The 287,103-nt window shown below is 40.8% G+C and overlaps 5 protein-coding genes, 5 long non-coding RNA genes, 1 other non-coding gene and 1 pseudogene across 66 annotated transcripts; 5 read left to right on the forward strand and 7 right to left on the reverse strand.

The window, feature by feature from the left end:
* The first annotated feature begins 12,357 nt into the window (after positions 1-12,357).
* LRP5 (LDL receptor related protein 5) lies at positions 12,358-131,296 on the forward strand. 2 transcript variants are annotated; one of them, XM_015863806.3, is made up of 23 exons: positions 12,358-12,523; positions 40,235-40,631; positions 54,540-54,737; positions 57,962-58,158; positions 59,885-60,016; positions 73,303-73,699; positions 74,154-74,325; positions 103,638-103,854; positions 105,048-105,337; positions 107,256-107,482; positions 107,642-107,826; positions 109,913-110,236; positions 111,842-112,044; positions 114,362-114,573; positions 115,432-115,622; positions 116,350-116,559; positions 118,096-118,221; positions 119,819-120,055; positions 120,772-120,882; positions 122,423-122,668; positions 123,786-123,925; positions 124,711-124,808; positions 125,445-131,296. In XM_015863806.3, the coding sequence occupies exons 1-23, from the start codon at positions 12,436-12,438 to the stop codon at positions 125,704-125,706; spliced, it is 4,860 nt and encodes a 1,619-aa protein (XP_015719292.1). In that variant the 5' UTR covers positions 12,358-12,435; the 3' UTR covers positions 125,707-131,296. The 2 variants fall into 2 exon arrangements, with proteins under 2 accessions (XP_015719292.1, XP_015719293.1); XM_015863807.3 differs by having other exon boundaries at positions 122,423-122,659.
* Positions 131,297-135,993: 4,697 nt separating this feature from the next.
* Positions 135,994-139,396, reverse strand: LOC116653459 (uncharacterized). The gene is made up of 2 exons (XR_014946424.1): positions 138,823-139,396; positions 135,994-138,072 (listed from the first exon to the last, which is right to left on the reverse strand). It is a non-coding gene; the product is annotated as an uncharacterized LOC116653459 (long non-coding RNA).
* TRNAA-AGC (transfer RNA alanine (anticodon AGC)) lies at positions 139,060-139,132 on the reverse strand. The gene has a single exon. It is a non-coding gene; the product is annotated as a tRNA-Ala (tRNA).
* Positions 139,397-139,618: 222 nt separating the features above from the next.
* Positions 139,619-210,069, forward strand: PPP6R3 (protein phosphatase 6 regulatory subunit 3). Of its 45 annotated transcripts, none has more exons than XR_014946370.1 (30): positions 139,619-139,705; positions 147,986-148,149; positions 152,418-152,544; positions 155,396-155,628; positions 156,924-157,110; positions 157,449-157,586; positions 157,932-157,997; positions 158,429-158,541; positions 159,259-159,372; positions 160,028-160,157; positions 161,404-161,556; positions 163,152-163,301; positions 163,825-163,889; positions 165,602-165,717; positions 166,104-166,189; positions 167,282-167,368; positions 168,859-168,956; positions 170,732-170,786; positions 171,500-171,630; positions 172,470-172,588; positions 174,008-174,161; positions 175,465-175,571; positions 176,248-176,398; positions 178,729-178,746; positions 179,072-179,194; positions 183,400-192,605; positions 196,149-200,873; positions 202,677-202,889; positions 203,108-209,792; positions 209,985-210,069. XR_014946370.1 is itself a non-coding variant. In XM_015863790.3 (26 exons), the coding sequence occupies exons 3-26, from the start codon at positions 152,533-152,535 to the stop codon at positions 183,449-183,451; spliced, it is 2,658 nt and encodes an 885-aa protein (XP_015719276.2). In that variant the 5' UTR covers positions 139,619-139,705; positions 147,986-148,149; positions 152,418-152,532; the 3' UTR covers positions 183,452-195,023. The 45 variants fall into 45 exon arrangements, 2 of the variants coding, with proteins under 2 accessions (XP_015719276.2, XP_085404504.1); XR_014946374.1 differs by having other exon boundaries at positions 196,149-196,295; positions 197,458-197,539; positions 198,959-209,792; XR_014946376.1 differs by having other exon boundaries at positions 196,149-196,295; positions 197,458-197,539; positions 199,948-209,792.
* LOC107314519 (uncharacterized) lies at positions 191,411-210,074 on the reverse strand. Of its 3 annotated transcripts, XR_001555477.3 has the most exons (8): positions 209,912-210,026; positions 207,085-207,116; positions 204,218-204,298; positions 202,766-202,931; positions 200,016-200,164; positions 197,971-198,096; positions 196,829-196,957; positions 191,411-195,295 (listed from the first exon to the last, which is right to left on the reverse strand). It is a non-coding gene; the product is annotated as an uncharacterized LOC107314519 (long non-coding RNA). The 3 variants fall into 3 exon arrangements; XR_014946422.1 differs by having other exon boundaries at positions 191,411-196,957; positions 209,964-210,074; XR_014946421.1 differs by having other exon boundaries at positions 191,411-196,957.
* Positions 209,618-215,450, forward strand: GAL (galanin and GMAP prepropeptide). 2 transcript variants are annotated; one of them, XM_032445185.2, is made up of 7 exons: positions 209,618-209,792; positions 209,985-210,065; positions 210,699-210,753; positions 211,401-211,469; positions 211,859-211,945; positions 213,913-213,990; positions 215,171-215,450. In XM_032445185.2, the coding sequence occupies exons 2-7, from the start codon at positions 209,985-209,987 to the stop codon at positions 215,221-215,223; spliced, it is 423 nt and encodes a 140-aa protein (XP_032301076.1). In that variant the 5' UTR covers positions 209,618-209,792; the 3' UTR covers positions 215,224-215,450. The 2 variants fall into 2 exon arrangements, with proteins under 2 accessions (XP_032301076.1, XP_015719289.1); XM_015863803.3 differs by lacking the exon at positions 211,401-211,469.
* A 4,187-nt stretch (positions 215,451-219,637) lies between these two features.
* On the reverse strand, positions 219,638-228,371 carry LOC146760670 (uncharacterized). Of its 4 annotated transcripts, none has more exons than XR_014946420.1 (3): positions 227,847-228,348; positions 226,172-226,204; positions 219,638-224,159 (listed from the first exon to the last, which is right to left on the reverse strand). It is a non-coding gene; the product is annotated as an uncharacterized LOC146760670 (long non-coding RNA). The 4 variants fall into 4 exon arrangements; XR_014946418.1 differs by lacking the exon at positions 226,172-226,204 and having other exon boundaries at positions 219,638-223,171; positions 224,024-224,159; positions 227,847-228,224; XR_014946419.1 differs by lacking the exon at positions 226,172-226,204 and having other exon boundaries at positions 219,638-223,144; positions 224,024-224,159; positions 227,847-227,984.
* LOC107314526 (uncharacterized) lies at positions 221,403-225,464 on the forward strand. 4 transcript variants are annotated; one of them, XR_014946409.1, is made up of 5 exons: positions 221,403-221,535; positions 221,614-221,743; positions 223,138-223,205; positions 223,830-224,173; positions 225,002-225,464. XR_014946409.1 is itself a non-coding variant. In XM_085548381.1 (3 exons), the coding sequence occupies exons 1-3, from the start codon at positions 221,408-221,410 to the stop codon at positions 225,173-225,175; spliced, it is 426 nt and encodes a 141-aa protein (XP_085404507.1). In that variant the 5' UTR covers positions 221,403-221,407; the 3' UTR covers positions 225,176-225,464. The 4 variants fall into 4 exon arrangements, 1 of the variants encoding a protein (XP_085404507.1); XR_001555481.3 differs by lacking the exon at positions 223,830-224,173; XR_014946410.1 differs by lacking the exon at positions 223,830-224,173 and having other exon boundaries at positions 225,008-225,464.
* A 4,780-nt stretch (positions 228,372-233,151) lies between the features above and the next one.
* LOC146760671 (dystrotelin-like) lies at positions 233,152-242,189 on the reverse strand (annotated as a pseudogene). The gene is made up of 7 exons (XR_014946432.1): positions 242,102-242,189; positions 240,675-240,836; positions 239,668-239,779; positions 237,535-237,679; positions 236,662-236,863; positions 234,930-235,000; positions 233,152-233,410 (listed from the first exon to the last, which is right to left on the reverse strand). The product of XR_014946432.1 is annotated as a dystrotelin-like (transcript).
* A 2,751-nt stretch (positions 242,190-244,940) lies between these two features.
* On the reverse strand, positions 244,941-246,954 carry LOC146760672 (uncharacterized). The gene is made up of 3 exons (XR_014946999.1): positions 246,813-246,954; positions 245,728-245,857; positions 244,941-245,069 (listed from the first exon to the last, which is right to left on the reverse strand). It is a non-coding gene; the product is annotated as an uncharacterized LOC146760672 (long non-coding RNA).
* A 15,612-nt stretch (positions 246,955-262,566) lies between these two features.
* On the forward strand, positions 262,567-264,775 carry LOC146760673 (spexin prohormone 2-like). Its single transcript, XM_085548516.1, has 4 exons — positions 262,567-262,602; positions 262,715-262,792; positions 262,876-262,933; positions 264,687-264,775. The coding sequence occupies exons 1-4, from the start codon at positions 262,567-262,569 to the stop codon at positions 264,773-264,775; spliced, it is 261 nt and encodes an 86-aa protein (XP_085404642.1).
* Positions 264,776-275,069: 10,294 nt separating this feature from the next.
* Positions 275,070-280,067, reverse strand: LOC146760674 (uncharacterized). The gene is made up of 7 exons (XR_014947000.1): positions 279,870-280,067; positions 279,383-279,413; positions 279,114-279,236; positions 278,335-278,430; positions 277,708-277,828; positions 276,547-276,620; positions 275,070-275,153 (listed from the first exon to the last, which is right to left on the reverse strand). It is a non-coding gene; the product is annotated as an uncharacterized LOC146760674 (long non-coding RNA).
* Between the last annotated feature and the right edge of the window lie 7,036 nt (positions 280,068-287,103).

A 287,103-nucleotide genomic window follows, 5' to 3' on the forward strand; every position in this document is an offset into this window, starting at 1 on the left:
ATTGCTTTCATTAAACTTTTAATTTTTAATTGCAGGGGCTAAAGATCTCTGGAGACCATCAAGTCCAACCCCCTGCTGAAGCAGGTTCCCTTACAGTAGCTTGTAAAAGAAATAAATGTCAACCTTCTTGTAGCCCTTTTGGCTTAGTGGGTTAGATGCACAAGGCAGCTAAATTTCACTATTGATTTACCTGTACGGAGGAGAAGGAAAAACCCTGCAGGCCTCTTCTATTTGTGCATGAGTCTACTCTGGGGAGGAACTAGATTAAGCATGCTGCCCATGTAGCGGTGCTGCTAGGCTGAGAAGCAGAACCAGGTAAGGGTTAAAATGCAGGAAAACTTGTTCTTTGGCTGTCAGGCTGATAGAAGGCTTGTCTTTCTAAGCCACAAGAATTCCAGCGTTAAGGAAATTAGTTCCTGAAGACAGCTTACTGAGGAGTAATGTCTTTAGTAAAGGTCTTGTGGGAGAAAAGCTTGCTTTTTGACCTTCCTTTGCTTGGCTCTGCTTTCAGACTCTTAGTTGTTTGCTTAATGCTAGGACAAATTTTAATAACTTATGTTGCTGGCCTGGAACTCTGTCAACTGGAGAAAAAGGGATAAAGAAAGTACACTGCCTGTATTTCTCCCTGACTTGAGACCACTCCTTTCCCCATAAGCTCTGAAAGTCTTTGCATGACAAGAGGTTGCATAGAAATGTACTGATTGTGTCTGAAATCATTCAGCATGTCTGGGATATGTCGATGACTTGCATATGGTTATTCTTTCCTCTGATGAGTAGCTAAGATTACAGATGGTAACATTCTGTAGTTGGTAGAGAGATTCAGATCAGTTTTTGTATTCTCCGGGTTCCTCAGAGAGCAATCTACCCAAATAAACAGAGAGGAGAGATGTTCATCACCTGCCAGTTTTAAACAGGATTCCACCTGGTAAGACGTTCTAGCATGGTTCAGTCAGATTCACGTTGCTCTGCAGTGATTTTCCTATCTCTTACTTCAAACTGCCCTCTGTGGTGTTTTTAGAGATGGAAAAATGTGCTGCTCTGCTCCACAGAAGCTACTTATAGCAATGTTCATGGTGCTGGAGGGATGTCAGCTTTGCAAAGCAGTGGGGCAGGGGGGAAGCAGGGACTCGAGATAAGAATAGTACATGAAATCTTAAATTTGACAGGCCTGTCAGGGAGGAAATTACAGCTTGGAGGAGGAAAAGTGGTTGTCTTTTGGGTTTTCTGTAGTAAATATAAAGTCTGGGGGTTTTGGCGGTGAGGAGGCAGTTCCACCAGGAATGTGTAAGGCTTTGTTTGGGACATGCCTGCCACAGCTGTTTCTCATTATGAGAGAGCAAGAGGAGGACTTGGTGACAAGGATCCCTGTATGCTATGGCAAAGCTAGTGTAGAAGGCAGTGGTGAGTGTGGAGAGAGAGGGGCTTGGGGCTGGAAGTTCCTGGGAATCACTTGAACAGCCCAAGTTGCACTTGAGTGAGTTTGGTGTAGGGGTTGCCCTTTCCTCCCATTTCTACTGAAACAAGAACTTGCTGAGCTCACCTGGCAGTAACTGCAGTGCTGTGTCAGGGGTTGGACTCTTGTCTCTTTATGGTCTGTGTTGAAGAATGTGTTGTTTGATTCTTAAATCGTATTTTAAATTCTGCTCTCAAGCCGGCTTAGACTTTTACTGCATCAGAAATGTTAGCACTTACAGCTGAGTTTCTGCAGCGATTTGTGCCAGAAGGGGAGATTAAAGATAAGCAGAGGAGCTCTGTGGCTCCTATATAGAAATGTGCTGGCACATATACATGCACTATCAGTTGCTATTCACAGAAGGCAGAAAGGTGAAATAATGTGCCTGGGGCCACACACCAGGCTGCTGGCAAAGGATAAGCACTGGAGCCACATATCAGCCCCACCTGCTGGACTGCTCTTTTCTTGCTAAACAATCCTAGCAATCCAGTGATACTGCAGTGTAATGCTTGTCTGTAGAGCATCAGCTTCTTTTTTAATGTTTATCCAGTCTTAAATATGTTTCCATGTAAACCAAATACAATCTGGAATGAGAATAGAAGAGAGATCCTCTTTCCTCCCTTTACCCCCAACCAGGCTGCTGAGAGAGTTTGGTGCTGTGGTGGTGATGCTACCAGTGATGTGTGGTTATTACAATCAAACTTCTGTGAATTTGGTATATTTGAGCTCTCTGCTGTTTGTTGGTTTGGACAAAAAGGGTTTAAAACTTTTCAGGAGGAGAGAGGAAAAAGCTGATCAGCAGGCAGGCACATGGGAGCTGGAACTTGGTGATCCTTGAGGTTATAGAATCACCAAGATTGGAAAAGACCTTAAAGATCATCCAGTCCAACTGTTCACCTATTACCAATAGCTCCCACTAAACCATGTCCCTCAACACAACATCCAGTCTTTCCTTGAACACCCCCAGGGTCGGTGACTCCACCACCTCCATTCCAGTAAGGTCCCTTCCAACCAAAGCCATCCTGTGTAGAATATTGTCACATAACCTGTAAATATAGTTCTGTTTCGGACCAGCTGTGGCCATTTGAAGGGGCAGTGGTGCTCTTTGCGTTGTGTATGTGAAATGTATCCGGATATTTCACTTTAGTCTTCCTGATTGTGTTCCTATTTTGAGGGGAAGGCGGTGAATGAATTATTTGCTTCTAAGTAAGCACCAATCATGTCCTGCCTTACAAGAATTACCAGTGTGTTTGGCCATTGAATTCAACTCTTTGGTCCCATCTATTCCAGATTGGATTTAACTCATAATCTGTAAATTCCTTCAGAGACCTCTCTTGTTCTTCTAGCTAAAAAGCAAATGAAGGGGAGTTCTTAGCACAAACAGAAGGGAAATAAGGATGTCAGAGCCAGAAGCTGTCCTGCTGGTGTAATAATGGGGAGCAGGGTAGCTGGTGACTAATCCAGGGTAGTGCCAGAAAGCCTGTCTGATGATCACTGCTCCTACCAAGGGTCTGGTCCTGGCTTCTTCTGGTGACTTCATGGCATGAAGAGCTTGGGTAAGAGGCAGTCATGGAGACCAAGCTAATATTTAAGTGAAGGCTGATGAGCACATGCTACATCTCCAATGTCATGCGTTTCTCAGAAATCTGAGTGCTAAGAACTTGAGCATTTTCATTTTGCTTGTAACAACAAAGGCAACTCCTCAGGCAACTTTTCTCTCCTCTTTCAGCTCTTCTCCTACCCTAAGGTCCCGAATAGCCAGTGTTAATCATTTAGAAGGCTTAAAAGTAGAAGGGAGATGGCGGTCGGGGGGAGGGACAGGGATTCTGTAGACATTCCTATACAGGTAGCGTGGGCTGGAACATGAGGTAAGCAATGAGTACTGTGTCCTTGCTCCTGGCAGAGGCCATTCAAAGAGGGTGCACCAGTCTTATTGCCAAGGAGCAGCAATACAGCATTGCTGAATTTCAGGATAGTTTGAGAGCCTGGCTGTTGTTTCTCCAGGTCTTTGTTCTTTTTGGCCCCCCACACAGGCTACAGTTTATAAGAACTAGTGCTGGTCTGGCTCCTGCTTCCCAGTCAGCTGAAATTCCACAGGATGTGGCTTCTCTGCTTTTCCTTTCTAGTCCTCCAAGACAAGACTCTAATGTTCCAAATACAACCACTTCAGAGAGGAGACGCAGGCAGATTTCCTCACACCTTTGTTCTCCAAGCAAGTGACTTGAGTGCTCTCCCTTTGACCAAAGAGTGAAATGCTGAGGGCATTCCATGGCTTCTTACTAAAATGAACTGCCTTAGATTTAGCTATCACTTGCCTTGTTTGAATTGTAAATTATTCAAAGATAGTAGACATTTTTAGGTTGAGAAGGATGAGTTCTGATATATTGTATTAATTAGATTGGTCATATTTCAGCCTGCTGTTTCTGGAGGCTTTAAATAAAACATTTGGTTTTCCTCAAAACCAAGCTGCTTTATAACCTGTTGCAACCTACACCTACTAATTGTCTCTGACACAGAGCTACTGCCCTTTATAGTCATTTTTTTTTCTCTTTTCCATGGCATTCCTTCTTGAGGTTGATCTTGTAGTCTGGAAAAACAAGGAGCTTGCGTTTTATCTGTCAAGTAGCCACCCTATACTTTCCACTATGACTTTTTATTGCCCAGTTGCTAAGGATCCTTTATTCCTGTTGTGTTTTCCTTTTATTTTCTATTTGGCTTTGGATTGTTTCAGAGTCTATAGTGTCTCTTCACAATAATAATAGATGTCAACGTGGCTTCTCTCATGTCACATTGTGTGCAGATCAAAGCAATATCAACCTTTGTTGAAGTGGGCCCATGCATACGAGCTGGCAACATATTCTAGAAGTCCTATAGCACTTATTGGAAGGTAATGATTAATAGATTTATGCTGCAGAAGCTTTAGCCTGCCTCACTAATGAACTGATGGACCTGGTTGTAGGCATTATGCGATGGTCTTGTGCACTTGAAAACATTGTTATTCCTGGACACCATCAGAGTCTGTGATGCTGAAGCTGTTCTGCTGATTGGGTAGAGTATGAAGAGTGGCCTTGGAGTAAGGAGCTGTGTACTGAAAATTTGTAGGGCTTGGAAATAGAAAGCTTGAAGTCACAGGGAAAAGTATGTGCAGAGGCTGGGTGGGCATCTTGTCACCTTACAAACCCAAAGTGGGTAACATCAGACCTTTGGAGAGTTGCAGAGCATTTCCAAATCCTGTGGCTTCTTCCCCTGTGTGGGTTTATGCACAATGACTGTTTAAATGCTAAGAAGTACTTCCTTGTCTAGGTGATTGGTTTCATGGCAGCCAGCATCAACATCCTAATGTAATGTTTTTGTAAGAAAACATTAAAAGCAGAGTAAGCAAGGGAGAGGAGGGGACCCCAGGAGGTCAGATGCCCTGTGCCTCAGCTTCAGCACAGAATAGGCAGTGTGCATTAAATCTTAGAGGTGTTTGTCTTACTGGATTGCTGAAATCTCTGCTAGGGCTGGTTGCTCACTCCCACGTGGATTCTAACTATCCTTATTACTATTATGTTTTTTCTTTCTTCAAAGCTGAACCTCCCTTGCTGTGGTTTGAGCTTCCTGACCTGTTACCATGGGCAGAGAGGGTAGATCTTTTCTCTTTACAGAAATGACTGTTTTCACTTTTTCCTCTTTCCTATGGACCAGCCAAGACTGATGACTACTGCAGCTACTGATGCAGTTTTCTGATGAATATCACAGCTACTCTGTAGTATTTTCATCCAACCCATATTTTCCTGCTGGATGCTTCCAAATGGTACATTAGTTTTATTTTGTCTTGGAATTAAACTAATTATGTAATACTTCGAGTCCTCCCTTTTCAAAGATAAACACTCTCTTTATGGCTCTTCTGCCTTCCAGAAGCACTTCTAATCCTGCACTGGCTTTCAGAGGTCACCAGTAATGGCTCTGAAGGTTTCACTGAATTTCATAGCTTTTAGTTGGATGAAATTAATTCTGTGTATTGCATCTTTTCTGTTCTTTCTCAAATCTAACATGAGGTTTTCCCCCATGTTGCTGTTGTGTTGACTGCCTGATCCATAGTGATTTTTTAAAATAGATACTGAAGCAAAAAAAATTCATTACAAATTATACCTGTTTTGTGACAACTAACAAGAGCTTTCACTGCCTTATGATAACTCAGTTCCTCACTTGTTTTCCTTTTGTTATTGTACCAGTGCAAGCTTTATCATCATTCTTCACCATGCCAATTGTATTGTACTTTTGGCTGTGGCCTCCTTGATTTTTATCTCTGTACACCTGTACTGTTGTAAGGAAAACCCAGAAAGGAGAGGTGAAAATCAGTAAATCAAAGCTAGCTTTGAGGCTAGTCTGGCTCTGCAGTGTGGTCAGTAAACTGAGGGAACTAGTGTAAGTTTCTTGTGAAGACTCCATTTTTCCATGGACCAAGACTTTAACTCAGTCATGTCTTCCCCTTTAGCAGAGTGTTCTAATGCACTGACTTAAGCAACTGTTCTGATCTTGTCTAAGAAGTAATAAAGCCTCAACTCTTCTGTTACCTAAGCAAAATATTGTATCCTCTCTATTTTAATTGATCAATATTATGCTGATACTTTCAAAGTAACATGAATTCTTGTGCATAGGTTCTGAGCCTCCTGAGTGATGCTTCAGCACCACATTCCTGAGCCTCTATGTGTAGTGAGCTGTATCGTTCTGTCAAAATGCATGACTATTGTGTATTTGTACTGTGCAAATGTTGTATGTTTAAAACATAATCACACTGTCAGACAGAGATCTGTGAAGGAGGGCCGTAAAGAGTCCAGAATCGTTAATGATTGAAAAATTCAAACGCAAAAACCTTGCTTCCTATCAGTGAAAGACGCTACAGAAAGTTCCTATGAAGCTGTGGGTGTGAGCTGGGCTGTCTGAAGCTGCGGTTTAGCTGATGATGCTCACCAATGCTGCCATCTACGGGAAATTATTCGTCATTGCGGACCTTGAGGCGCATCTCTCCCTGCTGCACTGCCGTGTAAGTAGCTTCGTTTTTCTGTACAGTTTCAGTCGTCTCACTTGCCAGATAGGAAATTCCCAATAGGCGTATTATAGGTTCTTATATTTGACAAGGTGCTGAGCTGATCGTGTTCAGGTAAATGCTAAATGCAGTGAATTTGTGTGTATCAACACCTGCATAAATCTTGTAGAAAAAACTTTATCACCACTCTTTTCCCATTTATCCCTGTCTTCAAATTTTCCCTTGCATGCCACTTTTTTTTGTCCTTTACCTTCCATATCCTTTCCTTGGCAGCTGCCAGGAGCTCTCAGCGTAATCCCATCAAGCACCACTCCAAGTGCTGTCAGCAAGCAGTCAGCAGGTAGAGTTCATGTAACAGATTGTTTTCAGGATCAGTTTCGACATCCACCATTTTAATATTTAAATAGTCATGGCTCTGAGCCTTATCGTGGGGCCTTTCCCATTGCGTACAAGAAAGATTTCTATCTTGCCAGGACAGAGCAAGTCTTGCCTGGCATCTGAACCACCCACAAAAATTAGTCAGGCAGTAACTAGTTGAGTGTGGCTTCACCTCTGCTTACAACAGGCTGTGTCTTAAGTACCTTTCAAGAGTCAAAGAAGTTATTTTTTGTGCTGCAAATGTCAAAGGAATAACTTTTATCTGTGACTTCTCCTGTATTGTAGCTAAGGGTGGCATCTTACCATCAGTTTGTTCTGAATCGTGGAATTGTTAAGGCTGGGAAAGTCCACTAGGATCATCTAGTCCAAACATCAGCCATATTCATTCTGATGCATGTCTACAGTTTCTAAGTCTTCTGATCTTATGGCACTTGACTTGACAATGTTTTTAGTGGTGCAGGTCTGGCATGTGTTAATAGACCACCATGTTTTGCAATGTTTCCTCTGTACACTCAATTTACTCTGAAAGGGCGACCACACTATAAAGACTGCAGGCTCGATGGCCACCTAGATTCCATGGTCACATGGACTGTAGCGGGATTATTTTAATAGTATTACTTTATTATTTTGATTCTGTTTTACAATTTTTATGGTATTACTTTAGATGTTGAGTATTAACCATGATTGATTGGGGATAAGGTGAGGCAGGACCTGGCTGTTATGTGAATAAATGCTGCGTCTCTGAAGACAGATGGATTCCAGATTTACCTCTTGCATTCCCAGTAATGTGGGCTCCTCAGCAGCTCAAGTATGACTGTGGGGAGATTCTATTTGCAACCACTGACTGGAATTTTGCCATCTGTATCAAACCTGTGGTGCACAGAGGAAAGAAGGCAAGTATGTGAATATCACGTGAATGCAATGAACTGGATGCTGTGGTTTAAAGCTAGTTATCGTGGGCAGGCAGATGGAAGGTAGGGAGCGATCACTTGTACACTGAAAAACATAATGCTTTTCTTCCAGAAATGAGACAGGGTTACTCAGTTCTTTTGAAGGATTCTGAAGGTCTTTTCTTGCTCTTCTTGGTACAGGGCACCTGTGCTGTCCATGGATGCTTGGAGCAGTATAGAGACATGTAAAGATGCTGGACTAAATCACAGCACTTCTCTGTGACGCATTCAGCATCTGTTCTTGCATCCTCATAATGAGACTGGCTCTGTTACATTAATCCTGCATTTGGAGAAGGAATCTTGGGTGCACTTTATCCCACATCACGACTACAGCTAAAACACTGCTTAAGTGATTCCCACCTGATGGATAGCACCAGAGTGAGGCTGAAGGAACCTGCCACTGCCTATTGTCGGAAGGCCTTAGGAGATACCTTGTGGCAATGGGTATGCAAATGTGAAGTTTTAGGTCGCTGCATGCACTGCAAAAAGGGAGATGCATAGCTGCACAAACTGACCTACTTGATCAATTGCTCAGACGAAGCACAGGGTAGACTTAACCCTGCAGTCTGGAGCAGGCAGAATATATTGCAGATGACTTTTTACTTGAATTTCTTTTTGTGTGTTTCACTGGGGGATTTTTACAGTACTCCTTGAATACTTGTCTCTGTGCCCACTCCTTTAACTTTTGCTGACGTTTTAGATTTCCACTGCAGTGTCGGAGTTGCCTGTAATAAAAGACGGTTCCTCATAAAGAGCATAGGAAAAAAGAGAACTGCTATGGACTTTGTGTTCAGACAGTCACTCTCCTTTTGTAGTTCCCATATTTGCCACCAAAGGGACAATTTTTTCCTCTCTTTGGAACAGAATTTTGTTGTCTAAGAACTAGACAGAAAGTGTGGCTCCAACACCAGAAATAGTTAATTTTATAAGCAGCTCCAAAAGGGCAGCTGGAGTGGAGGCTTAAACAGCAACACTTGCTTGTGCAGCACAGAGAAATGTGATGACTGCTGTTCTGGTAGCTGCAACAGGGAGTGTAGTTACGACCAGAAAAACATTCAGAGTCCAAGAATCACTACCAAAAAACCCACTGAACTATTTTTATGTTTTCAGGACTTTTTATGGTGCCATGTTCCTCCTCCTCCTCAGGCAGTGCCAGCTCCTCTGTTCCTGAGGCTGCCAGCCTGCAGGAGGCTTTGGGAACAAGCTCTTTATCCTCACTGTTTCACTAACACAGAATACCCTGAAGTGGTGTTTCAATTGGTACCAGTAGGACACTGGCTCAGGATGGCCTCAGCTTTCTGAAGCATGTCCTGATGAGTCTATGACCTCACCCACCCCTTGCTAAAGTTTCTTTGGATGTCATCTTGGGAGCTGTAATCTTAACTATAGCTGTTGTATGTATATGTTGTCCTCCTTGTGTCGATTTCTTTTGGAGGAGATGAGGGAACCTGCATCCAGAAAGTATTTTCCTCAGTCATTTCTAACTTACTGTAGACTACCTATACGCATTTTTCACTTGTGGTAAATGGTGAGAAGGACTAAAAATCCCTGTGTACATTTAACTTGAGGCTGCTTTCTGTCTGAAAGATGGGTGAGGAATTATGAAGACCTATATCCAAGATGCTGGAAAAGGAAAGTGACCGTCCTGTAGCTTTAGAGGAAGAAACTGTTTTGTTGCTGTCTATTTCTACAGTTCTCTTTACATCCCCTTTGCAAATCCTCACAGAACCTCTTCAGCCTGTTTGGATCTGGTGACTTTGTCTTCAGTAAACAATGCTGCCCAGGAGGAATAAAGATGCATGTCTCGGTACTGATATTTGCCATAAAATGAACCTGTGTGTCATTTATAAGGCAGTAAATTCACTTTAGGGGCTTCTGCAGTTGTCATTAAGTGTTTAGCTCTACAGGAGCTCAGACAGTTCTGGCAGCTGGGAGAGGAGGATGCTGTAAACTGGAGTAGGAGAGAGAAATCCAGAAGGAGTAAATATGTAGAAAGCATTTAGAGCATTTCAGTAGAGCCAAGTTTTCCAGCTGTGGTGGGATGGCAAGGTTATCCTGGAGGACATCCCTGGGAGCTCAGATACAGCTGGGCTCTTTGTTTTCCTTTCTAAGCCTCTGCACTTCCCTCCTTTCTCTGTCAGAGATGATAACAATGGCAGAAAACAAGAGCTGGCCTGCCTGCAGATCCGGGGGGAGTGCTGGGCTTGCAGTCTCCATTTGTCCCCTTCCTTCTTTGCACAGCCAGGACCTAAACCTGCTGTGACTTTCTCTATGTTACGCAGAAGGGATGAAAGGAAATTTATTCTCCCTGCCCCTTTTATGTAGGGGAAACTGAGGAAATGCTACACTGTGACTTGCTCAGGTTTACGTAAGAAAAGTTAGGTGATATGGGCATTGTCTCTGTGCTTGGAGTCCTGTGTGCTGCGACCATACAGCCTCCTCTGAAAGGAGTCCCTCTTTCTTCCAATAAGAAGATGGGGGGAAAAAAAACAAGTGAGGCCTGATAAGGTTACTTTTAACCTGTTTTTTTTTGTTACTTCCTAACAAACTTATGTCAGATGTTTCAGGAATGTCGCAGCTTTGCTTCCCCTGGCTTTGCTGGAGGAATTCTGGCCGGGCTGGCAGAGAAGTGGGAGGCAGCTTCCTCAGCATGGAGCTCAGGCTTCTTTTCGCAGCTGCCCAAATTTAACTTTCTCTAAACACCCCTGCAATATATGAATGGGTTAAAACTGCATCTCTGTGATTGGAGGAATACTGAGCTCTTGGCAGCTACTAGATTTGCCATCGCTCCAGATTGTGACCAATGTCCTTTTAGCAAAGGTGTTGCTGTTAAAGTCTTAAAGAAGCATAAACTTAATATCTGATAAATATAAAATCTGATAAGTCTATCTTTCCTAGCTGCCTGCCTCCATAGCCCGGTCTTCCTTTTCTCTGTTTCAGCTTGGAGACTGCACTTTAGTCTGTTAATTAGAGAAGGGAGAGGGCTGCCAAGCAAGAACACCACATACTTTGGAAATAAATTTTCATTCCAGCTCTGCACTACTGCAAAGGATGAACTTCCACATGGTGTGAAGCTCGGTGGGCTGTGCCTGCAAATAGTCCTCCATCACAGCAAAGGTTGGTGTGGGGCTCTGAGCAGTCACTGGTGGATCTTCTCAGTCTCAGTAACTCTCCTTACAGCAGGTACTTCCCTTTGAAAAATTCTGGTCTCTGTTGAAATCTCTCAGTCAGAACCATCTTTATCTCTTTGTACAAAGTTTTGCCATTAGTGTTTCACAGCGGTTCTGATCTGGGCTCTGGTTTATTGTGGAACTTCTATCAAGGAAGACCAGCTGCTGGTTTTCCCATCTTTAAGAACGCTGAGGTTTAAAATGCCACCTGGAATCGGACATCTTTAAAATAAGCATTCTTTATGTGTTTAACAAGCAGGAAGGTAGAGCAGGAAGCTTTATTTTCCTTTGTGGGTTAGTGTGAAGGTCAGCGCTATAGACCTTCTGTAACTCCTCAACACTATCCCAACATTAAACCCTTATTAAAAAAGGGGGAAGCCTGCACCTGGTAACCATCAGGTCCCAAAAGAATTCCTGAGCTTTTAGTCCCACTGTTGGAGATGGGTAGTGGTCCATTGGGCACTGAGAAGAAATCTGAACCATGGCTGCAGAACCTACAGCAAGGCAGATCTATTAGGACATATCCATTGTCTGAAAGGAAAAGCAACTTTTAAACATCTATTGGTTAAGCATGTGATTTATGAGGGAATGCCTTGATGATGCTGTCTGTGTATAGACTGTAGTAATTCTATTTCCTATGGTAAATTTGGTGTTGGCACAAGGGAAAACGGAGACTCCAAGGGAAATTCTTGACTCCGTTCCTGCTGTTGAGGTGTTTGTGGTAGCTGGGTATGAGGGAGATGTGGGATGTCTGGGTTGCAGGTGGCACAGCTCAGCTCCTGCCATGTGTCACAGAGCAGCTTCTGCCCATTTCTCACCGCTCATGTACTTGTATCAACAGGCTGCGTGTTTGATGGGGGGATAAGCAACTGAACTGCTGCTGGAAAGTGACTTTGTTCGTGATGCAAACACAGAGCACTGTGAGGAGATGCTCGTATTGCTGGGAAGAGGAAGGTGAAGGAAAACCCCCACCTGGGAAGAAAACAGCTGCGTAAAGGAGCAGGTAAGCGCACACTCAGCACAGATGCACAAGTAGTTCCTTTGTAAACACACAGTGAGCACTTTTGTCCGCCCCTTCTCGTGCCCCCTCGCGCTCTGGTGGGAGCTGGGAAAGAAGCAAAACAAACCCAAACGCTTCGGCAAGAGACCAGGAGCTCGAGGATCCCCGGCCCGAGCCCGATCCGCCGCTCCCCGCCAGGTGCACGGCGCGGGCCTGTGCGGGCGCACGGCTCCTCCCCGGGCCGCCTCGCGAGCGGGAGGATCCCAGCCCCCTTCGGGGAGGCAGGAGCGAGGGGGGAGCGGGCGGAGGAGGAGGAGGAGGAGGAGGAGGAGGGCCGGGAGCGGCACCTCCCCCTTCCCGCCTCCCTCCCCGCCGAGCGCAGCGCCCCGAGCATGGAACCTGCCTGAGACGCTCGGCGGGCTCCGCTCCGGCAGCTGCTGCTGCGGCACAACATGGAGGCGGCGCCGCCGCTCCCGCTGCTGCTGCTGCTGCGGCTCCTGGCCGCTTCGGTGCTGCGCTGCGAGCCGGGCTCGGCCGGGGGTGAGTGCTGCGGGAACGGGAAGGGGGGGCGGGGAGGGGGGGGAACGGCGGAGCGAGCTGCTGCCCCTTTTGTTGGCGGAGTTTGGAGAAACTTCCCCTGAACTCCGCCGGGGCGAGACGCGCACATGGACGGGACGGGACGGGCGGAGCGGGGCTCCCCGGGAGCGGCTGCGGGAGGGCGGGGAGCCGGCGTGTGTGCCCGCAACTGCACGGCCCGGGGCGCGGGGGGCCCCGCCGCACGCAGAGGCCTCCCCGTCCCCTCCTCGCGGGGACCGGTTTGCACGGGGGGACTCTCGGTGGCCGCGTCCGGTCGCAAAAGAGAGACAAAAGTCGTGTGCGCGTTCCCACCCCCCCCCTCCCCCGCGCCGCGCTTCCGCGGTCCCGGATTTGTGCGGGGTTTGGAGGAGCTGGTGTCGGGTGTCGCTCACGGGCGGAATCCGAGGCTCGGCGGGGCTGCCGAGGGGGGTGGGGGAACGAGGCCCCCCCTCGGCCCCCCCTGCGCGGCCGGGCTCCGTCTTAGGGCCGTGGGCGGCGGGCGGGCGCTGGGCTCCGCACGTGCGGGGCTCGGGCTGCGCGCTGTGCCGCGCTGTGCCGCGCTGCGATGCTTCCCGGCCGGCTGCGAAAAGTCGGTGGTGCGGCCGAGTAGGGCAGGAGGGCACCACGGGGCCTCCTTTATTGGGCCACCCACCTTAACGAAGCGGCTGCAGTTATTAACGCTGTCATTGGGAACGGGAGCGCTGGCTGCTGGCATCGCCGCTCTCTATTTTTAGTTGGAAGTTCGTGTAGGTGTGTGTGAAGTTTTGCTCGTTCTGTCCTGTTTCCGTGAGGAAGGTGTGCATCTCGGAGTGCCCCTTCTAACGCTGACCTCCGTCTTGCCAAATAGTTTCAGAAAAGCCAAAGTGAGACTCGTTCCATTCTGAGCACTCGTGTCGGTGTGAAGATGTTCGGACTTGAGCGAGTTAAGCTATGCAGCTTCAAGAAGTGAACTCACAGCTGTTTTATATGGAGGGTGAGGAGCTCATAGTGTTCCTCGTGGCTGCTACACGTTTACTTGCTGGTCTTACAAACGCCTTTAAAATATTTAGTGGCCTTTGACTGGGTATAAGGATGAAAGTTTTTACAATAAGGGCAGTTGCCCAGGGAGGTGGTGGATGCTCAATGCCTGGGGACACCCAAGGTCGGGCAGGACGGGCTCTGAGCACCTGATCTAGTGTAGGTGTCCCTGCTCATTGCCACAGAGTTGGCCTTTGAGAGTCCCTTCCAACTCATGCAATTCTCTGGTTCTTGTTTATTAAGCAGAGAACTTTTAATAGTCTTAGGGTAAAAGCATAATGCAGTTCACGGTGATGTTAAGTTGTAACTTGGAGGATGAATTTGTTTCATCTCATTGTAGAGGCAGCGCTTTTGTTATCGTGGCACTGAGTTGCTGCCTTCCAGACCTGTTGATGAAGCTGTGAGCCCCAGGGATGAGCGTGCTCTGTGCACGTGGGGCAGAGCAGCTGTGTGTGCTGAGGAGGAACCTGCTTCCAGCTCCCCGGCCCTGTGAGCAGACGCCTGACTTTAAGGGGCTTTTACCTCTCAGAAGTATTTTGTTGTGCTTATCTCACAAGTATGTAAATAGATCAGCAGGATTGGGAATGTGCTGGAACTTCTCTGGTGTTGAAGCTTCAGCTTGGTAGAGTAGATTTGGAATGCTATGGCCATGAAATAACTTCACTGTGGAGCAGTGTCCTTGCGCTGTATTAGGTTGTGGCAGGAGTTGGTTTTATTAACATGGCTTGGAATAATGATAAACCTCTGTGAGATGTGTGTTGCACTGACCTGGAGGTGAGGCAGGGCAATTGCTGCACTTGCTGCTTCTGTGGAGGGAGGGCTCTCTGCCTCTGAGAGTTACTCAGGAACTATGGCAAGGGTGTATTTTTGTCTGAAAATATTGAAGTGCTTAATGCTGTATAGCAGATGTTTTATGTCTGGCTCTTAAAAAGTAGAAGCGTTTGAAATAACTCTCGTTAAAACGTTACCTTCAGCAAGAATTGCTCTTAAATTCACCGGAGCTGGGTTAGCTGCTGCCTGTGGTGTGCTGTACTGGGAGATGGTGATTTGCTTTAATGGGATGATGATTTGCCCGATACCAAGACGTGCAGAATAAAGACATCTGAACAGAGGAGTGTGCTGGATCATGACAGAAGCTTGGAGCTTGGGATGCGCTGTGAAATAAAAAATGCACTTGAGCACAGCCCTTACAATGGCTTTTAATTCATACTGTTTTTCTTGAGATAATCTAAAACTGATGAAACTTCTCACTGTGCCTAAGTGTGGAATGTAGCAAGATGGAACACGTGTTTAATTTGGTGACGAGGGAATGTGCTGTGTGGGAGTCCCTATGACTTCAGTGCCGCTTCAGTCAGTCCTTCATTGGCTCAGGGAGCTCTTCTGGTAACCACTGCCAGCGCAGCACGAGTCATGGGCACAGGTCCTCTGGGCTAGAGAGACAACACCGGAGCTTCAGGCTTACCATGAAGTTTAAGCTCATATTTTCCAAGTGCTGGCTGTTCTGTCTCCAGACGAAGGCTTTCAGTCTCATTCAGGTGTGGTCTCTGAACTCATTTGCTAAGTCTGAGCACTTTAAATGTACTCTCAGGGTAGATGTTTACATAATGAATGCATCAGTCAGACACATAAGGTCAATACTTCAGAAGAGCGTGAATGTATTTCAGCAGTAGCCCAGTGTGAATTCCATCATTGCCTTTTGCTATTTTAAAAGTTGTGGGTTTTTTTGTGCTTTTGGGGTTTTTTTTTGTTCCTCAGCTGCTTTAACTTTTATTTTATGATTGTTCTCACTTGCTTATAATGTAATAATAAAATAGGCCTTGGTGTTGTTCCAGCGGTGAATTTTTTTCTATCCTGCTTGTTTCTTGGATAATACAAGCCAAGGTGACTTGTAACAAACACAGATTGTTTCTGAGAACTTGTTATGGTAAGGTCTGTCTGTAACAACAAATAAATGTTACAAAACCTCTCCTGGAGTGAACACTCACATGGCTTACAAAAGAGCCTCACAAGGGAGTCCAATGTGAATTCGCTTCTATTCAGCCAGTAAGGCAAAATTGAAAGTATAAATAATAATAATAAATCAGAAACAGCTTTATTGGCAGCAGTTTGGTTTGTTTATTCTCACGTTATGTCTGTGTTTTTGGTATGTGTAGCATATGGTATGAAGGCAACCTGTCTGCTTGGGGTAGGGAGCAGCTGCTGATTTGAAACCCAGTGTTAGGAAGAAGCTGCACGTTGTAGGTGACTTTACTGCTCTTTGTTATGAGACATGTGGACAATTCATGACCAGTTGTGATAGTGTTGGCTGTGGGGATGCTGGCTGGCTTGAGCCACGTGCTGCTTGGGCACTTGGGATGTTCCAGAGAAGTGCCAGCTGGGCGCTGTGAACTGGGAAGTGCTTCTGGAGGGCCCTGCACTTGTCAAGTTAGGCCATGGAAAACGTCATGATAAGAGTCAAAGGATATTTTGAGCAGATTTTGAGGTTGTGGCAGATCAAATGGTTGTATGTGAGAGGAGGAGAGAAAACTGGAAGCATGCCCCAGAGAGAGCATTGTTCCATACAGCTTTTTTGTTAGGAGTCTATGTGCCAACAATTCTTTTGGTTCCTTCTTGTACTTGGAAAACTTAGAATGGGGAACTCACCAGTTCTTCATCTCGGTGGTTTCTGTTCTCTAAAGAATAGACGGGAAATGTCAGTCAAGCCACAGGATTCTACTGAGAAGTTCCAGGGAGTTCCAGGAATGAGTGCTGGGTGCTGAGGGTCTGGGTAATGAGCAGGGGTTTTAGTTTAGCTGTTGTTTCCTTTGCTTTTTCTTGTCTTGTGCTTTGCCAGCCAGCGCAGGCACGTGTGAGGTGGTTGTTTTGTATTAATGCAGAGTGGTTGTTTTGGATTAATGTTACATTACTTCTGCAAGGACACCAGTAAATTGACACATGCCTGGTTTAAATTGGTTAGTTTGCTCTGGATGATAAGAGTTAAAGCAATCAAACCCACTTGTAAGCCAATAAATACATTAGGTGAGTGTGTTACGTTAAATTAGCTTCAGGGGGGCAGGCCTACAGGAATATATCAAAGAGCATCAGCTACAGTATTGCTTCATTTCAGAGTACGAAGGTTTATTGCAGTGGACAGCACTGATAGCACATGCAGTAGGAAGTTCCTGGTGCAGCTGTGAATGGTCTGAGACCATTGAATGTGGTATGTGTGTTTAATAATAAAAGATGCTTAATAGTTAAAGATGTTGAATACTCCTTAACTCTTTTGGGTTTCTCAAGTGTTTTAGGTCGTTTTGAATAGTCTTTTTCCCCAGATTTTTCTTGTGAGTTCCTGTTAAAGGCCAGGTACTGCCCCATGAAAGTGAAGCCGTCCTAATGTGGGGGTTCTCTTTCTTTTGTTCCCAGAGGGCTCCCATTGGTTTGAGGTTTGCCTGGGGCGGCAGGTGCTTGGTTACTGGGGGGGGGCTCTTTGAGGTCTCTCTATTTGGCTCAGTGGTTGCCAGAAATTTGTGATGATGGTTTCATAGAACCACTGACTGGACTGGACTGAAAGTAACCCACAAGGACCGTCGAGATATCAGAGGTTCGCCCTTGCCCTTTCTTTAGGTTCTCGTGAGTGTATGTTGACTTTAATTTCTCAGTGATGTTGAATTCCATTAATGCTGCATTAATTTAAACCTCCTTTTTACAAGTGGCTTATTACATGTGATAACAAAGGTGATAAATTAGCACTGATGGACTCTGGATGCTCAGCCTGCAAGAACTGGACAGATCTGAAGGAGGAGAATGCTGCAAGTGAAGACAGAAGCTTGGCTTCTTCTTTCTGTGGTGTTGAAGAGTTAACGAAGCCAGAGCGTGTGAAGCGGGCTTTGTCTGCTTGGTGTTTCTACACCTCTCAGCTGATGAGGAAAATCTGCTGATTGAGAGGACCTGCTGAGTTAATTTCTTGGCTTGTGTTTGGGAATTAGATAGTATTGCTGCAACACTGTCTTGTAGAAGTTCATTTTCTTTTCTGCTGTTCTCTGCTGTTGTAACTACACCAAGGGGAAAAGGAGGGGAGAATGCAAGAAAACATTGCTGCTGTAACCTATGTATTTTTGAGGGGTCATTTTGGAGCTGAGAATGTGTCTTCAGTCATATGTTACAGGTATTCAATTAGGCACAAGTTACGCCTAACAGCAGTGGCCCACCTAAATCCTTGTCAGTAACTCAGGATACCTTCTGCACAGCTTTCAGTTTTGCCTGGATTTTGGGCTCACTCGTGCTTTGTCCAGTGCTTGTACTTTACTTGGATTTCATTTTGCACTGACACATTCTGTTCTGCCTTTTCAAATTAAAACTGTCCCGACTGGACTTCAGAGTAGGGAAAATGTTTAAAAGAAATGTAATTAAGTGCTACTTTTTATGCAAAACTTCATACTATAAAGTGTGACTGTGTGGAAGCTGAGTTTCTTCTTGTGGTGCCAATATGTATTGAGAGGGATACTTGACTGGGACCAACTGGCAGCGTATGGATCAACTGAGACAGAATGCCTTTGCTGGACTTGTATTGCTTCTAGTTACCCTGAGCATCAGGTATCCTGGCCTCAAACTTCTGCCCCTGGGTAATGCACTTCCCACCCCATTTCTTCCATTTTCTCTAGGTGATACTGTAAGAGGAAGATGTGCTTCTTTCTTAGTGCTTGTAGCTTAATGGAAAAGCCAGAATGCTTGAAGAAGTCTACAAAGTAGCAGCACATCTTAAATCTCAAAATGAACCCTTTGTTTTATAGACGGTGTCACCTTTAAGCACTGAACCATAGTTTAGCAGTGTTAAATCCATCTCAGTCACACTGTATGTTGTGCACGTTTTGCCTGGGTTTAGAGGAGCTTTAATTTACACAACTTTAGTCCTAATTCTAGAACAACCAAGGAGCTCATGTTAGAGTTGCCTGGTGGTAGGAATGAATTTTGTTGTAATTTCTCTTATAGATAGTTTTCATCTTGCTTTTGATTTGTTTCCCCAACATGTGTTTGAAGAACATGTTTAATTTATTATTATTATTATTATTTAATGGAAAAATGCATTAACACCAGAAAGCTGGCGATGGCTTACCTGGATGTACCTTTGCAAGAGCTATGAATGCAAACTAAAGCGCTGCATTAGTGGTCACAGCCTCAAATGAGAGCCAATGGGATGAAATGCATGTGGGTAGCGGTACGTTTGGAAGGTATACGCAGCTGTGGGTGATTAAAAGAAGTCTGTACATTCTCTGCGTCTTCAGTAGTTGAGTTAAAGCAATGTGTGCTGTGGAGGATTTCTGTCTGTCGGGGATTGAACAGCTTGCTTTTTCTATCTGGATTAAGTTAAGGCTGTGACTTATCCTTGTGCTTAAACTCACTTTGCAGGTGTGGGAGCGCTGGAACGTGCATACGCAGAAATAGTTAAAACATCTGGGCCCATTTGGGCACAGTGAGATTCAGGGAGGGTGCGGCTGATGCAGGCGCCTTTGCCTTTGGCCTGCCTCAAAACCTGTACGGACCTGGATCTTCATCTCCCCTGATCTGTGTTCTCGATAAAAACCCCTTCCCCCCCCTCATGCCAACTGCTAGAAAAAACCCTTGTGCCATAAGGAGCCAGGAAATATTCCTGGATATGTATTCTTTTTCTTCTTTTGAATGGAATAAATCCAGTATTCTGGAGAGGTTATGTCATGGTTGCAGACAAATGACTGAAGTGAGCTCTGTTGTGCCTGCAGATGAAACCTGTGCCCATGGCAGGGATTGGAGCTCAAAGATCGTTAAGGTCCCTTCTAACCAGGGCTGTTCTGTGGTTCTGTGCCAGCTGGACTTTGAATTGTGTGCTTGACACTTAGTGAGTAGTTGAGGTGTGCTGCCTGGTCTTTGCTACCTGATAAACTCTGACAAACAAGTACTGCAGATGGTTAACTTTTCAGAGAAATTCTGTCTGTTCATAGCCACTTTGTGGCAAAAAAAATGTGGTACACGTGATTAATTTTCTCTCTGAAGTGTTTTCTTGGCCCTGGTCATTTCCACTGGTTGTTACTGTTTGACTACAACTGGAAGTGATACCTGTCTGGGAAGATCTTGTCTTTCAAAGGCAGAGGGTTGGCTGTCCAGTTAGCTTAGCTGCTTTTGGGCTTCCTGTCTGCTACGAAGGCAACAGAAGACAACGTGTTTGCTGGAGTTGGGAGGCTGCAGTCCTTCTGCTAGAATGAATCTTGAATGGTTGTGACAAAATCCATGTGCTGGGTGTCTGTTAATGCTGAGGTCATTCTGCTGTTTGCAGATTTCACTGCTTTAAACAGCCTTCCAGACATTTATGGAAAGCGAACGCATTTTGCCTGAGCCAGAGGCCTGGAAAATGCCAGGGCTTTATTTAGTGACTGGTAGTTGCTCCGAGTTTAAATGTGCTACCAGATAACTCAATTCCCCAGGGCAGAGACGGATTTGCTCATAGTTCAGAGAAGTGCTGACACTGGCAGAAGAAATCTCTTACGAGGCCCTGGCTGGCTCATGCAGAAGTATGTGCATGGGGAAGGGTGTGAGATGTTTGAGAAGGGGATATATGCCATATATGTCTGTGCGTGTATATGTGTGAGTGTGGATATAATATGTATGTATGTTCTTATGTGCTTAAATACTTGGTTAACCAGTTTCTCCTGCTCTGTTTTCTTCTTTCATTCCAGTGGTTGTGTTACTGAATAACCTCCTATTTCTGGGGGGTGTGGGGGGGAATAAAATAAAATAAAACCCCTGCTTTTTACACAGACTTTGCCTCCGTATCTGTATATATAATTTAAAGAAGGAAAGTTTTGCAGTCACTTGGTGTTGGGCTGCAACTCAGCATGCCTGGTTTTGCAGTCACTTGGTGTTGCAACTGCGGTCTGTGAACTCCAGCTTTGCATCTGAGGAAAGGTGACAGTGATATATGGATGATCTCTCTGAACACATCTTGGAGTGTTTTACACAAGAAGCCCCTCAGAATTATCTTTTCCTATACATATGCTTTTTAAATAACCTTCTGGCAATAAACCCGCTCTATTTGACTGCATTGTATTTCTCTGTCACTGCATGGTGTTTTGTTACAAGAAAATGAGGCTGCACACCAGCAGAACTGTAGGTAAAGTATCCCGGAAAAGGCAGGAAGATGAGTGTTTTATTAACCAAAATTGCATGCATGATCAGGTTTGTGCAGCTGAATCTTTGATCTTGCGTAACTATCACCTTCCAAACTCTTTATTTTATCATTCCTGCATGGTGTGTCCTTCTCCTGTGTTGGTAGTGTTTTCTCTCAGCCTATAAGCTGTTCTAGGTAGGGCTGTGCTGTATTATCTTTCTTTCTACCTGCTTGGTTTCTGCTATTTTCCCACTGTCTGAAGAACCACGATTGCTAAAGGCTGTAATGTGTGTAGGTGGGTAATTAAAAACAGTGGTCAAGAGAGCTCTTGGAAACTTGCTGGGTTACTTCTCTGAGCAGGATGATGAGACAGCATCACTGAATGGAAGAAAAAAAAACCACCAAGACAGAGAACCACCACCCTCCTTTTCCTGGCAGCTGGAAGAGGCAGCTTGCTGTCCTCTCAGCCTGGGGTTCTGCCAATGGTGTCTGCTCCAACAGACTTGGTGAAACTGGAGCAGCTGCAGCATAGCTGGTGTTTGAGGGCTGTTGTTTGGCTCTCAGACTCTCGCACAATGGAGAGAAGATGAGTAGGTAGAAGTGCTTTGTTTGTGACTTGTTTCAAATCACCTCTCGACTTGCCTGGTCTATGTTAATGTCTTCATTGTCATTTAACAGATTTAAGTGATCCAAGATTCATTTACCTTTGGGATTATCACCTCAACACATGCAGCCCTTCTCCGTCCTGCTAAGATAATTACAGCTCATGGAAAATAACTCTGGCTGCTGCTCCCCAGGGTGTGGAACTGCTGGCATCTAGAGATGGAGCACATCTGGCTCTGGTCCTCAGAGGCAGGAGTCAGCCAGACAGAGCTTATTGCATGTGGGGAATGATGCTGGTGACTTGTTTTATCTGAATAATGATCAGGGGGTCTTTGAGCTTTGGCCTCTCGCCTCCTCCTGCTTATTCTGAGTCCTTTCTGGTTGGTTTTTTGTTTATTTATTTTTCCTGAGGAAGTCTGTGTGCACTGAGGGAGGATGTGGAGTGCCGTTATGTTCTTGATGCAGTCAACCCAGTTCCCCAAGCCACTCTTGTTTGGGACTGTAGCTCTTATGCAAGGAAAAAGCATGTGTACAGGCTGCCAATCCCAGCCATGAGGCAGCTGGGAGATATTGGTGCTGGTGTGTTTGTGCTTTTCTTGACTCTTAGATTCCATTGGGTCGATATCATAGGGACGTGCAAGGCAGGAGTTTCCTTTTTGAAGAAGGTGCAATTCTGAGGGTGTTTGAGGAATGCTCTTGGGACCTGTTCACATCACCTTTCCTGTATGGATTCTGAGGCTTTCATTAGGGAACAAAACCTGCCTCATCTAAGCTGGAATATGAATTCAAAATTGAGCAGCTATTCCAGAAGAACTCTCCCAGGAGCACTCTTATTTTAGAATGGTTTCCACACAAATATCTGTTCTGAAATATTTGACTGTAATTCTTTCCCAGCATTAGGCTTGGAGCTTATTTCCAAGTATAGGAGCTAGAACTGTATAACAGGCTCAGTGTATTCAATCTGAATATCTTCTGGTCACATCGTGATGTAAACTCCTTGACTAGCATGGTTGTTCATAACATAACACTTGTTCATATGCTTGTTGACAGCCTTTTCAGACCTTCTTGTGCATTAATGCTGGTTTCTGAAATATTCCTGTATTTCTTAACACATAGATAAGGGCTTGCAAGAACATCTCTGAGGCCATGTGGGAAGGGTGCCTTCTCCACACGTGTTTCTTGACTATGACACTTGGTCATTGTGGAGGTGGATGGAAGGACTACTTGAATGGACAACAGGGAAAGTAATGCTTGGTTTTGCAGCGCACGTGGCAGGACAGGTACGCTCAGAGGAGTGAACCAGTGTGTGGCAGGAATTTGTTCTTGTAGATTCTGCTGTTCTTGAATTTCAGCTGCTCGTCTTTACTGCAGTTCCGCAGCTATTAACGGGAAGAAAGCTGCTTTACAGAATCACAGAATTGTAGGGGTTGGAAGGGACCTCTAGAGGCCATCGAGTCCAAGCCCCCGCCAATGCAGGTTACACTTCTTTTCCAGTGCTTTGAGACACTAACTGCAACTGTATGGTTATGGTCTGTGTTGGAAACCAAAATGACTCCATGTCTCTCTTCCCCGTTGTGTGACTGCCATTGCTACTGCAGACCGCTGTGTTGACAGAACCTCATCACTGCTTCAGTAAAACTTTATGGCCATTTAGAGGCCGTATACCTGCTGGCACCTATGAAATACTTTTGCAAGTTTTCTGGAGTCTCAGGCATCAACACGTGTGCAGAGAGGCTGCAGGGATGAAATTGCACCTTGTCAGCTGCTGTGCTCTGCATTACAGCTGTATTCAATGCTTTGTCCTGTGTAGCTTGTCTGCTGCTTCATTGTGAGGCAGAAGCAACGTACTGAGCTCTGTCACAATCTCTAGGAGTTGTCCTGGAAGGAGAATTTTGATGACTTTTGTTTTTAACTGGAGTGTTGGTATGCAAGAATAAAGCAGTGAAGCTCAGTAGGAGGGTAAGCATTACGTGCACACACTTAAGATTGTAAAAAGAAGCTTTAGCACCAGTTTGTTATTATAAAGTCTGAACTAACGTTGGCTGTTTACGTAAAGGAGTGGACTTTGCAGGGTTATTTTCTTATTTAAACATCAGCTGGACACTGGGAACTGATTACTGTGAGTGTTTGGGTAAGTTGTGTTTGCTTAGTGTGCTTGACAATCTGTTTCTGTCATTTAAAGCTTTAGCTGCTTGAGCTATCCAAGCTCAATTTCAGAACTAAAGAACTGAATTAGGAAGGTAAGACAGGTACTCCTTATTTATTAATGATTGATATACATGGTGTCAGGTGAATATGTGACCAGAATTGAGTGTTCTATTATCTTCACTTAAAAAACCCCTGTGACTCAAGAACTGGCAATCAGTTCCAAGTCCTGTAATAAATATTGCTTGTTCCTAGAAGGATCATTTTTGCTGGAACATTAACAACTAGATCTGTCTGCAGCAGGTAGTATTCTGCTCCAGGTTTTCTCTGGTCCTGTGGAGCATAGATCAAATGTGTGATCAGACTCTTTGCTGGACGCTACATCTCTTCTGGCTCTGATCCCACTCAGTGAGCTGGTGTCAGTGGTGCGTTGCTGGGGCAGTCATGTTTCAAAATGCTTCCCCGTGTCTGAAACAGCGTGAAGTATTCTGGTTCTGACAGTGGTAAATTCACGTTAAAAACTGATCTCTAAATAAGCATCCCTGAAACTTGTCCATCAGCAACTTCAAAGGACAGTTTTCCATACAGTTGTAAAATTGGCAACAGCAAAAAAAGACTCAATTTGAATTGCACAGAGAACTTTACATGCAAACCCCAAATAGCCCAGAATTTTGGTTTATCTGCAAGTTACAGTTTAGATTTTAATTAAGTTTTTCTTCTTCCCTGGAGTCTGACTGGAGATTTAAATGCATGCAACAGGTAGTTCTCCTGTTGCTTCTTAAATGCTATACAAGGGTGGCTCCCCACCCCCCCTTTCTGCTGACCCAGGATGAATGAAGGGATGTGTCCCATGCTGTGGATGTCAAAGGAGGAGTGGGGGGATGTTCAAGGTGATGGTGTTTGTCTTCCTGAGGAGCCATCCCATGTCATCAGCCCTGCTTTCCTGGGAGTGGCCAGACACCTGCCTGCTGATGGCAGTCAGCAAATGAATTCCTTCAGGACATCAGGAGTGTTTGTGGAGGGGAGGGGGAGATGGGGAGGCTTCTGCATGATATGGGGCAAAGTATGAATTAAATCATTTTAGTAGTCCCATAAAATTGTGATACTGCAAGATGAACAGTTTAATGGGTGTGACATGCTGAACTTTGAAGGAAGGGCAATGCCACATGTTTCCACGCCATTCAGATGTTACACAGCCTGTGTTGTTTTGTTCTCTGTTCTGTGTTGGCTTTTTTTTTTTCCCTTTAAATTCTAAACTCAATGTGTTATTTTTTGCAAGTCTTTAATTGTTTGTTCTGAGCCTCATTAGAGGCAAGAATGGCATCTTGGAGGATCTTCTGAGGAACATAGTGGAGCATGTGTTTGCATTTACGAAGTGATGTTACAGGGGGTTAATTGTATGGATTTAGCTGTTATGCAGGAGTAGATAGTTGCTTTCCTCTTTGATGTTGTGTTGTTCTGTGGTGTGCCTGGACAATTACTGCATGAGATGAAACTTTTGGTTTGAAGGCTTCAGCTTAAGTAGCCTTAAGAAATGTTAGGTGTCATTTGATGTCAGGTCTTATTACCATATTAAGCGTGTGTCTACTCATGCACGCAAGTATGTATTTGTCTATATGTAAGAACATACAAGGCATTTTGGGGTTTTGCAAGGTTTTATAAGGGAGGGAATGTAATGCTATAATTGGTGAGCACCTTATTATATATTTGTATTTATTTATATATTTTTATGTATTATTTATTCAGTTTTTCTACACATAGGGCAGTGATGCACTGGAACAGGTTGCCCAAGGAGGTTGTGGATGCCCCATCCCTGGAGGCATTCAAGGCCAGGCTGGATGTGGCTCTGGGCAGCCTGGTCTGGTGGTTGGTGACCCTGCACAAAGTAGAGGGGTTGAAATTAGGTGATCATTGTGGTCCTTTTCAACGCAGGCCATTCTGTGATTACTTACTTACTTATGCTGTGTTTGCTCTTTGTGTCATGCCACAGTGCTTCCTGCCAGCAGGAAGCAGAGGTTGCCCCTGCTGAGCAGGTACGTCAGACTGAGGTGCCCTAAGCTTGGGATGCAAGCGAAGGCCTTCTGTCAGCTGTGCTTCAAGTCCCTGCTTGTTTGTGTGGGCTGGGTTGGTTTGTTTGTTTGTTTTGGTTTTTGTTCTCAGGAGAAAGCTGAGTTTCATAAAAAGCAAGTGCTTTTGTGGTCTAGTTTACATCTAGTCTTTGGTGAAGGTAGGTTTCCTTTTAGTTTCCAGTACTCTTGTCGGTCAGTTTACCTTCCCTCTCTGTCCATGTTACCAAGGCTGAGTGGGTGCAGACACAATCCTTGATTTTCTTGCAATTCATTAATGATTTTTGAGATGATGGTGTTGTTTAAATTCTCAGAAACCTTATGGTTGGGTCAAAATATATTTTGAAGGAAGTCTTCCTTGCTGTGGTGTATACAAAGAACGGCTCTCGCCCTTCCCTTGTAAATGTGTGGGTTAAGCTTTGTGCGTGTAAGCCCCTGTTGTGTTTTAAGAAGGTAATGTGTGCTTCTGTTCTTAGTTGTATCAGAGGGAGTTAGTGAAAGACACGTGGCTCTTTGCTGCATCTATTTCATGCTTATCAGCAACTCCTTCCTGCAAGAGATTGCACAAAAAAGGTTAAAATGCAGTTGTTAACTTCTCACCATGCACGGATGTCTGGCGTGTTGAACATGTCATATCTGTTACCTTTCTGGGTTGGAAATATGGCTTTTAGGCGGTGTGTCTGTGGCTTTCTTTATTAAATGGCACACTTTTTATTAATGAAAAAAATATGTATAGGAGGAGGCAGAACCCACAGCATTGCAACTTCATTGTGCTCTGCAACAGCTAGACGTAGCAGAGATGGGAAAGCTGGTTGCATTAAGCTTACTGTGGTTAAAGGGCATTGGCAGGGGCAGTAATGCTCTGGCCATGAGTAATGCTGTGTTAGATGCAAGGCAGTGCATTGCAGCAGTGGATGTATTATCTGTATTGTACCTAAGCTACGTTTCTCAGTTTGGCCATAACATGGAGTTGGAAGTGTTTGCTGAGTTGTGCTTGGTGGTTGTTTGTGAAAGTACTGGATGTTTTCCAGACACAAAGGGAGATTGCTTCCTGCTCTGGGAGGCGTGCAGTCTGCAGTTGTCTGTGCTGCTGAAACAGGTGTAGTTATAACTATAAATATTATTATTATATATATTGATAGAGCAATCTTGCTGTAAATATCCTGAGATAGAGTCAGTGCAGCTCCATGCAGCTGATATAATCTCAGGTGAGGAGTGAAATAATGGCATTGGCTTTTCGCTCACTGTAGAAGTTTCCTTCTCTCTACTGGCATTTTGGCATTGAAAAAAGCACATTACATCTCAATGTAATAGTTGCATCTTTCCCTTTAGCAAGGAGGACGCACTTAAGTAGGATAGAGGAAAGGGATACCATTCGCAGAACAGGATAATGAGATCCCTGACAGCCACAGGTTGTTTGAGTTAGCCTTGTTTTAGTATAAATAAATGCGTTTTGTTCAGCCCTCTGCAATGCTGCTTCCTTGTGTAATGCTAATAGGCTCATACCCTTCTTCCTGCAGAAATAAGAAGTACTTTGCTGACTTAACAAACTAATAAAGAAGAACAAACAAAACCCCCACCGGTGGATGTTTTGTCACCTGTGTTCTTTGAGCCGATTCAGAATTTGTGTTTTAATTATCTGTGGGAAAACCACCTGTGTTCCCATTTCCCTACCTATCCTTCCAGCAATGTGCTGCTTATGTTCGTGGTCTTCTGATTTGGGAGATGAGCCAAGTGTCTTTTGATTATCAAAATGGCAGCTTGTATCCCTGTTTTACTTTGATCTGACCCATTTGTTTCTGTTTTTCTTTCCCCCTTCCTCCCCCCTTTTTATTCTTCTTCCGCATTTGAAACAATTGCTCTGTAGTGTAGCCTGGGAGTTATTTCTTTTGGCACTTTAATTTTCTGAAACCAGAGAATGGAGAAGGTGGAAAAACACTTAGTCACATTTCTCTTGATGCATTGTACACCAGGATCCACATGTTGTTTGCTTGCAGTACACCTTATCCAGGCTGCTTATGGGTTGGGAGGACTGGGTGACTAAGAGCTTCCCTAATCCATTTGCCATAGAAAATGTGTGTCTTTCGTTATTCTAAACTTTGGACAATTTTAGATGGAAAATAAAAAATAAAAGGCTTATTCTGACTGGACAGGAATGATGGTTATGGTTCAGTGCTCCACTTGGCTCTTGTGGGTTCTCATCTTGGCTCTGCCATGGGCTGCAATGGGCAGCCACAGGCAAGGCCCTTAATCCCAGCCTTCTGTTGTATTCTTTGTCTTGTGTATTTAAAGAGCAAGTTCTTCAGGTTGGCAGCCCTTTAGAGTATGTCTGTATCATATCATTCAGAGTGAGAATCTCCATTCTGACTTCTAGCTGTTACCATAAGGTATCGTGTAAAGCTTGTGCTTTTTTTTCTTACTTTTTTTTCCCTCCCCATTATTTCCTTTCAGTGGAACATACTGTATTCCTCTTCATTTTAGACCTCTTCTATGGGGAACTGAAAGCTTTTTAGACATGCATTTCCTTTCTTGTTTGGGAAAGGCAGATATGTGTTGGGTTAAAACAATAATTAGGCCTGGCTGTTTATACAGGTGGGGAAGCATTTGGGCAGAAGTGAACTACTTGGAGTGAACTGGGAAGAGAAGAATAACACATTTTTTTTCGCTTTAACCTGCTGATGAGATTGAGGTTCACAGAAGTTTTCTAGTGTTTGATGACTTCATGGCAGCTCCTCTTCTTTGTACAACAAGGACGGTTTGTTTCTTATGCCAGTAGTATTTCAATGAGTAAGTCAGTTGGAAATTTCAACAGGTATATAGGCATAACTTAAAAAGAATGGAATAAAAGTCAAATATGAACTGTAATTTATTGCAGCTCTACATGAAAATATTCTGTGATAATAATTTTATGAATACGTGGGTGGCTGGATTGGTGGTCAGACATCAGATTTGCATTATCCATAGCTGCTCATATACTTCAGAACAAATACTTCTCTCTGGAGCCTATTACACAGCCTGGTTAGCTGATATTAATTTTGTTGGCTGTTTGCTCAGACTATGGTTGTGTTGATCTATTCTGATGTGGAATTTAAGAAATGAATGGCTACTGCTTAATACGAGTTTGTGTGCCTGGTGTCCACCCCGTTACCCTGTCTTTGCAAATTATATATTATATTATGTATTATATTACATATATCTGACCCAGAGAGCTACAATAGGAATGGATGTTCTTGGGGTCACGGTACTGGTAAACCACTTGGTAGATTCTAAATTCATTTCCTTTCTACCAGACCACCTTGTGCAACCACTCTTTAAATATTGCCACTCTTTGCATTGATTCGGAGAAACCATTTCATACTTTAGAGATTTGTAACATGCTAACATATTTTTTCTAATAGAGCAGGTCACTCCTTTCAATTCCATAACTGTGTTTACCATTTTCAAGCCACTCTGGAGCTGTCTGTCAGTTGATTCAGGGCAGTTGTCTTTGTGCAAATGAATGTGGCACTGCGCACATAACCACAAACACTGGTAACAGCCTGTCCATTGAGATTTCTGGTATTTTCTGATTTTAGAATAAGCAGAAGCAGCACTGAAGTCGTCTCTTACGTGGTATTGCAGTTGGGCTTTGTCAGAATGGATAAGTGCAAGGGCAGTGCTTAAAAATAGGGATGGGGATGTGGCAGGAGAAAACCATACTTGGATGTTTCACATTCTCTGATGTGGAGTACATGGCAGTAGCTTTGCTGTTGTTGTTTCAAATGTAGTAGGCATCAATTCCAGCCTGCCCCCAATGTAAGGCTTGGTGCAATCTTAGAACAGTAGGGAAAGCTGAAGATTTGTCCTTATTATGCATCAACTTGTTTAGAAAAAAGCGGGTGAAGGGTTTCCTTCCTTGAACACCCAAATGCTGGTTTTGTTTTGGGTAACAGTTCAGGTCATGAACGGGGGAAAAAAAACCCTGCAAAACATTGTGTCCCCTTTTAGATTCTGGATGCCAAATGTGTGTGAAGGGAGTGAGGTCTCTTTCTGGGTCATTTGGTTGTGTTTTTTTTTGTTTTTTTTTTCCCCCCAGTTTATTTTATTCCTCCTTGGTTTGGCAGACGACTGTCTAGCCAATAATAGTAGATTATGCAGCAGTGACGGTTCCAAAATCTTAATGGATAAAATAGTGGTTCTACATCATTTGGAAAATTTGGCTTGCAGATTTTCTCCAGGACTTCAACTAATACAGGCTTGACAAAGGTATGCTTGTTTCTGATCGGAGTTGTTTCCAATTTCTAGTTCATGTTCCAGATGTTACGTTAACTCCAAAGGACACAAATCTTAAAATAAAAAGCTGGGAAGAGACTTCCCTCTTTATTTTTCTGCACTAAATGTATAAGTGTCCTTGGAAATCTAATGTATTTGTAAAACTGCTCAGAAGTAACACATGGTTGAATTGGTGGCAAATGTTATTTGTGAGAAGTATAGTCTTGTCAGACTCTCTGTCTGTAGGTTCTACAATATGACTTTCTTTTCTTTTAACAGTTAAAAATATTTTCCCAAATAGAACTGTCTTGTTAAGGGAGACCTGACGCACAGTGCTGTGCTCTAGAAGGTAGGAACAGGGAGAGGTTTTTGATGACAGGTTGTGGTGAGGACATTTGTGCAAATCGTTTGGATGTCAAGTATTCAGGTTTTGTTTTGTTTTGTTGATAGCTTGTCAGGAAGGAGGGCAAATGCAAGATGAAGTGAAAAGGATTATTTGAGCTCATGAAATCTGAAGTACTGTGCTTGTATTCATATTGTGGATAATGCTGGACTTGCTTCCTCTAATGTAGTGCACATACAGTAATCTACTTGGAGCTTTGTAAATCACTCCTTGCTGGAGATGATTCTGCCTCAGCCAAGAACGTTGATTAAACTAAATTCATTCCTTATGGCTCCTTTTCTTTTTTCCTCTGCGAGGCCAGTGTTTGTCCTGCTGGAACAACATGAAGGAACATATATGTATCTTTTTCTGCTGTCTTCTGTATTATTCTATGAGTCTGACTGTAGTTGAGTGTTGTGGAGGCAAAGGCACAAATGATGCTAATGAAAATGTAGCTTCTTCTGAAACATCTGCTCAAAAATAGCTGGAATTGAACTTTTGGGCTCTTTGGGACCTGCCTGCACTCACTTAAGGATGTTTCAAGACAAACAGCTGTCATTCTTGTACCCCCAGCATCAAGCTGGCTCTCCAAATTTGAGTGCCTGTAGGTTATGTTCAAAAGAAGGCAGATTCTGATGGTCTCTATGTAACTAATTTTGTAGGTTGTGTGTTCAGGAATTCAGCCCCAGAATTACCTTACTTGTTTTCTTGAAATAGGTGTTGAAGGTCTAGAGATTCAAAACTGAAGAAAACCTGGGAGAAAGAAGAGATGTGGGGCCTTGCAACCTTAAAATTTTGAGTTAAATAGGAGATATTTAGGATTTTTGTTCTGTTTTTTGCAGCTGGCTAATTCTCTGTTCAATCTCATGGTTATTAATCTGTTGGAGTCTTCTTTTCTCCTGTGATACACAGCCATGGATAAAGCCCAAACATGGGTGACATGAGAAACATGGCTGAGGTGGGAAGGTGGCACCAAGACTTGGAAACAAGTTCTGGGTATGATGGGGTCCATAATGTGCAGGAGAGGAAGCCAGAAGCTATGTGGCTATGTGGGAGAGCCTTTGTCCTTGCTTAACTATCTTCTGTCTGTTTTCTCCTGTCAAAATAGGCAGGTTTTCATGCAGATGGGCATGAAAGCTGATCTGTGCTCAGAATGCAAGAAGGCCCTTTACAGGTGGCTTTGTGCATTTAATATATGTACGGTGACACAGAGGGGTTTGCTTGACTCCTGCAGGAAGTGGGGAAGCCCTTTAATGCTTCAGTAGGTTTGCATTTAACACATACTCCAACTGGCGCTCCAGTAGAGACGCCAATGTATTCTCATTAAAAGCCATTCTTGTAGATGGCAACTGTTATCTTAGCTGATGTGTGAGACCTGTGATGTACAGCTGGCTGCTTGTTCATCAGAGCTGGGTTGTGAAAGGTCTGGGATTTGCTGTCTGTATTTATGCAGGGATTTTTAGTGGATCTTTGGCCTTCATCACTGACATTTGATGGTAGTTCTCAGTTTAAACACTCTTGGAACTCAATACAGGTTGAAATCTAACCAGTACCAAACTCAGCTGTTGACTTTTGAGCAGGGTGTGCTTTCACAGTGCTAGATTTCAGAGCTCGCTATTAATTCCCACTTGGAAGAAACTTGTCCTAATCCCAAATAGACACCATATTTGCTTTAAGGCTGTTTTGTACGCTGTACTTCTTCAGAAATGCTACACTTAGAATCACAAGTTGCAGCAGGACCCTCAGTAGAATAAACAAGCTGTTGTGAACAGTATGCTTTTGCTTTTTGCTATGTTGAAACTGGAAAATCCTTTGGCTATTTTAACCTCTGTAGAATGCACAGATGGGAAACCTGAGGTCAGGAAGAGGTGGAGGTTCAGTCTGTGGAGATATTATCTGTTTAGCATTAGCTAGACAGAATTGCATGAGACTGCAGTCCTCACAACTGTTTGGCTGAATACCAGTTGTGCATTACATACAGAGAGATAGCCAAGAGCCAGGAGTTTTGCAATAATGTTTAGAAATTTCCTCTTTTTAACAAAACAGACCAGATGAAAATTGCTTTCTTCTCCAGTGAACTGTGTTCTCCTCTAAATAAAACAGCTAAAAGTGCTTGCAAGTCTCGTCTAACGCATATCTGAGTGGCTTCGGCTATGTTTCCCTAAATCTCTGCTGATATTCCGTTTTTTGTTTAGTTATTCAGCAGCTCTCTAAACACGTTCTGTGTGCTGCTTGGTGGTCTGTGCCGTGTTGGCCGCTCACATGGGCTTGGCTGTCCTCCCTCCCAGCTGCTGAACTCTGCTCGGAGATGATGAAATGTGCTGTTCCATGTAACTAATTTCAGTATTTGCTACAGGGATATTAAGGACAGTCTGAGAGCTATTGCCTCGTACGCCAGGAGGGGAGTGCATGTGGTGTGCTTAATGGGTGGTCTGTGGGAAAAGAAAGAGAAGTTTGAGGAACCCCCCCTTGAAAATACGTCCATAGGAAAATGATCTTAAAGGCACACTTGTCCCCAGCCTCTGCAGAGGTGGGAGCGTGTTGGATTATGCCCACCAAATCCAGTGCTTTGCCTTCTCTGGTATGTGAACGCTTTTTACTTGAAGTAGGTAATGTAATTACTGGTGGAAGCAGGAAAAAACAATGAGTAAGTTCAGAGTGTGCTGTCGGAAAGTTTCAAAACAATTCTTGCCCTCCCAGGGAATCTGAACCAATCCAAAGTTTCAAAGAAGGGGGGGGGGGGAGGGAGGAGGGATGGGAAAGATTGGGGAGGGAAGTGGGGGGGTATGAAAAGTACCTTTGGATTTGTTCAGAGAAATCCTTTCACACCTTTCATCCAGGGGAGGTGAACTAATTCAGGCCTGTTGAGATGGAATCGCGTATAATCACAGCACCATATTTAGTTGTAAATAGCAATGTTAGCAATAACAAGCCAGAGGCTGTGGATGAAATCAACATTAAATTCAGCCTCTCATCTTCATAAAACACCGTTTTTGGGGAAGAATCCTTCACAATGCAGAAAATACGACAAGATCTTTAAAAAAGAAAAGCTACCAGCAGCTTGTTGTTTATTTAAAAAGCAGCATACAACAGAAGCTGGCCAGCAGTTTATCCTTTTTTTATCATAGTGTTTGATAAATGTACTAAATGCATTGGTCTTGGGTGGCTGAGAGGAGCAGTGGTGTGACTGTTACATTACTGGGATAGGTGTGTGTGTTTGTCCTGGTATTTGTTGCTGAGCACTTCAGGGCACACAGATGAAACTCCTTTACTGGGACAAGCAGTGGTTGTACAGTCAGTGTTTCGGAGGATTGCTGTCCATAGGCACTCAGACATCACCTTTTGCAAGCAATTCTATGGCTTTTGTAGCATGTTCTGTTATCTTTGGTGCACTCCATCCATGCTAAGAAAAAAGGCAAAGCCTGGACAGACCTAATATCTTCAGTATGCCCTTTGTCCTGTCACTGAGAGTACACGATCTTCTAAAAGCTTTTACTGCTTCGGCTGTTAACTTTACTCCTCTTTTTCTCCCTGCCTCCCCAGTGCAAACAATACATTCTTCAATTCTTCATGTCTTTTCTGAACCTACTGAACCTTTTCTTTACCCTTTTCTGTGGGCCCTTTCCAACTTGCTGCTACAAAACCAGATGTCTTTTAAGCTTATGAGTGATTTGTGTAAGCCTTTCCTCCAACATATGTGTACCTAAAGCTGCTTCTCTTCTTGTAGGTACATTGGTGGATGAGCAGCCTCTTGTTGCAGCCTGATAGCAAATAGGTGGCTGAGGTCCTACGTGTCTTCTAGTGTTTAGCAGCAATACTCAATATACTACTTAGCATATATAAATAAAACTGATGTCAACATTGAGACATTGATTACACTTGAAAGGAAATTAACTCTAGTGAGGAAGGAAATTAGCTCAGATGGATCTACCTGGATGGTTAGAGGAGCAGGATAAGGGGGAAGGAGTATATCTGCTGAGGCACCTGCCTTAGTCACTGAGGTGGTAAATGGAGTGGAACTGAGGAGCCTTGGTTTTGAGTCAGCTCAACAAACTGCTCCCTCTGTGCTGCAGCAGGAGTATTCTTTCATTCAGTAATTACAGTAGGAATTCACCTTATCTGGAATAATGGGTTTTGAGGATGAAAGTTGTAGTCCTCTATTCTTTGGACTGTATCTGGCATGTTTAAACTCGGATTGAATCTGTGCAGTGTGTACAGGAAGATCAGCATTTAATCTATCTTTTTGAAGTTGGTGATCAATGAATTTCAGATTCTCTGCCGCAACAGCAGCTGCCAGCAAAAAGAACTGGGGTTCAGAATACAGAGCTTGGGGTTTTTCAGGAAGAGGAACTTTCTTTTTTTGTTCTTGAGGATTATATAACAATTGTGTTAAGAGTGAAATCAACTGATGTGAGTTAGTGGGATTTGTATATGCCATTCTCTTCCTGCTTAGTGAGGTGCTGGATTTATTTTAAGAGGTGGGGTTGGCAGAACTCTTGGTTCCTGTCCTTTCTCTTCCATGTGTGATTGTTTCTCCTTTTTACCTTCTCTCCAGTTGTATTATTCGTGGTAGTGGTTTGGTGGTTTTTTTTTATGGCTCTAGTAGCCTCTATGTGTTCTGGCACAGGAGTTTCCTGCTGTCACCAGCTGCTGTCTCTCACTCCTTGAGCTAAGCCATGAAAAATAGGGATAACACCCAAAAAGGTGACGGTATGTGGAATAACTTCCTTCCCTGAATGTTTGGAAGCAGGCTTATGCTTCATATCAGAGGCCTAGTTTCCATGTGTTCCAGAATTAGAGCTGAAAAAGAAGACAGATCACTTAATTCTGTGATTCTATGCTGAGATGCTGGGGACCTTTAAAGACCACCTGGTCCAGCTCCCTTGAAATAATCCAATGGCATCTACGCTAGATCACTTGCTCAGAGCCCCGTCCAGCCTGACCTTGGATGCCTCCAGAGGCGATGCACCCACCACCTCTATGGGCAAAAACTTCCCCTTTATATCCAGTCAGAATCTCCATCATTATTTTACAGCCATTTCCCCTTGTCCTATCACAGCAACCCCTGCTAAAGAATGTGTTCCCTTTTTTCTTCCAGCCCCCCTTTAAATACTGGAAGGCCACTGAAGCACTTTGTCTGCTAGAACTGGTTTATCTGTTGGCTTTAGAGCTGGTGTGACCCTACTTACATTCTCTGTTTCTGTACAGTGGCTGTTTTTAAGTCTAGAAAGCTGATACATGCATGCTGGCCCCCTATCCCCTCTTAGTGTTTCCTTAAGACTGTATGCACTTGGGTGCAACAGTTTTGACATGTTTGTTTTTGCCATCTTGTGTGCCTGTGGCAGCGGGTGTGGGGGTTGTTTTTGTTCCATGGTAATGAGTGTTTTTGTGGTTTGGGACATTGACTGCTGCAAGAATTATATGCTCTTCTCGCTGTCCGGCACTACAGACAGCTTAACCACAGAGGTCTCCTGCATGCTTGTCTTGCTAAGAATTGATAGAATATTTAACATATAAGCTGTTGCACATGCTGTTACTTTGTGTAGCTGTGTTACCATGCTTCATAGAATGAGGCCTTGGTTCTGTGTTGTCAGCCAGGCTCCCAAATCCGTGGTCACTTCTGTTATAAGCACAGCCAAACCTTTCCATGACCTTTAGCCCAGTGAAGTGCTTTAAGAATGGTTAAGCAAGGCTTTTCTCTTGTGCTGTACAGAGGGTTCTGCTCTTTCAGTGTTCTCGAGAGGAAGAACTGTGCACGTGTCTGGAATTGTCATGTCTTCTTCACCTGTAAGGAAGTGCAGTCAAAATGTAGGCATGTAAACAAGTACAAGACCACGGTATAAATATCACTGTTTAAAACTGCGTAGCCTCAGCTTGTCTTAATAGAACTACTGGAGCTTTGCCATCAACTGGTGATGTGTTCTGCTGTCAATTCTTAATGATCATCTTTGTCTTGATACAGAAATGGGTGTCAAACTGGTTTTCAGAACTATTACTGAACCTAACAGCAAAGGCTATTTCTGAGGGCTGCATATTTGCCTGAGTTCAGTTGTCAGTTTCTTTCGTAGAATCATACAATGACTTGGGTTGGAGTGGATTTTAATGCCCATCCAGTTCCACCCCCCTGCCCTGGGCGGGGCTGCCCACATCCCCATCCAGTCTGACCTTGAGTATCTCGAGGGATGGGGCATCCACAAACTTCTTGGGCAGCTGTGCCAGGGCCTCACTGCCCCCTGAGTAAGGAATTGCCTGCTAACATCTAACCTAAGTCTTCCCTCTTTTAGTTTAGAGCCATTCCCCCTTGTCCTATCACTTAGTAAGATAAGGACATATGTAAGGGAGCTGTTGTAGGCTGCTAAAAATGGCACTGTGTGTAGTGGCCAACCAAATGAGTTATACAGTAGGACCACAATTCCTCTAGTTTTATGTATGCACTGGATATTGGGTAGTTAGGTATTGGAATAGGCTCCTCAGGGAGGTGGTTGAATCTCCATCCCTGGTTGTGTTTAAGAGCCGTTTGGTTGTGGTTCTCAGGGATATGATTTAGTGGAGGGTTTTTAGAGTTAGGGTACTGGTTAGGCTGCGGTTGGACTTGATGATCTTCAGGGTCTTTTCCAACCTGGGTAATTCTATGATTCTATGGTATCTTTTCTGGTGCAGGTAAAAACTATCCTGATTCCATAGTTAAACCCATCTAACACTGAACAGGAGGTTTGCCGGAGAGCATTCAGAAGATCTGTAGCAAAGCTGGAAATTGTGAGGACTGCTTTCAAACCGGTTAATGAACTGATGAGAAGCTGTATTTTCACCCTCTTGTGCAATATTCCTCCATGTAAATAGCTCTGTCATAAACCCAATGATGTGTTTTCCAATTAGCAGATCACTAGCAAAACAACGTTTGTTGAAATATAGTGTCTTTCTAGAATGGAGTGATGTTCTACAGCTATTGTGTGATAGTAAAATTGCTACAAATCTGTACCTGAACTATAGCAGTTTAGGTTGTTATCTGTTTACGTATTGTTTGATATTTCATGGGACTTTGGATTCTCTTTTTTGCTTTATCAGAGTATTGTGAGCTGCATCTACGTATGGCAGTTTAAAGTACTGCCTATTATGGGAAAATATGAACTGTTCTAACTTTACTGAAAAAGCAGACAACATTTTTTTTGCTGTCCACGTAAAAAATGTTGCCCTTGCAGCCTGTTACCACCCAACTGAATGAAAACAGCTTGTCCTCCACGTTCATCACTGTAATGTTTATTCTTTTTTCTTTTCAAAATAGAAGTTGGTTTCCCTTTTCAGGCAATTTGCAGTTGTCAGGAGCATTGCTGATCAAAATAGAATGTAGAACTAAGCCTTCCTTTGAGACCCTTGTAACTTGCTAACCGTGAAATAATTTCTCAAGCGAGGTATCTTGCATCTTGTTGTTTAACAGATGAGTTCATTTGAAGGTCAACTCTAATCAAAGCTGTTAGTTTTTGGTGTCCTCATCATGTCTCTCCCTTTCCCTGCTGTCCCAGGAGGTTTCACAGAGCCTGGAATAGGATGCAAAGTGAGCTGACCACATATGGGTTTTATATACAGCCTGTAGTGTCAGTGTTTACAAATTACTGCTTCCACTCAGTCTTCTGTAGAAATGCATTGGTGGTTCAACGGAATAAACACGGCTGAGTTTTTGGGGTGAAGAAGTTGGAGACAGTGGTAAGAACAGAAATTGTTATTAACTGGCTTTTTATTGTCATTAATTGGCTTTCTGGTTTGCTCTGTTGAGAGTTGTACAGTAGGCTTATGAAGATGAAATCACAGAAGGGCTTGGGTTGGAAGGGACTTCAAGGACTACCTAACTCCAGCCCCTGTCATGGGGGAATCTTCAGGTCCTTCAAGGATTCATGTGTATTAGTAAGACAGAATGAGTCGAGATTGTTTTTTTGGAGATCAGCCTTCTATTCTAATAGAACTCTGAGATTGGTAAAACATGATCTGAATAAAACAGGATAGTGGGAAGGAGTGGAGGAGTGAATATAATTAGCAAAATCTGCAGAATGTATTTGTTTATTTTGCCCTGAAGGAAATGAAATTCTCATTTGTTTTCAGAAAGGATGAACTTTGTGCATCTTTCAATGATCAATCAGTTTGCATCAGTGTGCAAATGCAGTAAAATCTTAACACAGTTGCAAGCAGGTCAGCACGATCTTCCTGCTGGGTGTTCATAGGGAACACAATGCATCTGTTCTTCCATCAGGACAACTCCAGAGCACAGAAGTGACAGTCAGCACAGTAGTTAATGTGTTATCTGTATGCTGTTGTCCTGCTGTGTGCGTCAGTGGGGAAGAAATTTCTTGAAAGCGATGGAGAACTGGGATAATATTGATACTGATTGGATTAGACGTTGTTCATGTCTGATCTTTAGTTAAGAAGCTGTTGAGTTCCTCTGCTCTTGATTGGACTTGATGTTTCAGGTTGCTTTTTCCATTGTAGTGCTGTTTATAATGGCTTCAGCGTGGAAATGTCTAAATGTGAACATGTCCCTTCATATTCCTTATAACATTTTGGGGACTATATATATATTTAATCTTGTCTGTAGACTTTTTATGGGTTTAGTCTTTGGCTCGATATGGGAAAAGTCTGGCAAGGAGATTATGCATAAATGAAAAATTCTCTGCCCCAAAGAACTTGTGACTTAAACAGAGCCTGCTAACATCAAACTTAACAAGTGTTCAGATGGTTTGGTATAGTGCCACTTAAAATAGACATAGCTTTGGGGAAACAATGAGTCGCAGAGCAGAAAGCAAGCACTCTGCATTTTGAATGTTTTTTCTTCTGCTTTCAATAACTAACCTGCTGGACTTTCATGATATCACTGGTGCTTTTAAAGACAGCAGAGAGAAGGACGTGGCAAGTCAGGAAATGAGATGGGAGTGTTGCCAGAACTTGGTTTCTTAACAAATAAGTCTGTCATTGCTGCGTGGCAAGCTTATACACCTCTGCTGGATGTACACTGGAAGCAGAAGCATCAATTCAAATGATGACGTGTGAATCAAGAGTAAGCAGTTGACCGATGGAGACCTCTGGCCATTGCTGTTTGACATAGAAAAATTGGGGTGGGGTGGGGAAGTGTACTGGGGATCAGGGTGAGAAACAACAAGGGCAAATAGAAATTTTTTGGCATATGATCCCTACCAGACTTCTGCTATGTGCAGAGGAGTTGAGGGAGCTCCATTCCTTCCAGCAGCTAGTGGCCTTTTTGGAATGCTGGCATTCTCCTAAGCAGCTGCTGGTGTCTGCAGCTGTGGCTGGCATAGTGACATAATTGCTGCTGTCTCTGCGGCCATACCTGAAGGTGAACATTTTTCTAGTTTACTTCTGGATCAAGAAGCAAGACTGTATTTTTAGAAGAGAGATGAGGCGGTTTATTTGGCTATTGTTAGTAAAAGACCTGCTTAATGTCCTCTTCTGAAAGAAGCAGTGGGATCAAATCATGCCCTTGCCTAAATCTACCCTTTATCTCACTCCCCATCTGTAGTTGCTCTCCCTTTCCTAGAGTTTTGTAATACTCTGTGGGGTGGGAACAGCTTGGTAAGCACTTGATACAAGCATTTGGTGGTACCTAGTACTGCTAGCTTCCAGCCTGCTGCTGAACAGGTATCAGAACTTATCTTCTATGTGTCTTTCTAGCTTAATGAGAAGCTTTAAACCATGTGGAATTTGTTCTACACCTGGGTTGTGAATTATCTGGAAAGCCCCGTGCTGTGTGATTTGGGGCACTCGCAGTTTAACTGGAGAGTGTGTGTGCAGTTTGGGGTTTGTTTTTGTTTTTCTGTACAGACAAGATGTCAACACTAACACTGAAAATACCTCACCTGTGTTGGTCTCTACTTAGATGCTCAGCTCACCTGCTAAAATGTAAGAATGAGTTCTAAATTAGTTTGTCCTGAACAGTCAGAGGTCCTCTGTGTAAGAAATTGGGTCTGTTCATCTCTGTCTTTCCTTCTACTCCTTTTTCTGATGAGTGGAGGCAATAGGTTATTATTCTCTGTGCTTTAACATCTGTAGATGCTGATAATGCTAATATGTTTTTGTTCTTTCTTCTGTAGCGTCTCCATTCCTGCTTTTTGCCAACCGTCGGGATGTTCGGCTCGTGGACGCTGGAGGCACAAAGTTGGAGTCCACTGTGGTGGTCAGTGGTTTAGAGGATGCTGCTGCGGTTGACTTCCAGTATTCGCAAGGCATCGTTTTCTGGACAGATGTGAGCGAAGAAGCCATCAAGCAAACTTACATTAACCAAACTGGGAATGTGGTGCAGAATGTCATCATTTCTGGTCTGGTTTCCCCGGATGGCCTGGCATGTGATTGGATTGGGAAAAAACTTTACTGGACAGATTCAGAAACCAATAGGATAGAAGTTGCTAATCTCAATGGAACATCTAGAAAAGTCCTCTTCTGGCAAGACCTTGATCAGCCCAGGGCAATAGCTTTGGATCCAGCTCATGGGTAAATATTAATTTGACTTCAATGCTTAAATGGATACGGTGGTGATTTATGTTGGTTTTTTAGTTCTGGGAAAAAAACACGGTCTTTTGTTTCAGTTTACATTTTCCCAAGGTATTTTTCTCAAGATCTAGAACTGAACATATGTTTAAACTTAAATATTTTGTGGCAAGAAATGACAGCCCAGAGCCGAAAAGAAAAATACAGCTGCTCTTAGGTGCCAAGTCAAATACTCATTCAGTACGATTGCCTAACGCATTCATTGCACTTCTGAAAGGCAATTAATTTTTCAAGCTTTTTTATTGTTATTCCCTCAGTTGTATTGTCTGGTAAATTAATTTTCATTTGATGTGCAACGTGCAGTGTGTGCAGTCAGCAAGGTGTGTGTATCTCTATGAGTCAAAATAGAAATTTGCTCTTGATGTGCTCTGGTAAATGAAACCAGGATATTTTTAAGTGGTGATTTTGAACAATTATGTTTGTTCTGGCGAGTGAACGAACCAAGGTAACGTCAGAGGCTCCTTCTGCTTTAAGGTGACCAGGTTTGAATGTAATAAGAGTACAGGATGGATGTGTCGCTGTGGCTGGCCAGGTGCTCGTAGTGCTCTTGAAAATGCTGGTGTCTCTTTATAGCTTCTCTCTTCACTACTCCCATCTCTGCACATTTTTGCTACCGTATGCACGAATAGTGCTGATGTTGTTCACTTTGTGTGTCCCATATTAATTGCAGTGATGACTGAAAGTCTGCTATGCTAGCTCTGCAAGTCTCCTCTGCTCTTCAAAGAAGTCATACTAAAAACAATAATAGAGTGAGCAAAGCTCACATGCAAGGCTACTTGTTGTTTTTAATCTATTGTCATTTGTACTTTTTCTGAGGAGTTTATCTTCCTCATCTGTTTGGTATGTGTGGTAAGGTTTCTTATCTTTAAGAAAATCTAACATCAGTTGACATTTTCACCAAGCCCATCCTCCTTTGTAAGAGCATGGTGAGTTAATACAGGGGCTTGAGATAAGCCACAAATATGGAGTCATATTATTGTATATTGGCAAAATGGAAATCACTGCTTTGGGAGGGGGTGTTTTCTGGAGGGGATGTACCTTCTTCAGGTGTGTGAGAAGGGAAAACTGAAACTAAGCAATGTGATCGCCATATTAGCAACTGCAGACTGGAGCTCTGAAAGTTTATTTTTGCAGTGATCCCTGCATAGTGCTTTCCAGGTGCATGGAGGGAGTTATGGGTACACTTATGATTTATATATGAACGATACACAGGTACTAAGTGAAACTATGTGTAACCAAAGAAACAAAATCCTTAGTTCTGTTGACAGTCCAAGTGCAGGACCTGCCTGTGTTTCCCAGATGACTGATGGAAAGAGAAGTTATAGTCAGTATGAGGAAAAGAAGAGTGACTTTGTTGGAACACAGGACTTTGAAGAGGGATTTTATCCTCTTAAATCCTCACTTTGCCTCTGCTACTTTTGCCTTCAGGTGAAAGGAAGAAAACGGGAGAACTGACCTACAGGGGTCAACAAATTCAGCATAAACCCTTTGTTTGAGTTAGGCCGCCCAGTCAGGATGGTGACGCTGGTGAATTCAGAGATACCTCTAGATCAATTGTCCTTGTCCTTATAAGTGACTTCAACTTGTCAGCCATTAATTGGGAATACCACACAGGTGATAGAAACCCTGAACTTGTATGGGACTTGCTGCTCCAGCTGGATGCATATAAATCTATGGAGCATGATGGGATTCGTGCCAGGGTGCTGAAAGAGCTGGCTGATGCCATTGCGAGATGTCTCAATTATTTTTCAGCAGTCTATGGAATCTGGAGAGGTCCCAATAGACTGGAAACTATCAAATGTTGTCCTGGTTTTCAAGAAGACTTCAGTAATTACAGGCCTGTCGGTGTCATTTTGGTGCCTGGCAAAATTAGGGAAAAGATTGTTCTGGGTCTTACTGAAAAACATGGGAAAGACAGTGCAGTCATTGATCACAGCCTGTCCAGGTTCATGAGGGGAAACTCCTGTTTAACAAACTTAATCTTTTATGACAAGGTTACCCACTTAGTTGGCCAAGGGAAGTCAGTTGATACTTGCCCAGCCCTCTACGACAGGTTTAAGAAGAGCAAGTGCTGGGTTCTGCCCCTGGGATGGGGCAGCCTTGGCTATAGATACAAACATGAAGCTGGAGAGGAGCCCCACAGAAAGGGATCTGGGATTCTGCTTGATGGCAAGTTTTATGTGAGCCAGCATTGTGCCCTGACAGTCAGAAGGTGCATCTGTATGCCTGGTTCTTCAGGGCAGTGGGCATGGCCCCAGGCTTCTCGAGTTCAAGGAGTATTTGGACAATGCATTCAAACATGGAGTCTGACTTTTGGGTGGTCCTTTGTGGAGCCAGGGATTGAACTCAGTGATCCTTCCAACTCGGGATATTGTATGATTCTGTTACGTCAGGCTGACATTTTGTAAGTGGATCCAGTTCTTTACCTTCTGATTGTTTTCTTTAAGGTTGCTTATGTATTAGTCGTGGTAATGCATTTCATGCCTTATTAGGTGATCTTTGACTACTTTGAAAAACTGAGGGGATCAGTTGGGGGTTTCTAGTAGCATACTACTCCTACACTAGGTTAAATGCAAAAGTACTGTTCTTAATAAAAACTGGATTGAAACAGCTGCAAAAGAAAATGTATCTGGTACAGTGTAATGAAGAGCCTTTGCTCTTTGTAACGAAGAGGCTCAGTGCTCTTGGTGAAGTTTTACTTCTGTAAATCTAATCTTTGTGCTTGGAAAAAAGGGGGGATACAGGCATGGTTAGTTTTACTTGACTTTGAAGGGCAGTTCTATATGGCTTTACTCTTCACAGAACGGATGTGCAGCGTTTTTTCAACATACACAAAACCCAGTATGTGTAACAATAGAAGACGTTGTTTCAGGCTTGCTTCCCACTGCCCTGGAGTTGTGCTGCATTCAGCTCACTGCTCAATATTTGGTTTCTGGAACCACATTGAAAGATTAAGTATCCAGTGTCAACACATGAAGTTACCTCACATTAGCTTTCTGGTTTGTGCCAGGCATCATCTACCTTGGTTTTACCTTTCCTCGGGTTCTGCAAAAACCTCTTTCTTCCCTGGAGGACTCGTCTGTTTCTCATTACATTTAATCCTCCAGGGAAAGTGTGCAAGTGTGAGCGATAACTGTGGAATGGCGTAGTATATCAGGAACAAAATTGATTTGCCAGAACAGTAGATGTCTGCAGGTGAGATAGTCACCTTGCAGCATTCTGGTTTTGATCATAATTACTTCAGATGAGGAGAGAATGACAGTTCTGATTTTTGCACAGATAAATTTCTTGACTTGCTGGTGTTGCTTTTCTGAGCAGTTAATTCAGTCTGTAAGACTTTTTTTTTCCCCCGCTGGGAGCAGCAGCTTGGTATGAAGCAACTTCGTTGGCTTTAACTTGTGGTAGGCGTTCTTAATGTTTATCCTGTTTGATTTATGTATCAATCCAGTGCTTCAAAGCAATGTAAGCCTTAAATAGCCCATGAAAATGAAGATACATGTATCCTTTATAATTAACCAATTTTTCTCTGTTATGGTCTATTAAAATCAGCCTCCATAGAGCTGCTGTTGTGGTTAAAATGACAAATGCCAGTATTGCTTAAATTAATGAGGGTTGTATAAAATTTAGGGTAGGTTTACCCAAATAAACTGTGCCCATTAGTTTAATACGGTAAACTAAAAGTATCAAATCATGTGTGACATACATCTGAGGAATAACAAATATGAATTTAAATTGAATTTACAATTGATTTCATGTTGTACTTCTGAAGTATTTTATTAGTGCATCCATGAGGTAGTAGTCATGACATTTGATTTAGGTACAGCAGGCTCTGAGTTTGGACTCTGCTAGAAACAGTTGTTCTTTATTTACAGATGTTTTCTGTGGAAGGGAAGTGGGTGACAGAAGGAAACAGAATTTGTTAATACATTCTCATTTGTCATTTTGTTAATAGGCTCATGTAGTCACATAGCTAATGCAGTTATTACAACTGATAGAAGAGTGATGAGAATTAGGGCTAAACTAGAAGGGAACACTTGAGTAAGGTTGTCTTTTTTTTCCTAGATCATGAAATCTAATTAAAGTTAAACTAGGATTCTTAAACTGATTGATGCAGTCTTGAAGTTGCTAGATGTTTGCTTGCAGTCTAGAGGAATTTCCATAGGTGTGACTTTGGCCATTAGCATTTTCTTATGGAGAACTGGGGGGAAGCTTAGAAGATCAGAAGAAAATATAATGCAGCATTGGTTCTGTTAAAGGTCCTGTTACTTGGGATAGGTGACATTACACAAAAAGAATTTCGAATGAGGCAGTAGTACTAATTAGAGTATAATTCAAAATGGAGGTGTCCTTCATCCACTGCCTACCTCCAAACAATCACTGAGAATATTCTTAGAACTTATTACTTTTAGGACAAGCAGTGAGGCTGTTTTACATCATCTTTGGACCTCTGCTTTTCGTAGTGCTGGTGAAAATTTAACGTTAAAGTCCTGTGGAAAATCCCTAGAAGTGTTTCAGTATCTCAACCGTAGATGCATTGTTCAGTGGCAAAGAAGGAAGGAAATAGGGTGCTTAGTTTGCAGTCTAGAAAGTTCTGTAGAAAATCTGCAAAACTATTTCAGTCTCTCAGTTGCTTAGCGGTGAAGAAGGAACGTGCTTTGTGTGCTTAGTTTGCATCTGGAATTAGAGAACCAAAAGTGCTTGCCAAAGAGGGTGCAGAATGTATGGGAGGATGAACAAACAGCTCTACCTCCCATTGTGCAAGTGTAGGCAAGTTCCCCTATTGCCAGAGATGCCTGTATGACTGGTGTGATAAGGGGCTCTCCAACTCAGTTGGAAAAAGGGTCTGTGCTACCATTCCCCCCTCCATGCATGTGCAAATGCAGAATCCCACCTACTGCCACCTTGTGTGCAAGCTACAGATACATATGCAAAAACAGTCCCTTTTTGCAATAAATAAAGAGGACTATGACACAGTCATCTGGTGTGAACCCACCACTGGGATATTACCTGACCAGAGGCTATGCTGGAACCAGGGGTGGTGATCCAGATTGTCTGTTCCTCCCTATCCAAATAGCACAGTTGTTTTCTTGTAATGTAAGAAATGTACTCAACTGTAAAATTGGTTATGAGTTGTATCCAGTCTCTTGGTGTGGCTGTGGTTTCTGGGAGCTGGAAAGCTGTTCATATGTTATGTGCACCAAATATCTGCAGATAGTTTGCACGAGAAACTCGAGGTTTTGGGGGGAGTTGTTAATTCACTCTAATTTTCAGATGGGTGCCCTTGACAGCAAAAGCCTCTCCATAAGTGTTTTGTCGTTTTCTTTTATGTTTCCTTTTTTTCTGCTCATAGTTATGTCGGAAGGATGTAAATGGTTCAAAGACCATTCGCATTATTTGTGCAACAGAACAGAGCTGTCTGTTCAGGGAAGGCAGAATAAAGCTCTTTTTTTCCTCCTTTACAGCTGAGATTGTGTGGGGAAGAGGTGGAAATGTGTAGACTTTTTTAATAAGCCCATTGAGCTCTCTCCTCGATTAGCACTCATCACTACAAGTCCTGCGATTCTTCACATCCTGAAAAAAAGAGCTGAGTCCTGGCAACTGAGATTTCTTTGTCTTGGATGCGTGTAGCCTTCTTGAGTAGTTTGGAAATAATGGTATTCTTACCTTTTTTTAACTACTACACTGTTTGTTGAGGGAACAGAAGGGTGCTGATAGAATGCAGCAGGAGGCTGGCTTTGGTTGTCTCAGTGCCAGTATTTGTCCGCGTGTGTTGGATGTGATTGGTTATGTAGCGTTTGCTTTGGCTCTGAGGCCGAAGAGATGGGAGAAGCTGAAGTTCTCTTTGATTAGGAGTCTTGATGGAAGCAGCTTTTAAATCCATAGGGAATCATGGAATGTGTTGAATGTGAACTTAAACAGGGCTACGCATGTTTCATTGTGTTTGAAATTGCGAGCATGCAGTTGAACAAATCATTTGCTGTCCTTTGAGCTTTCCCAAATTTTGAGTCGATGCATCAATCAATACACTGAAATAAAATGTATTAGTTTGAGTCAAGCATATAAGGGTACTTAGGTACAATGTCTGTGGGTAGCAAAGCAACCAATGTTTTCTTTGTGCAGTTGGTTTACTCATGTTCAGTACATCTGTTTGATCTCTGCCCTCCATGAAATCAGTGCATATGAAATGTCTTCATCTCTTCTCAGAAATATTTGGGAAGAAAATGTTATATTGCGTTGTTCCTTGTACCTTCCTTGTGTTATCTGCTGACCACGCAGAGTAGCTCTAAGGGCTTGTTCTCGCTAATAGTAGTTTCACTGTTTTCTGCAGAATTTTGTCATATGAGTGTGCTGAGCAGTCTTTCACAGAGGGAAAAGGCTTCATCTCCATCTTCCTTCACCCCCCTCTTCTTCCTAGGAAACTTCGCAAGTGCAGTTTCTTTCTGACATAAGTATCGGCCTGACTTGTGGTAATACGGCATTCTAAGTTACAAATTCTCTTCCTTAAACCCCTGAGCAGTGCTATAACTATCTCCAGTGCTGCCTTCTTCCAGCACAGCGTACTTGAAAGTCCTAGGAGTTCTGAATTACTTGCACCGTCTCCCCAAGGATTTCTTGACTTCATGTAGCCTGACTTCTTAATAGGCTGTTGAAGCCATGTTGAATAAGTGCTTGCTTACCTTTGAGAAACAACTATGATGCCTTAGTCCTTTCTGTATTGGTAAGCATATGGAAAGAAGTGCTTTTCCCTTTCAAGCAGTTCATTGTGGTAATATTTGAGCACCGATCAATTGATAGACTGCTGTGTTTTGTCTTCATCCAAATCTGACAGGTAGTGTGCATGTATATATACATATATATGTACGCGTGTTTGTGTATGGAGTGATTAGTTATGATTGTTGCCTGCATGTTACTGGGCTGGAAAGAGATCTTTTAATGCAGCACTTTCTTTTGAACATCATCTAGATTGCAAAGTGTGTTGCTTGGGGACTGAAAAGGAGGCAACTTGAGTAACTTGCAACTTATTACTATGCAAGGCAGCCCTTCTTTTTCCCTCCTGTAAATGATTGGCACCGTTTCATTTAGCTGTAGAGTTTTTGTAGCTTAAGCAGTGGGGTGGGGGAAGTGAGTTTAAAATGTGCCGGATTCTAAACTTCATAGCAATTTCCTGTGAACTCCTGTTTTTTGCCCTGGGCTTGTGTAAGTTTGGGAACTTTGAAATTGGAGAAGTCTGTGCTGATTTACATCATCTGTACCACTGGCCCCTTTTGTGTAAGCAGGTTATATAAGATTTGGCAACCATACTGCCTTTGGGTAGGTGGAAAAAATGTTCAGCCTGTGTGACTTCTTTTTATTATGGCTGCGATACCTTCCAGCTCAGATGGCTGATTGGCTGCTTGTTGAGGGCATGGCTGCGATTACTAATCTTTTCTGAAATGATGACCAAGGGGATGAAGTACCAGGAAATAAGAAATGACCTGCGGCTTTAAAGCTGAAGGGAAATATGGTCTTCATCCTGTTTTTGCTCCTGCACCTGGAATTTTAAAATTAAGGCCACTGGGCTGCAGTTCACCAGCTTTATAATCTGTTTATTTTGCAAGGTGGCTTTCAGTCCCATTCTTCTGTCGTTACTGAAACATCGTTTAAGCCCCAGTTCGTTGCAGTAATTAAGTATGTGCCAAAATCCAGTGACTTGCTGACCGCAGTTAAACTGCATTTGTTTAATTGTCTTCTTACTGGAAAGCTCCTTAGTGAAGCTTGCAGCTACTGTGCTAACTGCTGCTAATAGAGCAGTAATTGGATTTTATGAGCTCTATTTATTCTAGCACTTTTGGCTACTGGATTATTGATTTGATAGTCTGTTAGTGGTTGTGTGTACAGAAGGGTGGATGTATTTGTTTTCTCACTGATGATGCTTTGGTTTTTGCTTTGCTTGGTTCCTGCTACTTGTGTTCAGCTTAGGGGCAGAATTGGCAGAACTGTTGTCAAGTTATTGTTCGATGTTGATTTCCTCCGCGGTAACCCTGCACTTTTTGGCTTGAAAGTTTGGTGTCAAAGGAGAAGACCTAGTAAGGGTTAAGAAATAAATGACACTTAAGCTTCCCTCAATAACTACATAAAGAAAACAGGGAATTTGTCCCAGGGTTGCTTTTTGTTCTGAGCGCCTCAAGTGCTGTTTGTTTTTTATTTGTAGGAGTATTGAATTGTGTTAGTTGCTTAGCAGTGTTTTTTACTCACCATGGCATTTTTTATTAGCTCTTTAGGAATTGATGTTTTCGTTTGCTTTTATAGCCTCAGTGTTGTTCTGCTTGTATTGACCTGTTGCAACCCAGGTGGTTGCAAAACTCCTGGGATGCCAAATCGTAGCACTGAAAATGCAGACAGCGTAATGTGCACAGAGATACAAGCTGGTGCTTTTGGTTCTTTTTGCTCCTTGCAATTGTTACGATTCACCATAGCCCCAGGGGTATTTAAAACTGTGTAACCTGCTCTTAACCAACCAGCCACCTTCCCTGAGCAGCCCTCAAATAGCCCAAGTGAAAAAAAAACAGACTTTCCTAAGTGCATGTGGATGACTCTCCAGTATTATTCAGCATATCTGTTTTCAACAGGCTTTTGGAACAGCGAGCATTTTAATAGCACGGGCAGTAACAGACTGACACTAACAACGGAGTTTGTTAATGTTCATGTTAGATGCCAGCAAAAAATAAAATGAAAATATTACATAAATATTTGAAAAACAAGAAAATTGTCCAAATGCCATCAGCTGTGCATGAAACAGTGGTGTCTGGGCTTTTTTGAAGGGCTTGGTTTCTGCTAAGGTCCAGAGGAAATGAGTACAAATGAGACTATTGAGTACATTTTTAAAGCAGACATAACACATTGCTTAGCCCTCCTGGCTCCTGAATCAGTTTAATGAGTTTAAACTCTATATCAGGTTAATTCAGATTTCTTCCTAATGCATCCAGCATGCAACTGCAGCAGCCCGTGGCCTGTGACAGTGGAGCCTGACTTTCCTTTGAGAAGCCACACTGAGTTTCTTGTCTTGTTTTTCAGTACCTCCTGCACCCTGTCCCCTGCCAAGGCCATCAGAGCTGTCTGATGTGTGCATGACTGTGCCCTGTCCTAATGGCGTTTTGAAGATGCAAAGTACAAGAAGTAACTGCTGTTAATGGACACTCTATAATACATAATTTCTCTACTGTCTTTCCCGTGTGGATCTTGCTCCAATTAACCCAAATTAAACAAGCAGATTTTAGTCGTTTGTGTAGGCTCTGATGTTCTTGATCCCTGTGCTGTTTCAAGGATAGGTTTGAAGCCAGGTTCTCTCCTGATTGCATCAAGAAAATAGGCATGTTGCTTTGGGTTTTTTTTTTCCTTACCCTGAAATTTGTATCCTGTGGTGTTTGAATGATGAATGATTATATGTATATGTACAGTTATGCTAAGTACAGATCCTGATTATTAGTTTTCTAATTTAAAATCGGTGAATTGTTACATGCATTTAGCTGCTTCTGGTGTGAAATTCTTGCTACTCTTGCTGTCTCTTCTTCCTCCTACCTTGGCACTGTTGCTCACCTGGCTGCATTAGTGCTAATATTAGGCCTCTCTGCATTGGCTGCTTTTCCATAATGCTTGTGACTATATTTTTGGGCAGGTTGTTTCCTTATGATACCTGAAGATCGGGGAACTTGTTTCCCAGCCCTTTGCTGACCTGTCTTAATGTTCTGACTCTTACAGACTGACTTTTGTCTTATACTTCCAGTTGGATTTGCAGTGCCTCGCTAGCTGAACTCGTGTCATTCCTTCCATAACTGGACTTATTCACAGGGTTTATAACTTGTCTGGAAAGTACCTGTCTTGTATGACTCTCAACATAGCACGTCTCATCCAGAGACTGCACGTACTTAATTTGGTCTGAACTGCTTTTGTCACTGTTGCAAAATAGAGAAGAATAAAAAAGGCAAAGTTTGACACTGTACATTCATGAAAATCCCACGCAGCCATCATTTAAAACATGTCATTTTATGGCCTTATTAATGCCTTGTGCCAAGTGCTGCATTGTGCTTTGTGATGACCAAAAAAAGTCAAAACAGCCTTGGATGGTGCTATGGTGGGAGAGGAGGGCTGAAGAGGAGTGTGCTGGGTGGTTGTATGGTCCAAGGCATGTCTAGGATGGTGGGAAGTAATGCTGCTTTCTCTGGGGATGTTACGTAATGGGATTCAAAGTTAGTAATTCCTTCTTATAGGGTGTTAATGTCAGAAGCAGGGATAGGAACCAGGGAAGGACCTGCTTGATTTGGCAGCAGTGCGATTTTAAATAGACTTGCATAGACCAGAGACTCGCATCCCCTGCTGCAGGTCATCTGTTCTTATAGTGATGTCTTAACTCCCAGTTTAGTCCTGATGTGTTAAGAGATCCCAGGAATGGTGTTGACTTGCTGAAATTCCTGGCAGTTCAGCAACTGCTGCTTGCCAAAAGAGTGGAAAGCTGTTGGAAAAGGGCAGGAAGCTATAGCTGAAACCAAGGGTTGCTTTTGCTATTCTACTGACATCATGCCTTCTTGTGAGATGAACCAAGGGGCACTTGAGAACATGTGAGGTGCACAAAACTGTTGATGGTGCTTGATGACAAGGTGCTTGATGGCGATGGAGACTCGGTATATCTTGAAAAACTCTCCAGGAAGATCATCTTTATAATACTTACGGGATTGCAAGGACACCCTACAATCAGGGTGAGGCGATGACAGGGTAATAATGACCTTTTCAGTGTTGAAGTCAAAATGGGAAGGGTGTGCTTTGAAAGCTTGCTGCTTGTGTACAAACCATTCTGCATCTTGTCCAAATGTACCTTTATGCTGCTAGCCTTTCTTACCACTTCTGCTACTTTAGCTGTTATTTTAGAACTTTAAATGATTGAGCTCATTACCTGTTAATTAGCTAAAAAGTAGGAATATAGCTCTTCTGTGGCAAATTGTGTGTAAAGGCAAGTGTATGGGTATCGTCTGGCAGTCTCTGTAGCAAAAGTGTGCCCCATGAGAAGGCATATTTCATGAAATAGGGCAACAGGTTTGAGGGGCAGAGGGGAGACACTTTAGAACTGGGGCTCTTTTGATACAGTAGAAAAACCACGATGGCCCTTTGGCTTATAGACCTTTTCATTATTTCTCATCATCTGATCACGTTAAGCTTCAAGGCAAGCTGCAAGTCTTGGTTTTTTTAATAAGAAAACAGGATAAGAATTTTGCCAGAGGGTAATTTAGATATTTTTTTCATCCTTGTCATTTAATGGGACTTACCTAGTTTTGTCTGTTTCATTTTGCTTTTAAATAATTATCACGTGCTTTCTAATTTTCTTATAAGCTCCTGTTTTTTCTGCTTTAAGGATGTGAATAGATGTGATACTGTCATAATCAAATTATGAGGACTGCTTTGAAAGTAGTGCCTTCTATTTTATGGTGTTTGACCGATGATATCAGAGGTGGATGTTGGTGGTGTAGCAGTAGGGGTTGAGCCTTCCTACCAGTATTCCATTACGTTTTGTTGCCATGTGACAGGTGGCGGCAGAGAGGGGCAGTCTGACAGAATGGTGTTGGATGTGAAGGTGTGAATGTAGCAAGGGTAGGGCACTGAATTCATCCATGTGGAAAGAAATGGCACCAATTAATGTTCATTAACGCTTGCTGAACATATATGTAGACCAAACAGTGGAGTTCAGCAGAGTGGTGGGTGGTGCACTACAGCAATAGCAACACTGACATGAAAGACAAGCTGCGTTCTGGATGGCCATGCACAGCTGTCACACCATAAGATGGAGAGTCTCAATCAGTTCATCCATGCAAATTGTCAGAGAGCAACCAGGAAACTGTTTATGGAGCCAAATATCAGCTTCAGTGCATTGGAAACGATGGTGGCAGCATTGGAACAGGAAGAACACCATGTGCAAGTTGGTCAGGATCTGCTGAACCAATGCAAGGCCAAAGATTGCTTCCTGGATTGCATCATTACTCACCAGTAATGATTACTCATAAAATGTTATTTCACCACTGTGAGTCAAAACTGTGGTCCATGGAGCGCCAACATATGCATTCTTGATTGAAGAAAAAAGTTCAAGATGCAGCCCTCAGCAGTAATGTGCACGGTCATCTGGGATACAAAAGGGTGATCCTCCAGGATTTCCTGGAGCCTGGATAAACCAGCAACTCTGACCATTACATTATGACACTGACTAAGCTGAAGGCTCAAACTTCCAGAGTCCAGCCAAAGCATGAGACAGTGTTTCTCCTGCAGCATGAAAACACCAGGCCCCATGCCAGCTTGAAGACTGTTGAGCACGTTGACAGCACTGTCTACTATACCATCACTGTTTATTTCAGGAAACTGGTGTTTTGTACCAGAGAATTTGCTCTATCAGATAGTGTTATTGTGCGCTTAGTATCTGCTACAGTTTTCATGGGAATAAATAGCCCTTTTTGTCCATTTTCATTCTTCTGGAGATGTCTCAAGATATACCTGTTCATACCTGAAGCTAGTTTAGCTGTGCCAAATCTGAGAACCAATTTCACTGAAAAATGACCTGACCAACAATGACTGTACAAGGACTATACTCTCAGTTTGATTCTCCAGCTTGTTGAATAGACGGCTGCTTTAGTATCTACCCCTCTCTAATTGTTTGTCAATAGCTGCCTCACCACACAGTTTGAACTGCCACAAATTACAGCCTGACCTGTTAAGGAAAACCAAAATGAGTGGCAATTTACATTCATACGTCGGCGTGTGCTCTGTGGCAGCTCAGCTCCTGCTTCTGCTTCTTCAGGAGCAGTTGGCCTGTCCTGGCTGCTGGAAGAGGGATGTTTTGGGGAAGGCATTATGGGACAGAAACACTGCAGCCATCCTCAGGTGAGCTGTCTCAGTTTGTCAATCAGAAGCCCAAGGCCTCGGGTGTATGGCAGTTTTACCAGTTCATCTGGCAGATTCCTTGTTTTACCCTCCCACACTCATGCGTATGTGTATTGTGATACAAGTGAGCCCTTTCTTTCCATCTGTACTCCACTCTCCAGTGAGATAAACAGGCCAACAGTGAGATAAACAGGCCAACAGTGAAATGCATGCTTCTGTGATCAGAATGGTTAAAATCAATGCTGTGGCATCAGACAGAAGAATCTTGTTGTGTGGTACGACTAAAGCTGCTAAAACTGGAGCTGTGGCTGGAGCAAGGTACAGCGCCTGCAATGAGATCAGAGCATTTTAAGTGCGAGTTCTGAGGGATGTGCACTGAGAATAGCTGTCGTGACTGCTGTTGCTTCACTGAGAGGATGGCTCCAGCTGCCTATGGAGGGGCTACAGACATGATAACAATTAGAAGTGTTGTCCCTGCTTCCTTCTTCCTGGTAGGCAGACTTCTTTCATAAAAGAAATTATGAGGCCTTCCCAGCCTGTGTGCGTGCTCAGAAAGCACTTTTGTTGACCTTTGTGGTTCCTAGCATGGTTGTATAGCTCTGGCTGTCTTCTTCAGGGGATTTGAGACAAACCAGATTACAAAAACTGTAAGCACAGGTTCTGCAAGGCTGGAGAGGTACCACTTCACTGTAGTTTCTGGACTTAGCTCAGATGTAGCTCAGTACAAACACTGAGCTGGTGCCTGTCTGCCACTGCTGAAGAAACTGGAGCGCTGGTGAGTTCCGTGCATAGACATCTAACTGGTTTTGTTTGAGAGCTCACTCAGGTCAAGGGTGACAAGGAAAGTGGGGGCATTGATGGGAGAGGGAGAACATCTGGAGTCTTAATTTAATGTAATTCTAAATTTGCATGGATTTGTGCATTTTATTTTTGTGCATCTTCTTTCTTTTTTAGATACATGTATTGGACTGACTGGGGCGAAACACCCAGAATAGAACGGGCAGGAATGGACAGCAGCACACGGAAAATAATTGTTGATTCAGATATCTATTGGCCAAATGGACTCACAATAGATCTTGATGAGCAGAAACTTTACTGGGCTGATGCGAAACTGAGTTTTATTCATAGAGCAAATCTGGATGGCTCCTTTAGGTAAGTTTCCATTAGTTAATAATATAGCGTGAATTATTTCTCACCCCCTGTATTTGTTTTGAACAGAGACTTTTCAGTAATGTAGAATAATGCTTATACCTTGTTGTTCATTAGTGTAGCAGAAATACTAAGTCAGGGCCTGAAGCAATGATTGAGCACCTGGTGGGAAGGCAAGGCCAACCCAGGGGAGCTCAGGTGCATGCAGTATACTTGAGAGACTGGAAGGTGTGGAGCCAGGATCCACCCTTTCCCAGACCTTGTTTAAGGGTTGGCAGTGGAGGCAGAGGTGTCTTGCTGGAGATCCCTGCCGACCTGAGGCCTTTGAAAGGTGAGCAGCTTTTTTCCTATCTGCATCCACAGCTGTTGCACTTAAGACTTATCCTCACTTGCTGCAGCTTGCAACTCTGCTATCCTGCTCTCATTGCAGTGTTTTCCATTGCATTATAGCATTACATTTGTGGGGAAAGAGTGGAATATTGTTATCATATAGTGCTGTGTTGACTTGTGACTTGTCAGGAAGTGTGTCAGAAGCACCCTGAAACAAACTGGAGATAGCATAGACCTTTATGTAGCGCACATGAACTCTATTTCAAAACATTTAAAATTTCCCTGTTAGGCAATCATTCAGTATCGATGGAAATTTGGGACTTTCTTATACTCCTGTCTATGTTGTATGTCTCTCCCCCAGCAGGTAACACTGTATTTTCCATTGATATCTTTTAGTTTTTTGCAGTTGCATTCCACGCCTGATTTTCACACTCATGAAAGAGGCATAACGATATTGACCTCCTTTATAAAACACTCTTAAGTTCTATTGAGAGCACTCTGTTAGAGCTAGATAATGGTGGCATTGTGGTGAGTGACAAGTACTAAGTGACTGTCAGAAGCGTAGACAAGGAAAGGGTCCTTTATAGAAGGGAGTGGGAGCTCAGAGTCTTGGTGTAGGCTCATAGAAAGGAAATGCTGTTTCAAAATTCTAAATCTTAAGATTTTCATGCAAATATGAATAAGTTTCTCTTGTTTAGGGATGGGTGACAGCATAAGTTTTCCAGTCTGATTCTGCAGTTCTCATGCACATTACAATGTGATAAACTTTACTTGCTTGTTTGTGTAGAAATTTGGAGTTGTAATGCATAAGTAAAATGTATTTTGCTCATATTTAGATAGAGGGAGACCACCTGAAAGAGTGCATTTATCCCAGCTGTTGGCCTTTGTGATAGATTTGGTGTATGCCCACCCCCCATGCAGTGCTATCAGCAAAAGTCTTAACACAGTTATGGTACTGCAGAACTACGTGAGAAGGAAGTTTGCACTCTGCGTGGTGAATTAATGTTACCAGAGCAATCTGCCTGTTATATTGGCAAGATTCTGTTTCTAAGCGTGTCAGCTGGAATGTAATTACAGGAGAGGGGGAGACTTAATACCTAAGAATGATGAAAATAGGGACAATATATGGTGGAAAACAGCTGCTATGGTACTAGAATACAAGTGCAGTATGTGAAAATGCTTGCATATGGGTTTAAATCTGTCCTGTGTGTGCAAGACTGATGTCTCAGTGCATTTGAAGAATTCTGGGAGTACTTTTTATTCTACCTTCAGAAACTGCAAGTGGTAACTATGCGGAGTTAAAAAAACAAAACAACAAAATGAACCTTTCCCTCCCAAGTCTTTATTGTTATTAACCTCATCTATAGAAATAATTCAGATGCGGGTTGGAGTGCAGGTACAAGAAAAACGTGCTCCTTGCATTCCTTCAGGATGATGCTGGGAGTTAAAGGCCTCTCAAATTTGTATGCTGATTTATTTGAACGCTGCTTGGCTGCCTCAGAATCGTGGTTTAGAAGGTCTCTATACACACTCAAAATGCATAATTCTTGTGAAAACTGAGTTTGTGTTATTTTGACTGAGGAGGAATTGTCAAGTGTGCTTTTATTGAGTGGGCATCTCCAAGACCCTTGGATCTAAGCTGCATGAATAAATTGCAGTGTGTATGAATTGGGGATCTCGTGAGTTAAGAAAATGCGTTGGAGCTTTCATATGTTCTGTGGCTTCTGGTTCAACTCATAGCAAATGTGAGAATATATGCACATACAGAAGAAAGGGAGTGCAGCTGAATGCCATCTGAAAGTGTCTGGAGTGTTTTTGATTTATATTCATCACGAGTATTTAGTCTTAAACAAAGCATTACTGACAGGAGACAAACTGTTGGCTGCTACCTTAGGGAGAGTGCTCAAAGAATTTGGCTTTGAAGAGCCTGGATTTTGTGATGGACGACCTGTGTTTTGTCAGCTTGTATTGTACAGGGCTGTTGTGAGGCAGACAAATGGCCCTCAAGTCACTTCTTCATTTTCTTGCTCTGAGAAAGTATTGGCTGCAATTGATAATCACAAATGTGAAAGTCCTTGGTGAAGATGTCATGTATAGCAAATGAGGACAGGGAGGGGGGGAGACTTTAATGGGAGGAGCACACTTCAGACCTGTGTTTCCTCAGAGAGGTGGTAGTATGTGGATGTTTGAACAGCCCTGTTAAGGAACTCTGGTGTGGCCTTTCAGAGGTCAGTGTGTAGCTGAACCAGATACTGTGTTGCTATGAAACATGGTGTATTTGTTTTCTTATCCCTGTGAAGGGGCAAAGTCTAAATTGTCCTTCCCACATTTTTGCATAGCCAACTATTCATTTGGAAGGCACTTGCCGTTTTGTTCTGTAGGGGCATGCTGACGTGAAGTGACTTAATGGTTGCTAAAACCAGGTGTTTTTCTTTCATTCACAACCTTAGAGGTTAATTGTTGAGTTTGGCCCACTGTAGCTGCTGATAACTGTGGTTTATTTCAAAGCATTTTCAAGTTGATGTGTGAAGAAAACTAATTTTCAAGTTAAAAAGACTGAAAAAGATAGAGAAAGGAATTTATAATAGAAATCATGAGTGTTTTTAACATGCAGTACAGGAGGATGTAAGCAAAATAGCTTATAAAGATAAGCAAATAAATGTCAGATGTGTGTTTGCTTGGGCTAAGTTCCTTCTGAATTAATGTAAAAGGTTGTTTTATGCTCCAGTGTGGTAGTTACTTTTATCACCAGATGATTCTCCTGGCTCAGTCATTTTAATAAAAGGTGACAATTTCTATATGAGTTTTTAAAAAGTCATGTTTTGGGAGTTTTTCTTTTCCTGAAGGGTGTCTGGTGAAAGCAATGCAGACTAATCCTCACCCTTTCTTTCACCTAGGCAAAAGGTTGTTGAAGGAAGTCTTACTCATCCATTTGCATTGACACTGTCTGGGGACACCTTGTATTGGACGGACTGGCAGACACGTTCCATTCATGCCTGTAACAAACGGACGGGAGAGAAGAGGAGAGAAATATTATCTGCTCTGTATTCACCCATGGACATCCAGGTCCTAAGTCCAGACCGGCAGCCCTACTGTATGTTTTACTTTTCCTTGAAGCCTTTTGCGTAACTGTTACTCATCTGTCAGGACAACATTAATCATGAAAACATGTAGTGTGAAGTTTTACTCTTTTGAAAACATTTCAGGGAATTAGCTGTGAAACCAGAAGTGCTCAATCCTTTACCTTTCTTTCTTTACCAGTCTTTCTTCAAGCCTGAATAGGTAAGAGCTCATTCATCATCTAGTAGGCAGTAAAATTCCAAATCCAATGCAGTACTTCAGTGATGTCTGTAAAACTTGCCATAGAACTTTTAAAAATACTGTGATTTTAAAGACATATGGGAACAAAAAAAGCATATCACTGCATTTTTTTTATTTTTTATTTTTTTTGTGAGTACAATTATAAAATATGTATTATTTCATCTTGTACTTACAAGGGCAGTTTTTGCAGGCCAGTCTTGATGTTGCTTATCTTCAGTATGTAATAAATATTTTTGGTGCTTCATTGTGGAAGGTATTTAGCTTTCATAAGAAATGTCTTATGTCTTATCATTCTCCCCCCCCCCCTCCTTTTTTTTTTTTTTTCCTTTGTTTGATGATCATTCAAAGGAAGGGAGGTGTAGAGAACGGAGAATGTAAAGAGGATTTCTGTATGTTGTGTGTATGTGATTTCATATGGGAATTGACCTAGACTTTTTTTAATAGAATACAAAAAATGAGATAAAAATGATAGTGTGGGAATTTGTATAATTCAGTAGCTCTGGGAAGAATCATGTCTTGCATAGAGGAGATACTCTTATTTGTTTGGATTGTGTAGTTCAGCTATGCCAACTCTGAAGTCAGCTTCCTTGGCAAAGTCTATAGGATATCAGCAAACAGGCTTGAAAGTAAGCAAAAGGAATTTGGAGATGACTTTGTGCAAGTTTTCATGGAGGTTGTAAGTTATGCACAGCACCCTGGTTTATCTTAAAGTTCCAGATAAGAATTTGGCTGTGCTGAATTCTTGCCATTGCTTTTAGCTCAGGGAATGTCCCAGTCATGGGTCACAGTATTTCTGGGTCAGTCACAATGAAAATTATTAAAATACAATCTGCTGAAAATAGCTCAGATGCCATTGACTTCATTAAGACCAGGCTTATATGTAGTTTTTTCCATCTCTGTGTAACTATCAGCAGAAGTAACACAAATCAAATTAACTGGAATTTTTCTGTTTTTATAATAAAGTAGTTAAGCTTATTCACAGTATGATTTTTTTGAGGGCCCTTGCACAGCTTGCAGTGTCTTTGTTTTTAAATGTCTTATAAAAACTTTGCAGTTGAAAAAACCCAGCAAAACTATTTCCAACATGCAGCAGTACTGTGATGTACAGGCTGTTCGAAGCCCCAGTTTCTGTTTCCATGCTGCTTAGCAGACCCAGCAGTGAAATAACTAGTGTCCAGACTTTGTAACTGTGTTCAGCTTCAAAGACACTGGAAGACCAGTACAGTGAGAATGTGCTGATCTGTCAGCTCTTTTGAAATTGGCTTTATATCTCAAATTAGATACTCCCCAGAAATAGGGAGGTGGGGAATCAAATGCTTTATTCTGTGGCTTGTTTGTCATTTAGCACCAACCTCGTGCCAGTCATTTGGCATCTATGATTATTTCTTCTTCATAAGGGGGTGGGGAAAAAAAAAAAAAGAAAGGAAAAAAAAGCAAGCTTCATGTGTTCTAGAAAAGGAAAAATTAACCTGATTGATTGTTTGGTTGGTTTCTTGAAGTTCACACTCCATGTGAAGAAAACAATGGTGGTTGCTCCCATCTGTGCCTGCTGTCACCAAGAGACCCCTTCTACAGCTGTGCCTGTCCCACTGGCGTGCAGCTAGAAGATGATGGCAGGACATGTAAATCAGGTAAGAGATTGGCTTTTCTTTAGTAGTGGTGTTGGCTTGGTTTGGGTTTACTTCTTTAAAGTTGAATCTTGAAAAAGTAAATTGGATGGAACTGTCTGACATGCTGAAATTTTGATGTTCTCCTGAAATTGCAGAGATGTTGTCCTTATTGCAGAAATTTTGCGCTCAAATATCCTTCCGACTTATCAAATTTTGCCAAGTTTTGTGGCTCTTGGCTGTATTTTGTGTTGCCCGGTCTCTGTAGGAATGGAGTAGCATGTGGAGGCCATTGTAGAAGCAATTTATTAGAAGGAAGTTAGTGTAGGACCTCCTTGCATTTGAGCAGAGACCCAAGGACAGAGGTTTGCTCCCTCTTGTTCAATGGCCTGCAGTTACTGGCACACAGTGGTGGCTGAGCTGTTGCCCTCCTGTTGCATATCAAAGTGCATTGTGCTTAAGACCTGCCAAAAGCAGTTGAGGTTCAGTCTGGGTGAGAGATAAACGCATATGTTGTCCCTGCTTCCATTAGTTTCATAATGAAGTAAATCTGAACAGAAAACAAAAAAGAAAAGGTAAGTTTTAAACTGAAAATATCACTTTTCTGGTGCTGAAGATGACTAATCCATCTTTCCCTTTAGGCTGTTCTTTGTGAAGAGATATATGAGCTATTGTATTTTTGGACATAATATTAATTTTTAAAAGTCAGCCCAGGCTTTGTATGAAGCAGCTTATAAAACTGAATGACATGATAGAAGCAGAAAAAGTAACTTTTCAGGTGCCAGTTCCCTATCACTGAAACATTGATGAGGAATCTTTTCTTTTGTTACCTGAAAAACAAAGCTGTTCAAAGAATAATAGCTAGAGTGCATGCTTTAAATGAAGTATGTAATTAGATGCATATTCATGTCAATAAATTGCATGAGTCAAGTGTTATACTTGGAGAATTTGGCTTTATTATTGTTCAGGAAGCTTCTTTTAAAAATTAATTGTAGCAAAACATGGGATTAACACATGTAGCCATAGGGATGCTACCAGGCAAGGTTCTGCAGACAGACTGAAGGACCTTCCATTGCCTGTCTCTGCTGTGTTTTCACAAGACGAGTCAAAGTGTGTCTTTATTTTCTGATGTGGCTCGATTCCTCTAAGTACTAAAGCAAGCATAATAGTCTCCTTTCATTTGTGAACTTGAAGCAGAATTTGAACGCTGAATCTCCAGGGCTTAAGGGCCAGCTTTATTAGCTCATCCTGATGCAATTGAAAGGCTTATAAGGTAGTTCTTGCAGCTGCTTGAAAGACCTTTCTCTTCCCTTCTTCTAGCTTTGGAAATTTTCCCTTTCACAGTCTTAAAAAAAACATTGCTGAATACGCTGGACAACCTTTTTAGATGTTCATATTGACCTTATGTTTCTGGCAGTGGGAATGAAGGTCAGCCTGCTTTTGGCATTTTGGCAGATAGCACAAGCAGGAGTGACTGCTTATACTGTGCTTTCACCTTTCCATTGTTAAGCCAGACAATCTGTCAAGAGTGTTCTGTCAAAGGAGGGCAAAAAAGTGGGATGGGAACAGGAAATCTGGTTTTGCATAAGAATGTGGCCTTTTGGTTCAGTTTTATGGATTATTTCTTTCCCAAGCTCCACATCTTTTGTTGCCCTGTCTGCCTTATGCCAGCATCCATGTGCTTCTCTTTCCACTCTTATTAATTAAAATTAACTCCTTGGTTGCAAGGAACTGACTTCTTGTTCTCTGCACGAGTCCTTTGTGGTGGTGTTGTGTCAAGAACTACAGATGCGACAGTGTTGACCACCTCTCCATTTTGCTGCCTGTTAGCTAAAGTGCTAAGTCTCTTAGGCATATCTGCTTCCTTGATGTTAGACTTCGAAGTGAGTTGCAAAAATAGTACCATGAATTCCGCTGTAAGAGGAAAAAGCATTTTGTTCTCAAAATCTCTGTCCGTGTTGGCAGTTTACTGCTACAAATATAGCTATATGATGTTACTGTATAGTTCTGTCAGAAAGTATTCTTGTGCAATAAGCCTTGAGTCTGGGACTCCTAAGCAATTCCAGCTCACTTAGATGCTGAAGGATGTGCACATGCAGAACATTCAGATATGAGAGATGTAGCTTGTTGCAGGGTAACAGTATTGAACAGTAATTTGCCCAGGTAATTAAGAAAACGTGAATTCAAGGACTGGCTATGCCACTATTTTGTTTGATGTTGATTATGTCGTCTCTACGCATTGAAACTTCAGAAGTGGATCCTTTAGCCTTTTTCTGAGCATGTAAATATTGATTTGTTGAAGCAGTAACTATCTGTGTTAAGGAGTTACTATCTGTAAAGGGGAAAAAAAGGGATACGGTAAATACATATCACTAATAACATGAAATATATGGATTGAACATATGGATAGATGACAACCAGCATCATGCATAAGATTCTTTCTGGGAAGGTGTACTTGTTTTGAGCAGGTATCAGATGTTTTGTTACTTCTTTCAGATGTGGTGTTGCTTTGTTTTGCCCTGTTGATGAATGACTTTTTCTTTGCTCACTGATAACATGACCTGGTACTTACAGGGTTCCTGGTGAACTGCCTATGTAGAGCTCTCTGCAGTGTGAGGACAGGCTCCTCACAGGGAACAGAGGGCAGCACTGAGCTCTGCTCTGTGTGACAACAACAGGACCTGATGGAGCTGCATAGGTCAGGTTGAGTGTTACAAAAAGGTTCTTCTCCAGAGAATGGTGAGCTTGGAAAAGGCTGCCCAGGCCTGTGGGCACAGCTTTGAGCTGCTGGAGTTCAAGGAGTGTAGTAACACATTCCTTTCAGATCTTTGAGTGGTATGATTTTACTGTTTCATATGAATGGAACCAGGATTTTTCCATCCTGTTCTGCTTTTTTGGAGAGAGTTTTGCTTTGTTCTCCTGGGCAGAGGTGCAGTCAGACTTCCACTGCTTTTTCCTCCTGTCTTTACCTTGGCCTTGTAGTTCAATTAATCATAGTCAGATCTAGAGGATTGTGGTATACCTTGTCAGCTAGTTGAGATTAAACTCTGGATGGCTACTTTCTAATTAGCTAGCTGCTTTTGCAGGTATCTTGTGCCTGGCATATCAGAATGTAAGTGGTTATCTGAGACACGGCATGTTGACCTCAACTCAGAGAAGCATGTCTGCAGTGCAAAGCAGTTGTTATTTGCTTTAAAGTTAGAAAGCTTTGGCTTTTGAGTCAGTCCCTCATAGGAGCTGTAGGATTTCTTCTGTGGAGGCAGAACACTTGTAGTTTTTGAAACGAACTATGGAATTCTGGCTTCTCGGAGTAGAACTCTGTTTTTGTAATTGGGGAATAAGGCAGTAGATTCAAGTGTTTAGTTGCCTGTTTTTGTTTTGTTTTTTTAAATCCTTGATTCTGTTGTTGAGGCAGTTCATCAGGGTTGGGTAATATTCCCAACTGTGTTATTTCTCTTTCCCTTTCTTCACAATGCGAAGCAGAAGAAAGGAGCAATCATGTGCTAATCTCTCTGTCATGGGGAAGACAAACAATAGAAAGATTCTAATTCCAACAAAAAATATTGTGGGGAAAGTTATTGAAACAATGCCTACATGCCTGTCATTTTCCCTCTCGTGTTGTCTGATTTAAATGCAACCATGGGGGAAAAAAAATAGATACTTAGATTGCACCATGCTTTGACTTCACATATCTTCTGCCCTATGCCTGGTATCCTGACTACCATAGGGAGATCTTGTTCATAATATTGCGAGGACTTTTTCTTGTTCCCCATCTTGCTGCTGTGCTATTTCCTTTGCCTGTCAAGGAGTAGCTTACCCCATGTATTCTTTCTGTTAGACTGACCTGGAGCCTCCTTGAAAATGGCTTCTCTGAGTTAGTTTTGTATAATTGGAATCTCTGTAAATGTCTGCTACCATCTTAGTTCTGTAACTTTACTTGTATTATTTCCAACCCTCCAGCAGATGATCTGACGAAAGGATCTCTGGGTGTTTTGCACCAGATGAGAGGGAAAGTTTGGGTAACAGATCACTTGCAGGAGGGGTGTGCAGGTGGAGTTCCTGCAAGGAGGAGATCTATACAAATTCTAGGCTATGAAGATGAGGAAATAACATTTCATTCCCATTCCATTCCAAAATGGGTGTCTAGACCCATTTTGACCATGGTATGCTACTCACTCCAAACATATCACACTGATGTTTTAGCATTCAAACGGTGAGCTGGAATTGTTTATTTAATTGGTAATTGTATGTGTGGAGCTACTTTTCACTGAGATGCCTTTACAGTTAACCAGAACGAACTGTACAAACTATCCACCAATGAGTAATGGATTAGGAAGTCCAGAGTCTGTTCTGCAAATAGGAAGTCTTAAGCCATCCTTTTGGGTATAGCATATATAGAGGATATATATATATTCTCTAAAACATGTCCTAGGGTTCTTACACTTTTTTTTTTTTTGTGATGTTTTTTTTTTCTGTTGCTTTTGCAGACATAGGAATTGGAATAGTGGAAGGTTTGTTCATTTCTGCGCTGGTTTTGAATCTGGGTTGTATAAGTTAAGTAAAGCGATAGAGTTTTCCTCCTATTTCTACTCTGTTTCATAAAAACAAATTGTTTTTTTTCTTTATTTGTGAGAATTGTTTGTCTTGAATCTGTTCACCCCTTGCTTTTGTCTGTATGTTATGGTTATGATTTCATTTGATCTGTATGAAAAGATTACATTATTTTCTATTCATAGCATCTTTTATCCTCCTAAATGGGGAGTACTTTGTGTAGCGCAGAAATGAAACAGCCTCTTATGGAAATGGCCTTGTTTAAAATTTCACTGGATAGCTGCCATTGGAAACCCGCTGTAAAGAACAAACCTGGAGGGAGTGGAAGGTCTGCCTCGTCTTCTAGCTCTGTTTTCATCAAGTTTACAGGAGCAATGAATGAAACTCCTTCCAGATTGGTGCGTGTTTCAGATTGAGGACTGCTTTGAAAAAACTGGTAGGCATTCTGGTCAGGGATGGTAGTTGCTCATTTTGTTCATGTTGATTGGCTCAGTTTTTATACTTCAGTAGAACCGCACCCTTTGTCTGTGCTGAGATGGTTTATGTGTAAACTTTGTTATCTCGCATTCTCCATGCACTAAGTACCTGCCCATGGAAACTTACCAAGTCTCAGTGCTAACTTGTTAAGCTTCTGCAGCTTGACTGCCTCTTCAGAGGTACTGTGGGCAAGCACCATTTTACTGCAGCAAATTAGCAACAGAAAAGTTGAGAGCTGCAAACCAGAACTTAGAATTGCTGATAGCTTTTTCCATGATGTGTAACCTTTTGGCAGGTGATGATGGCCACGTTTTCTGTGGCTCCATCATACTTGGATCATAATAATTAACACTTAAGCTTTAGAGCGCTATACAGCTATCAGCCTCGGGGGGAGCCTGTGGGACATGATGTTAAGAAGGAAAACAGCGCAGAGAAACTGATGTATGTAAAGTTTCTAGGAGACTTTGAAACTTTTGACATTAGAATGCAACAGAAATGGGACCGTAGTAAAACTGTTGTGTGTAGCTTCTGTCTAGTATTTTAGGAAAAAAAGTAGGATGTATCTTGTTGGGTTCTTGGTCCATCCTTTTTCCTATGGCTTGCAATGTATACTGTTATTAAGAATTCTCTGCAGAGAGGTGTTAGTTTTTTGCTAATTAAAAGTAAGAGCTGAGTATTAGTTAACATTCAGATTTACCACTTAACATTTCCAACTTCCTGTGCTCTCCTTTTAAAGCACATAGCGTTTAGACAGCCAGAACTCAGGGCAGGGGCAAAGACTTAATTGTTGAACTGTTTTGAGGTCTTTGGATGGAGCCTCTGTATGAGGAGAAATTCTTTTTCTTGGTACAGCAAGAGCCTCACAGTTGTGCTGGGTTTTGATTTGGGTTGCTGTCACTGCAGTTATAACTGGAAACATCTCCCTCAGAGTTAGCCACTTTTCATAGCAGTAGCCTTACAAAGCTTTGTGCTACCAAATGGAATACAAGGCATGTACACTCTTTGGATGTTGTACAGATCCTAGGCCCTAAATGAGAACTGGGTGTTAATGTGTCTTCTGTGTAACGCCTGGAAGAAGCATTGCTTATGTTTTAGTCAGCTGTTCTGTGCTGATGATCCTATCACCTGTGGAGTTTAATTAATATTCTGTTTGAGGTATTTGTTTGGTGAATGTGTCATAACTCTGCTTGAAACTGTAGCTCTTTCCTGATTTAGGCAAAGTAACTATTAGGAGTCAGCTACTGAGATAATAGAAGAAACTTTGGACAACAGCTTTTCACTACAATGTGCAGGGAGATATGATGTAATTTATGAGTTACGTGAGTGCTCTGGCATTTCCTTTCTTTGTCATAAGTGTTAGTTTTCCTTGTGCCTTCTTACCTTTCAATTCAAGCTCTATCTAATTGTGGTCACTTAAAACATTCTTTCAAATAAACCTTTCCTGTTTCTGTTTTGTTGGTTGCATACAATCACTGCTTGCAACTCTCAGTTTTTAACTGATAAACCTGATACGTGTTGCATACTTCTCCTGGTGTAGTGTCAAATAGGACAATATGTTCCCTGTTTCTCCCAGCTTGGAGCTGTCATCACTGCAGTATGAAGCAGCGGTCTTTATTTTGTGGGTATTCCCGAAGTTTGTTCGATGTCCTTAAATGTTTTTATGTTCTGCAGAAGTTGAATAGCAAGAGTAGGGTTTGATACCAGCTTTAAGCCTCTTGTAATTTCATTCTTCCTGTGGTGTAAAGACTGGCTGATGCTGAACATTATGCAAGACGTTGTAATTGTTTTAAATATTGTTGAGATTGTTAAACAGCACGGCAGCATTTCTTATTTTCATACACTCCATACAGAATAATCAAGTTTTCTCCCACCCCCTTATTTCAAGCAGCTTGTAAAAGAGTTGCCTGCAGTCAAAGTACTCTCTAATGGACTGCTTTCAAAAAGAGCTGCCTGCTTTGTTCTACAAAAGCTTTACCATTATTGCAGTTTATCTGATTTTTTTTTTTAATTTTTTTATTTTCTTTTCGCCCCACAGATATGGAGATCTCAAAAGTTGCCTTTATATAGACTGGGTGTGTATGCACATGCGTGTACACAGGACTAGGGGAAGAGTCCCACAATGGAGCATTGTTCTGGCCTGATTAGCAGGCAGACAAATGGGAAAGGAATAGCATGGTGTTTTCTGGCATAGATTAGCAGAAGGAACCACTGCAGTCTACATTTGTTTAGATTGGGTGAATAAATTGGAGCATTTGTTACTGTATTACAGGCGTCTTGTCACTTGTCAAATGTGAAGTGGGCCAAGGGAAGAATAAAAAAGGCCCTTGTCAGGCTGGTGAGATGGCCTGCTTCACTGCTGTCAGCTCTGATTGCAGTTAATTTTGCAAATAGAATGCAGCTGCCATTTTCAGTGCTGAAGCATGAATTTTTAATAGCGAGCGCACAGAACAAGGAAATCAAAGCAAACACTGTACCTAGCATTGGTATTAAAAGTAATTGGTTACTGGGAATGGAAGGAAAGCGTCACACGTACAAACAAAGTCTTCTAACCTGCTTCTGTGGGATTTCTTGGTTGTAAAGAGAGAATAGAGTCTTCAGGAAGTGAGAGCCTTACATTTTTCTGTTCTGTTTGTTTGTTTTTTAAATTGAGATATTGTTCGTGCTGGTTCTGCAGGTTTAGCAGAACATTTAATGGCTTTTTATGGTTTTCAAACATGCTGAAAATTCCACAGAAGGTTGCAGAATGCTTTTAGTGAATTAAAAAAACCAAACACCCAACAACGTATTAAAGTAAAATAAAGAGTTAAAAATTTTAAACCGGTGGGAAAAATGAGAGCTTGGAACTGAGTCCTTTTGAATGCTTTCTGAATGACAACACTGGAGTGGCCTCATTTCTGCTGGTGTTCTGACCTATGGTTTGCATAAGGGACTTCTCATAAACTACTGTGATGTTGTAGTACTTGGGGTAGTTTGCATTCTCCCCTACGTACCCCACAAGGAAGAAGAAAAAAAGGGAGTAGATCGTGGTGTGATGTTCTACGTGACTGTGCTATAATAGTAATTCTCTGGGAATCTCTTGGTTGTGTGGTTACAAGAATACAGTGTGAGAGGTTTGTGAACATCCGCTTAAATAAATGCTATAGCACTCAAGCACTAGATAAACAGCTTGCTATAGTGTACTAGGCAGGTTCTGGGGTATCTGGCATTATGGCAGACAAGTCGCAGCGTAACACTTCTATAGCCTTGAAAACATTCATACCAACATTAATAATCAAATGCCTCCATGGTGCAGATAAAACTAATGAGCCAGACGAGCGTGTTTGTCCAGGTTTTTGGAAAGAACCAACAGTGCTGCTGAGATAAGTTCTCATCTCATAGTGCTGTGCTCAGAGCCCAGTGCCTAATTTCTTTTTTAAACTACAAATGGGTTAGTAGAAGAAAATACAGTAAGAAAAATCACTGCAGTGTTTGGAGTGCGTTGTAATAAAGGCCGTGATTCCTGTGCCTATCAAAAACTGTCCTCCATGGTGGACTTTTACCAGCTTTCAAAAGGGATGTGAGGGAGAATGTAATAAGACCTACAGCGTTAACATTTTCTCTGCTCACGTGTCTTGTAATGTCTGAGGATGTAGATAGTGTTTGTCAAGAGCTTTGTTGTGTAATAATTTGAGTTCATTTTAAGCACTTGCATCTCTCCAACACAAATTGCCGAGCAGCCAGAACTTTAAATCAATCAAGTAGTTCATTCCCTTTATGATTTCTTTTTCCCACAAATGTCAGCTAGAGGCATGTTAAAAATCACAAGAATTTTCCAAAAAATGTTCAGTTCAACTACCCATGAGCTGTCCTGTCCCACTTGTCAAGTGGAATTATTGTTATTCTTTTCTGGTCGGTTGGGTCAACAGAGAAAACAGCCTAATCCTGAAGCCCTGGATTGCCAGATTGTCTTCTCCATGATTGTTTTCAGCTGTGTATGTCTATGGTGGAGAATATTCCCAAAGTTACTCCTGCTTGCAGCAAAAGTTTGAATGGCTGACTGTGTTAGAAGCAGGATTGTTTTTTCCCTTTGCTAGGAGGTTCTAGTCATCATGCAATTGCTGATCCAAAGGGCAATGGCTGTTCTGTTCCTGCTTTCCCGGTCTTAATATTATTTTGTAACTAACTGAATGTGTACATAGGACAGCTGGATGAGATACAGCTGAGTCTGGTTATTACTGCTGTTTTGCTGTTATTTGTGGTTTTTAGGAGGGTATTAACGATGCCTTACAGACTGTTGTTTAGCCAGTGCCTGTGGGTGTAACCTGGGCCTTAAGTTTTGATCTGCTGGTTCCTTCCTCTGGTACGTTCAACCCTGACCTTGTTCCCCATGAACCAAGGTGAAGATGCAATCATTCATGTGAAGAGGCAAAACGTATGCATTTGATTCTTATCTGTCTGTTCCCATGCAGTGATACCTGTAATGTTGGTTGTCTTAGAAATGCATGTAATGCTGGTAATTGCTGTGTTATCAGTTGTATGCATATATTTGGTGCTATTCAGCTTCACACTGCACATACTTCGATATTAAGATTATGATTGCAGACATTAATATAATGGAGATTGGAAGGTGAGGTGAATATGAAACCAAGTGCTGTGGGTGGCTGAGCAGCTGCGGTGCTGTTTGCTTCTTGACACAGTTGAGCTGCAAGTATTTATCCCCTCTCTTTCTTTTATGGAACATTTTGATGACCAAGTGCGTCCCCTTTCCGTACTGAGTATTGGGGCCTGAGTTTTTGCTTGTGCTGGGTTTGGGGTTTTATTCTGACTCCTACCAGTGAAACATTTCAGAAACATTGAGGCAAAATACAATACTTTGTTTCACGAGGTATTTTGTTGTTACTGTTGCTGCTGTGCTACTGTAGCTTGCTGTCTGAGCTCCGCAGTTGCAGATCAGGGTCTGCAGATGCTCTTTCCAGTGGCTTTTTTCCTTTGGCTGTTAGGGAGTGATCTTAACATGCATTAGAAAGCCAGGTATTTTCCATGTGTTTGTGTTGCCAAACAATAGTTATGGGAATTTTTTTTTTTCCTGTAAAGAAGCCAAGTAGTGGTGGACCATCTGTACTATTTGAGATAGCGCCTAGGATCCAGGTGACCTGGCTTCCTTTTCATTTCTGCTGCTCCCAACACTGACATGTACTGGACAAGCCCTTCTATTTGAACAGGCTTTTTAAAATTATCATTTTTAACTGCATTGATCTGCTTTGAGTACAAACCTTTAATATTTTGAAGGTCCTCCCTTTCAGCTGAAAGCAGATTCTTGTCATAATGTTAGAAGTAGCAGAGCACTTGTGGACCTGTATTCTATCCAGAAACATCAGCTTAGCCCTGCTAAGGTTGTCTTGCTGGGGTAGTCTTGAAATAGAGAAGAGCTTATCAGACTCTGAACTACTTTTGTTCCCAGATGGCTTTTTCAGGTACTTGTAACAGCTATGGTCTTCTGCTTGCTTAAGAAAGGAAACTGTCTTGCATTTGGTAGAGTAGGTGGAGTAGGTAGAGTTGCTGGCAGCGTCACCTTTCATTTGCACTGTATGCCATTACAGGCAGTTAATCACTCAAAGACTGTTTAAGGCCTATGGAGGAAGAGGGAGGTATAAGCTATATATATTTTGCTCACCTTGTTTGTTTACCAAAGCACTTGATAAATTTCCACTGTGTGGCATGCCAGTCAACACTTCTGAGCATGATAGAAAATATCAAGTAGCATCTTAGGTATTCCATTATTTTTCCTTCTCTTTCCAGGAGATTTACAAAGCTTTTGAAATAAGAGTAGTTTTACTAGCAGTGCTTTCTAGCGATTGCTGGTACAGATTGTTCCCTTAACAGAAGGGAAACTCAACAAATGAAAAACTGTTGCTGTGGATTCCTCAGGGAGCAAAGGAGGAGAGAAGCCTTAGAAGCTGTCTGGGCACCCAGGGTTGTTCCGTTCTTTACTTGGGCTGCCAGTTACTGGTTTTGGTATGTTCAGATAAGCAATCAGAAGTTTTAAGCATGAGGAACACTTGCTGAAAATCAGTTTTATTTTGCATTCTTTGACATTAGAAAATCTTAAAGAAATTTGAAGGCAGACTGCTCTCTTGCTTCACATGTGGGGTCTCCTTTCTCCTAATTCTCCATGTATTCTTTTGCTCTGATTTGTTGTTGCTTTCCTTCTGCCCGTGTTTTCCTTCAAAGTTTGCTGGTTCAGCTGATGCTGTAGTTAGCAAACTTTGTAAGCTAGCACTGACTGGAAGAAGCATTCCTGCTGGAGGCCTTCCCTGTGCCAGCACAAGTATTTGTGGAGCTCTGTAGTGAACTGATCTGGCTAAAAACTCAGCCTTCTTTCTGCTGAGTTGGTTTTTGTTTAGATCAGGTCTTTTGTGTGGTTTGCAGCACATAACCTGCTGCCTGTTGTGCTTGCACATGGGAAGGAATGATACAGAAGTGAGAACAGGCAGCCAGTGCCAAGGAGGAGGGCAGCACAGCTTCACTTGGGAAGATTGCTTGGATATTGTTCAGACACTGCTCTTGTAGACCCTTGTTTTCATTTTATCATATCCTTGCAACCTGAGCACTGTTGGGAGTTTCCAAGATATTATTTGAAGGTGAAACTCTGATAGCAATATCATCCTGCTTCTGATGGGAATATGAATTTGGTTTCAATGCGCAGTTCTTCTGAGTCTCAAAGTTCATACGTATGCCTAGGTGAAATTTTCTTCTAGATGAATGTTCTTGTGAGGGTCTGAGTTTCTATTCTTCCTGGTGGTCTCAAGAAGACGTGCCCCATGTTGACTGTTTTCATTTCATCTTGGCAGTTGGTGGGACCTGGAATTTACCACCTCCACTGGTGTTTCCTCTACTAGACAAAATGGAAGTGACTTTGTTCTGCTTTCCAGTTCTGGAGTCTTGCTAAAATGTAAACACTTGTCAGTTCTGAAACTACCTTTAGGGAGAGAAGGAAAAAGAGATATATTGCCCTTAATGTGCTGAAGCATGTGGGGGAAATGTCTTCAGCTACCTTATGTTTTACTGTGTCCTGGTTTTATTCTGATAGAAGTTGCCAGAAAGAAACTACTGAACGCTCTGTTAGTCTTTGAAATGTGTGTGCTCCAGGTTGTTTTACTGCATTAAAACTTTGCAGTGGGGTGGCGGAGCACAAGAGAGAGAAGAGTATTCCATTGCCTTAGTTTTGTGTCAGATTTGACCAGATGAGAAGTATTTGCTGTAGCTGTTACTTGCTGTCTTATTGGGCTGTCTGGAACAAATCCTTAACGTGATTTGTTTGTGAAATACTGAAGCCTTCTGTTAGTTCTGTTATTTATGATGTAGTGTTTGTCTGTCAAACAACGTGTGTAATGTGGTGATGCAGCTGGTGGGAAGTTTAGCTGAGCTGGGGAATTCAGTATAATGCAATGAACTATTTGGACATAACCCCACTGAATTACTGTTTTGGTCCATGCTAATGAAAGGAATGGCATTATTCTGTGCTTAGCCTGGGTTATCTTTTGTAACTTCTTCCATTACTGTTTTCTTGATGGTGGAAAAAGTAGTTTGGAGAAGCATTCATTATGTGGCTGATACTTTAAAAAAAATTCAAATCTTTTGTACCTGGAGGAATGGCAGAGACGCAGGTGGGATTTGATACCAGCAGCCTTTTAAAGAGTGGCTTTATGAGTATTGGTTTGGAATCTTTGTTAAATGTTGGTTACCACCAACACTATTTTACCCCTACAAACAGAGTTGTCAGTGCTGTGCAGTTCTTGTTTTTCCATGGAGAATGTGGCAGGTTGTACTGTGTGGAAACTGGAGCTTTGTGTCTGCAAGCTGCATGTTTGCATGTGTCAAAATACATTTGATCTGGCTGTTGGTGTGCTCCTTAGGAATTCACCTGCATGTAGTTTTTTCTTTGGCTAATGGAGGGCAGCTCATCTGAAGCAAATCAATTGACTAGCTAACTACTTGCATGGATGTCCTTATTCTAGATTGAGAGTGCAGTGTTCCATGTTAGTCTGGGAGGTTGGAAAAGATGTGTTTTCGTTGTGAAATAAGAGTGCCAGCACAAATAGCTAGTTGAGAAGTGTTTAGGATAGCTCCCTGTTCTGACAAGTCTGTAGTTCAGTGAAAGCTGGATCTCCTTATTATATTGACAGCAGCAATTCACAGGCTGCTCTGTTGTGTTAAGTGTTTGCATTAGCAGTGAAATAACTTTGTTGCTGAGGCTTTAACAACAACAAAAAAAGCAATACTATGAATGGTTTTCTCACCAGGTGCTGAAGAAGTGTTGCTGCTTGCTAGGAGGACTGACTTGAGGAGGATTTCCTTGGACATGCCAGATTTCACTGACATTATTCTGCAGATAGACAATATCAGACATGCAATTGCCATAGACTATGATCCAGTGGAAGGCTACATCTACTGGACTGATGATGATGTTCGGGCAATTCGTCGGGCATACCTTGATGGCTCCGGAGCACAGACTCTAGTAACCACAGAAATCAACCATCCAGATGGTATTGCTGTGGACTGGGTGGCAAGGAACCTGTACTGGACAGATACTGGAACAGACCGCATTGAAGTGACCCGTTTGAATGGGACATCAAGAAAGATCCTTATATCAGAAAATCTAGATGAGCCTCGTGCAATTGTGCTCAATCCTGTGATGGGGTAAGTTTTGTTTTTATTGTTAGCCCTGCAGTAGTAGGCTTTTGGGCCCAGTCTGTGCCCTCTTGAAACTGAAAAGCTGCAAATTACAACATGATGTATATATTATTTGTCAAATGTTCATTTTGTTCTAGACATGATGAGCTTTCCCTTGCTTCATCCATCAAGTACATATGTTATGCATGTAGACGGTGACTGCTAAACACAGTGTTCTTAAATGAAAATGTGTTGTGTGTTTGGTTGAATTTTATTTTCTGTTTATCTTCAGCATTATAGTTATTAAAGAATCAGGGCATTGCACGCTTTCAGTACTTTGGTGTAGTTAACAGTTAAACTTGATCGTTGCTACAGTCTGGAAAGCAGAAAGTTAGCAAGTTCTTTCAAAAATAGAACAGATCTTAACACTTTCTCTATTGCAGGTTATGTGTATTGACTGTTTCTTCCCTTTTCTTTACAGCTACATGTATTGGACAGACTGGGGTGAAAGTCCAAAAATAGAATGTGCTTATTTGGATGGGTCAGAGAGGAGAGTTCTGGTGAATACATCCCTGGGTTGGCCTAATGGCTTGGCACTGGATCTTGAAGAGGACAAACTTTACTGGGGAGATGCAAAAACAGATAAAATTGAGGTAAGAGTTGATCCCATGGGCATTCTTAAGGAAACAAGTACTGTTATTATGTGCAGCTTTGCGTCTCGGAGTCATCCATTTTTTGAAGAGTCTTTTGCTTGTTAAATATAGTGCTAAAATTAATGAAAAGAGGCATATCTGAGAAGAGGGGAAGCACAATCGAGTGTTTAATTGCTTCAGAAGACGTGTGCAATAGGTGCTATGTTATGTCAAGAAATACCCAATTAGAAACTCCTGTATTGCTGGAAATATAATTTGATTGCTTGAAAACTCAGGTTTGATCTGGGGCCTTTGCAACAGATGGGATATTCAGGTATAACCTCCTTAACTTTTGCCTTGTCTGTGGTGCTTGGAACTAGCATCTGAAATTGCTGCATGTAAAGACTTAATGCAAGATTTGTACAGGAGAAGGTGGATGTGGAGGCCCTAGAGAGCTATACCAGGACCTTGATGACTATGTGTTGTCCAGAGATACGTGGAAGAAAAGTTGTTTTTGCACTTGGGAAACCTGAGATGTTCTAAGATGTTCTTCTAAGGAGATGCCTTTATTTCTCATTGTTTTTGTTTTAGTATCCCATGATTAAATCTTAATCTGAAACAGCAGTTGTGAAGTATGCTGCCACAGATATTAGACTACAGGGAACTGAGTCTTAAGTTTCACTGAGAACAGAAGGTGACAAGTTAAATAACTATAAAATGTGGAATCTAGTTTTGGGGCAAGGCAATTTGGACTTCTTAATGTCCGTGAGATTCTGGTGTTTCACTGCATTAAGTTTTTTGTCTGGAAGGTGATCCAGCAAATTTGTAGAGCTTGTTAATATTGTGGTGCAGAAGGGGATGGGTCTGTTTTGTTGTCAAGGAATATTGATCTGCAGCCTCTTTGTAAATGCCATGTGGATGCATTCATAAAATTGCTGAAGGCAATTATTAGGAGCAAGCTTACTTACGTGAGTTGGTCTGTTTAGTTTGAGGCAGCTGAGAAGAATAAAGGTGAGGTGTGAGAAAAAGAGAAGAAGGCATCTCAGGAGCTGCTACACTGACCTTAGTGGGTACGTGCTCAGATAGCTCACAAAGTGGTTGTCAGCTTTCCACTACTTTTCTATGGCCAGCAGAATGGTCATGATGTTAGCTGGGAAATAAGGATGCTGGAGAGACTGTTGGAAAGAGAGGAGGTTTTTTCCAAGAGAAAATAAAAGAGTGTGGATACAGCTGGATGTTGTGAGAAGGCCTGATCAGTTGTGAACAGTTACTTAAGATGCCGGAGTGTTCACCTGGTTACTCGTCTCTTTTGCTCCAATTTCTGAGAAAGAAGGAGAAATTGGATTTTGAACCTCAATTTAAATTAGCTCTGTAGTAGCTCGTGATTAATCTGAGGGTTTGGATGGCAGCATGAGATATGACCTGAGGTCAGGCAAATTCAAGAATTCGTACTCTGTTATTAGAGCTGTCATACTGACAAATGTTCCTTCTTAATATGTTGTTTTAGTGCTCTGGGCATCCGGTAGCAATAGGTTCCTTGAGCTATCTGTGGTGTGTTGTTGTTTATCTTTCACAAAGATGCTGGAAAAACAGTTGGAATGTTAAAGGTGCTAAATAATTAGCTCCGAGTATTTTAATTTCAAAAGGGAATTCTCCAGGGAATTTGAAATGGCTTCAAAGTAAATTAAGGGGAATAACCCAGCTAATTGAAATAAATTCATAAATAGAATTGCCAAACCAAAATGTGAGAAAGAAAGAGAGCTTTTTTCACCTCCCCCCCTTCTTTCTAAAATAATAATGAAGTTTTCTTCCTATGGCATGAGCTAGTTTGTTGAGATTGTGTTCTGACTATGCTGTTAAAAGTCTCTTTCTGTAGAGATACTGAAGAAAAGCAAGGTAGAAATTCATCCTACTCCTGTGAAATCAGTTGAGTTTTTACCTTATTTGGGGTAATAGCATGTACAGAATAAATAAATGTTGAGGCCATTGGTAATGGCTGTGCTCTCTGAAGTTTTTGCCATCTGGAAGAAGGGAATTAGGACTGTCTGCTAGCTTCAGACATGGAACTTGAATGTTTGGCAGTGACTTGGTGTGCTGGGCTTGATGACTTGTGGAGCAGTCCTCTCCCTCCTTACCTTTCAGACTGTAGGAAAGAGAACATTCCAGATTCCACCTTTTGTAGCTGGAACTGAAATTGTGCAATTCATTTCACTGGTTTAAGCTGTCTGTTCGGTCTGTCTTACTTCATTGTAAGACAGTGAAGCCAATGGTACTGTTTGGTTTGGCATCAAAGTTTAGGAAAATCAGAGAAGCCAAAGTAAGGGCTTTTTATTCCCTCCGTTTTTCTTGTGCTTATTATACTTTTTGTGGTTCTCTGCAGCTTGCAAAAATAGAGAGGAGGGTAGTTCACTTGGTCTTAGGAACAGAATATTGTGACATCTCTAGGTTTTGTTTTGTATATTGTGCAACCCAGTTTTAATTGTTAGCACAAAGGTTTAAATATTTAAATCTCCGTGTTTCTAGCAATGAGTTCACGTGTTCTTAGATTAAAACAGGTGTAAATATTCTCATTTAAAATCACTGTTCTCTCTCGCTGGATTGTTCTTTCCTACACTTTTTGTTTTCATGTTAAGAAATTACTTTTGCTTGTTAGCCAGGTTCCTTCAGACATTTACAAATACATGAATAGGACCCTTTAGGACATAATGGTAAAAATATCATGGATGCTTGCCTGGGGCTCTGACTGGTGCTGGGAAGGGGCATGTTGTGGTCTGTTCTGGACTGGTACTGTGCAGCTGTGTGAGTTAAAATGGCACTGGCATGCTATCAGGAGAAATGGTAAATGTCTAAAGCAGAACTTCCATTAGAAAATAAATTTCCAGTTTCCCTTCTGGAATATGTGCCAGGCATTTATATTCTGCTCACTTGGGAAAGAGCTGCATGACTTAAGTGGCTATTGACACAGCTCAGGTATTGGCTGTCTCCACGTTGGTCTCCAATAAGGCTTATTTTTATTAATCCTCCTTAAAAGATCAAAAAATCACGCTGGTGAAATATTTCAGAATATCTGTGGTTTATCTAACGGATTTTATTTCACATTTCTTGTTTATCTTGACATATTTGCAACCCTAGTTTTTTCCTGAAGCACTTTGATGCTTGAGAGCTTCCTTCAGTACCATAGGTTTTCCCAGTAAGCCATACTTAGCACTACCCTGCTAGCCAAAGTACATGTCAAGTCTTGCTGTATGGTATATGAGGTGGGACATTCCCATCTGTACTTTCTATTGAAGCTTTTCTTCAGTTCAACACAAACTCATTCTTCTCATGTGTGTGTTCCTTGCCAAGAGCATTTAAATGGCACGCCAGCACAGCTAGTGTGTCTTGGTGGGTTGTTCTGTCTGTGTGAGTATATTGTCTACTGTTTGTCAAAACCAAAAACTAGCTAACTGGATATCTGGAGGCCAGAGATTAACAGGAGAGATGCATGAGGTAAAGGAGAATTTCTCATCTCCTCTATTGTCCTCTATCCAGCCAGTTTCACCAGTCTCGAAGTGTCCCAGTTTACACTGTACAACTTGCAAAGCTGAATGAAAGCTTTATCTCTGCTGCTTTGCAGAATGTAATTGTGCTTAGTCTGTCCATGGGAAAAGTAGTTAAGCCTGATGCCTGTAAGTGTAAAAAATGCCCTGTATAAGCATGTAGAGTTTTCTCTAGTTATCTCAGAAACTACTTGTAGATCAGAATTGCTTTCATTGTGTGCTGTCTATCCAACTGTCTTACGTTTAGGTAAAATGCATGTGTGTGCTTGTGCATTTCTCTGCTCAATGTTCTGCTTTTTCTGGTGTTTTAGATCTGCAGGAAGGCCTCTTTGTGTCCCAGGTTCTTAAAGAAGTGACTCAACTTCATACAGCTTGGAAAACTGATAAGCCTGGGGCATCGGTGCTGTTTTTGCTAGACCTTGGGTTTGAAATGAACGTCTGGTTATTCCTTTGTTTTGTTGTTGTTGTTTTTTTAAACACTTTTTCTTTGTTAACAAGTTGTGACATTGCTTCTGCGTGCACTCTTCAGCAAATAGAAAAGAAACGCTGCAGAGCTGTTCAGGGTGCCGAGCAGTGTTCTGTACCAGGAGAGTATGTTCTTATTTGTGTGTCTAAAACTTCATGCCGTGAAAACAGCAGTTACTCTTTCCTGACAGAGACCTTCCCATCTGCAGCATTCAGCTGCAATACAAAGGGCCCAGTCACTCCACAAGCAGTTTGTATCCTGAAGAAACCATTTGGCAAGGCTCGTCAGACTTTGCGTGACAGCAGCCTATGGGGCTTTCACTGCAAATTTGGCACCCCGTGGTAACATTGTTCCCAGCTTTTTAAATTTGTGCTTGGTTTGGCAGAGTCCGAGGCAAGGAAAAATATATACTGAGTTTTGAGTCATGTCTGTTGAAATCATGTGTTTGTCCACACAGCTTGGGCTGTGAGTAAGGGGTGCACGGAGTAATCCAACAGAAATGTGGATTTTACTGACCGGGAAAAGGTACTTTCCAGGAATGAGCAGTAGATTAATAAGGATTACAGGGTTCCAGCAGAGAGAGAAGCAAAGGCCCAATGGCATCCACGTGTAGAATTTCCTAATTCTCCTTAAAAAACAATTTTGTGGTTAGCCGTGTTTCCCGTGTGTTATTCCTTCAGTATTTGCTTAAAGCGCCCCAGGTGTAATTGCATAATGAGCAATTACAGAATTCTCAGGTGCCGCTTATTAGGTATGCGTTTTACTTCAGTTTGTGCAATATTCCTGGAATAAACGTTGTGCAGACTTCTGGCAACTTCCTTAGTCCTACTCACCTCCCCACCCCCCAGCTGCTATCCTTCATTTATCTTTGCAGAAGACTTATAATTAAGTGCAGTAGTTCTTTACAATAGGATGTTCACGTCCGAAGTGTAAGTCGGCACCAGCTGTCAGTCCTGGAACTCCATGAAACATTTTCCAAGATGTAGATATGTGAGCCGTCCTTGAAATTTAAAGAAACCAGCTTTATAATTTCTTTGTTGTTAGCAGTATGCTGCTTAAACACCATAAGATGCCATTTGGAACAAGGCGCTGCTTACACCAGAGTAGTCTGTGCAGAAGTGGATCATACAGAAAAGTTAGCAATCCAGTTTATAGCTGTGCTTTCTATTCAAGTCTGAGTATACTTCACACATTACACTTTGTTTTTCAGCCATTTTATACACACACACAAAAGCGCAATATTTATAGATTAGAAGTTCTAACTGATACATTAGAGTATAAATCTTTGCTTTGGCATTTCCTGCTCAGGGATCGAAAAGGTAGTGCACTGTAGTAAACTCTATGGGAAATATTCTGTATTCTGTTTTTGCATGGGCACCAGGTATGCAGCAGTGTCCAAAGAACCATGTGTATAACTATCTTCCAGGGTTCTAAATGGGGAATAATCTATATTAGTGAGTGTGGGACCAAACTTTTGCCAGCAGCCACAGTGGTCACTGTGGAGTGGATAGGAGGAGTCATTTGAGGAAAGGGCTGTCTTGAAATACTGTCATAATTTTATGGCAGTTATTGGACTTTATGCCTGATGACAAATTGGTTGTGACTGCTCTTCCCAGTGGGACATTGCTGGAATGAAACAAGCTTTCTGGGAGGGAAGAAAGCTGCAATTTTTACTTCAGTGCTTTAACAATACTAATTCTACAAAATGATACCAAGCCTAGAAGAACTTCAGTGAAAAGAGGGTCTGCATCTTTAGGAAGAAGAAAGAAGGGGACGAGTGTCTTCTATTTGTTCATCTTCAGGATCCCTCAGTCTTTCTTCTGCCTATTTGCAGCGCTTCATTTGCACCACCAGCCTCATCACTAGGTTTGCAGTCAAGATAAACCTCCCTGACCTCAAACTTCACCTCATTTGAGTCTGGCCAGGATGTTGTTGGAGTCTCAGCTTTGTCTGCTGAAAAATTTTCAGATTTCTGCATTAATATTTTTGGAACTATCCTTAACTGGCTTTTTACCCAAAAAGTGATGTTATAGTTGATTGAACCCTGTGCACACCAGTCTCTAGTTTGGAGCAGAGACTGCTAAGTACACTGTAATTTTCTGAAGGTCAGACTGCTGAACAGTTTCAGATCCTAAAACTTTCTAATGAATTTAAACTCTCTGTCTGTGTTAGATATTTCTGAGATGGACTCTGGTTTAGGATTTCCTGGTGTGAGACTGCCTCTTTCTGGTATGCAGAAATATAGTCAGCCTCTACCTGCTAACAGATACATCCTACTAAAAGAGCATAGAGCCTTCTAGCTCCATGCTTCAAAATGCAGGGCCAAGTTGTCTATAAATTGCCTACTGCTTAATTAGGAATCTCCATGTATTATTTTATACTATGCACCACATGGGATTTGTTTGCTTTCAAGAGGACTCTTACCAAGTGTGGTAGCAGCTGAAGAAAGTGAAATCTCAGCAGCCTGTGGTGCCGTGAGTGTGTTCTTAGTTCTTTAAGCTAGATTTCCCATTCAACTTAAAATCAAATTCAAGACCCTAGTTCTTTTATCTGTGTTCTAGACCCAATGCACTGAAATGACAGCTTACACATCAGGGGTGAAGTCTGCTGTTTGGTGTCCCTTACAACATAAATGGGTTTTTCCACAGTAAAGGCAAACCTGTTTTGTAGTCAGGAAACTTTTTTTCTTAAGGATTGTGCTGAGCTACTGAATTAACCTTCCCTCTTCCTTCCTTTTCCCAGTTTCCAGAAACTGAAAAGAAAAACCACCAAAGAGTTCAGTACTGTCTGCTCCAAGTGCAAAGTTCATACTAGTTGACCTCGCTTTCACCTTTGTAAATAACCAGAAATGTTAGTCTGTGAAGAAGTGAAGCAAAACCAGCCTTGCAGCATAGCTCCATTCTGCAGAAGCTTGGGCTTCATTTCGCAAGTAGAGAGTACGTGAGAAGATGTGGGCTGTGTTAGTTGTACCCCATAATGCACTAGGAGAGGATTCTCAAATAGTTATTTGATTGAAAGAGGACCCTCCATAGAATGTTTCTGATCAGGGATTCTAAGCTTGATGTTTCATCCAGCATCCTCAAAGTTGAAAATCCACAAATACTTGTAAATGCCATTTAAATACTCCTCAGTCTTTCTACAGTGGAATCTGTACTAGTATTATTTTCTTCTACAACTGTTTGATCTATTAGGATTGCTGAACAGTCATAAAAACCTCTAAATCTTGTCTGTTTTCCAGGGGTTGTATTGTTTTGTACTACTTCTGTAATGGGACAGGCAGCATCTAAATTCGGTCTTTGCAGAATGCTTAGGAATTACTTCTGTATGTGCAACTTTTTGCTATATTTATCAAGAGGAAATCCTGAGGATGTATTTAACTGTGATGTTGAAGAATTATTTGAGTTTTCCATACTTCAGGCTCTCCTTTCTCATTAAAGAATTATTTTGGGCTATCTACTGTCAAATCACCCTTTACTACTCTGCTAGGGAGAGAATTCTGCTTTGCTGCCCCTGCGGAGATTGCTTTCTGTATTTAAAAGACAGATTTTTGTATTTAGCTGTATCAAGGCTTCTCTACCTACAAGAACGTAATGCATTTTCTAGCATAGAATTACTAGTGTCTCCTGTCTCTCTTTCCCAAGAATAATACAGAGCATTGCCATACAGCTCACCCCTGACCTGGGAGGAAGATAAGGAGCTGCTGCCCAGGAGTTGTGACCCCCACAGATATTGCTTTATTCCAGGGTCAAGAGCCATTTGCTTCTGTCTTAGGGAAAATTGTGTCAGTATGCACAGTGCACCCTACCAGATGATCAGGTTTATTTGTCACTGTGGCTTGGGAACTGACTTTTCCCTGGTGTGAAATCTTTTCCCAACTACTATTTTTCTATTGCTATTATTGAAGGAAAGTACCGAAGATGCTTGACCTTTCAGTGTCTGGAACTCTCTTTTCTATATTTAATCCTTTGAAACCGCTGGGAGGACACCGCACCCTTTCTGCTGTTTATTGATATTAGGTGTGAGCTTTTCAAATGAAGAATGCAGTTTAGTGCCATGGACACAAATTTTAGCATTCTTCTAGTCCAGCTTTAGTGTCACTTAGTCTCTGTTAGACTCTTTTCTGTTCAATGTGATTTTTTCCATAAGTGAAGTTGGCCACTAAAGCTGCTCTTCTTCCATTGCATTACACCAAGGAGCGCACAGTGCAGCTGCTGGATGGCAGAAGTCACCACGTGCCTGCCTCAGGATTCCTGGAGCACTGGGTTGTAAAATGCATGAACCTGGATGCTATTAGGAAAAGGAACCCCGATGCTATGCAGAATAGGGATTTTCACATTTCTAAAGAGTGCATACTAAGAGCAGAAACGTAGAACTTGCTTTTTGTGCCACATCTTATCAAGTAGCGAGGACTGATTTTAGATTTGTATCTTCTGGCCCTGACGAGAGAAATCTGATGTATTCCTGTGATGGCCACGACCAACCTACCCTAGGACTGCCGACGTTGCCTGCAGTGGTGGGAAATTTTTCTTATAAATGTCTGTAGTGTAGATGAAACCAAAGGTTTTTGTGTCTATTTAGCCTTTCTAAAAATTCTTCAGTATACTGATGGGATAGCAGTCACTCAAAGGAAGACTTCCTTTGCTGGCTTGATTGACCGGAGTCATTCTGTGGGAAAGGAAGCTAACTTATTCTAAACTGAAGGTGACCCTTGCCTTTTTGTGAGCAATAAAGACATAATAGAAGCCCAGTTAGGGTTCAGTGGAACCCCCACGGCCATCTGCACACTTCATTGGCAGAAGTGGCTTTCACTTGAACTTGCATTTGACAAGTGTTTTCTGTCTCTTTCTCATTCAGAAGGGTCCTTCAAAGCCAAGTAATTGAAATGCTCTCACCCCTCACTCCTTTTCCTCCTTCCCCCAGACTCGCTTAAATTGCGGGGCGTTGGTATTCCATGTTAATGAGCGAAAAATGCATGCGCTTCCAAAGCTCCTACATTTCTCCTTCCCATAGGGAAGCTTCTGAAAAACTCTTTTCCACATTCTAGCAGCCGCTTCATAAAGGAAAAGTTGAGAAAGTGTTTCTGTTGCCTGTTGCATTGCTGCTGCTCTCCTCCCTCCCCCTCTTTTTTCATAGCGCTGGACTTTTGAAATGAAACACAAATCAGGTCTCTGGAATAAAAGGTTGTGAGTATGCCTTGTGGCATTTGGAATGAGACTATTCACTGCCTGAATGACTATAAATAGAAAGCTAGGAGCTGTGTATTTCTCAGTTCAGGCTCCCTGCAAAGAAGCGCCCTTCCCAGTAAAGGGTGACTTTTGAAAGAAACCTTGTTCCTTGTGCTGAATTGAATTGCTCCAGGAATTCTTCTTCTCGCAGCTCGCATAAAAGGCGTTAATCTCTAATTTATTTCTCCTTTTAAAGGCAGCGTTCTCCGTAATAAATGTATATTCTGAGCCGTGTAGCCAGATATGCCCGTCTTCTCTGTGCAGAGTTTCGTGTAAAATTCCGAATGCAGAGCAAACATTGTTCTCTGCGTTTTTGCTCCTGAAAGCTTTCCTTTGGCTCTGCTCCAGCTGTCGGCTCCTTTTTATCTGGGATTCATTCTTGGGGAAGAAGGCTAAATTAGTGGCACTCAGGTTTTTTAGGGTTTGAGGAACAGAATGGGAATTGTGATTGATTTTTATAATAAAAGATTTGATTCTCCCCGCAGACTTCTGATGTTACCGACATAAGAACCCCAATAGCTTACTGTTGCATTTCTGCAGACAATTTGTTTGGCTGATTTGGCTGTTATAAATGCTCATAAATCTCCCATGTTGTGCACTTATGCAAATTTAGCACAATCATTTTTCTTCTTGTTCCTCTTTTCAGAAGTTCTGTAGCATTAAGAGAAGCAGCAGAGTGGACAGGAGGAAAATGTTTGATGGGTTTGAGTTGGCAGTGTTACATATCCTACCACTCAAACTGTTGGCTTGGCTTCTTTTTTTCTTTTTTTTCCCCCAGTTTTTTCTTCTCCCTTTCCCCCCCCCCCCCCTCTTTCCCCCTTCCTTTCCTAACACAGTGCTGTTTTGTTATTTTGTGTGTTATTTTGAAAGCTGCTTCTAATTTTCTCCTCAGACCTTTTGTTTCACATAGTTTTCTGCCTTCTAAAATCTAGCAAGGGTAGCCTTCTTTGGACTTTTTTTCCTGGTTCTTAAGTTCTTAAAGTCTTAACGATGGCATTCATGTACCCCTTGCATTGCTGGTTCCATGACTACTGGATTTCTTTTTCACTTAACAGGAGTGTTTAAAGATGAATGACGCCCACCTGTGTGACCTGCTGTAGGGAATCTACTTTAGTAGGGGAGTTGGACTCAATGATCACTTGAGGTCCCTTCCAACCCCTGCAATTCTGTAAGTGTGATTTGTAGTGTGAGGTTTTTTTCATTAGTGTAAATATAAAAAATGACCGAAACAATGGATAAACAAGAAGTAGAAGAGGATTGTATATACAGTAATGGCCCTTTCTACTAGAAAGGAAAAGCAAGCAGAAAAAGAAGCATACTCTTCAGTAAGCCTAGGAAAGTCTCCAAGCAGGAGAGAAAACAAGTCATCCATAATATTTAATTTATTTTCTTTCAGTTTACTAAATTATAATTTCCTTAGCCTAAGACCCACAATCAATGTCACTATAATAGGATTTTTTCATATCTGGACGTATTAATAAATGCTGTGGACATATGTATTCAAGTTAGACATTTCCTTCTCTTAATCCTGACTTAGGACATCTTGATTATCCTTGTCATTTTACATTTTGTCTGTGTGTTGGTTTCCTTCTGTGTACCAACTGTTCTCCTTGTCACCTCTTTATTGTGGTGACTTCTTTCATCCAAGATGGGCCCCAGCCACCCTCCTGCGTTTGCAGCTGGTATAGGTATTTCTCTTGCCTCTTCCTTTCCTCCCAGAAGCCTGTTGTGAGCCAGGGTTGTTGTGGGTTCTTTCTGTCACATTCCATGTAGCCTCATCTCTGGTGACTTTTGTCCAGTGTTTAAGGGCACGTTGTAGATGTCCCTACTGTCCATTCATACTTGTAAAATTTTCCTGCTACTATTCTAATCTTAGCTCCTCATATAATGTACTTTTACTGCAATTTTTATCTGCCTCTTTGAAGCGACTTTGATTCATGGAGTGTTCGACATTTATAATATCCTTGAGCAGAGATCTTGGTTTGGAAAGACAAGCGGTTGCTTAGTTATATTTTGCCAGTTATTCATTTGAGTTGCCTTTGAGTTCCTTCCTTGCTTGACCTATGGTTACCTTCCAGCTAAAACACACACGCACAGCCTTATTTTTAACTATGTTGCCCACTAGTTTGATTATTTGGAATATTGGATCATCCACTTTAAAAAAAAAAAACAAAACTTTGAGCATATATATTTATTTGCTATTATGAATGTATGTTATCTTGGAAAGCAAAACATTATGGTTTGTTAAATGGTTGGCAAGCACAGAGTGCCCCTTTCTTCTAGCTCTAAATCTGATTGTATTCCTTGTTAAAATATGAAGTGTATTTTCCAAACTGATGTGAAGAGCAAAGTTGCTGAAAAGGGCATAATCAGAACCTTGGTAGTCATGTGTAACATAAAGTACCTTCTTTGTGTCATATAGATTATTAAGAGTTATTTAGAATGTCTGAAAACCCCATTGCTCTCACCTAGAAGGCAAAGCGTGGGAGAGATTTCAGCTTTAGAAAACAGTCATGTTGTTGTTTATAGTCCCAGCTTTTTACTATTAATCTGAATGACTGAATTCATATCAATCATTTAGAATAACTACTCTTTCCAGGCCTGACTTTTGCTGGAGTAAACTGTGTGATTTAACCGCTGTGGGCTTATACCATCTGGTTCTCTCACTGAGACACAAGTGTATGGTTCAATCTGCGTAGCAGAGCTTACATTCCAGTTTTAATGCATCATAAATGTCTACAATGAAAGATCTGTTTTGGTTTGAGGCTTCCCTCCCTGTACTCAGATAGCAACAGTGAAGGTTTTACAAATTGTGCTGTAGGTTTTACAAATAGTACACAGACAGTCTTCTAGTTCACCTCCTCAAGTTCCCTTCTGCTCTTTCCTTGTGAGCTTTTCCTAACCCAAAAGCAGTGCATGTTTGATTCTCATCTGAATTCTTTGCTGCCATGTGCAACCAACAGACTTGCAATTTGAATCTCAACTGTTAGAGGCTTAAAGCGGTATTAACTATAGAACTGTCTTTTCCGGTGATGTGAGATAAATTGAAACGGTGTTTTTGCTTGAATAATATTGTTACCACGTATTTCTGTCTATTTGTTGCTGCTTTTTTTTTGCTTTGCTTTACTTTTCTTTATTCTGACCCCACAAGGTAGTGTGATCAGCTGCACACCTGTAGGTGTCAGGGGATTTCTAACATATAACTGAGAAGATGTGTTCAACTTGGCTGCATCTGGAGTCACAGCACTGAATAAGATCAGTGGTCTGAGTTGATGCAGAAAATCCTTTTTTAATTTGTACTTGGTCTGCATTACTTGTTTGTGCGGAGTCATAAGGTTAACTCGATCTGGGGCTAGAAGGGAATATTCTCTAGGTGGTTGATATTTTGCTGTCCAGTCTCTCGTATGAATCTCATACTCTTACTTAGGATAGCAGTGGGAGCCATCAGTCTTTGTGGCAGTATTAGGTTCATCCACTTTGCTCGTCACGTGCTGATTAGTCATCTTCAGTGCAGCCAGAAAGGAGCACAGTGTGGAGGAATGTGTATGAACTTAAAAAAATCCATGTTTTCATTTCTGGTTGTGATACTGAAGGCTGTGAAATGTTTAATGAGCTGGTGGTTTAATGGTTGTTGGCTTTGGGTGTTTTGTTTTCTTCTCCCTGCCTTGAGAGACAAAGTATTTATGCTACTTTTTCACAGAGTTCTCTGCTTTCCCTGATTGTGTCATCTCTATCCAGGTCTGTTGTCAGAGAAGTTTTCTTCCAGAATATTTACAGATTGTGCATGTTTAAATTATTTCAGACTTCTTGAAAGAGAAACTACAGCCTGTTTGAATATAGAGCTGCCTACTACCTGTATGATGCAGTGAGAAGCAGGACCGGGGCTGAAAGCACAGAAATGCACGTCTCTATTAAAGTGGGAATTAAATATTTGTCATGAGCATTAGAAAGAGAAAATTTTGGGTTTTGTCTGCACAAAAATACCAACTAAAGCAAGGTTCTTGCTAGTGCTAAACCAGTATAAGGAACCAGTACAGCAGGAGCCAGGATCATCTGAAGTTCTTTCCAGAGTAGTAATTATGGAACTTGATAGCCTTTTCTGTTGAAGCCTAGTGGTGTTCTGATGGCCCAGAAGACATTTAAGAGAGTCCAGTCTTAAGATTTGACTATTACTTCCTAGGCAGGTGCTGCATTTTGCGTTGACTTGTTAAGAGCATCCTGAGAGGCGGTGATACACAAGTATTTTCCTTCTAGAGAAAGGCAAATCCTCCTTGCTCCCTGCCTCTACAAAGGTGGAGAGCTTTGAAGGTAGGGAACATCATTACTTTATCCCTACAATTGTGTTAAATCAGTGCTAGCTGCTACTTAGCAGCTGTAATAACTGAGTAAAATTTGCATTACTTTGTCATCATTATCCATTTCCTAGGTTTCAAATCTGAACCTCCAGTTTTAATAAGGTCCCTGATAGCACAGAATAGCTTTGTGGATTCAAAGTTAAAGTTTTTTTGCTTGTGATTCTCCCAACTTGCTTTGATCTTTTGGAAGAAATTAGAAACACTTAGCAAATGATTCTCAAAAGAAGATTGCCAATGAGGATTGGAAGGGGAAAAAGATGGGCTGAGATCAGAGGTAAATTTTGCTAGAGACTGACATAAACCATTTGGTTTTGGAGTGACAGACTAAGTTCTTAAATATGTCAAAACTTTCCAGTCTCTGAAGTGGGATGGGTTAAGATGATTTTTCCACAAATCAAGCTGCAGTGGAGGTTGTTGTGAAAGTCCCATGTTTTTCATTTCCACCATACTATGGCAAAAGTTTGCAGGGAAGGTGTAACTGGAATGAACTGGTTTTTGCACATTCGTGTATGTAGATGTATGTACAGTATTAAGGTTTGACACATTTATGTTAGCAGGTTAGGCACAAGTTATCAATGTTATCTAGTAACAGTGATAACTTTGATTCTGATAACTTGTGAGTCTGGAACTTGAAACAACTACTTCACTGATGAATCAGCTTGAGAACCACTGTAGTCTTCAGTCTCAGTGTCTGAAAGTGCATGGTCTTGAGCTTGTCCATTACAGACCCCAGCAAAGAGAGAAGTGAAATTGATTTTGGTAAACTCTCAGATTTCTGCTGCTTAGGAGATGTGAATGTTAGACAAGTCAAAGGCGTGCTGCTTCTCAGCTTCTCCCCCTTGTGTCTTTCCAGATAAAGGGGTGAAAGTTGTCACCCCAGGTTTATGCGTGTATTTTTTCTCTGTATAGCAGTTGCTTCCCACAGTGCCTTAGATAACCAAGGGAGTGGGCAGTGCCAGCTGTTCACAGCCAAGGGGTGGATACGAGTCTCTCTCATGGGTATACAGTGGGAGCTCATGGTGGCATTAAGATACAGGCAGCGGAATGTCATGGGAAGTCTCCTATTTCTGATCAAATCGGCTTCAACTTACTTTCTGAGAGTAACTTCCTTTTGGTATCTGACAGTAGTTTGAGAGCAGTGGTTGTTTAACAGCTGCACAGTCCAGGCGGTTCCAACATTTTTGAAATATCTTTCATGTGGAAGCAACCATTTCTCTCTTTTTTTTTTTTTTTTAACAGTAATTGGCCTTGGGTGCAGTGAACAGATTCACTGCAGGCAGTGTTTGAGTAAATGATTCTATTTGATTTTTTTTTCGACTCACAATCAGAATAAAACTGACAAATATAAACAGCGTAACCCAGATCAGAAAACAGCCTTATCCCTAACACAAACAAACATTCCCCCTACCTAGAGAAATCCCGCAGATGATAAACCATCAAGTCCAGCTACGCTCCCAAATTTAAACAGGAAACCAATATTTTTGTAGTCACAGTGGCTGCCTCCTTCCATGTCCTCAGGCTCAGAAAATGTGTACGTTTCCAGTACACACAGGGAACCATTGTTAGAAATGCTGTTCTTTCATGTCGACTCAGTAACTTAGAGAAGAAAATCAATTACTTTGGTCTGTTATTCTGTTTAGGGTACTCTCTCTACTTTTCAGCCTTGTTTAGTAAAAACAGGGGTGAGATTTTAGGATTTTCTATCCTGTGTTGAGGATCTGGAGCTTACTGTGCCTCACAGACCAATTGTGGAGGTATCCAACATCAAACAGTGCCAGAGTGAGACTGCCCCTTAGTTAGGAGGCAATGAAGATGATATTATTTAGCCCAGCAGCAGGATTTAATCAGATGGCATCTGTGTTCCCTGAATAAAGAAGAGTTTTACAGTGTCTGAAGAGTGCTTATAATATCTTACCCCTGCTGGGTCAGAGAAAAACTCCAATCTTCTCATACTCATACATGAACAGTGCAGTTGTGGCAGACAGTAGCATCCGCGTTCTCCAGGTATTAACTGCATGCCCTCTATGGCTGTGGTGAGACTTCAGAAGGTGCTGAGAGATGTTGAACAGTAGAAGGTCCTTTCTTACCAGATCGGGAGTGCTGTAACAAGATAGCTCTCGTTCCCTTCCCCTGCACTTTCACCCAGCTATTTTCTTCCCACCAGCATACTGTAATTGTAGTAAATAACCAAATTGGTCAACGCAGAACGGAATAAATATGAAGGGAGACAAGGATGTAGGCTAAGCAGAACTTTTGTTCTTCGTGGAAGCTCTCCAGAGCTTCCTTTTCAGTACCCTGAAGAGCCCATGAAGTGCTCTAAAAAGTTGTTCTCATAGTGCAAGGGGTCAGATACTGTAATTTTTAAGGATCCTCATGATAAAAGTGTTTAAACGAGGCTAACAGGAATTCATGAAACTAAGATGATAAAGGCTGCTGCAGCATTCTCAGAAGGACCACTGGGAGATGAAACTCAATTTGGTTAGGCAGATTTACTTTGTGGGCTTTCATACATTTAAGAATCTGGTATTTGGGCTTTGATTGACATGGAAGTGAGCTGCTCTGGAAATGTCATTTGACTTATTTTATTTTTTTAAAGAGCCATCTCCACCTTGGAGAGATTAGCAATGAGCTTTCATTCTCTTGTTTGGTGTGGGTGAGTTGAGTTCTTGATGCTGATGTAAATGCCTGCTATCAAGAGTGTAATAATCTGTAAGAGGACTTTCAGCTTCTAAAGGGAGAAAAAGGTAGTGTAGCTTGTGGGCTTAAAGTTTGTCTCTACTTGGCACTGGTGCACAAAGCTCTGCGGCACTTGGAAGCTGGAGGAGTGACAGAGAGCTAAATATTACTTGTATTTGCCTGCGAGGAGGTGGTGGAGTCACCACCCCAGGCGGTGTTCAGGAAGCATTTAAATGTTGTACTGAGGGATGCAGTTTAAAGGGAAATATTGGTGAAAAGTGGATGGTTGGACTGGGTGATTTTGGAGGTCCTTTCCAACCTTGGTGATTCTGTGATTTCTTTTAAAAACATCTTCAGCCAAATCTCCCCCTCAGCTTTGTTCTTTGTGTCCTGGCTGCTAGGGATGTGAAAACTATGGATTCTTATTTCTGGTGCTTCCTGTGCTTTTTTCTTCCTTTTTTTTCCCCCTCCAGAATGTGTGTTAGCATTGTCAGTGTGGAGGCAGCAGGGCATCCTGCAGCTTTGCTGGCTGCATCAGCACTTTGTCTGACCTACTGCAGTGTGTGGTAGATTCCTGACTCAGTTTCCCTGCTTGCAGGACAGATAACTGATAGCTTTTTGTACAGAGCGCTTGAATCTGTGGCTGGAAAGAGCTGTGAAAGAGTCTGAACACTGTAGCTGGAGTGGAAAATTGACCTCTAGATGTATTCCCCCTCCTAAGTATACACTGTGTTTGTTTGATAGTGGAAATGTAATCCTTTGGGAATCACGAGTTCCTATAACAGCTCTGATATATAAATACAAACGCTCCTCATTACAAACAACTTCAAAGCAATCACAATATGGATTAAAATACACAGCCCCCATCCTCCGTACTTAAATGCAGCAATGTGAAGTTCAAATGAAGCCATTAGCAGTATCTCCAAATATTTGGCAAAAGCAACCACGCTTGTGTAGCTACAGGCAATGAAAGTCCCTACAACGAAAAGGGAGGGACGGGGGGGAGTAGCCTGCATTGATCTAATTAGTCAGTGAGGCACAAAGTATGTAAAATCTCATTATATATCTCCGGGAAAATTTGGCTTGAGAAGTAAAGAATATGTAACTGATTTGTCTATGGGTGGGTTTTTCATGTCTTTGAATTTTCCAACAGGAAACTGGATTTCTGAAAACATATTAAAAACACACAGACATACGCACACGTATGTATGTGTATATCAGTGTTTAAGCACATATGTGTCACCAGGCCCTGAAACTCTTACTCAGCCTTTACTCAAGGCAGGCTTTCATCAGAAAGTTCCTGGCAGGGACAAAGTTAAGATTATTTTTTTGCTTCCTAATGAAGTCTGAATCTTGCTAATGCCAGTCACAGCCTGAAAACACAGTGTGTGGCTGTTCCAGCATTTCTAAACCCAGACGATGGGTTTGTCCCATTGCCCCAGGCGGTACAGCTCATGCATGAAACAGCTCTTCTGCCTAAAGAAGATTTACCTAAAAAAAAATAGGGACTTAAATTGACTTTTTTATAACTTGCCTTTTGCCCTTTTCTTTTAAGCCTTTCAGGGATTCATGTTACATTTTTAAAATTTCTCTGAAACCAAGAATACTTGAAACATTTACATTAGAATTTAAGCCAAGATTCCCACCCAATCAGTTTGTCTCGAGAGCTGAAGACTGAAGTCCAATGCCAAATAGAAGTTACAGTCCCCCCCCTGCCCCATGAAAAAAAAATCCCAATAAGAAATAAAACCAACAAGCAGCCACCCACCAAGTCCTAAAGCTAAACAGCCAAAACAAAAGGGGAGAGGGAGGGGAAAGAGGCGCTGAAATGAAGAGACTCGCTCAGTCTTGCAGGAAGCCAGGTTACAAATAGAGAAAGAAAAGGAACAACTCTTCCCAGCCAAGCATTTTGAAGAAGGGATGGGATTTGGAGGAAGTGCTGAGTGTTACCAGTGCAGGTGCAATTAGTGATTTAGTTCTTGTTTAGAGGGTTCTTTAATAAATATTTAATATTGGCTATGTTCCAACCAATCTGTTTTGCTCTTTCCCCTTTTGTGTTTTCTTCTACACTGACAAGATCATTTGTTTAATCCTTTTCTTGAAGAAGTTGCTCCTATTCTTTAAACTGGATGTTAAAATCTGATTTGACGTAGACATCTTATCCTTTCTCAAAACAAAGCGGGAGTCATTCTTGTTCCTTGCTTGCTCTCTCCTCTTTCCAGTGCATCTCTTAAATATTGAGAATTCAGATTTATTTTACATGCTTCCCCACCTGTCTTCCATTTCTACCTACCCTACCTCAACAAACAGATGTCATTCTGGCACTTGCATACCAGCAGATCAGAAGCTCTTTGATGGGTGAGGACCAAGGTGTGAAGCTGTCCCCAGTCACTGCTTAGCAGGCAGGTACAGTGACGATCATTTCTGTAACCTGTTAAAAGGTCTGAGGGGATATTAGTGGTCTGCAGCCATATATGCAGACATCCCATGAAGCACAGGTGGGAGTTATGTGTTTAAAATAAATTTCCTACCAATTTATGGAAGAACTTGAAGAATTATGTTATCAACCCCTTGTCCCAGCTGTGTGAAACCTATATTCTTGCCTACTGAATGCTCAAGCCTCTGTCTTGAGGGAACAAGAGCCTTTCAACATTACAGAATGAGTACACCCTCTGCTTTATATTGATGTTTATCCTTATGAGTCAGAGATGGCATCTTCTGAAAGGCAGGTCCACTAGGTCTGCTGCTCTCCGAACCAGACAGCAGCTGCCTAGCGTAAGGCAGCCTGTCTCTGTGCCTTCATCTCTGCCACAGACAGACTGCTAAGTTTATTGCTGTTAGACGTCTTTGAATCTGACACGCTAGTTTTGCTTTGCTTCTCTCCCTTGAAATCTGCTGTAACACAACACGTTCTCTGTCCAGCTCTTCCTTTTACTCTGGTCGAGGTGGTGATGTGGATCCTGCTCACATGGGAAGTGACCTGGTGATGATAAAAATGATCTTGTGGCTCTCAGAAGCTAAAGTGAGTAAAGTCTGAAGTCAGATCCTATAGCTCTGACTGGGCACTGCTTGCTGAGCTGGCAGAAAAAAACCCCAACAACCAACCAAGCCACAAGAAGCAGGTGCCTGTTGTCTCCACTTGAAGGTGAATCCAGCTAGGTCCCATCTTGAGCTCTTCCTGAGCCCTGTGTTATGCCTATGCCTGTCTACAGATTGTTTTATGTGACGTGAGGTGAGCTTGTTTCGAAGGCACACGCTGCAGAAATAATCCAAGTATGGCTCACACACACACATACGTGTGACTAATTATTCTTAGTTTCTGAATGCACGAGTCAGCTTCCTCATTCCAAGGCTTGGATGAGTTGAATATCACAGTGGAAGTTTCTTATGCTATTGTATCAGTCTGTGTGAGAGTACAAGTCTGTTAGGTGGTCTTTGGCCTACAGTTCTCAATTTAAATGTACTTGCTGGGAGGCTATAAGGTATGATGACTGTATGCTTTTGTAAGAAGGAAATCTGATATAGATGTGTATCACTTGGAGCACACATCACAGGTTAATTACTGACACTTGCGTTCTTCTATAAACGGTGCTAAGTAGAACTATATTAAGATGCAAGTAGCCGTAGGCTTTTTCTTGCAAGAGACAATGCCTTAAAAATTGTATTTTAGCCTTCCCTAGAGTATTTTACAAAGGAATTGTTCACGGTTACTGGTGAAATGGTATATTGAAATGAAACCCTTTCAGATAGTTATAAATGCAAAAGAAACACACCCGAGGATCTAATGTTTTAAAGGCCAGAATGAGGCCAGTCTTATCCCTGAAAATCTTGTATCCTTTTTTTCTGTGCCTTGTGTACAGCAAGCTTAAAGCTAAAAGTGCTGTGTGAGGTATTAGCTCAAAAGTATAGCTGGATCTAATGCAGGAATGCCAAGCCCTTTTTGGAACAGAGATAGAATGCCTCACAAGTGTTGGGGCCCTGAACATTGAGCCAAAGTTTAAATCTAACTATAGAAAAGAAGTTGAATATTTGTGTCCGTGAAAACTGAAACCAGGTCTTCTTGCAGGCTTACAAACTTGGTGGAGATTATACTGAAAAAAAGCATTGTCAATTACTGAGTTTGCTAAATGAGCGATTGTTACCATGTGGGGTTGGCAGAGATCTCTAGTAAAGCAGGGGCTCCACAGCCCATTAATGTACTTCAGCTGGCATTGGGAGTCTTCCACCTAAAGCCCTATGGGAGGTAAGTTTCCTGCGAGGTGGAACTGGGCCAACATTCTCTGTAGCTGGACTTGACCCTTGAGTGAGATGCTGGAGGGAATGATTTATACACATGGAGTATGAATGCAGCACAGTGTCTCATTCTCAATAGCTGATGTGCTTTTCAAGCAGACTTCTTAAATGAAAATGCAGAAGGTAGCTGAAATAGACTGTCTAGCCTTGTTTTGAGCTGCTTTCAGTGTTTTAAAGTTGGCTAAAGGGAAGAGTAGAATATTAGTTGTGTGATGTTGAGAAAGAATACGTCTTGGCTAAACAGGCAGAGTAAAGAGTTTGGATGTCCCCACAGTACCTACTGAGACACAACCTTTTTTTTTCCTCTATGATACCAGTCTATCAAGAAATGGTGGTTCATTTCATCACAATGGCAAAATTACGTTTAGTTCACAGTATCTTTGGTATGAGGTGTCTTGGTAATCTAGCATATGGCATGCAGATTTTCCCACTACAGCTACAATTCCTCAGGTTTTTTTCTGATTCAATATAGAATAAGCTTTTGAATTGAATGCAATCATATAGATCTGACAAAATGGAAGCCTGAAGAAGTACTCAATAATACCGTACAGGTGGTGGTACTACTACCAAAAGGCTCGTCAAGTAGGACAAGCTGCAGTGCTATTGAAGGAAATATTTCAAGAGCAAGTCTGTCACCTATTACAAATTTATTACTTTAAAATATGCTTACAAGCCTTGTCTTTCTAGAGTAAATCTAGAGTAAAAGAAAATTCTGAGTCCTTTTTTTTTCCTGCTCTGGTTATGTTTGTGGCTTATTAACATAATTGCACCAAAACTGGGGTTGAAGTTTCTCGTTTTATAGCAGTGGTGTGGTTCAGTCACCGCCACTGCTGGCACATGGTTGGTTCACTATCCTTTCCATATGTGCTGGGGACCACAGAATAGAAGAACCTTGCAGAGTATAAGGTGGAGTGCAAATAGTGGAGGTGAGTAATGCTTATCTCTATGTCTTTTCTGAAGAAACAGTTAATAAAATAGCTTCACGGGGCACTGATTTTTGTTGTTGTGCAAATGCACGGTAAATTTCCAGATGACTTACTTTCAGCTGAGGGGATCACAATGTTGGCAGGAGGGGTTCACCAAACTGCAGATGAACGTTGTACATGAAACACATTACCCTTGTATTAATGTAACATGGAATTGACTGTGTCATTGATGTTACTACAGAAAAAGCCTCAAAAATTGAAAGTATTGTGTCTGCTTCAATTTCTGTATGATTGTTCTGTGTAAGAAACAAAAAAATGTGAACATAGAATCATTGGAGTTGGAAGGGATCTTTAAAGGCCATCTGGTCCAACTCCCCTGCAATGAACAGGAATACCTACAAGTAGGTAGGAGATCAGAGTCCTGTCCAGCCTGACCATGGATGTCTCTAGGACTGGGGCACCCACAGCCTCCCCAGGCAACCTGTGCCAGTGCCTCACAGCCCTTTTGGTAAAAGTCTTTTTCCTTATACCCAACCTAAATCTACCATCTCCCTCAAAAAGAAACTGGTGATCATTATGTATTGTTCTTTACTATAATTGTATCATTTAGACAGTTGAGAATATCCAGTAATTTTGCAGGGCTGGAACTGGAAAGTGGGAGAAAAAGTTTCCATGCTTGTTTCACCTTTCTACCTACAGCTTTATGGTGTTTCTTCAGCTGGGTTCTATTCACACAGGCCACATGATAGCATACGTCCCAGGTTGGGCTGGAGTTTCTGTTGTGTTACCTGCAGTCTAGGCCTTCAGTGCTCTCTGAGAAAGATTGGTGGAAAAAAAAATAAGAGCATTTTGCTTCAGGTCACAATTGAGTCATGAACCTTCCAATGAGGTTTACAGCAAAATATTGAGATTTGTTTAAGTCAGCACTGTAACTGAGAAAGAACAGGAAAATAAAATAGTTTTTCTGTGTATTAAATCCTTGATCTGGTTGACGGATCAGCCACAGAAATGTGTATACTGGCACAAAATGAAATGAGAAGGAGCTGCAAAGGCTGGTGTGTAGGAGTGAGTTTTGGACCATCGTTTCTAATGGCTGTGTCAGTTTAAGTTGATCATGAAGCTGCAGTGCCATTGTGTGGTTAAAGTTCTAGCCTCAGCTTACGTGTGTCTGTTGAGGAAGGTAAACAAGCATCCTGAAGCTTTACTTTGCCTTAAATATTCTGAAGTTTGTGGAGACAAGTGTTCTCTTGGGAGAAGACTTAGGCCTTCTTATGGGTGCCTGTCAAACTACTGGCTTTCATAGCTGAAAATGAACTGCTTTTTTTCTGAAATCTTAGTTTGGGCAAGGCTGATGTCTCTAGATTAGACTAAAATAAAGGAGAAGTGAATAATTTTTGTTTTCCTATAGAAAGACCAGGAGTAATCCAGCCTTCCTCACAGAATAATTGAAATTATGGCATCCATCTCACCAGAGCAGTGGGAACTAGCCTTGCAGTTAAATTAGCTCGTGATCTCTATGAAATATTATCTAAATCCCTAATAGCATTTGTTTTAACAGATTAGGCTGGCGAAGGAGACCAAGTTGAAAATGGCCTTACAGCTTGTTGCTATTATGGTTTATAGTTTTGAGTATGTGAACTCTGAATACACTAACAAGGCTAAAAGAACAGTCTGTAATGTTGTATAAATCAGCTTTAGAATTAAATTTATTGAGCACGTTTTGTTTGCAAATCTAAGTATTCATAGCTCAAGTATTTGTTCAGAAGTAATCATTTTTAGATGATTTCTTGCTGTTCTTCTGTTGGACAATGAAATGGTTATTACAGGTGTTTCACATATATATATATATGTGAAGCATATATATATATATATTCACATATATATATATATATAAAAATTTTTTGTATGCAACTTACCACTGGTTTCTTAAAGCTGCTGTTTCTTCTTGTTAGAAATTCCAGCAGGTTTAAATAAAGCTTGAACATACGTTTCTGATTAATTTGTAAGCTTTCTGCAGGGAAATTTGCAAGTAGACCCATAATATGACTGCAAATATTTTTTTTTTAATTTAGAATGCGTGCCTTATTGCTGTGTTAAAAAATAAAAGGCAAACAAAACCCTACAGTGTTATGCCATGCATAAACAAGTGCTCAGATGGGGTAATGCCTTTGTGTTATGTTGGTAGATAAAAGTGACATCCAGGTTGAACATTGTTTTGCTTGCTGCTGCACGTGCATTTAATTTTTTAGATGAGTTCTTTTTAAATTCTGGTTTGCGTAAATTAGTTCTAGTCTTTGATATTAAACAGTAATCACATTTTTCTGCAATTCTCCCTTTTCCAAGGGGAAATGGTTTTATACCGAGACAGGGGAGGTTTAGGTTAGATATTAGGAGGAAGTTTTTCACACAGAGGGTGGTGACGCACTGGAACAGGTTGCCCAAGGAAGTTGTTGATGCCCCATCCCTGGAGGCGTTCAAGGCCAGGCTGGATGTGGCTCCGGGCAGCCTGGTCTGGTGGTTGGCAACCCTGCACATAGCAGGGGGTTGAAACGCTGTGGTCCTTTTCAGTGCAGGCCATTCTAGGATTCATTCTATGATTCTTTTTTTCTTCATTTATCTGTGTTACAAGTATCATGAACCAGAAGTGCCCCATGCAGTCTAGTGCTGAGCAATGCCTGCTACTGCTAATAGAAACAACTTTGGGTTTATGTTCATTGGGTACAACCCCGTGTCCTGTTGCTGGTCACCAGCCTGCCCCTCTGCTGCTCTTGGGGGTAGAGGTTGACTTTTGAAGGGAAGAGCTCAAGAGGGCATTTTGACTAGGCTAGTATTTCTCAACCAATTGTTCATGGATCTCTCATTGTCTGTAAATAGATAATTTAATAGAGAGAAATAGGAGTAGTAAATACTATGTTTAACTTAATCCTAACTTGAAATGAAATAGAAATTGCCATGGTAACACTGAAAAAGGAGACAAGTCTTTTCTTTAGAATGGTTGACCTGAACTGATGCCACCATCAACTTCAGTGCAAGGTAATGTCCAGCTGTTATTCTTGACATCCCTTTGACTTCCTCAAGAATAATGTTTGGATGCTTCAGTTGCTCAATGATGATCTCAAAGGTCTTTTCCAACCTTGGAGATTCTATGATTCTGTGCTAAATATTTATTGATGTGTTATTTTCATGGACTTCTGAGTATGAAGTTGAGAAAGTGGTTGGTTTTACTGAGGGGGGAGAGATGGGGGAGTAAAAATACTACAGAACTATTCAGATCACTTTGGAGGAAAGGGAGATGAGGAGAAAAGCAAATAAAGAGCAAGATGTGTATTTCTTACTTTAAAACCTATATATTCTTCCCCTTTCCCAGACTAGTGAACTATAGTTGGTGAAGAATATTGTTTTCATAACAGAAGTTAGCTACAGATTTGCTGGAGGCCCCTTTAAACAACTACAGCAGTGTTCAATGTTTCAAAATTAAAAAGTTTGTTTACAGAAGGTAAGATTTCCCTGAAGTGTATTAAATAAGCAACTTCCACCTAAAAATCAAATTGAAATACCGATTTAGTGAAACATCTGTGCTTTAGGTTCTAGCCACCAGTTGCCATAAATTAGTTTTGAGTATGTTTGCATTTAACTTTTTCCCCTTTTAAGGAGCCAGGCATGCCATATAATGTTCCTGCTTAGCACAGAACAGTTGCAGAATTTACCAGCTGCACCTTTAACTGTTTGATATCCTGTGAGCACAACTAAGTCCTGGAAATGTCAGGCTGATGTAACAGTGCTTCATATGGAGAACATTAGTTGTTTCTAGATTAGATTCATAAAATGTAAACAGGTTCAAGATTACAATCACGCTAACACCACCTTCCCAGCAAGAAGAAATTTATCTATTCATCAGTGTCTGTAGGAGCTTATTACGTGTGCTTGTGTTTTGTAAAGTCTGTCTGAAAATGCAGTACTCTCTGTGGAAATAAAAATGTATTGTCCTAGGAGACGAGTCATTGAAGGTCATCAGGTATGGTGGTAATTTAATGTGAAAAGTATGAACAGATCTGTGCTGCAAATAAACAGCCACTTTACATGCTGATGCTTTCAGCACAGGCATGGGAATATATTTTGTGCATGTAATTCCCAGTGAAAATGAGGGATCACTAAAGATTACTTAAGACTGTATTTTTTGTAATGTGAAGTTATACTGTGTTGTATTTGGCTTTTTGATAGGAAGTTTCTGGGACTTTTTGTTTTGTTTTGTTTCTAAACAGGTAGCTAATTAACATTTTATATTCATTTGGCAATGTAGATTTTATTTTCATGAGACAGAACAGACTGATATGGTGAAACCATTCCATATGAGATGACATTGCGTAGTGAGAATGAAATGAACTTTGTTGATATCTTTGTATGATATCATCAATATGGTCTTTGCCTTATAGTTTTAAATCATTACTAATGGATGGATCTCAGGATTGGAGGCACTTTTGAGAGATGTCCTGAGACAGGTTGTTGTTGTTGTTGTTATTATTATTATCATTATTATTATTATTATTGTGCACCAACTACTTTTTGTTCTGTGTGCCACTGCAGTTCTTTGAAGACAGTTGGTCATTACTGCTGTGCTTTAGCTTTGTAAAGGTGCTTGTGAGGGAAGGCTGTCAAAAAGAGTCATGAGATTTGATAATCCTACTTGTTATCCTCTTTTTTTGAACATCTCAATGTGGCTTTTGTGTTATGAGTGAAAATCTGACCCATGTGTAGCCACAGAGAAGTATCTTCTCCTGCTGCTTCCTCAGCAAGCTAAACTGTGACCTGTAGTGAAAAACGATGGAAGTCTCTGAGTGGAAAGAATCTGTACGTGAAGGATGATGCTGTGTCACTACCTGCATCTGCAAATTGTGGAGTCTGCAAATCTGTAATCCGTCTGTGTGTAAATTCCCAGATAGGTCTGCTGTCCAACTGTCCTCCAACCATTTTTGATATGTAGGTTCTGGGACCATCTGCTTTACTTCCATTCTCTTTTCAGCTTGCCATCGTCTGCCAACACATGCCTGGCATTAAACCTCATTAGAATGAGAGGGGAGGAGCCCACTTTTATCCTGAAGCATTGATGAAAGGTGGTGGTTCTTCAGCTGTTGGAAATGTTAACGAACGGCTTAAACCCAGCTGAATATAGACTGTGGTACAGACTGCTCACAGCTGCTTTACTCTTCTCTTTTGGAGGCAGCTTTTTGACCCTCTGGAGTTCTCCATTTCTCTCCCTTTTTCTTTGTCTTTTTCTCTCATGTTGGCTGCCACCCACATGGTTTTTCCTGCAGGTTCTTTCTCTAGCCAGAAAGACTGGGCATAATTCCCTTGAGATGCCTTCTTAGGATCTTCTGGAGAGAATTATCGGAAGCCATTCAAGGAACTTTCCTTTCCCACAGACTAAAATCACACACTGAGAAATGAGCCGTAGACCTGTACCAACCTAGTAATATGGCAGTCATGATGTTCTATCATTGCCAACCTCTTGTGTCCGCTTACTGCTCACACAGATTTAGCTCAACCTGATAACTGGTTTCCATTTGTTTAAGCTTTGTAGCAATTGAATGAATTTTGTCTTTTCTTAATGAATTAAATATAGGAGCAAGGTGTCTGAGTTCCCTTTGTTGTTCTGTCAAAAGACGTTCTGTATATAAGCTGAATGGTTGTTGTTTTTCACAGATGCGCCTGAAATATAACTTGACTACACGAATCACACTGATGTGTAGAATTTAATTGCGTTGTTTACTTTAATCTTCTTCAAAGAGCCAGGAGCCTTGGAGTGTTATATTTGGAAATGCTAAGTTGCTTTGCATACACTGCAGCAGCAGCAAAAAAAAAAAAGAAAAAGAAAAAAATCAAGGCACACTTTATCCCCTCACCGTGCTTTTGTGTGTAATTCAGTTCATTAAGGCGTTTGATGTTGATTTTGTTTTGCCCACCACAGGTTTTGGCTGAGCTTTGTGATACCTCGTTAAGAGATTTATTGAAGTCTGAGAACTAATCAGGAGCTTCTAGAGTGTGTCTGTTCAAGGGGACCGTTCAGTGTTCCGTGTGGAATATATAGCAGATTTCAGCCTTGCATTTGTCCTTTGACCTAAGTCAAAAATCCATTGATCAGTTATTGAAAGAGGATGAAAACTCTAAATAGGGAAAAAAAAAATACCCACTTTCCTCTGCCTTTAAGGTGTGTTGAAGAAAAGTTCTGAATAATAATGGCAAAAATGCTCCATGACAGCTTCCCTTTGGCTGTAGTTGGCAGGCTGCAAGCAATAAATGATGAGATAATAGGATATTTTATGAGCTGTGCAGTTTTAGCGGAATGAGTCGTGCTTCTGGCATTACTGTGAGGACTGTTTATAGGGTTTTTCTCCTGTGTCCTCGTGGTTTAAGTTAATGCTCTGGAATGGAGATGATCTCTGGAAAGATGGATGACAGCAAACTCCGAATGGCAGCGTGCCTGTACCTTCAGTGAACTGTCTGACCTGTCTTGCTGCCAGACAGCCCAGTTAGTTCTCAGTTAGTTAATGCTTCATGCCCATTGCCGTGGATTGGCTACCACCAGGAAGGGTCTGCAACCCATCACACCACCCCTCCAGGTCAGAGCTGCACTTTGCATCCAAGGGAAGCCTGCTGGGATCCACAGGCTGACACGATGTGGCGCAGGAGTGTTCAGATGGAGAGGAAAAGCTTATTCCATCTCCTTCTTAGCCAAAGTGTGAGCCATTAAACATTTGTTTGCTGTCTGATTGCACCTTTTTCTTCTGTGCTTGATCAGGAGGACTGGATTGCCTAACAGGCTTTCATTTGGTACTTTCAGTAGCAAGTGTGGTTGTTGACAACATGTGCAGGTGTGCACAGATATAGATTAATAGGAAAAAAAGTATGTTTCTGTGTCCTCAGATCCAATCAGTGCCTGGCGTTTTTGGTCAACAGCTCTGGTGCTTGAACTATACTCGTACTGCCCGTATCTGTAAAAGTAGTCAGAAATGCACTGGTTTGAGTGTTGTCCTGCTGATGCACTGTTGCGTTTGTAAGGGAAATGTCTTATTTACAGGACGATGCACCAGTTTGGCTCTGGCACCTGAGTATGTGTGATGAACTTTTGAACCTGCAGTACAGCCTGTGGGATTGATACTGTTCTAAATAAGTGAGCATTTGGGGTTTGCCTGGACATGATGTAATGAGATAATTGCAGAACCATTTGGCTTTTAACCGCAGACATAACCTTTTTTTTTTTTTCCCAATGTACTTTATTTAGCTTCACAAAACAAAAAGGCATTAATCTTAAGTCTCGGCTGCTTCATCACAGAATGGATTGGATGACACGAAACTCCTCCGAAACTTAAGTTTTAAAGAATGTCAGTGTTATTTTTAAGTGTCTCCAGCAGGAGGCTTTCTGTCTGGAAGGAGCCCTGAAGACGACCTCTGTGCTGTAGCAATGCAACATGAACTGTTAACGGCAGTGATTTCTTTTGTGCGCAGTGTGATTAAATACAGGGTGCAGCAGCTGACTGCTTACCTCTGCTGTTGCGCTGGTGGTGTATGGGAGACCTATTTTGTAAAGTATTGCAAGGGTGACTGTAATAGGAGCAGCAAGCTTTCAATCTGAAGGTTTCTGTTGCTGTTATTTGGATACCTACCACAGGTGTGAATGTATGTTAAAAGTCAAATAAAGTCAAATAGTAATTTAATAAGATGTGATCATCACTAATCACATACAAAAAATAAATTATTGTCTTTTGAATTAAGCATGGTACAGAACTTGATGCTGTCTGCACTGAAAATTTTCAACTAGGACTTACTTTTTCCTATTTTTTTCATGTGTCTCACAGGTCATAAATGTTGATGGAACAATGAGGAAAACCCTCTTAGAAGATAAACTTCCGCATATATTTGGGTTCACACTGCTGGGTGATTACATCTATTGGACTGACTGGCAGAGGCGAAGCATTGAAAGAGTTCACAAGATAAGGGCTAGCAGAGACATTATTATTGATCAGCTGCCAGACTTGATGGGCCTTAAAGCAACAAGTGTTACCAAAGTTTTTGGTAAGTCTGGTCAATTATGGAGTGTGTCTAAAGTAGTTTCTAGAAGCTCTTGCTTTCACTAAGCAGCTGTTCATCACTTGTAATGAGGATGACTATGGTCTTTAGTGTTTGAAGCCTTTTAAAGGAAAGCTGCACTTGTTTTTGTAAAGCTGGGGAAATAGAGTGTTGCAAAAGAAATTTGGGCTTCCAATTTTATAATGATATTATAGTGATTTTATAATGATACCTAAGTCCTCTGCAGCTTCTGCCGTACTCTGAATTTTTGTGAGAAGAATTTTATTGCTGGCTCTGATCTCTAGAAGTTCCAGTGCTCACAGTATTGCACCATTTTCTGTTGCCCTTTTCCAGTACCAAGTCCCAGTGTTCTTCTGTTGGCAGAATATGTTTTGCTACATGGAATGATACAGGCAGAGTTAGTGGCTATCACATAGATACCTGAATGCAAAAGGCACTCTGATTTTTAACATCTCAGCAATTAAATCTTGCCCTGACGACTGAAGTATAGAAAACTCTCACAATCACGTGGAACTCTTTGTTTTGCTTGAAGGACTGTAGAGTCTTCAGATTGTAACTTGGTATAAGTTGACATTGATCTGTATGTCTTAAAAAGGGAGAGCTAAAAGCTGGATGAAACTGATCTTGGAGTTTTTTTGTGATAACTTGTGAATCCCTGGTTCCAACTGATGGAGAAAGACAAGCAAGTGTCTTTTGATCCTTACTTTTCCCTCCTTATTCCTACACTGCCTGGTCATGGTTGTTGACTTGAACAAAATAAATGAGAGATTCTAGTGACTGAACAGCTGGGAAAGAACTGCAGTTACCCAGTTATTTTCTCGTTATTTTGTGTCGTTGGACTCAGACATGTTTTTAAAACTGATGATTTCAAAGAGATATAAAGATGGAGCACTGGATCGAAAAGAATGAGGATAATTGCTTGCTTTCTGTAAAGGAACTAGTCTTTGGGGAAGTTGTAAAATATGTTTGTGGTAGTTCTTCATATATAGGAAGGGGGTGGGACCAGCCTCCTAATGCCTGGCTAGAGGAAAAGAACCGGTTTTGAATGGCTTTGTTAGCAATCCATAAGGTTAACTTATGTTGAAAATGTATAGTCACACTACATTTTCACTCAACTTTACCCTCCTCTTCCCCCCATCTCCATAACACACCAATATCTGTTTTGTTTTGTTTTTCAGGAACTAATCCATGTGCAGAGAACAACGGAGGCTGCAGCCATCTCTGTTTCTTTACACCCCAGGAGACCAGGTGTGCCTGTCCCATTGGCCTTGAGCTCTTGAGTGACATGAAGACTTGCATCATTCCTGAAGCCTTCTTAGTTTTCACAAGCAGAGCAGCAATTCACAGGATTTCCCTTGAAACCAATAATAATGATGTTGCTATTCCTCTTACTGGAGTCAAGGAAGCATCTGCTCTGGATTTTGATGTTTCTGATAACAGAATCTATTGGACTGATGTTAGTTTGAAGGTATTACTGACATGTGAATTCCCTGAATATAAAGCCACAGAGCAGTTTCTTTGATCTAACAAAGGTCTCTGTTACATGATCTATCCTGCAGTTGCTAATGTTGTCATTGAATTGCATCCAAGGAGACTCTTGGAGATGAAGACAGTTGCATTGTTGTATGCACAGTTGGGTGACAGGCATGTTCCCATTTCAGATAAAAGTCCGAAGTGTTGTCTGCTCATACTGAATGCTGAAGTCTCTGATGCTGCATATGCTGCATCCATATATGCTTTTATTGTAGAAATGCTGTTTTCATGTCACATAGTAAGCTGGCATCCCCCCCAAGCTTTTTACCACCTTCCAATTTTGATTTGGAGGACAACCCTACTTAATATTCGCTTCTGGCAAGCGAACTTTGTAGTGGTTGCTGTTAGCCCAAGGCTTCAGCTTGGCACAAAGTAGGCCAGGGAACTTGTCTGGTTTTCTCCATGTCATGTTAACTGCACCCTGCTCACCCCCCATCTTAAGTCAGTGTGTTCTCTAGCAGTTTGAAATTCCATTCTCATGTGTTTGGTTCATATCCAGGTGAATGCTGAAGTGAACATTGTGTTCTTTGTCAGTGTTACTTTTTGAAGTGAATTAAGTAATTGTAGAAACCAGTACATTCGCTTCACTGGAACTGAATTTCGCTGTTTAACCTCTTAATAAGTTTTCCAAGAACAGTTGTACTTGTCTTGCCAAGGTACCTAAACCATAATAGGAAAAACTTCACTTGTAGGGATAGTTTACATAGCTCTCTAAGACTAACGAGGGTTGTGCTTCAGCACTAAAAGTACTGATGTGGGTACCTTTACTCTAGGAACAGTGCCAATATAACAAATTAGGGTGCTGCAGACATGATTACTAAATAAATATCAGGCAAGCATGTGGAAAGCTGGGGCTGTGGTTGTCTTAACCATTGGTAGTGGAAAATGCTTTACTTCAGCTGTATCATTCAGATCCTAGTCTGATTCCGTGTAGAACTGGGTACTGTTTCACTTGTATACGGCCCCTTAAGTTATCCATCTCACTGTACTTTACATATGTATCGCATACATTTCAGCGTATCTGAGTTTTCATTCCCCTGTCCCTCCACATTCTGCATCTTGGCAGCAAGTAGTGTAACTTAAGAGCCCTCCTCCTGTTTCCATACCGTTCTCCTTGATGGTTGCTACATCCCTAATCTCCTATAGCCTCTGGTTATGTGAGGACTCATGTTCAAAAGAGTATTATACACATTAAAATACTAATTTTGTGATTTGCCTTTAAAAATGTAAAACATCTCTTAGAGCTAAGATGCTACCAAAAGTAGATAACTGTGCACTGATCTTGGTGTTCCCAGTGGTGAATTTGGAAGTTGTTTTGTTGTTTGTTTTTGGGAATGGCTTATTTATTCATATACAGTCCTTGCATTATGGCTTATTTTGCTGACTGTATAGAACTAAAATATCGATAGGATCAGCAAATTTGCTAAAGATGACCGATCATGAGAAAAAAGAATAATTCTGATTTTGTTGAATCTGTGACTTGTTCCTTCAACTTAAAACACTATGGAGAATTAAATACTTCAGTATATATATATTTTTATGTACTATCAGGGGAGAGGAAGAAGGGTCAAGGAAGAATCTGCAGGTACATTGTGCTTTCTGGAAGTCATGTCCTTTTAAGGCACTTTGGATCGGTCATAAGAAACTGTTAACCTTTCTGAAAATTCAGGTCTTTTTGTTCTGTAAATGGCTGTATGCTTTTTTGACAACAGACATTTATTTTCAAGAAGTAACACCAGTAGATAGTTGTTGTTTTACTAAACACTCTGTAAGCTAAATTTGATAATAATTACTTTTTACCTTGGTTGCAGTGTCTGTAAATGCTTAAATATTTTTACACAATTGTTTTTCAGACCATAAGTCGAGCATTCATGAATGGGAGCTCTGTTGAACATGTGATTGAATTTGGGCTAGATTACCCCGAGGGAATGGCTGTAGACTGGATGGGAAAGAACCTCTACTGGGCAGATACTGGAACTAATCGAATTGAGGTAGCCCGTCTGGATGGACAGTATAGGCAGGTCCTTGTGTGGAAGGACTTGGACAACCCAAGGTCTTTGGCTCTTGACCCTACCAAAGGGTAAGGGACAGTGTTGTTCTTCTATGTTTTGTTTCTTTCTGCTTGTATGTGACAGTGCATTTGGCAGACCATTTATTTTAAGCAAATTTAGAAAACAAAGCTGAACAGCTTAACTCAGTCTCATGAAGTTGTATCATTTTGTTCCACTTCTCGTTGCAGGTACATGTACTGGACAGAATGGGGAGGTAAACCTAGGATCGTTCGAGCATATATGGATGGAACAAACAGCATCACTTTGGTGGATAAAGTGGGTCGTGCCAATGACCTCACCATTGATTATGCAGACCAACGACTGTATTGGACTGACTTAGACACCAGCATGATCGAATCATCAAATATGCTAGGTAATCTATTAGATTGCATCACAGAATTACTCCATCAAGTGTAGAGATTTGCAGTGGCCACAGTAAAGCAACTGAATGGAGTTATAGAGTGTTCTAATTAAATCCTTTGAATTACTGTCTCCATAATGAGCTCTTAAATCACTTATCTTTTTCCCTAAGATGCTGAGTTTATTACATTCATTAGACTTAGAACCTGCATGTGACTAATTGGTGGTAAGTAGGAATTGGAAAAAGTTGAAATAACGTTATTAATACTAAATGTGCATGTATATCTTGTGTATTTTCATATTTTCCATTAGGATTCCATTTATTTGCTTGCAGGTGGTTTAGTAAACTCCGATGGTTGAAACCAACTTAATTATTAATTGAATGAAAGGAGATAATTTTGGGGTTTTTTTTTGCAGCTGACGTAGAGCTTTTGTATCCTTTAACAGTTCTGTAATTATAAAATAGTCTTTAAGCTGTTAGGTGAGGCAGATGTAAGTTCATGTGTGGGAAAACAGAGGTTATGTAAGTTTCCAAATACCACTCAGTGAATCCGTGGTAGGATCAGAGGTGGAATCCAGAAGCTTGTGACTTGACATCATGCATTCCATTTCCAAGGAGAGGCCTTTGGTAGATGGGAATCAGCACCTCTGTGGTATCCCAAAATAAAGAACAAGGCTGATGAGTCCAACATACTTAAACCAATATTTAAGGAAACTCATACAGGTTTGTTGTAGCAGTGATCTGGTTGATGACACACACCATTTCCCTGCATCCCGTTTATTTTTACTTTTATATCTTCAATGAAAAGCTACCGGTAAAATGAGGTGTTGTTTTTTTTAAGGTGTTATTATGAGCCTGTATCTTCTGAGTTAGGGGTACCTATTTCCAAGGGTTGATGTGCTTTTATCTGGAGATCTTATGCTTTGGTTGTGTGAGAGAGGGGAGAAACCTGGTTAAAAAAACAAACTGCTAATGGAAAAAAGACTTTCTCACACATTTTGAGTGAGCTTAACTAGAGATTAGTATTGAACTGAATTAACTTACTAGAAACTAGATACAATTAGAGCTAAACAACAGTTTTACTTACCCTTTGCAATGCCTTAAGGTTCTGTACACACATACTGAGCTGCAGGTCTTCAATTTTAGCTGATGACCTAAATACGTTTGAATAATTGCTTTGATAGTTTCTCAGGATACCACTGTGTGTGTCCCAGAAAAGGAAGTATTAGAAGGAAACACATGGTGATGACTGTATATCAGCTTTTACTTAGGTATGCATTGTCTTGATCTCCAGCTACAGTAAAATGTTGATGTTAATTCACAAGATGATGCTAGAGGTGGATGTTTAGAGAAAGGACTTTCTAAAAAGCCATAACAAAAAGAAAACAACAATTGAAGCTCAGGAGAACAGAGCCATGCAGTTCTGGATTCCAAGGCTAATGGTGGCTTTGCATTGCTTGTATATATGGCTTTGGGATAAGTTCTGCTGAATGAATGCTGCTACTTAGAAATTGCATTGCTGCTTTTTCTAGAGTTTTGGTGGGGCTTTTTTTTTTTTTTTTTTTTTTTTTCCCCCATCCAGTGTATGATCTTTCAGAGCTCTTGCTAAAATTCTGTGTTTACTTGGAGAAACAAAGTAGCCAGAGGCAAATTTGGACTAGAAGCTGATTGTGGTACTGGGAAGAAACATAATACTTAAATAATCTGTGGTAAATTAAACTAGTTTTTAAGCAGAACCTATGGTTAACGTTACTTTGCAGTAAGGAGGGGTGCTGAAGCTTACAAAGCTGTGTGCTTGTATTTTTAGTTAGCAGGTTCTAAAGTCTCGGGTGGGCTCTTCATATAAAGTGGCAGATTCATAGAAGTTTGTGTTTGAAAATGTTTAGGGGAACTGATTCATGTTAAGACTTTGGTAGTGGATCTCTGGCAGAGGCCACCTGATGCTCTAGAGGTGTTAAATCTGTTTTGAATGTTGCTAAATGAGCCACCAAGTGTGACAGTGTTGGGAATTCTGCCCAACTTTAGGTTTCTGTGGGTTGAATTGGTCTGCAAATGATTTGTTTCTTGACTAAAATGCTATAATTTGTTATTTTTGCAGGACAAGAACGAGAAATCATAGCAGATGATCTACCTCATCCATTTGGATTGACCCAGTATAGTGACTACATCTACTGGACAGACTGGAATCTTCATAGTATAGAAAGGGCAGACAAGACCAGTGGGAAGAACAGGACACTTATTCAGGGTCATCTGGATTTTGTGATGGATATACTGGTCTTCCATTCTTCACGTCAGGATGGCTTGAATGATTGTGTGCAAAATAATGGTCATTGTGGTCACTTGTGCCTTGCTATACCAAATGGATTTAGATGTGGCTGTGCTGCTCACTACACCTTGGACCCCAACAGCAGGAACTGCAGTTGTAAGTGTTCTTTGTTTGCTACAGTGATCTTCATTGCTTCTGGCCACCAGGTGCTTGTGATCACTTTCAGTACAGAACCCAGCAGGCAGCTCAGCAGCACCCAGATACTTGCTCACTAACCCACTGGACAGGGGAATTGGATCAATCACAAGGGTGTGTTTGAGAAAATTCTAGTTAAATGGGAAGGCAGACTCTGTAACTTCAGATGCTCCTCATTTCCTCCTCTTTTCCTCCAGTTTTATTGCTGAGAATGATATGAAATGGTGGGGTGGAGCATCCTTTTGGTCTGTTTGGGTCAGCTGTCCATGCAGTGCCCCTGCCCAGCGTCTTGTGCAGTCCTGCTTGATGGGCTGGTGTGGCAACGTGAGCAGCAGAAAAGGCCCTGAGGCTGTGTAAGCACTGCTCACCAGTGACTAAATTGTAGGTGTGTTATCAACACTGTTCTGATCAAAAATCCAAAACACAGGACTACACCAGCTCCTATGAAGAAATCTGTCTCAACCGAAACCAGTACAATCCCCACCCCTTATTCCATACACTGTCATTCTCAGGTCCTGTGCTGTCCAATATGTTCTCTTTAACCACAACCTCCATTCTCATCCTTTGATTCTCATGAACAGGTATTATTCCTGTAGTCTATTACTCCCTTAACCTGTTCTGCACAGCCTTACTCATGGGCCACAGTTCCTTCAGGGGTATATTTGCTACATCATGACCTTATCTGTGGTTACAGATGCTGTGGGGTATACCTGCTTCAGTGTGGACTTATTCACGTCCAGAAATGCTTTGGGTGCAAGATTCTGTGATTCTCATGTGAGCTTATCCCCGGGTCACAGTCCCTCTGACTTGAATTCATGCTGTAATTCCAGTCTGCCCAGTTCAGCAGCAGTGCAACATCAGTAGTTCCCTGGCCATCTGCCAGCCCAGGCTCATGTCCATAGCTATTATCAAACTGTTTCCAGGCACAGTAGAGTAAGATGATAAGGGGTGCAGCAAACAACATACATGCAAGCAGCAGCCACTAACAAGTGCTCCCATTACTAAGCCAGCAAGTTCTGGAGTATGAACAGGGCCTGCCAGTTAGTAGCTAAACAATAATAAATATAGTCTAATACTCTAGTAAAATCTGCTGTTATCTCAAACTCTTCATGCTCCTTTTTGGGTGCCAGGAAGGACAGTTGTGGGTTAAATCTGGTAGGCAGCTGAGCACCATGCAGCTGCTCACTCACTCCCTGCAGTTGGGGTGTCAACAAGATTTGTACTTCAGCACCAAAGCAGCTCAAAATCCTTTATACACTGCCAATATCTCTTATTTGGAGTACAACAGGCCTCGCATCCTCTGTCCCAATTCCAAAAGCCTAGGGGTCGACCTGAAGTCTCTCCTGCTACTTTCTGCCGGGAGCTCCAAGTGGGGCCATCCTCGCCGCCTGCAGTGTAGAGCACATTCTTTTCTATATCTTATGCTGCTTGGCTGGCCAAAGGGACGTTGTATGAACTATCTTCCTTTTAATTTATTCAGAGGCTTGTTGTTGCTCGGTTGGTTTTGAGCAGTACGTTTGACCACGAGTCACATTTTCTTATGCATTCTGTTTTCTTTTGTTTCAGCTCCTACCAGTTTCCTGTTGTTTAGCCAGAAATCTGCCATCAGCCGAATGATACCTGATGATCAGCAGAGTCCAGATATCATCCTGCCTATGCACGGCCTAAGGAATGTGAAGGCTATTGATTATGATCCCTTAGACAAATTGATTTACTGGGTAGATGGGCGTCAGAATATTATAAAAAGAGCCAAAGATGATGGCACTCAGGCAAGTTTACATGGTTTATATAATTTCGTGTGGGTTGTTTTCTGTACTTTATAATGTTCCCTCCTGTCATTGCACCAAAGAATCATCAGTCTAAACTTTTTTTCTTCCCAATGCTTATTCACATATATTCTGTTTATGTGTGAAAATTATAGAGGGCTTTCAAGATGGTGTTTTTAATGTGTACACCAAAGAGTATAATAGAATATAGTACATCATATTTTCATATGATATATGAGTATTGTATACCAAAATCATATGTATTGTACACAATACATATATTCATAGTAGTATCATATGTACATGAAACTACAAGCCTTGAACTGTGATGCTTAGCTAAGTGTGGGCAATGAAGTAAGGGAGATTCATCGTCTGAATTATATTAGTGAACAAAACAGTACTTTAAAATCAATATTGTTCATGCCAGTTGTGTGATTATGTTGTCATCATTGTAAAGCTCTCACAAAATGAAGACTCTGTCTATCCAAGCTGTAGTTAAATCCTAATTGAATGTACAACTGACTGTTGTGTCAGATGGGGATAGGCTTATTCACATGCTTCATTGTTCTGTTGGGTTGGGTGCACAATTGTTTTGGGCTGGCTATTCACACAACAGTAGAAAGAAGTGTGCTGTTCTTCTGGGCAGTGTTCTGTGTATGTTAGCATAGCTTAACTCCCAGGACAGCATAACAGATCATTTAAAAGCTACAGTTTGAATAAGAACACAAAAGGAAATGTAGAATGGGCAATATATATTTTCATTGTTCTGAGCAGTTATCTAAACAGTTTAATATGATTTCAGTGGAACTGGGCTGGCCTCTTTGTATGTGTGGGGAATCAGTGGTTTTATAGTACCTTTAAAGAAATAGATTGTGATTTTGATTTTGGCCATCTCTTTTTAGACTGGGAGGAGGTCTCTTAGTATAAGCGGCTCGCTGAGTTGTGGATGAATTTAGAAGTGTTTATTTTGCTTTTTTGGATTAGCTAGGTGCTAATTGTTGCAGTCTGTCTTCTCTTTGGTACTTGCCAGGTGCAAATTGCAATGGAGAGTCATCTGCTCTGCTTTCCACTAAGCTGGTCAGACAGCTTTGAAGGCACAGATCCCCTGCAAATTTTGACTCTCCAATTTTCACTATTTTTACCGAATTTTGCTAATTTGTGCTTTTTGCAGATGATGTATGTTGCATTCATACCTGGTAATGTTACCCTTAATTTCAATAAAAGGATTATTTCTTAGTATTTCTAAGCATGCTGACAAGCAAAAGCAGGGATAAAGATTAAAACAGGAAAAGAAAGCATTATATTGCTATGTGGAATTTGGTGGATTAGAACAGAATTATTGAAATATAACTTTAAGTAGAGCTGTTTTGAGTGACTCGTTTGGATTAAGCTGAATATGGAATAGCATGTTTCTAGACTCATATCATCTGACTAGTAGCATTCGTCTTTGGAAAGTACATAGATGTTGTGAGCCCTGCCAGTACTATTAGTATCCCAGTGGCAGTGGGATTGGCAGTACACTACTGAAGTGTCTGTAATGTTAAAGAAGCAGCAGAAGCATGGTTTTAGGGACTCTTGGTATGCTCCAGTGTTCTTCATAGAGGTAAAGCATTGAAGTGCATGTTGGATTTATGGTATATAGAGAGTAGCTACTAGGTTACTTAGGTTTTGAGGCAGGTTGTGAGGGGAGTTGAGGGTAACGATTCCTGGAACTTGACAATAATGTCAGATTTTGTAAGGAACATCTTAACGACACAAGGGTTAAGGCAAAGTAATTTTTTTAGTGCAAGAGTGAGGCAAACCTATGGCCATCTGGTGTGTGAGCAAACTGAACTAGGTTTCACTGGAAGATCTGAGTTCATAAGAAAAGGCAGGTCTTAAATTATCTGCTATGCTATAAGTAATGTGGGAAGGAGCCTGTAGGAGGAGATTCAGATATATTCAGCTGACTGGGTAGCAGTACACATCTTGCCAGAAGACTGCCCTGTTTGTTCTACTGTTTTGTTCAAGATTGTTCTTTGTGCAAATACGCACTATTGTTTTTTTCCATCTCCTACTAATTAATTCTACTTATAGGAGGCCCCACAACTGCTTTCTGGAGAGCATTGCATAGTCTTACGGATTTTGTTCAGATGTTTTTCCTTGCATCCACAATTTGAATCACATAATTTTTTTATTGTGCTTTGTCACAGTTATTTTATTTGGTGTTTCCTTGTGGTTTTAGGCTTTTCTGGATGCCCACGTAGGTAAAAAAATGCTTTTTGTACAGAGTTCTTATGGAGCAGTTACTGGAAATCATTCTCTGAATGCTGTTTTGCAGCCTTTTACTGTCATGAGCTCTCCAAACCAAAGCCAGAACCCAGAGAAGCAGCCACATGACCTCAGCATTGATATATACAGCCATACCTTGTATTGGACCTGTGAAGCCACAAATTCTGTCAACGTTCACAGGCTGAACGGCGAGTCAATTGGGATGGTGCTGCGAGGCGACCACGACAAACCCAGAGCCATTGTAGTGAATGCAGAGCGGGGGTGAGATTCCTTTCTTGTACCTCACACAGAACACATATGGGATGTGTGTCAGCTGAGTGTGCTGATCCTTAAATGCCACTTTACTGGGAGGTGGCTTACCATGTGTTTGACAGATGTTGAATGACAATATGACATAACCATGTGGATGCAATTGTACCCAGAGATTCTGTCTGGAACATCTGTGGGACTGTTTTTCTGTACAGCGCTGAGCATATTCTTCACAGTTCAAAAGCTTCTGTGGGCAGAGGGGGATTAGAGGAAAGATGCTAATCTCATTGGGACTAACTCACTTGGACATGGTTTGTTTTTATAAAAGCTTTTCTGCTTTCTCTGTTAAAATGGGAGTTTAGCTTTGTTGGTCTCTTGAACACTCAACATTTCAATTCTGAGTTTTTAAATAACTTAAAGATAAACTTGCTTTAAATTACAAGAGGTAAAAATGGCAGAGTCTGTGTTGAATGCATTGGCTACCTGGGAGGGCTGGATTAGTGGTCTGAGTCCTGAATTTGTCCTGCCTTTGTTCCATAAATCCTTCCCTCCAGCTCTTCATTGCCTCTATGTTCTGACTGCTGCCATTCTTCACTGATGCCATCGCAAATAATTGTGTATTAGTGTAACCTGTGGTATTGGGGAATCTGCCCTGAAGAAATAGTGGAAATGTCTCAATATGCCAGTTAGCAAATGTCTGGGGTTCTGCAGCTGGTTAGATCTGGGTCTTTGCTGTGGAGAGCAACAGAGACCACAGTCATCCCTGCGTAAGCAGATCACGCTTACTGTTTCAGAAGCCCTGTGCAAATGTGAGCTGCTTCCCCTGAGTTCTGAAGCCGTCACCTTAGCAGCTCCTGCCTTTGTTCTCAGGTACATGTATTTCACCAACATGCAAGAGCGAGCTCCCAAGATTGAGCGTGCAGCCCTTGATGGCACAGAGAGGGAAGTGCTTTTCACAACTGGGTTGATCCGACCAGTAGCGCTGGTGATTGACAACAAACTCGGAAAGCTTTTCTGGGTGGACGCAGATCTGAAGCGCATCGAAAGCTGTGACTTGTCAGGTATGTGGTATGCAATTAAATATTTGGAGCAGCATATGCATGTGTACAGGACATTATTCCCCCTTTGATGCTGACCCCCATAGCTTCTACAGTTGCCATTTCTGCGCAGGCAGTCACAGCTAACAATTACTGGTGGGCTTCTTTGAAGTGATTGGAATAAACGTGTCTGTAATCATTGCCACTCTCCAAGAGGGACATTTGACTTTTGATATCTTTTGATATCTTGCAACTCATGCAAGATCAGATTTAAGTAGGTGTTAGCTGTCACAGGACCTCTAAATCGCTCCCTCCTTTTATTTTCCTGTGATTAAAAAAGTTGGTGTTTAACTCTTCAGTTTTTCTTTTTTTTCAAGTTTACAGCCTACTACATTGAAATAGCATGAAGAACAAACTGAAGGAGGGTGGCTGATGTGATACGCTAGTGCTGCAAAACAGTGGAGAGAGATCCATTTCTTGCACTTTCCCGCATTAGTAAAACAAAGATTATGTAAATGCCACAATCTTATTTTGTGTAGATGTCCAAGACTTAAATTCCAAAAGTTAAATTTAAAGTTAAATTCCATTTTTCCTGAATGCGGAGGTTGAGTTCTCTGCTTGGCTGCTGAACGGGGATTAAAAACCTCAGAAACTGCCTCCGTATGTTTCAAGAAGTGGTGTTTCTTTATTTATTTTTGTTGGTTTTTGTTTGTCTTTTAAATGGGTTAGAAATGGTTTCTGTTGCTCTCAGGTGCTAACCGTGTGACTCTGGAGGACTCCAACATCCTTCAGCCAATGGGCCTGACAGTGCTGGGGAATCACTTGTACTGGATTGATCGGCAGCAGCAGATGATTGAGAGAGTGGAGAAAACTAATGGGTACAAAAGGACTAGAATTCAAGGCCGAATTGCGCACCTAACAGGCATTCATGCTGTGGAGGAACTTGACATGGAGGAATTCTGTGAGTTTCTTCAACTACCTGATGTTTTTCACTCTTGGTCACTGTCTCAAGCTCCTCATCCAGCTGTGTGTTTAAGTATTATTGGCTTTAAGTTAGGCCATGGATTGCTTTCAACTTTGGGGGCTGGACTCTAATAGAGGAGGAGAAACAAGTTTCTCATTCTTGTCCAGAGAAGGCCTTTTTGCCCAGCTAGAATATGCGATTTCAGAGCACTTAGTTACCTGCTTTGTACCAGCTCACATGGTAGTGAATTAACTCTAAAAGCTGTTTGGAAACAATTAATGATTGCTAATTTTTAAAGTACAACCAAGTAAGTGAGTTGGAAATACCTTTATAAAGATAGAAAAGGGAACAGTACCTGCGTTTTTTCGTGGGGTTTCAGATCTGTTTGTGAATCATGACTGGTTTTTACACTGATGGTATGAAAGCCTTCAGTAAGGGAAGGAGAATGGGCAGCGTGCTCTGAAATCCTACCTTTGTGGATGTGGAATTTCTCCTTGATTGGAAGTGGAGCCATTTTAGGTGCTCCATTCTGAAAGAGGTTGGTCACGTTGGACCTTATTTTTCTGGCTTGCTTGACTCAGTTCCTGTGCTCTGTTAAACTTCAAACATTATGTGTAGCATTATTCTGTAGTGGGTACCTGGGAGACAGGAGAAGCCTTCATCTGTCCTCATGCTGCCTCCTTCAAGGAAATAGGCCAATAAGGTCGCTACCTCAGGATACACTGCTGTTGCAGGGAGAGAAGCAGTGAACTCTTCCAGATGAACCCTGTCTTTCATATTTCTCTCCCTTCACAGCACTCTGAACACAGAGTTAAGAAACCTGGGAAGAGGAATATCTTTACTTTATTTGGGCAGTAGTCAGTAAAGTTTTTCCCTTCTACCCATGTTCCACCTTGCCCTGTGGAAAGATGGAGGAGTACAAGACTACAGTATGGCAGAGTAAGGGAATGCAGGTCTGAGGTCTGGAGAGGAGTAATGCTTCCAGCGTGTGAAGGGTTGGGGGTAGAAGTCTTATACAGGGAGGATGCACATAAGTGCAAGCTTGCCTACAGGGGTGAACTGTTGGAAGGAAGGCAGCGTATTTAAGCTGTAGCTGATTCTATTTGCTAATCCTTAACCAGGTGTTCTTTTTTCTTTCACAACACTCAGTTTTTCTTCTTCTGTGCCATTTCTCTTACTTTAGTGCATTTCAGAGGTAGCACATAATGATGGAAAAACAACTTTTCTTTAAGTCTCAACACTGTTCATAAGAAAAAAAGGGAGAGAGGAGGCTTTATATCCCACATGTTTTTAAGAACGTTTATTTTATTATGGCAAGGGTAATGTTTCTTTGGGGTTGCACTGAAAGGACGCACTTTCTTACATCTGAAATCGGTTACAACAGGAGAGTAAAAGTAAACATGCGTGTGTACATGAGGGCACTTTGCAACCCGTGCTTCAAACAGTAACATCTCCAACACTATGTTAAATTGTTTTTTTTTTAATTGAATTTTTTTAACACCACCCAGTCATTCTTTCTGTGTGCTTCTCCAGCTGCACATCCATGCTCCCGTGACAATGGTGGGTGCTCACATATCTGCATTGCCAAAGGGGATGGGACTCCAAGATGTTCGTGCCCAGAGCACCTTGTGCTCCTGCAGAATCTCTTAACGTGCGGAGGTGAGTTGTGTTTAACAGCACTGCTAAGTGGTTTACAATGGGGAAAAAAAAAATTAAGAACCACTGGAATATCAAATTTGGTCTATGACGTGCTGCTGGGTATCTGGATGATGGTATATCTATCTGGATGATGGTATTTTCAAAAACAACTGAATGAAGTCAGAATGGCCAAAATCAAATAGTTACTATTGCAAGAAAGTTGCCTGCCAAGGTGCTTGACTTCCATGTGATACAAAATTATATGAACTTCCTGCAGGAGTTTGCATCTGAATCCAGAATGTGGAGTTCTTCATTATTGTATGATGTGACAGTTTGTGCCATAAATGAATGTATATAACAGTGTTGATAAGCCATGATGATCTGGCAGTTGAATCTGTATGTATGATTCCTGCAGTACTCCAGCTTTTCAAATAACATAGTAACGTAACACACCGTGCTGTCTAGTTAATGACAGACGGTTCAAAACCTCAGTTGCAGTTCTTATGAATTAAAGTAACTGTTGTCTTTCCTCATGGTAGGCATTCCCTTTACAATTCCCTTTCACAGCCCCAGGTATTTTGATATTTGTTACCTTACTATTGCAGAGGGCATTAAAAATGGGGGAAAAAATACTTATTTTTTGGGAGATATCCAATGTTAAATTATTTGGCTCTTTTGGTCCTCTGGGCTTTTTTTTTTTTTTTTTTTTATGTATTCATTTTGCTGTGGATTTCATTTTTCTGGCTGAGCTCTGACCTCCCGTGGGACAGTCCTTTCCATTATAAACTGTTTTCTTTCCCATGACCACAACACACTATGTGGTTGTAGAGTAGTGGAGGTTACATCTGCAGTTGGAAAAATAAAACATATTTCTTAATCTACTTCTGTTGAAAAACGTGGCCAGTGAGAGATTCTTCTGTTCCACTGCTCTGTTGTCTTCCCCTGTAAGCCTTAAAATTAAGGGGCCTCTTGCAGTCTCTGCTTCTTATTTATTTGTTTTCATTCTCATCCTTCACTGAGATTGCAACAGCTTTTGTAATCTGTCTTGCCTGCAGTAGCAGTAGCTCATAAGCAAGTATTTCAGAGTTGGTTGACAGAGCCGTTTTGGTTGGAGAACATTTTGTTCATATATTCTCGTGAACACACTTGACAAGGTTTTAAATGCAAATTCGTGGCTCTAGATGCAAAAGTAGAAATCTGTCTGCCGAATTATCTAAACAGTACACTGCTGCCCAAACTAATGTCAGAATTACATTGATGCATCCATCTGGCATCCTTCCCTTATATACAGCTGCCAGGTCACTGGATAGGTTTGTAAACCTCAGTATTGCTACGCCCAGTAATCATAACTCAGAAACTTGGAAACCATAGGAATGTCAAAAATTAAACGTATGGATTTTTACTTGGCATATTTGTTTTTGAAGCACTTGATTTTACTTGAGTCTCATTCTTAAACATTTCTCCTTAATGAAGGACAACAGCACTTCAAAAACAGTTTGTATTTTTACAGAATAACTTCAGTCCGGGCATACACAACTTTTTCTCCATCACATTTGCACTCTGTTGATAGGGCTAAAATTGAATGAACGCACAAGTGTTTTGTTTTCTCTTTCTGCAGAACCTCCAACTTGTTCCCCAGACCAGTTTACCTGTGCAACTGGAGAGATTGACTGTATCCCAATGGCGTGGCGGTGTGATGGATTCCCAGAGTGTGATGACCAGAGCGACGAGGATAGTTGCCCAATATGCTCTGCATCTCAGTTCCAGTGTGAGAAAGGACAATGTATTGATGCACATCTGAGGTGTAATGGAGAAATTGACTGCCAAGATAAATCTGATGAAGTGGATTGTGATAGTAAGAATCATGTTCTTCTCTTGGCTCTGACATAAGCAGCTATTTGGGATTCTGTCTCTTTTGATACACATTAATGATTTTTGGTTTCAAATGGGCAAGAACGGCCTTAGTTTGGCAGTCTGGCAGAACTGTCCACTTGATTCTGCTTTTTTCTACGAAGTGAACCTTCGAGGGCTGCTGATTACTAGCCCTCATAAGACAGTCTCTTTTCTGATGATTTAATATAGTTTGAATTCACATAGAATTTGAAATCAGTTAACAAGAGCATTTTACTGAAGCAGGGGCTTGTGGTTATAGATAAGAATATAACAGAGCTGTATTTGATAGAATGGTATAAGGTAGTATAGACTGTGTAAGATATGACTATATCTTCAGATACCACATGTTTTAAGATGTCAGGCAATCAGTTACACCCATTTAGTTACTGTAGGAGGTCCTTTCTGATTTGCTTTCAGTTTTGCCTCAGCTGAACAAAAATGTGGTGTTTCAGAATTTTATATCATTCTCAATAAGTAGAATGTGTAATGGTACAAAGCAAGAATGAGAAAAGTGCTGACTGAATTTAAGCTACTGCAGCAAAACAGGTGTTCTGGTGCCTGCCTGTTTATAATTTAAAGTGCATTGTGGCTCGGCATATCTGACATCTTTTGGTTTTCTTACGATTGTTGAACAGTGCCATGCAAGTCATACTGAATCTTCTCTTTCTTTCTGTGCAGCCATTTGTCTGCTCAATCAATTCCGATGTGCCAGTGGGCAGTGCATCCTCCTGAAGCAACAGTGCGACTCCTTTCCAGATTGCATTGATGGCTCAGATGAGCTCATGTGTGGTGAGATGTCTTTGCTTGAGACCAAGTGCTTAGTTTTCAGGTCTAACACCTTACAGCTGAATGCAAAGCTCCAGTCTTTACATAGGGAAGCCTGATGAATCTCGGCCCTGTACTAACTAGGTCAAATTAGTTTCTTCCTTCCATCTTCTAGGTGGGTTTCTTGAGCAAGAGTGCTGAAAATAGCCGGGGTGGCAAAGAGAGAAAAGGCTAAAAGAATCAGAACTAGAGGATCTGTTTAGCTCTCCTTTTGTAGATCTCAGATTGCACATGCTTCTTCTGATCCTCCCACATATCCCGTTTCTCACAGCCCTCACTCGGTTCCCCCCTGTTCCTTGGATACTGTGGAGCCACTTTTTCTTTCACTTTTATTTTTCAATAACACACAATAACACACAATAATAATAATAAAATTGTGTTATTTTTCAATAACACAAAAACTTTGTGCACTTGGCAAAAGTTTTGTGGTGCCAAGTTAATGCAAACGTTTCCTGCTTGCACTTTGGGTCTAGTCCTGCAATTAGGACTTAACTGATTTAAATGGGTTTTTATGTAGACATAAGACTGCCTCTTCTAAAGTTTCTTTGTGGAACAGAGCATTCTGTGGTTTCTTGATTGACTGAGGGAAAGTCAAGTAGGGAATAAAAATGATTGCTACTTTCAGGATGAAGATCTTGCATGTAGAAGAAGCTAGGTTTAACCAAAATGAGAGTTTTGTGGTTTAAACTGGCTAATTTGAGAATCTATTTTAGTTCTGGGTTTGCCTTCTTTCTGCTATCATATCGGAGTTAATCTGCCTATTTAAAGGTTAGGTCCTTGGCTGACCTATGAGCTGTCATGCACTAATAAGAAAGACAGAAATGAATTCTTGATGTTGAACTGCTAAAAGTTCATTCATACTTCTTTACATTTCCTTTGTCTTCCTTCTCAACTTTCAGTTCTTTTACATTCCCTTCAGCTGAAGGGCAAGAATTTAGAATGTAGTCAGTGGGAGAATGATACGTATCAAATCTCAAGTACTGCAAGACTTTTTATTATTTAACACTGGGCTATGTGGGTGAAAAAGAAATTAGTAGTAGAAAGTATTTGAGATATTCTGGTTGTGTGTTTTTATTCCAATCTGTAAGGTTCTTAATAGTCACTAAGAATACTTTTACATCCTAAAATGTCACCTTTTAAGAGCTTTTAGCTAGGAAGACATCCACTGCTCCATGCATTCTGTAGCTTGCCTACCAGTCAGATCTTAGAAACAAAATTCTACTGGCTGTTGTTATATCAAGATGACAAGTAATCCTCTTACAAGGTGAATTGCTAGACAGAAAGAAGAATACATTGCTGTTACTGCTTTATTTACATGTAGGGATAGAAGTCTCATGCATAGAATCAGAATCTATGTAGTAAGAGATGGCTGAGTTTAGATGCAGTGACTTTCAAAGACATGATGTAAATGACTGTGCTGACTTATGTACTGTGCAATATCCAGGACAGCATGATATATATTGCCATATTTAATGACATCCTTTTGTTTCCCCCCTTTTTCCAGAAAAATCAAAGCCATCCTCAGATGAACCTCAGCCCCACAGCAGTGCCATTGGTCCCGTCATTGGAATAATACTTTCCCTTTTTGTCATGGGAGGAATGTACTTCGTTTGCCAGCGAGTGGTGTGTCAGCGCTACGCCGGGCCCAACAGTCCCTTTCCACATGAGTATGTCAGTGGCACGCCTCACGTCCCTCTTAATTTTATTGCGCCAGGAAGTTCTCAGCATGGCACTTTTACTGGTAAGGATGGTAAGAACCCTAATAAGCACCATTACATTGTCTGGATTTGAGGTTCTGCAGGTTATTAAGAGCTGACTGTTGCCTGAGGTGTAATGAAAACATCCCCTTTGGTTTAGTCCATCTCTGAGACAGATTTCCTGTTTGCTTTTGGACAATGTGTTTGTTCTCTCTCTGTCTCAGGCCTTCATCTCTAAAGAAGCAGAATTTCTCTACCTTGCCAAGTAATCAAAACATCCGTCCAGAGAACTGTGTGCAGATAATAAGTTGAGACTGAAGGAGAATGTTGTTATTTCTTTCTAATTTGGCTGCCATAGATTTTCATGGCTCCTTATTGCTGTGACAGTGACAGTCTGACCACTGATGTTAATTCTAATGAGAAGACGTATGTTGAAGCGCGGTGCTTCAGAAAAGTGATTGGTCATGAACAGTGGTCACAAAGAGAATCATCCTGCTTTTCCTAAGTATTTCCCAAGGCTGAAACATTTCTGAAAGCTTCTGAGCTCAGCTCTTCCATTGGCACTGAATATTTTGGTGGGAAGAATGAGAATATGATTTAAGTTAAAAAAAAATAGGACTGTGTTGTTTTCCCCTTTTTCTGCCACCCAGGCATCCTTCCTTTTTTCAGTTTAAAAAAGTGGGGTTTTTTTTCCAGTAAGAGTATATATATATTTCCTTGCTCTTGTTCTTGTACTTGCAATTGAATTTCATTGGATGGAAATGAAAACTTCGGATGTCTCTGGCTTGTTTCTCTTGGGCAGTGTACAGTGCTTATTTTTGCAAATACTCAAGTCTGTTTAGATGGAAAATTTCTTCGTTAGCAATTTGGGTGGAAAATTTGGATCAACTGATCTGGAGATTCCTTTCTCAGCAGACTGAGAGCACTCCTTTGTGAGGAGCTGCAGGGTCACAATAGGTGGTCTGGGGGTGAGGTGTTTGCTTTACATAATATAAAATTGAAAATATGTTGTTCTTTGTAATCCTGAAGCTTTTATGTAGAAGATCATTCCAAAAGCAACAACCAGTAGAGTTACGTGGATTTGCCAAGCTCTGGATTTGTTTTCTGGTTTGCATTAATAGATGAAACTGTGGTTTACCTAACCTTGGATTCCTCTCTGTCTCACTGCAGGAATCTCTTGTGGAAAGTCTATGATGAGCTCCATGAGCCTCATGGGAGGGAGCAGTGGTGCCCCCTTATATGACAGAAACCATGTTACTGGAGCCTCTTCTAGTAGCTCATCCAGCACTAAAGCCACTTTCTACCCACAGGTATGTCTTGAACATAAGGCTGTGACTCAGATATTGGAATTCAGCAGAGCTCCTCATTTAATTTTCTCTCGTGCTTCACCAGAATCTGTGTAACTTGATGTACAATTTCATGCTAGCACCCAGTTGTTGCATCAGTGCCACAGTAAAGGGATGAAGAGAAAAAGTGTAGGTGGATTTATTAAAAAAAATAAATTCTTAGTTAAATGAATCTTAAAAGACAAAAGTAGCCCAGGAGCTGATCTGCCTGTACCATTATGTTTTGATATTTCTATTGGCCAAACTCTTCCACTGGGGGTACAAGCCTAAACTAAACTCTTACTTGGAATTCTTCTACCCTTCCAATTCAGTGCTATGTGAGCCAGGACCTGCAGGGACAAAATGTCTGCCTTCAGAAAGAGTGCCATGCCAGATTATAATACAGAAGTTGTTGTGAGGGCTTTGCTATCTTAAAGTTACTGCTGACCCAACTGTCAGTTCTTCCTGGTAGCTTTGTGTTTACCCAGCTTTACGTTAACTACAAAAAGAAGCAGTCTGAGCAATCTAAATGTCTTGGCTTTGCACCTGCTGCCCTGTATTTGTTTTAATAAATCCAAACCCAAAATAAGGTCTCTTAATTAACTCATATGATCTTAAAAAAAAAAAAAAAAAGCATCAATCCGCCCAAGCAGCAATGAGAGGAATAGCAGATAATGTCAAGTGACTCACTGAAGGAGTAAATTATATTTTCAAAATAAGCAGAGTTGTGCAATTAACTCAAACTGAAATACTGATTTTAATCTTCCTAGATCTTGAACCCGCCTCCGTCCCCAGCTACCGATCGCTCCCTGTATAATGCAGAGATGTTTTATTCTTCAAACATTCCTTCAACCACAAGATCTTACAGGTACAGCTCAGATAAAAAGGTTTGATACACATTCCATTGGTCTGTCCTTTACTTTTGCATCTTAAACAGAACGTTCTCGTTTAGACCTTTCCCTTGATTTAAAAAAAGAAGAAAAAGGGAAAAAAATAAAGCCATCAAACTTTGCCTCTCTTAATAAATGACCATTCAAATTGAGATTATGCTATTTGTGACCCATAAGTGTTAGCTTTGTTTCTTATTTTGATGCAACCGGGTGTAGCTGCGCATTTATATTTAAATTGCTTTGTAATGGCCACTTGGCATCCTGTGAGGAGGGTTTGGTCTGGTCTGCTCTGATGGATTTAACTTACTTGTTAGTTCTTGGGACCAAACTAAGTGGTCACATTGGTCTTCTCTGCTGCCCAAACCTATGGATGTACCACCAGGTCAGAGGCTGGCAAAATGCACTGCAAGCTCCAGGTTGCTGTGCCATTCAGTTGTAACACAGTTCAAATACTTCTCATTTGGCTCCCATGAAAACCTGAGCTACAGCTGATATAGAATGAAGCAACATCTGACATCTTGACTGTAGACGTAGGCATTCGTTTTCAATGTCTTTGTTTCCCTTTTTCAAAAATCACAACTAATGCGTGTGCTTTTTATTTTGTTACCTCGCAGGCCTTACCTTATACGAGGGACAGCTCCACCCACAACCCCGTGCAGCACAGATGTTTGTGACAGTGACTATACCACTAGTCGATGGAAAGCCAACAAGTACTATATAGATTTAAACTCAGACTCAGACCCTTACCCCCCTCCACCCACACCTCGCAGCCAGTACATGTCGGCAGAAGAAAGTTGCCCTCCATCTCCTGCCACAGAACGAAGCTATTTTCACCTCTACCCACCTCCACCCTCTCCTTGTACAGACTCCTCATGACCTCAACAGAAGGAACTTTCCCTGTAAATATTTTTAAATATGAACAGATTTTAAATATATATTTTATGATTTAAAAGATAAAAAGGGGTGGGAATTAAAAAGGAAAAAAAAAAAAAAAAGAAAAAGAAATGTGAATAAAAATGGGTGGGAGGGATGGGGCTGTGAAAATTGTACAAAGGAAGAATATTTATAAAATTGATTTTTTTAACTTAAATTCCCTTCTTTTGTGCCATATTTGCCTTTTTGAAATCACGGAACTGACTTATTCCCCAAAGGATTTGGGGAGGCAATGTTGAGCCTTTTTGCATTTCAAACCACCTTTTTACACGCAAAGTGTATGCAGTTCTTTTTACAAATGTGAGAAAAGAAAGTGAAGTGGCTTGTGGAAGGAGGAGGCTAAAGACCAATATTCACAGAGAAGAAAAACGTGCTTAAATAGTTTGTCAGTCTCTCATCCCTTGTACATCACTGGGAGAAAACATGCAAAGTGTACCACTGTCATAAGCTCCTGTTTGCCAGTGAGCTGAGTGCTTCCCAGCAGAACCTGTGTCTTGAGACCTGGATTTTGAATCCCGGTCTACATTTGCTCAGCACTGAACTGGAAAAACACCTATTTTAACCAAGTCTTTCAGATCAGCTGTTCACACAGGCATGGTGTCCTGACTCACACAAGTACCGTACTGTGTACTGGTTCTGGAACTGATAGGAGCTAGAAACATACCCAGATTTCAAATGCTTGGTTGAACTACAGTCAGTTCCCACTTTGAGTGCATGATAGTAGAAGTTGTAATGGCCTGCCAGTGAGAGCAAGGGGCTCTTAACAAGAGAAATGTCTGACAAATTGCAGCTTTGCTCAGGTTCACCATTTTAATTTGAATGAAACCGGGTTCTTTTGTCCTTGTCTAGCATCTACTTCCTTGTGAGGCTTTGGTGACTTCTCAAAATACAGTGGTGCCTCACCTTTTACCCCGAAGTTTGGTAATTCCTCTGTTCTGGGTCTTTGAGATGTTTACCCATGTTGAATTCAACAGTGAATTGCTTCACCTCCAGTGTTCATTTCCCAAAGCGGGACAATACAGTGGCTTGTGTTTGAAGTGATGAAAGTTGTTTGTTTGTTTGTAGGACATGTTGAGCTCAAAACCAAAACATCTGCCATTCATGCAGTTTAGTCATGTCATCAAAATTTGCCACCAAGTTAGTCTAGATTTAAGTACGTAAAAAGCATGGGGTGGAAGGAGAGAAGGCAAATACATCCGATTGTATTAAAAGAAAGAAGCTGCAACAAACTACTGTATCCTTGGGACACCATAATCAGTGAAATGCTCCTGCTTCTAGCTCAGGCCAAACCCTTTTGTGAAAGGGAGGCTGGGATAAGTGCCTTTCACAGCACAGAAGATAGATTTTTGCTTTGATTCATCTCCTGTTGTAACAAAGGGATTTGGGTATTGAATGGCAGTTTTCACCTCTGTCAGTGATGATGTGTGTGCCTACCTGTGATATCTGAGGGAAAATCTGAATATGCAGAGCTGCACCTGTTTCTGCAGCTGCTGAATTAACACGTGGTGACTCTTTGACAGCCTTAATATTGTTGGCAACAACAAGAGGTTTTTCCTTTTTGAACTTTAAATTATGTTTGGGTCGGTGTTTTTTGAACAAAAGACACCTAGGACTCCAAGGGCAAAGGTTGTTGCAGTGGTGGGGCTAGGACCATGGAGTTCCAATCCAGTCTGTGTTGACAGATTTGTTAGTGCAGGTCTGTTCTTCTTGTGTTGTTAAAGGACAATATTGGTGCTGTCATTGTTGCGTTACTGGAACTGTTCAAGTAGATTTCAGTACCTTCATGGCTAAATTTTTGCTTCTGAGTTTCGCGTTTGGCACAAATATGATGCCCACCATTTCCTGTGGAGAAAAATAGAGAACTGGAGAATCCAGCACTGGAGTTTAAGAATGGATTCTCTTCCCCCATCCCTTGCCAAAGTTTGCAGTTAACACCATACATTGTTTTATGTTTAACTGTTGGTCATTTGTAATGAATGTATTCATTGTTTCATGTTACAGTTCTAGTGCAGAGCCATACCATACTAATATTCCTGTGTTCCTGTGATGACACTGAATGCAAGATTACTATTTTTTTCCCCCTTTCCTTAAACCACTGATGGTTTCAAAGAGCTGCCACTGTAGCAATCCCAACCACTTTGTCTTATTCTCCTCTTATAAAGTTTGGAGTTGAGTGCAAGAAAATTAGCTGAGAGTCAGGCTGACTTAAGGACCAATGGAACTTGACCCCTAAGTACTCAGAAGGAAGCGAGCACTTGCTGAATGGAATGGATTAAGCATGTGTGCTAATTGTATTTCAATTGGATGTTCGGAACCTCTTGCTGCTGATGTTTGCTGAGCAATCACTTCATCTGAGGCGCTTCAGGTTTTGTGATCAGAATGCAGGTTCCACGCTGCTCCATGGAATTGACTTGAAAAGCCTCTCCTGAAGAGAACTTGTAAGCAAATATGTAGCATCTAAGGATTTAAAGAATAAAATATTGCTTTTTGTTGCCGTAGGCTATCTAATCTAAAAGATCTGTGCACTCCTGCTGTCAAAAAAGACCGTATATTTGAGAGAAAAGAGCTGCTTTTCTCCAGAAATATCCCCTGGTGTGTTTTTAGTGAAGTATGTTTTCCATCCTGTGAACCTTCAGGCTAAAACTTTTAAAACAGATGCTTGCTGCTTCTAGATCAGGATGAGGGAAAGTGCTGCGTGGAATTATTGAAGGTGTGTGGCAAGTTGTAGCAGTGCTGGGCTGAGCAGGAAATAAGAAGGGAAAAGTTGTGTTTTGCTGAGGTTCAGGTGTGGTTCTGTTAGTGCAGAAGGCTGCTATGAGAAAGGCTTGAGGTATCCTGGTGTGTCCTAGGAGTTCTGCCCCAAGAACCTGCAGGGGGCTGCAAGTGGTTGGACTTTGGTTGTGAGCATCTGAGTACTTGAATCAGTTTACTGAAGTATTTTCAGAGCCCATTACGACTGTATATTAGCACTTTAAAGCAGCTTGGGGTGGAGTACGGAGCTGTGTCTGTATAGCAGCTAGTAATGGGCAAATGAACTGGGTGATTCTGTGTTACATCTAAGGGCAGATTTCAGCGCAGAGAGCTGTTTCTTTGCCTTCTGGTGCAGTCACAAAGGCAGCTATGAGGGTCATCTTCTCTCTGTTGAATTTATTCTGTCTGTGCAACAGATGCAGTAGCAATGTGAAGCTGTAAGGTAAATGGGCAGACTTAAAAATCATGATCATCATTGGCAAGGTATCCTTTGATTTCAAGCACAGAGTTAGTGTGAATTTGAAACTCTGAAGTGTCTGTGCATGGCAGCAGTTGGTAAGGGCTGGCCATGCTGTGCTGAGCTACCAGTGACCTGGGCGTTCACCCTCTGCCTGTAGGGTCAGATCCTTTTGCTACAGAGAGCTCTGGGGCTGTTCTGCATCAGAGCCTGTGGAGTGCATTGTAGTGCATTACGAGTGTGCTCGGTCAGACTTGACAACGTTGTGTGCCCCGTGTGCTCTGTGCATTATCAGAAGCAGATCTTTTCTGATGTCAGTCATTTTGTTGGAGTATGTGTTGAGTCAGTCCAAATGAGTAGCTGTGCTTATAATTGTACAACAAGTGATACCCATTAATGTCAGGAAATGAAAACAGAAGGCAGGCATGTTCCCAGTAATTAATAACACGCAGGAGTGCCTGGCACGGAGCCCTGAATTAGAAATAATGTATTTGTTGCTACGGTGCTGAGGGACGTTTTGCAAACTTCCATGTTTGGGCTGAGCCTCGGACAAGCCATAATCCAACATGACAGACATTTACAGAACGGTTATTCAGTTGTTTCTGTTTAATAATGAGTGCACTATAAATGATGAGTGCAGCCCTCTCCACAAGTTTCAAAGTGCCTGCTGTTCTGTTAGTGTTCCTTTACATACTGCAAGGGGTTTTGTAAAGGGTATGCTGCTCTACTTTGTGTATTTTGCTGTTGGCCAACTATGCTGTGGATCTGCTCATGTGAGATCATGCTCCTGGGCAGGGGGAGGAGAAACAGATTTAAATCAGTGTTAAACCTACTGATAAGAATGATGGAAACCAAGCTTATACAAATGGCTTCTTCATCCTGCAACCAAGTTCCTCCGATGCTGTGTCCCACCTCTGCAATACTCCCAGCTGCCCATGGCTGTAAGACACCACAACCGGGCTGTCCCCAGCGCCTGAGAAGGCAGGAGCCACATACAGAGCCAGCACAGAATCCTGCTGGATAGAAGATGACGGAAACAATTCCTAAACAGGACACTTGACACCAATGAAATATGTGCAGAGAACACGCCTTGAAAGAGAAGAAAATCAAGTCTCATAGCTACAGAGATGGACCAGCTCACCAGCATTTATGTCTGTTCAACGAGTGCCCCTATGGATGTACCTTAATCTGACTGATGCTCCCAGGGAAGCTGTGTCCAATGAAGGCCACCATGTCCCACTTGTATTTGTACAGAGATCCTGCAATGTGTAAACGAGAGCAGAAGTATCTTAATTGCACCCACGAATGCAGCAGTCATAAATGGTATTAATCAGCCTGCAGAGGTCAGAACAAAAGCTGTGGAAAAGTACTTTGCTGTTGGATGTGAGATTTGGAGGGCATCATTGACTAAACTCTAACCCAGACAGCTTTTTTACTTATCTAATTGTATTGTAATTGCTGCTATTTGTAAATGTACCTGAATATACAAAGATTACCAAGATTTTTTATGGTAAACACACGCAATCTTTTTTATATTTATATTAAAACATGTATTCTGCAAACAACCTAATAATAACAGCTTTATATGTGTATCATTTTGTAGGATCTGTTACTACAAAGGACAACCAAACCCAGTACTGAAGTGCCTTCTGTGTTTAAGCAGCTCAGACATTGACTGGGGAACAAATTAAAGCTTTAAATGACAGAAGCCCCACGAATCCTATGTTGAGTGCACTCTAATGATTCTGAGTAAACACAGTGTTTGGTTCTCCTCAGCTCAAATGCGTCCACAAGTAGTGGAACTGAAACAGACAGCTGAGGGGTTTTTAGGGCGTGCATATCTTGAGTTTGTAATATATTGGGGTTTGTCTCAAATGCATTATTCCAGGTGGACATTCATTTCCATCTTTGTTTTGGCAGCAATTTGAAAGCATTAAATACGAGTTATTAAAGAAGTGCCAACAGGTGACGCTTAAGTATTTGGGGATTTCATTGACGTTATTTTCAGATTGTCATTACAGTATTTTTTGTGAAAGCCATTTGCCGTGTTTCAGGTCTTTACCAGTTGTTTTCCAAAGGTGGCCTTTAAGATACAAACGAACCTGGTTGGAACTGTCATAAGGTTTCTTTGAGGCTTTCATCACTTCAGACCGTTATACACTAACAGTTTTCTGGTCACGAAACCACGATTCTTGGTGTTAACAAAAGTGCAGTTGTTGGAAATAACTGCTATTTTGTATAAAGATTTGTAAAGATAAGAGTGTGCCTTTGTACAATAGATTCTGTGGATTTGGTTTTTATAATAAATATATTTTAAATATTTGATTAGGAGTCCTTGTGGGCAGTGATATTTCAGCATCTGCAACGGAGGCAACCAACCAGTGGCACAGTGGTATCAGGCCGTTTGCTAACAACAGTGCTGCTGTCTCCTCGTTTTTACTTTAAAATATAGCAGCAAGAGCAAGGAGGTGAAGAGGTTAATTGGAAAGCTGCATGTCTTTAGAGTTATGACTGTAAGCAAGCTATCCAGCTTACCACAACTTTGTCAGCATCGTTACCCTGTCAAATCCATTGCAATTTGTTTTGATAACTGCTGTGGTTTTGCTATACCGGGTCAGGTCAGTATTTTTTTTTCTTCCTTTTCAATGTATAATATGTTTTAAATCATCTCCCTAGGAGACAAAACCAAATTTGTGACTAAAGACTCTGTTTTTTTCAGGTGGGCATACTCGAGAACTAGCTTTGCTGAGTCTAGTTTGGTCTTACATTCCTGCAGTCAGTACAGATAATCTCAGGTGCGTGAAGTCAAAACAACCTTTGTCCTGTCCTAACTGTGAAGTCAAAATAATCCTTACCCATCTTTCTGTTACATTCACACAAATGAAACTCAGTGTGTCTGGTGAGCTTTGACAAGGTAAAGGTGAGTTCTCAGCACTGAATATCTCTGTTCTTTCTAAGGCCTCGGTGTGTCTGTGATCTCACAGATTGAAGGTTTCTGAAAGTAAGCAGTTCCATTAGTTTGTAACAGGGATAGGGGAGAACTGACTGTGGAGCAAAGATGAGGGAGAAGGTGGACCAAAAATGATAAGAAAAGGCTCCTAGTGTCTATGAGAGGCTCCCTGCAGTCATGGCAGATAAGTCAATGGGCTGGAGAGGGCAAGCCAACTAATTTGCAAATAATATCCTTCTGAGATCAAAGCCTGTCATTATGTCAGAACTGTTCTGCTAATGAAAGTGTGACTTCTGTCTCAAAGACATATACTTTCACAAGGTAACAGTTCTAGCCACAAACGGCCCATCTGTAAAGCTGTGTGTCTCTAGGTGTCAGCAATATCAGGAGCTGCCAAGGAAATTAAAAGGAGAATCTGGAGATGGATTTAGAAAAATCTCAGCATCACAGTGTATGAAACCTATGTTTGGGGATAGATCAGTTATACAGAAAGCAGATTGTTTCCCCTTTTGCTTCAGCCCTGTTAAAAGTGCCATTTCATTGTGGCACAAGCAGCCAGAATAAAACTGTAGTCACCAAGGAGGGTGTCTGCTGGTGGGATTTTAGGCTGGTGTGTTGACTTGGGCATACGGGCATTCTAATATGAGAGGGTAGGAAGAACACACGTGTAGATATAGCAGCTGGCTTTTCAGTCCTACAGTAAGTCCTTTTAAGTTTGGAGAAGACCACACTGCTGGTGGGTGTAATGGGTGTACCTTTTTTCAGAGTGAGATATTTATTCTAAAGGTCTACCATGGAGACAATTACGTGATGACAACGTTTTTGCTGCTATTGCTGATTTTCCTTAACCCCCAAAAATCTAACACAGCAAAACTTTTGGCTGGGAGCAACGTCTTTGCTAGGCAACACCGTCTGTGTAGCTATAGCAGCCATTTATTTAATGCATGACCCAGGGATGACGCGGGGGAATTTTGCCCGACGTGATGGAGAATGTGAGAAGTTGACAACTTTCCCAACAGTGGCTCATCAGCGGGTGAGAATAATCTCTGAAGGCTCCAGCTCTTGTCGCTTTGGCAAGGATGCTTTCCCCTTGTCTTAGTATGCCTCGCTATGCTCACAGTTCATTCTTTTTACTTTTTGTTTAGCACTGCTCACATTTGAACTGTTTGCATTTTGCTGAGTTATGTTTATGCTTAAAACATTTCCATTTTACTTAGAAATTGTCTCGTTAAAGTTCACTGCTACAATGAACTCACTGTAAGCTGGCATTCAATTTGTTGTCACTATGTTGTCCAGAATCCAAGGAACCTTGTTGTTGTGTGACATTTTTGGCCTAGTCAGTGGGATACCGGGCACACAATGACTGACAGCAAATGGAATGCCTCAGAGGAAAAGATGCCTAGAGAGGGTTGGGAGGGACTGCCCGGTATCCTGTACATGATCTGATCAAACTGCTCTGACCCAGCTAATGTTGGGGAGCATCTGAAAATCACAGAGATCATTTAGAAAGAGTAATTGAACGATTGGAATCTGATTTGCAGATTTAAGGTGATAATGTCAGAACAGGCAAAGTGATGTGAAGAATCTCGTGACCACTACAGTACTCTGGGGAGATAAGATTGAAAATTCTGTTATTGAAAATCACCATACGAGGGCTGAACAACCCTAATCCTCCATTTTAGAGGCAGATTATATCGATCTGGGGGACTTGGATGTGAATATTTGGTTGTCAGGTGGCAATGAGGAGCGATCTAATGGCCCTTTTGGATAGGCAGATGTCTGTCCTTTAGCAAAGATTACTGGCCAACTTGGTCTTGGTAATGTAACAGGAAATGAAAGAGACAAGGAATTTTGCTTCCACAGAAGTGGAACTCAAGTGAGTTTAGATTACTCACTTGACCAGTAGAGGAGACACAGTAAAGGGAATCCTCAACGTGTCTTTCTTTCCCTCTGTCCTTGTTATCAACCATGGGATAAGTGCAAGCACTTCGGGTTACTTTTGTTTGCAGACTGTGATGTTTGACAGCAACTGGGAATAGTTTCTCTCATATGGGCTGTTTGTTTTGCTTGTCTAACAGGAAGTAGGTGAGCATCTGACTTCTAACAGAAAGTTAGTTTACCCAGCAATTATGTGTCTCCTAACTATTGCTTGGTATTTAAAGAGATTATTTGGTGCTAAGGAAAACAGGTATATATAGTGCATGGTTATTTCCCTGTCCCTCAGTTCTCTACTGCCCCTGCTTTGTTTTGCTCCGTGCCACAGGTGAGCCTCCAGTCCTTTGTTTCATATACAGATGAGGCCTTAGATGCATGGGTAGGATGCTGTGGGGATCCAAGGCTGCTGCTGAACCTAGGGGAGCTGAAAAAGAGCCATACTCTGGGCCAGGAGCTCACAAATAACCTGTCCAGGTAAGGTCTGCTCTAAATTGTGCTGTTTATCAAGCATTTGCTTATGTCCAGAGTGTATTTTAATGAGAATGAGACCGAATATCTGGAGATGCTTTTACACCTCCAATCCAGAGGGGAGGGATTTGTGTCTGCACGGGGTGGTATTTTTTCTTCCAAGCAGTGGAGTAACTTGGGGCTTCCTCCTTCCATCGTTGATCCAAACACGCCACCTACTGGTTGTTGGAAGGGAGACATGGTGTAGTCAGTAAAAGCAGCGCAAACCTTAACCAGACTAGATGCAATGCACCTTTGCACTGCAAAGCCAGCTGGATAACCTGACCATCACAGGTTCATCTGTTCTCCACCATCACAGAAGAATCATCCTGCAACACGATGCTTCAGGCATGCAAATGTCAGGGAGCAGAAAAGCCAAAGCCTGGACAGTGGGAGGAAGCAGACAGAGCAGGGTGGGGAGTTAGTGGAGGTGGGAAAAACTGGTGTTAAAATGATACTGGCTTTTCAAAGCAACACTCATTGACTGCTTCACAGCAATAGCACAGGGGTCTCTGAGAGAAAGCCATGTCTGTAGAGAAGGGAAACTTGAGGAATGAACCACAGAACAGATGGGGTTGGTGGGGTCCTGTGGGTCCACGTGGCACAACCCCTGCTCCAGCAGGGACAGCCAGTGCAGGGTGCCCAGCATTTTCCTTGTTGGACTTCGTGCCATGGCTGATCACCCAGACCCCCTTTCTTTCTATCTAGATCCCTTCCTAGTGTCATGCATGCCACTGACAGCAGTGCAGCATGGGGAAAGATCCGCTCCTGCTCCCCTGCTCCTCTCCTTGGCCCTGGCCCGCTGCTGAGGAAGGGAGGCCATGCTGGGCCTGTGGGCTGGGGTGCCAGGTGCCCCAGGACCTTCTTGCTTGTAGGGGCCTAGCTGGCTTTGGCGATGCAACTGGGGTGCCCTTCTGTGGCAAAGATAGAGAACTGCAGCCCTCTTTCAGTCTCCTTTGTGCAAACACCTCACCATGTAGGTTTGCAGTGGGTGGGAGAGCCACAGGCTGAGCTCCTTGGAAGGACTGAGGTGTGGCAGATGCCCACAGAGAGGGGAGGAAAGAAAGGGTTAAAGCACAGAGGGAGGGACGAGGCTACAGCTAGCAGATGTCTGGGGCTGAAAAGTAGGTCACCTATTTCTGCTGGGGGGGTGGGATTTGAAAATCGACATCCATGTGCAAACAAAGCCAAGTAGCACATCAAGGAGTAGAACTGAAGGCTGGAGCCTGGCAGAGATCCTCTGAGGACACCAGTCTGCACATCAGAAACTGCTATTAATTAAGATTATCTTTTCAAAATTACTTTATCTGCATGCACACATTTAGCTCTTGTTGATGCCTTTGCCACAGAGTCCATGGAAGACCGTCACTCCTGAGGCTGTGGTCCTTGGTGTGCGTGTCTCTCTCTTTCCTAATGTAAAAAGGGTTAAATACAACTGCCCAAGCAGGTCATGAGATCTCTGTAAAGCATTGTCTGTCTCAGAGGTTGGAACTGTACATAGATAAATGTGATTGCTTACACATTTTAGGAACCTAATTCAGGCACTCCTAATCATGTACATACACCACACAGATGGGGACGGCAGGCTGGGAGAGATAGGAAGAGCTGGGACAAAGCAAAGCAAGTTAATCTGCAGAAAGTGGATTTCTCTGGACAAGTCATTTGGTAATGATTTTATTCAGAAAAAAATTTAAAAAAATAAAAAATTGAGGAAGAATTCAGACTGGTGTAAAAGCAGCCACTCTGAGCCGTTCCGATTCTAGGTCTCTGTCATATACTGATTGCTCTTGACACGCCATTATCATAGAAGTATTTGGCTCACTGCAATGCAAGAGATCTTTCAGGCTTAAAAAACAAATCTGGGAGAGAGAACTTTACAGCAAAAATGGCATGGAATTGATGAGGCAATTATTCCCTCGTTCACAAGTACCCCTGGGTGAGCCAGTCTATTCTGATCATCTCTCTGTCCCCTGCTTCAGTTTCACAGAAATACAAAGTCAGTACTTACTGGGCAGTTATATCTTAGCTGGTCAGGAAGTGATTCAATCTGTGTGCCTTTATTTTCCTAAGAGAAGTACCATGGAGGTAATTTCTCCACCTTGTTTTTCCTCTGTGCTTGTTTAATCAGCTTAGCTATTAAAAGATAACAAGGGTTTAGGACTATCATTAGCCTGGAGTGGTCATGTGGCTGTACTGGTAATTAGCACTGCTGTTGAACTCAGCATTGTTTAATAGGTAACTATAAAAACAGTACCACTACATTGCTACAGAAGCAAGAAAAAGTGAAGTTCCTCGGTTCTCCAATCTGCATCCATTTATTTGCTTGCTTTCTTATCTTGTTTATCTTCTGTGATATTAGCATCTATACTCAAATCGTTTAACTGCTTGAAAAGGCATTAAGACCCTACAGTCTAAAATTGCACTCCTGCAACATTTCTGCTGAGCTGCCCCATAAGCTTTCAGGTACCAGGTATCAGGGAAGGCCCTGAAGGGGGTCAGGTATCTCCAGTCTGAACCTGAACACAGGAACTCTGTACTGCTTGGATTGTGTCCCCAGGAGTGCCATTCAGTCAATATCCTGAGCCCCCTGGGCATCCTCCCAAGGTATTGGGCTCTTCACAACTCTCTTTGGTTACGTTTGCTTTTGAAGCACTGCTGGAAGAAGAAGTGAAGATGGGTGCTCCTCATACATAACAGTCTAGTGTTCATCTCATCCAGTGGAGTCTACAGGGCAACATTCTCCCATTCCCTTCTTTGCCCCTGGACATTAACAGTTTGCTTCAAAGGGCTAAAGAGCATTGCAAACCATAACCTCAGGAACTAGGGAGAGAGAGAGGGGAGGAGATAAGCTAGGACATCCTGTATAAATCTATCTGACATCTGTATAGTTTCTAGCTCTGGAAACAGTGGATTCACAAAACTTCAGGAATCCTACATGTGGTTACTGTGCGTCACAATTCTGTAACAATAATGCTTTGCTGGAGTGCAAAGGATGCAAGCAGAAAAGAAACATTGAAGTGGTACTGTGGAGAGGACTTTGATGTAAAGTAAAGGAATGGTCCAAGAAGTATAAAGCCTTCAAGGTAAGAAAATTCGTGCACTGTGCAATTGCTTGCTTCTGCAAAGTCCTGGCTTTGCTCAGCAAAGAAGTTATTTGGGCCCTGGCCTAACTGATGAACTACTTTGTGATCCACAGCCAGGAAGACCAACCTTAATGCAAGATTGCATTGCTTCTTTCCATGGATATATTGCTTGCATTGTCTGCTGCTCTATAAATTTTCCTATCAGCAGGGGTAAGGTAAGCATAAATATCACTGAGGCTATCAGGAATGAGAAGATAAAAGTTTATGCTTTACACTTTATACATGGAACTTCAGATCCTGAAGGGAAAATGCCAGGCTTCCCATGTTGAAATAACGGGTTTTCGTGACTGTACATTGCAACAAGACATGCATCTTTGGCAGATTTAATTTATGGGCAATTTGGGTCAGATGATGCCCACGTGGATGTCCATATGTCCTTCAAGGTTAATCTATAGGCACGTTGACCAAATTTGACTAAATGAAAAAAGGTCTGAAATCTCCACAGTAAAGCTGTATGTATTTCCCAGAGGTTGGTGTGGAGGGGCAAAATGGAGTCCATGAGCCAGCACCAAGATGGCAGGATGGTTTGCAGGGTTTCTTGGGTTCAATGCGGTGCGCACTGTCTCCTGTTGAAAGAGTAAAGGTGGGGGAAAGCGTTACAGGAGATAGGGAACTGAAATTACTGTGGGAGGGGAAAACATAGGGGACAGAGTACATGATGGTTGGACGCTGTACTTATTTCTGCAGCTTACAGTATAACTAGTTTTATTACCGGGGCCTAATTTGGTGTCTGATGTTAATAATTAATATAACTGGGTCTTCCCCTGCTCCCCAGCATTTCTAATGAGCAGCATTTGCTTTTTAGCTTTATAGTTAGGCCTCATTGCCTCAGGAATCTTCTCACTGTTGTTGCCTTCCGTGATCCCAGAACGGCCTTTTCCATTGGGGGATGGCGTGGAGGTCCCACCCCAGTCCCCAGCAGCTTTTGCTTAGAAATGCTAATAGGATCAGCGTTGGAAACGAGATTAAAAGACCGAACTTGAACATTTTGTTTCAACTAAATGGATTAACTCGTGGGGTTTGGTGCAGCCAAGCATCCACGTTCCCCCTCAGCAGCAAAACCATGAAGTCGTTGTTCAGAAATGCTTCTTCCTTCCCCTTAAAGCTACTTAGTTTTCATAATGCTGATAAGCCTTTGGCCTAAATCATTAACATTCTTCGAAGGTTCTTTTTTTTCCCCTCTCTCACCCTGTGAGGAGGATAAAGGGGTTTGTGAGGGTTATGGCTAAATCTGGTTGTTGGCTCAGCTGGCCTTGCTCTACTAGTCGTTACTTTGTTGTTGAATTAACACATAGACAAGAGTGGCGGTCCCGCACCCCAATGCTGGAAGGGCCACGAGCTGAGCTGGTTGGGCCGGTTGCGAAGTAGAGCTTGTCTCCCAGGGAGTGCCCTGTGTAGGGTGAGCACAAGAAAACACACAATATTTAAAGCCTTGCTTTTTCTATCCTAGACACAGCCGCGTCCCAAAACGAAAACAGAGAGCTCCACGCTGCAATTTACTTTGGGGTTAAAACAAGCTCTCTGGGCTCGAGGAAAGAAAATAATCCCTGCGCTGGAGAATGCGGGCATCGATCCCGCTACCTCTCGCATGCTAAGCGAGCGCTCTACCATTTGAGCTAATTCCCCACTGCGCAGCCTCCGCTCTCCGCGCCTCCCCACACGGGCTCCCCCGCCCCCCTTGTTGTCAGGCAGTTTGGCGCCGTGCTTGTGCACAGCGGCCAATGCGGACAGCGCCCCTCCCGCCATGCGCCGCGGCTCCGGATTGGACAGAGAGAGTTTATTATTTTTTAAGAGGCTTCCGCTCTTCCGATTGGGCGATGGAAACGCCCGTCACGGTGACGTGTCCTGTTGCTAAGTGGGGAAGGTGGGATGAGAGGTGCGCCCTTCTCGTGCGCCGATTGGCTAGAAAGAAATCGACGGCCCGCCTCCATCCCCGCTTAAGCCTGTAGGAGCATTCTGACTGGGTGACTGACAGCGAGGATACTGCCAATGAGAGGCCGAGCCGCGCACGCCACCCAATAGGAAAGGGGCGGGGCGGTGCCGGGGCGCTATGATTGGCAGGCGGGGCGGAGGGAGAGGAGGGCTCGCAGGCGCTGATATGTCCGCCATCTTGGAGCGTAGGTGATGGTGGCGAGCGGTGGCTTTCCCGCCTGAGCGGAGGCAGCGCGGGGCCTGTGGCGGGGTGACGCTGTGTCCGAGGTACGTTGTGTGCAGCGGCGCCGCGACCTTCCTCCGCCACAGCTCCGGGGGGCGCAGGCCGCGCTCGGGGCCTTCCCGCGGCGGCGTGGGCCTGGCGCCTGCCCCCTCCGCGCGGGGGCTCCGCGGGGTCGGAGCCCGGCGGGACCGCGTGGGCCGGCCCGTATCGGCCCCGAGCCCGGGCCGTGCCGGGCTGCGGGTATGGGGGGCAGCCGGGCTGGGCGCGGCGGGGAGGGCCCAGGGCCGCCGCCTCGGGCCCTTCGGTGGGGCTCAGAACTGCTGGGCGCCCGCGGAGGGGCGGTGCTGGTTCGGAGCAGCGAGCGCCGCCGGCTGGGGCGGAGCGGAGGGCCCTGCGATACGGTGCGGTACGGTGCGGTACGGTGCGGTGCTCCCGGGACAGGCCGAGTGCTGCTCCGTGCCGCCAGCAGTCACTTGTGTGGGTACCGCTTACAGAACTTCTGAGCCTCTGTGATAAGCCTGGATCACATCACTGATGGCTAACTTTGCTTTTACTTCTTCAAAATCACTATATTCCTATAAGAATGCTGCTATTGTTTTTTTTTTTAAATTAATTATTTTTATTCATTATTATTATTATTACTTTTTGTTAGAACTTGCTGGGAACGCGGCACTATTGATTTATCTGTTGCTAAATACACCTGGCAAAACCCAACTTTGAACCTGCTGCTTGTTTTTGTGTTGCTTTAGTAGTTAGAAACTTCTGTGAGCGTAAGGGGGAGTTGGTTGGTGTTGCAGCCTTGTGACATAAGCGCAGGTGGAGCTGAGGTCAGGGGATTCTCTCCACCAATGTGACATAAGGAGCAACACGCCTATTCGTGCTATCCCAAAGTTCTGGGCGGAGGAATATAGAAAGCTTAAGGGGGATGTAGAAGCTTTAGGAAACCTTCCTGGAGAGGGATTGCTTAAAAATGAAAGGTTGTATCGCGGGTTGTGATACTGTTTAGGTAGACAGTGTCATAAGTGGGATGGGTGTAAATGTACTCTTGGCTGTTTAGATGTGGTGGTGGCTTTTTTTTTTGTTTAAATGCTGAATATTAAGCAGGTTTAATCTATGATAGGATCGTACAAGTGAACTGCACAAATACCCGGCACCTTTCTTCTTATTATTAGTCGTGAACAGCTCAAATCCGCTATTTCAGTGATCTTGCTGGAATACCCAAGTTTGATAAACTGCTACATGGTTTCAGTACAGCACATATGAGCCCTATTGCTTAGCTCTGCCTTACTTCTTTGTGCTCCCGTGGGGAGGCACGCAGGAGCCTTTATTATGCAAATCTAAAAGAACAATACAGAATTATGTTTCCAATATACAGCTTCTAAACGAGACCCCATGCAGATGTGGTATACAACCAGCATGTGAAGTTCTTAACAGCTTAATATTCCATTACGGAATGAAGGATATTAATTAGTTTGTGTGTGCATCTTATTGCTTGCAAACTGTTTGCTGTGCTGCTGTTGATTTGATACAGTGAGGAAATCTGGCTGTTTCCTTCCGAGCGCTTACTTCTTGCACTTAACAGAGGTGATGCTATAGACAGGACACCAAGCGGAGTGAATCAGACGATGATCTCAGGGTGAACTTCAATTAACTTGAATAGAAATTCTCCCATATTACAGCAGAAAATGATGTGTGTAACATTAACAGATGGTTAGAGAGTGAACTCTAGTGCCGTGGCACAACAGCTTTGCTTCTGTGCTCAGCTTAAGCTTGGGGTGCACATACTGTGCTGTGCTGTACTACGCAGCTGGCTCTGAAGCAACCAGTGTGTGACTGAAACCTAAGGAGAGGGATGCTGTGCTGAGCTCACTGGTGGTGTTCCCTTTCTCTAAACTGATGATGTCCTCTTTTGTCCAAGTGCTAAAAGGCTCTGTAGTATTTATTTAGCTCCGCAGGCAGTTAAGCAAATTGCTTTGTATCACTGTATTATTTCATCTACTGGTTTCAGTGTTGCAGCACTGGACGCAGTATCTTTGTAGCAGTGGATTTGTGTGTTCCTATGAGTTCATTCATGGCCTTTAGAAGCTGAGATGGAAATACAGCCTCTGTGGGCAGCGGAGGCCTGTTTCTGTAGTAAGGTGGGATGTCACACCATGTGGCATTGAGTTCTGGTGGTCATGTAGCATTTTCAACTGTGACCCTCAAGGTTTCCATATATTGTGTCACATGGCAGGTTTAGGATGGTGTGTTTCTCAAAGCAGGCGATGCATCTGAATTGACACAAGTAGATACATCTGATAGTACTTCTCTAGAGTAAGACAAGAGCCATGGTTTTTGGCAAAGCTTCCCATGGTAATAAAACACATAGGGATAGATGAAGTTGGAGGAGAAGAGCAAAGGACTCGAAGCCATTTAGTGATTGGGTTCAGTTCTGGTGTTTAGGGTGTTGGGGAAGTCTGGAAGATTAAGCAGAAAGTACAGAGAGAGTCTGAATGCTGAAAGCTTTGCATGTCACATGGAAGCGTTTTGGTGATGTGTCAATGTTCCGGCATCTGTTGTAGAAACCATATGCTACTAAGCAACTGAAGTTAAATGTTTTTCTACTCTTGGGTATTACATACAGCTCTATAGCTGGTTTGGGATGTTTTTTAGGAATCTGGATGGACTGAAGTTTCTTTTTGCTGTTTCCTCAGTATCATAGGATTGTTACAGTTAGAAAAGACCTTTAAGATCGTGTAGTCCAGCTGGGACTCCATGTGGTCCTTCCCTAATCCTGTTAAGGAGACCTGTCAGTTCCTCTCCTGTGAGGCTTAAAAACCTGGAGCACTGGGTGGCAGCATCTGTGCCACCTGCTGTAGGAGAGAGTACCTGAATGGCTTTGGCATGGAGCTGTATGGACTGTGGAGCTGTGGTATGTGATCTGACAGTGGACGTTGTCTCTCCTTCTGAATGTAACCAAACAGACTGAGAATATTCTCTCGACAGTACTGGGAACCTGTTGTTACACGGGAGCGAGGGACTGAGTAAGAGACTGGAGGTATTTGGGGTGTGTTGGTGGAGTGCTTAAAGGAGAACATATATGAAATGTATAGTGAGGATTTGGTTAAGATGGAAGTGTGGTGTGAAGGGCAGCAGATTTTAATTCAAAACCAAAAAAGCTACATGTATATGAAAGCAGGAACTGCCTGATGCTGAGACTTGCGGGTTGGTTTCCTTGGAGAAACACCTAGGAACTTTCCTATTTAATTTTGGATGAGGTGATTCCAAGCATTTATACATACGCTGTTACACATCTGTGAGGAGATGGAGTGTGTGCCCTAGTGGTCTCTTTTCTGTGTCCATTGGGTCTTCTGGAAACAGCTCTGAAAGGCTGTAGGTTGGCTCCTGTTGGTTGCACCAGAAGATACTTGTAAAAGCATGGAAAACTCCAAAGCCTTTTTATGGAGACTTTGGTCCTGGGTGAGGCTCTGTGGAAGGGCCACCTGAAGCATTCACATTGTTAATAGCTCTCAAGTGAATCCTAGGCAGCTTTTATCCCTGCTGCACGCTGGTGTTGTCCCCACTTTCAGTTTGAGCAGTGTGAGAGCAGAAAGCAGGGGAGCAGTGGATGTTTCTGTTGGTCTGGCATGCTACAGATTGCTGTTATTGCAGTGCTACTTGTGCAGTGGGAGGGGTATCAGCTGCTGCCTGCTCAGGGTGGATGTCTGCATCTTTATACCAGAGTACTTACACACTTAGCATCTCTAGCTAAAACTTTTTCCTGTGAAACACCTTGTAACCTTACCTTTAAAATAGGCGTAGGGCTCTCTTGGTGTTCTCTTCATACTGATGAGGTGGTACTTTAGTCTGTCTCGTATTTAGAATGCTCAGCTGGAATCTTTGCCTTTTGTCACTGCCTTGGCAGACTTGCCATGTAGCCTGTAATTAGCAAGCGAGCCCATCAGGAACACCTAGTGAATTACATTTGTTTGACAAGTTCAGCTGCTGGCACCAAACATCTTGGGGGTGGGGGGGGGGGGGATGGAAATAAAGATGGAAAGTCTAGAGACAACAGAAGCGAGGCCATAGCAGTGGAAGACCCAGTTCTGGGCAGGTGGGTTTCCTGCTGAAGTTGTGACTTGCAGCTCCAGCAAACCAATTTGCTTTCATTTTTGTTGCATTCCAGATGGAAACCTTTGAAAACTGCCAAAGCACAGAAGTTGCATTCCTTACCTCCCATGGTCTGTCTTTGTGCCCTTCTGGCTGACATGAAGGCTGGGTTTAGTGCTCCTCATGGCGCTGACTTGGGGCTAACAGCACTTTGGCTAAGCTTTTTCCATCCCGTGAGTGGCAGCTGTAGAAGTTGTACTGAGCTGTGTATGAAGTAGTGAGTGCTTCCTTTTGGCTGGGACAAGCTTGTGTTCATCAAACGCATCTTTGTGTGCTTGATGCCGATGATGGGCTTTTTGTTACTCGAACCCACCTTTTACTTAACAGCAAAAAGGAGCTGTGTGGTGAGCACTGTATTTAAATGAAATTTATCCGAGTCTCCCTGAAATAACGGAGGTGGTAAAGATGTGTCTGTAATTCTTCAGCTTCCTTGTGTTCTGGATGAAGGCTCCAAGAGTCGCAATCCAAGAACTTAATACTGCTGTAATACCAGTACGAGGGGGCTGGGGGCTGAACTGAAAACTTTGCTCTTTCTCAACCTATTACACTGTTCGATTGCATTTGTTTCTCAGTAGATGTGCCAGGTACTGTTTTCCTGCTTATTAATATGATTTTGCTGGTGGATGGGAACAAATGCTTTTTCTTTTGGTCTGTTCCATTGTGCCCTCCTGCTGTGCTTATACACCCCAAACAGAACCTTGGTGTGGCTGAATCTCTCAGCTGCCACCGTGTTTATGTTTCCTTGTTGAATGGATACATTGGAGTAACTTTATTTTGTCCTGTTGATAAATGTGCAAGTGGAGAGGCTGCAGTAATAAGCATAGAGGGGACCTAAGTTTTGGTACATGAAGTCAAGATTAGGAATCCTTTTCCTCAAGTGTAAGTTGAAGTCAAGGACTTATTTTAACCTACTTGAATTACAGATTAAAAGAAGAAATATCTTCAGTTGTTCTTTTCATGCTGCACACTCCAAATTGCGCTGTAGGGATTCCAGCCTTCAGTTTGAAAAGCAAAACATGTTTGTTTGTGATATGACATGTTAGCCTGGCTATGTGTATGGAACGGGTTGATTAGTTCTGTCCTTACAACATGTGGTAGCACAGAAATTCAAGATAACATATTTAGGGGCTCAGCTTTTGCTTTATGAAAAGGGCAGTCTTCCCTGACACCTTGAAAATGTGCAGCTGTCAGAATGTATCTTAATGGTTCTCTCAGCCTCAGTATGAAGAAAAGCAGGAACATTTTGCCCACAGTCTGTTCACTAGTGAAGTTTGGGTAGTCTGTAATGTGAGTGGGGAGGTCCAGGAACCTGTAGTGACAGCAAAGAGTCAAATGAGGAGGAAGTACATGGCAGACAACTGTGGGTTTAATTTTTAGGGCGTTAACTTAAGTCCATTCTAATTCTGGCAGTAGCAATAGCTGAGGGGAACTTCGAGAGGCAGAGCAGTGCTGGGCTCCGAGAGGCTGTTGCCAGCTTCCATTTCTGAACTGCAAACGTTATTAAGTGAGCATTTTAACAAGACTGACATGTTGCATACAAAGAAAACTTGTAGGACTTGCTTATTCTGCCCGTCCAGGAGGGCACTCTTTGCTGACCTCGTTTGAAGTTACTGAAGCAAGCAGCTTTCTTCTACCTCTGTTTTTTCACATACCTCGAAACTTGACTTGCATCCAACTTTCAAGGTCTAATCAACAAGGTGAAAAGGAGGATGAACTTGTTTGTCTGAGCAGTTAAAGGTTGTCCAGATTAAGCGGGTATGTTTACATTATGCACTGCAATGCCATGGAGGAACCGTGCAAGCCAATTATGCATAGGCTTTTATATTGACAGTGTGCCATGCCAGGTACTCACAGAGGGTCGGAAAGCTGTGTGGGCAGTTGTGCTCATGAAGGCGAGCAAAGTGTAGGTCTGAGTGGCTGTAGTGTAGCAAAGTGTCTGACACAGCTGTGTTGTTGTCTGTTAACGCTGCTTCTGCTACTACCTTACTATGAAAAAAAAAAGTTTCCTGTTGCCTGGTTCTGGTAAACACATTCAAACAAAGAGCCTTCTCATCCCTTCCGTGCTTGTTTTCAGCAGTGTCCCCGCTGGTTGGGGCAGCGTGAGGCAGAGGAAGTGAGACACTGACACAGCTCTAGTGCAGCCATGGTGCCAAATATCATTGATTTTTATTTACTTTTTTCTGTTGTCTTTCAAGTCTAATAACTGGTGGTTCACAAACATCAAGCCCCCCACCCTTGTTGCGAGCACCAACTGAAACAGAAAGGAATAAATGTGTAAAGACTCCTGCTCGAATTCACATACATGTGTCTCCTTAAGTTAGGATCTTCTCCTTTAGTGTTCAGACTAAAAACCTGTATGACCTCAGCAGTAGATTAGCAGTAGTGATGTTTTTTCCCCATTTCTGAGGAAGCAGTGCAGGAATTCAGGAGCTATGCTGCAAATTGCCATCTGGTTGGTTGGGAGAATAGAACCACTGCTGAATTGTTTCTCCAATCATAGATATCTTACTCTTGTCATCAGCTGCAGGAAAGCTTTCACGCTACAGTCTTAATGCAACTTAAAGTCGCGTGATTAGGAACAGGGATGGAAGAGATGCATCCTGGTAGGTACCGGGTTACCCTGTTCCTTGGCCTTGCAGACCCTGGTGACTGGCAAACCCTGTGAGCTACTTCAGCATGTGGATTTAAAAATAAATCCAACCCAAACCACAACCCTCTTTCCTTGCTTCTCACAGTAACCTCAGCTGTCACCTCCTAAAGTGTGTTTTCACTTTGAAGTGGCTTACTTCAGTTGTGGTGTCAAGGTGAGACCATACTGAGTGGATAGTGTTGGGACTGCTGGCTTCAATGTGATTCGGGGAGAGGAAGAGATATTCCTGATTAAATTCTATAGTAAACTGTAGTATACTAGTGTTCTAGTGAGGACATATTTGGATTCTCTCCATCAGATGTTTGGAGGGGTTTGCTAAAGAAATGATGATGATACTATTCAGTCTCCTAAATGATTTTGCACTGTTCTGCTTTGAGCGTTAACATTTAGTAGTTTCCTGTTGCAGGATGGTAGCTTCACTGTGGAAGATTTCTGGGGTAATAAGCTGGTGGGAAAAGGGGGAAAATGCACTTGATATCTTGTATGCTCACACTTTAGACACACTGAATACCCACCGCCTCACTGTGCTGACATCCACTGTTGTGTCTCTGTAACCTCAGTGAATGTCAGTAGGTGTAGTTTCCTCCTGGTGGAGGAATTCAGTGACACACCTTTGCTCCATCTGCACTTCCATGTCAGACGCCATTTTGTCATGCTCTGCTGCCATCTGCCACACAGCAACAAAATGGAATGGAATAGTGATGGGAAGGTTCAACCTTTACTGCTACAGCACCACCATCTGCCTCTGGTGCTTTGGGCCAACATCATAAAGTAGTGTTACTTTCAGAGCAGCCCTCCTATTATTTTAAGGAAAGAAAGTGTGTTTTTTCCCCTCTCTCCATGTGCATGCATTTGAAAACCAGAAATGGCAACCAAGAAGATTTGGGTGAAGCAAAGAAAATTCAGCCCACTTGTTTACTTTTTCTGCTCTAGTAAGTCACTTGGCTCACAAGGGATTGGCAGATCTACTTGACATTTGGACCTGAAGATCTTGGGATGAAAAACATGCTTGACCTTTGAAAGTATTCTGGTCAATGTATTATGCTGACCTTCAGTTCATGTGTACGTTGGTTACTAAAATAGCCTTAGAGAAGGCTGGATTTAATGTTTGTGTATGTCAGGGCCTGGAATCTCCGTGCCGTTGTGCGTGAAATAGAGGAGTGATGGCTTCTGGTTCCAGCGCTGTTGGGAGGTACCAAATAACATGGTACTGCAAGCAAAACTTCCTAGCCCTGAAGTGAATCAATAAAAAAGTACCATCCAGAGCACATTCATTGGGCGACTGTAACTGAAATGTAAATGCTACTTTGAGTTCAGAAAGAATTCCAAGAATTCCTTCCAACCCAAACCACTCTGTGAATGTATTTTTCTTGCATATATTTAGGTTGATGGAGTTGTTTCCTCCTTCAGCTCGTGTGCCTTATTGCCTGCAAAGCAACACTTTGTGTTCGTGCAGTTGTTGAACTACTGAACCGAGAGCCTGTTAACAACACTAAATTATAAAATGTCTTTTTTGTCGTTGTAGGAAGAAATCTGCTTCATCTAATTCAATCCTAATTCAGTCCTGCTAATCTGCTAATACTGTAGATTGAAAGATTTTTGCTGTTGCCAGGATACCCTGTAATGGGAAGGAGCCTGAGAGAGTACAAATTCTGTTGTTTAAATTTTGTTAAAGCTTTTGTTTAACAGGTAAGAAATGTTGCTATTAAACTTCATCTATAGCAGTATACTTAGCTTCGGCATCTATAAAGCCTCAGATTAAACTTTAAGTTATTCCTAAATGCTTTAACTTTGTCTCTTGTCTTCACTAAAAGCTTATTTACCTGCTTTTCCTTTTTCCGCAGGTCAGGCTTTGTGGCCATTCTTTTCCTTTCAGCCTTTCTTTTTTCCCAACAACTTTACAGACAGCTGTTTTTCACTTGGTCTTTTGCTTTTATTTTATTTCTTAGCCCCTGTTCCACCTCTTCTTTTCAGTCTTAGTTGACCCTTGAGGCTCATTCTAGACATGCTGTTGTGGTTATTCTATTTGTTTTGCAGAGAACATGTTTTAAAGTGTTTTGATTTTGTGCCTGGAAGTGTATCAGCTGCCCAACCTCCCATTCTTTGAGTTTCAAAGAGTTTCAAAGCAAATGTGTTCATGCATTGACATACGTTAGGTACAAAACATTTTTGGCGCTATAGGTTCTCATATTGGAGTACAGTAATCCTGTCTTCTGCAGCCTCATTTTTTGTATCAGACTGAATGCTGCAGAGTAAAACCTGCCTTCTATGTAGGTATGCATTATGTAGCAGTCTTGGTATAATATTGCTGAACCATCTGTTCTTCTCAGTACATAAATAACCTAATTTCCATTTTGAAAATAATGGGAAGAGTTCAAAATACTGAGGATCTAACTGAATTCCCTGACCAATTGATACTTTACATTTGTAAATGTTTGGCTGCTGGAGTGAAGATAGTAGAAAATGATTCTATTGCGTTTGTGTAGGGGGAGGCCAATGTCTCATTTGTAGTTGCAGGTAACAAGAACATACATTTATTAACGATTAATTAACCAGTGGTTTGCCATAGTGTAGGAATCACCAAGGCTACGCTGGTTGCTTGGTTTCAAACTGTTCTTGTAACTTGATTGTGAAGTGTAGATTTTTTTGTCAGACAGTTACGACCTCAGGAATTTGGAGGTATCACTGTCGTCAAGTCAATGTGAACTGTTCTGGAAGTTCTTCTGTACTTCATCATAGCAATTGACCACTGGGACACTCAGTCAGTAGACGTCTGTAGGTGTGCACGTGATGGGTGTATATTATCTATACTGTGTAAAAACACACATATTTGTAGCTCTGAGCTAGATGTAAGGGCAGCCAGTGGGAGTATGGAATGGTAAGTGTGAAAGAGATGTCACTTCTGCCTCAATTTGTAGCTGCTCTACAACTGACACAGGCCCCTCCTTTGGGAAGTGAAGAGAAGGTACTTACTGTTTAGTAAATAGAGAATGAAAGTCATCCCTCTTTATTAGATAATTTCCCTTCAGACTGGGAGCTGGAGACAGCTGTTTGAGAGTGTTAGGAAAATGGTTGTTTTCTTGCTGTTTGCAAACATGGTTTTTCTTCTAGTCGAGAAAGGACTGCCAGGTAGGCACATCTCTCAAGTGTGCAGTTAGCTAAGGGCTTTCATTTCAGGAGTATCCATGCTGTAAATGTGTGCAGGCTGGAGTCAGTTGTATCCAGTAGTACATTGTTAAACTGTAAAATAGTTAATGCATGTGCTGAATTTTTTCTGTTGTGTTCCCAAACACACTTTAGCTACACAGGAGTTGTTGATAGTACTTGGGAGGAGCAGTGTGTTGTTTTGGTATGGAAGTGGAATTCTACCTGGTGTTTAAAACACTGAACTGTCACTGGGTTATCTGCAAGGAATGTTCCCCTGCAGTCCCTGTATCTTAGAGCTCAATGATGGTAGGAACTTAGTCATATGATTCCACCCGTGTTTAAGAAATGCAGGAACTGTCTCACAAAAACACTGCTGTGTTAAAGCTTTTATTTTAGTTTGTGATCGCTAGGTGTGATACAGTGCAATTGAATCTAGGATTTAGAACAGTAGTTGCTGTCTTAGCAGTTTAAGAAGTAGCCACTAGAGTGTATTGTCTGTCAGTGTTCATGACTGCTATTTCTGTCTCTCTCTCCACTTTTTTTCAGGGGCAGACTTTTGCTTAGTTTTACTTTGAAGAGATTGTAAATTGCCAGTATCAAAGTAAGGGCTTTATGAATGCCAGTGTAGTATCTGATCAATGTTCACTGTTTTGGGCAGAAATAAGTTGGAAACTAATGAAGTGTACTTAACCAATAGGAATTTTGGGGACCTGGCGGAAGGACATGCCTAGCATTTTAAAGAAGCCACTTGCTGTTAAAAGTCTTTGAAATGTTGCCAAATTCTCATGGTGTTATCATTAAAAGATGCTGTTTCTCTCATTACTTCCCCTGAGCGTGCTCACCTGTTTGGTTTTTTGAAGGCAGTTCATTGTTTGCACTGAAAATGCTTTATGGAAGTACTGAGGAATTAGACATGGTTGAGTAACGTTGGCGATGCCAAGGATTACGTTTGTGGCTCCTCTCCTTGCATCCAGTGATGAAGTTGCCTTCTGTCAGCTGCTGCCTGAGAGTGGGAAAATCCTGTTTTATTGAAATATCCTGCTTAACTTAGGATATGTTTGATCATAGGAAAGTTGTTGGGTTTTTTTGGTGCAAAAGTAATTGATTTTTATTTTTATTTTTTTTTTCCCTCTGTGCTCTTGAACTCTATATGAAGAAAACAGTGTTGTGGAAGGAAGTTGTGTTCTCAGTTCGGTACTTGGCAACACAATCCTTACTACTCTGTGTAGCACTTCTTAGGGTCTCAAAACACTGCAGCAGCTTCAGCTTGACACCCGATGCACTTGAAGATTCTCCTGTGCAATTGTGTAGTGCTGCAAAGACTTGTGAATTTCTGATGGAAGCTCTGGGTTTTTGCTTTTAACACATTCGGCTGTCAAGTGAAACATCGTACCTGAAACATCATCCTTCTAGTTCTGTTTGTGTGCTGGTTTAGATGGCCCAATGTGCTTGAAGCTACCACAAGTATGAGCTACCATGCTGGAGGTAACTCCTGGTTAAAGATTCACCTGTGTAAGCTGTATAGAAGTCCAGAACTTAAATGAGCAGGTCACCCAAATAGTCTTAAAGAAGTGTGTGTTGTAAAGAGATTCAAGACAGGAGACAGTCCCCAGAATTATCCTTGTAGAGGCATATCTGTCTAGGATTTATGTTCATTTTGTAGACTGGGAACAGCAAACAGCGATACAAGCTTTCAGGAAAGCTGTTTGACTGCTATATCTATTGGAGACTATGGAGAATCTTGTTTTAATTACATCCACAGGTTTTGTTCTCATGGAGATCTCAGCTGAGCATTTTGGCCTTGAGGCAGCCCATCTAGTTCCTGTGGAGCAAAATACATCGTGGTTTTCTTCATCTGTAGTAGACAAAAGATGTAAAAGGTTTGGGGAAGGTGCATTTGTAAGCTTTATTTCCTCTCTAAGCACTCAGTTATGAATTTCAGTTATCTGTGGCTCAGAAGAGTGAAGAATTTCATCAGTTTATCAAAAGGCTTTCTTTTGCTCCAGATTTTAAGGCAGGTACTAACTAAATGGAGTGTTATTTCCCAATTCGTTTAGAGAAGAATCTGTTACAGTATTAACTGCAGGAAAAAGGTCAGGTTTTTGTTTTGGTCGCAAATGCTACATAGTAACTTTGGTTGTTGCAACTTGTATCAGGTTGGTGTGAACTATCTAAGGCAATCTTAAATCGGAAGTTTCCTGGTCTTGCTTGCTGGGAGCTTTCAGAGAGCAGGGCAGGGGAAGCTGACTAAGTGTTACGGGAGAAGAAAGTACCTGCAACAACTTTGCCATCATTAATACGATTTTTTTTCCACATCCAGGAGTTTTTAGTGTAGTCCCAGAGTATCTAAAGTGCTGTTCTGATTTGTCAGTATTTTCCATCTGTTGTTGAATCAATGCTGTGGTTTTGCTGCTGGTATCAGAGTTGAAGTTGAGTAATAGAGCCCACCTGACCTTTGGAGTGGATTGTGAATTAGCAGATAGTGAAATTTGGTGAGAAGCACAGGTGGAAGGTTCCTCCTCCTGATCAGTAGACGTACGTTCTGATTCTCTGCTACTCTTAATCAGACTCAAGTTTGAAAGAGCATGAAAATAACTGAGGACTGGTTAGGTTTGGGGGGAGAGGGTGTTAAAGTAGGCTATGTTTCTGTAGCTCTTTTGAGCAAACTTGCTTTTTGTACCTTCCATTCAGAACTGTGATGAGCTGTTCTTAGATTATCGTCAGTTCTAACACTTGATAAAATCATCTTTGGGGTTCCTGGAATTCCTCACTTGCACATTTTATGGTGTTTATTTTTCCTTGTTCCAAAGGACCTGGGCTCCTGTTGAACAGTGATGGAATAATCTCTGGCCGGCACCTGACATGCTGGGAGAGCATCCTTAAAAGAGCTTGCCTGGGAGACAGTGTGGGAAATAACGCAGTAACATGTTCGCAGTAGTATGCCTCTTTTTATTTGTTGTTGCTGTTTTCTGTTGAATTTCTCTTGAAATGAGTAACTCGAGAAGTGCACTGAAGCTACTGAAATGAGCTTTAATCAGTTCACAGGGATTTCTGTCTGGAATTAGCATTGGTTGGTAGTGGTTACTTGCAAAGATGCTACTTTCACTAAGTGGGGCAAGGGGAGGGATTTGATCTACTTATTAGAGGCTTAAGGAAGAAAATATTCTGTGCCTTTAATATTGCACTACTTTAATTACTCCCAGTGAGTCTGTGCGTAGCCCAAATAATCCATAAGCCAATGTTTTTAATAACTCTGTGTAATTTGATTTAAGATGACATAAAATCAAGTGCTTTTGACATTTGCTCATAAGATTTATTTTCTTCAGAAATTATTTGTATTTTTTTATCCACTTAATCACTGCATGGACTCTCAATGATTGTGATACTGATACTGCAATTAAATCTATCTGTACTTCTTCTAGAATGATTTTTTTCACTCCTGTAAGTTTAAATGGGAAGCTGTGTAATCTGAGGGCAGTTATTTATGCTCTAAAACTCCTGACAAAATCCTAAGCAAAGTGAGGCAGTACGAAGTGATCAGCACATAATTAATGCAACAGGGCAAACCTTAAAAGCAATTGAAACATCACTGTAGTGAGTATACCAGGCTTATTCTGATCTTTAAGCTAAGAGTTGGAAGTCTTGCTAATGAGGTTTTGCTAGATGTATGGATTTCTCAGTACTTTAGTGGGTGAGGTGACAAAATTTGACACCTCATTTTGAGTAGCAATGGTAGGCATGCTAAATCCATTTAAACTTATGCAGTGAACACTTAATGATGTCTGAATAGAACAGTTCTTATAGAAGAGACCTTCAAAAGATCATCTGCTCCAACTACCTGACCACTTCAGGGCTAACCAAAGGGTTAAAGAAATGAGGGCATGGTTCAAATGCCTCTTGAAGGTTGACAGGCACCACCTGTCATCCACCACCCCTGTTCCAGTGTTTGAACACTCACGGTAATGAATTTGTTCTTAACGTCCATGTCAAACAGTATTTCCAGAAGGATGCTGTGAGGGATGGTATCAAAGGCCTGATTAAAATTCAGACTGATGTCCACTGCTTTCCTTTCATCCCCCAAGTGGACCTTAGCATTGAATGTGGTCAAAGTAGTAAAGCAAGACTTTTTCTTCATGAACACACATTGTGCCTGATCATAGCTTTATTCTTCAACTGACTTTCAGTCACAATGAGGGTGATCATCTCTGAAGCTTCTGCAGGTGCTGAGGCTGGACTAAAGGGGCAGCAGTTTACTGGGACTTCTCTCATGCCCCTTTTTGCATTTTGGCTCTCATGCTGGCAAACTTCCACTTAGCAGAGACCCCCAAGGCTTTTGGTAAATTGTTGAGAGGGGTCCAGCTGTAGCGTCTGTTTTACTCCCTCTGGGTGAATCCTGTCAGGCCCCATGGACTTCTGTTGAGCTGATCCATTGGTCCCTTGAAATTTCAGTGACCACAGTTCGAAAGACACTGCTTCCCTAATTACGGTCTTATATTTCTGAGGACCGGGCAGCCCAAGATCTATCATTATTGAAGACAGGTGAAAAAAAGAATTGAATGCCTCAGTCCTTTCCTCAGCCTTCCTTGTTAGATGGCCGTCTATTTACCCTTCAGTTTATATAAGAATCTATATAAGAAGTAACTAATGTAAGAATTTAGTGTATATAAGAACATTTGTTTTAAATGTAGGTTACCATAAGAATTTATATGCCAAAGGCGTGGTTTGATTGTGGTAGATAAATTTGCACCTTCTTCATATATAACTGCAGCTTGTAAAAGTGTTCTTGCTCAAATAGTACTGCTCACCTACATTCTCTGCATTAACCTCATGTCCTTGCAGCTAATACTTTCACTAATTTTCACCATTAATTATTAAACCTTCACGCTTGGAAGACAGCTACTAAAGGAGCAAAAAGAGGTTTTTCTTTTATTTGAGCACTGCTTAAAACCATGCTGCTTCTAGCTGTAGGGGAAAAGCCGTTCTTATTGATCTCTAGCATCTCTTTCAATCCATCTGCACAAATTCTGCATTCGTACAAGACTAGTTGATGTTCTGTCTTGCAACTGCTTGCAGGTTGTCTTAGAGAAACAGAATGAACGCGGAGGTGCTCAAAGCCTTTCTGTAAGGAGAGGTTAAACTGCTCATGCCTATATTAGTCTTCCTTAGTGCTTACTGGGGATGCTGTCCTTTCAGACAGATGCATAAGAAATTTTACTGTCCCTTGTTCTGCCCCTCCTTGTTTCATGTTTGCGGAGGGGAGGTACAGTGAAACAGTAGGCCTTGCACTGAAATTAGCTCCAGTGCTTTTGGTGCGTGCTGCCCGCAAATTAAATGGTTATAATTCTTGTACCTTTGGAGGTATTCTTTTCAGTGGCAGAGGTAGCACTCTAATATGCTAATGCTTTGCCTGTTTTATTGTCTACCAGATCTAGTCATTGCTGAGCAGGTAGCTGTGAATTTGTGAATTGGGGGTGTAGATCCGAAACAGAGTGGCAAGAGGAAACATGTAGGTGAAAACCCCAGAGCTGAATAACTTTCAGTCTCAAAATATTGGCAATTGCTGAAGGTGTAAAACGTGCTACAGAACATTCAATCTTCTCTAATCGAATATGATTTTGTAGCTCTGTGATGGTCTTTAAGCATCTGCTGCTGCATATTTTTGAAGTTCTAGAATGCTTCTCTGTGTGCAGATGCCTTTGGGGATTAGAAGCTATGAGGTAGTACTGTGAATTGTTTCTGCATAACTACACGTGTGAAACTAATGCTTTGTGTATGTTCTTTTATCCAGACCAGCATGTTTTGGAAATTTGATCTCCATTCGTCATCCCACATAGATACACTTCTAGAGAGAGAAGATGTAACACTGAAGGAGTTGATGGATGAAGAGGACGTCCTGCAGGAATGCAAGGCTCAGAATCGCAAACTTATTGAGTTTCTGTTGAAGTCAGAATGCTTGGAAGACTTGGTTTCATTCATCATCGAAGAACCACCTCAAGACATGGATGAAAAAATACGATACAAGTAGGAGAATTTCTAGGGGGTTGAGGAAGTTGGGAATGTAGAAAGAGAGGTGACATACTTCAGTGTTAATCTGGTAGTATATGTGCATTTCTGCACGGTGTTCTTTAGTACAATGTTGTTTGAGCTCATTTTCAAGTGGCTCGTGGAACTTTTATTTAAGTCATTCTAATGTTCGCATGTTTTCTGAGCAGGAGCCCCTCAAACAGGTGCTGCCCAAAAGAAATGCTAAATGAAATAATCAGAACCTAGATGAAAAAGCTTTCATTTCTTCTTATGTGATGAAAGGTAGTTGAGTGAAAACCTGTGTTTGCATAATTTAGTTTGGAGCTTAGCCTTGTTATATTAATGCTTAGTAAGCTGTTTTGGGGATGCATTTAAGAAAGTCTGCAGCACTTCTTGGAAGAATTTGCCAGCCACTTGATTGCGAGTGTTTTCCTTTGCAGAGCTAGAACTGTTAGAACTGAGCACGGCCATCATTCTTGCTGGTCATCTCTTACTGGTTTGTTGAGAAGGTTCAAACTCAACATTCAATCTAGCAATTTAAAGTTTTTCTGCCAATTTTGACCTCTTTTAGGGTTGTCTGTGCAGAAAGCTGCCATTTCTTAAAGTAGAAGGCAAAACTTAATGTGAAATAGAAATGCTGCAACTAAGAGATTACTCTCTTTCTGACAAACCAGACCTCCTGTATTTCTAGCAGACTTTGAAATAGCAGATATCTTATGCTTATAAGCTTTACTCTCGTGGCGCTATTGTAACTGTCTTTAGTATGAGCGGAGTCTAGAAGTGTAGTTCAGGTTACTGAGTAATTAAGCTAAGAGACCATCAAACCCAATAGTTTCCTGTATTTGAAAGTGCTAACTAGTTTTATAGGCTTTATCGGACATGAGGTAGTTTAGTGAGACTACACAGTTGCAATAGATGTAGAGAGATTAATCCTGAAACTTTTGGCTTTGACTTTTTTAGTGTAAGCCTCGTTATTAGAAAGGGGCAAACCCACTGCTCCCTCTCAGGTATCAGTCTGCTGTTATCAGCCTACTTAATTTCTTGGCAGCTAGTGTTTTCCTCTTCAACTGAAGGTCATAGCAGTCTATTTTCTAAATGAGAGAACACAGCTTGTAGCTGAGTGTACAGTTATGTTATCTTGCAGTTATTTGCTTTTTTGTAATTAGTGCAGAGTGATCATGCTTGAAAAATTGGTCTTAGTAGAAGCCCTGTTAGGTTCTGATTGGATATGTATTTCTTTGAAGTATTGAATGGCTGATGGATTGTGTACACACTTCTTACCTTTTTCGCAGGTATCCAAACATATCCTGTGAGCTGCTTACTTCAGATGTCTCACAGATCAATGATAGGCTGGGAGAAGAAGAATCTTTACTCATGAAACTGTACAGCTTCCTCTTAAATGAATCTCCTCTAAACCCTTTACTCGCCAGTTTCTTCAGCAAGGTGCTAAGTATTCTCATAAGCAGAAAACCAGAACAGGTAAATGCTTGAAAACGTTAAGGTTTTGCTGTTGAGGTTTTGCTGTATTCCACTTTGCTTCCTGACGTGAGTGTGGGGGAACCTCATACAGAAAAAGCTAGTCTTGAAAGGAAGCCCAAGATGTGCATGTAGATGGGTTCATCTTGCACCTCTGTTGCTCCTCGGTGTGTATGTGCCTTTTTATCTTGTCTTATAATGCTAGCTTTACGACTTGGAAGTGTTTAAGTAGTCATTTATTGTCTCATTTTAGTAAGTGAGAGGAACTAAAACCGGTCAGTGTAAGTTGCCATATAAAATACAGGTAAGCAAAAGTAAGCTTCTTCCTTGTTCATTTCTAGATTGTGGATTTTTTAAAGAAGAAACACGATTTTGTAGACCTCGTTATTAAGCACATAGGGACCTCTGCTATCATGGACTTGCTGCTCAGGCTACTGACTTGCATAGAACCTCCACAGCCCAGGCAAGAAGTGTTGAATGTGAGTAAAACTTGCCACAATTTTTACCTGACTTCTGAACTGTCAAAAAAATACTTTATAACCAGTTTAGACCACTTAGACCATTCTTGACCCTTGACACCCTTTTGGGCATTTTGGGAAGAGATTATCAAAGGTTGAGGGGTTTTTTGTTCTTAATTTTTTTTTTAACATGTGTTCATGAGCTCTTAATTTTGCTTCTGTCCTTTTTCTCTGAAGTGGTGTTAATCCTTGTTTAGAAACATCAACAGCATTACTCAGGGCACTTTTCAGACTACTTTTAGTTCTCTAGTTTAAATTCATTCACTCGGACAACATTCTTACCCACGTCCACAAATACTTTTACAGTGGCTAAACGAAGAGAGGATTATCCAGCGGCTTGTAGAAATTGTACATCCATCTCAAGATGAAGATGTAAGTATTGGTCTGGTGTTCTTTTCGATTACTGTACAGTAGTGTTAGAACTCTTCCAGTGGGACTGTTTTCTGCCTGTTTATTTTCAGCAAGCTAATTCCAGTATTTAGTGGTGTAGTAGTTGGTGCTTGGGAAGGGCTTGCTTTTGTTCTCTCTTCCTTTGGGATTTGCAGAGCGTATGGGATCTGGGTCAAAGCATAGCATAGACTAAGCATTATTCTGAGTATTCAGCTCGAATATTCTTCCTTTGTAATACTGAAAATACTTTCAATACCAAAAGCTTTTTGGCTTGTTAAGGCTTAGATATGGCATAATATAGTTGTCTGAAGTGTTTTGTGGTAGAAAAGACTGTAAATTTTGCAGCTTATTTTAATAAGGAATTCTACTCCGCCATGTTATTAATCTAATGATACTATGTTTTTCTGTTCCAGAGACATTCAAATGCATCACAGTCACTCTGTGAAATTATTCGTTTAAGCAGAGATCAGATGTTACAAGTACAGAACAGTTCAGAACCAGATCCCCTGCTGGCAAGTCTAGAGAAGTAAGCTGGGTTGCCCAATTTTCTGATATTTTGTTTCAGTGAATCAGAGCAGTATTTAGCATTTGTCCTTTAAAACCTTTGGAATTGCAAGCTCCACTTTCCTGAAGACTTCTGATTGCCTGTTATCTGTATAATTGAAAATAACTTTGCAAATAAGTACAGCTTGCCTGGATGTATTTCCTGGTGGTTTCTCTTAACATTTTGTCCTGTTCTCGTACCTTGCTTATGACTAAGGGATGTTAGATTAAAATATTTCCTGCTCTATCGAAGTTAATGGGATCGGGTATGTGGAGGTCAGCTTGGTATTATGCAGAGTATACATTGTGAACTTTGGCTTTGATCTGTTATTTTAAGCTAATCTAAGTGTTTGGTTGTACCTGAGAAGATTTTTGGCTATCGCCTTCTTTGGTTTGCTGGTTCTAGGGTTAGATTTGTGGCTGTGTGACACGGTCTAAGTGGTCTTTTGGTCTGACAGCAAACTATCCTCTTCTATCGTATTGATTGTCAGATTTACAACCAAACAAGATCGGGAGGAGTTAGGGAGGTCTTACTGCAGTGGTGATGATGGAAATGACTGTGGTAATGACACCTATTAGATTGAAATAATACTTCACTTTATCCTGTTCATTAATTTGATGTGTACAAACAGTAACTAGTTCTCTTTAACAACTGTATTGTAAAGAACTGTTGTGTCTGATGGCAGTGCTTTGTTTTCAGACGAGAAATCATAGAGCAGCTGCTGTCTAATATTTTTCATAAAGAAAAGAATGAATCTGCAATAGTCAGTGCAATCCAAATATTACTGACCTTACTTGAGACAAGACGACAGACGTAAGTGTTTTTATTACTTATGCCTGCTTTCTTTAACTCAACTTCTGAAATGCCTTCCATGTCCTTGACTGAAATGTTTTAGTGGTCTATCACAGCTTAAGTGAAACAGTGAACCATGTGTAGTAATGCCAGTATCGATCAGTTCCCCAGATGACTGATTTTCCCGCAGGTTTTTTTTCTTGGAACTTGCCACTTGATAGATCAGTCTCATTTCCTTTCATCTTCCTAGGAACAAAGAATGGAGCACCTATGTGCAGTGTAGCAATTGGCTATTAACTTCCAAAAAAAAAAAAAAAGTTATTTGGAACTCTATTACAACTTCACTTTGAGAAGCTAGTGAACAGAGGTTTGACTGTTCAGTAGGCAAGTGAAGCTCTTCCTCACATAAGAGGGAATGTAGCAGCTGTAATATTCTATCAGTGGCTGAAAACCATGCTGGAGCTTTAAAATATGATAAATCTAGATACATTAGGTCTAGTGTTCAGAAGAGTCTTTCTCTGCCCTAAGTTTGTGCTTGATTTTTATATTTGTAACATGATGTTTTTGCTCTTTATGCTGTTTATGTCTTCAAAACAGTGACGCTCAAAATTATGCCTTAGTGTTGTTTTAGAACTTATTTTGGTATCTATAATCAGACTTGGCTTGTGTACTTCAGATTTGAAGGCCATATAGAGATGTGTCCTCCTGGCATGAGCAATTCAGCGTATTCTGTCAATAAAAGTGTTCTAGAAGCCATAAAAGCACGACTTTCATCCTTCCATGAACTCCTACTTGAGCCTCCAAAAGTAAGTGAAACCTGGTACTGTCCAAGAATTTGAAGCAAGACTGTCACCGCATGATTGTATTTCAGTTGGGTTTCAAGAACAAGGCCTAGTTTGTCCGACAACTTCCAGGCAAGAGCCCAGGTTCCTTCCCTGCCTCTTGTGACCTTTTCTATTCATTACATTTGTCTCTGAGCCAACGTTTTTTGCTAATTGGTACACTTTTCCAGCTTAAACTCTTCAGCTGGCAAGAAGCCTTGAAGATTACTTCCTTCTGAAAGCAAGGAAATAAGATTTTTCTTTCTATTTTTGGCAGTCAGTACTGTGTTCTGCTCCTAAATCCTATCTGAATAGGAAGCAAGGATTCTGGCTGCCTCAGTAGTTTGGAACTTGTGCAAGCCTCATGTTGGCTGTGCAGAGTTCTTCTAGACTTGTCCCGGACCGAGAGTAGACCAGCTCTACTGCATGTACCACACTCCAACCATACTAAATGTTTCTGTTTCTTTGTTCAACTGTTTGTTTGTTTGTTTTATAATAAGCAACATATTCATGTCATGTTGTTACTAAAGATAAATGCGACCAGCTGTTTGAATTGCTGTTTTATCTATGGTTGATTTTTAATTTTTTTTTTACCCCCCTCAAATAATTACCACCAGTATTTCAGTTGGAGCATGGCTCAGGTCACGGTGCTACAGTCTGTGTAGTATGTGATAACAGGTCTGATCTGGCAGCCAGCTTAAACTTTGGTGTAAAAGCTATGGCATGTATTGTAAAACGAAGACCTGCATGGATAGGAGGTTCGTGCTGATGGAAGTAACTCATTAGGACAGCACGGATGGAGCTTGTTTTGTTTATAACATTGGAAGAATGCACCAGGAGAAACTTCTGACATCACTTTCATGTAAATGAAATCAGGGTTGCTGAAGCATAATGTGTGTTTGGAGATTGCCCACCTAGCTGTTTTCAAGTACTGTAGTAACGCAGGCTGTAGCTGAGTATGTGGATTAATGAGTGAGAAGCCTAAGTATTTGCTCATCCTTTTTGTGGAATGCATCTGTTCTGATATTCCGCAGCTACCAAACAACTTCTAGTGTCTTTGGTTTTGTGTGGCTGTTTTCCATGTTAAAATAAGCTTTAGTTTTTAGTATTGAAAGCTGCTTTTGTGCGATTTTTGTGCATAGTAGCAACAAGCTGTTTAGTTTTTATTTTTCCACTGTTCTTTCATGTGAAATTTTAATGGTTGTGCCTTTTTAAATTTTTTTTTCCCCAGAAAAGTGTCATGAGGACAACGTGGGGAGTATTGGATCCACCTGTGGGGAACACACGCTTAAATGTGATTAGATTAATATCTAGTCTTCTACAGACAAATACAAGCAGCGTGAATCAGGAGCTTATAGAACTGAACAGCATAGGAGTTATACTGGTAAGAGCTTCATGCTGCCTTACTTTTGCAAATTGCTAACAAGGACTTTACTGACCTTTGTTGATGCAGATATAATACGGTCTCCAGCTTTTTGACTTGTGTTGTAGCTTCTCTTGCCTTGACAACTTTCAATATCTCATTTCAGTGTTAGATTCATTTATTTGAAATTAGCATTTTCTTTCCTCTGATCACTCCTATGCATCTTTGCACCTTCATAAACCTGCATGATTCTCTTGGACTAGTTTTCTTAAGCTTGTTTTTTCATCTCCATGTGCTTGAGTTTAGTATCAGAATATAATAGGAAAGCTTCTGATTCTAAGCAGGTAATTACAAAGTTGAAAATACTAGTGTTTTTCAGACCCAGACTAATTTACTCTAAAATCTTTCCTTCAACGAAAGTAGCTGTAGTTATGTCTTCTTTTCAGTGTCTTCATCTGCATTTCTCTGTTCAGCTTGGGTTTGCGGACAGGTATTAACATGTATAGAAATAGCTAACTTCATTCTAACATGAATTCCCATTATCTAAGGGAATACATGCGCTGTGAATGTTAGATTGTTCTTGTAAGTAGGTTTAGGAAAAAAGACACAACTAAATTCAGTGAGTTTGAACATGCTTTTCAGTTGCAGATTTCTTATAAGGAAAAACAGTGGTACCTGCCTTGAATTTCAATGCTTCATGGTGTTTGCTGAAACAGCACATACTTTGCTGTGTAGACTTTATTAGAAATAGTAATAGTTCACATCAGTAGCTTAGCTTTAGGCAAGGGTGTCATTAGTTTAAGAGAGCTGAAGTGGAACTGTTAGGTTCTTTAGGTGTAGCTTGAATAAGACTTGAATTATGTTATTCAATGCTCCTTCCATCACTGCATTTATTACTAATACTGTTTTCCAGGGACAGCAGTCATTTGAGTTTTGTAGTAAGGAATAGTCTAAAATAACTGGATAGTAAGTTTGGAAAAAAGAATAAAGTGAAATCTGATGCTTAAAAGGAGATCTAGATGAACACAATTCACGGTCTGTCAACCTCAGTATTTGTCTCATGTAAAGTGTTAAATAATCTCAAGCTGCATTTGGATTATCTGAGATAGCTTTCTGTAAGAGAAGAATAAAACTAGTATAGATGGTAGGTGCAAAGCAGTTAGATGCAATTTCTTGTAACGCCTCTCTCAGTAAGGGCAGAAGCATGTCACAGAAGGATATTGTAGTCACTAAAAGTCTGTGGTGAACTCAGAAAAGAAATTTGTTCAGGGCTAAGGAGGTCATAAATAGCATTACTTTTTCAGGGCTGCTGCTGGCAGAAAGAATTTAATGGGGAGTATCATTCCAGCTTTCTTTGTCTAGAGTGCACTATCAGTTACTCCCAGGCTAACTCTAGCTGAGTATTCATTCTCATCCATCATGATAGTCCTTAATGCTCTGATAACAGTAAGCTAAAGAAATAACTTCTTTGTGGATCACACTTTTGCTTGCACAGTAATGGTTATTGCAAAACTTGAAGAACTTGCTTGTTGCTGTTGAAATTAGATGCTGGAGTAAGTCTTATGTTTGAAGAGACCCTGGTTTCTATGAACTCTGTTGAATTTTGTGTTTTTCAGGACATGTTCTTTAAGTATACGTGGAATAACTTTTTGCATACTCAAGTAGAAATCTGTATTGCGTTGATTCTTGCAAGTCCTCTTGAAAGCACAGAAAATGGCACAATTACAGATCAGGATTCCACTGGGGACAATCTTTTATTGAAACATGTAAGTTGTGTTTTGGAAGGAGTTTCTCAAATATTTCTACCCCCATGGTAAGGTAGCAGTTATTCTTTCATAAAGCATAGCCCAGTTTTACTTCATGTAAAATTAAGAGTTCTTAGTTTTGTGCTTTTTTAGCATGTCAGTTCTGGTTGTTAGACCTGAGAGTGCCACAAAGTGGGTTTTTGCTGCCTTCAGAGCAAGCATGTGTTTATGACTGCTAGGGCTCCCTTTTAATTGAAGTTTCTCTTTTTGTTAAGAATTAGAATTGCTATCTCAGTGTCTGTCCACTAGTACAATGCAGCAGCTGCCATCAAAGAGAAGTCAAATTAACATAACTTCAGCCTTCAGGTTTCCAGCTCAGATCTGGCTGCTGCTTCTGAGCACTGAGACCCTTAATCCGAGTATCCATCCAAAACCTGAAACTAGTTGCCTTGTAAGACGTGATGATTTTTCTTTAAGTCATCCCTGATGCATAATGTTGTTCCACTTAACAGCTCTTAAGTATGTTTTGCATTTTATTCTGTAGCTCTTCCTTAAGTGCCAACTAATAGAACGAATACTTGAAGCATGGGAGATGAATGAGAAGAAACAGTGAGTAATTTTTTTTTTTTCCTTTAATTGTCTAAATACAACTTTAATTGTGAAACATATGTATGACCAGTTCTGACTGAACTGACCAACAAATACTCTTGCTTAAGATGTTTTAAAGACAAACACATCGCTTTCATTGAAGTATGCAGTGCATTAAATATTTATTTGGAAGTACAGTTTGCTTGGTAGTAAATGTTCTAGAAACAGATAGTATTTGGATTAAAGCTTTCACACGTACTGAATTTTCTTTCAGAATCCTTCAGTTTTCTCTTCTGGTAATGCCTGAAGTTTAGGCCATCTTTTTGGTAGCATTTGAATACTTTTTCCTTTGCCACATAGGAGTAGAACTAAGTCTTTAACTCCTACACTGCGTAAAACATTACAACAGCCTGTTGAGTCTACCAGTCTTCAATTACAGAAACATAGCCTGAAGTTTTAAAGGAATGGGGGGACAAAACATGCTTTGCTCCAGTAAGCAATTAATGAACAGATCAAAGCATAATACGTTCTGGGGAGGAACAGACTCATAAGTAGCAGAAGTGAAGATCTCGGCAATGGGGAATACCTTCTGGAAGTGTGTGATCGTGGAAAGGATGGAAGTTTCAGATAGCCAGCTGTCTGGAACTGAGTTCATATCATGAGGAAAAGCTTCCAGTCTTTACCTGAAGTGATATAATGGTGCTCTGAAGGCTCATGTATTTGACTTGGGAGACTTCTGAACAGTGAACATTAGAGCTAACTTATGAAAATACTGAGTTAGCTGACTGGGATACTGTTGCTGGATTGCTGGTTTATTATTTGAGAAACAGTACTGTTCCCTGAAATGCTCCTATTCCTATCTGGTGTGAGTCAGAAAATACGTGACTAGTGCAGCTGACCTAAAAATAAGGATGTTGAAATATCTCAAGAGTGTTATGGAGGAAAGGGAGGCAGTTAATAGGGACTGTGGCTTAGTTAGATCAGGCTGTCCCACCTATATTTTATTATGTCATCCTTATCTCCTGAGGTTATAAGAGAACTACTAACCTAGATTATGAGCAAATAGGTTCTTGTTTCTATATGTGCAACCTAAAACTATTATTTGGTTGGATATTCTTGATTTTTAATGCCTGCCATGTGGCATTACCTATTTGCTATTGTATGTTTGTGGTATTACTGGGAAAGCCTTTGGTATAAATATTGGATTCTGCTTCTGTCTGGAAAAAAACTGATTTGCTCTTTGGTTTAGTTTCCATGGAAATAAATAGGAAGCATTACTTTCAGAGCAGCCTACATAATATCCCAACAGATAATGCACCAGAGTGCTCAGTGTATAGAAGTGCTGAAAAATATTCTCAGCAACAGTGTTTTTCTGAATATTACTGATGTGTTGGCAGTTCTGTCTTCATCTTGGTAACACAGCACATTCTTCTTTTCCCCACACACAAACATGAAAACAGGAATGATCTGTTCAGATGCTCTGTGCTTCCTTCTTGGTAGTTACAGCCCTGTTAGTCTTCTGGATGGCTCATTGTAGTCTAAACACTTGTATTTTAGGTTGAGTATTTTTGTGTACCTCTAGTTTTAGGATACTACTCTTATGCTTTAAGAACTGGGAGGTTAGCTTGTCTGTCTTGCATAGCTTCTTAACTCTGGTAGAATATTTTGTAACAACATGCAATAGCAGAGTTGCTCAGAGTGCATGCAGTTTACATTTCTTTGGTCTCTTGCAGGGCTGAAGGAGGAAGACGGCATGGCTATATGGGTCATCTGACAAGGATAGCAAACTGTATTGTGCATAGTACTGATAAGGGCCCTAACAGCACACTAGTCCAACAGCTTATTAAAGGTAACATTAATGCTCATTATGTTTTTGTTTGTGACTTTCAGCATCACGTTTTTAGGAAATTGATAAAACTTAATTTAGAAGGCAGATTTTTGGATTAAAACAACTATATATATTTCTGACACATTCAGCTTAGAACCATTCCTCCTTAAACAGAATTTTAATGATCTTTCAAACTTAGCTGAATGGTATTGGAGCTCCTTGAAGTAAACTCAAAGAGACACTGGCCTGCCTCGCTAAGACTTTTTTGCTATAGTTGAAGTAATCCCCATAGATTTAGTATTTGTATGTTGTTTGCAGTATTTCTGATAGCTTTGATTTATAAGAGAAAAAGAACAACTAAAAATGGTGATGCTTTACTGTTTATTACATTGTTTTTCCTATCCTAGAGCTTCCAGAGGAGGTTAGAGAGCGGTGGGAAACATTCTGTACGAGCTCTTTAGGAGAAACTAACAAAAGGAATACAGTGGATCTGGTAAGTTGTGTCAGATAACAATAGAAAACTTCTGCTGTTTGCTTCAGCCCCATTGTTCTATTTTCTTGCCATCAGTACAGTCGGTCTTTCTTGCTGCCATGCTACTGAGGTAACTTGCATGAAATCAGGTGCTTCCAGTCTGCACATTGTATTGCAGGGCTGGATGGTAGATATGTAAGAATAAAGCACTCCAGGTCACATGGCTTTTAAATAAATGTTACACGTCATAGGAGAAAGTGTAGAAACAGAGTATACTTAAGGAAGTTGAAGGAAGTTGTGAAGTTTTTACATTTTCTGTGTTTAAACACTGCTCTTGTGTAGACTGATTTCTTGTCAAAAGATAAGTAAATCTAAAAAATCACATAAACCAACTGTGTTTACTTGAGATTCTGTACCATGGAGTTCTATGGGTGTGTGGAATAAGGCAGTGTAGTACAGTACCGAGCAAACTGCCATCTACACATTTGCTTCACATAAATGATCTGCCAGAAGGGTCAGCTGTAACTGCTGTTACTTAGCCTTACTTCTTGTAACTACTGTTACTTTGCCTAATTGCTGTCCCAGCTGAAATTACTTTCGGAGTGCTGTTCTGATAGAAAATAGCTACTTCCAAGAACAAGTTCAGCCACACTGCTACTTGAGGAACAAACTATTCCCACTGGTTTTGTGCTGCGGGATCAAAATCATCCCTTCTTTTTAGGGTAATGGTTCCAACAGTTGTTGCTGTGGTAATAATACCATGTTTACTTCTGCAAGTAGATGTTGATGATGAGTTTTTGAAGGTGAATTTTTTTTTTTTTTTTTGTTAACTTTATTCTTGCAAATACTGTAGACACCCAAGACAGTCTTTTCATTTTCCTGTGTTCCTTATTTTGGAAAGGAAGTGTATAATCCAGCCTTTTAGTGGCTATTAATTGACGTATCTTACAATAAAAATACAAGATTCTTCCTCTGGTGTAGGCTAACAATATTGAAATATTTCAGAGTCTGTTTTAGGTAGTGTAGCAGCTGAGACAGCTGCAACTAATTCAGTTGCTTGTTTGGATTGGAAATTGTCACACAATAAGCAAACGACTCGATTGTTTTGTATAGGTTACTACCTGCCACATTCATTCTTCCAGCGATGATGAGATTGACTTCAAAGAAACTGGCTTCTCACAGGATTCTTCTTTGCAGCAAGTGAGTTGACTCTTTTAGCTGTATAATTTGTTCATATCTTTAAAATAAACAAAACAAAAAAATGCCCTGGGAATAATCTTTCTAGATTTGTATTGGTTGTGATAGATTTTTTTTTTTAAGCTTCTTTAGATGTGTTCTTATGCACCCTTTTACTTTATTGAGACCCTCAATGTGACTCTTAGCACACGACATGGCCTCTCGGTCCTTCGGTTTTTAAACTGAGATGGAACTGTGCATGCAGATGTCTGCTTGTTCTACCTGAGCCATTTCGTATGCTAGCTGCCTGGCTGAGCTGAACACAGTTTCTGTGACCTTTGTTCTTACTAGATGTAGAAGGTTGATACGGTGAATTCTATTTGCCATTTTTATGAAGCATGACAGAATTCTTCCAATAATACTGTTTGCAATATAAATCTCCTTTAACTCTTCCATGGATGGTGAAAGGGTGGGAGCTGCTGGTGTGTAGTTTTGTCATGCAAGACTACCAATAGATGCCTTGTACAAAGCATACAACTTGTTTGGACTGTTAACCAAAACCATATTTCTTTCAGCTAATGCTGTCTTTGGTACTTCTCACATTTTCTATACTTTTAATAACAAAGAATTGGGAGTGGTGGCTCAAATTTAGAGAATTAGATTCTTTTTTATCTGCTCTATGGGTCTTGTGCATGTATGGTCTGCTTGAATACCAGCATGATAAGTTGGATGCCATCTGAAGCAGCTCTAGTGAGAAAGTGAGATATCAAAACAGCTCTGTGCTTCTCATGCACCCCTTAATAATCCAGGCAGCGAACTTTCATAATCCCTTCATGTCGTGAGGCTCATGTCTTAATTTTCTGTTTATCCTGGTGACTGGCGTTAATGGCTGCACCCTGTGTCTTTCATTCCTGCACCTTTAACATCAGTAATAGTGAAGATACTTTACAAGATGAAGAGGAGATCTTAGTAACCAGCATAAAGATGAATAATGGTTTTATTGGGACAGTCAGTAATTGATTGTTGACCTACACAAGGCTGATTTCTTCTAGATGTTGAAGAGACACCATTATGTATGTATGAGTGATACGGCTAGCTATAAGTGCAGCTCATGCTTACTGGGTAGCTTTGTATCTCTAGTTAGTGTACTTCTGGATATTTTTCGGCTCATATCTTAATATTCATATTAAGAAATGCAGCTTGTTCTTTTACCTAATACGTTGTGTTGTTTCCCTGCTTCTTAAGGGTGCATTTGGAAGGATGCTGGTTAACTCAAGGTTGAACTAGAGATTGAGCTTTCTCATTAAGAGCTGCTGTTAGACTGGCTTTCAAATTAGTAAATGTAAGGCGCGTAGTTAGTATTACCATTAAAATTCAAAGGGTATGGCGTGTCCTTTTCCTTCTCTTATATTTAGATTAGAGAGGCTTTTATTTCTTTGGAGCAAAATGGGCAAATAGGATTTAGAGTATTATTAGAATCATTATATCACTGTCGTTGGTCCTGGGGTTGCCAGGCCTTTTCTGATTATCAGATGCAACAAATGACGTCCAATTTTATTGACCAGTTTGGCTTCAACGATGAGAAGTTTGCTGATCAAGATGACATCGGCAAGTGAGTATAATATTATGCTGGTTTTGACCATAGTTTCTGGAGCTTTTTTTTTATATATAGCGTATTTTGCTGTGGTTTTGGTGATGACAAATACCAGCCTTTATTGACGTGATGCAGTTGGCTATCAGTCCTGTCTTCTGGTACCAGAATGTGTTTGAGCACCCTTAAAAAGCCTCTCTGAGCAGTTTATATGAGAATACAACAGCCGATCTTTCATTTGAAATGTCCTGACTGGGCCAATGTGAGAACATAAAGTTTGTCAGTGAAGAAATAATTTGTAGGTCTGTATAAATTGTATAAATTCAGTAAGTGGGCTCTTTTGGGGAGCACTTCTGTTTGCAGGCACAGTAGAACAGACTGCTCTGAGTCAGTGTAGCAGAGCAGATGAGTTGCTTCTACTTAGAAGTGTGCCTATGAATCCATGCCCTGTTTCCTGTAGGGGAAAGTAAGGGCGAACATTATAAATTTACCTTTCTTTTTAAGGGTGTTGCAGCTGGGATGTAAGAACGTGTCTTGGTCAGGTTTTATGAATAACAAAAACAAATGAAAGAAGACAACAAAATAAAAACTGTGACAGACTTTTCTGCTTTTTCGATTCAAAGTAAACTGATGCATAGTGAGGAGAGAATGGGAATTCTAACTGAAAACAGTACTGATTTGATTGAATTCATGGGTTGGGATGAAAGAAGATGAAGTTAAAATAGAGCAAAATCATTATTTGATGATGGTTTGTGGAAGTGTAAAAAGGCAATAACATGCAAGATCTTTGCTCTTATGTAAGATATGATTAGTAACTGATGGCTACCTGAAACTTGCATGTGCCTTCCAACAAGGAAGAGTTGGAAGTTCCAATAAAGCAGAGCTGCCTTATTATACCATGTGATCTGCTGGGAGGTTAGATGAAGATGGGTGAGCAAGTAGCTCAGGATTCAGTGAAACTTGGCTAGAAGGAAGTGAATTTTGGCAAAGATGGGGGTTGGAACTCCTTTGTAGTGTGTATAATCTTGGTGGAAGGAAGATGATTTACTGAGACCTTGAGGTGACAGGTACACTGAGTTTAATTCAGTTGTAGATTAACTGCCTTTAAGATTATGCCTCTTGTGCAAGAATCAATTGCAGTTTAAATTACCTGCTTAGTGCAACTCCTAGCTAGGTGGGTATTCCTGAGGTGGATGGGGGCAGCTCCCGTGGTTGTGCGGCTTCATTTAACGCTTGGTCCTTTAGATCACTCATCTCGTACCTGCTTGGAGCAAGGATTAGAGGAAGAGAGTAGCACGTGCTCTAAATTGACTGCCATAGGTGACCAGAGAATGTTTTAACTCTTCCGATAGGTTATCCCACCTCTTCCTGTATTCTTGCTTCCCCCAGAGATTCAATTTGCCTGGTGTTATTTTTGATTTAGGCCAGATCTGTGATTTGGTAAAACCGCTGGAAAGTTTGATACGTGAACAAGTGTGAAGCCTCCAACTTAATGTGCAGCCTGGGGGGGGAGACAGGTTTAACTTCCATTTAGCAATTGTTTTAAAAAAACAGAGCTATTCAGTACTGTCTTCAGAAAACCTAAATTGATGTTTGGAAGCACTGGAAGCACTTCAGGAACCAACAGACTTCCTTAGTGGAATTTGCGTACTTGGTCTCATGCTGGGGATTACTGGCTCTTTATGTTTCTCACTTTCCTAGTCTGATAGTGTAAGTAAGGACTTGTGAAAATGATGTGTCCTTGTGTCATAGCATCGTCTTTCCTTAGTGTATTTCATGCATCATTTATTTTGCAGCGTTTCTTTTGATCGAGTCTCAGACATCAACTTTACCCTCAATACAAATGAAAGTGTAAGTATGCATTCTTGTGCCTGCAGAAAAATTGCTGCCTCTTAAACTTCTGAGTGACCTTTAAGTTTTGTTAGTGGCTTTTGTTTATTGTTTTATGATGTACGTATAACGTTAGGAAAGTAACTACACCTTATTCCTGCCTTGTGGGGTTTTTCTAGTTAGATTACTTTATTGCTGTTCTTTATGGTTAATATTAAGCAAGTGCTTCTAATTTGTGTGTCCAGGTTCAAGAAAAGGCTTGGATCTAGTTAGTGCAGACTGCGCACGCATTTTGAACACAGACGCTGTTTCAGCATTCTGCCAAGATAGTGGTGACGGAAAGTGAAGAACAGAGACTTCTAGCATATGTGCTGCATGTCAGTTGAGCTGAAATGATGCAAACTACAAACAATAAAGCTGGAATATTTGCTGTTGCAGTTTTGTGGAAAGCTCTTTGTTGTCACTTACTCACCATTCTGAATTGCGATGGAGCCTCCCAGCAGTTGTTGGATGAGTGCTCTCAGTGTGTTAGCGGTTGAGTAAAGCAAATTCCACTGTATGCTTTCCTGGGAAGCATAAAGCTGTCAATGTCTTCTGGTTTTCCAGTGCTTACTGGGTGGTGCTTTTTCTTCCCCACAAATTAAAGATTCTCTTCAGACCAATCATTTATTTCCAAAATACTTGAAGTAGAATAATCAATTATAAAGAGAATTTTATATTTTTCCCGTATTTAGGGCAACATAGCATTGTTTGAGGCATGCTGTAAGGAGCGGATACAGCAGTTTGATGATGGTGGTTCTGACGAAGAAGACATCTGGGAAGAAAAACATATTGCATTTACACCAGAGTCCCAGAGACGTTCCAGGTAAGACATTTGTGTTTAGCACTATAGCGAGCCCTTGCTCAGGTTGGCTGTTTGCACAGGCTGTCCATCTTCATTTCCATTCTTTAGAGAAGATGGTAGAGGGATAACTATTGTCTTTGTTTGAGCCTTAATTTGCTTAACGTTGCTATCCTGACTACTCAGTTCTTTCTGCATCAAAGCCCGTTTCCTTTTTTTTTCCCTCTGCTTGGCCCAAGGCAGCCCTACCTGTGTAGGCAGACCTTGCTATCCTACAATGCTACTAGGTTTGGAGTATCCACTTCTGTTGCCATAGTTGCACCTAATCATATTGCAGCTTTGGATAAAACTATACAGGCAGCTGCATTGAGGGAAAGGAACATCTGTTCCCCAGAACTCAGGGCTATGCAGCCTCCGATGCTTCTGAATTTTGTCCCGGGATAGCTTTGGATTTTCTGACCTTCCTGTGATTTGAGTCCCAAACCACATGTGCTTTTTCTGTTGTGGCCTTTGGAGTGCATGGGGCTAAGCCCTGTACACAAGCAGTTGTTTTGTATGTTGGCATTGTGCATGCCTAGGTGATGTGTTTCAAGGATGCGCTTAGATATGTCATTACCTAACTGTTAATGCTGGTTGTGCTGACTAGGAAGGGAGATTCACCTCTAGGTTTCAAAATATATATGTAGGAGGACAGACTGGAATACATTTGGGTTTGTTTTCAAAATAACTTGTTGTCTTACATTGATCTTGAAAAGAGTTACAATTTAGCAATAACTGCTGTGGTTCTATTAAGCCTCAAACTCTCTAGCATTCTTTTGTGCCCAGGATCCAATCCCATGTAAACTGTCTCTTTGTATTTTAAGTTCGGGCAGTACGGACAGTGAGGAAAGTACTGACTCTGAAGAAGAGGATGGAACAAAACAAGATCTGTTTGAATCGCACGCCAATACAGAGGACAAAATGGAAGTAGACTTAAACGAACGTACGTAGCTTTTCTGCCAACTGCTTGGAATTATAGGAAGGTGCTACATTTAGCACAGAGTTATTTTGTAAGAGTTTTCCTCCTACTGTTTTTTATTCCAAGTATCTTAACCTCTCTCACTGTAAAGACCGCGTGCTGCACAGTTATGCAGGTACTGGGGAATCAAAATTCTTTACATGTCCTGAGCAAGTTACTGCAGTCTCTCTAAAATTCACACCTTACTCTTCAAGAGGGAAAACTGAGTAGAAATCAGAATGGGAAAAATGAAAATCAATTTACGTATCTCGTATGCTTGCATACCTGATAGGTTGTTAATCTCGGAGCATAAAGTATGGCTGTTCTTAGTAGAAGTTTTTCAGACCAACACTTCACCTTAAAATGTTCTTTTAAAACGCATTCTACAGAAGGGAAATAGATTTAGATCGGTGTCGTTTCGTATGTGAATAATCCTGTTTACAGTGTGTATCAGCAGGGCTCTTCCTTGGAAAATTAACTGTTGTAATTGGCCTAAGAGTTCTCATAATCAAGTTGTAAACTAAGCTTGCTTTACTTAAACTGGCAACGTCTGTAGGCAAAAGCCCTGTGTTTATCTAGACTGTAAGGAATTAAAAACTACAATAGAAGGAATAGTTAAGGGTTTTCTTTTCTTTTGTCAGATTGGTGTCGTTGGCATCTGTGTGTCAAACAAGTTTTGATCCATGTGGGTCTCCTCCCATATCTTCCTGGGTTGGAATTTCTAATTGCTAGTCAGAGCTTCCTTTTCAGCCTGTTTTTTTGTATGTAAGTGTTGATGAAGAAAATGTTCCTCTTGAGTAGGTGATGTATTTTGAATTGACCTATCCTAAATTAGATTTTCTTAAGTCCAGTCTGCTCCAAAATTTAATATCCCAGTAAATATTTTAAAGTTATAAGGGGTTTTAAGCTTTTCTGAAACTTAGCAGTGCTGCTAATGCATGAGATAGTAGAGACTGCCTGTACCTGCGTTGTCTTGTTCATTTTCTGTGCTGAGGAAAATGTGCATAGGAAACTGAAGAAGGGATGGAAAACCTGAAGGTGCTGTTTGTTTCGTTTTTTAAGTGTAGAAACTAGCGCTGAAAATCAACAACATTAATGTTAGGTTAAGGAGTAAAGTGCAACTGCACTTGCGATCTAATGTAGTTTTTGTGTTCCTCAGATTTGTGCTATTGATTTTTCTCTCAGTACCAAGAGTTACCAATTCTGCCTTACTAGCAGAATTTCTCATAGAGAATGCATTCGTGTTTTAACTACGTAGAGAATCCATTTGCATGTGCTTTAAAATGCAGTTAAGAATTTTGCTGCTCTTTTTGGAATGTGCACATAAAGAATCGGTGAGTCAGGCATATGTACATTTGTATTCTTCAAATTGGTTCCTAATAAATTTGCTGGTTGGTTTTCTAGCACCAAATTGGTCAGCTAACTTTGATGTACCCATGGAGACTGCGCATGGTACCAATCTGGATTCTGTTGGGTCTGATGTGTGGAGTACAGAAGAACCTATGCCAGCCAAAGAAACTGGCTGGGCTTCTTTTTCAGAATTCACATCCTCTTTGAGGTAAGAACAGTGATGATACAGGGCGAGTATTGTTGGGGTGTGCCTCTCTACCCAAGGCTGTGTCGGAGGTGTTTTGCTAGTAATGCAGTGTGCTGGGTTCAAAGGCCTCCACACGTTATAGTCTTATGTCTTTGTATGATCAATCTACACCGAGGTTTTTATAGTGTAAGTGGATCCTAAAGGGTCATTTTAGAGGACTTTTGAAGATTATTTGTGTGCTTGAATATTGGTCTCTGCCCGGAAATGGTCTACAACTTCTTTGGTATAGGCTGAACTTAAGGAACACGTGTAACTGTCGAATGTGAAAGCCATAAAATGTTGATGGTGACTCTGTTTTGTCAGTACTCTAAACAAATTTTGTTTAGAAAAACAACACTGGACTTCTGTTTAGGATGCCTTAGGCAACAACAACAAACCATACATGGTTACATAGGTATAGTGTCTAGAGCAGGAAGCTGTGTACTATTTTGACCATACCTGATACATGCTTTCTTCTTTTGGTGTGATCAGTACATCAGAAATAATTGAGGTCCTCTGTGTGAGAACCTAATCATCCCTGTAGATGTAAAATTTGAGTTGCCATATACTGGCAATCAAGAACTGATTTCTTATCCTGTCAGAAAATCCTTCTTTCTGTCTGCCTGGCTCTCAGTTGTCTATCAGGGCTTTAAACAGCTTTGATATAAGTATGATTTTCCATTGTGAAGCACTAAATTGTTTCATGTTTGAGGGAAAGAGGTTGATAACAGGATTACAGGTTTATAAATGAAGACATGGAGTTGCCATGTTAGTGTATTGAGAAGATGAAATACTTCCATCATGTACAGAGTAGCAAGTGGTCAAAATTTGTATTTCGAATTACTCCACAGTGGAAGAACTTGTAGCTATGCTGTATATACCACTGAGCAAACAAATTAAGGTAAACAACTTCTGCAGTCGTTGATAATTAGGGCCTGTGTTGACAGTCTCAGCAGAGCACTCTGGATTTTCAAGGTTGCAAAAAGTCCATTAGAAAAGTAGCTGAAAATGGTGGAAACACTGCGAGGAGCCAGCAACAGCTGTGTGCCTTGCAGCGTCTCCTTTGCAGGTAAAAATAACAGCAGGGCAAAACTTATCCTCACTTGGCCCCGTGCTCTGGTGGGTTTTGCATTACTGGGCTGCTGTTTAGGATGCCTTAGCCAAAACTCTTGTGAACTTGGTGTCATTCAGGTTCAGTAATGCTTGAGGCTTCGTGCCTTTGAAAGAATCGAATACGCCTTTCATTCTGTTGTGTTTAGAACTTATTTTTACTTTGTATTTGAAGTTCGACAGATTCCTTAAGAAGTAATTCTCCTGTGGAAATGGAGACAAACACGGAGCCAATGGATCCCTTGAGCGCAAATGCAAGTGGTCTTGCAGCACAGCTGGAAAGTGAGTACATTGCATTCAGAATTGCAAATCAATTCATTTCTGATACTTGTACCGAAGAAAGACCTTGCTAAACTATAGAACTCTGGATCCAGAGACCTCTCATTTGGTTCTGCTCTTCTGCTAGCCAACGAGAAGGACTTGTAAAAGAAATTATGAAGTTCATTGTTGGTACTGTCCCTAAAAAGCTGTCCTATCATGAGCAGGGAAGCTAAATCTCTTCTGTTAGAGAAGCCCTGCGTATGGCAGCTCTTAGCTGAGCTGGTGCCAAAGAAAAGGGGTAGCCTCTGATCACTTCCTGTGTACAATAGATCAGTAGCCTCAAAGTGTTCAAAATTCCCATTTCTTCTTTCTCCTTTGCAAATTATCTTCTCCATATACATATACTTTTTGTTCTTTGTATGTGAAACGATTAAAAGTCAAACCAGCATTAGTTAATTTTCTGTGCATATTAGCAGACAGAACTCAAAATGCAGATGGGAAAGTCCAGGAAGACTGGACTTGTCAGAAGCTTGCCAGTACTTGGGGATTTACTGGCAAACCATATAGAGTAAAATTATGCAATGATTTGGGCTGTACAAGAGCAAACTGTGTATACTCATACTAATGTCTTGGCCAAGCAAACCTACTGCAGTAACCACATAACCAGGCATGTAGTAAAGTACTTGGTTTCTTCCAGCCCCAGGAAGTGTTGCTATGGAGGCCAGCTCAGATGGAGAGGAGGATGCAGAAAATGCAGACAAGGTAACAGAAACTGTAATGAATGGCAGCATGAAGGAGACACTGAGCCTTACTGTAGACGCTAAAACTGAAACGGCTGTTTTCAAAAGGTGAGAATTTACTCCTTCTGTATTGCCTTCCCGCTCTTGTTTTACAACACTGTCATCAGAAAGAGTTATAAGTGAAAATTCCTAAGTGTCTAACTAGAACCCTTTTCCTCCAAATGTAATTGTCTTGAGACTTTATTTCCAGTTAATTACTAGAATAAGATTTTTCTTATCAAATCTGATTTTTCATTGGAAGGTTAGCAGTAGAAGACTGACCTCATTTTGAGCCTGATGCACATTACCACGCCATTTCAATGTACATTAAAATAATGGTACAGTTGTAGATTAAAGCCAAAGCCTTTTAAACTTTGCCCTGAGTATTTGATTTGGAATTTGGTCTCTTGTGAAAGGAGGTTGGAAGGGAGAGATGGAAGGGCAGCGAGGCACTGCTCTTGAGAGTAATTAGTCAGAAATCTCTCTTCTTGTTCTCTAGCTCTCATTCTTCTGTTTCCTATGTCTTAGTTTTAAATGATGAGAAGAAATTTTCTATGTGTTTTAGGGATTGTTTAATAGAGCCTCCATCTTTCCAAATTAAAAACTTCCCAGTTCCTATGCTGTCCTTAAATGCATCTTAATTCTAGCTGTCCTGTTAGTAGATAAGTACGGCTGATTCTGGACGCTCTGGGAATTGAAATGTAACAGCTTTCAGTCACTCTTGTTTCTGTCCTTCTGAATATCTAAGTAATAAATTGTAACTCACATCAAGTGCCATGAGATGCTTTTCCACCTTGGGGGAGGGAGTGTTTCTGACCGCACAGCACTTAGAAAATCAAGTGGCTGTTAGAGAAATTGAACCTCAGCAGTTTATTGGAGCAGTGTAACTCTGGAGTGGGATATCATGGCATCAGAACGACTTCTTGACTTAGTAAATGATGCACCTTCTCTCCAGTTCGTTCTGTATTTTAAAGAATACTTTTATATGGTCTGCACTTCTGTTGTTACATTCCAGTCACGGTTGGATATCAGTGGTGCTGTTACATTTAAATGGCTTTAAATGACAGGTTCTGTGGCCTCTGATAAGAGTGCAGAAAATGAAGTTAATATGAGTAGGCAGCACACGGTGGCGGTTGCTGCCTGTCGTCATGTAGTTATTTGCCTGAGCTGTGGATCTTCGCAGCTGAAAGGAGAGAGGTGCAAAGAGAGGGAATATGAATCTGGGAGAGGGGATGTTAAGTGTGGAAGAGAACTGAAGGGATGAGATCTTAAATGTGGACTGCTTAGGTCCATTGTAGAGATGATTGGTCTCATATTGGTCAGAGCTCACGTGGCTTTCTTTGAACCTGCTTATAAATATGCCTGGACAGCAAATGGGAAACAGTTATTTTTATCCAGAGGAAATAATATTTAAAAAATAAAATAAAATTCAATTCAGATGAAGAGTGGAGATCACACTCTGACCTGTGTATCTGGCAAAGTGGGTGCTCTCAGACCTAAGTTCTGCATAAGTTTCTGCCAACAGAAGATGGATGGTGATTAAATCAGTGCTGAGGAGAAGCATTGTAAGAACAGGAGCTGCTGTGCGGAAAGCTGCAAAGGAGAAAAATGGCTTTTGAGTTTAGCTCATAAGGGAGGAGAAGTTGAGAAGGAGAAGGGAGGCTACCTCTTTAAAAATAATTCCAAAAGAAATTTAGAAAAGGCCCGGTGTTTGTGGCAAGTATTTCAGACAAACAGAGTTTCGATGCAAATGAGGTAATAAATCAGATGGAATAATGGGTGTTGGTGAGTGTTCACAAGGATGAGACGTTATTTTGTAGGCTGCGTAGATTTAAGGATGTGTAGGAGGAAAGGGAAGGATTCTTTGGAAGAGTGAGGGTGTGCATTGACAGGAGAGCTGTAAGAGCAGGAAGAGAAAACAACAATGACTTTAAAATGCTCCTGATGACTTTGCTAGACTTACTGCTGCAGGAAACAACTCGGTCATCTGTAGAGCTGCCCTTTGCCCTTATAGGTGTACAGTTAACTTTGTACATTAATGTGCTAATCGGGGCCTGAATCAATGGGACAAGGTGGGAAGCCAGAGCTTTTGTGCTTCTCTATAGTAGCAAAACACAAGTGTGTTTCCCAGTGTGAGTGCTCTGCCTTTCCACCCAACTGTGTTCGTTTTCATGTCTAAGAAGACGCTGATGAATTGAAATAGAGCAATTGATGGTATACGCAGCATATATGCTTCATGCTTTGCTATGTAGTCTTCAGGTAGTTTACTTACAGAAATGGTGATGAGTGATTCTGCTAATTTGCTTTACGGGCAGACGTTGTCAATTCCAATTTCTAAGGGAATCTTGAATTTCTTTTATACTTTCTTCCTTCTGTTTTTTGCATACTTATGGCTTCAGAGTGTTGAAATCCTATCGGTATGTACAGCAAAGGATTGTAACCCCGATTGTTACCGCTTTGGGCTTCACACACATTCCTTATTTACTTCCTGGTTGTATTTGTAATCATTGTATTTCCTGCATTTTTATCCAGTCAGTTTGTAATGGTTTTGAACGCCGGTGCCTTAATAAGTGTTTGTTAAGTCCAGAATCATGTGCCTGATCTTCATGTTTCAGTCATAATTTAAAATCCATTTGCATGTGAAACACCAAACCCTTCTCCCTATTTTCTGTGGTTGTCTGAAATGTATTGTAACTTAATAATCAAACTCACAAATTAAATGCCTTGTTTCCTTTCATGTAGTGAGGAAGGAAAATTGTCTACCTCGCAGGATGCTTCTTGTAAATATGTGGTAGAGGAGAATGCAGAGGTTGCAGAAGAGGCTCCTTCGGCTTTGCAGCCCGCTAACAGCAGTCCAGAGCAGAGGTAACTGCACTCAGAGATCCTTTCAACTCTCTTAAGTAGCAGCCCGTACATTTTTCTATGCTAGAACCAATCTAAAGAGGTCTGAGTTTAATTCAATCTACACTTGCATCTATTTAGAAGATTCTTACAGCTGTGTTGTCCAGCCATGCTGAGATTCTTGAGTTGCCAGAAAGGTTTTTGCCTTGTATTATTTGACTTGCTAATATTGTTGTAAATATTTCTCTTCTCCCTCTGTTCTGTTCTATGTGTCAGTTCACTATACAGACTTGACGATAATTAAGAAAGCTATGATTGGAAAGAGGGGGATACATTTCACTTTGTCCTGAGCATTGACATGAGGGGGGGCTGCCGTTTCTCATCCTGTGTTTGTACTGCAGGACAGCTGCAGTTGTGTGGAAGGGAAATGCCTCAAATCACGTTTGTTTAATTGTGAACTAGTCAAATAATTGCCTCCAGTTTTGAATCGCTTTGTCTTCATGAGGTATTAACCTAAATACTTGTGGATTTGGAGAAAACTTCTCAAAGTACATAAATTGTTTGCAATAAAGCTTTCTGGAGCAGTCTGGATTGCTCAGCATATGTGTTGGAGGAAAGAAAATGTGGTGCTTTGGCAGGTTGGCTGCTGGTGTGTAGTCTTGGAGAATAGTGGTTCAGTAAACAGCTCAGAGGTGACAGCTGTCAAACAGAGAAAGTTGTTTGTAAACACCGTAACAGAGAAGAATTTAAAGCAGGTGAGAAGAATCCCACCTTTGAGAGTGGTGCTCGGTGAGAGCCTTGCTCAGGGACTTAGGTCCGAGCAGTGTCTGGCAGAGGTAGCTTCCAACTGCTGCTGTGCAAAAGTAAGGATAATTTTGCACTGCTTCAGCCTCCTTCCTGACAGAAGTCTCAGATGGCTGGAACTGATCGTTGAAGGCAGAAAGCTGCAGTTGAGCCGGTCCACACAAGCTATGCAGCTCAGACAAGGCGAAGAGAGCCTTATTTCCCATACTTAGTACATTTGCCTAGAGATTAATTGCACGTTTCCTCTGGGAACGAATGGCTTGTTGCACATTACAGTATTACAATTCCAAAAGATTGTGCTGGCATTAATGCTGGTGTTTCTTAATCCAGATAGAATTTAGTGCGCTAAAAGGAACTGTGCTGTCTTAAGTAAACCCCTTGTAAAAGGAATACGTGTTACTCAGTTACTGAATTCTGAGTAATCCCTGGGGTCTGTTCCTCCTCCTTTTTGGGGAGCTGCAAGAGTTCTGACGAGGAGCATATTCTGAAGGGAGGGGGGATTTTGCTTAACTAAAAGCAATTCCAGGGATTGCTTTTGTCTTGCACTATAGACAGGAGTATGATTTTTGAATATATAAATATGCAAAGGTGTATTTTAATAGTTAACTTACAATAGCTTAAAGGGTATTTTCTCGACTTCCACAGATACAAAACTATTATTAGAGGCACTCAGTATTTCTCACAGAAATGTTCTGAACGTGTTAGTTATTTGGTAAGACTGTAGGCACCACTGCACTCTTTGCTTTCCAGTCAAGAGAAAATTTAAAGCCTTTGGAAGCTGAGATTGAGAAAATAGCCTGACATGTAATACAACAGAACTCTACTGAATGTTTTGATTATACTCTGTGGGAACTAAAGGGTGTGAGCCTATTCAAAACCAGGGATTCTGTCTGTTTGGGACTAGTTTGAGCAGGTACGTTTTGCATCTGGGACCTGAGATTACACTGAAATTTTTTGGTAAGCCTGAACTTCCTAGTCTGCATACGTTCAGTAAACTTAATCAAGAAATTGATTCTAATTGGAACGGAACTGCAGAAACACAGAAACTCAGTCTTCCATGGCCTCTTTTTTTTATCTAGAGGTATTGTTTTTATCAGTACAGTATTTCTAGCAGTGCTAAGCATTATATGATAGGGAAGAAAGAACTGTGTGGGTACTTGCCTTCTGTGGTGATTGCCTTCTTAGTAAAGATGCTCGTCTTAACCGGCAGAGGGCTCTCAGAGCCAGCAGTTCCTCGGATTGCTTTTGGGTTACAGGGAATCTCGAGGAACTCCTTTCACAGAATGTGGCTGGCTTCATTGCAGCTCAGTGTTTTCTCTAAAGGTGACTGTCACAGCAGATCCTCATATACGTACAGAACAAATATCTAGATAAACTGGATTGTACTTTTGGGGCTCCATGCATGCGTGACTAGTGGGAGGAGTCCCTAGGTAGGTCTTTGGCTGGTGGCCGTAATAATCATCTCTGCTAGGAACCCTTTTCTGCCATGGATGTTTTCCAATTAGTGCATAGCTTACTGCTTTCTGAACTGTCAGCACTCCTCTCTGTGCAGCACTTGTTTCTTACCTTACGGGTATCTCTAAAAAGTGTTTAACTTTGTCTAGTGCTGTCTGTCTTTTTATCTAATATGTACGTATTTTTTCTTAATGAGTGTTTTTAGTGCTTAGCAGCCAAAGACTTAGCTAGGGGGACTCCTGCTGGTCATGTGCATGTAGAGCACGGACCCAAGAGTGGCTTCTCTGTGATGTACACCATCAGAGAACAGGAGTTACAGGTAATTTTTCTCATGTGGTTCCAAATGGTTTTTATATTTGTTAAAGGAAGCTCCACGTGTGTTCAGCAGACTTGCGCTAAATGGAAACTGAGATATTTTTTCTTTTGCTTTTGTTGCTTGCAGTTCTTAATGTTTTTACTCACAACTGATTTGCTCTTTTCATCTGCATTACACCAGAGCAACTGAACTCACATGTTTACCCAAGCTTATCTAGAACTGTATATTCTGTTCCCATTTTCACTCTTACAGGTTTGCTCTTTAACTTCTTCCATACTTCATCAGCCTTTCATAGTAATGGACTGAAGTTCAAAGTATTAGTGAAACAGCAGCTTATAAACTTAATCAGCAAAGCGGTCTTTTTTCCTGTTGTGTCTTAGCTGCTTGTTTTCAAATGCAAACTGAAGTATCCCAGCATCATCTGTTGCCTCACAGAGTAAGCTGTGGAGAAGTCTCAGCAGCATGCTGGTTTTTTAGGGGGAGAGATCAGCAGCTACAGAGATCGTTCAGTAACTCATTGAGGATCAAACACATTTCACTAGTATGCTGAGCTACTTTGGCTATGCCAAACTAGATAGAACTCCAGAAAAGGATGAGTATGTAATTAGCTCGTTCCCTCTTTTTAGCTCTGCGGAATTCTGTTCTGAAAAAGTTTAATTATGCTTGCAGGAAAGCTTGTGGGTTTTGGCTTCCCTGTGGGGCAAATGTTTAGAACCTTGTAATCTGAATTGTAGAAATCAGTAGATGGGAAGGAATGTCACAGCCTTTGCTAGTGACAACCTTGTCTGAATGAAACTTCCCAGGGACCCACAGAAATCACAGAGTCCAACTTCTGCACACCAGGACTTAACTGTATGCTTGAGCATTGTCTAAATGCTCCTTGAACTTGGGGCCATGCTCAGCACTCTGGTGCGGAACCTTACCTTAACATCCCCCTGACCCTCCCCTGACACAGCTTCGTGCTGTTTCCTTGGGCCCTGTCGCTGTCTGTCACACGGAGCAGAGCCCAGCGCTGCCCCTCTGCTTCCTGTGAGGAGCTGCCTCCCCTCTGCTCCGGGCTGAACAAACCCAGGCACCTCACCTGCCCCTCACACGCCTTGCCCTCCAGACCTTTCACCAGCTTCATAGCCCTCCCCTGGATGCTCTCTAACAGTTTTATGTCCTTCTGGCATTGTGGCACCCAAATGGCATGCAGTGCTGGAGGTGAGGCCGCACAGCGCAGAGCAGAGCAGGACAACCCCTCCCCTCAACAGTGCAGTGCAGTGCAGGGCCCGGTGCATTCCCTTTGGGCAACCAGGGCACACTGCTGGCTCACATCAACTTGCCACCAGACCGAACAGCAGATCCCTTTCTGTGCAGCTGCTCTCTGGCTTTTTTCCCCCACTCTGAATATTCAGCCAGGGCTGACCGATCCCAGGTGGGAAATGCAGCTCTTGTTGAACTCCACGTGGTCGGTGATTTCCCAGTGCTTTAATCTGTCAAGATCTCTCTGCGAGGCCTCTCCACCTCGAGGAACTCAGCAGCTCTTCCTGGTTTTGTTACTTTAGCATTGTCTGCAGATCTGGGCATGTGGAAAATATATATATATATATATATATAAAGAAATTGACACCAGCTGTTTCTTGTACACTTACATCCTTTTTTGGCCTCTTAGGACTGATCAACGCACCCTTTTAGGAGAGACATCTGTTAATGGCCCTGTATGATATGTGATGTCTACTGCCTTGGCTGAAGAAAATGAACTGATACCCGGGTGTTTGAGCGTTTCTTGAGGATTTCATCTAGAGCCTGTTGAAGCCAGTTACTGCTGCACTAATTTTGCAAGGGATCAGGACCAGCAACATTTATATTCTAGATTTTAAGACATTGTACAGAAATTCATAAGTGTAAAAATATTGCACATTGAGAAATACCAATAATTTTTGCGTATGTTTATATTGTATTGTTCTAATTAACGGGTGGCCTGTGAAATAAGATCCTGCTACCCATGTAATGATGACAGTAGTGTTACTATAGTTAAAAATGGCTGTAAGAATAGTTTTATAAAAAAAAAAAGTGAATACACAAATCTAATGTATTTGAGACATGACTATTTGACGATTAGTGTGACCAAAGTATTTAGCAGGTTTTCATACATTTTTCACCTTGTAAAAAGAAGGAAAACAAACAAACAAATGAAAAACAACCAAAAAAACCACACCTGAATTCATGTTTCTTTCGGGTCGGTGAAGAATTGTAGAACTGAAATGCCCTATAAACGTTATTTTGGTTGTTTTAGCTTACAGAAGTGGTTTAAAAGAGAATTTTGGTGTTCTACATTTTACAACAGGTTTTTTAATTGGTAATTGTTTTCTGTATTGTTTAAAACAGATCAAAAATGTAAGTCTATTGGTAGAGATTTTAAGTATTTATTGCTACAACTTAGTTGACAAATTGATGTTACTGTAAAGCCATATGTTCTGTTCAGTCTTGTTTGCTTGAAACAATACCTTCCAGGTGAAACACGAGAATATTTGAAGTGCACATGGCTTGTTGTGTTAAGTGATTCACCTGCCTTTTTAACCCATTCACCACGATTTACTTTAATCCCGAGCGTTCTGCGATGGAACATTTCAGAACAATCTGCGTATTTAAAGCGCTGTAATCCTCTTAGACGAGTCGAGTCCATGCAATGCCCGTGCTGCTAATGGAATTACAGTACACGCATCGTAAAAGTATGTAGTGTTCTTTGAATACGAATTCTGGCAGCGGAGCATGTTAATTGTTACTTTCACTGTACTGATCTGTGTGAGGCTTTCATTTGTATGTTCTAAACCAGTTTTTTTTTCGCAGCTGGTTTGTGTATATATATATAGTGATTATGGAAACGAATTCTGTGTAATTTATAATTTTCTATGTCAGTGTACAATTCCGACGGCCTTCTCAAACAAACGGAAGCAATATTCTGTATATTGCCACACTGTCTGGTGAAAGGGTTAAAGTACTTCACCTCCTGCACTTTTAGATGCAAATCCATTTTTATTTCTGTAAGAATTATATTCCTTTATTTTTACATCATTTGTTTTCCTGACCAGTATTTAAAGCCAAAAGGATACTCTAAACAATGGCCAACGATTGATTTTAGGAAGCGTCCCCAGCAACGTGCCTAAACATTACATTGCGTACAGAAATAAAACGAAAGGAGAAAAGTCCAATGGCGTTGCGCTGACTGCTTCCTGTCCTGCATCTTCGCAGCAAGCGTTAGGAGCAACGTGTTGCAAGCTCATCGGCTGTGTGAAAACGGAGAGAAAACATGAGGGTAGAAGGCATTGGGATCTGTAGTTGCCTTTTCACTTATATGGATCGTGATGGAATTGAGTCCTTTTATGTTGTTTAATTGCGGAATTGCTTCCAGTTGCACCTTTGCCCAAAGCGTCTCCCGTTAATGCTGAGGTTGGCAGTTGTCCTTCCATCGCTTTCTAAGCTGTTTTGGAGACGGAAGTGCTCTCTTCAGTGCAGGAATTGCAGTCCAGGTGTGAATTCCACGTGCAGGAGAGCATTACGGTGTCTCCCTGCTGTCCTCTCAGTGAAGTGATCTGTCCCTTGCTAGCAAGGTGCTTTCACTTCTCATGCGGGCGAGAGGGGTAAAGGTGGTACTGACTGACAGCTTGCCAGTCGTTAACTGTGTTTCAGCCCCATTGCCTGCAGCTCAGCCAAGCCTTGTAGTTTGTCCTTCCTTCTGCTGGAGAACTGATGTGGCAGTCCGCTACTTAGTTCATATAGGAGATGAAAATTGAGAAGGAGTTCTTTGTCCACTTTCTCTCAGTTCCTACCGTGTGCTTTCAGGTGAGTAGATGTGATGGTGGTAAGTGCTATTTGCTCCTTCAGTGTAGTCTGCCTTCTGTCTAAAGGGTGTGCTGGAGCGAAGGTAAGCCAACCTACTTTATGCTGATTCTAGCAGCCTTATTCCAAGCTACTGCATTTGCTGTTAAGTTGGGAAGTGCCTTAAGCCCGGGCTTTAAACTAGATTTGATGTAGTGAGGTCTGTGGTCTGCTTTGCCCACAGATACATTACTTGTACTGGAAATCCTCAGCTTGAAGGGAAAGCTTTGGCAGTGAACGGATATCGTTGCATCATCTGCTCTCAGTGCTTTTTGGTTTTTTCCTCGTAGCCTTAGGAAGATTTGAACAAACTTGTATCAATTGTTCTCAATGGCTCTGTTACCCAACCTGTTCTATCAAATTTGACTTGCTTGCACTGAACTTCAGTTCTCCTAGAGATATTTGATTTGCAAAATAGCCTAAAGTACCTTTGTATGGGTTTGACTTCCTGCACAATTCAGTAGCTGTTAGCCAGTGGTAATGAGCTTATTTCAACCTTGTTCTGAATGTGTGCGTGGCAGCGTGTCACAGCGCTCGTGGAAATGGCTACAGGTGCAGTTACTGCAAATGGGGGCACTGTGGCAGTTAATATGAAAGGACTTGTACAAGCATAGCTAGAACTGCAGTGTGTGCAGTAGCTCCCTCAGCCTTGTCAGACCTGTCTCTGTGACCTGGTAGAGTGGATGAATCTCACCACCTTGATTGGTTACATCAGTGCAAACCTTTAAGTATTAGCCTTGTGCGGAATTTTTAATTAAGTTTCTTCTGTTTGAATGAAGTTATAAGCTGTGGGCTTGGTTAATAATATGATGCCTTCTGTTGAGTGAGTTGACAGGTATTCACTGACAGCAGGACAGCTGAAGTAATCTCATTAACTCCTTGTAAATGCAACTCATTTTAACCGTGCTTTGGAGTGAAGTTTCTCTCTGCTAGTGAGTCTTTTCTCTGCCTCTCAGACTGGGTTCTGCATTGTCAGCTGCACACTGTGAAAACTCATTGTGACGTTCCAATGAGGAGGTAAGAAAGACTTAGGAAGATAAATTTCTCATAATGAACTTCTGTTCCTGTTGAAATTAACTTTAATTTCCTCGGAGATTACTTTGTTTTGACATATACTTTATACAGTTAGGAAGTATTTATTGTATATAACTGGCTATTAATATACTTAAGCAGATCACCTCTGGCCAGTAGCACAATGCAGCGTGAGTGCTTCATGCTTTACTGTACAAGTGTGCGTTGTTTCTCAGAGTCAGATTGGAAATTAAAAGATAACGTGAAAGCAATGAGCTTATTTTATGTTGATTTTGACTTTTTTAAGCTCCTGTCTTAGTTTCTGCATCTTATTTTCTGTCGGGTAAGAAGGCCCTGACATCCTTCTGTGCCATTACTGTCAGAACTGAGGGCGCAGTGTGGAGGAAGTGTAGCTGGTAGAATTAAAATGATTCTTAGCATAAAAATAGAGGCATTAAACTTGTCTTTGTGACATCACGGGAAGTCCCCATGTACTTTTTCCTCTCCTGCTACAAGCTAAAGCATTGAAGGGAACTGTGCTTTATGTGGTGCTCTGCTAGTCACGATATTCAACATTTCTCTCTCCTACAGATGAGTCAGGGTTAGTGTCTGATGCATTTCTTTCTCTGTGAATCGACAGGTGCTGATCAGCAAGATGAGCTCAGACTACTTTTAGTCCATTAACCTGGCCTTAGCTTAAGTAATGCAGTGATGACTCCAAGGCCTGCTTCAGGAGGAATGTGTCTGTTTCTCATTTCTGATTTCTTAAGAGTGTTGGTAGGTGCCTTTCTGTGATCTGTGAGATCTGGATTCTGGAGACTCTTAACTTAAATCACGGTTGTCTGTTCTGTATGTGATGTGCAGTCACCCAGATCTTGACTAGCTGCTGTTGAGTCAGGTTTCTCAGCCGTGGGATGCAGTGTGTCCTTTCACTCAGGCTGTAAATGATCATGGTGGTGGTTGATGCTCAAGGAAGTCGTAGAGCTGCCTTATCTTTCTCACGTGGAACCTGAACCTGACAGTTACAGATACGCCTGGTCTGCCTTTGAATTCCAGTATGTGCGACTCTTCCTGCTTTTGTTGTTGGGAAGAAAGCGTGTGCTTGATGGTAGGTTCTTCCCCTTCTTATCTAAACCACTTGTCTGTGAGAGGCCTCAATTTCATTTTGGGTAGTAGGTTAACCTGGTTTGTTTGCTGAGGTCCTGAGGGTTGGTGATGCATAAATGATGAGTAAAACCTCTTTTCCCAAATGCAAACAAACAACAACAAAAATACGCAAGCGGCAAGAAAATCAGTCACTCTTGGTTGGTTTTTGTTGTGTTTTTCTTTTTTTCCTGTGGGAAGATCTGAAGCATTGACTGTCATCTAATGGCTGCTGGATCAGACAGTGAGATGAGGTGGCTAATATGAGTCTAGTGGCTCTGGCTGCTAATATTGAAGTGCCCTTCTTTCCCCAGAGCACTGTATCTCCATTTGTTACCTGCATCCTTAGAGAAACACTTACTAAACACTTGCTAAGGCTGCTTGGTTTAAAAAATGATGATAAAAAAGAGACTGAATTAGTTCTTTTGTTTTCTTTGCTAAACCGTCATTTTTATGTGCTTTCAAATGAGAAGAGTTCTGCTCTGGAGTGAGCTGTACAGGACTTGTGCGTGTTGATTGGCCAGCATTCAAAATAGAAAGGGTTATAACGAGGAGTTTGGGATGCTGATGTATCTACAGAATCACAGTCTTGCATTTTTCTGCAGTTTCCTCAGAATTAAGAAACTTGAGAAGCTGAAGGGCAAAATGAGCGTGCAGCTTCTTAATGCTGGCACTGAGTATGTCTAGTTTAAAGTACTTCAATGACTTAACTCTGAACTTGGGATGTGGAAGCTGACGTAAGTGTGTTATTTACCCAGTTCATGCAATATGTCCAAGCACATAAGAGAACTTTTAATCTGTGTACAGAAACAAAGAGATGCATACATGTGTATGAGTAATGTACATCTTCTTATGCGGTATGGGGCCATGCACATGGTGCATATCCTAAATGCATTGAGGTCTGGAATCCTAGGAGGAAGAGGCCTGTGTGCATGTGATACATCCGTACCGTATTATGGAAGTACTTCAGAATGTGCTTTTGCTTCTGTCTCTGCAGATGTTGACATTTCTGTTGGTGTCTGGGCAGCCTGAATGGATTGGGTCTGCTTTAATTTTAGTATTGCACAGATGTGAATTCTTCTAGCGTTCTCTATGGGAAAGGCGGGGTCTCTGTGGTGTAACTAACTTCCGGATGGCCTAAGGAATGGTCTGATGTAGTCCAAAGGACGTTAACTCACCTGACTTGTTGCCTGCTGATCTTTAGGAGTGTTCTTACTCTGTTGCAGTGGCTGCTGGCCGTTCATGCAGTTGACTGGGTCTCTCCTGCCTTTGCCATCATGGTATGAATCTGTGTGCAAGAACTGCTTGCTGCCATTTGTTGTGGCTGTAGATGAAACGGCTAAAACATTGCAGTAAATAGCAGAGTACCTAAGCATAGAAACAAACTTGTTCCTGCAAGAAATGAAGGAAAGGCAGCACTCACTATGTCAGTACTGCTCATGATAAAAGAGGCTTGTATCCCTTGTGTGCAAGAGCTTTATCCTTAATTACTTGCAGGACACAAGAGAGCAGTGCTAGAGAGAAATCAGATTTTTCTACACTCTAAAGAAGATAATTACACATAGGGGACAGATAGGTTGATTCCAGCTTCTAATTACTCTTCTACTACAAGTAGCTCTGGCTTTTATGGCATTATGAAGTCTGGGCAGTGTTGGCTTTGGCACACTCTTCTACTTGCAAGATGTGGCAGAAGTCCGATGGAGGGCAGTGCACAGAGGTACTGCCACGGGTTGGTAGGATCACAAAAACGATGCACTTGTGACAGTCATGAAGAAAACGTTCCTCTTTCCTAGAAGTTGGAAGCCAAATGCGTGAAGATAGCCAAGTAAAAAGGACACGTGGCTGTAGCTGAAAGGGTCTGTTCACACTTCTCTTTTGCAAAGCTGTATAACAAAAATGATGGAATTTCACTTCATTCTTCTTTCTCTATGAGCCACTACTTTGCCTCTGACTGTACACAGAGAGCATTTATTTTATTAACTGGCTATTTGTAATAGTTCTGGGTAAAATACTCTTCTGCTAGCAATTGAAAAAGCACACTTTGTCAGTATTCTTGGTTTGGTGGTAGTTCTAAAATTCTGACGTGACGTACTCTATAAATGAAGGGGCAGCCGAACAGATAACAGTAGCAAGCTGTTGATAGATGTTATCGAAAGCCTCATAGCAATTGCTGGTTGGCTGGTAGGTAAAAGGGAGGGGAGAGCAGAATCTCCCAGAAGTAAAAAGAAAGACTTGTGCAAGAAGAAAGGCAGGAGTAAAGCTTGATCTCTGAAGCTGCGTTTTGTAGCCACCGACTGCTTGACAGTGTGACATCTGTCTGTTTGCATCAATTGGACAACAATGATCATTCTGTTTGCAGCCGAAATTTGCCTGAATAAATGGGGCGAAAGCTGTGAAGTTTGGGTTCCTGAGAACAGTTATTTGCAGTTTCCAACACAGATTTAAGATGGATCTTTTGGCTCATCTGTTTTTATACAGTGAAGTAGAGCTTGTGGTCTAAATGGATGAGATGGATGTTCTGCTGTAGCTGATCCACATCCTGTAGGAGGGGATGGCAGCCTGTATGCAAAAGGAGGAGGATCTGCTTTTGTTAATGCAGTTGAAATCAAATAGTTTGGAATGGGTGACTTGGCAATCCCACACGCCGTGTTCTCCGCCGTGAGCTTCTTTACTTTTGAAAAAGAAAATAAACTTTCCTCTCATTTACTGTAATAAAATAATCTTTGATAAAATAATAGAGGAAACAGCACCGATGCAGACAACAGACGAGTGATTTAAAACAGATGTGAAATTCCCTCTGTGTAGAAAATTATAGGCACTGGTGATGACATTAGACACGTATGACTAATCAGAGTTAATGCTGGCTGCTGCCAATTAGCCCTATTAGCACAAGCAATTTGAGCACAGGATGACATTACTTTAATTACTGCAAGCAGCTTGTTCATTGATTGAGCAGCGTGCATTCAGAAAAGGGTTACTCTGTCTGCAAATTAATCATAACCTCCTTCATCATTCGAAATTCAGGAAAACTGAGGGAAGAAAGACTTCACCCCCAGAAAGAGGGAAAATGGGGTGATGGAGGGCTGACGGTAATTTTTGTATTTTACCACTATTCTTTTTTGATAAAAAGACAAAAGCTATTGTATAATTCCTGTCTGAAATCTGTATGCGAGTGGGACAAAATTGCTGCCATTAGAGTTAAGGCAAAGACATTATGACCATTAGGCGGTAGCGATGTAAAAAAACAACAAGCCTTGTGAAGATGTGCAGCAAAAATAAGGCAGAATGCATCTAGTGGAGGGAGAGAGCTGACTAAGAAGCCCAGAACTTATTTCCTGCTCTTTAAGCACACTCCATTTTCTTTCTTATCCACGCACGCTCTGGTTCTTTGGCATGGGATGAAGAGCATTTTTTTTTTTCCTCTTTTGGAGCAGTGATTCTGCATGGCCCGGTGCCACAACGTGCTCTCAGGATGAGTGTATTTCTGGCCAGCGTGGCTTCTTCTGTCTCCTTACTGTGCTGAAGGTGGTGCTGCGGAGATCTCCATGCACGTGTTAAAGGGCAGAGCTACGTACGTAGTAGGGATCCAAGGGAATAAATAGCAGGCTTGCAGCAGGTGACAGCATCTGACAGCCTCTGAGCTTCCTCTTTTATTTTTTGCTGGGGGTGTTTGTTGGTTTTGTTTCTAAACTGGGGTCGCTCCCGGAAGGTTTCTCTAAGTCCATATGGCATCCAGCGGTGCCTGGAAAGTTACAGTGCTGGGACTGAGGCATCACTATTATAGCAGCTGTCAGACAAGGGTGGGGCTGAAGAGAAAACGATTGCTGCACCTTCCAGGCTGCAGGGAGTTACTTTGGTTCTTCTTGAGGTCTTTGTATAAACCTAAAGACACTACCACTGCATTTGCATCCTGAGGGATATGAGCAGCATGTGACACATTCAGCAGTGGCACTCCTCTATTAGCAAACACCAGTGGTAGTACACTTTCTATTGTTATTCTGATTTTTTTTCTGCCACAGGACTACTCCTGCATTGCCACTGAGAAATACTGATCTCATCCTGGAATCCCTGCATTTCTGTGGGGCCACAGAAAGCATTGCAAGAGACCTTTGTCCATTTTATTCAGGGACTGAAGCCCAGAGGAGAATGAGGCAGCACTTCAGGCTGCAATGGAGGAGAGGACGCGTGACCATGCGGTCCTGTGAGTGCGTGAGGAATCCAGTAAAGCCACGATTTCTATAATTTGCATCACTCTTAATCATCTAATTCATATTTAGATGGAGAGGAGGCAAGAAAGGAAGGAGCAGTGGAACTGCCATAGTTTAAATAATTTCTAGATCTCCATTTCCATAGGGGTGAAGCAGAACTTATTGATTCTCCTTATTTTGGCTGGGCTAGAGTTAATGGTTTCCTAGCACTGATACAGTGCTGTGTCTTGGAGGCTAATGCTTATAGCACACCAGTGTTTTGGTTGTTGCGGAGCAGTGCTTGCACTGAATGAAGGCACAAGGAGCTACATGGGGAAGGGGCTCGAACTCTGCTAAGCCTTCTCACACTATCCCATAACTCTTTGATGTGCTCTGGCAAACCTCTGGCTTTTATCAGATTGCATTTGCACAGGCTAAGGGGCTTTTTTAAGAGGGCATTCACAGTGTGATCTCCATGCTTAGGCTGATAGGAAGTAATAACATCAAAAGATATTGAATTGTGTTCTGTGCTTGTTTAGTGACCTGCAGTATTGCTTTGGCTGAGGAGCAGTCAGCAGCACATTGGGCTGTACTCACCTAATGCAAATGGTTTCCGTGACGGTGCCTTTCCCAGTGCAGAGCTGCCCACCTCACTCAGGTTAGTCACAAACGCCTTTTGCTTCATCACACCCAGCTGTATTGCTCCTGAAACAAATAAGGAACATTCAGTGTAATTGTATTTCCTTAAAACCAATTCCTTAATACTAAGGTAAAACCAATTCCTTACTGCTGATCTTCCTGCTTTCTAGAGGCTTCCACCATCTTCTATACTGTTGAAGCTATTTTCTGTGGCTCCATTCTTAACATAAATGTCTAAATAAGCTTGTGTGCTTTAAAGCAGTCTGAGCTGCCTATCTAAAGCCAGTTTTTGTACGCAGCATCAGGTAGTTTTGTTTCTTGGCTTCTCAAGACACTGGCACTCTGATGAAGGCAATCCCACCTCTGTTGGCTTTGAAAACATGGTTATCACTTACCAGAATCCCCCACGGAACAGCGGTGGGGCTGTTGTAGCATTTGGAAGAGTTGCACGTGGTAGGTGAGCAGGTTTGTCCTCTAACATGAAACAGAGTGAAATTGGAAGTAATCAGCACAGTGCTGAAAAAAGATTTCACAAGACTGAATAACAACAGTTGATAAAGCAGCAGACTAAATTCTACATCAGTCCAAGCAACGTGCCTGGGGTTTTAACACTGATAACACAGAGAGAAGCTCGCAGCTGCCATGCTGAGCAGGAAGTCTTGGGATTACTTTTATTTTATAGTGACGGTCTGCTAGGCTGTAGCTTAAACAACTGGAAGGGCTTCAGAGTTTACTAGAAACAAAACAAGGACCTTAACTCAGTGAATCCATTGGTACCCGCAAACGCAGAAAGAACAACAATCTGCAGCAGCAGAGATGAACAAAGGTAAGGCACATATATGTGCAAAAGTTCTTTTGTCTTCTGCACTGAGAAAAGGGGCTGAGAACGGGATGAAGGCAGAGAAAAATCACAAAGAAAATGACAGATTTCCTGCACCTCAAGAAATTAACTATCAAGCCACTAATCTGTAAGCTGTATAAAGCTGGGATGGGTTTAAAAGCAGTCAGCTAAGTTAACGACAGCTAAATGGGTCTGCTCGCTATGTAGAAATCCTCAGCTCAGGAAGCCCACGTGCCGCAGTTACCAATGGGGGTTATCAGGAGCAGGGTCCTTTTCTTCCTCATTTCTCCTGCCGTCTATTACTGTCTCTCTGAGCCAGATCAGCTGTGTGTGCCCGCTTGAAGAAGTAAGCTGCAAACCAAATCTGTATTATAAAAGGAGGGCTCAAAATGTGGAACATTTCTCATTTGTGTAAACAGCCCTGTGTATTAATCACAGAACTACTGGCATAATCAAACATTTTAAAGAACAAATGGAACTTTTCTAGCAGCTGGTTTCAGTTTATTAGATGAGACATTAATAGCATTCCAGCAGTGCCTCCAGCTAGAGGGAATGAGGCCCACAGCAGTACTTGATTATTACTGTATTTTCATATACTATGTCTACAAGGATAAAAATTGGTTTGGAAGTGGAAGCTGACTTTAGAGCCCTCTGATTCCTTACTGAGATCCAGCCCTTTTATGGCTGTTGGTTGCCTTTGCCTACTGCAGATGAAGAAATGTTGTATTCTCAAAGTTAGAGCTCACTGGCATGTGACACTCCCTCCTCACATTTGAGTTCTGTAGCCCCTTAGGCTCCGAAATACCATCGCAACAGTAATTTAAGTGTGCCAAAATACAGACAGATTGGCATTAACGCTGTTTGAAAAACCACTTTTTTCCCTTTGAGGAAGTTTTCCCATGCTTTGTGTCCCCTTTTAGACTCTAAATACTGGTCAGAGTTTGGTATAAATACCATCTACATCCTTACGATGCAGCCTATCTGTATAGCAAAGAGCACATACATAAAGAACTGTTTTTCTGCTGATTTTTTTTCTTCTGTTGACAAGTTCTGTATTAGAAAAGCACTTCACCAAGCCAAGTTTTGCACAACTGCGATTTTCCTGCTTCTCCCAATGCACGTTCCCTGCAAATACCTACATTTTAATTATTTCCTGTTAAAATTAGTTCATGAATTCTCTCCCTAGAAGTCTTATATCTCGATGTTTAATTGAAATGAGAAACAAACATTGTTATAGAGGGTACCCCAGTGTTCTGATAGAATCCCATATCCCAGGAACAGCTACGGTCAGGTTGGGTTACAGTGAACCTCACCATGTGGGTTATGAAGGTGAATTCAAAGAGCAGCTGAAAAACTGTCCAGAGGCTTTACTTAAGCATTCTGTGTCCTTGGCCAGAAATGTGCTGCTGAGGAGCAGGAGGTTTCTCTGAGGGCAAAGGGCAGGAGACCCAATTCCTGAATAGCACAGAAAAACTGATTTGGAAAATCAAAAAGAGATCAAATTGTTGGCTTTTTCGGTAGCATCTTTTGTATAGCATTGATACATACTGTATAACCATGTAAGTGTAACCACAAATAAAAAGTGTTTCTAGGAAACATTGTACCAGTTATTGAAACATCGCTAATTCTCTAAGATAAAAGGAAAACTTCAGTGACAGCAATGGCTGGGAAGAAAATACGCTCTCAAGAGCTGGTACCTTAGCAGATGGCAGATCAAGCAGAGGCAGGGTAGGTCAGCACTTGACCTGCAGTCTAGATAGCCATGGAATCCACAGAGAGGAATGGAGAATTGATTTCTATCACCTTGAGGATGGTGATGTTCGTCTGTCCGATGCTGACAGTCTCTCTATTTTTGTGTTGTTTTTCCCCTGTAAAAAAGGAGCACTGACAGCTCACCTGCTGTTCTGAAGTACTGTCTGAGCCCAAGGCAGTAGGGCCGCATCCTTCAGCCAGGTGATGGGAATACATTTGGGAATGATTTCATGAACTGCAGAGTTAATATTTACTGTTATAAATGGCTGTTGTTATATAACTAGTATAACTATTTCAGCAAAATTCAATATGAAGACTGGCTGAGGAACCAGCCTGCACAATAGAACAGGGTCCAGAAAACAGAGTGATAAGGATACATTGATGTGCCTACAGACAAATGTAACTCACTTTGCTTGCAGTGGGATTAGTCTGCAGATAAGAGGACTATTTTACTATTGAACATTTTCCAAATAGTCCATGAATTAGGACTTTAAAAGTGTTTTAGGCTTTGAAAGTGCTGGCTTGAGAAATGTTAAGTATGCTTCCTAATAGCCCAGAATGACTCACAAGGCATTGTGGTTGACACCAATTGCATTTTAAAGGTCTTCATCCACAGCGGGCTCAGAAAAAATAATTTAGATGCATCCGAATATTGAAATGGTTTGGAAATCATTAAAATTTCCCTAAATATCACATACATTCTTCAAATGAGAGTTAATGCAGGAATAAAAAGCAGATAAAGTAAGCAAGCTAACCATAAATATAATTAAAATGAGTAAATTTCATTTATATAAACTCCAAATGCCATTTTCTATCTGTAGACCACGCAGTGATAACTGGCAGATAAATGTGATGTGCTTTAGAGATAAGATAACAATTTCTGAGACCAAGATCAAGGTTTCAGTTATGAGAGAAATCAGAAAAGAAAATGAGCTGCCCATTTCTAACATCTGGGCTTCACATCAAAAGGAGGCAGAGCTGCCACTTCAGAAGAGAAGCATTTTTCTTAAGAGTTCAACATCTACAGTAATTGCTCGCATTGTGCACACGGGAACTGCAGGATCCGTGCCATGAGGGAAACCAGACAATACGAGGCAAGTCACTGCCACCTATGAGGTTAGTGATGGATCTTCCAGCGTTCTATCCTTAGCTGTCTTCTTGGTGCTCAGGTTACAAATGAAAAAGGGGCTGGGGAACACACGGCATTTTTAACAGTCACTGTCTAAAACATGAAGCCACGTCTGTGGTTTATCCCAGAGATGCAATTCAATGCAATCTTAGTACAGCACAAAATAAGCGTGGTTTCTTTCTTAGCTTTATGGTGATGGTTTTTCTGTTAACAAACAGATTTTCTTCATATCGAGATCTACAACTAACAAAATTAACAGTAACATCCCGCAGAATTATGTTGACAAGGTATTATTGATTGCTGCAGTCTTGTTTGTGTGGTAAACGAACATAAAGATGAAAAACCAGTCATTCATAGTATCAAATCAAGGGCATAAATGTCCTTTAACAGGTGGGACAGTTATCATTCTGTTCATTCTGAAGTGACAGTGTGGAATATGGAACAAACCTGGGGTAACCTGGTCCAACAATAAGGCCGTTTGGTTCTTCAAGTAGGGAAAGATGAGAAGCACTTAGCTCACCTGGCAGCACTGTCTGGTCCTGCAATGCATTTGGGTGTCTCCTGCTGAACAATATAAGCAGAAGCACTTGCATTGTTTTCTCTGCATTTTGCAGTGATGTCTTCCAGCTGCTCATGGCCAAATTTAGCCCTAGAAAAACCAAGAATTTCAGCAAGTACTTTTACTGGCAAGCTGCTTACTGGTAGGACTAAAATAGATGCTATTTTAATACACAAGACTTGAAAGATTATGAGCTACACCCTTTTTGGATGCCACATTTCATAACCCATCATGTTTCTTCACCTTTAGCTAAGTCTCATTTCATATTTGACTTGAATTTCTGAGTGAAAATAACTACTGGCGCAACTATTGGGCTGTTCTACCTATAGCAACCGACAGCCACAAGTCCCACTCAGCAGGGCCTCAGAACACTGGAATCCATTGAGCTTGCTTCTGGATGTTTTGGGATTTAGCTCTCATGTAATATTGAGGAGATTCCTGTATTGAACAGACATTGTTTAAAAATTGCCTCAGATCATATTTGCATAATAGAGAATAGAACAGAGCCTTGTGCTCCCCCTACACCATAAATCAGGCAAGGACTGAAATAGGGCTACTTACAAGAACTAATTGTTCGAGTTCCATGGCAGTTTGCACCTGAATGCCCACCGCCTTATTGAAGAGGTGCTGCTTATCCAACTACTGGGTTCACATGCTGCTGCCTGCATGTCGGTGAGTAAAATAAATCCTCTTCCTTCGTATTTTGAGAAAGAAAATATTTAATGTGCTTTCCCTTAGACTAGGGAGCAGCTTTACCAGCAGAAAGACCGCTTTCTCTTCCCTCTTTTCTGTGGAACCACCTTTGCTCAACCACTTGCTGTTCCTAATTCAAAAAAACATCCATGGTCTTAAAAGTAATTCTCTGGTTCCTCCTGTTGGAACCATTCTTCTTCTTATGGAATAACATCTTGTGACTGAGAAACCCACCTAAACATGGTTTTTAAGTAAGAGGTCTCTTGAGTTAGGACTTTGATGATGAAACACTTCCTGTGACCTTCAGCAGAGTCTAAATTTAATACCTTTCCCAAGACCAGATTAAACCATTTTGATTAGCAGATGACAGATGAGAAAGCAAGGGTCTATTTCTGTGCAGATATCCTTACCCTCTAGCGGAGGTGGTCCTTCTGACCGCCCACAGCATCTCACTTCTTTGTTGAATCACACAAGGGTGATGCCAGATGCTGCAGTTACTGATAGAAATTCTTTTCACGAAGATACATTAATGTATCCTGGACAAATAAAGAAAAAAGAACTGGAAACAGAATGCAATTATTCTTATTTTTAATTACGCTAGCAAAATATACCTTGTGAGAAGTATTTATCACAAAAACATTTAGGAAATGGTGTATTTTCCTCTTGAAGTGTTAATGCACATTTACCTTTCCAAGACAGTAGATACCTAATAAAAAACAGGCTAAGTATTTTAATAGTCTGTAATTTTTCTTGTTTTTCCAGTATATGCAAAGCTTATTTGATAAATATTATTCAATTACACGAGAAAACTAGTAGGCTAGCTGTCTGCCAGGCATATTTCTGATTTTTTCTGGTTTATTTAATTTGCTTTATTTGATTATTTAGGGAAAAAGGAGCCTGTAAATTTTCAGTAATAATTGACCTGCGGTGCTGTAAGAAAGACAGAATGGAGAGGGGAGGAAGGTGTGGGGGGAGGAAGAGAAAAAAGGAAAGAAAGAGAGTGCAAGTGGTTTGGGACTCGGGGTGGGACTCTGGACCGGACCATAGCAACTCTTTGCCCCGGGTTCAGATGGCCATGAAGCAAAGCACACACTGCCCTCGCACTGTTGTGGTTTGGCTCGTACTTAGGGTACTCTCATCTCTCCCGTTTTGTTAGATTTGGTTACACGTTGTCGTTGTGTTTTCTCTTGGTTAGAGCCATCTGCTGGCTCTCCGCCCTTTCCTCCTTTCCCAAATCGCGTGGTCCGGGCACCCATTACAAAAACAAATTATGGTTTTGAATACAGACATCTCAATCTGTGCTGTGATCTCTTTTTGAACCTATAAACAGTCTGAAATGGTGCTTCCAAAAGAGTTACAAATCACTCTTACTTTTCTTCTATTGCCAAATTAATGCAGGCTCGTAAGCTACGATGGCCGACATTTGGCTCTAATTTGCTGCCTACAAAAGAAGTGATCCAAGAGGAGCGACTGGCACAGCAGTGAATTGGGATCTTCTTTTTTATTCTGTTAGGTATCTAAACAAGATAAAAAATAACAACTAAGAACGCAGGCTCAAAATGGAAGCATGAATCACAAAACCTTCTGCTGCCTTTCCTGCGTTGTTCATTAAGAGGTGAAAGTTGATAAAACATACCCATAGATCAGTATTTGTAGACTACCAGTCAGATGGTTGTTCCTCAAAGTAACCAGTTTTTCTCTGCTTGGCGAGTGGAATGAATGTTTCCTTCCTCCTTGTAAGAAACAAAAGCCCCGAGTAACACCCAGGAAGCAGAATGACCACAAAAACCAGGGAAATGGTAACGTATTCTGTGGGTACACCTGGGTTTGAAAGAGTCCGTGTCACTGTTTGCCCAGGAAAACAGTGCTACTCTATAGGAAGTACCACAAGCATAATCATTCTGTTCTCTTTCAAGGAAACATTTTGGCCCACATGCTAAAGAAGATGGCATGGTGCCCTGACTTAGAGAAGACAGGGATTTCAAGACATAAGTGAGAGCTTACTGTGTTGTTCTCTTAAGGCAGCTTGTTACTGTTTTGAATGCTCGCAATTCCTGTCAAAGCACTTTAGCTGTGCTTTATGAAGAAAAACAGAGTACATCAATCTCAGATTCCGTACACCAAGCTGTAAAGCATTTAAAATCACCTTTTACTTGACAGAAGACATTATGAAATATGCGCACACAAAAATTCAAGAGCAGAAATGAAGATTGAAAGTGGTGTGAGGAAATGAACAAAGAGATCAGGTTCAGTTGTAGCTCAGGAGTTAAACTGCGGCAGTTCTATTAAAATCTGATAATACAGAAAGGGTACTGTATTCATATGTATTTATAGTGTGTATATATATATATGTATATTAAGTACTCATATGTACTTTTTATTAACAGAAATACCTTTATATGTGGAGCTGAAACTAGTCATAGAATCAGAAGACATCACTCTATACTGGACTTACATGCCAAGGTTTGGTAGCAGGGCAGTGCTCCGTGTCAGATCCAGCAGCTCCGAAGGGATCCTCTGCTGCACGCAGCTGAGCCGTGGTGATGCTGGGTGTGTTCTGGGACAGCAGATTTAAGACAGGGAAACACTGGTGCACAGCAACAGCTGGGAAAGAGGAATGAGGATTGTCAGCACTTAAACGTTTCAACAAGCATCTTAACAGGTCACACAAGGTTCTGCATCTACAGACAACTGTCTTTATAGAATGAGAGTGGACTGTACCTCCTACCATAGCCTGACATGTGAGACTTACAGGTCAAAGAAATTGTGCCTTCCAATGAATAATACATAAGAATTGCTGGAGTATAGGTCCTTCATAACTTTAATATTTTTTTGCCCGTGTCCATTGCTGAGTAAGAAAAGAGCCTTGTAGAGAAAAATCTAGCAGTCCTTAATGAAGAAAGTTAATGGGATTTAATCTATTTAGTTACCTTTATAAATTTGTGAGGTCATTCCAGTTAATAAAAAATTTGATTTGATTTCCTCTACATATTAAAAAAGAAAAGCCAGCTGTTTAATCACAATCTGTGTTTTCTTAAACTTCTTTCAGAGGCTTTAAAAGAAGACAAAGAAATCCCACCTTATGCGGATAGTATTCTGAGCACTATAACAAGATAGAAAATCTTAATTTGAGAAAGCATTTATCTCTGCTTTCCTTCTTGTTGATGAATCACAGGTATTCACTGAACAGTCAGCTCTATAATCTGCCTGATTAGAAGAACGGTAAGAAAAGTTAGCAAAATGAAATGAAAACCAAGAGTTTACAGAAGTGGGAGCAGTGTGACCAGAGGAGCACAATGCATCAACCTACACAGTAAGTGGTCTTTAACAGAACAATCCTTTGCTTAGGGCTCAAGTTTTTGCATAATATATATGAGATCTTCGCTTTCATGCAACCTACAGGTCACAAAGAAGCTTTCATTTTTTTTTCTTGCAACTTCAACAGAGAAATACAGTAGATGTACTGCTATTAAACTGTAAAAAAAAAAATAAAAAAATGCACAAACGCACTGATATTTAACTATATATAAACCATGGAAGCTTCCCTTTAGCATAAAGTTTAACCAAACATTGCAAATGTACCGGAGCCAAAGAAGTGCATAAGTAATTTCCATGCATACAAGTGGTCTGAGTCTTTTGTCCCCGTAGGAAGCCATTAATCTCCCAGGTACAAAAAAACCTAGATTCCCTGATTATCGGTCTGATTTGCTCCTTTCTCTGTTTTTCTTTTGATGAAAGGTCTAAATTTCCCCATCTCTTTGACAGTAGAGAGCAGAAGCAAGTAGAAACCGAGAAACTTTTCTTATTCGATACTAAGAAGTTGACATCTAATACTCCAATTTGAAGCAGCCAGAAGGCTTCTTCACTTCTATTTCTTGGGATGATAATAACAAAGTAAACTGAAGAAATCTGTTAGAACCTATAGGCCAAAGAATAGAGAATATAGCTTTTTCTGGATTCAATAAGAGAAAATGGAGCATCACGGTTTGCCTGCCTACACTGCTAATAAGAAACCAGACCTTTGTTACTGCCTGGCCCTTGGAAAAGAAGCCAGGTACTACTGAAAGTTTCGGGAGGAATTCAAAAGGAAGTGAAAGGATATATTTACTCTCATAAGAACAATAGGTATTTATTCAGGACTGCCCTGTGGGCTTCATTAATGTCTTAGAGAACTCTCAGTGTATAATCTTGAGAGATATTAACAATGAGAATTTTGGAAACAGATGAGAAGAAAGGTCACTGGCAATTGTTCTGTGTATTATATGAATAGTTTTTAGTTGCAGATGAGAAAATAGGTCTACTTAAGTGTTAGATTATAAGCATATAGTCCTTGGAAACTCACATATGTCCTTACAACATGCAGTTTTCGAAAGTTTTAATGGACAGATGTAGTAAGGATTTATTTATAACTCTTGCATGCCACAGGGGTGTGCTTTCAGTTAGTTCAGTAACATAGCTGATAATGTTAAAGGGGTACTGAATATTCATTGTATTTGATTGGATCGGTAGCACATAATTGTTTAGTGAAAGTGATAGAAGAAAATGGAGTTGCTTTCATCAAAAAACATCTGCTTCTGTTGGCTTCTTCTTTGCAAAAACTTGGCATAGAGAACCAAGGTCTGATTAAACAAGCAATATTTCTCAGTACTGCTAGATAAGAAAATCTTGTCTTACATAGTGCAGTTCTAAGTACAAGAAATAGTAAATATGCAGCATTGAATAGAAGGATAGATGGACATTTTTGGACAAGAGATTAGTTACCTTCTTGTTTTTTGTAACATTAGCAGATGTTTAAGTTATACCTTCTGCAATTTTATCAGTAATGGTAAAGTAAAAGAGGCTAATAGCCACATATTACACAGTCATGGCTCTTAGAATGTCAGCTTATAAGGGTAATTGCTGATGTTCAAATGGCAAAAGGCAAAGCTCTCAATCCAACCACTTCCCTTATGGTGCAGATTCAGGTACCAACTAACATTAAAAAATAGACTCCTGTTTTTGCATTTTCTTTTTCTTTGTGAGATTTATCTGAAGAAAAGAGCTGACTGGAGGATGTGTTCTGTTTCATACAAGCTCTGTATTGTGCTAGCAGCAATCTGACTTTCCTCTATTGCAGCTACAAACAGTTTAGGACACATACAGTGATAAGATGATGCAACATAGAAAATGCTAATAAAAACAAATTGAAACAAACAAAAAAATCACCTTGAGCAAAGCCTGACACTGGAGCAGAGTCCCACAAAGGTTGTGGATTTTCCACCTTTGGCAACACAGTGAAGGCTCTGAGGAGCTGCCTCTGTTGATGTGCTACCTACAGCAGCTGATCCAGGTGAGTTCTTGAGCTTTTTTCCAATGTAGTTACTGCATCAACCTATGAAAGCAATCAGAAGAAATTCAGTGGTCCAGGAAGTATTAAGTTAATTAAACCTGGTTTGCTATAGATTATATAAATTACAGTTGTTGGCTTGCTTCATTTGTAGCATTTTGATAAATGATACACTGGATAAATGAAACATTGATAATCTCTGTTATTTTTCTGGAAAGCAGACTAAAGAGAGCACAGATAAAATGGGTCAAGGACATAGAGAATATGAAAAGGAATGATGGTCCTACAGCGGTGCAAAAGAATAACCAAGGAAGTGTTAAGGACATTGAGATGGCAAGTTAGGGAAGCTGGGAAGTTAAGATGTTGCATGTGCTGGGATCGATCACAGAGGTAAAAATGCAGATTACGTCTTAACTTAAATAGGCCTGAAATACTTGTAAGAAACATGCTGTGCACAGGTCTTGCTCACACGGGTAGGAATATAGGCAGACTGGAGAGACTGCCCATTTGAAATGTTTCACTTCTGGAGTATGTAGTAGGCCCGTATTATACATGGCACCTTCCCTGAATCTGTTCTCTACAGAAGCCTCCACTGAAATCCCCTAATACTGGATTTCTTAAGATTTCTTTTCTATCCATATAGCTCCTGAGTCTTTCATAATCACCAAACTCTGCAGATTTTTTTCTCGCAGATTAATCCAATCCAACTTATTCCCTGGGATAATCATTGAACACTTTTCTCATTGTTTAGAAGAGTGTCACTGCGAGTGTAATTACCCAAAGTTAGTTTAGGCCCCTACAGAAGAGCTCCATGTCAAACATTCCAGTGCAATCAATGGGTAGTTAGCCATGTGCTCACTGAAACCACATGTAGATGGTTCTATCAGCTTAAGTGGTGTCACCCTTGACCATTCTGATTTCCTCTCTGCTATCACAGGACCTCGATATCTAACATCTATGTAAGTAAGTTCCTCAAGCTAAGAAGCTGAATCTCGTCCTGTATGTCATTTACTTCTTTATTCTCTAAATTTTCCTTGGGGAACATGATTGTCTCAGAGCCTTAAATGCATTTTTTCCTGTAATTAGAGAACTCGGGTGGGAGGCAGTGCTATGCAAATGAAATTAGCATGATGGAAAATTCAGTCCTCCCCAGACCATAATTCACTGCAGTCTTTCTAGGGCCGTTTAAGAGATTTGTTTGGGAATTTGTCTGTGCGCCTTTTTCTAGGGATACATTTTAACAGACTGTCTGCACCTTAATAGCCCTTGGTTTTGGCTTGTCTCAAACTTCCAGCTTTCTGCTGATTTCTCCCAAGCAAATAAGCAGATACCTTGCATTGAGCAAATGCTGATCTAAATTAAGAGCACGGGCTCCCTCTGTAGCCACTGGAAAGAATAAGCATCATTCATTCCTACAAAAGACAAAAAGCCATATAGTTAAACATAAAGTAAGCAGCTTTCCTACCCTTTCTCTCCCCCGTCCCTCCCCCCCCCAATTGAATTCATAAACATCCTTTTTCAGCAATAGAAAACCATTGTGTGGGTAACTAATTCAACCTATCCTGCATGTGATACCATTGGCATTTTTATTCTGCAGACCCATGGAAAATGTCACATGCAGCACAGAGATAACTGACATTTCTCCCCCTTACTCCACAGTCAGTCTTCCAATTTAAAAAAAAAAAAGGCCTATATGTCTAGCTCGTATGTCCAAAGCATCGATGAAAATGAGGATTTTGAAAGCTCTTAAGCACTCGTGTTCCCACTGAGAATCAGAAGTGATTCTCAGTGCTCAGCGCACATCAGGATCTCACTATAGATCCTAACAAACTTAACTGAAGTTTTGCATCCTCCTGAATCACAAGTGAGAACAAAGATAATTTTAAGGTAAATTTCAGCCTTGAATAATCTCTTCTGAACCATAATCTCTTCTCAACAGATCGTAACATTTATTACTTCTGCTGGAGCTGAAATGCTACATTTGAAAGTTAGGCCACTGTGAATAGATTTAAGCCTGAGATGAAATTATTTTAGCTGGGTTGGTTTAGTGTTTTGAAGGTTTTCAGGTGTGATGTGGAGAACACTTTGTGCCTTTTATTTGCTACTAGTGCATTCTCACCCCAGGGCTTCAGGTGAAAAAGACTTAGAGGTGAGAAATCAGAACATCGTTGTTTCCCTATTTCTTTTTCCATTTTGAAGATATGGGAGCACTCCCTGTTCAGATAACGCTTCCCTGTCAGAGAACAAGTGTGCCAAACCCTTTCCACATCTGGAAAACTTCCTTTGTAAATTTTAAGTGATTTCAAAGCCAGTGCAGAAATTCTGAGTTATAATGTTATGTCAGATAAGGGACTAATGTTATTTGCAATGTATGCGAAGTTTTGTTTGTTTTTTTTTTAAACAAACTGCATTTTTAGTTTGTTTAACGTTACAATGTATGCAATATACAAACACTACATTTGAACCAAGATCAGAGTTATCATGTTTGATTGTGAGAGGAGTGTCTGTGAAACCATTCCCTTCCCTGATTGGCCCTATAATATAAATGACAGTGGTGGAGCAGAGGCTCTACTGCATGCAGCCACTTTGCCCAAATAGCAGTAATCTGGGGGGATGCAGAGGACTAGAAAATACAGTAGGATCCGCAACATATATTGATCCACTACAGAGAGAACCAGGAACCCTGACAAATGGTATTTCTTAGAATTTCTATTTCAGAATCTCGGGGCTTTCCTCAGGCTATTAGATAAACTCTCATTAAGAGAGCTATTTCAGTCTGACATCTTTAGGAAATTAAGCTTGTGTAATTGCATTGGCTGGCAACCCATCCTTGATAGGTTTGAAGCTGTTGGCTAATTGTCACTAAATCTGCCAAATATTTGATTCTCCTTTAAGTTTTATGTAAAATTAAGCAATATTTTTCACAGTATTATTGTGTTTATAGCAATATTATTATTTTCAGAACATTCCTCCAAACCTTTTGCTCTATTGTTTCTTTCTTAAATACACTAGTAGCCTAAAAATCAATGTGCCTCCTGAAGTGAAAACCATTTTAAAAGATTTATTATGGAGACAGTTTTGCTGTAATGATATATGTAGTGTGAATAACAGCACTATTAGCACACTGAGTGGTCTAATAACAGGAAATTATTAGTTGATACCAGTGTAATTTGGATCAGAAAATGGCCCTTCATACAGAAGGTACCTATAATATTTAGTTCTATTTGACACTGAGCTGCAGGTGGTAAAATGGACAAAAGATACTCTCAGTGAAAATTGCAGGAATTACAAATTGGAAAAATGGGAGAAAAACAATAGTAAAAGCTTTGGGAGGACAAAGAAAAGGGCCTTTCACCTATTCCTGCCTTTGTTTTATGTTTTTTGTTTCCTAAAGAAAAAAAAATACCCTACCATATTTTCAGTTCTACATCTATTAAGGAAGCAGCAAGTTCTACACATAGGAAGGAACAAAATAATCCAGAGGTTTCTCAAACACTTACAGAGTAAACTACCTTAAAAGTGATACAGCTGTGTATCTACATGACTTTCAGATATATGCAATGTCATCAGCTTCTGCCTTGATAGGTTAATAATGAGCAGCTGAGGTACCAAGAGCTGGGTAATACAGCTGCTCTGTGATAATGTCTCCATTTACCAGCAAACTATCATTATGTTTTTAGATCTTTGGAGCCATTCACAGTCTTGCTGGCATCCAGAATTCTTCATAGCTCTTGGACACCCAGAGCTGTCGGTGTCTGTACTCTACTGGAAATTAATGTATGTCTTTCCCTTTCAGAATTAGATTTTGTCACAGAAAGCCTTGCACTTGTGACCTCCATGCTCAGTTACGGTAAACTTATGAATTTACAGTTAAAACACCAATATTACAAAATCTATAATAGTTTCCAGTGCAGAAAAGAACAGTAACTGAAGTTGCTTGTGGTACTACATGTCAGTGGCTCACCAGTAAATACTGAAACAGTCTCAAAGACAGACATAATCTCCACAGCTCTTAATAGAATCAATTCTAGTCAGTTGGATGATGACCTCCCCCTGATAGAATAGGTTCTTTATGTAACATCCAAGCTTTGCTGGGATTACGCCAGTATATGGGAGTCAGTTGTGTCTTGTAACTCGTCTCTCAAGTCTAGAATTCACTTTGACTACTTATATAAAATTAGAGGTTTTGCATACATACCTGAAGACGGTCTCTAAGCACCTTGATACCACCTGGGAAGAAAAACACATTTTTCATGAAACTGAGCATCACTGTGTGAATACTTTCACTATTTACTGCATCCTTTATCCTGGCTGTACAGCTTCAATAAAGAAATAGCAGAATCATTTCTTCCTTTTTCACTTACCATCTCTCAGTAAGCTCCACAGGAAAAAGAGCCACTGTATCTCCAGTTCCTGCCGAAATATACCTCAAATCCACTTTTTCCAGTGTTTTTCCAGATCATTCTATATAAACAGTCATTCATTGTTCTTACGGTTTTTGTTAAAAAATTAAATAGATTTTATTACCACATCAATCACAACTAAAAGACATTTTTGCTGTTCAGCCCATACTGAGTTGGGATTTTTCTCTGGATTTAACACTTCCTCACAAAATGAAACCAAGAAATACATCAGTGGAGGAATCAGATGCTGAAGAGCCACCTCAGTAGGAAAATAAACCACGGAGTTGAGCAGAAGGCTGTTTTTAAGCTGAACTATGAAAGCCAGGCTTCAGACCAAACTGTAATTCTCCTCTCTAAGCAGTGAGGTTTAGAACTCTTAAGGAAGAAAAGAAACCATGGAAAATCGTGGGAATGATAGCATCAATTGTAGGAATGGCAGATAAAATTATTTAATTGACACTAACCTAAAGACAGATTTACACAAAACGTATAATGGGAAAATGATGGATTAACAGCTTGAGTAAATGAAGAGGCTTTCTTTTTCATCTGACTCTAGTGAAGATGGAGAGGTCATTTTCCCCTTCAATTTTGACAAGATGCAAGAACTGTGATGCAAATTTGGAATAAAATATACACGCTAATGCACACTGTTTCAAGTACTTTTTACCAGCGCTTGAAAAACAAACCAGCAGTCAAAGATAACAGAATTAATACATTTGTATCATTCTGCTTGAATGCAAATCCTGGCTTTAATAATTTCTGTAATTGTACTCAAATAACACAAAGAAAACACTCTGTATGTCAGAGATGCTTTAAGTTTGAGAGAAGATACCTGATTTGTTAAGAGCTGAAAGCCAGAAAGCACATCTTTAATAAAGTGTAGAAAAACAGCACTTTGCACCAGAAAATGCATTGCTGTTTTCTAAATCTATCTATTCTGAATTATAAGAGTCACGTGTCACCTGTCAGAACGTCCTCAACAAATGATACAAAACATCAAGGTAAGTTTCTTGCTTCACATTAATGTGCATTAGCATTTAACAATTATATAAAATAAACTTCATTCAAGCAGTTTTAGATCTGGAATTCAGTGGCGAACAGATAATTGCAGTGTTATGGCTTCTGACAAAGAAGTTGGAAAACAGAGCTACAAGACACAGCTTCTGCCATTAGCCAGGAATATGAACATTATGCTACTTAAGTAAAAATGCTATTTGCTTCTAAACTAATAGAAAGTAGGATATTGTATTACCTGCTAGCAGCCTTTACTCTATATCCAAGTTCACACACACACAATAGAAGTTTGAAAATATTAAGCAGCTTCAGAAAGAGGAGCCAGATGGAAGTACAACATTCTGTACAACATCTCTTATGTTCTTTGTACTGAGAGAAGAGTTGAGGGGACTTACACTGGAAAAACATGACTTGGCAGGGTATATTCCCTGACACTGGGAAATGACATTAGGATCTTTGTCTGTGTAATTTGGTTTTGCACATACCTACGCTGCCTGTAAGCACAGATAAGATAAACAACTGAATCTTTACAGGCTGGAATTCTTTAATTAAGATGATGGGGTGTGCCTAGCCACTGGGGAGAACTGCATTTCTACCCTTCACACAAGACCTTAAGAACAACAGGGGGGAATAATAAAAAACAAAAACATGATAACTCAGATACAAAACGTTGCTGTATTGCATCCTAGGCAACGAACAAACAGATTTCTGACCTACCCCAAATACAGCAAAGAATTACAAAGCAGCACTAAAGTAAAACGACTTGAGTGTCTTTAGCTCTATTTGCTGTGACGCTGGGGCAAAGGGGCTTGTAAATCAAAGGACTTCACGGGGCTGTGAGAGCATAGGGATAGGAAGCATAGGGATGAGGGGAGAGAGAGGGAGAGAGTTTGTGTGTGTGTGCGTGCATGTGTGTAGTCTTTTGCTTTCCCAAATGCAATGCCCAAACACTGCAAATCTTGCACATAGCCGTTTTTATTTAGCTCTGCTTCCGTAGCTGATTCAGTGAAAAGCAAGCTGAATTCAGCCGTGTCTGCTTGGTCTCCACTGATAAGCACACTGCAACGCATGCCAGACTGCTGAGGACAGAGCTCCTCTCGCTGCCAGCTTGCCCAAGGCCACCCTAATTATGGCTAATTGCCTGGACAGTTATCTCTCTGCAGCCTGCGTCGTGCTTCCAAAAGCCTCTAATTGAATTGCTATAATTTTTGCCCTTTCCTAATGCGGTGGGTTGGTGAGGTAAAATGACCCACGGGAGGCGGAGTGTGGGGGGGCTCCACAGCCCATAAAGAGCGGAGGGGACGAAGGGCGGCCGTGCAGAGCCGTGCCCGCGCACCGGGGCCATGCAGTGAGCGCCCGCCTGGAGCAGCCACTGGGACCGCAGCTGCGGGACATCCCAGCACCCGTGGGACATTCCGGCATCAGCCTTGGGACAGCCATCTCGTCACCTGCCAGCTCCCTGTGAGACACCGTTGTGCCCCAGCTCAAGGTACTCAGCCCCTTCCCATCTCTCGGCCTTGTCCCGCCGCCCCCCAGAGGGAATCGGGGTGCGGGCTCCCACGGGAGGAAGGCTCATCCTCACCCCTCATCAGTGGCCAGTTTGCTCACCTGCTACGCGGATCCAAGCTAGAAGCCCGGCAGCGAGCGACCTGAAGCTTACCCTGGTGCGGTTTCTTTTCAGATGCAGAGGTGTGCGGGTTTCCTGTTTCTGTCTTTAATCCTTTGTGCCGCCCTGTCAGAAACGTTCGGACTGGTTCTGTCTGTAAGTACTCATCTCCCACAGGGGTGCTTTTCTCCGGGCAACAACCATGTCAAAGCCAACAAGTGACGGCGAGCTCTTTTCTTATATACCCAGCAGTTAGACGAGCTGTAGCACTCGCACATGTGGGGCTGCTAATTAATTAAATGCCAGGCTTTTGAATAATAGCTCCCGTGTCACAAAGAATAAGAAACAAAGGTCTAGAGCAAAATTCAATGGATTTCCATCTCTGACTGAGAAGAGGTGGTGCAGATATGGATCTTTTATAGAAACTGTCACATAAATTCAAGCAATTAATAGAAAAAAAATGTGCTGTTTGCTAAATGATTGTCTGGAAATAAAGTTAATAAGCAAAGTCAAAACTGCTATCTCCAAACTGTGGTGTGCATTTTCACTTATAGTATGTGAAATCTTTACAGCACATGGATGTCAACAACTGCCTGGGGAGAAGGCAGGAGCTAGTGGTGGTAAATGCTTTGATATTATTATACTACTTAATTTTCTCCAAAGTTATCTTATTTCAAACCTTTGGAAGACACTATTGCTAAGAGAGTATCCATTTGGGTGCCGATTGCCTTCTTGTCTTCAGCAAGCGTTGTTCAAGCACTAATCTACTTGCATTTCTCTTTGTTTGAGGCAAAAGAAAAAAGGGGCTGGACTTTGAACAGTGCCGGTTACCTGCTTGGGCCACGTAAGTCGAGCACCCTTTTTAGCACTGTTTCAAAACTCAGAAGCTTCTTCTTGTAAAACTTGTTTGTTGTGTGCTACTCACTTATCTGACAGCTACACCAAGCCTGCAAAGACTGAATGCTTGTTTAGATATTTGTTATGTGCCTGTTATAGAACTGAGTTGCCTTTGGCATTAATTGTTGTTTTGTAATGCTGGAAGACCTGATACACAGATGCACATCTCGGCGCTTTGTGTGCTGCTGGCCTGTAATTTCCATATGAAAAATATATCCTTGTTTTTTTCCTTTTTCCTGGAAGTGTTACAGTTAAAATCTATTTGAAAATGGCTCTATTATAGCACTGTTTAAAAAAATACATATATACAAAGAAATTAGAACAGTAACAAAGTGCAAAGTTATGTCTAAAACTATAACAGTTCACTGTGTTGATATATTCTCAGTCTCAGTGACACATGACAAATGCAACAACTCTCCATATATAGAGCACATAAATGGGTACATGAAAACTGACTGATACATCTTAAACGTGTTCACTGGCTGTGTAGATTAGTGCCCTGCAGCAGATCTAACCAAACTGACAAATATCGAAATGTGCTTTTCAAATGCCGTTTATCTAAGACTGGGTAATAGGAATCATCCTTTGTTGCAGGTCGTATTGATCACCTTTTAATGATAAAGGAAATGCCCATTGCAAGGGGAGAAGAGGCACCAGGGGCATGTAAGATAGTTTACATGAATAATCTTGCAAAATTTATCTGTAGCTCGTTCTTTTAGTAAACACCTTGACAACACTTTCTAATAGCAGGGGAAAGGGTAGCAAGGACAACCTCCCAGACTACACCCAAATGTACAAACTTATTTTTTACTTTGAACTTTCACTGAATTCAGTAACGGCTTTGACAAGTATGTAGACACTGTATTGGGTCTGAAAATGATAGAAATCATAACCACGAATGTGGAAGAGAGGTTATTGTAGTGACCTTTTTTGCCATTTTGTACATAAGCGTCGAACTAAAGCGTTCATTGTGATTTTGTCATTGAAATCCACGAAAGGAAAAGGTTGCTGCCGAGTCGATTAACTCCTCTGATTTCTCATTTATTTGTCAGATGCAGTAGATAACCACAGATCTTTTAACGACAAACATGGTTTCACTGGTAAACGTGAAATACAGCCTGAGGAGGATATAAAAGCAGGTAAGTCAATTCTGGAAGTTAGTACTGTTGGTTTTTTTAAATGTCTTATTTTAGTGACTATCACTGATCTGATTTCACTGCTTAGATATAAGGTTACTCACACACTTTTGCAGGTATCCCACTAAATATTGGTGAGGAAGTTAATTAGAATTTCACCCTCTCAGAAGTGTGCTTAAACTCTCTGTTTCCTTGGAAGAAGTTCCGTAATTGTATTACTTTAAAAGCAGCATGATTGATTTCACTTTAAACACATTTGTTTTTCTTACTGTATACGCAATTCAGTATATCAGACTTCACCGTAGTAGATCGAGAGCTCATTTCTGTTTAAGAAGTGAGATCACTCTTCTCAGTAGGGAAACCAACAGAAACTGGCAAATATTTTTTGAATTTGATATTATGGAGCTGAAACCAACCGATTTAGATTTCTATGGCACTGCTTATGTTAGAAGATTGCCATTCATTTAAAATAACCTCTCCAAGTTGTTTTGCAATGTTCTTATATATATGTAATTTGGATTGTTTTCATTAAAGCTGGAGAACTGGCTTTGTCCAAAAACTAAGACAAGTCCATTAAAAGTCAAGTCAAATTAACACTTAGCTCAGATTTTGTGTTTCCAGAATGAGTTCCAGTTTAGTGATGGTTTATAGCCATATATTAAAGCAGCAGCAAAACAAGAATTATTTCCTCTGCATTAGTATAAAAATACCAATACTTCACCAATCAGAAACAATCTTAAAGGAAAACAGCATTTGCAGTCTAAAGGTACGGTGCACGAAGCTGCAATTGGCTATACAAAATCAGAATCATGTATACTCACTGGAACGTGTGTATTCTCAGCTCCCTAATATATATATATATATATATATATATAAAATATCAGATTACAAATGAAATATGATGACGAATATAACCATATTAATCAGAATTTTTTCTTGCCTTAAAATTTCTCATCAATCTTTTTCATGTGGGCTGCGCAGCTCTGTCTGGTCTGTACAGAAGTTAATCATTTCTAGTGTCATGGAACAACTCCCCCAGCACTCGCCTGCTGCAAAAGCTGCCTTTCAGGCTATTTTCTGAGATGAAACATGTCCTCAGTGATAACATGAAGGGACAGTATTTTCACCAGTGCGATAATGGAGTGTGAGTCAGATTCTGCCACCCATCTCTTCTATGTGTAGTGAACTAAAACAGTGCAAAATTACCTACAATTGGTTCTCTAATATGGAATAAGCTTCCTCCTTGTTGATAAAAAGCAGATGTCTCCACTTCTTAGGTTTGTGTGTTGTGTATGTTTCTGTTTTGTTTTGTTTTGTTTTGCAGTACACACATCAAACACATTACTCATTTTCCCAAGTACAACAACAAGCTTAGAGAACATTTGATTATCTGGGCTATTTTAGAAGTATCAAAAAGCCAACTTGCACAAGATTAAAGAGATTAAATAGGGCTTGTTTTATAGATGCAAAAACACATCCTTCTGAGCCTCTAGATAAGCCCCAGGCCCAGTTCTTAGGACTATAAATCACTTCTATGTCACTTAGCATCTACTTGGGAACAAAGTCAGACCTCATGCAGAACTTTTAAGTGTTCTGTAAAGCTGATGTTTTTGCTGCATTTATCCTTCTGTTTCATCTCAAGGTAGCAGACACAAAAGGGGGAGTTTAGACCAAAGGATAACTGTCTTCTACAATTGGGCTCACGGCCTCAAGAGTCAGGATCATTAAGCTGTCAAAGTAGCTCCTCTGTAGCAGTAACATACAAAGCTGTGCAATGTCTATTTTGAGAATTGCAGCTGCACAACTGAAAGTTGCTTTGCTCTTATGTGAAACAAGGAATTCCATTTGAAGCATTTTTTTTCCCATATTGTCTTTTCAGAAACCTTATGAGTTTAGCCACAATGTTACATGCAATTAATAGATACATTTACACCATGTTAACATTGAGTAAGAACCCATTTATTTTTTAGGAAATATTGGAAGACCGCTGGCTGATGAGAACATTGTGCGCACAGTCGTCGAGTTTTTGACTTACTTGCATCTTAAAGGTTAGTGAATATCTTTTAAATACGGTTATATTTAGCAGAAGCACCGAAGATCTGTTTCTGTTGGCCTTTTTCCTGTGACATCGGGGACTAGTCTTGAATGTACAAGTCTGCTGCCGATTTGCCTGTATTTCTGGGAGCAAGGGTGGGAGGAAGGTGAGGAAGTCAGTTCTACTTGAACATACCTAGAAAGGCATCTGACTTCACGAGTACAGGCAGTCCTGTCAAAACGCAGGTAAATAAATACCCAGTGCTCGAGGTTTGTAGTATTATTTGATTACTCACGGCACTGTGTAAATAGAAAGTGACTACTAAAATGTTATGGAGCCAGCGCAAAGCCAGACATCTTTGGTCTAATTTTTTTAATGATTTGCATCCAGCCAATCAAAATAATTTTCACTACTGAAAACATCAACTTAATGCTTACTTAATCAAATCTGCATCTGTTACAAGAACTCTTTACAGCCAGAAGTGAAGGCCTGAGAGAATTCAAATACATACATCTGTTCAAAGAACATTATTAGCATGTATATTTACTGTGGATAAACAATTAGCTTGTTTAGCGTTCCCCTGTAAAGGAGCCCTAGAAATTTATTTCCATACCTTGCTATCTGAGCCTAGGGAAGCAAAAGTAATGACTGGATAAGAAAGCAAAGAATGCAAAACATGTAAAGTGTGAGAGTCCACTGTGTTGAATAGGCTCATACCTACTGAGCTGTCAGCCAAGAAAATAAATTGCATCTCATAGAAATACCAATGATTTCTTCCCAGGGAAGGATGAGGAATAAAAAACAGGTGTAGAATAGCTGTAACTATCCACTCCTTATTTAGCATAGTAATGCCTAACACCTACTTTTATTCAGGAAAAGCTGGTATTGCTATTTGTCCTTGGAGTACAGGAAAATAGTATCTCCAGATCATATCAAATCACTTTTTCACGAGATAGCTCTTGTATTCCCAGGTTCTAAAAGACAGAATATGATCACATGATCCCCTAACAGTAGGTATTGCCACGATCTAATATAAACTTTTACACAGGATCAGAACCATGACTTTACTGCTTTCAGTTATCAGATAATATTTTTTAAAAAGTATAAGTCTCTAATTGGTTCTTATGTTTTACTTGCCAAGATTGTTACGCACAGTTACATACCTGCTAATTCGTTTTTTTCCTTCTTTGAAGAGGCGGGAGCACTTGACAATTTACCTTCACCAGAGGAAACAAACGAGTCCTGAAGAAGAACGCATTTTTATTTTGTCGTAGTGTAAATCTGAATCAATTCTATACAAAAGATCCAGAGGAACAAAAGATAAGATGTATTGTTTTCATCAATCTGGGAAATGGTAAATGATGTTCTGCCTCTTTGGTTTTGTTTTTCTCTCCTGTAATGTTATGGTGTCAAATGTTGGCTTTGTAAATTTTTTCTGTAGGTAAATGATGAAATAAAAATAAACAGCAACTATTTTTTTTTGTTTCCCTTTAAAAAGCACAGGACCATTCACATACCAATCCCAGGTTAAATGGTAAGATTATGCTGCGTCTCTACCCACAAAATAGAACATAAATATTACATTTGGAGAATCATAGCTCACGGAGACACAGGAAAAGTTCAGCTCCAGACTGTTACCATCATACAATCTTTTAAAGTCACAGATCTGCTCGTACTCCTGTATTTCACAGAAATCCTTCTTCCCATTCATCTGCTCATAGACACAAAATAAGCTCATGTTCCCTTGGCATTTAATATTATTCATCTTTAATAAACCAGCCTACAGGCTGACGCTTACTGTTACATAATGTAAATGCAATTGTAATAGGTTCACACTATGCCATCACAAATACTGGGTCCATACTCTTTAATGAGGAGACTCTACTGCCATAAAGTAGTTTAAAAAAATTAATTTTTGAGGTGCCTTAATTTGGGTCCAGCAAGCACATGTTTAATTACTCTGACGGGTTTTGATGTAGCAGGACTGGGGTGTGAGGCCGATAAAGGGTAAATGGCACAGGAGAAATGTGGATAACTTTCAGAGTATGAAGAATCTTATAAAGGTTCCTCACATTTGATTTTGACATTCTATGTAGCACAATGAAATACCGTCCTTTCAAAATACTGTTTTCTGGAGCACACAGACTGCCAGAGGCTTTGCAGAACATCATTACATAATCTGTTTTTCACTTTTAGTGTAGCAGAGTACAGTCTAGATGCCAAACCGTTAGCGACTAATCTGAAAGCACAAGGCCATTTTGCCCTGTCTCTTTGCTCTTCCTCCAAGAACCGCTCCGACTATGATTCAATGTCTGATATGCACTTCTCAAAAATACCCCAAAACAACTCCTATCTTTGTGTACATTTCATTAACTTGCCCACCCCTGTGTATCATCTCTCACTTGTGTTTAGCATTAGTTTAACCTTTGGTCTTACAAAGATAAAAGCCCAAGCCTTATAAATAAGGAAAACTTTGTTGCAATGTTCGCTAATGCAATGAAATTATTTGGTGTTCAAATCTAATAGTGATAATGAACAGAAGGCTCGCATGTTTCTGAATAACTGGATAATAAAATGGCAGATGAAATTACATGCTGATGCAAGCAAAGTAATTTGCACTGAGGAAAACAATTCTAATTGTGCATACGCATAATCACGGCCTAAATTATCTCCAGAAAAACAGCTTAGACTCACTGTACCTCAGTTCTCTAAAATGTCATTCTAAACCTCAGCAGCATTTTCAAAGGCAAATGGAATGCTAGAATTTGTAATGAAAGCAGGCAAAAATTCAAAAACATCACTATGTTTTCCCATTCGTTTGGCACCATTTGTACTTCTGGTCATCACACTGAAAGAAGAGGGTACTCTGGAACCAGAAAAGGTATCAAGAAATATTTTGAGGGTCTTCATCAGCAGTAAACAACTATTAAAAGCAGGGAGACCAAAGAGGCCGTGACTCATTAGCTGAAGAGAGTGGCAGAGTGGGAGACCGTAGTCTTAAACATCACAGTTGCGGTGTCTAATGAATTTATTCCGTACCGTAACCCAGGAGTTAATGAATACCTAATGAAATGATCATGTAACTTTGAGGAACCCCACTAGAAAAAGGAGTACTTCTCCACGCATTTCATAGTGAAACTGTGGTACAGGAAAGCATTGCATAGGCCAGACTGCAGAAGCAGTTACATTTAGAAGAAATGTCCCTCAAAAACAATTGGTCCTAATGAACCTACTGGCTCAGAAAGTCTGACCGGATTGCTCCTTAGAACATATAACTGACTTGTTTGTGTACAGGGCTGTAATACAGCCCTTGCAACCGTGATTCAGGGCTTAATTAAAGCAGAGATTTGTCATCTGCATGTCTGCATGCCAGTTTACCTAAGAAACTTGGGAAATCCACCTTTTTTTTGCTACAAATTATACAGAAATTACAACTTTATGTAACCAAAAAAGGTTTAGCTTTAATACAGTGCTGCACTAGTCAGATAGTTTCACCAATACTTGTTTACATGCAGAGCAGTTCCAAGCAAAAGAGGGTATTTCCAGATGGTACAGCTGAAACTGAACAGTCTATTCAGATTAGGAAGCCATTAAGCAGATGACAGGGTACATGCATTTTCCCACCTGTCTACTCACATAAAGGTCAGACTGCAAAATTAGCATACAATAATTATATAGGGACTCAGAATAATGAGGAAGCTCGATGCAAGAACTGTCACAACTCTGCTCTCAGGTTTAACTTTGCAGTACTTGAAAGCAGACTACAGCCCTGTTTCTTACGACTGGCATGCTGACTTCTCAAACGAATGAAGAACCTCGTGACAGCTCACAAAGGACTCTGTCAATTTCTGAGCTGTACTTTTGCCTTTCAAACAAGTCATGGAGATAATGAAGTGAAACAGTACATGAAGTAACACATTAGTAACTCAAGGAAAATGCTATGAAATTATTTTTATATGATTTCAGAGTACAGGAGACAAAAAAAGAAGCGAGTCAGAAACAGGCACTGGAGAATAGTTTGTAATTTAACTAAGATATAAATTATCTCAAGGGATTTCTAAGGCAGACACGATGACTGGGTGGAAGTTAAGATCTAAGTGTTACTATCAGAACAAATGAAATCTGTTTGAGATCTTCATTTTTGCAGCTCAGTTTGGCTGGAGTCAGCCAGTACCTCCCGGAGACAAGCAGATTCAGGGCATGAACTGACTTGTCTTGTTTCCTATGGAAAAGGTAAACTGTTTCATTTTGATGCCACTGCAGGGTTTCCTTTCTGTCCCTTCTAGTAATGGTTAAACTCCTCCTAGTTACAGCAGTTTGAAGATCCGGTGTAAACAGTATCCCTGCAGCTTTTGGCTTTGCCACTGCAGGGCAGTGTAAGGCTAAGAATGTAAAGTGACTTCAGAGGCAGTAAGAAGCCTGCTGCCTACAACAGGGTGTTTGTATTTTATCAGGTGAAGAGTTTTACTTCTGAAAATAGCAGAAGCTAGTATTTTCCCACTGAACTTGTACGCTTTTAGTAAGCATTAAAATAAATTCTTCTGGTAGGAATTGATATGTATGCACAGCACGGTGTTCTTTTCTGTGCTTAGGAATACAGCAGCTCCTTTGGTTTTGCTGTGAGTCCGATAAGTAGCAGGCACTGTCAGAGAATTCTGACTTAGGAGTGCTTTGCAGTTCCAGGTCAAACTGTACGTGTCAAACCTCCTTTCTGCACTCTGTCACCTCAGAACTTTGCAGTTTGGTGCACACCTGTGTTGAACCAGGCGATCAATTCAATTCTGGAACAGTTAATACCTTTTCTAGTTGAGAAATCCACAAGTTGTCCCTTAGAGGGAGAGGAAGGAAGGAAGCATTACTTCTGCAAAGCTTCAAAGAGAATATTAGTGGCACTGAGCAGCAATTTTGGCCCTTCCCACACTCCTGTTGAAAGCAAACAGAGACTTTCCCTTCCTGACCCACAGAGTATTTAACCTCTTAAGCAAGAAGTGTTGCATCTGCAGGATACGATCTCAGACTTACGTGGAAAACCCAGGAGATTAACTGAAGAAACACCTCACAAAGATTTATTGTACCCTTAAGGGGCTGCAGAGAAGGTTCCGAGATCCCAAAGGCGACATAAAAGGCTCTTGACTTATCAAAAAAGACTGGTAGTTGAAGAGGATGAGCTGTTCTCCGAGTTTGTTTTTTGTTTTGAGATCTGAATGTGCAGTTCAGATATCTTTTTCTGTCTGATGCTGGTGATGGTGGCATAAAATATACATGTAACAGCGTGCAATACAAACATTCACAGTTCTACCATTTTAAGTTTTGAAATTGAGCCGAGTCCAACTTTCAGAAGTTTAAATTAATGGTGAAACTGTCACGAAAAGTGAATTTGATGGCAGAAGTCTTTTCAGAGTATGTGTGTCCTTTACTGGAGATAACTGAGATCTCACCAACAGCATGGCAGTTGATGTTTGGGACACAGGAGCGTAATCCCAAGCGGCACCGTACAGATCTGGTCGCAAAGCTATGCTTTAATTTTTAGCAGTCAGAAATTTTCTGCAGCATTGCAAACCCACTGGGGAATCCGTGACATCCCCGCTCCCATGTTTCCACTGCTGCCTTCAGCCATATTGTCTGAATCAGGTACAAAGTATTTACAGGTTCAACAATTATTTTTTTTTTAATTTATCTTATTTATTTATTTTGGTCTTTTTTTGGTTTCTTGAAGGGGGGAAGGAAAGGGGACTAGAGACAGCACGAAGCAGGGGCCGCTGGAAACCGTAATTGGTTGGGACGTTCATTGGAAGTGCGTCGTGAGACGCAAAGCGAGCCGTTTGAATGAGGCACAGTGATTTCACTTATCAATGTACGTCGCAACGAGGTGACAAGAAGCGCATTACAGAGTAGAATGAAATCTGCTTTTTAGATTCTCAGTTCAGATCTGTAGCGCACGTGTCGAGCTGTCAATTCCCCCGGCCGGCGCTAACGAGGTAAGTACCGCCAGGTGCCGCGGGGCCGCGGCCGCCCGGGCTCAGCTGCGCCTCGTTGGCGGCCGGGGGGCGGGTTCCGGCCCGAGCGGCTCTTAAGCTCCTCCCGAGGCCGCAGGGAGCCATCAGACGGCTCCGGGATCTCATAGAGTGCGGACGTCGGCGTGGGCTCCGCTCCTTCGTCAGGTTTGGGCTCTGCTGGGGCTGCGGAGCACCGCGATGGGCTGCTTTTGAAACGGGTCCTTGGGTTTGGGATTTTTCTTGTAACGTTCTCTTTGTGTTGTGCCGTTTTGTTTCAGGTTGCGGTGGGACGTTTCCCGGTGAAGATGAACCCGAACCGGTGAGCCGTTCAGGTAGGAACGGGACCGCGGACGCGGCGAGCTCCGGGGAGCCGTTCGGGGCCGTCCGCCCGCAGCGGGAGGCCGCCGGGCTCTCGCCGCGCTCCGTCCGGGGTCGGCGCGGAGCTCCCCCGGCTTCTCGGAGCCGGGTTAACGTCGTCGCCCGGCTGCCGCCGCGTTTTCGGAGCGGGCCGCCGCTCCGTTCTCCGAGTCGTAGCTGGGTCCCGGGGCGCTTTCAGCTTTCAGCCCCCTCCGGGCTTTTTATCGAGGGCTTCGGGTTCCCTCGATATAATCGATAGGAGCGAGCGAGACGGGGCCGTATTGTTCCAGCCCCGGGGCAGCTGGGAAGGCGAGGGTGCAGCAACGCAAAGCGCTGCTGAAACAAGTTTTGTTCTCTTTCAGGCCGAGCATCTCGTCAGGCCGAAGCGGCGACCGTTCAGAAGCCGCTCGGTAAGCTCTTTGTTTTGGGGTCTCTTGTCAGGCCGCCTTTCGGCCTTTTTAGTTTCAGCCCCTGCCCTTTATTTGTAACTTGAGGAGCGCGATCTCTTTCCCATCAGGGAGACGCGGCGGCACGGCTCGCACGACCGGACCGCCGTGTTCTTTTCCGGAACTCCTTGAGCTCTGCCTGAGGATGAAGGAAGAAGTAGGGGAGCCCCGGGGCGCCTCACCCCAGTCGAGGCGCTGCCGGAGCTCGTATTCCCGGTCTAGGAAGGGCTCGCGGGCGATACGGTGAAGTTCGGGATTAGACCGGGAAGACGCAAGGCAGTAAGTATCTTCTATTGGAGCTCCACATCCAAAGGGCTTCTAAACAGATCCCAGGGCGTGGAGTCAACCACCTCCCTTGGGAGCCTATTCCAGCGTTGAACTGTCCTTTGTGTAAAGTAGCGATTTTTGTCTTCCAGCCTAAAGGTACCTCGTGGCAAGCGGAGGTCTTTTTTTGGGAGGTCTTTTTTCTGTCATCTCTTCACCAGTGAGAAGAGAGTAGCCACTAGCCCTGCCCTCACGGTAAGCACCTCGGAGATAGCAGAAGAGAGCAATAAAGTATCCCCTTAGCGTATTTTCCCTGGATCGTAATGAGCTAAGCCTAGGCGTGCCGAGGAAGCCGGCAGAAGCGAGTATGGAAGAGCTTCGCGTCCCGTCGTTTTCGGTCTTTTTTCCAGGCCAGGCGGGCGAGGACGGAAGGACAGCGCGAGTGAGAGCAGCCTTGAGGGAGGGCGAGAAGGACAGGCGGCGTGACAGCAGCCGGTAGGCGTCCCCTTCCTTTGGCGGCACGGTGTCGGGACGGCACGTTCCGGATGTCACGTTTTGCTGCTTTTATGACAGGTTGAGCGCTGCAGCGGAGCATTCGGCAGCGAGGACGAGCGAGCCCCGCGGCCCGGCTGTGGCAGCATCCCCTCAGCAGCAGTTTGAGGAGCAGAGTCGGCACGGTCTGGATGCGTCTGCGTGGAGTCAGGTGGGTGTCTTTGAGTCGTTAGGGGTGTGTTGCCTTTGGCTGTCAGGGGATTATGTGGTTTGGTTTTGGCTTTTTTTGGAGCGTGATGATTTAGTTTAAAGATGGTTTGAAGCTGGTTTTATTTTTAGTTTGTGCAGTTGGTTTCTGTAGTTGGTTTTTTAGTAACTTGTTGGTTTTTTGTAGTTGGTTTCTTAAAGCTATTTTTTGTGGGTTTTCTTAGTTTTTTAGTAAGTTGGTTTTCGTAGTTGTTTTCTTTTTTAGTAATTTGCTGGTTTTTCTTAGTAATTGGTTTTTTTAGGTTTTAGTAAGTTGGTTTTTGGTGGTTTTTTTTGTTCTTTGCTTTGTAGTTGGTTTTTAAGTACCTTGTTTTTTCTTAGGTTTTTGTAGTTTTTCTTGGTTTTTTTTGTATTAAGTTGGATTTTGTAGTTGATTTTTTTAGAGATTTGTTTAGTTTTAAGTTGGTTTTATTTTAAGTTTGTGTAGTTGGTTTTTGTAGATGGTTATTTAGTAATTTGGTTTTTGTAGTTGGTTGCTTTTTAGGGTTTTTATTAGTTGGTTTTTTTAGTATTTGTTTTCTTAGTAATTGGTTTCTCTTCTTTGTAGTAGTTTTTTCAATTTTTTCTTGGTGTTTTGTAGTTTTTCTTGGTTTTTTCTTTAAGTTGGGTTTTGCAGTAATTTCGTTTATCTTAGTTTTTTGTAGTTTTTTAAGTTGTTTAGTTTTAAGTTTTTTAAAATTTTTTTTCATGTTAAGTTTTTCTTGGTTTTTTTTGTGACTTTTTTGTAGTTTGTTTTTTATAAAGTTGTTTAAGTTTTTTTAATTTTATTTTCTAAGTTTTTCTTGTTTTTCTTTTGCTGGGGGAGAACACAACTCAGACTGAGTCTAGACTCAGTCTGAGTTGTGTTCTCCCCCTTGTAATGGTGCTGGAGGCCGGATTTTGCACTATCTCTAAAGAGATATATTTTTTTTTTTTGGCGGGAGGGTGGGCATGTCAGTGGCATTTTTTTTGGGGCCCCGCTTGGGGGCCCCTCCCCTTGCCCCCTTGGGGCCCCTCCCTCCACCCTCCCTTGGCCCCTCCCTCCACCCTCCCTTGCCCCCTTGGGGCACCTCCCTCCACCCTCCCCCTTATCCCTCCCTCCACCCTCCCCCTGCCCCCTTAGCCCTCCCTTGGCCCTCCCCTGCCCCCTTAGCCCTCCCTCGGCCCTCCCCGTCCTCTTTGGGGCTCCCTATGCCCCCGAGTGTGGTGGGAGGCTAAGTCCCCCTGTCCCCCTTGGGGCTCCTCCTGAGTGGGGCTGTGATGGGGTAAGCCCATCCATGGTGAAGGGGTCTTCTGTGGGACTTGGAGTGGTTCCTGGGTGGTGATGACTCCTTGGTGGTGGTGGTCTTGGTCCTGCAGGAATGAGCTGGAGAGAGAAGCTGGGTTCTGTATCCTGCTGAAGAAGATGACTTTATTACAAGCATCAGGTAAGATGTCTTTGGAATGGCTCTGGCCTTATACCTTATGGGGTACAGGGAATTTCCTGGTTACTGAGGTTTGGGGAAGTGGCTGGAGGTGAGCTAGACTGAGCTGTTTGCCACATATGCTGGTCCTGTGTGTGCTATGGGTGGTTTTCAGTATCAACACTCTACGTAGGCTGAGTGATTATGAAGGAGGGAAGCTGCTATTATGTTCTCTAGGGCTTTATTGTCATTTCCTCTGGGCAAGAAAAATTATAACCAAATGGGGAAATAAATGGAAATGCTGGTGAAAGCTGTTCTGAGAGCTCTCTGAGGCCAACTGATTTATATATTTTTCAAAAAAATTTAAACTATCTCTTTGGGCAGAGTTTTACTTGGTATGTAAGAGTGTGCCCCCTGTACAATGTGCCAAATTGCTAGATGGGGGACTTTAAAAGATCTGGATTTAAATAGTGAAAAGCTAGCTCTCCCTCAATTGCTTGTCTCCTGCTTCATCTTCTTACTAGAGCAAAACTGTGAAGGATGCCTTCAGGATAAAATTCTATTATTATTTCAATGCCTACCTCTAAAATACTGGTAACTAAGCTGATTTCTGTGGTTTGATAAGTGAGTGATAATTCCCTTTTGCAGGATTATTGGCTCCTGAAGGCTCTTTGGTGGGATTATTTCTGATGTGAGTGCTACTGTTCTGCGTTGCCTGTGGGATCTGAGATGCCTGAGACTATCTGCCCTGTAGGGGAAGGACTAGGCTTAGCTCACTTGAGGGTTTGTGGTGGAGTGGATACCTGTCTGTCTCTAACTTAAAACAGTAATTCCTTGCATACCTCACAAAGATGTGGATGTGCGGTCTCTTTCTGTGCGTTGGCCTCGCTTGTTTGCTGCTGAAGGTTTCCATCTTGGGAAATGTGAAGAGGAAGAGGGATGATCCCTGAAGTGATTGGCTCTTTGGCATTCCATGCTCTGTAAAAGACAAAGTGAGACTTCAATCAATAACAAATATTTTTACAAGTTACCTATGGCATAGATACTGTGCATCAGACTTGCTTTGTGCAGAGTATAATGGCTGACTGTGTTGCCAGTGTTTGTGTTGTTGTAGCTGTATTTCCTGATAGAATTGTTTCTTGAGCTCAGTATGGCTCAGTGACTGCCTTGTTTTACAATAAATAAAGAAAAAAAAACAACTTGTTTTCTTTTTTTTTTGTTTTACAAAGGAGCTCACTGAGAACAATCTCTGCTTTCTCACTAGGTAAACTGAGCTAGTGCTTCAATGCGTGACCCTTTAAGTCCAACATTGAAGTTAGTGCCTGTGAACCTTTGTCACATGCTGAGACTTAACTTTAACTATACAAATTTAACTATACAAATGCATCATGCTCTGCATTTTGGTCTTTAACAAAAGTAAGAGAACTGCACTGTGGTTCTGCCATACATGAATATACTACACACAAGCATTTCTATCTCTATGTGAGTATGTAATTATTAATTGGTTTAACTTGCAATTAGTTAAGGATCTATTGGTGCTGCCACTAAAGTGAAACTTGTGGGTAATTCAAGGGAGAAATTTAAGGAAGCAGCATCATATGTAACTCAAACGCTAGTGACTAAACTGCAGCACAGTTTTGATGAGTTATAGGGTAATTTTACTCACTAATTCCTTATTATGGTGGTAGGCAATTGAGGTGTTGCTCTCTGAGATAAACAGAATGCGGTGCTATTTTAAATAGGGATGTCTAAAAAGTATATTACTGAGAGAAACTTTATGGATAAGCAAATTCACTAATTAAATGTCTTTTTGTTTATAGAAACAGAAAGCCAACCTGGTTGGAATGGACATGCGACTCCTACTTCTATGTGAGATTGCCCTGACTTCAACTGTTCAAGATGAGAGCTGCATCCAAGCACTTTGTGAAGTGTGTCTGCCTTGGGCTGTGACTGCTGCCTCAAGGAAGCCTGTTCTGATATCTCAGCCTTCCTAAGAGCGAGCTTTTTCTTCATCTCCAGCCTCTACTTCTTTTGACCTAACAAACAGAAAAGCTGCCTGGGAAAAGAAGCTGACCCCACCATGCAAATGCTCCCTCTCAGCTAAGATGAATGGAAGGAATTTGAGCCCTTCTTTGGATGCTGCCTGAGAGCATTATTGTTGTCTTTTAATTATGCTATGTTAATATAACAGCCATTTATTGACTTAATGTATTTGACAGCTGAAGTTAATGGATGTATTGTTCTAATAGTGAAATGGAATAAAACCTGTTGAATTACCCTGAACTTAGTCAGTTTTACAATTGGTATCATTTCACTGATCACATTTTCTACATACTAACATTATGCATAATGGCTGAACAACAACTTGGGTTGCAGCTATACAAGCCTAAAATTGAAAAAAAACAAAACACTGAAACACCACCTTTCACACTCCTCTGTGGGGTCATAATATATTTCCTGAGTGCCTGCACTGTCCTTGCACTGTCTTCCCTTCCAAACAGAGCTACCTGCTCTCCCTACCCAGTCACTTTAACTAGAGGGCCAGACTGTACAATTGTATCCCTCAGCCAGCAAAGACAAAAAGGGACTTCCTTTCTCTTTTTTGTTTTTATGGTAAATCAGAAACAAAAGCCCTCATCCCTTAGTTCTTGTGAGCTCAGTAAGAACAAATGGCATTAGACAGTGAGCAGCTTTAAAAATCTAACCTAACTTTTGTCCTATAATTGTATATGTGGAGTAATAAACCTTCACCAGACAGTGAGAAAAAAAAACAACACTTTTCCACTCTCTATGCTCACCTGTGGTAATTACATCCACACTAATCTCCCTTCCACACCAATCTGGGTTACCAAGCAGAGAAGTAAAGCCTTTACCCTCATACCTATGCAATTAATGTCAAACTAAGGGGATTTTTTTTCTTTAAAATTAGAAAAAAACCCAAAAAACAAAAAACCATTACAAGGACAATAGGAGGTCTTAAACTACTTTACCTGCATTAGGCTTCCTCTGCAGTTTGTAGGTTCCTAAGGACTCAGTGCACAAAAAAAAAAAAAAAACAAAAAAAAAATAACAAAACAAAAAACCAAAAAAAAAAAACCAGCAGAAGGAAGAGAAAAAAAGTAAGGGAAGAGCAATGCTTTGGAATTCATCTTTGTACTGGTCTACTGCAGAGAACATGATCCTAGAAGAAGAATGCTCATCTGTCTGCAAAGATTATATAGGCTCATACAATAACTCTGCAGAGGAGGAATCTCCCAGAAGAGATCCTTCCTCGGTGGGGGTCAGCCTTTCAATGAGGCTTAAGAGAGGCGGAGCTGAATCCAGCTGAATTCAGCTTGGCTGAATCCTCTTCACCTGCGCTCCCGACCCTGACCCTATCTCTTCTTCCAGGTGCTCTCTGGCTGGTTTGGGCCCTGACTCAGCAGTTTCCTTACAATCATGGAAATGTTACTGCTTACAGTATAAGCTATTGAGACTGAGACACACTGTCCTTTTTAATTTTATTAAATGTGCCCCAGACTTTCCAGGTCACCAGTCTCATGACTTCCCAAAATAGCACCATCAGTCACAGAGTGCTCTTTTATGTTTAGTCACACTAAAGCAATATGTTAACCTCTGTCAAGTCAGTTTGAAGGTGTATGTAATTTATTTTGTTCCTGGCTGAGGCATTATAAAAAAAAAAAAAACCAAAAAACCTCTTCACAAATCTTCATTCAACAAGTCTTACTTTGGTTTTCTTGTCTTTTTTCTTTTTATTTTATTTTATTTTTTTTGGCTTATTTTGTATGTGTGTGTGTTTTGTTCTGGCTCCTTTTTTTTTTTTCTTCTTTTTTTTTTTCTTTTTTTTCTTTTTCTTTTTTTAAACTTTTTTGGTTTTTTAAAGATGTTGAAATTGTCTTGTTTACAGACAACAGACAGAACTGCTTCCCTGAGGGAAGATAAATTGCTCATCCTTCTTGAACAATACAATAATGCAACAATAGTAATGTACAGCTGGAAATAGTACAAGAATGGTGGAAAAAGATAGCCAGAGATTATAGAAGAAAACTCACCAACTCAGAGGCCTTCGGTCTAGATGGAAAATGCTGAAGCTCATCACACAAACACCACGAAGGAGCCATCTCCAAAAGAGATGCTGCCTTAGTGGTGGTCAGCCCTTAAAAGAAATCTAGGACAGGTGGAGTCGAGCTGAATTGCCTCCACCCACGTTCCCACAGCTGACCCGACAATTGCCTCGGGTGCTTAATCACAGGTTCGGTCTGTGATTACCAGTTTCCTATGCACTTCTCAATAAGTTTCCCCAGACATGAAATCCCATAAACTTGTCTAGCTTTGCAAAAGCACACAAGAATGGGTCGAACAAATTCTTAGATAGAAAACCTATTTCACCAGTTGGTACTGCCTCCCCTAACAAAAAAAAGTTGAGGGAATCGGGTTAGTTTATTTCAGAGGAAAAAAGGCCTCATTGCAGGCTTCTAGCACTTGCGAGGAGATTATAAACATGAGAGGGACTTGCCTTTATGTGGTCTGTGTGTGTGTAATGCTACGTGATACAAAGCACAGCAGTAAGAGCGGCACAACAAAGTCCTGGGCTGCAACAAACGAGAGCGAGCCCAAACGCGGGAGCCGCCACAGCTGCAGAAGCAAAGAAAAAAAGCCGCTTACCTTCGCAAAACCTCTACAGAACCACGATCTCAAGTAAGATGCTCTCACCTCCACCGCCGACCCTAAAATGAGCTCTGCGAGGCGGTGGATCCTGGCTCCACCCCTTCCCGTCACTAATCTGTATTGCGTACACCTGAGCTGCCCTGGGTTGGCCCTGCCTTCCCACCAAGTGTTCAATCACGGCTTCCAGCTGAGCCTTTCTTTTTTAATTTCTTTTTTTAAAAACAAACACAATGTATAATGGCACACACACTGTAAGCCGTTCCTAAGTCAATAGCGAAGCACTGATGTGGTGTCACGGAGTTCTCTGCAGAGCTCACTCCGTGACAGCGGGAACAAACGCAGGGAGACAAGGAACAAAGGCACCTCCCTTCTCGAACTGCGCGGCGCGGCCCGGACACGTGCGATCCGGGAGAGGGGAAGGGAAATTGCGAATGGGTCTAGGAAGGGAAAAAAACGAACAACAAAAATAAAAAGATCTACTTGTATTTTACACATAGTTACTATGATTATTGCTGCCTGGGGTCTGGCTTTAGTTCTCTTTTCAGGTTTTGTTCATGGTAACATGTAGATGCTTTAATTTGGAACACAGGCTTACTTCAAATTTATTTTGTAACTGGGGATGTGCAGTGTATTTCACACTACGTCCATTCTATTTGTTCCTTATTGTCATCTTTATTTTTAATCCATACTATTTGTGGGTTTAGTGCTGATACCTAATTTTTGCTTAGCTCTGAAGTACAAAGCTAACTCATTTGATATAAGGCAATGGAACAAGTTCTGAGTTGTGTAAAATATTGTGTATTGTAAAATATTGTGCGAATGTGAAATATAGGCAGGGAAGGGTGCAGCTGGATGAAGGGAAATTTGAATTATTATTAATAAATATCTCATAAAAAAAGACAGGTCTGAAAGAATCTTCAAAAAATATTTAATTTTCCTTTTGTTTCTTATTTGTTACAAAACCACCTCCATAAAATAATGATCGAGATTAAATTGGGCTCCAAGAGGTTCTTAACGCAGTTAACACAATTAGCCCTTTGGGGTCACTTGAGGTCAAATTCGGCCCCTTGGGGTTACTAGAGGTCAAACTTCAAATTTTTTGGCTGCTCGGGGTCACTTGAGGTCACCCAATTAGCCCTTTGGGGTCACTTGAGGTCAAATTCAGCCCCCTGGGGTTACTAGAGGTCAAACTTCAAAATTTTTGGCTGCTCGGGGTCACTCGAGGTCACCCAATTAGCCCTTTGGGGTCACTTGAGGTCAAATTCGGCCCCTTGGGGTTACTAGAGGTCAAACTCCAGAATTTTTGGCTGCTTGGGGTCACTTGAGGTCACCCAATTAGCCCTTTGGGGTCACTTGAGGTCAAATTCGGCCCCTTGGGGTTACTAGAGGTCAAACTGCAAAATTTTTGGCTGCTCGGGGTCACTTGAGGTCACCCAATTAGCCCTTTGGGGTCACTTGAGGTCAAATTCGGCCCCTTGGGGTTACTAGAGGTCAAACTGCAAAATTTTTGGCTGCTCGGGGTCACTCGAGGTCACCCAATTAGCCCTTTGGGGTCACTTGAGGTCAAATTTGGCCTCTTGGGGTTACTAGAGGTCAAACTCCAGAATTTTTTGGCTGCTTGGGGTCACTCGAGGTCACCCAATTAGCCCTTTGGGGTCATGTGAGGTCAAATTCGGCCCCTTGGGGTTACTAGATGTCACCCAATTAGCCCTTTGGGGTCATGTGAGGTCAAATTCGGCCCCTTGGGGTTACTAGAGGTCAAGCTTCAAAATTTTTGGCTGCTTGGGGTCACATAAACCTCAACTGGGACACAAACTCCACTAAGGTACCTCTCGCCTCCGCTGCCGACCCTTCAATGAGATCTCGGAGGGGGTGGGTCCTCGCTCCACCCCTTCCAGTCACTAATCTGTATTGCGTACACCTGAGCTCTCCCGGGTTGGCCCTGCCTTCCCACCAGGTGTTCGATCACGGCTTCCAGGGGAGCCAATTTTCTGTTATTTTGATTAACATTTTTTTACTTTAAACAAACAATCACCACGTATGATTGCACACACACTGTAAGCCGTTTCTAAGTGAAGAACGAAGCACTGATGTGGCGTCACGGAGCTCTCTCTAGAGCTCAGTCCGTGACACCGGGAACAAACGCAGGGAGACAAGGAACAAAAGCACCTCCCTTCTAGAACGGCACGATGCGACGAGGCCCAGACGCGTGCGCTGCGGGTGAGAGGAAGGGCAGGAAGATTGCGAATGGGTCTAGGAAGGGGAAAAAAAAAAAAAAAAAAAAAAAAAAAATTGCTACGAGAAGGAACGGCAGTTTAATAAACCCAATATCACAAAACAATAGCGAGAGACTCTCAACACGGAGAAAACCGAGTCCCAATCTCAACGCCGGGATGTCGGAGAAGTTCCGACCGCGCCGTTTCCTCGCTGGGAACCGGACGAAAAAAAAAACCCCGTTCCCGTCCGACCTCCCCTCCGGTACCGCCCCCTCCCCCTCCCACCCCCCCCCCTAATGCCCATTTAAGGCGGACCGCAAAAGAGAGAGAAAACAATGTCCCCTTCACTCCCGGTATCCCACAAGGTGTTGTGATGTGGAATAGCAACAGCGACCAAATTAAACAACCCTAACGAGCGGTTGTTGATCTGGAGTGCTTTTGATAAAACTTCCCTTTTAGGTTTGGAAAAGTCTCCGTTGTACCAGAAATCCGTCAGATCCTCTGGTGAACACGTCACTTAATTCACGTACAGTTTAATACCCTTCTCCTCACTAACGCTCTACTAAACACGTACAAAACTTCAGACCACTTACTTGCCTTGAAGTACAACACCGCAATTGGCAGGACCCTGCAATGACACAAACAAAAGAAACACAAAACCAAACACACGCTCACTATGGCGAAGTTTAGCCAACACGAGGTCTTTAATAGCACATAGGCCACATTACTGATGCGCCGCAGAAAGTAACCATTTACTGTGGAAGTCACATTCTCTGGCTTCGTTGTGAAACAGGATCCAGGTTCATTGGAAGCTTGTAACTGTACACGGCTGCTGAACAGTCACTGTCTTCTTCAGGTATCCTATTATAAAAACAGATTCTCTAGGCAATGGGAAATAATTCTGATTTTGAGGCTGCCATTTTTGTACCACTTCAGTCGAACACAAAATACTATTCTACAAGAACTTCGAAGAATAAAAGCCTATGTCTTTAACTGCTACTTATTACTTACTCTAACAGAGATAGAGGACAAGAAACGCTGATCTATTATACCTGGCAGTACCTACAAGTGAACTGGCTTGTATCACGACTAGAACAAGTCTCAAACCTACATTTGATCGCTACGTTTCTTTCCAGTGAAGTGGCCGAGTGTCCGTGAATGGTTTCTGATGCTGCGGACAGTTGGCCACGGCTGAAGGACGCGCCCCCGTCTGGTCGTTCTCTCGGCGCTCCTTTTCATCGCGAACTACAGGTAGAAATCTCTGACACCAAAAGAACGGGGAGATAAATCGCTTACATATTCTGTCCTGAGAAAAATAGGCTCGGCTTGAGAACATTAACTTCCTGTCAATTACAATAAATACTTACTGATTTGAGTAGTGGCAAATAATAACATAAAATATATATATATTCTTTGGGAAAACACTTTTCTTCACCCTGTTTCCTACGCTGCAGTTCTCACTAAGAACGTCCTCATTCATATTAGTTCTGGGTCGTGGGTTGTGCTCAAACTCGTCTGCGGCAGAGTAGACAGTGAAGGACTATGTCGTGTTTTCTCCCCACCGTTCCTACCCTCTCCCTCCTTTTTCCTGCTCCGTTGTGTGTCCCCTGTACGCTGCTGTCTCTTTGGGGTGTACCCGATTCGGCGGCCGCTCGTCCGTGGGCGGCGGTCCCTTTGGATGAAGTGACTCCTCTCGGGTGCATTATCTGGGTGCGGGTCGCCCGCTCCGCCGTGGCGCGTCTCCGTCTCCGACCTTCACGATCCCCCCCCGCTCCTTTTCACTCGTGTCGTATCCCCGTCCGGTTCTGCCGGCGGAGAAACGCCGCCAAACTAAGCGTGGAGAAGCAGGTAGCCGACTCGGTATGAATGATAAACAAGCTTCCGCTTTATTGCCCGAAAAGCCATAATTTGACAGCAGACAGATGAGGGTGTTCGAAAATCACACTCGCTAATTGGAGGAAAACTACCGCAGTAACAACCCTAAAACCCCTCTTCAAAGCTGCGAGCCGTTCATTCTTTTCCGAGAGGTGTCCTCGGTTCTCACGCTGTTTATCCTGCTCCGCAGCTGCTGCTCTGTGAAGTCCTTATCTCGATCCGTAGCCGCTGCTTTGTAAAATCCTTCTTGTACTGCAACACAGTTCTTTCTGTCTTTTCTTACGTGTCTTTTCACCAGCAAGTCCGCAAACAAAATAATCTAGGTCCTGGGATAAGTGTGGTGCAGAGCGGCCTGAAAACAACTGTAATCATTGTAGCCGTCCCCTAATATTTACAGAGAGCTCTCCTGCTGTGCAGATCGGCTTGAAAACAACTGTAATCATTGTGGCCGTCCCCTACTATTTAACAGAGAGCTCTCCTGCCGCTCCCCGTCCTCCCAAAGTCTTGCCTCGGAAACCCAACACACATACCAACGCCTATTAATAGGAAGGAAAAAATATATATATTAGCAGGATTTCCATCAAAAAGCTCCGTCCCAGTATATTCATATGTGACAAAGCAAGTAAAAACTGAGCCACGTACAGAGCTTCTCTCCATACATTTTAAAACCAATGGTCTTCAAAAAAAAGACTCAGAGTGTATGGAAAATTAGTAATCACGGCCTGAACCACTGATTAATCAGCTGAGGCGAGTGTCCGGTCAGCTTTCGGATCACAGGTGAGGGTAATTCAGCTGGGGTCCTGGAAGGGGTGCAGCTTGACTCCACCTCTCCTACACTACATTTAAGGGCTGACCACCACTAAGGCAGCATTTTTTGAAACTGCTCCTCGGAGGTGGTCAGATGGCCAGCCTCAGCATTTTCCAGCCAGACTGAAGACATCCGTGTCGGCGAGTTTTTCCTATAGGTAACCTTTTGGAAATGTTTCACCATCCCTCCTTATAAGGTATTGTATATCAAGAAGGTATTCTTGATGATATTGTCTACTATCTTCTGTATTATTTTACCTTATGCAATATTATCTGAGCTTCCCAGACATGTGTATCCATACTAAGTGCTAAATATGTTGAGAATGAAAAGAAAATCCTTGCCATGAAGAGCCTATCTGCTCTCTATGAAGACAAAAAATGCACCTGACTGAGCAGGTAAGCGTGAAACAGACTTGAGGGAAGCGGTCTGCAAGCAAAGTAGTAGTTAGTACTCAGTAATTGCCCATAGCTGAGAAGATTCTTCATTAATTTTATCACTATAGCTTGAGTTCTTGCCTCATTTTATACAACTCCATTTGCAGGTTTTTGTGACATACTCTTGGGTTTAGGAGTTTTGCCAATATTTTGAAACTTTTGTTTTCCTGGCAGTAATGAAAAAATTGTGTTTTGTGCTTCCACTTATTTAGATGCTTCTTTGTGTACCTTTAAGGGAGATAGGAGTGTAGGAATATCACTAGATTCATTCCCCCCCACCTCCACACACACATTTCCCAACATTGAAAAGAGCCAACACCATAGAGCAATCTTTATTTGCTTTGTCAGTTCAGCTTCTGGCTGCGATGATAGCATTTCAGGAACTGGGCTGTATACAGAGAATTACTAAGAACAGGAATGTACTCGAGGAAAGATACAAGCTGAGTGGAAGTGGAGCCAAGATGCAGACTTGTATCATCTTGGAGTTTACCATTCCCATAATGACAGCTGAAATAAAAAGAGCGGTCCCTCTGTCTAGCAACAAACTTCTCTGGCAATTCTTAAGGCAAATCTCTGATCTACAAAAGATTTGCATCCTTTTTGTCTAGGTATTGTAAGAAAAAAAACAGCAGTTCCCTCTCTAATTGAATCTCTTCTTGCTCCTGGCATTCTGTAAAGCTTGTCTGACAGTACCGCTTATCCCTGTGCAGGCCACTTTCCCTTGAAATGATACTGACACTTTTGTGATCGGAAGCTTCGCTCCCTCACACACAGGGAAGATTGAGAAACTCCTTACACGGAGCGCAGACTGTTAAAACTGTCTTAGGTCTAGAAGTGGGCTTTCTCTGAGAAGTCTGGACAGAGAAACAATTCTGCATTTCCCATGGCTGAAGTGAAGGCAGATAAAAAAATTGGTTAATGATGCAGTAATAAGCCAACTGCCTCATGTTACCCAGCCAAAATAGTTTTATGTCTCATTTAGTTATATGCAGAAGTTTATCTGACTCGCTTTCTTTTCTACGTTCATTGGCTTACACAGACAAAAGAGACATCAGCTTCACTGAAACTGTGCACAAATTGTCAGAAAGGGACAAGTTAGAGCACTTTAAATTTATTAGTACAATAATGTCCCCTATTAAAGCAGTTAATAGGCCTTCACAGTCAATTAATGACTGCCCTAAACTACCTCAGAGTTCAGCTCAATGAGCAGACACATTAACACTATAAGCTGGTCCACAAAAAACAACAGAAAATCTTCCCATGTGTAATGTAATTCATTCAGCCGGTTACAATAAGCTTTAGGTCAGAGGGTTTTTCTTTGCCAGAAACTTTTTCCAGCACACTTCACTTGCAACTTCTGTTGCTGAGTTTTTTCATTCATCTCTATTTGAGAGAAAATGATTTTAAATCTCAAAATCATTCACTGTATTGCTGTCCCGGTTTTGGATGGAATAGAGTTCATTTTCTTCCTACTAGCTGCTACGGCATTGTGTTTTGGGTTTAGGAGGTGGTGAGTTATTGCACAGTGCATCTTTCATATACTATTATCATTTATTCTTCTTTTTCTACCCTAATGAAGTCTTTACTTCAAACTATGAGTTTTATGTTTTATCCAGTTCTCTCCTGCATCCCACTGAAGGTGAGGGGAAGTGAGTGAACGTGTGCGTGTGGTACTGAGCCAGCTAACAGGTTAAACCACAGCAATTGCCCAGAAGTCATTGGTCATTGACATACTACGTTTACCTACGTGCTCTCGTTGTGAATACTTTTGATGGAATCATGCATTTTTGACACATCTGCTTCAAAAGATGAAATTGTCTAAAGTAAAAAAGAGAAAAATATGTGTTAATGAATATATCAACATTAAAATTTCACTTTCTTTACAAATTCTGTTATAAACAGGCATGCCAAATGGGGGATTTGCCCTGCTTAATCAATTAACCAGCTAACTTCTCAGTCAACTGAATGCAACAGACAAATACATCAATGTATTTCTGATGGCTGCTAAAATGGACTGGAAGATTTGCTCAGTATAAGACAAATTATTCATTATATGACACATTCTGAGTGTTTCAGAATTTGTTTTCTCTCCAATCAGAACAAAACCTAATTCTTTGACAATCCTGAAAAATGAAATAATTTCTTTGGGAAACAGTCTCTCCCGAGTCACCCTGCTATTTTGAAATAAGGAAACATATAGGAAGACTGACTGGATGTAGAAGGGAGAAGAAAAACTTCTGTTCTTTGGGTGCAAATAGTAATTTCTGGGCCACACAGAACAGTAGTTCTAGAAGTCATAGAGACAAAGGTTTTCCAGATAAGCTGCTTTAGAGGTGTGGCATGAGCTGGGCTAGAATGTGGGCTACCTGTTAATTATGAGTTGTCCATAGCTGGGACCGTAGGACCTTTGAGTTTATGGACTCTTTTAGAAGTTACCTTGCATGGGATTTACGGTCTGCATGCTTTTAAACAATCTGCACTACTGTTGGAAATCGGTATTAAAATACTCTAAAATAATTCCACACAAAGGAAAATTCAACAAGACAGTAATGCATTTGATAGAGCACCAATATAGTCCTGTCTCACTGCCTTCTGAAATGACAGGTGTGAACCATCAAAACAACACACTTAAGCATTTTCTGCTCACTATTGCTACTGTGGATTTGTGCTCTCTAGTGTTATATCTCACGCTGGGCAGAGACCTAAAAGACAGTCCTACTTCAAAAGGAGAAGCACAGGAGTCACAGTCAAGGCAGCAATCTGACACGTGCAGGGTAGTTCGCAGTTACCGCACTCTTGGCTTCTGGAAAGAACAGAATGAGTAGATGAGACAAACTGGTTTGAATGCAACCCAGCATTCCATATTTTCCAAGAAAGGGGAGAACTATGAAACTCTTAAATAAATATAGAAACACAGAACTGCTATTGTACTTATTTTCATTTCCATTGTCCTTTCCATTCCTATAGTATTGCTTCTGTGCAGGAAACCTAGAAATAGAATGATAGAAAGCTGTTATGCGTGAGCTATTTCAGTTGGAGTGAATGCTACTTAACCCTTCACCTTAAAAAGGGCCCATACTGTCCTCTTTTATTGCTATACCAACAAAAAAAAAATAATCAAAGAACATTAAGAATTAAGATGCCTTTATTCAATGCTTATGATGGCATTTTTTGCTGTCACAATAGAGATGCAGCTGTAGTAATGACTATTCTTTAAGATGATACTCCAAGACAACATGAAAGTTTAAAAAAAAAAAAAAAAAAAAAGGTTAAAGGAAATATTCCTACAAATGCTTCAAAAGTCATGAAAGTCAAGCAGTTAGTCTTGTTCGCAAGTTTTCAGTTCCCTCATTTTTCACATAAAGGTGAAGCTGTCCACCACATTTCTTTTGCATTCATACTTGGACATCAATTAGATAGTTAACATAGTAGGTCTTCCTTCAAGCTTTAGTTCTATTACAACTTGATGTCTCACTAACCACAATTTTTGTCTTGCCTTGCTCCAGTATCTTGCTGTTATTGTTGTTCTTGTGCAGTACAGTTCTGTTTTTTGATATCAGCTTGGGTGATTCCAGAATATGGTTGTTCACAGGGAGAGATGGGTTTTCACATCCAGGGAATGGTGAAGCACTGAATTCTGCTGGGGGACTGCATACTGACAAAGAAATGCTGAGCGAAGATCAAGCTTCATATGGTTTTGGTACCTTGAATAATCAAGAAAAAACTAATGTACTGTAGGCAGATGAACAGCTGTGCTATTGACTGAGAAAGATGTATGGTCTGGCTGTGCCCACTGACAGATTTTTAGCTGAAAGAATGAAATTCCTCAAAAAGAAACTCCACTGTTTTAGCAGAACCTCAATATCAGATTCTTCTCTCCATCCATTTAGTATCAGTGCAATATGGTACTTCTACTTTTCACATTAGGTAATACTCAAGAGCAAAATATATTGGGAAATTCAATGATGAAACAATAACAAAGGGCCATACGGCCCTTTGTTATGTTTGTGCAGGTTTTTCCATGCTGGGAAAAGCCTAGATACCTATCAGCTACACAGCAACACCTATACTGATACCCTCAAATGCTTCTTTATCACTAACTGCTATCCAAGCAAAAGGTAAGCAAAAACCCACTGAGAATCAGAGAAATCTTGATTGCTCACAGTAGGATTAAACAACAGCAACATAGTTAAGCAACAGAATCATGTGCAGTAACTTCCCATTTATGTTTACATGTGTTTATGGGAAAATCATGACACAGCCTATCACAACAAAGACACTTACTTAAAGAACTCAATTGAGTCCCACAGCCTGACCCTTTATTCAGAGAGAAAAAAAAAACTTAAACTCACTGAATCCTTTTGTGAGTTGTGAAATGCTTCTCCTCTGTTATCTCCAAAACTTTCCTTCACTGAGCCTCCTTCCTTCTGCAGCAGACTTGAAACAGGTTGTTTTGACAGCGCAAAGAAAGTGCTTTGCATTTGCCTTGGCTGGCATCTGTTGGAATATGAGATAACAGAGAAGGGAGTGAGTTTTCAAACAGGTGCTGCCCAAAAGTAGGCACGGCCCAAGGCAAAGGTAAGATGTGTAAAGTTCCAGCTGTTCAACAGTTGAAGTGTTCTGAGGCTGCTGTCTGAGATGTGGAGATGAAGTAGATGATGATGCAGGGCCACAGGCGAGATCGGCTTCAATTCTTGTGCGTAAACAAATACCTGCCTGGGCCAAACTGAATCAGCTTGGAAATGTTTAACACAAGAATTCTGTCCAACTAGTTCATAAATTCTCTTTTGAACATCAGAAAACCAGTAATTTTTAAATTGGTATGAAGTGTTAATAAATACAGCCTTCTGTGTTTCACATCCTCCTCTTGCATAGTACAATAAAAACCATGCTTCCAATTCTCTCAGCAGTGTCAGGTAAAGCAAGCATGCACTGCGACTTTATTATGGCAGGCCACAAACCAATTATTGCCCAGAAAATGACTGGTGCAGAACGCTGGGAAAGACTCAACAGACTTAACAGGAAAACAGAAGAAAACATACAACGTGTGTCCCAGTCATTTTTCGATGGCAATATTACCACAAGGTGGCAGCACAGTAAGGAAAAACTGCTGACCTTTCAAAGCTATCTCTGCATCCCACACCTCGGTTAAGACAAAGTGAAAATTTAATTGACCGAGCACTGCTAAGAGTAGAATGCGTGGGAAAAACAACTCACTAGCAATTCCTAAATGCTTCACAAAAAGGAAAGAAAGAAAAACTGGAAGAGGGTTGATTTAGATGAGATATTCTATGCTGGAAGAAATTATTTACTGTGAAGGTGGTGAGATACTGGAACAGAATGCTGGATGGGGCTGTGAGCAACCTGGCCTAGAGGAAGATGTCCTTGGCTATAGCAGGGTGTTGGAACTGGATGATCTTAAAAGGTCCCTTCCGACACAAACCATCCTACAAAACTTGAGTCCAGCTATTCAGTTTCAATATTGCAGCAACAACATAGGAAAACTTAATGTCAGACAGTATAAGAGAGAAAGAGAACTTAATCTTAAACCAAAATTGATTTCACACATTCACACTAACTCACTCAAAAGTACTACTGTATGTGTGTTCAAGTGATCTCTCCACCAATCACATACCAAGGTATATATATCCACATGGTATGAATACATTGACTTACACTGACATGGAGGAAAAGAGATGCCAATTCTATTTCAGATTCCAAGGTTACTTGTACTGTGCTGTGTTTTGGATACAACTTCAATTCCTTTTGAAACGCACAGTCGTGATCTTTCATCTCTCCACCTCTGCTCAGTTCTGTGGGTCATGAGGATTTATTTGTTTTCTTTTCTTTAGTCTTGGATTCCTTACAGCCACAAGTCTTGTCCCTTATCTTCACATTATTATCTTCAAATGGCTTTGTCCCTTGTTTCAGGCTGTTTTTTATTTTCCTAATCTGAGTGTCCTGAGAAGCTGTGTATAGGGATGGGCTATGAGCTCGCTGAACAAGGAATCTAGCTTGCATCATTTCCTGACTTTGACACATCCCTCCTGCTCTTACTTCTTGTGCTCTGACGTAACTGTGTTCCCATGCGTTCCCCATTCAAATTAATGTCCCTAATAGAAATCTCTGCGTGAGCACATAACTTGTCATTGGATCTGTCTTCTCATGGAGCGTAAGGAAGGATATTTGGAGTAATTGACATCTCTACTTTATTTATAATGATGTTATTAACCAAACATCTCCCTGGGAAGAGGACTCGCACTCTGACATTCCATGGCTCTATTCACTTACTTCAGAACACAACATTTCTTAATTTAGAAGTCTTCATTCTTTCTTTTCCCTGACTTTCTGTTCTCAAATAAAAAAACCCTAACACCTCATGGGTACCATGGCTAATATATACGTAATTTTATAATCACTTTAGCTCAAGAGTCCACTGTCTAATTGCCCATATGAAAAACCAGAACAGGAGAGTAGGACTTTACCTGCACGCAGTGATCCACAATGGGATGTGAACTCTTATGTGCTTTGCTGAGACGGCCGGTGAAAAAGCAGTCCTGGCAAAGGACAACATTCAGGCACTTCAGACAGCCATACCTGAAAAAGTAAAGAAAAGGATTAAGTTCCTTTGTTGCAACTGAGAACTCGATGTAAGTGAGCTTGACTACTAGAAATACACATCCCTGCATTCTAAAATGCAGAGAAGCACCTAAGTTAGAATAAAGATTTTCACCTGCAATTTCTGAATAGCAAGCATTACCTTGTGCATGTGACAATGGAGTAATCTCCAGAACCCAGTCACGATCTTTGATATTATTATTTTGCTGCAAAGAAATTCAGTCCAAAAAACCCCCGAACAAACAGTTGTTCTAGTATCCCTTTTGAAAATATGGTGACATCTGCATGTTTCTTATAGCTTACCTCCATCTGCTGCTCTCAATGAACTGTAAGGTTACTACATTATTCATGTAGAATTTGTAACTTCACAAAAACTTAAAAAAATAAACACATACCATCTAAACTTGCTGCCAGTGAGAAGACAGTAGCAGTAAAACACTGCTCTATGCATTCTGGTCCATAGGTAATGTCTATTTTTTAATCAGGAGGCATTTTTACTTAGATGATTAAGGTCATAGGATGGCTAACTTAACTAGATGGTTAATATGCCCAGCTGATTATGGGATAAAGAACTACAAAATGAGATACAGAAATTAAATTCTTGGATTTAACGCTGATCCTCAAGTTTACTTTCTGTAAGTGTCCATAATAATGCCTCTGCCAGTGAAATGAAGTGAAACTGGTTGAAGCCTGAGCCAGGCTGGAGTCTGAGATAGTCCTCTCTTTCCCACATCTGCTTTGTTATGTCCCATGTCTATAGCTTAATATAGTATTAAGCCTGTTTAAGTTTAGCCTGCAGAGTTTAGAGTATAAGCCTACAAAGTAAGTACTTTCTAGGTGGATACTGTAGTAGTTACAGTAGTTACTGACATACCTGTGGCCTGTAATGGGGAAAGTCTTGCAGACTCTACATCTAACACAGTGAGAAACCATTTCTGTGGCTGATAATCTAATAATTGTAGGAAGCCATTGCTGAAGAGCAGGACTTGATCCCAGCTGAGAGGAATTTTTCTTCAACGATTCCTGAATTCAGAGCCTGGAAAAAATACGCATCTCAAGTTCAGCCATTTCCTTGAAAACAACTGGTATCATATCTACAGTTCTTACTAAAATTTCTTATATTGGACTCTGCTAGCAGAGATTTTTTTCATTCATATAAAATACTACTAGGTTTAAAAGGTTTAGAATAACATCAGACGTTTGAATCTGCTTTAGCAACACTTACATGCAGCAGTTCCCGCAACCTTTAAGCTCAGGCAAAATGAATACACATAGATACCAATATCAGGCATTATTCAGACTAAGAATAGCTAGAGAATTTGATTATTGTGCCTACTTTGTATGGCAGATCCCTAAGTCCACACAGTGTCCTGCTGTCATCAGCGTCAAAGTAGAATCAAACACAGAAATTATCAACGATGTATGTTCTTCTTTTGGATTAGAATGTGTTTTTTGAGATCAAAGAAAGGAAACTAGAATCCCAGTAAAGCTTGAAGAGTCTTCTAGCTACTTAGTCTCAAAATATCTGCATGATTATTTCAAAGTATCAAGTCAACCTCTAAAAACAACTCTCCTTTAATTGTCAAATACAGCAGGCGCAAGGTGACTGCTGACTATACTTTCCCCAACGGAGAAAGGAAAAGGAGGAGGAAAGCAAATTAAGAATGAAATTATAGCAATTCATTATCCTTAACAGCTAAGACTGGAAGGATGGAGGAAACGTGAAGCTCATTTTCATGTCTGGGAGAAACACAGTTAAGTATGTCCTGTTTAAATTGTGAATTGACAATTACAAGTAATTTGAAAGGAAATGCATAATAAGCAGTGGGAGAGTATAAAGCCAATATGCCTCTTGCAGTTCATTTGTTCTCCATTTTGAGCATTTAAATCAGGTGGAAGCCTTTGTGTTGCTCCGTGTGCTGGGCTAGCTTTACCTTTTATAATTCTTCATGTATTTTTTGTCTAATATTTAAAAAATCCCTAATGACTTCTTGGATCAAATATACACATTTGTTTTTGGCTCTAGTGAAATTTAAAATAAGGGGTTTCTGCTTTTTTCTGCTAGGCAAACAGTACTCGGTCTTCACTACTGAGCTTTGACCATTTCTGCAGAGATGAATACAAACACTGATGAAAAAGAACTTTTCTGCATAAGCCTTTTCCTAGGACATAATTTACTTTCTGCATCAGATTTTTACTCCTTTAAAGTATAAAATAAAACACAACAACAAAAAAAAAAAACCTCAGAATTTTCTTAACATTCAGTATTTCACACGGTATATAAAAATGTACATTTCCCACCTCTGTATTTAGCAAGTAGAGTGTCCCTTGAAAGGGCAATTAGGGCAGCTGCAGCAGATCCAGTTTTGATACAACCTGTTCCAGACCTAGAAAAATAAAATCACTTACATTACATATACCAAAAACACAAGTACAGGTTACACTGTAAGATAACTTCAACTTACATATTCTTTTCTATGTACACAGCAGTTGTAGCACTGTAGTGATATTTTATGTCTAGGACTGTTTGTAACTGAACACAACCACAATGTTCAAGATACTGTGTAATCCTAAAAATACAGTATTTCCTTAAAAGACCTCACATTCTAAATAAAACATAATTCTATTCTTATAATACTCATCCTAAAAGTAATTAATTAATTAATCTTCCTCTTTACTTGTGAAAGACCTTCCCAGATATGAATAAGAAAGCAGGACTACGTTCTGTTTTTTCTACTATACCATCTGGCAACCTTACCGTGGCTCAAGACCTACTGCAACTACATCTTGGATTAACTTCCTCTAATTTCATTGCAATTCAAATAGAATGTGTGTAGAATATTCACCAGACTTTGCTGATTAATGGAACTTATGAGAAGATTTTTGTGAGTTATTCTCAAATCTCACGAAGAATACAACCAAAAACCCTTATTAAAGTTTATGCGAGAGTGCAATTAAACAATCGCTCAGACATGGAAGAGCACTTATATCTTCTTGTCTTGAAAAACTTTCAGTTGATAATGGAAACTGGAGAATGGCAGAGAGAAAACATGTTCTGAAAAAAAAACTAAATAAAATACTTTTTCTATCCTATCCGTGCAGCTTGTGGAAACAAAAGAAACTTGTGAAAACAGACCTATAAAAAGATATTACAGCATAAAGAAAGTAATATACTGTCCGTGCAAAGCAGGAGAAAAAAAACAAGATAGTCCCATTAAGGAGATTCTTCTAAATGATTTTCCTGAGCTGGTACTTAAAGCAAGAAAATTACAGAACACACTCGATGTTTTCAGCTTTGCATTGAAATGCGTCTGTTTATTCTTACACATAATTGATTTTGAAAGTAACAAAAATTAATAATGTGGGATCTAAAATAGTAGTAATCATACGATTAACAGTATTTCAACACAGAATGCTGCAGAACATCTGCATATTAACCACATTATCAGTCAAAAGCTTTGCTCCGATGAAAAAGGGAATAACTCAACAACGAACTAAGCCTTTTCTTTTAGATCTCATACAGTGATGAACTGATCCCGTGGTTAATGAATTAATCCATATTGTATGTGAAAAAACTGGAGAAAAACTAACAATGGGAAGTGACTGGTAAAGTCTTGACCTGTGCATATACAAAGGCAAATATGGATTTTGATTCTGAAGTTTACCATAAAACCCTGGTTGTCAAGTGAAGAGTCTCTCCTTGTACTATGATGTTCACAGAATAGGCAGGCAGATATCTGAACTTTTTGGAACTACCTTACCTATGTTTCTCTGCTAATGCTTGTACCCCACCTTTCTGTATCTGAAATATATTGTGCCTAACTTAAAGAAAATACCATCATCGTGGAAGAGTTTAATACAAAAGTGATATAAGAATGGTAGAAATAGATTTGATCTAGCAGTGCTTCAGTACTTCGTGATGGGTTTATATTTGTGCTCGCTTTTTCCCTCTGTCTCTGTTCACTTGATAAGATGTGCTGAATCAGAGAAACATCAATCAAATCCACTGTGGCAAAACAAAGGATGAAACAAGTGAGGATTCCTGCCTTCTCTTGTTCTCTTGAGTGGATGCTGGACTTCTTTTTTTTTTTTTTTTTTTTTTTTTTTTTTTTTTTTTTTTTTTTTTTTAAATTTATTTAATTGAAAGTACCTGCTTTAGGTAAGTCTAGACAATTACGTCTAACATAGCTCTTGACACAAAAAAGAAATACACTGCTGGGTTTAGGGATACAGCACAACTTGAGAGGCTGTAGGGATAGAATGGCTCAACTAAAAATCCCTGTAGATGGTTTAAAAATAGTTAGGAGGGGAAGGAAAATAATGTAATTAACTGAGTGCAAGTTATAAATGACAAAAGCACAGTAACTGCAAACTAATTTCTAGTCCTACATTTCATTGTACATATAATGAGAGATACTCCAGATTTATGCACCATTTTGTACTACAATATAAAGTTCCATTAGCACTGCGAAATCCACGTATACTTCAAAGTAGGATTTTTTCTCATTTCACATACAAAGATAAATAACATACTTTGGCCAAGAAAGTTGCATAAATGTTATACTATAAAATGTATCGTAACTCATAACCAGTAGGAGGAATGAACTATGGCTGCTTAAAAGTCACATCCAGTACAATAGAGGGATGATTAATTAGAATCAATTAATTAGATGACATTACTGCTTGCTGATTTTGTATTTACTGAAAAATCTCTTTTATAATACAGTCTGCCTTTAATTAATAGAGAGTTGCAGCCTTAAGCTTCCCAAAAGACATGTTTCTTGGCACAAAACTACTCTGCATAAAACGCAAAATTAAGATCAACACCACAGCATGTAAAAGCTTTAAAGGGAACATTTCAGTTTGCACAAAGCCTGCAGAACGTTGGAGTCCAAAATTGACATTTCCACATGTAAACTTATTTCACTGTCTCCTTTTTTTGGGAACACAACAACATTCTATTCGTCTCAATACATAAATACTACCTTATCTTTTTTAATACTCAGTTTTACATACATGAGCTCATGTGTACAGTTTGCGTATGCCTAACATCTGCAGTAATGGTCTTAGTACTCCAAGTTACACTGCAATGTACCCGTGGGTGGCAGAATGGGCTTACCATCAGATGCACAAAATCATTACCTGTATCAGATCATAGGATAATCGTTCCAGAACTTCCTGTGTGCTTTCATTAATTTAACTTCCCAGCTACCATTCTGGAATGTCACAGGTATAGAGAAGACAATCCCTTTGGGAATGCGGAATTGACCTGCAGAAGAAGGAAATAATTACCCAAACTTATTATTTATGATTAAAAACCACATTTTCAGCAGTGACAAGATTATGCCCTGCAAATTTGCAGAAGTCTGTAACTGTGCGAGATCTCGGTGACAGCACAAATCACACACTAAAGGGCTTCCCTTTGACTGTAATGCTGAACTTTAGTTTGATGGACACAGAACAATTTTACATTTTAAAAAGTGGAAAATTTAAATGTTTCATACAAGGTTTAAATGGCTGTTGTGTAATACTCCTTTTTTTGGTCCACATATATTCACAAGAAGAACATGTTTTATACAACTTTGGCTCTAACAATTGCAAAGATTTCATGAGCAAGTGACATGTAAGAATAAAATCACTTAAAAGACTAAGTGACAATCTGCAACAAGATGGTATTAACCTAAGAGATGCCTTTAAGAAATGAGTATCAAATAGCATAATTGTGCAGATTTGCAGGCTCTTATAGTGAAAATTCTCAGTCTCCAATGATACTATGAAAAAATTAAAAACAAACAACAACAACAAAAAAACTAACCAAAAAAAAAAAAAAGGAAAAAAAAAAAAAACAAACAACAAACCACATTTCAAAAATTGGGAAAAGCTCCAAGGAAAATATTATGGAAAATGTAAAGCAAAAGGAGACTTACCTTAGCTAGGTATTTCCATACAAACAATCTCTCAAGGAGGAGAACCATGAAACCGGTGTCTTCGTGCAGTGGCTACTCCATGAGCAGGTAACATTCGTGCACAATGACAGACATGGGAACTTAATGAACTCTGTGAAGACATAAATTCTGAATTGATCCATTTGCTGACAACAAAAAAGGCGGAGGGTGGGGAGGAAGCCCTGAAATGACTGTAGGTAGAGTAGCTTTCCAGAGGACAACAGAACTAGAATCAAATGAAGATAACAGTTACACTTTATTCAGACTTTACTGAAGGCACAGCACTTGAAGGCAGAAAATAAGGTCTAATAAAAAACGGCCAAAGAGGTGACAGCAAGCATCATTTATCTGTGAAAGGCCATTTACTCAAGTTATGACCTCTATTATTTATTACATTTATATTTGTTAATGTCTTACATAAGAATCCAGCCACGCACCAAAATCCTTGCTAGGCACAATACCAGTAAAGAACAAAAGAAATATCTGCTACACAGTAAACTCTGAAAGGCTTACACCAGAGCGGGAGCCCTGAACATTCAGGCCTGAATACTTGTTTGGAGTGAGAGGGTAGCTGATGTTACATCTTTTCCCTGCTATTTCTTTTTCCTCTATAAGATATTTAGATACCATGTATCCTTCTAGCAAACATTAACAGATCTTCTTAAGGAAAACTGACAATACCCGTTCCCTTGGACTATAGACTCAATGTAATTCAGGTACAAGATGAAGATATAGCTTTAGTGTTGTTTCAAAGTCTTTTCGTGAATATCAGACATCTAATTCACTATCTGGCTTTTCATTGCTTCTTAAAGCCTGCTATGTAGGAATATATTGTTCCATACAAAGTTGGCAGAGGAATCAGACCTACATATAGCAGCAGCAACTATTCAGCTTCTTTCAAAAACTTAGTACTTCAGCTCAAGTTTTCCTTTATGTACAGCGCTAACCAAACACAAATCTTGAAAACAGTCATATTTCTTGATGCTCATTAAAAAGTTCAGATAAGCACAGATATAGAGAAGTAATGTAGTTTTACTTTAAAAAAAAAACAACTGTCTAGTACTTACCTATTGTAAATCAAATTCAACAAAGGTCAACAAAAATTAGCTGGGCCCCACATAGCACTGTCACATCTGTGAAGCTTTGTATGTGACAAATCAATGTAGGTACAGCCAGTAATGTTGCCCCAAACAATCACATCTTTAAGCCCTGCAATAGAAGAAAATACATGCATTATCAAAGAGAAAGACAAATTTTTTCACTGTAAAAGTTGATCTGGGTAAATTCCGGAAGTCCTCTTGAAAATGAAGTACTTTTCATTTCAGTTATCCATCTTACATAGCAAACATATTTTCAACAGAAAAAACGCATCAAAGTTCTCCATAACATTATATAAAACCTCAACATAATCTGTAATGGAACTTTAATTAATATTATGTTATTACATATAATAGACAAAACCCAGTACATATTTATCTGTAAGAAAACAAAACAAATCATACTACAAACTTACAACAACCTTCCATTTCAAGGTCTGTACAAGCAAATACAGACTGTTTAAAAGAAATCTAATACAAATATTTCAAAACTGTTACAGCTTTTGTACCAAAAAAAAAAAAAAAAAATCTTAAATAAACTGTTGACAGACAATTCTGCCTGCTAACTTATTTTTCTATATTATAACGCTCCCAAATATCACTTTCAGTGACAACCAGCTCCTACCACTGCAGTACTTGAGAGAACCTCGATGCTCGGCAGACTGTTGGAACACAGACCTGCTGTGATGTCCAGAACTCTGTGAATATGACCAAGTTATGGCAACTCATCTGAAAAAAAAACCCAAAAAACCAAAAAACAAAAAAACCAACCAAATAACCCAGAAATAATGCTATAACACGATTTCCCTTCACTCTTATTAGTTTTCATGCTTATTCACAGCTAGTTTGTTTCTCTCCAAAACAACACGATGCTGACTGCAAATGCAATTGTAACTTCTATATCCTAATCTGCCACACGGCTTAGTCCAGCTTAGTATATTTTCAACAAAGTATAGACAAAAGAATAGATGGACAATGAATAAGAGTTAGCAAGAAAACTGATTTTTATGGGATCAGGCAGAGATTCAGACATCAGTAAGCAAAGAGAGTAGTAGCACATGCTAGTCACACACTGCCATTCTGTACAGCTGTGTAATTCAGTGGGTGCACAGCTGTGCTTGCATTTTTGCATAGGCATCCACTGTACTGTTCTATAAAGTATGTGCTCTCAAAGATGCCTAGCCACGGAATACCCCAAATGCTCCCAGAACACACAAATACTTGCCTGCTGTGTTCATATTCAGCTTCCAGGCCAGCATGGCTTTAGCTGCACCTTTTTGGTGTACTCATCCATTCATTTTACAAACATCAAGAAGCCACTGCTAATGCAAACATCTCCCCAGATGGTTTTAAAATTTGTTCGCATGTTACCATTTATATGTTACAGTTATACACATTATTTCCTTTCAATACATAATTACAAAGTGTTTAAAACTTATCCATACACCAGTGTGAAAAATAAATAAATAAATAAAAATAAACAAACCAACACAACAAAGGCAGACTGACAAAAATTACTGCTGTAATTTGCTCAATTCTCTTAGTGGTACTGAGCACAGAAATGCTGCATTCAGCAAGGAATCCTGGGATTCCTTTAGAATGTAAGTAGATACGAAGTAGATACCCTCTGTGGGACGAAAGTAGGCTACATAGGTTAACTGCTACTCACTGGGGTGTCAAGCAAAATAGAATGGGTAAAAACATCACAGTGCTGTCTGTCTTGATAAGTAATACTGCATTTTTTCCCCCCATTCTTTTAGAAAGGGTCCACACTGTGGATGCAGCAATATGTAAAAGTGTCTTCAAGTAGAATGAACAAATGGGCATACAGCAAAGTACTCAGAGAGGCCTGTCCATACTGTAAACAAATATGTGAGATTCAATTTTATGCTCCTATTGTAATGCAAAGCCCTTGAGTGCCAGAAATGCTCCTGATGGCAAAGCAAGCATATACAGAACATGCAAAAAACTACTGAGCAGCAGGCCGAATAGCCACATATGCTCAGTAAGAAATGATGAACTTCAGCTTCCTATCAACTAAACAAAGTTTTACATGGCTCTCCTTTTATGCCCATATCCTGTAGTAAGACTGACAAGAATAGCAGAATCACAACATGCAGATTTCCCCTCAGGCTGGCACTCATAGCCAAAGGCTCTGCCGTGCCTGTGCTTGCCTACCCACTTGCTAATACAGAACAGTAAGACCCACTAGAAGTGAGTGCGCTGCTTCCTCATGGAGTGCTGGGCCCCTACATCTGGATCTGTGCTCCTTACCTGCCACTTGTTGGGGTGCCAAACCACCTGGTGCACGCTGAAGGCTGGCAGCTTAGTCTGGAGGTAGTCGGCCAGTGGCTTGGCTCTGGCATACTGTGGGCAGCCTGCCCTACCTGTGGGAGCAGCAACAGCATGGCTAAAAGAATGCTCTATGATGCCAGCTGATACAAACAAGTCTAATGCTTTTTGAATCGTTCCAGATTCACACAGAGCCTGAATGACCAGTATCACATGAGTTCTCAGAAAGCATCGGGGCAAGTAAATTAAACAGCAAAAAAAGGGTAAATTCAGAGGCCAAACAAGCATCAATTCAGCAAGAGTATTTCAGACATATCACTTCTGGCAACTATGCTAGCTGGGATGGATGAAGACAAGAATGTGAGCGCCCTTCAAGCTGGATTACAGTGAGAAAAATATCTTACACATTGTTAGTATTTAAATCTTGTTTGAATATGTGTGTCTGAAAAATCACAGAGGGAACGTCCATGCATAAAAGATGTATCGTAGTTTTAAGATCTAGATGTTATGTGAGATAAGGGCAGTACAAGACAGTCTCTTTCCAGTTCCTAGCAGGAAGGCTGCTGGTAGCGTAGGATATTAGAGCACTCTGCAGCACGGCATATTCTGACTGAATCTCCATCACTGTGCTTTGCTTTGGTCAGGTTCCCTGACATGCCTTTGTTTTACCTGTATGTAAAAAGGAGTTAATAAGTCTAGTTTAAAGGATGAAATATTTTGATTTATCATGATGAGAAATACTGATCAACAGCCAAGGACTATTTCCTTTTAATTTAGTAAGGAATAATTAAAATGAAAACAAGTTTTGATTTTGTCCATGCAGCAAAGATTTATGACGAGTGCTTCATCAGAAAAACTTCTTTGATGGTTATCATCTTCTCAATAGGAGAGCAGATGGTCATATATTTAAGAAAGCACCAGATAGGGAAACAGGAGATCAGAGTTCTGTTCCTGGCTGTGCAGCAATGTTCCTATGTCACCTTGGGGACACACATTTTTCTCTTTTTTTTCTTAATCTTTTAAGTAGAGGAAATAATATTTACTTGTTGCAGAAGGAGGGGACAGTTGAGAGACTAAATTGATGCTGAAAAAGTTCTTTGAAGCTCTAGGAAGAGCATATGCAAGATCTGCAAAGCAGATTATTTGGAAGAAAGTTTGGAAGAAAGGATGCTACATAATTTCACATAGCCATATGTGTATGACCTTCCCTCTTCTCAGAACATCCCATACCTCTTCATACAGTTTTCCAAAAGTGAATAAATGGATTAATCTGTATTCCATAGTCGCTAGAAAGATTAACAGCTGCCAGTGAGAACCTGACCAAACAACTGACTTTATTAATGTGAGAGACATTATTTATACCTGAGAGAGCAATAGGCTTGTTGATACTGTTTGTCCCAACATACTTTTACATTAGGGGCAGAATAACATCCCTGACGGCTTTTATTCTGAATAAATATTGGTCTTGTTGCAAGCTGAACATTCAGTACAAACTTAAGTATCCTCTTTAATAATAAATCTTGTGCCAAAGTCCCCCCAGAACGTCCCCTTTTAGAAATCAGTCAGTAACGTCTCTGATTATACAGAACTGTCATCTAAAGCCCATTAAAATGAGATAGACTTCAAAGGATTTTGAATCAAAGACCTAGCAAGCAACTGTCATTTATTCAGAATCCTATACCCAGTAAGTAAATGACCCTACCTTCCCTAATTACTATTTGGCATCAGAAATGTAATGCTTTCACCACAGAACAAAGAGTTTCTTCTTTCAGAAAGAAGGTGTAAGCTTTGGGTTGAAGTTGAATTATAGCACAATCATGATTTGTGCCATTTGTTGTAAGAGTTAAAAAAAAAACAGACCATGATAAAGCTTTTCCCACCGCCTCCCCTTTATGTCTCCATTTTTCTTGTTTCAAGATTCTATATCTCTGATAAGGGTTTGAACCTCATTCAAAGCCAGTTCTGGTAAAAGGGAACAAGAAACACCACAGAAAAAAAGCTTCAAAACATTAGTCTGTCTCGTACAGCAACACTGAAGACAGAAGAAGCACAAGAAAAAAATATCTGAGCAAAGGTCTTTACCGTCAGTACAGAACACGGTTTTCCTACAGGAGTTTATTTTTCTGATTCCTTCACAAATGAAGTTGCCACTAATCTTTTTAGGCAGATTCTTCCAGTTGTTCTGGAAGATGCTGTGTGTTGGGTAGCTGCATGGGAGGAAACATTTGCGGTTTTCAGGACAAGGCAAGATACGGTATGGGACAAAAAAAGACATGAAATGTATCTTTTGTGAACAAAAGCAAATTTTTTGTTTGTTTGTTTAGTTTCGTAAGAACATGCTTCCGAGTTAAACTGATTGGTTCCGCTGCCTGTTTCCTTAATGATAGCGTTAGCAGTAGTGTAAGAGGACTGCAGCTTGCTGAGAAGAATATCGTGATAATAAAGTCCACAGCATGTACATGTGAGCAGATTTACTTATTGGACTATCCTCACCCCAAACCCATGCAGTATGCTGTATTAAATGACAATGAAAAGGCTTGAATTCAAGGAAGAAGATGAGTTAAAAATTCTTTCTATAGAATTGTGCTATACATCTAACTGTATTCTAGTAAGGAGGAAATTTAATGACTTTCACTTGACATATCAACTGAACTGAATGAAATATTTGAGACAGTAAGCAACCCAACATTTTGAGTACATCAAAGTACTTTTCATCAGTGTACAATTGGTAACACATGGTTTGAAACTGATCTGGCTCAACAGAATATAGTTTACATAATGCCAGCATCACTATCTTCCCTATCTAAAAGAATGTTGGTTGTTTCTTTCATATCCTCTTTTGGGCCATTTGAGTGACAGAATTGTAGTTAAAAGTTAAATAAAGTGTTTCACAGCAACACGAACACAGAAAGGAAGACAGCAAGGATTGAACTTACTTTACCAGTGCTCCCTGTAATTCTTACAAGCATCTCTGGGTCCTGATGCGTTTACCAAGCTGCATTACATCATATTTGCAATAATGGACTGTCAAATACTGCTACCCATCTCTTCTATACATAGAGAACTAAAGCAATATAAAATAAACTACAGTTTGTTCTCTAATATGGAACAAGCTTCCACCTCATTGATAAAAAGCAGATGTCTCTACTTTTTAGGTTTCTGGGTGTCTGGTTTTTTTTGTGTTTTTGTTTTTTTTCTTTTTTCCAAAGACACACAACAAACACATTACTCATTTTCCCAAGTACAACAACAAGCTCTGAGAACATTTGATTATTGGGGCAATTTAAGAAGTATCAAAAAGCCAACTTGTGCAACATTAAAGAGAGTAAACAGTGCTTGTTATATTCATGGAAAAGCACATCCTTCTGAGCCTTTAGATAAGCCTGAGACCCAGTTCTTTTTGGCTAAAAATTATACAGAAATCATGGCTTCCTTTAACCAAAAAAAGGTATAGCTTTAATAAAGTGCTCCACTAATCAGACAGTTTCAACAATACTTGTTTACATGCAGAGCAGTTCCAAGCAGAAGAGGCTATTTCCAGATGGCACAGCTGAAACAGAACAGTCTATTCAGATTAGGAAGCCATTAAGCAGATGACAGGGTACATGCATTTTCCCACCTGTCTACTCATGTAAAGGTCAGACTGCAAAATTAGCATACAATAATTATATAGGGACTCAGAATAATGAGGAAGCTTGATACAGGAGCTGACATAACTCTGCTCTCAAGTTAAAAGTTGCAATAGTTGAAAGCAAACTACAGCCCTGTTTCTTACGACCAGCATGCTGACTTCCCAAGCTAATGGAGAAGAACCTCATGACAGCTCACAAAGGACTCTGACAATTTCTTAGCTGTACTTTTGCCTTTCAAACAATACAAGGAGATAATGAAGTGAAACAGTACATGAAGTAACAAACTAGTAACTCCAGGAAAATGCTATGAAATTATTTTTATATGATTACTGAGTACAGGAGACAAAAAAGAAGTGAGTCAGAAATGGGCACTAGGGAATAATTTCTAACTTGCCCAAGATGTAAATTATCTCGAGGGATTTCTAAGGCAGACACGATGATTGAAAGGAAGTTAAGATCTTAAGTGTTACTAGCAGAACAAATGAAATTTCACCAATTGGTGAAGTCCATCGGAAAATTGCAGCTCTGTTGTCACTATTTTGTGTCCTATCTTTTTTAAAAAAAAAAAATATTTAGTGCATATAAAAATAAATCTGATACTTCATTGGGTGCAGAGTGAGCATGGGCTGAGGACAATGCATAACTGAACTGGCCACAGAAAACTGCAACTCACAGTTTACTGCTCAGACTCAGCAACTGAGTGTATAAATGAGTATCTGAATGGCAGGTGCTGAGATACTTAGGGCCCAATACTGAATATCTTGGAACACAGGTTAGGGTCACAACACTTCAAAGAACTGAGCTGAAAGCCAGGACTGATCTACAGGTGAGAATTATTTTATCTCTTTGCTTGTAAAGCACTTCTCAAATATTTAATTCTCAGAGCCCTTGAGATTCAACTCACGTGTTTTCTATAAAGTGCAGTGTTTCTAATTGAATGGAACTCTAAAGATTTTCCACTGATTAAATGAATATAAATCACAGAGCCTTCCCGAGTGCCAAGAGACATGAGCCTCCAACAGAACGCCTACATTCTAAAATCTATTCTAGATTCTAAATATCTAAAAGCAGCTTTAAAGCTTGTGCATGTTCTTGGAGCAGTATTATAATAAAATCTCATAGCTTAGGACGAATATGATTTCAAAAAAGAACCTACAGCCATTCTCATCCCCTAAACAGTTCTCCTTCTTGTCTGTTGCAATGGAGATTATTCATGAAATCCTGTCATTCTGTGCCTTCAGAAGCATCTGATTTAACCTATTAAAGAAATAATACTGTATGTACTTCGAAATATCCCCATATCCATTAAATATTTGTATGTAGTACAAACTGTATCTCTTCCCCCCCCCCAAATATTTACATTTTCTCTTCCTTTTGCAGCATTTCCATTTAAATTAATTTCCCATCACACATTATAGGGTATCTAATCCCTTATTACAGCACTCAACATTTATTTCCAAATTAAATTTGGTTAAACATTACAAATTTGTTGTGTCAATCATTATTTTGATATCCTTCTTCCCACTCTAACTCTGTCTATTAGCATTATGCACATTAATTATCAATAAGCTGTATTTATGACAACATTGGGAATCCAATTGTTCTTCCCAGAGCATAAAGCAGATTTAACACATTTTTCTATGACCTGTAATAGCTATTATGCTTAGGCACTACTCTTCTCCTGTCACCAAAATGCTGATGTCCCTTACAGAAAAAAAAAATACTTTTAAGACATGTTGCCTTTTGTAAATTCAGAGTATAATCACGTCTGCAAACAGGCTTGAAATTTCTCAGAAGATTCAAAGCAATACAGGATTCAAAGAACACCCTTGACTGGCAGAGCAGCCAGGTAGGCATAAGATGTGACTGCTTTTGAGTCCCAGCAGCCAAAACCTGACAGAAGTTTGGATGGATGGTGTCAGTAATATTACAAATAGCGCATAATTTCCAACCACAGTTAGAAAGATTGGGCAGCACAGTGTTTAAACCTTCACTAGAAGACAGAATACACATCCTCTTAAAATGATACTCCTATGCTACAGAATCTGGGAATAATACTTTTTGCTGAGCCTCCATTTCATTTTATAATGAAAACATGAAGACACCCGTTAAAGAAGTTAAAACTTGCACCTAAGTAAAGATTCCACAGACCCTGTAAGAAGCTACTCTGTGAATTCTTCATCACCAAAAAACATTTTCAAGTATGGAACAAGAATTTTATTCCTGCTTTTTTCTACTTAGCACATTGTCACAGACGTGGAAATAATCTTTGCTTCTGCAGTTACAGGCATCATGCTTCAACACAACTACTATGCCATCTTTCACTACTCTTCTGGATTCTGTTCTTACAACCAAACACCCACGAGTTGCTGAAACTTGAGGGAAACCTGATACCCTTTATCAGTGACACAGGTGATGGGATTGAATGCACCCTATGCAAGTTACCTGATGGCACCAAGCTGAGCAGTGCATTTGATACTGCAGAAGGAAGAAATACCATCCAGAGTGACCTTGACAAACTCAAAAGGCAGGTCCACGTGAACCTAATGAGGTTCAACAAAGCGAAGTGCGAGGTCTTGCACTTGGGTCACAATAATCCCACATATGTGTACAGACTGGGAAAAGTAGCAGTGCTAAGGAATTGGGGATCCTTGTAGATGAAAATCTTAACATAAGCCTGCAGTGCACTCCCACAGCCCAGAAGGGCAACAGTACCCCAGGCTACATCAGAAAATGAGTGGCCAGCGTGGCAAAGGAGAGGTCTATCACTGGTGAGGAGCTGGAACAGTCTGTGCAGTGAGGTTGTGGATGCCCCATCCCTGGAGGTGTTTAAGGACAGCAAGGACAGGCCCTGGGCAATCTGTTCTAGTACTCGCTCTGGTGGTTGGCAACCCTGCTTGTAGCAGGGAATTGGAACCTGATGATTCTCGGGGTCCCTTCCAACCCAAACTGTTCTATGATAAAGGTTTCCAGAATAATAGTTTTAAGTATTTGAAGAGTCGAGGTTTACAGCTTTTTTCCCCCTCCATTTAGAATAAATGGTTTGAGTTTTAGACTACATAGAACACATTAGGGTGTTTCCTACAAAATAATTTAGTTCCATAATTTTTGTGCATTTGAGGAAAGCATGTATTAAAGCACACAAAGCTGACAGCTGGACAGACTGCAGTCTGATCTAGATGGCCACAAGGTGGAAGTGTAGCCCTACTTGAAAAAAGCTCAAGTATTTAACAGTTATGACATGTAAATATCTGATTTACCTAGAACTGCAAGTACAAACAAAACATTCTGTGCTCACTAACAGAGCAAAATGCAGTGGTGGTAAATGGCTGCATGTTGCTGTTAAATTATTTTCATATTGGAGTAACAAAAATTAAAAACATCATTAGTTGAAAGGCAATAAAAACTACAAGAATCCTTTACCTATTTTCAGTGAGAATAGGAGGAAAACATACATCTTACAGTGTAAATATGGAAGATTTGAACAATATTCAGATGGCAGTATAGTCACTGTTTGCAAAAGTATTCTAGTTGAGAAACAACACAGCAGCTTCCAAAACTTCAGAGAAAATCTCACGCTGTAAATAAACTTTCATTTACATCTGTCATTAAGTGCCTCCATGTGAATAGAGAGCTTGTACAGTGGAAATATCATAAGTAGCGTATTGTACAGTTGAAATAATACAAGTATAATGTACAGTTGGAATAGTACAAAAACATTTGGAAATAAATAGCCAGATGATAACTAAGGAAAAGGACTCACCAACTCCAAGGCCTTCAAGATAGGTGCTTGCCAGTGTCGAGGCTCACCACAAGAACTCCAGAAAGGAGCAATCTCCAGAAACAAATGCTACCTTAGAGGTGGTCAGCCCTTACTTGGGATCTAGGAGAAGAGCAGCATCTATCTCCACCCTTTCTAATAGCACAGCTGAATTACCTTCACCTGTGCTCCCACAGCTGACTCATTGCTTGCCCCAGATGGTTAATCAAGAGGTTCAGGCTGTGATAAACAGTTTCCCTTACAGAGCAACAAGATCTTGCTGATTGGATAACTGGTTTACATATGTTACAGAAAAAGAAATTGTACTGTATTTCAGGAATTTTTTACTGAAACATCGTATAAGTCTGTGAACTCCAAAAAAGAACACATTGGTGGCAAAGGGTAGATGAGAAAAACAGAATTTCTAGGAGATGAAGGTATGTATATACATCCATACTAGGGATTATGACCCATGTGAAGTGACACTTCATTTTTAAACACGCTTTTCAGCAACTATTACAAGGGGTAGTAATTCTATTACTAGGTTTTACAGACAGAAATAAGAAAAAAAATTCTTGCAATTCAAAATTTATTCTTGATCTGAGGATGTAGTGATGTGGGAATCTGGATCTTTAACTCTACCATTCCACTCAATAATTGCTAGCAATGGAACGATTTATAGCATAGAGTTCTACCAAAGGTGATTTGAGGGAAATAAAAAATTATGAACCTAAGTTTTATCAGCATAGATCCTTCACTTCTTCTGAGGCCAGTTGTATAAATGTCTTCCTCCCATTATTCAGTTCATCCTTCTTAGTACTGAATTGACTGGATTTTTATCATCTCTACAGAAAATATAAAAGTTACATCAGATGAGTTATGATAAATAAAGGAGTAAATTTCTAGATTGGTTTCTGTGAACCAGCTATTTCAGAACATCTGTATTGTTGTGACCATACAGGACAATAAGCACTCTAAAGTCAAGGCACCATCTGCATGATTAGAGATTATCTCAGCTATCAGTATCAGAACCAGGCCTTTTAACATCGACTAGATGTTGCTGAATGATTGCATCACACGATTAGTAGTTCACTCATCTTCTAGTTATCTAATTCATGGTTAATGAGTGCTCTTCAACAACTCATTACCATTGGGAATGAATTCATAAATCACCCCCTATTCATGTAGGAGCTCACTGTCTGAAGAAAAAGGCTGTGTAATGATGTGGTTTTTATGCTTGTCATCTGTTAAGAAACTAGCAGAACCATGGGGGGAAAAGAAAGCCACAAAACAAATTACACTACCTTGCCCCCGAGCATTTTCTTTTTTTCTTGGTACAAGGAGATTCTCACTTAAGCATATGACAGGACAGCAACTAGTCTCCATTTTCACAAGGCTTTCTGAATTTTTTCCTCCCGTTCCTTGAGAGTTCACATATACTGCTTCTATCTAATCATATTTTTTCTTTGGTAAAATTTCATTGTCTTCTAACTTTGCTGTTTTCCCTCCTCCAGACCTCACTGACCAACACAGATGGATTAAAATCAAGAACTTTAAGTAATAAAATAAATCCTTACCTCTTCCTTTAAATGAGACAAGAACGCAGTGACTTCTATACAGCTGAACAGGGGGAAAATAGATGACACATGGTGTCCAGCACTTGAGTTTGAACACCAGACTGATTTGTCAGTTCTCACCAGGGCCAACTGTAACATGAGAAAGCTGCTTTCAGACAGGTCAGTGCAGAGCAGACATTAGTCCTGGGCAATAAGCATGCAAACTAGTACAGTAAGGTTAAAGGATTTAATTTCAAGGACTGCAGAAAGCACAAACCTCATGACGCATCAAGTCAGTTCTTTTCTGTGGCTGATATCCAGTCTGCATAAGCACTTCCCTACAAAGCAAAGTGTCAAAGTCAGTGTCAAGCATGTTTTGCAATGACTGCAACATAGATTTAGCAAATGATTATGCATGAGAGCCTCAGCTGAAAATCTCCTCCCAGGTAAAGTGCTCCCATTAGGTATTGAAAGGAGCCCAATTGCCAGGAGGTGTTGAGGGAGATGCACTCTGGGCTCTAGCACTGAACAAATCTTGATTCCCTGTAGTACTAAAGTTTAGTCTACAGCATGCAAAATGAAATGCTGTTTAGGGACATCTGCTCCTCACAAGTGAATTAGATCTGAATCTCAGTTCAACAGTTTCAGCATAGCCCTGCAGCATGCTCAGGATTAAGCCCCTAGAAAACAGTACCACAAGTAGATGAATGCAGAATCCAAATGGGCAGAAATGCCTAATTATTCCTCATTATGGCCCTGTATACTCAAGGTGGTTTGATTTAATATTTTTCATGTAGCCTATAACTTTACAGAGTTCATTCAAAATGTGACATTTCTGACAGAGATTAAAGGGGCTATGGGTGCCCTCAGCTCTTGTATCAGCATATACTAATATATCCATCATAGACAAATACCACATACGTCTTCTGCACAATGAATACACTTCATATTGTGTTACATTATTAATGCCATTAGAGTGCTTATTGTCCTGAATGGTCACCACAATACAGATGATCTGAAATAGCTAGTTCACAGAAACCAATCTAAAAATTTATACCTTTCTTTATCTTAACTCATCTTATGTAACTTCTGTATTTTCCATAGAGATAATAAAAATCCAGTCAACTCAGTACTAAAAAAGAAGAATAAACTGAATAAGGTAGAAAAATATATAAGAGCGGGTACAGGGAAAAAGAAGCCTTTCAAGTTAAGCTAGCATCATTGTGTGGATGTGAATAAGATTATATTATTAACAAATGATCAAAGATACCCCTGAAATGACATTATGGAAGTTTCCATGGTCAAATTGTTATTTTGGAAGAACAGGAAAGAAGAAAAAAAAAAAAAAAAAAAAGATGAGTCTGTAACAAAAGTTTACCTATCCCCTCCTGAAACTCAGGAAGAAGTGACCAGGAAACTTGTTTTGAGCTTGCACAGGAAGATAAAGGGACCTGCAATATGGTGGAACACCTGTTAAAGACCCTCGGTGAAGGAGTCTTTCTGTAGTACCTCACTGAATCATTTTAAGAGCTAAATACTACAGCAATGAGGCCTGTGGCTGGTCAGACACAGGAAAACAGCATGACAATATATGAAACAGCTAGAGTACAATGGGGACATCTTTAAATTCAAAAGGGGAAAGAATATGGGAGCATGTGGTTTAGATTCATACAACTGAAGGGGGCAGTTAGAACATAGACAAGGTAAGAGCAATCACAGAGATCACTCTTAACAAAAGGAAGAGTAAGCCCAAGCAGAATAACAGTACTGGACATCCCTCTGCTATCTCATGAGTGGAGTTATTTTTTAATACTACATATAGCATAAATGGCATTATTTTGCAAGTAAACAGTAACAGGCATTGTAATAACCCTCAGGAGCAAATTAGCCCAAAGGAAAGATATTCATAAAACTTAAGTGACTCAAATCTTGGGCAGACAGGCATACATATATGTGCACGCTGATATTTGTCTAGCATACAAATATGATGAGGTGGCTGTAGTGAGAAAGAGTTTCACAACTAGTAAAAAAGAAAAAATAGAAGCAGAGAAAGCATCCCTGTATTTACACAGAAGGGCAAAGAAAAGTATAGTCCATTACTAAGAGGTAAGGGAGAGATAGTTAATGCAGAAAAAATCATAAACTACACTACTTTCAAGATATGGCAGCCTAGAAATCAAATAACAGGGTTTATTGCCAACCCTAATCACAGGTATTGTTCCAGCCACTGCAAATAAGAATTACACTAATAAGAACGCAAACTAAAAATAGACTTGCTGAGGTGTTCTAGATCTTTCACGTAAAGAAAACACACTAAATTATCAACATCTCCACAGCCATGAACATCAAAAGTCTACTCTAAAACCAACTATCAAATATTTTAACCAATGTGATGATTCCAAAAGACAAGCCTTCAAGGAAAACCATGACAGCCAGAACAACCAGTACAGTTTGCAAATTGGAGGCTTTATTGGAAATGATACCAGTGAAAATCTTGCTAATTTACGTGGAGTCTGAGTCTGGCCAAAATGGAAAGGAAAGTTGATTTTGCCTTGTTTTGATCCAACATATAGCAAAGTAGCATACAGATAGTCTAAATATCTCCCTGATTTAAGAAAGCTGCTTGGCTTAATAGAGAGTTAATCTCCTTAGCTGTAAATTGCCTCTAGTTTTAATGACCCAACTCACAGTAAATTTATGCAAAATACTCTCTGGTGCTTCTGGAGAACACAAGTAACACCCGCTCCCAAGTTGACATAATGTCTCTCCCATAAGAAGCAGAAGCGTACAAAAAGCCACCTGCAACTCTATTTTTCTATCACCCATAACATAGGTAATATGCCAGACTTTATCCCTTCAAGGACTGGTTTATCAAATATCACTCTCAGTTTTTTGTTGTTGTTGTTTTTTGTTTTTTTGTTGTTTTTTTAAAATAAACAAAGACCTGCTCAGCAGCCACTATTATGTTTCTTGCCTCCAATAATCCAGCTCCTGGAACTCTAAATTACGGTTAGTTAAAATGATCCTAAGTTTTCACTTGGAGACATGATTTTTCCTCTTTTCAAGTTCCAAAATTTATATCACATTCACATCACAAAAAGGTGTAGAATGTTAACAAATAGACTTGAAGTGTCCCGCAGTGATGGTCTCCAAATTTCAGTACATTTTTTTTGACTGAAATATGAAACCCAAGCAAAACGAAGCAACTCTATTTTCTATAGTTATATATATATATATATATACACACACACACATATATATACATACATATATAGATATATTTTAAAAGTGAGTGGATACACAGGACAAGGAAACAGCTACCTGCCTTCTTTGCCTCAATCTTTACTAGCAAGACTGGCATTCAAGAATCCAGACCTCCCCAAGAAGAGCGAGGGGAAAGACTGGAGCAAGAAGGAAATGAATCAGGTCAGGGAAAAACTGGACAGTGCACAGGCCCTGATGTAATGTACCCCCAGGGGTTGGCAGATATCACTGCAAGGACACTCTCAACAATTCTTGATTGACTGTGGCCACTAGAAGTGCCCAAAGACTGGAGAAAAATAGACGTCATTCCTATTTTAAAGAGGGCAAGAAAGGAGACAAGGGGAACAACAGGCAAGTAAGCCTCACTTCACACCTTGGGAGCAGCTCACTCTAGAAACTGTTTTCAAGCATAGCAACAAGCGGATACTGGCTCTACAACACCTCATCATTTCAAACAGGAAAAAAACAAAAACAACAACAACAAAAAACCTTTAAACAGAAAAAAAAATAGTATTACTTTCTTTCTGAGTACTACAGTTAGTGTAATCACATACAGTCACTGCTTTTGAAATCCAATGATTAAAGGCCTGAAAGAGGAGCACCAAAAAAGTGAAGACATACTGCTATGGAATGAGCTTAAAACATAAATAAAAAACTAAAAACAATAAATTAGTGATCTAATGAGAAGATCGTGAAAATAATTTTTTTTACAAAAAATACATGAATTCTATGACATCACAACATTAAAATGAAAACAAGAAGAATGTGACAGAAAAACACACAGGAAGCAGAGTCAGTAAAGAGAGAAAAGTACTTCAGTCTGTTTTTTGTTGTAGTAGAAAACAGGACTGAATATTGCGATTTCATGTGTGCATCGCCTACTATGAATGCTTGACATTTAGTCAACTTGTGGTTGGTTTTTTTTTGTTGTTGTTTTTCTTTTAGGTACAGGTTGTTCCCAGATCTCCTGGGGCCAACAGTCATTAACTACTCCAGTATAAAAGAGCCTGACATAATTTCTAGTTTTAATCACAAAAGGTGGCAAATACGTTATACCTAATTCTCCCAGCAAATCTGCATGCATACATTATTGCCTTTAAGACAGGCAGCTCTAAAGGACCGTGACCAACTGAACTGAGATTTGAACATCTTATCACTGTCAGCTACTTGAGATCTTTATACGTGAGAAACTAGCAAAGCAGATCTTTGACCGTATTTGGATGATAGAAGAGACTGACAGAAGTCGTGGTAGAATGGTAAGAAGTATAGAGTGCATGCGTGCAGATGTTCATAATATTCACTGTTTCATTTTCCTTACTGCTTCAGGAAATTTAAAAGATAGCTAATATTGCTTTTGTTTTCTTTCAGAAAATTAAAGCTGTTGTGCTTTTTGCTTCTGTCATCTTCATGGCTTTTCTTATAGTTGAAGCTGGGTGTGCTCCAAAGGTAAACAGTGTTAAAATAGCTTTACGGTGTAAGAGGGTTTGTTTCTGGTGAATTAACAGCCAATTTCTTTCTGTAACTTACAGCGTAAAACCATAGTGAGAAACTGGGGCCCACAATCAATCCTGTATCTCAAAGGACGCTGTAAGTTATACTCAAAACCTGTTCTGTGAACAATGAAATTATATGCTGACTTAGACTAAAAAGTTACAAGTATGTTAACAGATTTTTAAAATGTCACTGAGATCAAAGCATGTTAATCAAATTGCTTATGACACAACAGCTATGACAAATGAAATAATGCAGATCAATATCCTATATTAGGCAATTGCTATAAGAAAGTTCTTGTAAGCTTATTTACATTATACGTAAGTTGTTTTAGCAGATTTTTATGTTTATAGCATCATAGTTTACTCATATATATTCATTTTACACATGCCTCTCATGAAGAAACCCTATAGCACTAATTGCAGAATTACAACATACTTAAATTCTGTGGCAGTTTGATGGTTTTGGGCTGATACTCTGTTATCTTCCTGATTTTATTCAACCTCCCAAATATAAACAAACACTGATCTACCTGCCTACATGCGTGTTATTACAGCATTTTAAATACTAGTTCTGATTATTTTTTCGGATAAAAAATAAATGTTTTGCTTTGCTGGAATTTAGAGGAATCTTCACAGTACACAACCATCTCTTTATACTAAATCACCAGAAAAAGACAAATGCTTGTGAGTAATAAGTGAGAGGAATGTGAAGTTGTCTTCTGTTTGCCAACGGAATGTCATTGAGTAGGCAGCCCTTCTAAAGATACCTTTAAAAACAAGACATTTGAATTAATGAGGTACTTGAAGAGAGGCTCAATAGTACACCTACTCAGTATCTTCAGATATTACTCAGGTGACATTTGCTCTAGAGATCGAAGACTACAGCTGATCTACTATTTTGACTTCCAGGATACATGTACAGTATTGAGTAAACAATTCAAAGAGCGATTGATGGTCAAAGAGTTTGGTGGGGGGTTTCTTTTTTATTGCTGTAATGCTACATGCCCTATGATTGCTAATTTATGAAGTCCGTCTGGCTTTAGGAGTTTCATTCTAGGCTAAGATATTATTGGAATTATCTTGAAGTGGTTCAATGAGAAATCAAAATATTTCTGAGATGCATACACAGTAGACTTGAGGTATAATATTTTAAATTTAAGTCACTGGATTATTCCGTAAAGGAGAAATTTCTGGTCTGTGATCACATCACTTCTTTACAAATCTAAATTAGTCACAAAATGCAATCATCAAATAGTTACACTGACCTAATCTGTAATCTAAATAGAGTATGGAGACCAAGACTGTTCTCCTAATCACACCACACGAAGTACTGACCAAAAGCACTGTACACTGAATATGAGAACGAGTTGGGAGATACATCCTGAATTTTTCATCTCTATTGTACATATAGAAGTGACAGCGATACTTGAAGATCAACAAACTCTGACAAGTAGGATAGACATCTTCTGCTTCTAACCACAACAAACCATGAAGCTGACTCCAGGTTCACAGAATGGATTTTTTTTTTTCCAAATAATGAATTCTCACTTTCTTTCTTGTGCATATCTATACTTCCCATAGCCACTACAAAGAATGTACAGATGTTTGAAAAGGGCATTGTAAAAAGATCTAACTATGCTCTGCAGAGAAACTAAGTGAGGACCAGCATCTTGCCTTTTAAAAATCAACATTGATGTTCTGTTGGAGCCACACAAGTATTTGTTCCTCTGTCTAGGTCTGGTTTTCCTCATATACATAGTAAATTTATAACTGTTGCTTTGTACTGCATGCAGCTGCTAATGGAACCCTTTTACTGATTTTTTTTTTTCTCTCTCATTTATCACTAGATGGCAGGAGATACACCTCTGAAGAGGATGAACAGTATTACAAGCTTAAGCTGGAGGACTTCAGTGCATTTTTAAAAAGTAATTTCTGAAGAAAAACATTGATAATTTGCAAGTGTATTACCTATAGCCATTTCTCTGTTGAATCCTATCTTAACAAAAGCAAAACTTTGTTGTGCTGACTTAAATTTAGGGAAAAGTAGATTGAGGACAGGACTTTTCCGAGTTCTAAGAATGACTCTCTACCTGCTGCTGCCTTTTACGACTTGAGCCAGCACACAGCACTGCCCTCTCTCCAAAACTATCAGTATTCTAAGAACGCAACTATTTCTTGGGGAAAACAAAACCAAAAGAACACTGGTGGTCTTTCTGTATAAATAGAGTCAAGAAAAGGCCAGCAGCAGTTTAGTGCACCTTCACAGCCAAAAAGGAAAAAGACTACAGTGGGAAGACATCTGGGAATAAGAAAAGAGAAAGATGGAGAGTTTAACTCCAAGATCTTTCTAGAATAGTGACTGTAGAAACAATAATTACCAGAAAGTTAGTGGCAGAAACAAAACACAAAGGAGAACGAGTTATCCCAGCAACAGTTCAGCCAGACATAGAGAAGGAATATAGCTTCATTTTTACTAATATAGATCACAGTGATACTGTTGGAAAGTTAAAGGAAAATAGACCAGAAGTAACACAAAAACAGTTTCATGCATAGGTAGCCCTTTCCACACTATTGGGTTGTCATTGTGGAGAAAAAAGCCACAGTTCAGCTGGGCCTATGAAGAATATTCAAGGTTGTACTTTCAACACCCTATTGCAGGACTGCATAAATGCATACTTTCTATATGAGCAAGAATAGTACTCCAGGATCTTAAGACTGACAGATACACATCTGCAGCTTCTGTAGCACAGGTACAGGACCCAAACCCAGTATCTGAAGATGCCAGAGAAAATACCTCATCTTCAGTGCAGCTCGAATGGGTTATGAAAATGAATCATAGATACCAAACTTTGCTTCCTACAGAAAGTCAATACAATATATATAAATTTGTGTTGTTTTTTTTCTCCTTCTTTAACTTTAGGCTGTGTTCTACACCACTGAACATTCTGAAAATCAGATGATTTAAAACCCAAAACATGGACATAAGATGCTTGGAATAAAACAAAGCTGCAAACATCTCATTCTGGGGAACAATAATAAAAATTTTAACAGAATGTTAATACTGCAAATGTCACAGTGTAAGACTCTTTAAAGATGCGTGTGTGCTTTATCACCTTGATCAAAGAGAAATCTTCATTAAACTTACATTTGAAAGTCAATAAAACTAAATGCTTACTAATACAGTTCATCTTGTTTTCAATTATCTTACATTATACGGAAGATACAACAGAGATAACTTACAAGCTTCTAAGTACCTTTATAATTTTCTTAGTTGTCTGTGTAAAGCAGCAGAGCTCAAAACATAAGTATTTTTTAGGCTCTTCTTAGAGAAGCTCTTTCCAAAACCTGTCACATGTGATGCTACGATATTCATCTAACTTCATGAACTGTACTTTGATTCTCCCTGTCTCTAAGCCTATCACTCTACTGTACCAGTCTGCCAAAGATGAGGTATCTCCCTGCAGCTACAGTTGTCAGTCTCACAGCAAATGCTGAGTATCTTCTACAGCACAACATGTGGAAATGATCACATTCTCTAAATATTACTTAAACAAGAAAGCTGTTGACCTTTTCTATACAAATGGTAAATATTATTTACCTGTTGAAAAGTTACCTTAGTTTCTCACTCACCATACTAACAAGACAGCTGTTCCATACAAAGTTAAATCCACATACTCGTATGTAATCCATTTACTTCCACTATAATGCAGAAAACAGCATATTCAAGATGGCCCGTGTGGCTCTGAAAAATCTTACTAGAAACTCCAATTGCAAGGACAGCTCCATGGAAGAAATTATTACAACAGCCCTTATATCTTGCTCTGATGAAGAAGACAGCTGTTAAATGTTCTCATATGCAGTTAGAGTGAAAAAAAGGTATGTAAAAGTTGCAGAACTGAACAAAGTGGTTCTACAAGACAGATGCTCAGTAAAAAACAATGGTTTGAAGCTCTAAAGAAACCCAAGCATTTCTTAAATGAAGGAAAAATGATAAAATACCGTAATGACAAAAAGATCTGCCTATTCATTTCTACAGAAGACAAAAAAAATTCTGCATAAGGTATTTATGCACATGTTTGTGTGCACATCATATATATATTCATACATGTTTTTGGAAAGAAAAAAAAAAAAGATCAGCAACATACTTGCTCCTAGAGAGAGAACAGCATTCCCCTCTTAATTCAGAAAAGTCTGGAAAATGGAAATATTTGCTGCCACTCTGAATTTTACAAATTGTAGTGACTAATTAAGCTGTATTAACAACTCAGACATTATTACTGGACTCTGACAATCCATAATGTGTACCTTTTCCATAATTATTTCCACACTAGCACAGACAGTTTCCAAATCACAGCAGACCTGCAGAAACCTTTGATGATGATAATTAGATTCAATGCAGTCAGTATCTCTTGAGAATTGCCTGTTCCTGCTTTTGACAGTATGTAAATCTTAATAGGCTTCTAAACCAGGCACAAGAGAAAATATATGCGGTGATGAAATGAGGCTGGAATAGTGATATGAAAATGGGGATAAGTGAACACTAAATAGTGACAGCTTCACAATGAAGTTGTTTTCTATTTCCACAGTCCTGCTGGGAGAAGTCCTGTGCCACAAAAACCACAGGATTTTCTTTCATCACAACTCTTCATGGAAAAAGAAAACAACAACACTGTTTCTCAAGTAGCTACTCTGATTCCATGTGATTTCTGATGATTTGAAAGGAGCCACTTCTTTCACCCTAAGCACTGTTTATGTAGTAAGTGACAACTACATACAACACCTGCATCAAATGAATTTAGCTTAAACTCACACTTTTTTCCATCTGCTGTGTTGACTGAACAATCCATATGTAGTCGGTGGACTTTCATAATCAAAACAATTTGGAGCACTGTTATTCTTGTCAGTTTTGCATATCCTGTGATAAAGGAAAACAAATGAGCAATTCTTTCTACTCCAGGGCTATCACCTTGCACTCAGCAATTTAAATATGACACATTAAGGCAGCAGAAAGTAAAGTCCGCAAGGAGTACTTGGACTGAGCAACATTCTTTCACCTGCTCAAACCAAACACAAGCCGCAATTGTCAGATGACAGAGTGGTACCCTCTATGAATTTTGATGCGGCATAGTACGTGTGTAGAGACTAATACCCTTCCTAGAATATTTGGGATGGCTTGTCTGCTTTTTTTCAGCTGATATATTAAACAGCTAACACCGCATTGATGTGAAATGTCATATTTTCCCAAGACAAAAATAAGGTACAAGCTGTAGCACAAGTTAAATTCTGTTGCTCATAGACTAATTATAAGCTGACCCCTGTATTGAAGAGGTTTGCCATATGAACACATTAATAACTGTTTAATTCAGTATAACAATAACTCCATATCAGATTTGCTGGACCATCCAGATCAAAGAAGAACACATCTTTCACACAATAAATCTACTTCAAAGGCATATATCTATGGCTTTCAAAACAGAGAACACAAACTCATTTATGTATTTCAAATATATTTCTTCCATACTGGTTAGAGAGCCTAAATACAAGAGATTTTTTATTCCTTTATGGAATAGGAATGCGTAGCTACAAACTGCAATTTTGTTTCTGTGTTCCTTTCAACTGTAAAAACTTCCCTCCCCCACACCAATAATGTAATTATAGCTTCATGTTTCTCTTGTTACAAAGAATTGAAACATTGCGCTGCCTTCCTTGCCAGGACAGAATACAGAGGGATGTGTTTCTAGCTACAGTAATTACCTTAATTTTGTAGGAACACAAGATTGCTGTGTAATCGGCTATTACTAATGCAATTACTCTGAAAAAATGGCTCACAACAAGATGTGTCAGGGGTGCTTCTACATCAGCACAGATTGTAGTAATTCAATAATGAGTCACATTTGGTCTCTGAAGTGGGTAATGCTAACTGGAAAAAATCCACGCCATAATGAAAATTTCTGAAAGCATCATTTTGGGTGTATGCTTATAAGGGAAGCTACAGGGTTTTGCAAATTCACCATATACCTCTTGTTTTATGTGAAAGATTAGCATTATGTCTGCAATTTCTGCAACAGTAGAAGGCTCAGTTCAGAGACCCATTGTGTTAGGTTAGGTACTCACTCAGAATCTGCTACTTCTACTTCGTTGTAAAGACCTGACTATGATCCCATGTAACTAAATTGACTAGATGTGTTATGGACTGAGCCTGAAACAACTGAAAGACTAAATGTAAACCATAAGGGACCCTATCATTCCATTTTATACTATAGATAAGAATTCTAATTCAAGAAGGCCCTTTTCCCTGAAACAAGGCCATGGAAGTTCAGCAAATCTCTTTCAGAGACTGCCACAAAGCCTTTAGTAGAGCTAGGACAACTTTGTTCTCCAAAGTTCCGGTGTTATTCCTTAACCACAAAGCACAGAGCTCTGTGCTGTTCAACATACTAGGAACATTTAACTACTGACACATCTCAAAAGGCCATTCTGATACAGCTTCATTAGTTACTATCATTCCTTTTAACAGTCACAGTCAGTAAGTAAACAAAGTATGCCACAGCAAGTTGCCACGCTGCAACATTTGGACATGTACATGTACACTGATGGTTTCCATGTATTCTGTCCTATTAATTACACACAGCTCAACAGAATGTTGGCTTAATGTTGCTTTGCCACATAGATAGCAATACAGCCCAAGATACCAAGCATACAAATGCATTCTAATCACAATAGGTATCAGAATATTTAATTCTCCCTTAAAAATAAATAAATAAAAATATTGCAACAACTACAACAACAAAAAAATGCTCCTAAAGGCAGAAGTCAAATTATGACACTAGAGTTTCATTGTACAGTAAGATTGCTAACACTGTCAGTGCAGTAAAACAATGTAATTCATCTAATTATTTTATATGTGTTCAAAGTCCATCACTTTCAGTAATAGTAATTACCTGTTAAGGTAGAGATGCTCAGACTTAGCTAGCATCAACCCTCTAGGGTAGAAGTGTGAAAAACTGCCACATACTGCAGACAAGGGAAAGGCACAGCCACAATCTGAGTCTAACCTAATAGCCTAACAGAAGAGGTTTTTAGATGTGAAGTACTGACAATTTAGAAAGAGGAAGTCCCTTTGAGTAAAAAATGAGAATATTGTTAAAAGGCACACGCTGATTTACTGCGGTCAAAGGCAAGGTTTAAACTATCAAACAAGGATGGAGGAATTGGCAGATGAAGGAATGACAGTGAGAGTAAAATGGTGACACATTGTCTATTTGCTTCCTACTGAACAGATCTTCGCCTAATCAAATCAACCTTGAGCAGCGCAATATACCTGTTGTGCTGATGGCACTCTGAGGATCCCAGAGCTGTGAGAAGCCTCCATGTTCACCCAGGAGGTGTGCTTAAGCTCATGTTTTGCTCCTTCCTGAGCTACTTCTCAGACATACCCATGCCCACCTATACACTGTTATCTTGGCTCACTGATCTGAATTCCTGTTTAGACTTCATATTCACCTCATTGCTACAGACTTGCCTGGCAACACGTGGACCATTTTATTAGTCCCAAGAGCTCTTCATGCTGAGGTACCATGCACATTGCTGGATCTTCAAACACAGTCCCTCCTTGATGATGTGTACAGTTTAGAAGGGCCCACACATCTGCTTTACATTTCCCAACCACTTCCCAGTACTCTGTTGTACATTTCACATAACTCACGACACTCGGAACAAAACTGATACAGAAGGAGTCAGAGACTGAGAGCATCAACAACATCAGATAAGTTTTGAAACTAGCAGAACATAGAAAATTTGAAATGATCCTACATAGGCCTATATTATAAAAGAAAAAAAAAATTCCCTGTCTTATGTGGCTGAAAATTCATTCACGATTCCATAGCAACAATTAGAGCATGCAAAGTTAAACAGGAGAATTTATAACTCTGGGAAAGGGAATACACTCTGCCTGCATCTTGCCTCAGCAAGTAGCAGCGTTATGCACTGAGATGTACTAACAGTGGCATATTAAGGAGAAGAAATATTTTTCTGTGTGTTGTAGACAACTAGGAGAAGCTGTAAAGTATTATATTAATGCAAGGCAAATATATCATCATCTACTGTCTCCCCTTTTGAAAATTCCCTGATTAAGCCAATATACAAATACCCAAACTCCTGGGCCACACACCTGATTTACTACCCCCATCAAATGTGCTTAAATTAAGCAATTAATTCAACATAAAAGAGCTACTTCTAAATAAAATGCTGGACTATCTTCCCAGTGATACTGCATTGCATCACAAGTGTCCAGCCTTTTGGCTTGCCCAGAAACACTGAGTGAAGACATCTGCAAACAATACTGCACCTGCAAAGATTGGCCTGAAAGTAACACCTCCTAATTATTTCCACGGAAACCATAATCAGTGTAAAGAGTACAATAACGCAACTTAATAGAGCAAATTCTCAGCTACAAAACACTGTTTTCCCAATACAGTCACCACCATTAGGTATGTATTTTCACCAGCAGTGAACAAGAGCCTACATGCTGTATTTGTAACAATTTGTCACCATAGACATCAGTTCCATACCTTTGTTTCGTATACACTTCAATGTCAAACGCCATTTTGTCAGCCTGCCCCTCTGCTGCCATCTGTCTCACAGCAACAAGATGTAACAGAACATTGGTAGGAAGGTTCAACCTCTACTGCCACACCACCAATATCCACTTCTGACACTGTGGGCCAATATAATAAAATAGGAAGCATTACTTTCAGAGTAACCTTCATAAAATCAATATAATACGGTTAATGCATATTAGTAACAAACTTATTTTAATGAAAACATTAAAAAAAAAGAAAGAGCAACAAAACTAATATATCACTCTGTTCTGATGACAGTGGCTGCAGTTCTTAATGAGTTCAAGGTATTTGTCAGAGATTATTGATTAAAAGGATCTTCTCCTCCCCCCCCCTCCCCCCCCAACCTTCCCATCATCCTTGATAAACTTGTTCACAAATGTACATACAGCCAAAAGCAGTGACATCAATAAGACCTAACTGCAAGGCAAGGGATATTTCTCTCTGGTGAGAGAGGGCTTATAGAGGGCCCTTAAGGAGACACAGTCAGATCTTGGATTGCAACTCTAAACATTCCTCTTGAGAATTTGCAAATACTGTATTTATGTTGACTGAAAACGAAATTGCAACTAAACCCAAGTATTGATTATTTTTTCTTGTAATTTTGAAACCGGTTCTCAAATTCCTTTATGAAAATGGAAAGCAAGGCTGCATATTTTTGCTGTTCATGGAACTTTTTAGCCAATGTATCAAAATCCATAAAACTTATTTGCCATAAATTATCACTGCACTGCGTCTTCCCATCCACAGCCCCTGCACTGGAAACCTTAACAACAGTTTAACAAGCCTTTGAAATACTCTGATATATCTGTTTTTTAAAAACTGAAGCAGAAAAAAGATGTTTGATAGGAATGTTTGCTTTAAATAAGTTTGCAGTTGCACCCATCAAAATAATCTTAACTTTACCCATCTTAAAATAAATAAATAGAAGATTTCTTGCTATTTTCAGATGATGCTGATATATTGGCAGCTTCAAAAAGGTCTGGACTTCTTTTATCTGCAGGGTTAAGATAGAATTAGTTCACAGAGTTGTGAACCCATGGGCTTGTTCATTCCTTTTAAAAATATATATTAAGAAAAATCACAGACAGCTCTTGCCTAAGGGAGCTGCTGGAAGCTGTAGCTCAATTCTTGTCTAACTCATTTTTCTTACTTTGCTATTTGTAGTTCACTTATCTCTCTCCAGCTTGTACTTCTACATTTCACATTAGGCTGCAAAATTTCTTTACCTTCCCCATCCCTCATCTTTAAATATATTTTAATATATTTATATAAAATTATATATTATATATAAAATATTATATTATCTAAAAAAAAACTTTAAATATATTTTAATTCTTCACTTATTTATTTAGAGTCCATTGACTCTACAGCTGCGTGTGCTCTGCTGACTTTATGACCTCAGAGTAACTACCTCCGGGGACAAAAATTTTAAGACAATGCCGTTATGTAGATATTAACTCCAAAATAAAAGGAAATGGTCTTAGGAAGTGAAAAATCAAGGAAGAAATGATACATTGAGATGGCACCACATCCCTTTTGGAGCACTTTGAGAACCAGTATTCTCCGGCAACCTTCAGCAATCCCCGGCAGCAGCTGTTAAAAACAGACATATCATCCAACCCATCCATATATCAACTGCCACTCATTAAAAAAGCCCTACCACTTTTTAAACAAGTTTTTAAATGGCATGCAATCATATCTGCTACCCCACCATGAATTACAAATCAACAGACCTGGAGAACATCTTTATTCTTTCCAGCTTAAAGCCAAAAATATCCAAGCAAATAATAAACTAGTAAAAAACATCTAAACCAAGGTGCATTAATTGTTTTAAATTATCTGTCAAATCATTTATATGACAATATGGCAACAATGAGAAATATGTTACCAAATCAGAGAAGACATGAGGCTAAATTAGCAGATTTGCCTACCATCACTAGAGGTCGAATTGTTTCACAACCAAAACCAACCAAACTAAGATAACAACTTCCTTCTCAGTGCTTATTGGCTCTCCACTCCTAAACATTCCAGAAAGTCATTTTAAGTTAAACTTAAACTAAAGTCTATGTAAAGAATGAACAACTGGCCCAGAAAACACCATCTTTCACTTACACAAGCATAATTCTGAAAGGATGCAGCTGAAGTAAATGAAATTAATCATGAATCAATGAAAATTCAAGGTAAGATCATTTAGACTACGGCAATATATCAGTATTACTACTCATTGACTTCATAATACGTTAAACATTATTCAACTTTCAGTCTTTTACATTTTAATCATACATGCAGGATCTGGGATAAACACCTCCCAAATTCCTCCATGACCACGCGTTCAGCTAGACAGACAGAGTAACCTCCTTTTTCTGCCTCTTCAGCCTTTACCAGGAGACAGGCACACGTTGCTTTCACATCTTCCCAAGAAATAGATACAGCCGGTTCCTTGACACAGAAAAAGAAACCAGTGTAAAATATATTCATTTAAAATACAGAAAATAACTTAAAAAGCAAACTGTCAAACTCTTATCTAAGAGTTGGAATGCACAGGGCTGATTCAAATTAGCAGAATAGCAGCACTGTTACTGTGAGACACATCCCCGTAGAAATCTCAGCTTTGTACTGAATAGCTTTCACTTCCAATGGTTTGCTCCTGAGTTTTTCTAATTCATCACATGGAAGACTGCGTACACACTACAGAGTCGATCTACACAAATGCTGATGAGTAAGAACAGCATGTACAGCATGTAAGTACACCTTGAATTATGGATTTGTGTGATACTAGTTGACATAAACTGTTGACCTTTAACTGAAAAAAAAAAATCAGACAACCAATTTTTGCCCCATATGGCTTGCTCATCAAATTTACTGTATGTTCATTCTTTCTAATATAGAATGCTATTAATATTTATTAAATGTTAATTGGCTGCTACTTACAATTTGACACTGAGATTTTGTGCAGTTACATAGTTTCTTAGAATTTGTAATCCCTGAACCAAAAGGTGGGTTATGCAGATTGAAAGAGGAAGAAAATAAAAATTTACACAGAAAAAACTGTTCTATACTACCTAAACTCTGATACATTCCTCCCCCCCACCCCCCCCCCCACCAATTGCAGTGCTATTTTAACAACTGTGGGGTCAAAAACCAAGTGACAAAAAGAGAAGACAATCTCCTGCAATCCACCAGTTGTCACTACTAGGGGCAGGTCAGCAACCACTCAGAGCCCAGTAACTGCTGTGCAACTGCAAAGCACTATCTTCTGTCACACCGGGTTTGCATCTGCCTTATATTTAAGAATGATCTGCAATGAAGGTTTATTAAAAGAATCCCATTAATGTTAGAAATACGAGCTAAACACACATTAATTATATTTTAAAACATATCAATTAACTCAGAAAATTAAATGCTTTTCAGACACATTTACAGCACAGTTGCATTGATCCTAAGAAATCTTGGCAGCCTTGACCGCCGGTAAATGCAATAATGGCTACAATGATACATACAGAAATCACTCTTACAAAGTTGCATGAGGAGAAGCTATTAAATGCAAAGATGTCTAAGAGCCTTTGTCAGTATAAAATTCATAATGGACTAAGTGTTGCAAGCATCTTACCCTGAAGTCATTTTCACTTGCAGATAGAACTCTGGTTGGAAAGTTGAAGTGCCAGCTACTGATTGTAAGTATTCATTGTCAAACTGTTCAAGACAAAAAAATTTAGCTTGCTTATATTAAATTTTAAAAAGACTCCCATTAGTTATAAAAGTAACACAAAACAGTGTTCTGAGAATGCTTTGTTTGCCACATACGGTGATAAAATTCACGTAAGCACAAAGATGTGAAACATGCTTGCATTTCCTCTTTGAAACTGCTCAGTATGTCAGGATACCTTTTTCTCCCAGTGCAAAGGATCAAGAACAGCTGCCAGTGCTGCAGTATTTGCACACTGTTTCCAGTGTACTGATAACTCTATATTCAGTTGCTTTTAATTGCAGTAATTAACTAAAACTAGCTAGTGACTTGATTATGCACATTATGTTCAGCTGCAATACAGCATCTCATTGGTTGAAGACTAAAAATTTAACAAACTGTATTGGCTTGCCAACACCAAAACAGAATGCAGATCTATTTTCTCTTCAGACAAATAATAGGCTAGAAAAACAGGCACAAGGAAGTGCTGAGAGTACTTATAAATGACAGTTATTTTAACTGGTGATCAGTTTAGTTGCAGATAAGGGAGAAGAAAATATATTTAAGTAAGAAAGAGAATAGATCTAGGGAACAACAGGCTGGGGGAAAATCAGAGAGAGAACCGCAAACCTGTCTACATCTCTAGAATGTTTAGGTCCCAGTTTGTCAGTACACTACTCCTAGTGATGAAAAACTCTATAGTTCATTGCTCCATCTGGCCCTTGGGTTTTTAATTTCCTCTTTTACGAGGGTGGCTGTTACCCACAAACCATCTGCTGTGTTTGCTCTGACATTACATTCAAGTAACACTAATCAGAAGTTAACAGGTAAAGATTTGGATGATTTTTGCTACCAGCTCTGCTGGAAGTAAGGAGGCAAATCAAACATTCACAAATAATTTTAGTCTTCTGTTTTCATTACTAAAAATAAATTGAAATTCAGTTCTACCACTCCTTTAGCAAATAATAACTGAGAAAATTATGAAGACTCACTGACTACTATGTCAAGAAAAACAGTGTATGGAATCCTACTGGAACACAATATTCTCTGTCTGGTAAAAGTCAACGTATTTTACCTCAGCTCTCAAAGGAGCAGTAGAATAGTTTTCAGAAATAATGTAACTTATATAAATACCAAATTCAGATATGAAAAAAATGGAATTAATGTTTCTCATGGAAAAGTGCACTTCTAATCCTGTTATTATTTACAAAACATTCTCAGATTGGAGAATTAGTACACAGAAAGCACCGAGGATTGTAAAACTAACCTGTCTAAACCTGCTAAACTCTCTTTAGAAAATGCTTACAATTGTTACCTCCTGACATTCGACACAAGAAGCTATTTTAAGAGAAAGAAAGTTTATACACTGCTTAACACATGGCAAGAATAAAGCTGCCTTACCTCTTGTTTGTTTGAATCCAGGTTACCCGAAACAGGCAAAAACTGCCCCAGTAACGCTGTTACATTGCCCACATCTGAAGAGATAACATTTAACAAACTGCTCACAACATATGAAGTTTAATGCGTGCATTAAACTTTTTGAATTAAACATACTGGCACATGGGTAGTTCTGACTTTTTCTATTAAGACAAAATAAAAACACAAGCCACAATATTTCCTGACAGCATCTGTCTTTTTGCCCTACCTGATACAATGTAGCTTAGGGAGCAAACTATATCAAAGAAGGTCCTATAAGTTTTCTTCAGAAAATATAAAATATAAAAATCCTCCCTTACAGAAGAACTCAGCTCTTCACCAATTTTTAGCTAATAATGTGGACAGATGTTTATACTCTCACATTACATTTAATTAGAAACAGCAAAGACTTACAAAATTTTGATGTGAAAAATGAATCAAACAGATGTTTAACCTAAGCACATATTTCATGAATTTCCAGAATTCTATCTAGAAAGGAGGCATTCAGCCTATTATTCCAACAACAACAACACAACAACTAACAATCTATTCAGAAATCCATGGCTGTTAGAACTGAGTTTTGTGCAAGTCCTGGTGAGGCATCGCATTTAAGAAAATCAGTATCTTAGGCTGTGTAGAAAAAAGTAGTATCTGAATAGCTAAAAAATGAACTTTGAGATCTCAAAAACCACCTTCTTTGAAAACGGATGGAATGTAAGTTCACAGAATGACAAAAACATTTGCGGGACATTCTGAGTCGCAAGACTGGAGGATACCCAACAGCCCTCAATGATGCTCTTCATTTAGAGTGATACAGTGACACCTTGTGGTATGCCGGGATAAATGGAACTGTATGCAAGCGCTTTCTGCTAAGCATGCTTTTTTTTATAAGAGAAGTTGATCTGTTCTGTATATTAAAAACCATAATTACATTCAACACCTCCATTACATCATTTTCATAACATTTAAATGTCTAGATTTTTATTGTTAAAAAATAAAGGAAAACAGTAACTTGTGATAGCTACACTAGCTTCATCTCACCTCTGCTCACTGCTGATTAAGAAAATAAGCACATACATTTGCATTTGAACGTTAACTGTGATCTACTATCTGACACGCTAGACATAACTTTTACTTTGATTTTACCAGATTGAACATAATTATGTTGGTCTTCATACTGTGGAATGAGATGAATTGCTTTTAGATCCTGTGTGCCACAATCCTTTATACAGAGTATTTGAGTATCTCCTTCCAGTTGGCAGATCATCTGGAATAAAGAAACAGCAATAGCCTCCCATCTAAGAACCTGCAATTCTAAGCATATACACAGAATGGTTTTCTTAAGAGTAACATGCTTCATAAAGCTGCATCATCACACACTGCAGTCTCTCAGACAAATGAATCATGGTACACAAAGGTGTCTGCATTCTGACCCTTTCTATTTGTTTGGTTTTGGAAACAGCTGCGATACTGTAGCTCTTCACCCTGGGGTGAGATGCCCTCCTGGTTCTCTAAAGTGTTCTATAAGGTTTTGCACATACTCTAGCTCGTTTTCTATTATGTTGGCCTAACGTTCAGTTCCCCACCCAGAACAAGCCCTATTTCACTTCAATGTTTTATGCCACTTATTCAGATATAACTGTAAATCAAGACTGTTCCTTCATGAAATAATCTTCATATTACTGTATGCGGCCTTGAAATAGAAAATAACATTTTATATGTAAAACAGCACTTAGCATATAATTCTTCTATCAATTACCAGACATAAATTACCAGGGGGCTGGAATCATTTCTGTGTAAATATCCAGGTTCCTCCACCACATCGTGCAGTGCTAACAACTCACAGTTGGACTCGTCAATATTTGAAATCTGGAAAAATAAAATAAAAAAAATCGCTCCATCTTCATGATTCCCCATAACATTTCTAATTGCATCTCTTACTTCTATCTGAAAAAAAAAACAAGTGTTATACCTTAACAGGCACTCCTTAAAGTTTTCATTGAATTCTGGGCACATTCCGTGAGTTTAGAGATCAAGCGCATACTTACTATTTCATCATAGACAGGAGCACTAGTCTGAGGCAAGCCATAAACACCACTGGAGCATTCTAGTACGTGAAATAAAGCAAGTTTTTTTTTTTATAAAGACATCTGTTAGCCTTTGTTTGGTTTTAATGTCAGGAGCTCACTCATAGCATTAAGAAGATTTTGCTGTCACCGTCCTATTTCAGACTATTACAGTCTTATAAAGTAATATTACAGTCTTAAATAATATTTAATATTCTCCTGTAACAGACTTTGGAAAAAAAGGCTCCCATATGTGCTTGATATCTCTAAAAGGTTTCTAAAGACCATCTGGTAAAAATCATTTAACAACAACATGATGCTTAAAAGGCTGATGTGTATGTCAGCTTCTGCTGGAAAGACTGCACAGTGCTATCATACAAAGGAGAGCTGGGAGACTTCGTGCCTTATAAAGAAAGAGGAAAAAAACAAAGGTAAGTCCGAACTTCATGATTGAAGCAACAAGAACATACATGAACACACACTGACCTGTATCAAAACTTCCTCCTTTCACACTTTCTTAGCTCTATGAACATTATCAGAAGGGGCTCACGCTGCTACTTCCCAAATCCAGGAATTATTTCATTTGGACATTCACAACCTTCTCTAACTCTGAAAGAGAAGTTCAAATAAACAAGTTATCCCACTCAGACACCCGTGACACTTACCACCATTAAAGCAATCAGACAAGTTGTTTGACTGCATAGGACTGTTTTGGATTCCTTTAAACTAATCATAATAAATACAGTTATTCTCACCTTCAACTGGAGGTAACAATGATCTGAACACCTGAAAAACAGAACAGTTTATAACTACTTCATACATTACACATCTCCTTAAAAAAAACAGCCACACAGAAACTGACTTTAAAATTGGAAATTATTTGAATTTCAAAATTATAATTAAGCACATAAGTGCTGCAGAATAACCAGCATTACCAGATACTATGGACAGCTGACTATTACTTCTTCTGCTTAACATGCTTTGTTTTATGCCTTTTTGAATTTCTGAATCCTGGAGTAGCAACATTTGTGTAAATATTTACACTGGAAAGAAATGTCAGCTGGTGCACTTAATTATTTCACAACAGCTTCCCAGAGGAAACACAGTGTTCCCCCAGAAGCCGCGTACAGAGCACAAAGTGAATTAGGCAGTTTCTTCAGAAAATACTCTACAGCCATAAAGAAAGAAACAAGCTCATGTAAGTATACTAAATATGAATAGTCTGCATTAAGCAGATGGTACCTGAAATCACGTTTAGTCTACCCTCGCAACTGTCTCATCACAAGTATTTGCAATAAGCACAATCCATGTCAGAGTTATGAGGAGCTGTTCTCAGTGAGAGAGCACAGTGTCTGATTCCAAGTCCTCCGAAGTTAAAGAAAAAGTTTTGTTAACTCCCTTGGTCGCAGAGTTAGCCCTACACAACCCTTATTTTTGAATTAATCTATATTAAGAAATAAATAAAGCTTTCTAAAAATATAAAAAGTTTATGCTATGATATTTGCAAAACATAACAAGCACAAACACGAAGTTTTGCGATGTGGAAATGTACCTACTATAACACAAGGAAATAACTAATCTTACAGTTTTCCACTTCCCCCCCCCACACACACACACAAAAAAAAACCCAAAAAAACCCAAAAAACAACACAGCACAGCCCCTTGCTTCGATGACAAGCCTTGCACATGACTACCTTCAACATAAACGACTAACTAAGGCTGCCTCCCCCGTTCGCCTACCACTAAGCTTGATGAAATAAAGATCAGGTAATAAAGAAAAAATAATCCTGGCTCCACCCCTTCCAGTAACTAATCTGTATTGCGTACACCTGAGCTCCCCTGGGTTGGCCCTGCCTTCCCACCAGGTGTGCAATCACGGCTTCCAGCTGAGCCTTTTTATTTTTATTTTACCAATCACCTTGTATGACTGCACACACACTGTAAGCCGTTCCTAAATCAAGAGCGGAGCACTGATGTGGTGTCACGGAGTTCTCTGCAGAGCTCGCTCCGTGACAGCGGGAACAAACGCAGGGAGACAAGGAACAAAAGCACCTCCCTTCTCGAACTGCGCGGTGCGGCGCGGACACGTGAGCTCCGGTAGAGGAGAAGGGAATGATTTGAGAACGAACGGCAGTTTAATAAAACCAACATCACTAAACAATAACGAGAGAGTTTCAACAAGGAGACAACTGAGTCCCAATCTCACCGGCGAGATGTCCGACCGCGCCGTCTCCTCGCGGGGAACCAGGCGAAAGAAAAACCCCGTCCCCGTCCCGACCTCCCCTCCGGTGTGTCCACCCCCACCCCACGGGGGAAATGGTCACTCCAATGTGTGTCCCCTGTACGCTGCCGTCCCTTTGGGGTGTACCCGATTCGGCGGCCGCTCGTCCGTGGGCGGCGGTCCCTTTGGCGAAGTGACTCCTCTCGGGTGCATTATCTGGGTGCGGGTCGCCCGCTCCGCCGTGGCGCGTCTCCGTCTCCGACCGTCACGATCCCCCCGCTCCGTGTCACTCGTGTCGTATCCCCGTCCGGTTCTGCCGGCGGAGAAACGCCGCCAAACTAAGCGCGGGGAAGCGGGCAGCCGACTCGGTATGAGTGATGAACAAGTTGCCACTTCATTGCCCGAAAAGCCAGACTTTGACAGCAGACAGACGAGGGTGTTCAAAAATCACACTCGCTAATTGCAGGAAAGCTACTGCAATAAATCCTAAAACCCCCTTCAGAGCTGCGAGCCGTTCATTCTTTTCCTAGAGGTGCCCTGGGTTCTCACGCTGTGTATCCTGCTCCGCAGCCGCTGCTCTGTGAAGTCCTTATCTCGATCCGTAGCTGCTGCTCTGTACAATCCTGCTTGTACCGCAACGCGGTTCTTTCTGTCCTTTCTTACATTCCTTTTCACCGGCAGCTCCGCTCACAAGACAATCCAGATCCCGGGTCACAGGTTGTTACTCGGTGCTATTCCTAATTCGTGAATGATGACACAGTTTGATCAAATTGCCGTACAAACGGAAACATTGTAAAACAGAAAAACATTTATGTCACATACGGACATCTGAGAAAAAAAACTCAACATTGATTTAAAAAAATCAACCAACCAAACAAACAAAACCCCAACCCACTTATACCGTAACCCTGACTTTTAGCAAAAACAAAAATCTGTTCCTTTGTATTATGAGTGATATTAAAGCCAAGTTTCCTGCGTTCTCACCCAGAGCAGAATGCATATGAATCGATGTAAAACATGTTTACATTTAATGACATAATGCCTTATCATCTCCACAAGATTCTCTGCTAGAATCCAGAATCTAAATGAAGCTTTGGGTCCCTCATATTGCCCTGGCGTGAGCCATAATGTCATCTTTTACCATCACAATTTTCTATTCCATTGAGACTTTATTTCAAACAAGGAAAATTAAGTGAAGAATCAGAACTCCCATTTTAGAATTGCCATTGCTTTGGTTTTATTCTCAGTGACAGTCATCTATTTTACTGCTTACTTAGTACCGTGCCATTTAAAAGAACTGTTGAACAAACGCTCTCTTGTGGTGCAGGAGAAATGTTGCCATTTTCACTCATCTGAAAGCACAGGTTGTGGATGTTTCTGCAGAACAGCTTAGTTAGTCCACAGAAAAATATCACATTATATAAAATCCAGCCATTTGTGAGCTTTGTTAACAGCATTTAACCGCAGGAGAAAAAAAAACTCCAGCACAGAGTTATTTCTCCAGTGAAAACACGATTTTCAGGGTTTTACTCTAACAACAGCATCAAAAAAAAAAAAAAAAAAAAAAAAAGAAATACAATTTTATTGTGGATCACCAAATATATGGTCTTTACTCGCTGTTTCCTTCGATTTTCCTCATTCTCATGCCTTGCAGAATCACACTCTATAGCCTGTTAGAATATAAAGCAGGTATGTTTAATAAAGAGAAGTGTACACAGCCCCGGCATAACACAGCCTGTGTCCATCTGGGCACGTGCCCCTCTGTCAGCTCGCTCTCTTCCCTTCTAAATCATTAATTGTCTCCTGTCCTCCTAAGAGTATTTTACAGGTTTTGACTTGGGTTCAGAGATTTTAAGTTAACCACCTGGAATCGAAGCCTTCTTCACCTGCCTGTTCTGCCACCTGATCTATCGTCTTATTCTCTGTTTCCCATACAGTGTTACTATTCTGATGTCCTTTACAACATATAACAGCCATCGGTACATTTACATCGTGATGTTTTCCTTGTGTGTGACCGGCTGGAATGAGCAGCTTCACTTGTTTCAGAGCAGTCGTGTAATACCGGTTGTCCAGGAGTTCTACTAAGGAATGACACTGGGTAGACAATATTAGTCACAATTATTTCTACATCACCCTGCTCTACCAGGATGGCCTGGTGCAGCGACTCGGCACGGACTCAGATGTGAACGATCCAAATCGTTTATTACAAGTTCTCACATCCCTTATATACCTTCACAAGTTGTTATTTTCTAACTTTCCCATCTGCCCTTACAACTTTCCCAAACATCTTACATGTCAACAAAGCATTCTACAAAACACTTTTCAACTGTCCATGCAGGCACATAACCAATCAGAGCTGTGAGACTCTTCTTCTCCTTGCAGAGGTGTCCTTGGTTCTCATGCTGTTTATCTTGCTCCACAGCTGCTGCTCTGAACAGCTTTTCTTGTATTCCCACAGCCTGGTGTTTCAGGGATCTTTGGGGTGACAGCCAGTGTCTCCCTTTTGCCTCCAATTCAGTAAACACTGTATGAGATATTAAAACTGGTATCCTTTGGCTTCAGATAAAAGCACATTAATACATACAGTCGTGTAAAATTTCCTACATATTTTTAAACAATGTGACTTGTTTTCTTATAATGTTTTATTTTCAAATGAGTGTTTTCCTGAAGATGCGCCCTTAGCAGGTACTGAAATGTAACAACAACACCTGTGCTTCACAATATTCACTGTTGCATCCCTGATAGAAATAGATCTTTCTAGAATGGTTCACTATTTTATTGATTTTACTATCATCTTGTGGCCATTTTCCCACTATAGTCAGAATTTCATTTAATATTGGGCCTAGTGTCTAGTTAATTGTCAGTTTGGTTTGGAATACATTCAACAGCTTTTTTATTTTTCAGTATAATTTTTGTAACATTTGCATATTTTCATTCTTTCTCCTCAATATTTTTGATACAGAAATGCTATGTTTATATAGCAGGCTTTATTTATATCTAAAGCAAATAGATGCTTAAGAGCATATAGATACGGTCTAACAAATACCTGATACAGTTGGAATTAACGTAGCTATTTCTAAAGCTATAAGGACTCATTTCTTTGGAAATAAGTGGAGGCACAGATGATCGCTGAGATTATAATGCGTATAATTCTGGTTTCCATAATATTGTCATTTGTACTTTAAACTTGTACCAAAGTTTAATCCTTCTTTGGTTAGTTGGGCTTTATTCATTCAGGATCCACTATATATACAGCACGTACAAGAAATAAGTAAATAAGTAAATAAATAAATTAAAAAAAAAACACAAAAAGACCTCTTACCCCTACTCTGCATCAAAACCATCCCATAACTTCTATGAGGAAAACAACTCATCATTCAAAGGGAATGATTTCTTACCAGGGTTTTCTTACTGCCATGTTCGCACCAATTAACAGCACAGGGGCTGCCACTACTTCATCTTCTGAGTCTCATACACTCCTTAACACAGAAATACATTTCCAACAGGAAAAAACTTACTGACTACATCATTCTTAGCGACCTGTGGGTTCAAGCCAGTTTCAGAAGAGCCCAGTTTAAGAAGAGAATCCTACTGATAAAGTATCATAACCAATACAGGAGTTTGCAGAGAGAGAAATAGATTCACTTCTAAGAATGTATTGGGGTAGGGGAGGGGGTGCATTTGAATAATTAAATCATTATATAGACTTTCAAAAAGACATTAAAAAAAAAAAGAGAAAAAACAATCTACACATTTGCACCATGTATGTGTGTGGCATGATAAGAAGAAAAAGAAAAGTTGAATAGAATATTTTTCTGAAATGTATATAAAAAAACATAGATTGTATATTTATTTATATACACACACATACATACATCAGAGCACTATTATAATGTAATTTTAATTACTTATAACAACTCTCTACCTTTTTGAGAATATATTTCACTTCAGTCCTTGGGTCGTATCTTTATCACCTTTGATTTCTGTTCACACAGGCTCCAAGCAGCAACACGCTATCTTCAGTAAGAAAGGCACACAACTATAGTTGCTCAGGAGAGACAACTCTACAGGCCAATCCAATAGCAGCCTCTCACCAGAGATGAGAGGCTGGTAGGGAGTTAGTTCTCAATGAGTGATTCCTCCTTCACTTCTATTCACACAAGCTTGGATTGAGCTGAACAGATTAATAATCAGCTTTTAAAATGAGAATTAGATTTGTCCTTTCTCAGCCTGAGCAGATGTCTAAATCTTCGCTGTTCATTTAAAGACTTCAAACATCAGAATTTCTTCAAGCTTTTTCACTCAGTATCGTCCTTTCAATCTTTCCGCCTTCAGCAATGACAAAAAGTCACTGAGGTAAGCAGCTTTTCTTTACTTACACCTGTAAGTTACAATAACTGTACTTACTGTTGTAGGTCTGCAGAGGTTGGAATTCCCTTATGCATCAGCTGCTTCTACTAAAATCTCTTAGCTTAAGAAACAGAGTCAGAATAGATCCTTGTGCTTCCCCACTGCATTTTAAAATACAACTAATGAGCTAAACATTTAAATCCCTTTCTTGTTTTTAGCTAAGAAGATACATCCGTGGGATTCATTTCTTCCATTGACCTCGGTGAGGCTGAGTGACCTAAAGCATTAATATGGAAAGTGGTCTAAAAGTAAAATACGGGATGATAATAAATAAAAATCATAAAAGCATTTCAGCAGGGAAACAGCTATGTGTTCTTTTAGAATAGAAATATAAAAATAATTAAAAATAAATAAAAATAATTAAAAATAATAACCTGTGACACAGTACCTGAAGAGACCTTTCCCTCACAATTTCACACAACGATTCTCTCACCAACTCTGACCTCATCTGCCAACATCACTCAGAAATCATCCTTTTCTTCTTTTACATTAAGTTCAAAAATAGAACTTGCATTTTCTTGACAAGTTTATAATATTGGATTTCTTTCCTGCATACACCGATACTTCTCAAAGAAGCACACAATCCTTCAGAAAGTCAGAAGAAAACCCAATCCCCTCATTGGATTCCAAAGCCGGTCACTCTGCCCCAAGCCTGTAGTGCCGCGTGGTGTTGTCGTGGCCAAACGGCAGCACCCTGCATTTGGTCTCTTGGAACCTCATTCCACTGGCTTCAGCCCAGCTACTCAGCCTGTCCAGATCCCTCTGTAGAGCCTCGCTACCCCCAGGCAGATCCACATTTCCAGAAAACTTGTTGTCATCGGCAAAATTACTGACGGTGCGCTCAGTGCCCTCCTCCAGGTCACCAATAATTAAATTAAATTAAACCGCAACACTTCACAGAAGAAGAATCACCAGCCACATTGATTAGGGCCACATAGCTGCAAAATCTGCAATAAGATAACATTCAAAGGAAAAGAACCAATGAAGCACCAGCAGGGAGAACCACATTAAGAATTGGTGGGGAATCAGGCACATAACCACCCCCGAGCACATCCCATTCACCCCATAAACTCAAAAAAAAATGTCAAGTATTTGCCAGAACACTGAAAAAGTGCAATGGAAGAAGAACTCAGCACAAGCGTTCCTGAAAGCGAGGCAACTTAACTGGCAGAAAACCAAAACCAGAGCCAGCCTGACAGAGAATGAGGGCAGATTATGGGAAGAGCTGGGCCGTATCAGTAACAACTACACCCCAAATAAAGGCCACCAAAACCCGCAGCTGACAAAAAAGGATCTTACCTATGCATGGAGGAAAGAAACAAATGGCAGCTGGCAATCCAACCACTAAGAAGCAGCTTCATGCAAACAGCTACGGAATGTAATACCAAAATTCAAAGAAGGCAAGAGATTAAAGGCAGATATCATTATAAAAACCAAGCAAACAAATTTTATTCTCAAAGGACCATGGCAACAATAAGGAGCTAACAAGCAAAACACACATGACAACTGAGTTTACTACAAACAAATTGACAGTTAACAGCAATAACTTCTTGCTCTCTCCTGCCACCAAGGTCCCTGTGCCTCTTCTTTCGTCTGCAGCAGCTCCTGAAACATAAGCAGGGTAACCATTAGTCATGCAGAGCAACAGGCCCCCCCCACATGAAGGAAAAGGGAAACACTACATTACAAAGGAACTCAACACCCGACCACCTGGATAAGGAAGGACTTACAAACACAACTCCAAATTCATGACGGCAAAAACTGCTTAGAGCAACCCTTCTCACCTCACTGACTCACGGCGGTCGTCCAGATGGTGCCGCAGGGGATCACGGAGGCGGGCAGACT

This window comes from Coturnix japonica, chromosome 5 (assembly GCF_054131305.1).
Source record: "Coturnix japonica strain WE chromosome 5, WE-NBRP24, whole genome shotgun sequence".
NCBI lineage: Eukaryota > Metazoa > Chordata > Aves > Galliformes > Phasianidae > Coturnix > Coturnix japonica.

Excerpts from the sequence above, each read along its gene's own strand:
- LOC146760673 (XM_085548516.1), top strand. The coding sequence starts at position 262,567 with ATGATAGAAGAGACTGACAGAAGTCGTGGTAGAATG. Across the intron at positions 262,603-262,714 it reads ACAGAAGTCGTGGTAGAATG|AAAATTAAAGCTGTTGTGCT; the intron begins GTAAGAAGTATA and ends GTTTTCTTTCAG. Across the intron at positions 262,793-262,875 it reads AAGCTGGGTGTGCTCCAAAG|CGTAAAACCATAGTGAGAAA; the intron begins GTAAACAGTGTT and ends TGTAACTTACAG.
- PPP6R3 (XM_015863790.3), top strand. Across the intron at positions 165,718-166,103 it reads AGTCCAACAGCTTATTAAAG|AGCTTCCAGAGGAGGTTAGA; the intron begins GTAACATTAATG and ends TTCCTATCCTAG. Across the intron at positions 175,572-176,247 it reads TCTTGCAGCACAGCTGGAAA|CCCCAGGAAGTGTTGCTATG; the intron begins GTGAGTACATTG and ends GGTTTCTTCCAG.
- LOC107314526 (XM_085548381.1), top strand. The coding sequence starts at position 221,408 with ATGGAAGAGCTTCGCGTCCCGTCGTTTTCGGTCTTTTTTCCAGGCCAG. Across the intron at positions 221,536-221,613 it reads AGGCGGCGTGACAGCAGCCG|GTTGAGCGCTGCAGCGGAGC; the intron begins GTAGGCGTCCCC and ends CTTTTATGACAG. Across the intron at positions 221,744-225,007 it reads ATGCGTCTGCGTGGAGTCAG|AAAGCCAACCTGGTTGGAAT; the intron begins GTGGGTGTCTTT and ends TTATAGAAACAG.
- LRP5 (XM_015863806.3), top strand. The coding sequence starts at position 12,436 with ATGGAGGCGGCGCCGCCGCTCCCGCTGCTGCTGCTGCTGCGGCTCCTG. Across the intron at positions 54,738-57,961 it reads AATCTGGATGGCTCCTTTAG|GCAAAAGGTTGTTGAAGGAA; the intron begins GTAAGTTTCCAT and ends TCTTTCACCTAG. Across the intron at positions 118,222-119,818 it reads GAATCTCTTAACGTGCGGAG|AACCTCCAACTTGTTCCCCA; the intron begins GTGAGTTGTGTT and ends CTCTTTCTGCAG.
- GAL (XM_032445185.2), top strand. The coding sequence starts at position 209,985 with ATGCAGAGGTGTGCGGGTTTCCTGTTTCTGTCTTTAATCCTTTGTGCC. Across the intron at positions 210,754-211,400 it reads CGGTTACCTGCTTGGGCCAC|GTCGTATTGATCACCTTTTA; the intron begins GTAAGTCGAGCA and ends CCTTTGTTGCAG. Across the intron at positions 211,946-213,912 it reads TGAGGAGGATATAAAAGCAG|GAAATATTGGAAGACCGCTG; the intron begins GTAAGTCAATTC and ends TTTATTTTTTAG.